Raw genomic sequence first — 288,358 nt, 5'->3', positions numbered from 1 at the left:
ATAAATCTAAGCAATACAAGAAGGAAAAGAAAACAAAAAAAAAAAAAAAAGAAAGAAAAAAAATAAAAAGAACAACTTCATTTGAGAGTTAGAAAGAAAATGTAATATCTAATATTTATGTTTATTTTTTAATTTATTCAGAGCAGCATGCTCAAGCAGAACCATAATTAACTAGCTATATAGAGAAATACAAATTAAAAAAAAAAAAAAAAAAAAAAAAAAAAGAGCACAATGTTCCATAGGGATTTAGATCTTATGCAACCAGATTTATCAGTGATTCAGCACACAGTGTGAATTAAAAAGAGAACTTTGCCCAAAATACTTTTTTTTTTTTTACAAGGAGCACTGCAATTTAGTACATACTCCAGATAATACTGTATACTCCAGGTGTTTAAGTCTACAAGGTCAATGATTCAGCTACACTGCCAGAAGTCTCCCTTGTGACAAGTCACCTTGTTCCCAGATGGTTATGAAACAAGATCATTGACACTCTGTCAGGAATCTTTTGTTTTTTTTTTCTCTCTCAGTGTTTAGTCAAGTTAGAGATACAGAACAGTGTGCGAATGACAGCCATGGTGATTGTATTCCTTTGTGAATTCACAAAAAGGTTCAGCTTGAGCAGAACTGGCACCAACCTCCTCAACTGTCTTATCAAAATCCATCAGCCCTGGCCTGCTGTGACCTCCTCCAGCAGCGAGCTTCTTTTAAACCCAATTCAGGCAGTGGTTTCTGTGATGGCAAAGGCTTGCAAAGCTGACTGCTCTGTTATGTGGCCAACTGAATTAAGATCACCAGCACATTTCACAAAGATCTCCAATCAGGAGATAGATAGAAGTAGCTGGTCATTGTCTATCTAACCTTGACTGAGTGATTAACTCATTTTTATGTCCCTAAGGACTTTTATGATCATCTAGTTTAGAGTGTTTTTTGAGTCAACTCAGGGAGCTATTCTTAGCTCCCTGTTCAAGCCTTTATATTAATAGATAAATTATTCCAAAAAGCAATTAAAACTCTGCAAACAGCAGGAAGAAGTCCAGCAGGATTGCCTAAAACACTAAAATTATCTTAGGACTACCCAATCTGAGATCCTTCATTCAGCAGTGAAAGAAACATTTTCTTGGAGGAAGTTCAACATAAGGACTGACTTTACTCACCCTGCATCCTCCTCTACAAGAGTTCCAGTGGAAGCTCAGGATTATTTGTTTTACGAGGCTTGAAGTTATCAGGATGTGAAAAAAAAAAAAAAAAGAAAAAAAAAAAAAAAAAAAAAGAAAAGGAAATTCACACATTAAAAAACACAACAGAGGCATTGACTTTTTTTTCATCTGATTGATTTTTATTTAATTTTTGTCTGCTCAAAAATATGCCCTAATTGTGAAAATACAAATGTATATATATTTATATCCATGAATAACACTACCAAACTTCTTACAGTAGAAATTTGTAGGGAAAGGTGTTACTTTTTATTGGATGTATGCCAGGGTATGATGTCCCTGTGACTTCCTCAGCCATTTTGTCATTTCTCCAGGCCTACCTGACAACAGCTGTCATTTCAATTTGACAGCCCAACACATCTGCAGGGAAACATGTCAGCAAGAAGAAAACATCCATTTTGATACAACTACCATATAAATAAATTTGCAAGGTCTGATATCTGCTTATGGGCATAATAGGTATATATCTACATAAACTGAAATCTTGTGTGGAGAACAAAGAAAAGGAAAAAAGAAGGACATTATGCCTGCCTGCACTAATCTGGCATATCACTAATTCCTCAATTATACCGCAGGCACTGTTGGGTTCCCCTATTGTAGAGATATACGCCTAACCTGCTTTTATTATTGTAATAAAATTCTACAAGAACTAATATTCTTATATCATCATAACTTTAGCACCATATATTGGGGAAACAAACAAACAAACAAACAAAACAGATAGGAAGTTATCAGTTTGAGATGCATTTAATAATATGATGATGTATAAAAAGTTTATTAATAAAACACTTTACAGTACTAAAGTGAAATATGTTAATTAAACTTATCAGTGACCATTTCATAATTAGACATATATTATTCATAGGGTTGTAGTTATTGCAAATACTTGAGATACATCCCCAAGCCTTACCCTATTTTTTTAATATTATAAAAATGCATTTTCTATTGCAAATGCTTGTAGATAAAGAAATTAAGCAAGTTACAGAAAACAAAGGAGATATACTGATCTTGAAACACGGATACTTCTGGTACATAACTGACAAAAATGGATGGAAACATTTATAGTAATGTGGCTAAACACTGGTAGTAGGCTGGATCCGGAGCCCTCCCATTATTATACCCACAAGAGCTCACCCATACAAGCCATGGTGGAGTGCTAGCACATCCAGCTGCTCTGCACTACACATGCATTGTCTTCAGGCACCTTAATGATTTCTATGAAGAAATCTGGACCAATACAGAACCTGAACAGCACTTACTGCAAAGTAAGCAGTATAAGATATGAGGGTATGCATGTGTATAGTAGTCCTGAATGAAATCCAAGAACTTTTAGCCATGGTCTGGGCAATTTTATGGTAATGAAAAAAGTATTTACAGAAATATAAAATGCTTGAATTCAGAGGATTGTCTTAAAGTATTTCCGTGATGCTTAGAATCCTTCCGCGATCCTTAGAATCCCATATAAATCGCAGTTTAGATATTCTGCAGTTGTGAAGAAGTTGAAATGATAGCCTATTATACATCACAGACTGAGAAACAACTTTAATTGGTTCTTTATAAAGAGACATTCTTAGCCTTTATCTATGGTTTGTGTTGGAATTCACTAGAAGCAGCCTAAAGGGAATTTTTCTGTTATTTTTATCACCATGAGTTCATTCAGACAAAGTCTCTTTTCAGATCAAATGAACAATACTATCTGGTAATATTCCATGCCTTTCATCTCAGCTTTCTAGACAACTGGCTAGCTACAGTGGACTGGAAATTTTTAAGGCCATTCCAGTGTTCTCCACAGCCTTACCAGAATGTAAGCAAATGGCACACCTTTAACAGCTTTCCCTCATTTGGGTTTCTGCTTATTCTCCCCATGGAATAAGGGGATTCCTAAGATCTCTTACACATTAATTGCTTTTTCTTGCTTAGAAGAATTTAGTGTGTAATAACATCTAGCTGTTTGCTAGCTATTCTCTTCATCAGATTCTTTGAACTACTTAAACAGCTTAGCAAATAGATTCTTCATCACATTCAAAGCTGAGCCCTACTCCATCATGTATTATCAAAGAAGATTACAGAAGTGCCAACACATTAGTGACCTCTACAGATCTCTTCCATTCTTACCTTTCTCTGCTACTGCGTTTGATATCTCTGCAAATTCCTAAACTTCCGTAATAGTGCCATTTATTCTACAAAAAGGTCATATGTAACCAATTATAGTCTAAACTCGTGCTAATCAGTGTGGTGAAACAGTTGTTTCAAACCACTGGCAGGAGCCAAGTCCTGTTCCAACAATACAGATGTTCCTTAACTCATTATGTCAGGGTTCATAGTTGCTATACAAGTCCTACTAAAGCAACACAAATATCCTTTTTAGAGACTACTTAATTATATTAAATTATAAAATAATATTAAATTACCAACTGTATCCTGGGCTGCATAAAATCAAGAGTGGCCATCAGGTCAAGGGAGGTGATTCAACCCTTCTACTCTGCTCTTGTGAGACCCCACCTGGAGCTCTGGGTTACCCAGCACAAGAAGGACATGGGCATATTAGAACAAGTCCAGAGGAGGGCCACAAGGATGATCAAAGGGCTGGAGCACCTCTCCTAGGAATACAGACTGAGGGAGTTGGGGTTGTTCAGCCTGAAGAGAAGGCTCCAGGGAGACCTTACAGTGGCCTTCCATTATCTACATGGGGCCTGCAGGAAAGTTGGGGAGGGACTCTTTGTCAGGGAAGTGTAGTGATAGAACAAGGGGGAGAGGCTTTAAACTAAATGATGGTAGGTTTAGGTTAGACATTAGGAAGAAATTCTTTACTGTGAGGGTGGTGAGGCACTGCTACAGGTTGCCCAGAGAAGCTGTGGATGCCCCATCCCTGGAGGTGTTCTGGGACAGGCTGGATGAAGCCCTGGGCAACCTGGTGTGGTGGGAGGTGTCCCTGCCCGTGGCAGGGAGATTGGAACTGGGTGATTTTTAAGGTTCCTGCCAACCCAAGCCATTCTATGATTCTATGATGTTTCCCCTGAGAAGATAAACCAAGCACATAGGGATTTATGCAACCACTCTTTGGCAATGCTTTCAAAAAAGCTAGTAAATATTAATTTCACAGATATCCAAGTGGTCTAAAAGTAGTATGATGCTGTTCTGTCATGAGTGTCATCTTAGATTCCTACAGCAGTTCATAGTGTGATGTCCAATGGAGTTTTGGCACTTTTTCCTTTGTTTTTGAAGAATTTCTTTTTATTATCATAGGACTACTAAATATTGCCTAAGAAGTAGATGGTTGCCAGAGCTAGAGAAGATTACTGCAATTCCAGAAAAACTTGTTTTTTCAATTTATTTCTCACATGCTAAAATCTGAATGTAGCAAATCAATTGTACATATATAGAACAGAAACCACTCTTCTGCTTTAAATTAAGCAGGGATTTAATTACACAGAGCCTAAATTAGGTGCTAAATACTCTCATATGCTATAATTCTAATTTAAGAGAAATAGATTTATCTGCAGGTGCTTGGAAATTAACTGAAAGATTTAGTGCTGCCTGGTGAAAAGCTCACTATGCCTTTTCCCCAGAATTTATACAAGAGACACATGCTGTTTCTAAATGTCAGACACTATCTATATAATGAATGGGTCACTGTAAATATCTGTTTATATAAACAAGTTGGGTAGAACACACAAAAGGAAACAGAGTTCAGGCTACCTACTGTCTTCCTAGACCAAGGAAATGTACCAATGCAGAGATCATCCTATTTTCAATGGACTTTGTGATTTTGAGGTTTAATTTAAACACACGTGTTTACTCATTTGCAGTTTAGCTAAAAGAATAGATATATGGCAAGCACAGATTAAAGTGAGCCTAAAGGACTCACAGGCTAGGAATATCAAACACAGCAGTGATCTTGTTTTTCCTACATTGCAATTCCCAGATTGTCTTTAGACATAGTTCTGAGAAAGGAGATGAGCGTGTACTGCATTGTCCAACAGCAGCCTGAAAAAAGACTCTGTGGCTTAGTCTAGCCACAAACCTCTTCTAATTTTCCCTTGCTAAAGAGGAAGGAATAATTTGTGGGTGACCTCTGTCCATTATGCAGCACTTCTGTGACAAGTCTGGGAGGATCCAGAGCTCTATTACTTCTCTGATTTCCTTCCCACATAGCTTCCTTGACAAAAGAGTACATTGGCATCTAAACACTCATCACAAGAACCTTACTAACCAGCATAAGTGTTAAAAAGTAGTCTTAATCTACATGTATATATTCATTTACATATATAAATGAGCAAAGTTAGAAGGGGGGTAAATTAAAAAGGAAGTAAATGATATAATATTTGCCAAATAACCAGGGTGGGAAGATGCCATCCATGCAGTAATACTGTGTTTATGGGAGTCTGGCAAAACTTTACCTCATCACAAGACATCTTGTACCAAAATTAAACCTTATTCTTCAGATAAAAGTCATACCATGTTTTGATCTTGAACACTTTGAGTTCAAGTAAAAGTGAAAGAATAGTAGCAAATTTGAGAGGACTGTCAATCCAAAGCCTAGCATGTACACAAGGACAGGCTGAACTACTTCTTACACAGAAGTGATACCTGTCTTTGGGGATGTCATAGTCCAAGGGTCTGAAAAAACTAATCATTTTTTTTCTTGAAAGTTTGAGTCATTTTAGAATGACATTTACAACATGGTTAGATAGTGGCTCAGGATAATAGAGGGCCTCCAATCAAGCTAAGAGCCTAATTCTTCTACTTCATTCACGTCTTAAGCTAAATTATTCCACAAGTCACCACCCTTGAGTTCCTGGACTTTCCTGAAGAATAACTGACACAAACAATGTTCATATTAATATCACACACTCTCACGCACATATGACAGGATTTTTTTTATTACTACATAAGGCTGAGGAAAGATTCGTCATTAACAGAGGTGAAGATCACCTTTTCTTAAGCAATTGGCATTTTAAATTTATAATTTATAATTTAATAAAAAAGCATTTATACAGTTTATGAAATGCAGACATTTTTTGCAAGTATACACACACCTTGCTCACCATTAAAAATGGAACTGTTTTGTAGTTCTGAGTTAAAAATATCTTTGTCAGTGTACCTGAGAAATAGGTACATGGAAAAGTACAGTTAGTCAACTTACACTTTGTTCTCAACAAATAAAGGTTAGGACTTACTGCCACCTTACTCCTCTTTTTTCTGGGAAGAAGGGTTTGTTGTTCATTTGAAGACTCCACCCAAATCCATAAATGTCTGCATAAGAAAGTAATTACCCTTGGGGGGGAAGAGGAGGGGAGGCTGCACAAAACTTCTTATTTGAAAACAACAGCAAGAAAACAATGTATGAATTATAACATTTCTCACTCTTCTCCTCCCTCAAACATCTTTATATTAACATTTCTTGATACAGTTGCTAGTACAATGGGTATTGATCTTGTTTAGGACCTCTAATGCTAATAATACTGCAAGGAAAGTGAAGAAGGTAAGGTGGAACAATGACAAATTGTACAAGGAATTAAAGGTTAGATTAAAAAACTTGTTGGGAAAAAAAAGTTGTCCATGGACCATATGAACTATCCCTACTATAACTGTAGTTAGAGTTACTGTCTTGCTACCATCTTGTTTCCAAACCTTACCACTTCAAAACTCCCTCTTTCCACTGCTATCACTGGGACTTACAGATTGAGCCAGAATGTGACTGTTACCCAAAGCAGACAATTTATGCTTGTGGTGTTGTACCTATGCAACACTAAAATCTCTGTAGTGCTATCATTGCAGTAGTACCCAAGATAACATGTTCATACACCTCATTAATGAAACGTACTTGACATTGAGTTTAACAGGAAAAAAATAATGTTCTGAGTAAACATAAACAGAGGACACTTAACTAAATGAATCCCCCTTCTCTTAAGAGTATTGCACAGGTTCATAAGAAAATTCAGGTTGCGAGGGATTTCCGGAGGTTTCTAACCCAACCTTCTGCTTGAAAAAGGTATAGCTGTGAGATCAGACCAGGTTGCTCAAGGCTTTGTCCAGTCAGATATTGAAGCCTGAGGAATAGGTAAGAAAAGGCAGGGAATTAAATGGGAGGAGGGAGGGAAAAAAAGGAGAAAATGCTGTGTTGAGGCAAAAGCAATCACAAGAGGGTGAAAGTTCAGGAGGGAACTGGAAAAGTCAGGTAGCTTAAAAAATAAAAATAAATAAAAATAAATAAAAATAAATAAAAATAAATAAAAATAAATAAAAATAAATAAAAATAAATAAAAATAAATAAAAATAAATAAAAATAAATAAAAATAAATAAAAATAAATAAAAATAAATAAAAATAAATAAAAATAAATAAAAATAAATAAAAATAAATAAAAATAAATAAAAATAAATAAAAATAAAGAGATTGCAAAGGAAGTGCTATCAATAGGGAGGAAGAAGGAACAGAGGAAGATGCAGTCATCTAATGTCCAACTAATGGACAAGTAGTGTGAATTAATAGACTGAGTAAAGGATGGAAAAATGTAATAGGATTCACCTCACTATGAAGTGAGCTTGGAGTCAGCTCTGTGAAGAGTTGGCTATACCAGAGTGCCTGGGGAAGGCCCTACCTGCCTCCCTGTCTTTATAGCAGCCCAGTCTGTCGGTGTGGGAGTGGAGCTGCTGGCAGCCAATGGATGCAGTAGCCTTCAGAAACCTTCACCCAGGCTTCTGCAGCAACAGACTGCCTCAAGACACCTGAAAGTCCTCGGAGAAGGTAAAAAAGTATATCTTACTGACTTCTGAATAGTATATTTCATATTACCCTCCAAAGTATTTGCAAAAATATGCATGCTTACTTGACTGATCACATAGGATTTTCTTAAATTAAACTATGCTCACTTCCACACCTGCACCTTTTTTCACTGCCAAACACATTCAAAGGCTGCAAATAAATGTTTAGTGCTTACATCTGAGTCAGTAAGGACAGAAAAGATCTTTTGTCATATACACACACCTATTTTTGTTGCGCTAAGCTGCTAAACACAGAAGAAAATATAGCTGCACTATTACTCGCAGTTTAAAGCTGGAAGAGCATGTGAGCAAGTGTCACCTGCTGGAGCTGCAGCTGCGGCTCTGCTGACACTAGATGGCAGGAGATGGAAATAAATTAGTTCCCGTAGGTCAGCCTTGCCTCCTTAACGAAGCGGTTTTACAAAACAAATCCCTGCAGTTTTGTAAATCAGGTAGTAAAACCACGTTGAAAGATATAGTGAGGATTCTGAAATGAAGTAGAACAGGTTTTTATGTATTTAAGGCTAAGATGCTCCTTGGAGAATCACTGTCTGTTCACATACACCAATATACTCGCAGTAATTAGATGGGGCTCAGCACGGTTTTAAAAAGAGATGGAACAGATTCTGTACACTTCAAACCATGCAAAGTTTTTCCAGATGTGATTAGAAGGCTCTGGTGTGTTTAGGAACTAAATTACATGTAAGAAAGTTGTGGAACCCCAAACCTCCAAGTTAGAATGAGAACACAGGATGGAATTTAAGGAGAGAGACAGACTATTCCACACCATGTAAAGGCTGCTTCTTTCTTCTGCTGAGGTTCTACCAGGCACAGCTAAGGGAAGCAATCTGAACTAGAGGGACTGAGGTCCTTGTTGGCACTTTAAAGAGGTTCATACCCACCTCTTGCTCCCTTCTAAAAGTTTATTCTCCATAAGGTCTGGCTTAAACCTTCATTAGTTTTGGACAGAAATCATATGAGCACTTTCTTCAGTGTTGTCAGTGCAGAGGCGCCTCCATGCAATTCTTACAAGTATCCATCATCATTTCTTACAGTGTCATTTTCTCTGAAAGGCACAGAGTACTAAAACAGCCTTTTTACAGAATAAAATTTTTACCCACCCCTTAGAGCAGCTTTCACTTCAGTACTGGACTTGCAAATAGGCAGTGCCTCCTCCAGCTTTTCAAGCCCATGAGGCAGCTGTCCTGCAGGAAAGCTGGAAAACAATAAATATGTGGTATATCTTATGAGTGTGGAATCTTTCTCTATGGGTTTATTGATGATAGGATTGTCTTTGTTTTCAGGTTTATACAAAGGTGTTGCTGTTGCTGGCAATCAGATCTCAGGACAAGCAGGAGAGGTGCTTATCTACAGGTTTAATGAAAGAGATTATGAAAACAGAACATGGTATTTTTACTGAGAATTGTTTGGATTTGGATTCAACCACTAAGTAAGTAGTAAGTAAGTAAGTAGGTCTAAGTAAGTAGTTACTGGTCAAGTGCCAAGAGAAGACACCACAGCTCGGTCTGGAATTACTTATCTCATTCTACAAGTGATCTGTGCTAGCTAGAAATACAGAACATGTCTTTACAGCTATATGGGGTTACTATACAGAAACAAAACAGTGAATCTTGGTGATTTGTTGTCATTCTACTTCCTTGATTTTGAGAACTTTGTCATTGAATGCTTGGAAAGATCCAAGACCCCAAATGACACCTTTACTTTTCCATTCATTAAATGTTTTGTCAGTCTGTTTCTTTATAAGAAATATTTTAAAGGTTTTACTAACTACATCTACCACACAAGTCTGTAGTTAAGATAATACAGAGCTAGTAAGACTGACTGGCACTTTTCGTTATTCATTAAGTTCTTTCTCAAAATTGGTGAGCATCATTATACCTCTTCTAGACAGGGAAACTCAAGCTGAGGAGGATGATGTAACTTGTGCAAGGTCATCAGCAGGCTAGCAGCAAGGTCTGGCCAAAAGGTTAAGCCCATCAGACTCCTGGTCCTGGATTCTATCCCTTGTAAATACCCATTAATAGGTTTTGGCTACCTTCGTCATCTAGAATCTTCTGCTTTCATATTGATATTTGATAGGTAGCGGGTGATAAAGAGATCAGCTTACCCCAGTAATGGCAACTGGGCTAGTCACTGTGCCACTAAACCACCTCAGCTGAAGGACCCTTCCACATTTAATGTGGATCCTATAAAATACAGGATATTTGTCTCAGATGTTATATAATAAACATCTACAGACAAGAAAATCAGGTCATACCGAACTTAAACCATCCAAATAACCCTCTGTAACTCATTTCTCCTCTGTTCATTGCACTGGTTGAGTTTCATTTGTAAGTAAATGCTTTCCAGTTGTGATTTTACATTTACTTTAAGATCACTGATGAAAGTACTAGATCAGATTTGGTTTTAACATCTGTGTAGCCCTGCTCAGATGGTTCCCATTAATTACAGTTTCCTAATAATCACAACTTCCTGTATTTATCTGTCAGATGGTTCTTAAGTTGTGCTTCCACACTTTATTAATATCGAATAGGGTCATTCCTGATTTGTTCTAAACAGAACATTATGCTATATGAAATCATTTATTGTACTTCTCAAAAGTCTGCACCTATATGGACATCTGCACTAACCCAGCTCCAGGAGGAATAGCTTATACTTTGTGAACTAATATCAAGCATATTTTATTTAAATCATTTGAGGTAGCTTACTTCACAAACTGTACTGACTAACATTACTTTCACTTCAACCCTCAGACTTTTTTTTCTAATTCCAGCCTGTATAAACCAATCCTCTGTCTTCTGTAGGGCTTTTCTCAGACCAACAGGTTTATGTTTACTGGGAGCAGCCACTTCACCTTTATAATACATAATATGGAACAATATTAAACTTTTCCAGAAACTTTTCAAAAAATTTATTTAAAATCATGAGGGGCAAGGATACAGCTCCTCTTGTATAAGAACATGACATTGCTTTTTGCTTCCTTCCAAACACAGAACAGATTTTCCTATTGAACACTTCTGCTATTTTTGCATTATTATTAATGATTTACCCATCAAGCAGTGGCTCTTTGCCACTGCTAGGATTTACACCATACCCAACGTATTTAAATCCCTTTAGTTCTAAGGCTTGCCAGCCATGAATTTCTCCCTGATTGTTCTATGTCCCTTCATAATTCATAATTTATGAAGTGTAAAATTTGAAATATATTTCTTCTCTCTTATTATTATATATTGGTTTTGTTGTTGTTATTTAATTGCTGCATATATTTCACTACTGAACAAGGATGGGCTTTTTGCCAATGCCATCCTATTTCCTGGGAAACAGAAATTGTTGCATGGTGTCTTCAGTCCATAAAACAATCTCTTCTCAAATAATATTTAATTCAATGCAGTCTTTTATTTTCATATGTTAGGGTGTTGCCTAGGAAGTGACTTCTCTTTTTAACTTAGCCTGTAACAAACCCCCACCAGTACCCTTCCTGGGCTTTGTTAACATGTTGATCCATAAGCATTCAAGATCCCACAATTCTTTCTTAATGAATTTTCAAACAGGTAACAGTGTATTTAATGTGAAAAGTCTTAGTGTCATATGATTTTTAGTCTCTCCACCCTTCCTACATCAATTGAAAGCAGTTCCTCTACAGTAGAGTAACTGGCCTTCATAAGGTGTTATAGAGGAAGATTATTACAGCTGTTTTACCAAGGGATGCCATAAATTATCTGTATTCTTGATAGGTAACTGAGAATACTGACAGAACGTACAACTGCCTCTAAATCACCTGATGACGTTTTGAGGACTGAAGATGCATGGAATGGAAGGAAACATCATGGCACTTCTCATGCTCTGGAGGGTAGGAATATATTCCAGCAGCAGGATGGTACAACTCCAGATAGCTGGATGGCACAACTCCAGATAGTTGGATAGCAATTTCATCTTAAGTTATGACCTTCCCAGCTGTTAGAGGATGCTCTAGATAGTCAGTCTGAATCTTTGGGTTTAATCCAGAGAGAACTCTTTCTGGGCTGAGAAATTTTCACTATGGAAACAGTTTCCATGGTGCATGGATAGTCTAATTCTATCAGATATATCAAACAATTTGACAAAATTTAACCAAACTACATGCAGACATATTTTCCATTTTCCCAGAAACAACAGTATTTTTCTCTCTGGCAATAATTGTGTCACAGGAAGCAAAATGCAATTCTGCTCAAATATTTCTATTTCAATGAAGACATTACTTGGCTAGACCATCCATATTCATATAGATCTTCACAACGCAGCTTTGTACTGAGAGGAGAGCAAACCACAGGTCATTCCCTGGTCTTCACACTTGATGTTTTAGCGTAAGGAGATTTTACACTCCTGGGAGACAAGATTCAAAAAAAAAAAAAATGTTCATGGTTTGATACCTTAGGCTCTTGTTGAGGGCAGGAAAGCAGGAGACTGGTTGTGCTGGAAAAACAAAGTTTAGCAAGATAGTTGAATTGATAATTGAACTGATACACCTTTTTTAAATGTTACAGTAAGGGATTATCCCACCTGCATGGTCACACAGAGATTGAAGGATGGTACATGAGAGAAACATTTTAAAGTGTTGTGAAACAGTAGAAAAAAGGTATCTCTTACAGAAGTAACAAGCTGCCATCCACTGACACTACTCAGAGAAGTGAAACATGGTTTTACAGGCTCCTGAAGGGTAAAGGTATCTTCTACTCTACTTAGCTATTAATGCTCAGTGTTTTCATGTTTTAGTGTCTGTGGTTATTAACACAGCAGCTAAAGACATTTTTTCACTTCATTGTTTTCAGGTTTTTTTCTTGTTCCTCCAACAGAGAAATGGCCTATCAAGAGGTAAGTGGAAGAGCATTTTTACATTTGGAACACTTGAAAGGTGGTTTTGTTGTTGTTGTTGTCATTTGCTTACACAGGGAGGTTTAATAAACCCAGAGGAAAATAAAGTTAGAATTTTTTGATCTCATCTGCCCCAGCCACTTGCTATCATGCCAAAAATCACCATGTTTAACAAAGCAAGAAATGATTAAGTCTGCCCTGCTACCCAACATATCAGACAGTAGGTACTCATCTAATGAAGGAAAAGAGATACTGCGTTCAGATCATGTACTATAAGGTTAAGCTTAGCTCTCACACCTAGATGACTCTCTAAAATGTGGTCTAAAATATTGCATATCCTTGCTACACTGAAGTACTACATGAAATAGCATTACCAACTACAAGGATGCCAGGTGAAAACAACTATTAGTCTGATTTAAAGGAAAGTATGTGAAGTAAAAAATTGAGAACTTTTAGCAATTTTTTCCATGTTTTCTGCAAATTGTTTTCAATCCTTTCTCTTAGAAAGAGTTAGAAACAATTTTAGAGGGTGTCCTCTATTTTTTTTTTTTTGAATGAAAAGAGTGTAATAACTAATTTTAAAGGAACAGGCCCCCAACAGTAGATTACTTCAGGTAAGTTTTTAGACATATTCTAATCTTTCAGTGTACATTTCTAGATCCCATCACCTCCACCTTGACTATGCTGCAACTTTGAGTACCCTAAAGGTTCAGCCACCTTGCCTTTTCTGATTCAGTAGTAACTCACTCCTGATTTGAACTGCAAGACTCTGAAGTGTGTTCACTGCTTCACCTACCAAGATGGAGAAGTATCAAATTAATGTCAGGGAGGAGCAAAGGCTGGTGGCTCCCTGTAAGCCATGGCTGGGGGTGGTGGGGGCCCACTGGGGCATCTGGCAGAGCCTGGCACCTTCTCCCATCCCACCAGTCTAACTAGGAGATGGCAGCAGGGGGGCATTGGGGCAGCCCCAGTCCTGGGCACTGGGAATCTCCCTGGAGACAGGGACAGGACCAGGCCGAGGCTGTGTTGGGATGTAGGCCCAGGGTGGGCCTGGCTGGGCAGGGTAGAGCTGCAGGGAGCTGGAGACCAGCCTTGCTGCAGCCACTCTAGAACAGGGGCCAATGGCCCTGGGGGCTGTAATGGGGTTCTGGGCCCTCAGCAGGGTGGGGGAGCCCTGGGAGAGAGGCAGGGACAGCAAGGGTTAGGGATCCCCTGGGGCTCTGACAGTTTTACATCTGCCAACTCAAGACAGTTTCTTCTCATGGCAGCACATCCTTTTTTTTTTTTTTTTTTTTTTGAAAAGCTGATCACAGACAAGGGTTTCACCTTGCTCTAGCACTGTCTGCTTGTAAGACGCAAAGATGTTTTCATTATATATGCTTTTGGGGGTCCTCTTGTTTTTCTTCTGTTATGTTTCCTACCATATTTCACCAGATCTAGACTTTATTCCCTGCCTCTTTAACACTTCAGAACTGGAATGACAGGATCCTGCAATACCAGTATTTTTCACCATTCACATTTTTCAATCTTTTCAACATTTTTCAGCATTCAAGTTGCATAAAGCTCTGAAGTACATGGTACCTAATTATATACAGCTTCAAGCTATTGAGGCATCCAAATTTGAAGGAGGACAATCCAAATATCATTCCAAGCACAGATGGTAAAATGACCTGATAATTATCAGGCAATGTTAAGGGCGAGAAAGGGAGGAGGAGGAAAGATACTTTTCATGCCAGTGCAGCTGACAGATAAATTATCATCTAAGTAGTTTCTGTTTCACCTATCTTCAGGATGGTGTTATATGTAATGTTTCTTTTCCTCCTAGAAACATTCAATCAACTATATAATGATAGTCCACTGCAGAACTTCTGCAGCTGTGAGCTGTTTGGGGAGTCTCATACCACACTATTTCATTGAACTTACTCCTTCAAATGTACCTTTTGTTTCTAAATATTTTTATGTGCACATATGGTAAATGGTAGTTGATATAAATAAAAACCCCGCACCTGTCATCTTTTGTGCACAGTAGCTGCTATGGAACAGTTATAAGCATTGCTCACTGGTTCAGAAGTCAGATTTCTCACAGTGTTTCAAAATAAACATTGTTATTATTTTACCTTTCTTCTCAACATTATAATAAATAAATAAATACATAAAATTACTGGATATCCAGTGATTACAAACATCATGTGTATATTATAGTTAATGCCAAACATAATCTTCCATTGTGAATATGCCCCTGCCCTTGGAGTAAAAGAAGTGAAACTGTATCTAACCTTGAGTATGCTTAGACAAGTTTGGGACTCACAGAACTATGTTTGCCTTTTAGATTAAAAATACAGTCTTAAAAATACAAACTTACTCATGGCAAATGTTCCAGCAGTTATTGCCAGGAGACCCAAATTATAGATTTACGGTTGCCAAAGACTTGCTCTTTCATCTGGGACAAATCATTCAGCCTCCCCATATACCTTAATATCGCCATCTGCAAAACCAATCCAATCCTCCACGAAGTTAGAGGGCCAACGTCTTTAATGACTGCAACATACAGAAATTCAGAAAGGGTTGGAGGAATGTGAAATACAAGTTCACCATGTTACTAGACACAAATCATTTGTACAGAAAGTAAACAGACATGATTTGTGTAGGAGGTGCAAGAAATTTTTAAATTGCCATTGTCGTATTTCCCAGTTTGAAATTTTCAGCATGACAGAAAGACTAGAGATACTGCTTGCCTGATGGAAAGATTGACAATGCCCTCAGATGTACAGTTTAATTTTGAGATAGTCCTGTGTGAAGCCAGCAGCTGGACTCAATGACCCTTATAGATACCTTCCAACTTGGGATATTCTGTGATTTTATGACTTTTCACTGAAATGAAAATCTTTTAAGTTCAGACGTAGCATTTTTATTTATTTATTTATTTAAATGTTGTTTCTGTTGCAGGGGTAAAGGAAAATCTGATACAAAGTCTACATAGAGCCACACTACAATTTGTTTATCCAGTTAGATACATCTCTTGCTCAAAAAAAAAAAAAAAAAAAAAAAAAGGTATTGTCAAGACAAAAGCTTTTTTTTTTTTTAAGTACTCTTAGCCAAAAGTTTAAAAGAAGTGACTCTGCATGTCTTAAGGCAGAATCTCCAAAGAGCTTTCATTCACAATGTTGGCTGTTACAGGTCTGTCAAAGAAATTTTTCTTTCCTATGGGCAGTTTTAATAAAGAATTCCATATGTATAAATAAAGCAATGAATACAAGCATAACCCTTTTTCTAAGAATAATACCTTGCTATGGAACAGAACTCGTCAGGTTATGCAATATTGTCATTTGGTATTATCTATCAGCATGGTTTCTAAAGACTCCTATAGGGAGTTGATGTGTTGATGATTTGCCTGTTACATATCTAAAACATTAATATGTTTTGTAAAACATATTCAAGATAAATATCTCTCATTTCTAGAAAATGGAAAAGAATTTCTAAACTGTGTTTATGTCCTTCTGTAGAATAAGAGAATAATAGCTGAAGAGAGGACAGAAATATGTTGAGTGAAAGAGGAGATGTGAGTGAGGATGGGGACAGAGGCAGGGAAAGGTAGCAAACAAAAGCACAGACACCTCAAATGTCTTGCCACTGCAGTGACCCAACTAAGGTAGGGTAGCCCCACTAAGTTGGTAGCCCAACTAAGTTTAGGGTAGCTCAGGTACCAAGAGCAGCCTGTCCCTGATAGTACAAAGCTCAGCACAACCTGAATAACCGGCCCCAGGAGTAGATAAATCCACAGGCTATCAGCTCTCTGTTGCTACAGTAACACTCCTGACTACCCGAAGTTAAAGTTAACTCAACCATGGCTTTCACGCATGGATTATATTGCTTTCATGTTCTTTTAGACCCGTACCTAATCTAGCTCAGCATCAGAAGAGCCACTCTCACTATCCTTCAGCCCTCAAGGTCTCTGCGTGAGTTAAAGGAAATGGAGGCTAGGTCTTTAAAAGGACATTGCACCCAATCAACCTCAATTTTTTAACTGGTTGTAGCAGTGCAAAACCCAGCATGAACACACTTATTCCAATTTAGTATTAATCAGTGTGATTTAAACTAGAACAATATATGCCTTGTTTAAACTCCTGTTTCTGTTTCATTATAGTTCTAACAAACATGCAGCAAGGATCATTTATTTATTCAGGCTATTGCAACCTTCTCACAAAGATGAGACTTGGGACAGCACAAAGGTATAAAACATGCTTATAAGAAACTATTTCCCTTTTTCAGTTCTTCTGTGCAATTACAGGCTTCTCAATAAACAGCATGTTCTCAAGTTCGGGTACCACATGTGGGCTGCCTGCCCACCTACTTTATATGAAGCTTTTCTTGTTTTCATGTCATGTAGAATTGCCTCTGTTTCAATAGCCTGTGCTCCCTGTAAAGTGTGGGATGCTGTGCTAAATCCCACATCTTGATTCATTAAGAGGGAAATCATATCCCAGACTTTCTCCTGCTCCTTCACAGGCTCTCATCACCTTCAAGTCAAAGCTGCACACCAGAACTCTGGTGTTGGCAATTCCTCTTTTCAGCTCCAAGAAATGGAGGAAAAGAAATCCTTATTTACTTCCTCCAAAATTCTTTGCTTAACTGGGTGCAAGTTTTATAGCCCCATCTTGTCAGGCATGTTAGCACATGCATAACTTCCAGGCTCGACTAGAGTGTTTAAATCCTTTGCTAGTTGCCAGTATTACAAAGTTCCAGCTCTCCCTCCAGCCTGCCCAGCTACCCATTATGATTTAAAGTGATGGACCAGAGGGAGACCAAGGGACCTGTATAACCCTTCACTATCCCTATCTCTATTAAAGCTCTTTCTGATATTTGGGGCTATTTGTCTCTCCAGCTTCTGCACCATTCTGAAGGTGTAATTTTAAATTTATTTTAAACAGGCAAAAGTAGTACCTGTTAAAAAAAAAAAAAACAGATACTCTTTATGAGCGCTTATCCCAGATGTTGTTATTTATCTTTACTAATTGGTTTTGGTGCTTGACCTTCTCTATGTTCTCGCGTTTTAGTTTTGAGGAATGTTACAGGAAGGCAAGATGTAAGATTGAAGGACAGACCAACAGAAGTCTACAGTAAAATTCTCCTTAACTCTGATTAAGATGGGATTTAATCTTAAAAGCAAAAATTTTAGAATAGGCAAACTGTTTTGAAAACAGAAGCTGATAGGGAATTTTTTTTTAGATGAAATGGACCCAAGTCTTCAGACTGAAAGCCAAACTGTATTTTGCAACCATTTTAATAAATCAGCGTATTACCTGATGTGCTTTAGGTGTAGGAAGGATAGATAGTAAGAAAAGTAAGCAAGAAAAGCACATGAAATAAAGTCTTGCTTTTTGCTTCAAGATCATACTCATGCCCTCCAAAAGTCACTTAGACGCAAATTCATGACAGCTGAAGTCACCTCTGAGCAAACAGTAGAGCTTATATATTAAATATGTAACCATAAAGTTAGAACTGCATTTACTACAAGAGTGAAGATTTGCAGAAAATGTTTGTTGTTGTTGTTGTTGTTTGTTTGTTTTTGTTTTGTTTGTTTGTTTTCCCTTTAGGAAATTGAAAGTGTTTTTGACAACAGATGCACAACACCCCATGTTGAACACACATCTGTGTACAAGCACACACGTACAAATTAACATCTGTGTAACTCCACCAAAAGCAAATTTGAGATTTTAAGCAGGATATATTCTGGGATTTTGAGAGAGAAAACACCAGTAACCAAGCAGAAGGGAATAATCATGCCCTGGACCAGGTATTTTCCATCTCCAGACTCTATCGCACAGCCAGTGTCAGATTTGGTGCCATCATGGAAAGAGACAAAGGAAAGGTTCATTCACCTTTCAGCAGCAGAACATGAAGTGTGTGTGGTTTAATACAGAGCTTTTCAAAAAGCTCCCTGTGTCTCTGAAACATTAACAGGGATTTACAGTAGTTCTCACACATGTTCAAATATCAGCTGGTTTCATTTGTCCACAGCCCACTCTCCTCTTTCCTCTCAGAGAAGCTGAAGAGCAGTTGATTTTGAAGCACAAAGTCAACTTATAAGTATCAAAGGAGCTATCAATTTATTCATTTTGGCATTTCACTTTTACCTATTTTATATTTTAATAAGTGACCTGCCTGATTCCTATAAACTACAGCTACTTGCAGGAAAACTCTCCCCATTTTACTTGCCGATCCCAGTGTCCCAGTGACCTATCTTCATGGGAGCTTTTCACCCCTCAGCAGCTTGGAAAAGAAAGTGCAAAAGCGGAGTTTAAAAGAAAGAAGGAGAGAAATAGTGTAAGAAAGAGAGAGAGAGAGAGAGAGAGAGAGAGAGAAATAGTGTAAGAAAGAGAGAGAGAGAGAAATAGTGTAAGAAAGAGAGAGAGAGAGAGAGAGAGAGAGAGAAATAAGAAAGAAAGAAAGAAAGAAAGAAAGAAAGAAAGAAAGAAAGAAAGAAAGAAAGAAAGAAAGAAAGAAAGAAAGAAAGAAAGAAAGAAAGAAAGAAAGAAAGAAAGAAAGAAAGAAAGAAAGAAAGAAAGAAAGAAAGAAAGAAAGAAAAGTTTATATCATCTTAGGGCAGTCCCTCTTCCCCTTCACACTCCAGGCCCAAGGCTCTTGTCAGCGCGCACAAATCCCACCTTTTCCCTCCGCGGGTCCCGACGGACCCTCTCCAGCACCCCACGTTTAGGCTCTCTCTGCCCCCTTACCACACTCAGCCCTTTGCCCGGCGGCCAAACTCACCCCCGCACACTCACCTACCCCCCTCCGCCTCCCGAGGGGGCTGTGGCGAGGCACCTGCAGCGGCGGCACCCCCAGACCGAGGGAGGGGACTCCCAGACCGAGGAGAGGACACCCCCAGGCCGAGGGGAGGACACCCCCAGCCCAACCCTCCCGGCGCCGTCCTCCCCCCTCTCCCCGCTGCCTTCTCCCCCCCGCGCCCCCCGCTCCGCTCCTCCCCGGCCACCGCCTCCGCTCCGCTCCGCGCCGGCTTTGTGTGCGCGGTGGCCGCCACCCGGGCAGGGTCCCGGGTCGCATGTCCCGGTCCCGGTCCCGGTCCCGGTCCTGGTCCCACTCCCGGCCCCTCATCATGCCGCCCTGCCGGCTCCCCGCCGCCCTCCTGCCCCTCCTTTGTCTGCTCTGCCTCCAGGCTGCGCTGCCGCTCCGCGCCCACCGCGGCCGCTACGCCGGGTAAGTGCCCCCGCAGCCCCCGCCGAGGGCCAGGACGGGCTCGGGCTCCAGGATTCAATATTCCCTCCTGCAGCCGCCTCCCAGCGGCGTGCTCCGGAGCCAGAGCGCTGGGAAGGATGCTTGCGCTGAAGAGAGGCGAGGGAAAAAGTTTTGGTGCCCTGCTAGGAGCTGCCACCGCGTAGGGGAAAGGGGGGAAATAAGTGTAGGGGGTTCACTGTGGAATGAATGAAGGTTTGGGTTTTCCTTTTGGGGAACGTGGCTTAATGCAACTTGAAACTGTTTTATTTTTTATTTTTCCTTTAAATCTGTGCGTGGTTACAATTCCCAGGCAGGAAGAGAACCTGATTAACCTGGCTGTAAGTGAGTGAAGGGTTCCATGTGTATTTCAAACGAGACTTTTTTCTTCATTTAAAGTCCAAGTCTGTGTTAGAAGGATTGAAAAGTAGTAGACTAGAAAGTCGTTGTAAACTGTAAACTGTGATATCGCTGCTAAGCTTAGTCGCCAAACTGTGTCTGCCTGAACTAGAGAGTTTCTTTTTAACAAGTATTTAATGAAATTGTGTCTGCAAGAGATTAATGATGAAGATGAAAATAAAGACAGCCAAACATAGGACTACTACCAACCAATGGCATCTTTCAACATACGACATAAAATTGATTCAAACTAACCAGCGAATTCCTCAGGACAAGCACGCATCACTGTGGAAGTAGGAGCTGTATAATCCTTTTTATTTTGTTAAAGTAACCAAACCAGGCATATAAATTACACTACTAAAATGAAGGTGTTTTTTTTTTTTTAAAAAAAAAAGGTAATGTGATAGGAAGCTATTCACCTTGGGTCACTATTACTGATAGGAAGTAGTAAAACAATTGACAGCTGTTTCATCATCTCTGTTTGGTTCCTCGAGTCCCAGTAGCTATCTCACTGCGAAACCAAACCAGGCACCAGTCAGGAGCCTGCCTGGAGGCAATGGGAAGGCATAGGACAGAAAACCAAACTCCTCTTTAAATCCAGGGTTCTGTCATAAGTCCTGTGCAACAACACCATTCTACCTGAAACCCAATGTGCAGTCATGGTCTCTGTAAGACATGATTTTTTTTATCTTCAGGATTGTACTCAATTTGTTTGCAGATGACATTGAGATGAAAAACAAGTTCCCAGTGCCGGATCATAACTTCTTCTCAATATTAGTTACATACCTTATCTGTTGCTGGATGCCTGAGATGTCAGAACATGCATTTTAATATCCTCTAGGTTTAAATAAGATTGTCTATCTATAGTTCTGTCAATTAAAACAGGAAAAAAAAATGCCTGCAGGTTCAAGTGTTGTACCTCTGCTAATTCATGTGGTTCACCGATTTTTCAATTCAATTCTTGAATGTTAATTTATTTATTTTTTTAATCTTTTTCTTTTTTGAGTATTTGATGTGTCCTGGGTGGCATGTGAAAACCCACAAAAATTCTTCCCTGTTGATCCTTGCCCTAGAAGCTTCTGCAGAGTGTCTAGCCCAGAAAAAAGTGAGACTTCTTGTCAACTTCCAGAATCTGGGCAACACAACAAAAAATCAGAAAAAAAGACTAGCATTCATTACAAAAACTCTTGGTCAATAGGCAATTGTAGCATGGGGGTGAGATACATTTACAAGTCTTGCTGAAAATGTGGTCCCATTTGTAGCACAGACCAGAATGTGTAACATGTGTGCAACACAAACTTGAAAAACAACCTGATATTTTTCCCACTCTGCTAATTTTTTTCCATTACTACCATCCTGGCATTATTTGTGCCAATAAAAGATGAAGAAAAATCAGCTTGTAACAGGTTGAGGGTTTCTTTAGAACTACAAATATTTCTTGTCCTTTCGAAGCTTCTGCCACCAGCTCAAGGTCCTGGGCAGAATCATTTAATTTCCTCCGCATGTTCAACTGATTGGGAACAGTTGAGCTGGTGTTGCCTTCACTACTGAGCCTGGTCATCACCCAGAGGAAAAATTATTTGGTAGGTCCTTTTGGAGGAGGGCAGTCAGGAGGTGAATATAGTTTTCTAATGTTCAGCATTAAAAGGCGTGTCCCAACTATTTGAATTCTTTCTGGGCTAAGAATTTTGTGTCAGTCCTGGTCACCTCTGTTGTGTCAGAAGCTGTACCATGTAAGGGGAAGGCATAAATATAATTAGGGCAAAGGGATGAAAGAAAAAAAAAAAAAAAAAAAAAGCAACAGAATGCATTTCTCATAAATTTAGACCAGCACTAGGAGGCACAGAACAATTGCAGTTCTTTAGCTAAGGACTCTGACCTAATATGATTAATTGGTATCCCACATGTTTCTCCAAACTAACTCCTCCAAACTCTGTTGAGAGCAGGCGGGGTATGCCACAGGGACACATCTTTAAGCAAATAGCTTCCAGATACCTTTGGGAAGTCAACAAATAGTTTGGAAGTCTCAGCAAAGAGCAGCAAATAAGGCAGCACCTCTCATGCCCACTGAGTTCTTGCAAAGTCTCAGGCACGGATGTATTTGCCTTCTGCTGCCTCACACAACAAGCAAGAGTCCAACCTGCCCCTATGCTCTTGTGGCTGCAGGAACTCAAGGAGGAGCTTAAGGAGCTTGGAGCTGCCACCTTCCCCTCTCAAAGACCCTGAAAATCAGCTACCTCACATCAAACTCAGTACTATATTCCCCTACCCACAGTTTTTCTGCTCCCATTTGCGTGCTCATTCCAAAGGTTCCAGTGGAGATAGGCGAGGTGGGGACACATCAGGGTTTGGAGAGTTGCTATGGTGCATTCATGAGGATTTTCCAGGAGGCCATTACCAGAGGTTCATACAGGGGCAACAAGGATGATCAAATGGATGGAAAAGTTTAAGTGCCAGAAATAACTGAGTAAGCTAGGATACTTTTGTTTCCAGTAGAAGCAATTTAGGCAATGACAAATATCTACAAGCTTTGAGGCACAGGGGGGTGGTGGATAGAGATCAGTGGTTCCCTGTTTCCTCCCACAGGAACTGGGAGGCGTAAGATGAATCCAGTATGACCTAGGTTGAAAAGAAGTTTCTTCACCCCACTGGTGTGAGACCTGTGGAACTCTGCTGAAGGATGTGAAAGGTTTACCAGTGTCTAAGGGAGCTTGACAGATCCATGGAAGGGAAATCCTCTGAGAGTTACTAGCTATACCTTTGAAATGACATCCAGCCCAGGAAATCACTGAGGTGAAAGTAAGTGTACAGTGGAAAAGTACTTACTGGTAATATACAATTTTGCCTTGTTGCATTTCTCTTTTGACAGTTGTGAAGAGTAGGTTATTGGAGCAGATGGATTTATTTTATTTTATTTTATTTTATTTTATTTTATTTTATTTTATTTTATTTTATTTTATTTTATTTTATTTTATTTTATTTCTTTATTTTATTTTATTTTATTCTGTAACCAAATGCAACAGCCTTCCAGCTCTATGATGAAAGAGATGGCTTCCCATAAACAGGTCAAGATTTCTTAGGGGGAAAATCACCTCTCTCATTTGTTCTTTAAAATCACTAATAGGATTCTTTTACTTCAGCTCATCTCCCATCACCTGAAAGATGGTGGCTGGGCATGTACCTTTTGTTTTGTTTTGTTTTGTTTGCTTGCTTGCTGAAGGTTTTGGGAGTCCTTTTGAACATTGCATTGAGAAATCCACTCCTCCAAAAAGTTATGGCTTGTGTGGGTTGCAGTACAGCAGATATTTGCCAGCTCTTTGCATCAAGTAAAAGCTACGATGCATTCTTATGCTATTGCACTTGGGGTGGATAAGAAACAGAAAACAGTAAAGAAATGTTCCATAATCCAAGACATAGTATGCTGTAACTACTGGGACATGACATCCCATAAACTGCACAAACCAACTGGTCATGCAGATAAGCACAGACATCAAATCTGAGAACATTCAGCAAATTTCAAATATTTTAATGCCTGTTAACATCCCAACATACCAAAGCTAAGTGCCTCTGATCACATAGTACCTTATACACAATACCTATGAATTGTTCTGTCTCATGGAAAAAACACATGGGATTGTGATAAAAAATGGTTGCTGAGGGAATTGAGAAGTGGGAAGGAACTCCTGTGCTATTCCCCTCTGAAGATTTTTTTCCAAATGTTTTAACCAGGTACTAAAAGATCTGTTTTGCTGAGTAAAAATGTTCTTTCTCTCTTCTACTCAGGTCTTATTTCCCACCCCCAAGTTAAGGTAAAATGTCATATACACTACTGGCAAAAAAAAAAAAAAAATACATTTGGAAAGAATACCACCAGCATTAGGCTGAAATCATAATTGTTCAGATGAAAACCACACTTACTGCTTCTCTGGATGGTGTCAGGGAGCTTCTGGAAGGTGAAGAGCAATGAGCTCTATAGCATCATGCACAAGCAATTTCAGTATTATTCCTTCAAATTAATAATTCTGTAACAGAAACACCAGTGATTCCTAGAAAGAGCACAGATCTGTGAAATCCATGACGACTCTGGCACCTCTATACCCATTCTGGTCTCAAGACCACAACTCTAATTTTTATGCTTTCTCATCACCTGATACTCTCCCAGCACAACATCATTTATGTTCTCCTAAAGGGAAAAAAAATACTGCCAAGTTTTGATTCCTTTTCTCCTCTTAAGCCCAGGCATGTTAAATTTACCTTTTATAGCCTCTCTATCCTCCTTATTATAAATGAGAAATATGAAGTGTTTCAGTTGCTCTTTCTTTCCCCTTTTTACTTTTTTTTTTTTTCCAATAATTAGAACAACAGTGCACATCCACATTACACAGGCAAAGTGAAGGCTCCCAGCTCGTTATGACTTTGTTTATGACTGATCTCCAGGTTCATGTCACCATGCAAGCCTGATCCTATACATGTCCAGATCAGGACCTTGTTGGGTGATGATGTGGTTCCTGTCTGGCTTCTGCATGTGGAAGAGAGGAGAAGAAAGCTTGAGGGTAGGGGAAGGTATAAAGAATCAGGACATGGGCAAAAAAAAGATAAAGAATAAGAACATGGTCACAACTTTCAGCCACACTTGAAGCTCTGAACCTTTCCTAGGTCCCCTACTTTATATGAAACCTCTGGTCTTCCTGTAAAAATTATTTTTTGTGAAATGCAAGCCCTCAGTTTCTTCATTTTTAAAATTATATATATTATAAACAGGAATGTCGAATATTATTAAATAAAATTCATGTCTGAGCTTTGTTTTGAGTCCAACAGTTATGTTCTGGAAAAAAAAAAAAAAAAAAAAAAAAAAAAAAACAGCATAAATTTAAGATGTACTTAGACAAAGATGCTTATAAAAACAGAATTTACATATCAAAGCCAACTGTTCCTTCAGTCTAAAGCATCTACTTTGAATCCAGCAGCTTCCACTGTCTTGTAGAAATAAGCAGGTGAAGAAACACAGCTTTTCCCAGAGCCTCTGGTACTAGTTGCAGTGAACTTCAGTGATTCCACTTCTACACCATATCCACTCCCTTCTATTTGCTGCTGCCATGAATTCACTTTCCTGGAGTCACTCTTGGGCTTCTTAAAATGATGAACTTAACCATGAATATTTTGCACAGACCTTTCAGAAGCACTTAGCCAGGAACAGATACTACATAAATAATGTACTGATTTTATTTATTTATTTATTTATTTATAAAATTGGAATCTAAAGTATGTGAATAAACTACATGAAAGACAGTGGAACTTACTTCCAGTCCAGAAAGAAAACCAAGGTTCTGGAATGAGTGAATTTGAAAAAGGGAAGCTAAAAATCTGCTTTTCCTGAATATATTGCAAATGTTTTGCAGGGAACTCTAGTTTCATATACTGTGTAGGACCATATCCCACACTGCACAATAAACAGGAGTCCAAGGTCTTCCGAAATCCTAATATCTGTAAAAATGCCATATGTACATCTAAAACAGCTTTACATGGTCAAAATGCCATAGGAAACATCCATTACTCTACCCAGTTGAAGGTGATAAGCCACCATTAATCATCTCTCACTGTCTCCAGGAGGTAACCTCTGTCATCTCTGTTTCATAGAACTGTCTTTCATTTATCTTTTCTCCTTAATTTTACTTCTGAACACATCAAAGAAATTGTGCTTTCTCTATTATGAAGCATACTATTTAAGGGGGTAAACTGTGTATATAACATTCACGCAAAAGTCAAGAAAAAAGCTGATATTGAGATCGTATATTGACAGTCTGTCCAGCAGTCCTGTAAGCAAACCCTGCCATTAGTATCCATATAGCACAGAAAACTGAAAGCAGGCAGAGGAGTTCACCATTCATTACTTCTACTGTTCAAGCAGTATGAACAGCAAGAGATGGGGAGAATTTTCCTGCAGTTTGACCCTCTAAAAGAAAATAAACAAAATAGACTGTCTTGCGACTGTCCCCTGCCCAACATGCTTGGCTATTTATGTTATCAGAACTATTTTTCAGGCAGAAAATAACTTTCAGCAAATATTGTGCTCTCTGTTCTACTTACAATGATAAGTAGGTTTGGTTGCAAAATGAGAACTAATAATTACAATTACACTAGACCTCTTTCTGAGAACCCTGCTGCAGGCAAAACTCCTTACAGAACTTAACAGGACTTTTGCTGGTCTCAGATTTGCAGGAACAGACTTATAGGCAGCAAACTTCTGGAGACAATTAAGCCCAGTCCTAACTTTCGTTCAGTATATTTTGATTCTGATTTATAAAGTCTGTGTTCACATAGTCAAGTAAAAATATGTGGTTCCCGTTTGACATTGGTGCTAGAGCAAAACCTGTATTGATTTTGTTATTTATGTTACACCTCAGTATATCAAGTCAGAATCACACCCTGAGCAGTCATGGACTGCAATGAATCTGCAAAGAAAACTCTAAAACCACTTTTTGTGCAAGACACCTGAGGGTAGGGGAGCTGAACTAGTCTGAATTAAAATTGAAAGCAACAAATGAATGGAGGCAATATATTCCCTTCTTTTTAGTATTTTGCATCTTTTGAGCTTGCCAAATGAGGAGGAAGGCCAAGGACTTGTTGCTTTCTTGTGCAACTGTAAAAACAGGCACTGTGCATCACCCGGGACAAGCATGCATGACTGGTCTGCAGGGCGGGTGCTCATACGGGCTGGCATAGAGCAGCTGGTGGGGAGCACAGGCCCATCCCTTCTGCTGTGTCTGCTCAGTGCCAGCTGAATGGTCTGGAGAACGAAGCTCCACCAAGGCACCTCTGCCCTTGGGGAACACTGAGACTAGCGAGTGCACTTTTTAAAAGAGATGACACACCTTAGAGTTACCAGGCAAAGTAATGCACACAACAGCACCCACTAAGGAGGGTATGTTCTAGACTGCTTAAATATAGCCATGGAGAAACAGAAGTATCTTACCAAATCAAAGCATCTTTTCTGGCTGTTCTGCAGTTCAGTCAAAGCTCTGTGCTGGGGAAGCTACCAAAACCGGATTTTGAAAATGTAGTTTGAGGGAGGTTTATTGCAGAACAGTTGTTCTAAGAAAAAATTCTTGTTTGTTATACCATATAGTATTTCAAATACTTTCAGCAAAGTAATTATACAATTTGTAGCACCACATTGTTGACTCAGAGAAAAAAAGTCTCTTTTCATTTTTATTTTACATTTATGTTGCATTTGGACAATAATCTGTGATTACAGTATCTAACAGGTTTGAAAGGTGCAGGTAAGCAGTAGAAAAGGTGGTATATTTTAAATACAAGACATCATAGCAGACTTTATATTTGTTTTGAGAAACAGGTGGCACACATGATAAAACCATAGTCTATAGATGGATTTTTAAAGTGAGTATTTTGTTTTTTTTTTTTTCTTCTGAGGCACTGAAAGTGTTAACTTAGTTGAAATAAATGAGCAGATTAATCCAGGCATCTGAAGCCAGGCATTTGATTATATAAGAAAAGCATGGGATAGAACCCTGAAAGAAAGTCAAGTCTCGAGGACAGATGTGAGAAATGACTTCAGCAGGCCTGATGAAAAACTGGTGCACTTTGATTTACGCGACGGTACTCCTACCAAGATTACCACCAGATGCTACTCTAAGGCTGCAGGGTGATGATACAGCCAAGCCCCTAAACCCTCTAATGGCCAGACACTGCCAGGGGAGGCGGTTGTGCTCCCACTGCTCCAGATGTGCAGCCCCCCTGCCCCTGCTCTGGCACTGGCACTCCTCCACCTACTGCATGCCAATCCTGGGAGCAAAAAGAGCAAAAAACATCCCTCCCACCCCACCCCCCATCCCCCCCCCCTTTTTTTTTTTTTCCAGGACTAGCTCTCAGTCTGTGATCTGGCTGCTTACTGCAGAGCCTCTGGGGTGTTAGTGTTGGCCTGGAGAAGGAGTGGCAATACCTGGTTTTCCAGTAGCCAGCTGGGTCAGGGGCTTCAGACCCCGTGTGCACACGTGCACGGGAGATGATCCTCTGAACCCAGTTAATTCCAGGTGTGAACTCTAAGGAACACAATGTGGCTTTATCTCAGCAGAATTTGGCTTCCTGATCACTCCCGACCACCAGATTTTTTTCCATGCCAATGTCAGTGGAACAATCCCAAAAGAGTGTTTCAGGCTCACCAAGAGAATAAGGTGATGCTTATTTTCAAACAAGAATCTTCCAAAAAGAGCAAAAGTTAAAAAAAAAAAAAAAAAGTTTAGTGCAGTACTAGCTATAGTCACGTGCACATGTGGGTTTTTGAAGCAAAGGGGCTTCATAATGCCTAATGTCTGTAACTCCTTTATATAACACACAAGACTGACATAATAGCATCTACAGAAAAACAACCTCTATATTCATTAAACAGGTTAATGTTAGATGGACTATAACTATTTCTCAGGAAAACAGGGCAGGAATTAAATATGGATGTTTTATTAAGAGCTCTGGCATTTTTGTCACAGTGCAGTTTCAACAGGGAAATAAACTTCAGGTTCACTTGCGCTGTACAGGACAGGCAGCCAAGAACATACTCTGCCTAAAATTTGTACCAAATAACAAGAATCACCATGTAAGCATACTGCCAAGTCCCAGCTTAATAAGGCCAGTGTCTCAGCAGCATGAGCTTGCATCTTCATCAGCAGTACACAGCATAAGGATGTCCTGTGGCACAAGGACAGCATGTCACATCTTTATTCAGCTCTGTTATCAACAGACTGGATCCATGATCCATCTGCCTATGATAGTGACAATACAAAAAATAGATGGGGATCATTAAAGGAATATAAAATCTAAGTAATTTGCTTTCTTTGTAAAAATTAAATAGTTTCACCTTTCATCTGTTCAGCTGAGCTTGTTCTGTTGTTTTGTTTTTACAAAAAGCAGTTATCTTAATTTTGGTGTAATTTTTAAATCATGGCATGTTTAATAAAGTTTCAGAGGAAATCAAAGCACTGGAGTATAAGCTTTAATATTCACTATCCAAGAGCATGAAAATAATTTGTGATGTGGTTTGTATTTTCTGAAGCCTAGCCTAGAACTGTAACTGCAGCAAAATATGTAATTATGCAGATTTTGATCATAGAATAGAATCACAGAATCTCAGAATCATTAAGGTCAGTAAAGATCTCCAAGATCATCTGGCCCAACCATCCACCAACCACCAATGTCACCCAATAAACCATGTCCCTAAGCATCACGTCCAACTTTTTCTTAAACACCCCCAGGGACGGTGACTCCACCACCTCCCTGGGCAACCCATTCCAATGCCTAACCAAATCCCTACTGCGAGAGTTGTTTCTGTTCTGCATTAAGCCACCATGAGGGAGAGTTGTGCAAGGAGCAAGAAGCACAGGAACACAGGGCTTCTCTGCCCAACAGAAGGACAACCATGTCTCCTCTCTGCTTAGCATGGGCTAAGCATCGTCTGGGTACATTTAATGTATCTTAGAGGCCCTAGGCAGAGAAACATCAACTAGTCAACACCATCAACCCCTGTCAAACAGACGTGAAAAAGACTGTGATTTAGTCATTCCAGGTGGTTGTGGGCAAACCTGGAGACAGACATGGGCATCTCAGGCTCAGACTGAGGAAGGACTCAGGGGTTTCAACCTTTATTTTTGTCTACAATGCATATTGTTTGTCACATAATGTTATGTCTTTGAAGGCCTTACATCTAGTCCCACCTGCCAAAAGTATATATCAAATTAGGAAATATGTGTACTGGACACAGAAGAAGCTGTTTTTTGTTCAGAATCAGATTAGCAGGTGTCACAGACTTGGAGACTTTAGGACATCAGTGTCCCAGTTTAGCATCCAGGTCTTCTCTTTCATGGATGCTTAGTCGTTAACCAACGGGTAGCATGCAGCTCACCAGTGTGTTATATTCCCCATGCCCATCCCTCTTTCCTTGGACCTTTATTCTTTTCTCTATAAAATAACTAACATTTTTTGTCCATAAGATGAATGACAGACAAAAAGGTACCCAAAAAGTATGATAGTCAGCACAGGCTGCCACTGCCTGACCAAAGTGGCGAACAATTTGTAACAATTAGCATGTGTCACACACAGACAGATGGGAAGGTGGTTCAAAGCAGTAGAAAGGCAAATTAGCTTAACCCTCTGGAAGATGATGGAAAAGTGAAGTAAAGCTAGCCTCCTACAGCTGAAGGAATCAGTAGAGACTAGTGCTCAAGGTGAGTTAAGCCTTATGTTTTGTGTGACCTCTCCAGGTGCTGTAAAAATTTCACTGGGGAATGGTGGGCAAAGGGGTCCAGGGACCAGGAAAACCTGCTTTTTACTTCTGCTGAATGAAACTGTGAGGAGAAGTGAGGAGAAAACACACAGCTTTTACCTTTTCAAAACAGAATATCCTACCAATTTGCAGACAGTGAGACAGCACCATGAAACAGCTCAGGGTAAAGAATTATAGAGAACAACTGATCCACGATGTGTTCTGTGAAACCTGATCTTTCCATATTGTTTTTCTTTAATCCGGAGTCCATTATCTCTGCTGAAAAAAATACATGTGGGCTTTTATGTATGGCAACTGCATTAGGGGTGGTCTTTGAATTAGAAGGCATTTGCTCAAAGAGCCTGCAGCAAGTCACGCCAGTCAAGTGGCTGCAGGCTGCACAGCTACGCTCAAGGAAAAAAAGCAAATGATACAGAAAGCATTCTCTTGTGTGGTTGAAGAGGACAGCTTGGTGAAAACCAGAAGGTATGAGGAAAGAGGAGTCCAATCTTCAGGAGTATATACTCTGATGTGAGATTAACTGACAATTATACAACATTTTAAAGGTTTATTCTACTTGTAATGTGTCTACCAGATTTCAGTTATGTTGTCAGAGCTAATGAAATACAGTCTTAATTATGAAGTAGCTAATAGCTGGCTAATAAAATGCTAAATAATCATTCTATTAAAACATATAAAAATAAACAACACCAAAAAAAAAAAAAAAAAAACTTTTTGTGGGAGGAAAATGCTCTCTCAGAGATCTCACTGGGAGGACCAGGTTCACAGCACACAATGGAAAAAATAATTATTAGGGTGTATTTAGCAACCAAAAGTCCATCTACCCCACTGGAAAATATTACTTTTTCAGGAGAAAAAAATTACATAAACTTCAGGCAAACAAAGAAGGATATTTTAGATTAGTCATTGTATAAAGAACTTTGCTGCTTACAAGAATAAATAACTGGGTGAATTTAAGGTAATATTTTTAAAGTTATCAAATTACATGCACAGTATTTATTTTTACACTCCATAGCTATAAAACACCAGATGTCATGCAATGAAGTAATGTCAGAGGAAGACTGGAATCCATTGTCTATGAAGAACAGTCAGATGCTTGCTGTTAGCAGTGAAGTCTTGCTCATAAAACAAGTTTGCTTCAAATGCAAAAACACCAAACATGCTTCATTGCTTTTAAGACTTGTGCCCCTATTGCCTGTAGGTTTTTGTTGTATTAAGCTTGATCATTATTAATATGGCACAGGGAAGGGGGAGCTTAAAAAATCATTAAATGGAAGAACCAAAAATGGGTGTCAGTAGTCATCTTATGGTAGAGACTAGGTAAAGGAAACATTGCTTGTTGGATGCTTGTATTAATGAATGGCATAGATCACCCCACACTCTATTTTACAAACAAAAAGTGGTAGTAGAACAAAAGAAAAATAGTAGTAGAAGAAAAAGATATATTTTCCTTCTGAGAAGGAAAACACAACATTCATACATAAATGCAAAGTATCACCTCATATATTGTGCTGCTTTTTGTATAATGTAAGTTTTTGGCAGCTTATTCAAAGCTTGTAGCATGCCAACTCCATTTTCCGTGAAACTTTATGTAAGGATAGCTGGGGACACAAAACATATAACAAGAAAGAAGCTGCAGAAAAATGTAGCTAGCAATTTCATAGCTTTGTGCAGCTCTATATTTTGTGGTATCATTTCACACAACATATCAAGTGTAGCTCAGTGTGCACATATGTTGCACATCACAACTTTATGAACTGAAATAATTGCAAATGGAAATTAATTCATTTCATGAATTTATCTCAGTGTACAATGTAAAAAAAATAATCAAATTGTAAACATATATTCAAGTAAAAGCACAGAATGTGATTTTAGCTGGAATTTCTTTTAAATACCTAACAAAAATAAACACAACCATGTGTCCATGTTCTAATGTTAGTGTTTAGTGGGCATGTACTGTCTGCATTTCTTTCACCCCAAAATACTTTATAATTTAGCTAAATCCCACTCGTCTAGGTATATCAGATGAACTGTCCTCATCTAGGGTAAATTAGAGTAAGGCTGAGGTTCAATATTCATCACACGTTTGAAAATTTGAGTACTTGAGATAAAATAAAACAAAACAAGCATTGCATTTCTTCATCTGGAACTTCATCTCACCTTTTAAGTCCATTTCAGTCAAATAGAGCTAAATCCTATTTAGCTACATTAACAAAAAAATCTCAGCAGAATTAAATAGGCCAACCAAATCTTTCTCTTCACTTTCTCCAGCATTTCACCTTCAGATGGGGAGAAAGTACATTAGAGGCTCTCTTTGATACAATCACTGGGTGTTATAGCAGCAGAAGCAGATTTCAGTGAAAATGCTGCTTGGGGAACATATCTTGGCAAGCAACAGTTCCCTGATGGAAATAGCATTTGGCATCAGAATTTACTTCACAGAAGGCCTATGTACAGAGTTTCTCAGTTGTCGTTTTCAAAGAACCTTTCCTTTTGCTGGCTGTGCAGGTGCAGAGCTGAGATTACAGCCTGCTGTGTAAAAGCTGACTCCTCTTCCTCCTACCTGTCTCTCTGTTCTCACCTCCCCCTTGCTTACTTCATTGTCCTCGTATCTTGTTGCAAACAGCCTACAGAACAGTTTTCAGTAGGGACTGGCATTTTACCACATGCTGGATCAGCAGGTAACTCCTGGTCTTAGTTGCTTTGTGTTTCCTGTATAATCAGGTAGTAGTAGTTTCAGCTCTAACACAGCTCTTTTGGACAGTGGATCCAGACAGGATGATAAATAGCAGTGTTATACTGGTGCAAATAAGCTTAACAAACTTATTATTATGAATGCTTTCAATTTAGGGACTTGTTTTCAGCTGCACAGAAGGAAACAAATGTACAAAATTGCTTCTAAGTATGGGGATGGTTTATTTAAGGACCTAGCAGGTTTCTTTACCATTTCATTTATTTGTTTATTGTGAAATATAGTAGCAAGAAATAACTTTAATTGAATTTATGAAATAAACTGATACTTTCCATCAAGTATTAGCAGACAAAGCTCTGCTTCTTGACATACTGAGTTGCTATGAGCAAGGCAGAGAAGTAGTACCTGGGTGCAAGACTCTGCTGACACCACCTGAACTGAGTATCCCATTCTCCTGTATCTATTTACAATTTTTGGTTTATTTGTTCAATTTTTGTAGGTTTCTAAGAGTTGAAAATTATGATCAATTAAGACGCAATTAAGCAAGAAGTCATAACTAATAGCTCTACAAGACCTTATCTAGTCTGTTCATTTCAGACCAAGGTAACTCACATCCTGAATGAAGTTGAGAGCAATGTCTTTTTCATTAAAAAATATGTGTGTTTTTTTAAACATTCACACAAATACACACAAAAACATTTCTGAAATTGAGAAGGCATCAATTATTCCTCCAAACCTGTTAAGTCAAAGCAATATACACAAAGGTAACTGTCTTTCATACAGAAAGTATGAATAGCATGATGTCATTCAGTAAGGTAGACTAAACAATCTGTCTTTGCTAGATAAAAACTATAAAATCTTTAGAGACATTTACTGTATCAGGTATCTGATGAAAATTACAGTAATAAATCTGAGATGATTTGGAATCCATATTCCCAGGACAATTGCAAAATGCCCTAGGCATTCACTGTCTGCCTGCAGAACATGTTTGCACCATGTTTCATAAATTTAACCTTTGCAGCATGGACTATTTTCTTACAGGAGCACAGCAGTGAATTGCCTAAACAGAATGAATGACAAAATCTCAAATGGGAGGTTTGGTATTTCAGTAGCAGTGAAAGACTTGACACTTAAATATCTCTGCATTTGGCGGTATTTTGGTTTGGGCAAACTAGATGCAAAACGGATGTTTAACAAATAATCGGGGCAGCAAATGTTCTTTAACAATCAAGTGATAAACAAATGTAAAGGCACATCTCAGGAAATTGGTTGGAGGTTGTTGTAGCAGTGCATTTAACATCTGATTGCTACCGCAGACACCACAGGGCTCCGGCACCAAGAATTGCACTTGACAGTTTAATGGGATTTGCTATGCTTTGTCAGTGGGCTGAGCATTCCAAGTAGCCTTGTCACTATGTTCTGTGACTTCTCCAGACAGAAGAGCCAAACTTTTAACACCTCACATTTGGCGTGAACATTCCAAGCCACAACTCACTTGTAACCACATCTTGAACTCCAAAAAAACAGAATCACTCTTTTGCCAGTTACAATTTTGGGAGGGCAGCCAAGGTATCGCACAGCAATTTTGATGGAGTTATAGGAAAAAAATCAGGATCCAGCCAAAAATGAATGCTCCTTAATTTAACGAAAAAGTGATTACCTGTCACATAGGTGAGATTTTCACAAACTGCAATTCAGAAAATTAAGCCTTGCTTTACCTGGGTGGAAACAAAACCTTGCCATATAATAGAAACTCTGGGGGTTTTGTTTATCACAGCTAATGAAAAGTAGATTACATTTCTTTTCTTAGTGACATAAAAGACTCTCAAACCCTAGTGCATTAATTCAAATGCTCAAATAGAGGTGGTGTTTTTTTTTCCAGTTAACCTTTTCTTCAGGCATATAACTTTGCTGTTGGTTTAGATGAAATGAATAACACTGCCACCTTATTTTTTGAGTTTTGGTTTACCTGTTGAATTGCTGGGGGAAAATTCTGATGTTGATTAAAAATCATGAATAAGTCTGAGTTACTCAGCAAGTTCAGTTTTCGTGCAGTTCATAGTAAGCAAGCTGTTTTTTCCAAAAAATTATGAAGTTCTCTGAAGTGAAGGAAACTGTAACTCATTCCCCAACCTCACCCTGCATCTCTACACAAATGTTTATATTATCTAGCCATAAACTGACTTTATCAAATTAAACAAAAATCTCCGTACTCCATCTTACAAACATTTCTCCATAAATTAAGTTATATTGGTAACAGATTCTGAGCCCACAGAAGTTCAAAGCACTATTTTAAGTAGTAAGATGAGGTATTTAAAGGATTATTTTGCATGTTTGGTAAGAAAAATTTAAAACTTTTTGTTAAAAAAAAAAAAAAAAAAAGAATTCTTAGATATGCCAGTGACCACAGTACCTCGCATTAGATTATGAATGTTTTATGCTGCCCTTTTGGGATATCAATTACAGGACCCATAAGCAGAGTCAGTAAAGAGCCTCTTCCAGGCATGAGACATCTGGTTCTTTGGCAGCCTACACAGACATTTGTATTGCCAGCTTTAAATTAGGTCTTTGAATTTGCCACATGCTTTAACTGGCAATGGGCTGTCTGGACTGCCATGTGTTCCTGGTTGTGGTAGCTTTAGCATATAATGTTTAGGTTTATTCCCCTCCCTTCTCACTTGAGAGGACCTCCAAACCAGTAAAACTTCACTAACAGCCCTAATATTTAGGGCTTAGAGGACTGCTCTTCTAAGCCTCTCAATATGCATTTCTCATTGGTTTTCTAAGAACCGGTACAAATATACAGTATTACAAGAATTATGGCCCTATATATTCCTGGGCATCATCCAAAGTTCTACACATGCAGACATTCAGAAAAAGTAGTTTGTTTTCCTGTCTCTACAAAACCATTAATACATCCATCGACTGGTCAGAAACTTCTCAGTCACTCACTTTACTAAAATGAGTCTGAAGCTTGGTTCAAATAATTGTTTCTAGCTTGGTGTCCAGCTTGATTATGAAAATTTTATTATATGAGAATTTTATATATGGAGGAAGTCAGATGGAGGGAATGTGTTAGTCAGTAATGAAAAGGAGGTCAAACTGCACATGTCATCTGAAGTACAGATTGTAAATAGCCCTATTTGTGTATCTATCTCTTGGATTAAGTTATTCTGCAAAGAAGCCCATGACTGCTTGTAGAAGTAGATGGACGCTGCTTTTATGGAGAAAATTCTAATTTGACATTAAACCCTAATAAATATAAATGAATAAATAAAATTGCATAGAAGGAACATCGCTGCTTACCAAATGAAGTGAGCTAGGAAATAAGGGAGATAGTTCATTCTTAATCCATCCCTTTTGTGTATTGATTTCAGCATCCTAGTTCTCTTGCCTACCTCTGACGCTTCAGTTGTGTATACTGCAGCAGTACATGTCCTGCCGAATGGTCAAGGGCCATTGTGTTGTAAGGCCTTCTGTATCCATGGAGCTAATACATTCATAGTGATGTTCAGAATTATCTGTGCTTTTCTTTTTTCTTTTCTTCTTAGATGATGCAACCAAAAGAACATCTAGTAATCTGAAATATCATGGAAAATGGGTCTCCATTGTGAGCCTATATGCTGTAAACCAGATAAATAAAAAACTTAAGGCTTTAATTTTCCTTTATTCAAGTGTTGTTGTTGTTCTTTTTGTTTGTTTGTTTGTTTGTTTTTGTGTGTGTGTGTGTGTGTGTTTTGTTTTTTTTTTAAGCTTAATCTGCAGAAACTGTTTGAATATCTGAAGTCAGCGCTGACTTAAGAAAGCGGAGAAGCAGAAGGGCAGAAGATTGTAGTCGGCACTCCTCTCTGGCCTTGTGTGCCATTTATCACAAGTGTCACTGACTTCTCCTGCCCTCCAGAAAATGATTAAATGCTGAGTGACAGTCAAGTGTCACTTTGTACAAATGCCTTCTAACATTTATAGGTGGACCTTCTTGTCCAATTGCACTGGCTGTAAGGATGTAAAACCTTCCCTCTTTATGCCAGTCCCTCTGTCTGTCTGTCTGTCTGCCCACCTCTTCATATCTAGATTTCCATTTTCTACTTCTTCACCTCTGTTCACGCTGAACCAGTCCCCAGCCTCTTCCCTGACTCCAACTTCTGCAGCGCCCTCCTGGCTCTTGTGATAATGATGCTCCCACTTCTGTTCCAATTCAGTGTTAATTTAGAAATCGCTGCTGCCCACAAGCCTTAGACCAGTAATGGGCCACATGTGTTGAATCTTTCCTAATCCAATATAAAACAAAATATTGTACCATGATGCTACATGTGTGCTTTTAAACTGGTTTGAAAACCATTAAAATAGTTTAATTTATAATATTGGTATAAAAGGGAAGGGGAATAAAAGGGCTTCTGCAGTGACAGAATTTCCCTTTTTTCACTGTAAACAGTGATGGGACAAGGGAAATCAGCAGCTACTCAGCTCTCTAGAGGATACCCAATGGCAAGTTTTAAGTGTTGCTCATTAAGTGTGAAAGTCAGAAGACTTACAGCATCAGGAATCCAAACTGACAGTGAGGCTAATGGCAAGCTAGCAACCACCCTGCTCTGCTCCTTAAAACAGACATGGATCTGGTGCATTTCTGTACGATACTGTATTTATCTGGTAAAAGACCAGGTGATAGCACGGCCATTTAGAAGAGTAATAACGCAGCATCAGTAATGGCACTTACTGGTGCTGTAAACTCTATCAACCTCTACCAGATTAACAAGCTCCCTGCAGACAAATAGCACCCAAATATTCATCTGCCTAGGGAATTAGGCATCTGTTCGCTTTATCTGCTGAACTGATAGCCTCTTTGTTACACAGTTCATTCTCTTGACAATTGACCTTCAGAATAAATGTGAAATGCAAACCTCGGAGCATATAAGGAGCCTCTAAAATCTATCAAATCTCTTTGTAAAATCCATCACTTTGGGCTCAGCCAAAGCACTTTCTAATTTAAGGCTGACATTTATGCATTACACAAAAATAGCTAAACATGAATACTGAATAGAGGAAAGAAACTAGAAGCATCAGAACCAGTAGTTAAAACTTTTACAGCACTTAATTTTAAAATCAAGGCTAATGGCAAGAGATTCTAAAATCTGTAAGAACAGAGAATTTATGTTTTTGCAAGACCTTTAAAAAGCTATGTTCACACATAGCTAGATCATTAAAATATTTTATGGAGAAGTTTTGAAGAAAAGTGCTTCAGATTCATTGGCACTTGCTTAAAACTGTAATATTTCACATAAGATTCTAATGTAGAACTGACAAAGCTTATTTTTACACATTTAAGTACGTACTGACTCTGATAGCATTCAGATCCCAACACTTGTGTGACACAGTGCCCCTGTAGGCAGAAAACATCTGTCAAGTAGAGCTGGGAAAAACAAAAGTTGCTCTGGCTTTTTTGATTCGATTGGCCTTCAATGGAATAGAAATTTCTGTAAGAGATTTTTCACATTTTCACTAACCCTAAAAAAAAAAAAAGCAGCAGCATATGTATTGGAAGCATATGCATCTTCTGGAAGTCAAATAAATTTACTTCCTTCTTATTATATATGGAAATAAATTAATTAGATGAGTAGTTGTTGGCAAATCAGGACTTACCTCAGTTATGACAACAATCAGAAAAGGAAACTTCACTCACCAGAAACCAGGATGACCTGTAGCTAACGTGCCGTTGACATGGGTTTGAGGGAAAGAAAGATTTCAGTAAGCAATGGTATAGGATATATTCCCACATCCTCAAATGCAGTGGTCTTCTGTAGGAAAAAAAAAACATTCCCCAGTAAGTGTGAGGAGGGCTATTTGGTAAAGTTAAAATATGTCTTACAATTAAGTTTAAACCTGAGCAACCAACCTGTAATAAATTTTGGCACATTGGGTCAAAATAACCCCCTTTTAGGTTATGTCTATATTAGAAAGAAGTGCTCTGTAGACATGTGATGGGAGTGGATTGGCTGGTGCTGAGGACCAGACACACACATGGTATGAATTTGGCAGGGTTTTGCTTTGGACTGGCTGACCTGACCCCATGTGGTTGGGGCACACTGCATGCACTCCAAGTGTGTCTCTCGGTTCATGTTCAGTCCAATTCATGCACCCCTGAGACTGGTCCACAGTGTGAACTGCACCCTGAGGCTGATTCGCAGTGGGACCCACATCTCAGTAAGTAGGGACACTCAGAGTCACTTCAGAAGTGCAGTTGTCATCTGAATTAAAAGCTTTATATAGCTTCTGTCCCTCTCCCAGAGCAAATGACTAAAGAATAAGGCATCTGAAGCACGGTGGCTGCTAAATTGTGTGCCTACGGTGAAGATTTCTTCCTAATCTCCATTGTTTATCATTGATAGAGAGATTGAAACCTCTGAAACGTCCTGGAGGAATATACGAAATTGCTGTATTTGTGATTAGTTTTTGGTTTTGGTTATTGGGTTTTTTTTGGTAATTTGCGGGTATAATGGGTAATAGCTTCTGTCCAGAGTGATCCATGATTTCTTTCTTTGTACATTTTCTAAAAGCCTTACTCAGCCGCTGGCTCTCCTGTTTCAGAAGAATACTTTCCCATTGTAATCAGATTTTATTGCCTAAAAGTGAAGTCACTGCCTTAAAGGAACACAACCAAAGTGCCTGCTATGTATCAGCAATGCATTTAAACTAGCAAAATTTTTCCTTTTCTTTTCTTTGTGGCCCAGACATGACAACTGTAGAAGCAAACTCAGTTAACCAAAAACACTGCCCTTGACCATCCCTTTGTTGGGACCTGTGTGCAGAAGGATGTGGTGTTGGGAAGTGACCCTTCTGAGGGGGCTTTGAAGAAACACCCCACTGGCCATGGCCCATGGTGGCAGGGAGAATGATTGCTGGGGAGATCCAAGCTCTCCCTTCCGGTCCAGGGCTGTAACCACACCGTGGTGTTCACCAGGCGATCCTCATTGGATCCTGCTGGTGGAGCAGTGAGGTGTCACTGCAAATAAGTGCACAAGGCAAGAATCAGCCCAATGTATGGCAGTTATATATATACCACACCCAACACAAAAATATGAAAACATGAACTTACAGTATTACTTTTTTTCCTTAAATTTTTTCCTTAAATTCATTTACAAAAGGTGTGTTTGTAACAAGAAATGCAAATTCTCCTATAATAAAAGTGATTAACATCTAGCTTTCGCTTCTGAAGTTACAAAAAATTGAGTCAAATTACCATGAGCAGGCTTAAGAAATATCAGGCATGTTCCAGCAGCCCCAGAGAGTGACTGAAGCTGGGCTGAAGATTTAAGAGAAGATACAAATTTGTCTGAGGCTGGCAGCCTCCCATGTAGTAAACCGAACACAACTGTTCAGAGCTTCTTGCTTGAGGGCAGAGGGGGAAAAACCTCCCATTACACACCACACATTATTTTCCACATTACTTCAGTTATATGGTTTACTGAGAAAGAAAGCAGGCAAACAGATTCTGCGATGGCAATTCAAAGTGCTTCAACATCTCAGCACCGTTCCTGGTGCAGCTGAAGCTGCAGGAAAGAGTGGCTGGCTGGCTGCTGGTGCAGCAGATACGTCCTGCTAGGTCTGGGCAAAAGAATGGTCCCAAATATAGAGCTCTGCAATGTTTTGATAAAAATAAACACCTTTTGACCCAGAGTAACATTCAGAGAACCTCAAAGCCTGGACATGGTCCTGGGCAACCTCCTCTGAGTGCCCCTGCTTGGGCAGGGTGTTGGACCTCCAAAGTCCCTGCCATCCTCCACCATTCTGGAGTTCTGTGTATTTTATATCATATATGCCTTACTGAAGCACGTAAAGAGGTATTTGAGGAAATTAAAGTGCTCAGGATTTTCAGGAAGTGCCCTGCCCTAGGCACCATGACTGAAACAGTTGCTGGTGGCACGAACTGGTCAGGGTAAGTGGGAGTAATGTGGATTTCTGGGGCTGCTGCAGATATCTAAGGCTGCCCATCACAGAGCAAAGCTGTAACATTTCACTAGATCCGTAGCATGGCAGTCATTCACTTAATACTTATTTGTACATTCAGTAATTCACTATGTGTTTCTTAATGTCCAAGTCTGTACTCTTCAAGCTAAAATGCTAGCTCAGAGCTTTCTACTTGCTAAAACAAAAACATTTTTCACCACTTTTGTCTTTTTCCTTTCACATTTTTCAGCAGTTCCTTATTGTTATTCTGAAGATGCCTCAGCCTCTACTTGATATCACACTGCTGTGAATGTTTAATTTGCTGCCTCCTTGCATTATTTACTTTCACTGTGCACTGTCACCCAGCTGAATGGTGTTAAAAAAAAAAAAAAAAAAAAAAAAAAAAAATTAGAAATCTGCTATAACATTATTTTTAAAAATTAATATTTAATATTTTAATATCAATACTAATATTGGTGCTATTTACAATATCAGTAAGATTCAATAACATTATCTTTTCTGTTTCTGTGAAAAGATAATAAAAAGCAGGTGATCTAACACCCTTCTGTAATATACATGTATTTTCCTGTACAGCTTATAAAGCTTTGAGCTTACCAGGAAAGGATTTAGAAAACACTATGTGGACTTTTCACTATTTTCACAAAATCAAAATGTAAGTGTGCTAGGTGAAGTAAATGTGAACAATGATGAGGTCTAAAAGTAGACTTTTTTACTTTTACTCTGGCAAATGGGCAGATCTGAACAGCTTTATGGCTGTATTCACTACAAGCAGTTTATGCCTGTATTAACAGACCCTATAAAAGACGTAATTGCCATGTTAAGCACAACTAAGTGGATCTGTTAGGAACAGGGTACAAAGTGGTTTGCATTAGCCCAGTATTCATAGTATACCCTGCCATTGTTCCCTAATCTTGCCACAGCTTCTTTTATGAGAAGTCAGGAGAATGTTATTCCTTATTTCTTGCAGACTTCGTGAGTAGTGATGGGTCCCAGTCCCACAGCCCCTTTCTGCTACAGAGGAAGAGAATTTTCAAGCTAAAATTCAAACAAAAAGCATACTTAAAAACACACTGAGGACACTCCCGTGATGTGGTAAACTCAGGTTTGAATCCCTTCCCTATGATAAGACCAGGCACCTGAATGCCACCTGATTTGTCTCTGCTATTCTGGCCTACTGGGTCTTTCTATTGGATTTTAAAAAGACAAGTTTTCATTTTCTCTTCATGCAGGATGGGAAAGTTTCTGGAACCAGTGTGCTGATCCTTCTGGTATCATGGGGACAACCTCTGTGTTACAGTTTCATCATGTAAAAAAAAAAAAAAAAAAAGCTATCAGAACTGAAAATGTTGCTGTGAGGGCTATAGTGCAGAAAGATTTATTTGTCCATGCAAGGTAGATATATTTTAAATGAGTACCAATAATGGACTTACGAATTGCAAAGCAATAAACATATAAACATCCTGCAGTGAACATTCTGCACTAACATCTGCACATCACAGATGTCAGCAGACATGAAAACTGAAGACCAGATTCTCAGTTTATGCAAGACCGTAACTCCAGTGACTTAAATACAACAATGTACACTGGCACCAACAAAAAAGCTGGTCCCAATTTTTTAAAGATATATCCCGAAACAATTTATTTTTTGAATATGCAATATAAATCTTTCTAGTTACAGTCACAAATACAGATTGCCAAGTTAAATATCAGCATTACAACACAGCTATAATATATGGATTGCATTTATTCTGTGCTGCACTTATTCTTTGCATTTATTGCTATTTAACCTCACCTTGGTTTGGTAAATAACCTCACTAAGACCTATCAATTGCCCATTAATCCTTATTTATTAATCCATATTTTTAAAATGTACACTTTTCTTGTGCTAATGAGGAATAGGAATAAAAACCATTGTCAACTGAATCAAGGAAATGTATTAGAATGTGCAGATTAGTTAGGTTAGTGTGAAGAACTCAAAATAAAATACCCAGAGCAATCACATCCCTGGAGTCATAAAAAACAGGTTGTTTGGTTTCCTTAAAGAGACAAAAAAAGGCAATAAAACATATAGCCCTAAGGCAAAGCTGCGAGAGGAAGAGAAGAGCTTAGATAGGTTGTGCTCTATACGGTATCAGTTCTTCTGCAAAAATTTCTTTCATTGTGTAGGTAATGGAAATGGGACTTCCAGAGCATTATTTGTATCTTTAGTATAGTCTTGAGATGACCATTTCTCATTATGGACTATATAGTGTAGGGTATAGCGTGGTATGGTGTGGACCTGGGCCTGTTGCAAGGACAGGTATTCAGAAGGTGCTATGCAGAGATCTGCCTAATATTAATCTTTTACAAAATACTCAGCAACTGAGAACTCATTTTTGTGGCTGGTCTATTCACGAAGTCATGCTGATAGAAAGGGGCAACATTTTGTTAGATACACACAAACACCATCTCCATGTATCTTCAGGTTATCACAATATAATACAATTATTCTGTCTATTCACAGCACTGCTAAAATATATGGGAGTTTTAAAATACCACTGAGGGAAGCCATGCAGAGTTGACCTCGTTTTCAGTTGGACTGAAATTACAAAAGGCTACATAGGTACAGTTAAGCTAAGCATTATTATCTTAACCACAACCAGTCTTATCACTTTTTTGCTTAGGGAAATCTTATCGTGGCATCATTTAAGATCAGGATATCAGCAAACTAAGAGGCATAGAAATTTCTGCAGGATTCCAAATTATTCAACCCAAGCAACTATTGATACAATAAAGAAGAAAATTCCAAGGTTTACCTCCATAATTATGCACCATATATCTACAGCAGTTCCTTAAGTCAGAAGTGATTTTGTAGAGAACTGACACAGCATTAATCTAGTGGAGAAAAATGATTTTTCAAGAAGCTTACAAAGATGGCAAAATATAATTGCTCTAATGGCTTGTGCAGCTGCCTAACAGAAACTGTCTTCAGAGAATAAATAATTGCATTTCCACTAAAATATTTATTTCCCTCCCTAAGCCTTCAATTTGACTTTGCTTTTTGAATAGTCTTGTGCATTTGGTGTGCTTTTTATGTTATTGTAGTTCAGTGCTATCATTTACGTTTTTCAGTAATAGAGCAGCAGGTCAGTTTTGTGTAAGATAGTCAGGACTGGTTGTGCTATATGAAAAAAAAAATAGTTTTGGAAAATCTAGATCAAAGGAGAGCCATATTGCATATATGTGTATCAAGACTAAGTTCAAAGATTTGGACCCATCAAATTATTCATAGCTATCTTGTTTGTATGTGTGGCTGTGTTATACACTTCCTTCCCATTCGTTCCCTGCTGTTAAGTGAGACTGCAAACTTGCAAACCACTATAAACACATTTAAATTTAGCATCCTGAAATCTTTATCAAGGCACATAATTAAGCATGTGCAAGATCTGTGATGCATGTATTACAAAGCCGTTAGGACTTAAGACTGTCTTGTATGCCTACACAAGGCCTTTAATAAGAAAATACTAAATACTTCTTAAAGAAATGTTTCTTAAAGAAGAAGCTGCAGTCACATCATGAGCAGAACTCTCTGGGTTCTCCTTTCATTTTCTAGGGATCCTGGTCCCACTGAAATAATATATATTTTTGATCTTTATTCTTATCTACCTTATTGGTGTCTTTTACAAAATATCGATACAAGTGCTGTAAGCAGCCATCTGACCACCTGCAGGCACGTGAGCGGTGGGTGAGGAGAGCAGCTTCCTGCTGGGGTGGCAGCATCATCTCTGCAAAGGGGCCAGTGTCTCCCTTTGTGCAGCTTTTCATCTAACTCCTATGGTATGAGCAACAGATGGGATAAAGTATAGAAGAGTTTAAAAACTGTGTTTCCAAACAAATAAAAAAGCTTAGTAAGTAAGTTACAGGGCCTGAAACTAGCTTAAATATATCTGTTATGAAAAAGACTATACACATCCATAAATCTGTGTGCAGCAGCTGGATAAGCATTTTCTGGTTTGTTTGCTAAGAATGTCCCACCATGGAGGGTTTCTGAACATTGCCTGTAAATACACCACCATACAAAAGTGGTCCATCCACAAGAAAGGAAATGCCATGAGTCAGGAGGTTTCTCTTTGGAGTGCTACATCTAACTCAAAAATGTGGTTTTGTACTCCACCAGTAACAAAAATAATAATAATAATATCTGAGCTTTATCTGAAAATTATGAAAATCTGAACGTTAAAAATCTGTTATAACTAGTAAAATAACTTTCTACTGCAGACACAGGCATACTAGATTTGCTACCACAAATGGTAATTGGAATGAATTCAGTCAACGGAAAGATGGTTCAGTAAATACACTGAAGTACACATAGTTGCAGAATTGGAGCCACACTTTTCAGTGCATAATTCTTTAAAGCTCTAAATTTTTGTGACAAGGTTGAGTAGAACCAAAATTTTTCATAATTACTTCTTTCACCTCCCACCTCACACATTTGGTTTTCAAGTTCATTGAACATGTAATTGAACTTTTTTATTTTCATATTTACTTTTAAAATATATTTTTTGAATTTTATTTAAAGGAATCCCATTACATAATTAAACATCAAAATAAGTTTCCAAGTATGTCCAAAATATTTTATACTACTGATGACACTAAAAGAAAAGTGAATTTGGTGAGATTTGTGTTGCCCAACAATCTAGATCATTTTGGTGCACATACAGGCTCCCATTGGTAATGCATGCTTTGAACCCCTTCACTGATTCATCCCAATTTGGGTGTGCACACTGCCCATTCTGAGGGACTCTCCCCTTCCCCTTTGACATAGATGCTCCACTTGGGCACAGAGTTTTGCCATCTCAGCTCAGCCTCATCACCTCCCTCCAACAACAGGACTCATGTCCCTGTGGAGATGGTAACAGGGCTCCCTGTGAGACTCTTAGTCATCTGCTGTTTTAGGATTTAGTGGTTAACATCATATGTAATTGCTCTTGGGCATAGTTCTCGAAGATTTATAATTTCTTATTCACAATAGCGTACTGAATCATAGAATCATAGAATCATAGAATCATAGAATATCCTGAGTTGGAAGGGACCCTTAAGGATCATCAAGTCCAACTCTCGACACCGCACAGGTCTACCCAAAAGTTCAGACCATGTGCCTAAGTTCACAGTCCAATCTCTTCTTAAATTCAGACAGGCTCGGTGCAGTGACCACTTCCCTGGGGAGCCTGTTCCAGTGTGCAACCACCCTCTGAGTTAATGAACTGAGTTAATGAACAATTCAGCATCCAAGTCTCTATTACCCTTTTCTGAAACAGAGGAATAACTGATTGTCCTGTCCTGGAAAAAAAGGTTTGCTCCTTTTTTTTTGTTTAGCCCAGCACGAATGAAGAGGTAACTGCCTTGAAATCAAAAGAATTACACCAGCCTACTGCAGTAACAGAAGCAGAAAGAGAAGTAGACCCAGGCTTTTCATCTGTAAACTTGCTATGTTCCCCGGCTTTGAAATTTATGGATCATGTCTTCCTGAAAATTTGTGGAGATGCATGTCCTGTTTGCACTTTATCTGTACAGTGACATTAAATGTGTGCTTTGCATGAATTAAAAAACAAAGTCACTCTATGGAAGAAAATTAGGCAGTGAGGCATGATAGAGTAGTTTGGGAAAACTTAATATGCTGCAGACATCTCAATGCAACAGTATTTCACTCCATAACATTTTTTTCACTCCATAAATATTTTCATCCATCTTGCTGCAACTTGCATAAATGAATAAATACATAGAAAACACTAATGATAAGTCTTAAATTTAAACTAAGCTCACCATCTTGACATTTACTCTTTAAAATATGTATGAGACAATTCTTCTGATATCTTTTTTATACACTTACAAACTCACACTCTTATCAGCTACTTGTGTTTCTGTGCCAAGTACTGTGATGAGTACATACAGACCTCCTCCTCCTAACTCTGAAAGCCTTTACACTTATGGGAGCTTGCAGGATCAAGGTCTGAAATTGAACTCAAAAGATTGTCAATCCGGAATAAACAAATGCTTCCAGGTTTTGTCCCATTCACCAACAGGAATTTCATAATGCTTTTATTCTTCATTCTCTGTGCCTTGAGTTATCACTATCCACAAAAATACAGAAAGAGGTTTTTTTGTTTTTTTTACACCCAAATTATCTTCTCAAGTTATTTATTCCTATTTCACCTCCTCCCCCCGAATGGCACAGGGGAACTGGGAATGGTGGCTGCGGTCAGTCCCTGATGCTTGGTCTCCACTGCTCCCTCACAGTCACTCTCTGCCCCTGCTCCACGTGGGGTCCCTCCCACGGGATGCCATCCTTCCCCAACTGAGCCTGTGGGGGCTGCCCACAGTCAGCAACTCTTCAAGCACTGCACCCACACGGCTCCGTACCACGGGGTCCATCCCCCCAGGAGCAAACTGCTCCAGCACGGGTCCCCCACGGGTGTACAGCAGCTCCCCCCAGACCCCCTGCTCCTGCGTGGGCTCCCCTGCACGGGCTGCAGCTCCGGCCTGGGGCCTGCTCCCCTGGGGGCTCCTCCACGGGCTGCACTGTGGAGATCTGCTCCATGTGGGATCCATGGGCTGCGGGGGGACAGCCTGCTCCACCAGGGGCCTCTCCACAGGCAGCAGAGGAACTGCTGCTGCCTGCCTGGAGCACCTCCTGCCCTCCTGCTGCACTCACCTGGGGGTCTGCAGGGCTGCTTCTCACTCCTTTCTCCCAGCTGCTGTTGCACAACAGATTATTTTTTCATTTCTTTTCTTAAATCTGCTCTCACAGAGGCACAAACAACATCACTTATTGGCTGAGCTCTGGCCAGCACTGGATCCAGTTGAACCTGGAGCCAGCTGAACCTGGCCCTTATCTAACATGGGGCAGCCACCCCTGTAGCTCCCAGCTACCAAAACGTTGCTACATAAAACCAATACAGAGCTACTAGGGTATTTAAAGACATGTGGGGCCCTTGCGTGGAAGACACCACTCTAGCTAGTCCAGCAAAACAAAATCTCAAAAGAAAAATGTTTGCTGTCTTCAAATGCATGAGAAACAAGTAGTAGGAGGGGAAAAAAAAAAAAAAAAAAAAAGTTTAATCTGAATAAAGCTTTAGTACTGGAATTAAATAGTATAAACTGGCCAGTTTAACTGGATGGAAATTAGTGGGTTTCTAACCATCAAAGAGAGTTTGTCCAATGTGTTCCCTGTAGGAGAAGCAGAAGAGCGCTGTGCTTCTACAGCAGCACTTGGTCAAACCAGCCTGGATGTCTGCAATAGCCAAGGGCTGGCTGCATTGGCCCAGGAGCTTAGTCTTACACTGGTATTTAAACTAGAATAAGAATCTGTCTACTGTAGCATCTATTAATAAGATGACAGGAGGGCAAAATGTCATGTTGCTCTCCAGATGCCACTCCACCTGGAAATGCACAGTCTGAAAGGAGACCAGAAGGCTCCAGGAAGAGCTGCGGGAAACCTTCCCTGACAGCTCCACAGGGCAGCGTGCTGTCAGCTGAGGGGAGAGAGTGATGTGTTTAATGCAAAGACTAGGAAAAAAACTGTTGGGACTGCTTAACACATTCTCTTAATGGAGCTGATTAGAAGTGAGAGTTGTTTTCAGAGTTCAAACTCCCCTGGTTCAAACTCCCCTTCTTTATGGATCTTTCTAGCTTTTGTGTGTTGGTACAAAGAGACACTGTTATCATTCACACAGTCCATCTAAAGGACTGTGTATCTGGAAAAGTTGAAAAATCAAGTAACTTGTGCCCAGGAAAGAGTTGGATTTTGGTAGGGTGGAATTTTAAATATCACAACACTGCAAATATTTCTCAAGAATAGACAGTATTCTCATTTTAATTCTTACATTTAAGTCTTACACCTAAGACTTAATTTTAACTTTGTTCATAAAGTAATTAAATTGTTTTTCAAGGTAGGAAGCAAATATATGCATTGTTCATTACAGATCTAGGACCAAGGAAGGCTGACCTATTTCTCAGGTTTCTGAAACTGCTGAAAGCCATATAGAAAGAAAAACCTTTCTGTGGAAGAGTTAACTATTTCAATAGGAGCCCTATATAGCATCACACTTTTTTTCCATCTCTCTCAAAATATAAGGTTTAGATTTTTATGAATCTGCACATTCAAATGAAGAAAACTGTGTTGGTAATTTTTGTGACAAGCCTTACTGTCTCTGTAGTTTGAGTCCTTGGCATTTTTTCCCTATTGTTGCCTTTACTGAGCTTTGTTGTTGTCCATTTTGTGTTGCAAGCCCATCAGGGAATATACACGTTAGAATTGTTTGGAGTGAAATTAAAAACATAAAAGCCCTGGCTGCAGCTGGCAGAACTGTGCAGTTATTTTGTCCATGTGGTTGGGTTCTGAGCTTGGTGTTATCCTCCTCAGTGAATCCATCTGAACAGTTCACACACTGCAGTCTCATTCATTTCAGTAATAATTACCAGTCTAAATCTTAGGTAGTTTTTTTATTCATAACCATAATGCTACAGAACAGTTTTGCGAACTCCAAATGCATCATTTGTTCTTAAAATAGTTTACAGAATCAACAGTGATTAGAAAATCCAATCTGCGTGGATTTCATATGATTTAGGTCTCCCATTTTGGTATGCAGAGATCCCTCCTCAGTGGTCAAGAGAGTGAGAATTTCAGAAGTTTGAAAATCTGTTCCCTCGTGCCATTTTTCTGCCTGCTGAGGGAAAGGTTATCTGAAAGGTGCTTACAGGCACTTAGGTAGTAATCTCAGCAGTATTTATTATTTGAGCAGATATTTCATTGGGAATGCATATCAGCATAATTTACATTTAGAGGTGAAACATTTGAATCAAGCTCTGTGGGTTTTTTGTGTGTGTGTTTTTTGTGCATTTGAACTTGGTTATGATAAAATGTTGCCATAATAGCTTGCTATTGCAGTGGGAAAGTTGCAGATTGACACATCACAGAGGTCTTTGGAAATTTGTAATGTCTGCCAGCCTGTCACCCAAAGAGATCGTGACAAACGTGGTGCCATATTACAAACGTGGTACAGTTGTGTTTAACCCAAACACACAAAGACAGTCAAAAAACTATTTTTTTTCCCAGGCCATCACTGTATCCTGCACTGTGTTGTGAACACCTTCCCCAAGTAACAGTGGACAAAGCTTTGCAGGAAATTACATCAAACCACGTCAGATAGAACCAAATCTCTTGAAGTTCTACAAAGTCTAACTTCTGGGAGTAATAACCCCACACAACAGTGCAGGCTGGGGGCTGATTAGAAAGCAGGTTTGTAGGGAATAATTTGGGGGTGCTGGTGGACAAATCAGCAGTGCACCTGTGCAGTGATCAAGGCTTATGATGGCCTGGGCTAGTTAGCAAGAGCATTGCTCAGGTTAAAGGGAGTGGCTCTTGGCCATTCTGAGGCCACCTCTGGAGTTGCAAAGTAAAGTTGGGTTACTTACTTGGTTTGTAAAGTAAGAAACCCTTTTTGTACCCCTCCCCCATAAATAAATAAATAAATAAATAGATCTATCAAACTCAAATGGACATGCCTGAGAGTAAGCAGGAAACCTGCATAAAAATTCAATTTTCAGAGAAATCATCTGTTCTATACTGATAAATATCATGCAATACAATATTTTGCCTCCTTGGCATTTCTGCCTACATTACCCAAGCAAAATCATTTTCATTCAAAATTGTAGATAAGCTAGCTCTTCTTTATACCAGGAAAAACGTCAGTTTTCCTACCTTAATATCTAAAAGGCAGAAACTAAACATAATGCTATATAGAAAATATAAATGGTGCTCTCTTCTGTTTGAATCAGCATCTGTGCCAATAAAGAAAACTATCCAGGAGGGTTTGGGAAGATTCATTAAGTTCTCTTTCCAGATATTCCTATCAGGTCCCAGGAAGGACCCCAACCTTATTAAAGTGGGTTTTGTAACAGTACTGAATCCATGGTTGAAAGTCTCTATCCCATTAACTAAAATAAAAGTTTGAATATTTTGTAAAATTTTGACTAGCAGAAGAATTTAGCAGAAAAAAAGAGATGATGCAATTATCATTGATCACACATGATAGTTGATTGCATATTGGGAGTTGACTAGAGGCTTTCATTGTGTAGCTTCTCACATACACTTTTCTGTCTGTTTCTACTCCCAAGACCCAATGAATCAATTAAGTGCAGCAGCTACAACAATATGTTCTCAAGAACTATAATCTTTTTTCTATCACTAGCAGTAGAGGAAAGAGATGCTTGTAAGTAGGGATTTATTTTCTTTTATTTTTTTTCTATAGGTATTTGATTTATAACATGTCATTCCTCAAACTGTGTTTAAAATATTTGTAAAGCCTTTGTAAACATACTTTTATTGAATTCCATGGGAAATGAGAGAGCTCATTAAGGTTCACATTAGTCAGGAAAATAAAACAATAAGAAGGATTTTTGTGATGGAAATGAAGAATTTACATAAACACAATTTATGTCATGTGACTTTATCAGGAAAGCTTCATGTGAGAGAATGACTAATTCCATCACTATAGTTGTGTATGTGCTCTGAAATGGTTTCATTGAATCCATCTGCTCTGTTCATAGATAAGCAAAACTATGAAGTAAATGAAAACAGCCAAAGAAATAAACCAATAATGCTTAGTCTCCAGCAGTGGTAGAAAATATCACCTGCCCCAGACTCATGTAGCATATTCTGTGGTTCAAAAAGAGATGCGTCATTTTTCATGCTGTTCTTAAAAATATAAGTAGGGTAACAAAGGGGGGAAAAAAAAAAAAAAAGCAAAAAAAAAAGCTATTGCATGTCAATGCTAGCCAACAGCTGGCCACCTATTTTGCTCAGACACAGGGCTGTCTCTGGGTACACCAGCTATCTGGCTTCTACTCTTTGCTTACCAGTCTCATCTGGTCAGATTGATTCATAAAGCTTACATATTTCTGCTTGTGAATGCTTTCAATTGTGTTTATAGAAAATTCAAACCATCTCACTAAATCCTTGCTTTAAATGCCATTAGTCTAGTTGCTAGTGATGAAGTAAAAGTTTGTCCTGGATAATGTAAAGTTCTATATTAATTTCTGCTAAATATATCCCATCTTGCTATTTGTTTAGAAATTTTAAAAAAAGACTTTAAAAAAAAAAAAATTAGAGACAGCATGATTAAAAAATAACTTTTCCTGCATGAAACAGCAGAGTGTTGACATGGGTCTGCAGGCAAGATGATATGAGACAACCTTTCCTAAATGTGTACATGATCACTTTCTCCTTTCTACTCAACCACTAGACATGAGTGAAGGTAGAAGACCTCACCAGGGATGGTTCTGAATGTTTGTGGTGCAGCTGTCCTTTGTTGGTCACATTAGTCCAGATACTGGGACTGACCTGGTAGATTTTGTTGCTGACTTAAAAACTGGGTAGGCTGTTAGATCTCTACCTTAAATTCACTGGGTATAACATAGAGCTTAAGGTAATCATTTGATTATTTTTTATCTTGAAATGTAGCTAGAAAAGCGGTAAAGCTATAAAAAAATAACTTTAGGAACATGCTCTTTGATTGGTGGATGTCAGGAGTAAAGCAGGATCTGATATTTGTGCTTTTTTGAACCTTGAATGATTACCCACCAGCTGGTTAACCTACAGAGTTTATTTATTTTTTATTATTATTTATTAGCAGATAGCCTTCAAGAGTCTGGTGTCTTCCTGTAGCTTACATAAATAAACAATGAAACTGCCGCATCACAGTGGCTTAACCATCTTTTCATAAAATACTAACAGTATCAGGTATGATAAACTGTTTTCTTTGTGCTCTTTAGGTTCAGGCCCAGCCAGAGCCTGAGGCACTTCCCAATGATGTGTCAAGTGATCAATCTGTCACAGCACCAATATTTTCCCCTTTAAGCCAGGTCTTTCATCACACGAGAAATGACAGATTTGCTGAGCTAATCCAAGACAGTTTAGAGTGACATGTATTAATTCAGGACCATACCTAAGTGATATCCGTTTCTTCCAAATTCCATTGCCGATGCGTAACACGTTTGGTTACTTATTTCATTAAAATCTGTTCTGTATACGTTGGTTATCCCAACCCTTCCAGAAAATTCCAATGAATCGTTACGAGTTACTTCACCGTCACATATCCTGGGCAATCATTGCTTCTTTTTACTAATTTTCTTCTTAACACTAATTTAATACCTGGAGAGAAATGAGTAATGGGAAAAATATTACTGTTGTATGCATTATAAATTAAGAGCATCTATTTTTCTTGAAAAGATACAGTAGTTGTCTGCTCTAAGGGACCTACTACTTTCTGAGTAAGTTCCTGTAAAGAAGGTTCAACTTGTCTCAGAAACATAGTAATTTCCCCAAAAATGTTAGAGCTGCCAAATTATAACAAGGGTCCTTCCAGAAATCTTCCTTTTTAGGCATTGAATTTGCCAGGTAAGGTCAGCAGCACCCAAGAAGAGTGGACCAAGGTCCACTTCTCTGGACACATTGGTATTATTGCAGAGACATCCTAGAGTCCAACTAGACAAAAACCTTTAAGCCTATGAAGTCTTTGCAAGACTTAAGAGTTTCAGGGCTTGCGACTCATCTGCATGGAAAACTCAGCAGGTTTGAGAACCAAAACTGAAGAGCTCAGACAGAAAGAAGGATCTAACGAATTGGAGCAAATGGTGATTGGAAAGAAAAGAGAAAAGAATAAAGGTGATTGGAAAAAGGACTACCAGAAAGGGCCAGAGTAAGCCATTCCAGAATTCAGTGTTTAGTAATAATGAAGCCAAGAACCAGTGTGTTCTTCTGAACCACTTATTGACAATATTTGATGTTTACCTGTGAATGACTTAAGAATTCTTGCAACAAGGAGGGGTCCTACAAGGTCTTCAGCCACAGTGTACCGAAGGAGAGATCTGGTGCCTGCTTCCTGAGAAATGGAGGCAGACTGGGAGCCTTCCTAAGACAGGGAGGCAGGTGAAGGCACACTCACCAGTGTTGCTTCTAGTTAGGCAAGTATCTTCTGAGCAGACTCAGAAGTATCAGGAAGGTAAGAGTTCACAGTATATTTTAGGGACAAGCTTCTTCTCAATATCAAGGGAAATTCTACAGCATAAAATTCCCAAACAATGAGGAAATTGGAGTTAAAAAAAAAAAAAAAAGAAAAGAAAAGTTAAGGGAATTCTGGCTAGGGGACAGAAATGTATAAATAAAGATGCACATGACTTCCATTGGCTCTTGGAAGAGAAGTACTGAATGTCAGAAGTCTGAAGTCAAAGTCTTAAAAGGTAGGAAAATGCCAGAATTAGTATTGGCCATATTTTGTGTATGGCTCTTTTAGTTACAAGATCATACCTTGTATTTTCTGCAGTCTGCAGCCTCCCCAAGTTCCACGAGATGGATGGTGGTCATTGAATGGAGCTATTCAGTTTCTTTTTTCCTGTTTGCAAATTTATGTTCATTGAGATCTGCTAAAGAAAGTGCATAAAATGAGCTGCTATTATCTGGAACTTTCTAAGCATGTATGAGTAGCTACTTATATGATAAAAATTTGTGCAAGCTTTAATGGTTAAAGCAAAGGGTATGTCCTTGATATGAATGCCTCCTGTCTTCTAAAGTCAAGCCCTCTCTCTTTAAAGCATGAGACCACCACCACCTTCAGAGCCTTTCAAACTTACAAAAGTAGGTTTTGTAGGTTTGAGGGCCAATCTTGCCCTCAAAAACATATTTTATATTTCTGAAAGAAGAATATTGTTTTGATTCGAGGCAGACTTTCTGTACTGAAGATTGCTTGAACAGTTGTTAGAAGCAATGAATAAAAGTAATTACGCAGAAATGGAGGGGAGAGCCAACACTTTTCTCTGTAAAGGGCAAATCACTTCTGTGGAAGTCCATAATCCAGGGAGGTTTAGAAGCATAGCTCCAGTTCAGCTGCATTTTGCTGCTGCTGAGATAGAGCACAAGCATGGTAGCTATCTCAACCTATTTACTGCTACATTGTGCTGCTGTGTGGACCCTTAAAGTGCCAATTCAATGTTCTGTTATTGGCAGTGATAAAGTCATACGAGTTGTTCCTGAGAATGAGAGGGAAACGCAGATCCTGAAGGCTGCATTTAACAGGCTTAAGGTGAGTTTGATTATTTTCATTCTTCTTTTTCCGAACTTTGTTGAAAACTGAAGTGAGTTAAATGTCTTTCATTTGTCATTTTACTCCAAGCTGTTTAATACTCTGGAAAACAGCCTTTGCCCATTAAATTCCTAATTTCCCAATAAAATGGCATAGGAATTAGATTCATCAGGCCTGGCAATTTTAACAGGAAACATTTACTGCCTTAAAATAATAAAGGTGCCACGCTTGCAAATTTGCTCCTTTTGCTCTCTCACTTCTTGCCAGCATACACAATTGCATGCTTCATTATCCAGCTGATTATTTTACTTAAAACACTGAGTTAATTCAAGATATGAGCACACACAGGAAAAGGTAAAAGTAGGTGGCTTTAGTCTGAGAATCTCAAGAGACAAATGAGAGTGTCCATAAGACTCACTGGCAAGCCAAACACTTTTTTCCATAGCATTTTCCAGCAGATATAAATGAAACTTAATGGAGCAAGATCCTACCTGATGCCATGGTAGTAGCACAGCACAGGAATGCTCTGCAGTGCTCTGCTTTGCTGACACAGCTACCAGAGGCACAGGCACTCTTTCCACAGCAGTCTGGCCCATTATCAGAGGAGAAAGGAGACCACCCGCAAGCACAGCACCAGACCCCTGCAATAGCACAGCAAGGATTGCTTCATGCACAGGCACTGAGCTTAGGCACCAGGGGAGGCACAAACCTCGTTAATGGTCTTCAAAATGCAGACTAACCAAAGCAGAGCCAGGGAAGTAGCAATCTGATCACTATGCTGAGTTTGTTCCAGGTGCTGAACACAAGTCCCAGGCTCTGCTATTCACCTGTGTTGGCTCATGCTCTGCCTTAAGGGCAATGGTTGACTTTTTCCTGTACTTGTGAAGGTAAAGAAGTTTGTGCAGCTTCACAGGCAGCACAGACACAACAAGCTGAGTAATTTGGCACAGTGAACTCAAGCCTATGTTTGTGTCTGGCTGACAAGAGCTGCATGAACACAACCAATGGAACACTTAGGTAAGTTTGGCAGTCCTGGGATGTACAGTTTTGTGTCACACCAGCAGTACCAAAGTGCTGGGAGCACGCACAAACCTCTGTGCTGCTCACTGCCTTCAACTTCCAGCAAACTATTCAGCAGTCTGCAATGAATCTCTCGGTCTCTCTTTCTGAAGCCTCGTGTAAATGATTGTGTTCTCACTGAGGCAAAGAATGAAGGTGCATGTAATTTTATACTCCAGTAGTTAACATCTAGGATACAAGCAAATCAAATCTCAGTCTGCATACCAAATCAAACAAAACGAAGATAGCAGAGCTTTAACATCTTTGCTGAGAAGCATTCCATCTGTTGGTTATGATGAAGCTTTCTTGCTACTGTTCTTTAAGAAAGTGAGCAGAACTACCTTAGGTCACCCACCCCAGGAGAAGGCTCACTGCTGAGAGTGCTCCAGCAGGCATGGCGTGATGCCTCACCAGCTTTAAGCAGGTAGGTTGAAGTGCTCTCCATCACCTCTACATTTCTTAGTGCTGTGTTCACTTAGTTCCCCACTCAGGATGCTAACTTTTGTGAATGCTACTCTCAAGACATTCACATGTTACAAGATAAATCTCACATTTTACTGCAAAAACACACCTTTGTTTCTCACAATGTTCAGCAGAGGGTATGTTTCAATCCTATGTCTTATTTGAGCTTTGCACTGTAATGACCAAGTTTCTTAAAGAATATTGTCTTACATTTATTTCTGCAGTGCTTCCTAATGTCTCAGGGAGACTTTGGGCCTGACCCTCAACTGCAAATGTTACAGTAATACCCCAAAAAGGATAATCATTTCACTCACAATTAGGAAAAAAAAATCTATCTATAAACCCAAGAAATACATGTGGAAGCTGTTTTTTTCATTAATTTCTTCCCTGTGGATGCTGGAACATATAGAGGGAGCACATATGTTTTTTCCTTTCTCCTCATATTGCAAACCCTGCAAAGCAAAAGGGTTGCTCACCTTCCTGCAACTGTTTCTCATTACAGAGCTCCCTTAGGCTCCCAAAAAGCGATTCCTTCACCCAATTCCATCAAAGTGGGAGCAGCAGAAACTTGAATAAATAATTGCATGCTATAACTCTGAGAAGAGGATAATAACATTTTGGCAACATGCATCGGAATCTGACTAGTTAATTAGAAAGTGATTGATTTTATTGAAGTAGTGAGCTGAAGGGAAGATTCAAAACAAGAAAGTATTGACACCCAGTCTCATGAACAGAGGCTGGGTTTGGCTGCTTTTCAAGTCTTAGGGCTGTCCCATCTGCAGCTGCTTCACTTCTCATCTACAGGGGGTCAGAAAGAGACACCAGAGGTCCTAACAAGCAATGGATGTGTTTAACATTAACTTATTATTACCTTTCACCCCCAGAAAAACAATCTGAAGTTATCTCCTCATAAAGTAATAGATAAATGGCACTTGTTAGAAGTGCCAAGTATTCACAATACCAGCAGAAGTTAGTAGTGACTGCAAGTCATCAGTGCCTCTGAAGAATCATGTATGTGGAGTTGTGCAGTGTCTCATATCTCCATAGGACTCTCCCCTATCCTTCTCCCGATTCCCAGATTTCCAGAGTTGGAAACTGAACTAAGTAAGTGGGCTTACCTTCCATGTTTTAAACATGAGCCTTGAAGCACGATGCTGATAATGTGCTCAGAAGAAAATAGAAGACAGTGAAATGCAAACACACACATACAAAAATCACCAATAGTGCAAAATAAGCTGCAAACAAAGCACTGACAGTCATAACACAGTCTGCCTGACTAACAACTGAGGGATGAACAGGAGGAGTCATGGCAGATATATGAATTGCTATAATTACAGGGTACTGGGCCTTGGATTTTTATATTTTAGAGTCTGGAAACCAGAACAAGTTTAAAACCCATCTCCTTTGAATGCATTTTGATTTCAGCAGTAAATTAGTACCAACCTATCATGTTACTGACATGCTCTGTGTCCTTCAAGACATAACAGATTTGTACCTAAATAATGATCAAATAGCAACAATTCCTCTTTTTTCTTTGTAAGAGATAGTATTTGGGGAATAACTGCAAGTATTTAGTTTATTGAAGAATCTTAATATTTTATTTAAAGCAATTTAAAAATTTAACTGAACCTGAATTATGATATGGAGTGATAGTATTCTCCCCCACTGACAGGAATAAAAGAAAAGAGAAGCCAGTGAAAATGAAAGTTACACCACTTTCAGTATTCTCATTGAGAAGGATTCCTGCACTTGGTTTAAATTTAGACAAACATTTCTGTACCCTGGCAAGCTGGTGTATTAGAGGCAATGTATTTTTAAAAGGTACCAAAAAAAGTTAAACTCTATACTAATGTCAAGGTTAGTCCCCACATTCTTGTTCCAGGATTTCTTTGCATACAACAAACTATCTGTCCCCTGATCAGCACTGAGTCATGACATACAGAAAATCACTTAGGACTACAGTGTTAATCAGTGATAGAGCTGGGACCTGGACCTCCATTCCTCCAAAATCCTAGGATGACACTGTGACCATAAGACCACACTACCCAGAGTTATATATCCCTAACTTCTGATCTTCACAGAAGGGTGTTATTGACCATGTGAAAAAGCAGAAGCAGCATGCCCTGAGTGTCATGTGATGACCACACTGCTGCAGCTACTGTTGGATTGCTCTTTGGTCTGGTAAGGGAAAGAGGAGACAACCCCTCCTTCCTCAGGCTCCCTCCTTGCTGTGTTTTGTGGGGGGAGTTCGATTATAGACTTGTGCTATTCTGTGCTTACTCAGCTGTTTCCCACTGCCTTTAAAATCTACATTAGTAGATTTTAAGCAGAGCTTTAAGCAGAGCTAAGCAGAGTCACTTAGCGTTTGTCTCTAGCATGTCTTTCATAACCTAAATAATTAAAAGAAAAACTCATCTCTGTCCAGCTCACATGAGCATATCCTCCTGAAGGACTTAATCATGAAGCCACTGAAAAGTACTCTGATCGTACTATGACAAGCAGTGTGTTTCAGTGTCAGGCAGACAATAAATCAAATGCAAAGCTACCTACTCCTTAGAGCCTGCTGACTTGGACAAAGTGAAAACAATCATGTAGAAAATAAACAGGCATTTACAAGAGTGATTAATGTATCTTTTCACTCATTTTGCTTTATCTGCCTATTAATAAGTGTCCTTACCACGGATATTTCCTGGAGAAAATTTTGTCATATGAAGTCTGCTCTAGCTTCTTTCTTTCTGTGTACAAATACCTCCTCCACTTCTACAGGTTCTGTATTTCTTAATAATAATATGAAGTGTGCCACTGTTGACAGACTTGCTTAAGAAAAATCCATGCCAGATGACATTTTAGAAAATGTAGGAGAGCATGGGAAAAGTATTGATTTGCTGCCTTCTAGAAGGATTTATCTATCCAACAGCAACTATCTGTTGTTTGCCTCACCTGGTTTGGGGAAAAAAAAAGAAACATCAGGGAGGTGAGGAAGGAAGTGGGGAGAGCCTTGCCTTCTGCCATGCTGCATCCAGTGCTGTCAAAGTCAGCAGGCTGCAAGGTCCATCACTTTTGGGAAGAGGATCAGGCACAAAAGGAGTACTTTCTTCAATATGCATTTATAGAAACCTGCACTGAGACTTCCTTGGAGGATGATCTTGGAATTGGCCGTATGTCTTAATGTGTTTACAGTATCTTAAAATATTCCCCCACTAATTAACGTGGGCAGCAGTGACAGTCTAGCCACAGTGTCAGTGACAAAACTCACAGAAGCTGGAAGAATACTCAAGGACTTCAGTCCATGTGAAATCCTTCAGATCTCAAACAGGACTGCTCTGCCACCAATACTTGAACTATAAGGCTAACTCATACACATTTACAGATGGTGTAGCCCCTTTAGACTTTTTAAACTTAGCATCTGGAGCTCCTTAGGATGGATATTTGCCTCTTTAAAAAAAAATAAATCCGTATAATGCTTACTATAATAAATCCCTTAAACTTGCCTGGAGTGTATAGGCTCTGCTACAGTAAAAATGCCATTGTCTATACTGAGTGAATAATGGATAATGAATGTTTCATTCCACACATTTAACTTTTGGTTCATGAATTGCCCAAAGGCAAATCACATTAGTCATAATCACTTGCTGAGTAATTTCCACAAATTAGTTTTGGTCTGTAGCTCCATTGCCCACAGTGCTTTGTTATTAATCATTATTATAAATTGATGCCTTCATTGGCCAGTTCAATTAACTTGTAGGTGACAAAACATTGCTTTTTTTCCCCAATAGGATGATCACAACTTGTAGACCTGAGCTGCCATTAAAAGCAGTCAACCTTACAGTAGAAAATTTGTTTGCTGTGCGTCCTGCAAAGTTGCTTAAACTCACCTGCATTCAACAAATAAACTCATCCACAGTAACCAAGCACAAAGGCAGGCCAGATGTACTGAGTCAGGCTGGCCACCAGCAGCTTGCAAAGCAGCAGGAGGTGGCTGTGCCCCAGCCAGGCATGGCTGGGTCCCCTGCAGCCCCCAGATGCAGCCACAGCACCACCATCCCTCCAGAACAGGCTCTCACCGAGCTCTTACACCTCATGCACTGCTGCATCTGCAACTGCTTCTTAAGACAGGACGTGTCTGAGGTCAAAAGACATGAAGCAGGTGGGGAGACCCCTGCTCTCTTTTGAGGCAAAAGGTCCTGATTTCTGGTTGTCACTCAGTTATAAAGCAGTGGCAGCTGGGAGCCACTGCTTTGCACAAGGGCAAGATGCCATCAGTCAGCAGTACCTCTCGTCTCTGGCCTGTTCCTATGTCAAGCTTCTTTCAGTCTCTCTGGGGAAGAAAAATAAGAGCCTGGTAACTATGTTTCCCATCACCAGCACTACCCCACACCCTTGAACACCTTTTGCACAGTCCCTGTGCCAGAGACCACTGGAGCAGATAGGGCGGTGAGTATGGCAGGGGTAAATGGTGGTGGAGCTCCTCCTCCAACTTTCATGGCAAGAACATTGCAAAGGTTAAGACTGGTTTGCATATGGTTGTGACAGACTAAAATGCAGCAAATTCTTTAATAATTCAAGTGCATACTCATGGAGTTCTTTATCTTTCTAGTTGCTGATCACTCTCATGGTTTCTTTATTGACTGCTGCTCTGATGCATTCGTAGGTGCTGATCTAAAATCCTAGGTGCTCTGCTGCAGCCCTTTTCTCCTATATATACTATTTCTTTCTGTAGATACGTAACAAAATTTTATTCCTGACCCAGAAGTACTTTTTTTTAGGTTCATTCTTTTCACCCTAATCATTTGAAAATTGTTACAGTATAATAAATAAAAAGAAATACTCATGGCAAGAGTACCACAGTGACAACTGCCCACTCTCTGTCCCTCAGGACTCCTCTTGTCCATCCATTGTCCCTCTGTCTCACATCCCTCTCCAGTGGTTGGCTATCGTCATTTGTTCTTTCTTGCTTAGGAGACAACTTCAGAAGCCTGTTGCTAATTTATGAGCCCTTTCATGGTTTTAATTCTGCTGGACTTGACTGACAGAAACAAATGTCACATTCCAAAATGCTTTGCAAAGAAACTGGGATTTGCTCAGGTTCTCAGACCCTGCAGATTTCATTTATCTGCTCAGGAATTTTCCTTTGTAAGCATTATTTTTGAAGCTCCACTTCATTCAAGCCGTGACTGATAACTTCTACTCCATCGGTGGTCTACAAGCACTTTTTATCACATATGTCTGCCTGGAATCAGGGTTGTTTGTATAGGTAGCAAAGAAGCTACTGCTCTGTGAACATTGCTGGCATAATAGAGTCAGACCACTCATTCTTCAGTAGTTTTTACAAAAGAAATTCCTGGGCACAGCCAGGCACTTTAACTTTGGGAGGAGCCAGCCTAGCAGGCCTTGAAGCCACAGCTCCATTCCCTTTTGATTGTTTTCTAGCCTCTACAGCAGCTGCTTATCCATTGTAATCCCTGAATTGATCCTGTCATTGCAGTTCAGGGAATCAGAAAATATCTTATAGGGCAAAAGGATCAGTTGGCTATAAATCTGATAGTTTACAGCTCCAAAGGCAAACACTGAAAAAGGCTTTAGAGAACAAAAGTCCATCTGAAAATGCAGGAAGAAAGCCTGGCAGCCTAAATAGAGCTATTCCTACTTTGCAGAAGGACACAATCAGCTCAGTAGCCAGGGCTGTGTGCATTTTACTATGGACATATTATACTCATCTTATATCTATATAGCCAGATGCTTTAGTTATCAGTCCAAATTTTATTCTTACTCATACAGTGGTCAGATATGGGCAGAAAATTTCAGATACAGAGAGAATGTCACGTGACAGCAGAGGTTAAGCATCAATATTTCAGAACAAGTGTCTAGAAAACTACTTTCTAGGCTCAGAAGGAAAATATTGTTCCAGGAAAACTTTAGTAGAAGATTCAAGATAAAACAGAAGATCCCAGGTATAAATAGTGTGCTGTTCTTATAAGACACAGAAAGCCTAGGCTTTCTGAGATGGGAGAAATCTTCTTCTCTAACTGCTGAGGAAGCCTGAGTCCAAGTTCAACAAAGTCATCAGCACAACTCACATCGCTTCAGCAGGAGCAGACCCAGACTCCATTTCTCATGCAGTGCAGCAACAGCTACAAATTAACCAAGCCAAAAATAGTTTATTAAGAAATGAAATGGAGTTTAGGTTGCTTTGTTTGTTTATTTTTATGAGTCTGCTAAAGACTGCTTCACATCTTTCAAATCTACTTAGCCCGGTAGCATCTATACTTGTAAGAATGGATATTCAATTACCATATAATTGTGTCCTGAGTCCTTGCTCGGTGGCTCTCTTGAGGAACAACCAACAAGTTCTTTTATGCAGTGTAGAGTCCTGGGTAAAATTATATCAGTGTAAATGGAGTAGCAAGATCATTACTGTGTTGTAGTTTCACAAAGATCTGCAAAACTCAAAACCTCAAGCTGTGCATTGTTCCCAGTCTATTACTGCCAGTATTATGACTGCTGCAATCCAGTGAATCAATCCCAATTTATTGGCACAATTATTTTTTCCAGCCTCACTCAAAAGCAAATAAATACTGAAAAGTTAGAGCCAATTAAATGTCTAGTGTGCTAAATCAGAAACTTATATTACTTTGCACCAGCAACTAGGACTAACCTGTAAATCCTTCTAGAAAGCACAGGGAATCTCATGCTTATTTGTGGCTGGACCATTTTGCTGCACTTCAAGGGAAACTGAAGATTTGCAACCAGAACTAGCAGTTAAGTTCATCAATTGGCAGGAGTAAGTGAAGATGAAATCATTCCTGATCCTGAAAATATTTGCAGTGGTGAACACATTACAGAGGAGTAGTTGTACTTTTTCCAGGTGAGTTACAACACAGCTATAATTATCTACCCATGTCAGAGTCCAAAGGATTAATCCTTCTTTCCTTCCTTCTTTGCAAATGTACCAAAAGAAGTTTAAAATGTCATTCTGTTGCATACTACATGTGTTCATGCGAGGGGTGTTTGTATATGTATATGTGACTATATCTTATGTGTTACATGATGAAGCTTTGATAGTCAAACTTCTGACAACATTTTTGAGGCTAGAGCAGTTTCTACTTCTATTCTCTGTATTCTAACGTAGTATTTGTAACTTAAAACATATCTAATGAGTTTCAGCACTGTTTAGGGTGTTTATATGTCTGTACATGAACATACAGATGTAAATCCAAAACCTGTACATCCTGACAGAGCACACAACATGCTGTTAGAGCCATGAGCAAAGAGCATTACTGTTTGCACTACTGGCTACAAGTTCGCTCTTACAAGAGGCTCAGAAATGCCAAGCCATTTCAGCTGATGGCATCATAACAATAATTATATCCTGAACTTTACAGCTGACAGCATTTCTCAAAGGAATCAGAAACTAGAGTCCATTTTCATAGTGATGTTAAGGGCAAGGCCAGCTTTCACACGTACGTTGTGGTATACAACTCAATAAATACAAAATAATGTACAGATATTAAATAATGATAATAATAGAAATGTAACAAAATTACTTTTTCTTGTGAGATATAACACTGATAAATCATGTAAATGCTTTTGTCTAAATAGCAGATGAAAATCATGGCAGATTTATGCTAGCTAGTTTCAATGACAAGCATCAGCTCTTTGGCTCTACACATGATCATGGATGATGAGAGCACTAAGCATTGTCCATACATGCTAAATGAAAGAAGAAATTAAACAGCCATTTATGAACATGTACTGAAGAACAACTGGAGGCTACTGTCCAAGAAAATGTCTTTAAATACAAAACATGAGCTTTGTATTATATTATTTTGTATCACATAGTACTTTATACTACTTTTATTATACTAAATGCTGTATAAGAAGCTGCGGAATGCTTTCAATGACTTAAAGAAAAAAGGGAGCATGGGATTTATGCAGTTATAAGTGCATTCCTGGGGAAGAGCAAGGAGACTGCTTTCTTCATGCAACCTCTTTCCACAGGTGCAAAACTAGTTGGAGGAAAACCTGGAAGTAATGAAGAAAAAGCACCCTGCTCTGGTTTCTTTCTCAGCAGGGCAACAAAGATTTGTGTACACCATTTGTGATACGTAGGATTATGCCAAGGAAATGTTTGTTTTATTTGAAATTTATTTACATAATTTTAATATTTGAAGAAATTCTAAATCCTTTTAGCTCAGCACCTGAATATTTTTTAAATATTTGTCCCTTTGCCTTGTGTTGATTTTTCATTGTCATGCGTTGACATAAAGCTAGAAATATGATGAATGAGTTCATTTTTGCTGTAGTTTGGAAATTGTCCAGGTAAAAGCAAATACATTTACACCCTTCAGCTCTCTTTAGCACCTCATGTTAAAGAGAAAGACCTATATGAAACCCAAAGAGTATCTGCTTTCCTAAGCACAGACTGAATCCCAGGGACCTTTATGGGATGAGCAAGGTTGAAAAAGGGATGTGAGGTTAGAAAAGGATATTTATTATGTAGTAATAATTAATAATCTCTTACAACTTCTTCATCCACATGTTTAAAACATCCCAGTTGACTGGCGGCTAGCAAACGTGACGCCCATCTACAAGAAGGGCCGGAGGGCAGACCCGGGAAACTACAGGCCTGTCAGTTTGACCTCAGTGCCAGGGAAGCTCATGGAGCAGATCCTCCTGAGAGTCATCATGCAGCACTTGCAGGGCAAGCAGGCGATCAGGCCCAGTCAGCATGGGTTTATGAAAGGCAGATCCTGCTTGACGAACCTGATCTCCTTCTATGACAAAGTGATGCGCTGGGTGGACGAGGGAAAGGCTGTGGATGTGGTCTACCTTGACTTCAGCAAGGCTTTTGACACCGTCTCCCACAGCATTCTCCTCAAGAAACTGGCTGCTCTTGACTTGGACTGGCGCACGCTTCATTGGGTTAGAAACTGGCTGGATAGCCGGGCCCAAAGAGTCGTGGTGAATGGAGCCAAGTCCAGTTGGAGGCCAGTCACTAGTGGCATTCCCCAGGGCTCAGTGCTGGGGCCGGTCCTCTTTAATATCTTCATCGATGATCTGGACGAGGGCATCGAGTGCACCCTCAGTAAGTTCACAGATGACACCAAGCTATGCGCATGTGTCGATCTGCTCGAGGGTAGGAAAGCTCTGCAGGAGGATCTGGATAGGCTGCACCGATGGGCTGAGGTCAACTGCATGAAGTTCAACAAGGCCAAGTGCCAGGTCCTGCACCTGGGGCGCAATAACCCCAAGCAGAGCTACAGGCTGGGAGATGAGTGGTTGGAGAGCTGCCAGGCAGAGAAGGACCTGGGAGTGATGGTGGATAGTCGGCTGAATATGAGCCAGCAGTGTGCTCAGGTGGCCAAGAAGGCCAACGGCATCCTGGCTTGTATCAGAAACAGTGTGACCAGCAGGGCTAGGGAGGTGATCGTCCCCCTGTACTCGGCTCTGGTGAGGCCGCACCTCGAGTACTGTGTTCAGTTTTGGGCCCCTCGCTACAAGAAGGACATTGAGGTGCTTGAGCGGGTGCAGAGAAGGGCAACGAAGCTGGTGAGGGGCCTGGAGAACAAGTCCTATGAGGAGTGGCTGAGGGAGCTGGGCTTGTTCAGCCTGGAGAAGATGAGGCTCAGGGGCGACATTATTGCTCTTTACAGATACCTTAAAGGAGGCTGTAGTGAGGTGGGGGTTGGCCTGTTCTCCCATGTGCCTGGTGACAGGACAAGGGGGAATGGGCTAAAGTTGGTCCAGGGGAGTTTTAGGTTAGATGTTAGGAAGAACTTCTTCACTGAAAGGGTTGTTAGGCATTGGAACAGGCTGCCCAGGAAGTGGTGGAGTCACCATCCCTGGAAGTCTTCAAAAGACGTTTAGATGTAGAGCTTAGGGATATGGTTTAGTGGGGACTGTTAGTGTTAGGTCAGAGGTTGGACTCGATGATCTTGAGGTCTCTTCCAACCTAGAAATTCTGTGATTCTGTGATTAAAACCTCTTGGAAAAGGTATTTCTCTCTGTGCTTTTCACAGAAACATTTCTTGTGCAGAAAGCAACATTCATGCCTCCAGTGAGATTCTGTGAAAGATCACTCAGTGGGTATCTGTGGAGTCACCACTGACCCCAGGTACAGGCACCCAGAGTCACACCTCAGTGCAGCAGCAGGTGCTGAATTATTGGTCCCAAGCCTGAGCCTGCTGAAAAATCCTGCCCGTGTTCTGCTTATTGTCCAGAGGCCTAAAACATCCCATGACCCCCTAAAAGCAACTCTTGTGCATCACATATAGGAAAGGACTTGCAAAGGAAACAGTACTGGAAGGCCCAGTCAAATGAAACTAGAATATTTAGGTTTACAGACACTAAAGTGTATCTCTTTTCCTCTAGCCTCAACATACTGGGTACATTTTGTAATTCAATTTTTTGGCTATGTGTTCAGGAAGTTCAGTAGGATTACTGCATCTGCTTGTCCTGTAATTCACAGAATCACAGAATCATCTAGGTTGGAAGAGACCTTCAAGATCACCTAGTCTAACCTCTGACCTAACACTAACAAGTCCTCCACTAAGCCATATCACTAAGCTCTAAATCTAAATGTTTTTTAAAGACCTCCAGGGAGGGTGACTCCACCACTTCCCTGGGCAGCCCATTCCAGTGCCTAACAATCCTTTCAGTAAAGAAGTTCTTCCTAACATCCAACCTAAAACTCCCCTGGCGCAACTTTAGCCCATTCCCCCTTGTCCTGTCACCAGGTACATGGGAGAACAGACCAACCCCCACCTTGCTACAGCCTCATTTAAGGTACCTGTAGAGTGCGATAAGGTTGCTGGAGAATCTTCCTACCACCTAGTGAATCTTACAACCCAAACAACGAATAAATGTGCTTTGGTACTGACTGGTACACCATCCATAACACTGTTCAAAAGGTAATGTGTGATGTGTGGGGACAACAATACACCATCAAAGATAGTGAGAACAGAAGAACACCACTTGCTAGCCAGTGAAGCACAGCATGGAAATCCAAGGCACACTTGCTGGAGGAGTGATGCTGAAAGAAGAGCGATGACTCCGAAGGAGCCCTCAGTATCCACTGGAGATGCAATGATGAGGTCTCCTAAAACTGACAGTGAGTAAAGGATGATGGGATATGCTCAGTCCAAACATGCCTACTCTTAAATCCATCTTCTGTTTGTTTTTGTGTCTCTACACCATGCAAAGGCCAAGCTGGAAGCTGCAATATAAATAAGTTGAAGAAATGTGTTTCTTGTTACATGCTTTATAGAGCAAATGCTGCTCTGAACAGCACAGGTAACATCTCCCAGATGAGCACTCAATGCATTGTTTACATTGCAAGGGATAAAAAGTGGAATCAAATGAAACCACACTATCCAAATAGGGAACTGGGTTGCATTCTAAAAATGGAATTTCTTTGTCTCACTTCCATTACAATGCCAGTAGTGAAATACTGTATTTTTGCCAACAGTTCCTGGTGTGCAATAGACTGCTGATTTCATCCTTTAAAAGATTGGTTCTTTTGCTATTTCCTCGCAGCCAGTAGTGTAAGGGATAGCTAGAACATCTTAGAAATGAAAAGCTCCCTGATGTTGTAACCAATATCATGTTGGTGAATGTTGGATTATCCTCTCCATGATACTGAACAAATTCACCAAAATAAATCCTGAACAACTATCAAGAACAAAGACAAGTTTCAGGTGTACCTCAGTTGTGATTTTTTTTTTCATAATATTTGCAACTTTTATATCCTATTTTGTATGCGTAGGTATTAGGAGATGCTTCAGTTGCACTTAGCTTGTATGTAACAATTTGTTGTTATTTTTATAAGGATGTCTCATGCTGAGCTGACTGATATGCTGTTAGTCCAAGAGCAATGAAGTTACCCTTTGTGCTGTGTATTTTTAGGCATAAATCTTAAAAGTCACATACATATTCCTAATTAACCATGTGTGAAATCAACCTCATTGAATTAGGGGGGAATTTCACTGGATGACTATAATTAATCAAAATACGAAAGACAGATAAACTAACAAACGTAAGGTGTTAGCACAGTGAGAGGATGTTTATTTATAAGCTGCATTTAGCACCATTTAATTCATGAGTTCAGTTGCTACTGACCATCTGCCATAGCTGCTGTCAGCTTCACAAGCCTCATGAACTTTGCCAGTCCTGGTGTTAGACTTCAAAAGATGCTGTGCCTACCCACCACTGTCACGTGGATCTCCAGACCATATTGTGGCAGCATGAAACAAAGAGTGGTTTTGGCAGGAATGCTGCCCCTGTGCTTGCATTTTCTACTTCCAATGCAGCAAATATTTAATTGGATTAACTGGACTGAAGTCACTACTGCTTTAGAGGCAGCATCAAGTTCAGCATCTGATGCCTTCCTGGTAGTCAGATTACTCTTATTTACAGCCATGTGAGACACTGTTGGAACTAAACCTCTGTTACAAGATTGTACTGTCTTCTCAAACAAGGTTCATAACAAGACTGAGATGTGTTAGATATTTCCAAAATAGCTTCTGTGGCACAGAAGTCAGGAGCTTTTAAAACCTACTTTATAAAAACCTTCTTAGAAACCTAGAAAACAAGTCAGAAAAGGGACATTCAAGAGCTGTGTCCATGACTTTCATCAGTGCAGCCTAGCACAGCTGATCACAATAAACCTCAAAGGATATTTATCATGTATTAATAATTATTAAATTCTCTTTAAGAAATGTGAATATATGATAGTCCCTACTAAATTATTGTCTTTATATTCAGTACACAAACATATTTTTAAGGTGAGCAGATCTTGACATAGACATTTGTTGTATTTACACAGAGGTTGTTGTTGGTACTCCATTCCATGTTCTCCTACTGCTAGCCAGCAGCTATCAGAAGAGATTTGGTAACTTGTATTCGTGCCACTGGACTTGCACTGGTTGAGAAAAAACTCTTTTCACCTCCATTTAAGAGTCTGTACATCTGTTGTTGATATGGCTGAGCAGTACACCACCATTTGCTACAGGGTACAGAACACTGAGTTTCAATTCCCTTTTGGAAACTTTCTTAAAAATTCAAGTTCTGGGCTAAAATTTTCAAGCGTATTTCATATTTGGCAACCAAAGAAAGTAAAAAGAAACAAGAAGCATTCCTTAGGTATGTTCAAGTACAGATAGCAATAAATATTTTTGCTATCATTTAGTAGATAGCATGTTTTTTAGAAGATTGTGAATATCTCACTATATTAATCATGCCATTTTGTCATTTCATTTAAAATGACTGGGTAGATTACAGCCTCCTTCAGAACACTGATGACCTTCTGTTATTGAACTCTCATCTATTTATTATCAAAAATAAAATGGTACACTTTGCAAACAACACAGGTGCAAGTTACAGTTTCCACCCCTCCTGAGTGTTCATTTCTTTTACTGCCCTAATGACTATAAAAAACACCTCATGAAATTAAAAATAAATAAATAAATAAACTCATGGACTCCACAGAAGCTAATACACAGGGAACGTATAGTAGTCCAAGGAAGTGCATGAAGTTGGAGGTTGCCTTTGTTTTAAGCCATTTGAGGGGGCACATTCCTGAAGTCATTCTCTCTTCCCATTAGCAAATCTCCCAGAATTGTGGTAAACTGAACACAGTCTTTCTCAAAATCTACTCCATTTCCCTAGGTATTCAGCTGGACCAGCCAATACAGTTTTATTGTCTATACCATGTCTACAGTGTTTGCCTACATAGCTTCAAGCGTGCCATCTCCTGGATTTCCCCACCTACACTGAATGCATATGAATTACAGGTTGGTTCCTGCACTACAGGTGGACCTGTGGCAGCCCAGCAGCACCTTCCACATCGTCGAAGGTACGGTCACCGACGTGCGAGTGCCACAGAACACATCCCGAAGCCTGCTACCCTTCCTCCAGCAAGCCAACATCCAGTACACGTAAGCCTGCGCTTCCCATTCTGTGCATCTCTCCAGAGACCTGGCCTCCAAGGCAGGTCTGCGTCTACCACACCAAGTGCACTTAAAAATATGTTCCATGTAGCAATTAGACTGGCAGACAGCTAGGCATTGTGAAGAAAACAACCATTTTAATGGGAGAACAGAAAATCTCCCACAGGCAGGCAGTTTTAATTAAATGTCCTCCTTTGGAGTCAAGTTTAAGTGTTTTCAAAGTATATGAAATCACATCTGTTAAGAGAGGGATGGTAATTACTAATTCTGCAGTCTGCTTTGCCTCTCCCTGTGTTTAGCAGGAGCTAGGCTTGTTTACAAGTATGCTGTAAATGAGGAGGAAAGAGTTCATGAATTATAAAGGAACATACTGGTTCTGTTTTATAACTCTCCATTCCTACTGACCCTATTCAAGTCATATGGAACAAATGCACGTTAAGGATCAGATATCATTTAAAGGGTTTCTTGAAAACATTCCAGACGGTTTTGAAGTATACTTGTCAAATGATATTTATCAATTTGATACACTTACATTAGACACAAGTGATGATCTTGTCATTAAAGCCTTTTCAGTGAGATGCTTAAGTACATGAATACTCAAAGAAGAGTTATTTGAATTCTCAAGCATCTGATGAATAAAGCCCTACATGAGGCTTTTAATACTTATTTCTCAGTGCGAAGATGAGAATGGCACAAAGCATATTGTGAATTATATGTGCTGTTATCAGAATCCCATTTTTATTGCAACTATGGTCTCCTGCTAATTTGTTGTTCTAAAAATACAAAAACAAACATAAGGAAATTATTTATTCAGGCCCAGTAGCTGAAGTTCAGAGCTACTTTCATGTGGATTTTACACTGCTTCAGTGTTGTTTAGATTTAAAAAGGAGATGGTGATTTCTGTAATTGTTTTCCTGTGCTTATAACAAAAAAGTCCCTTAATTACTGTGCCCCAACAGCTGCATTCACTCCTGCTGCTGTTCCTGCTCATAATTATCACCCTTAATGAAATGACAGAAGGCCACTTTATATGTGTCATAAATACTCATTATACATGAAGAACTTTATGTAGGTTGCAAAGCAGGGCATGAAAAGGTACGATCTGAGCTAAGAAAGAGCTTAGGGCCTCTGCAGTCTGCCTAAAATTGCATTGTGCTGCAAACACTTGGAATACCCTACATCCTTTTTCCAGAGGACCTCTGTAACACTTGGCACACAAGAGATGTGTGCTTAGGAGGAACCTGGGCAGCATTCTGTTAAGGCCAGGTTGTTTCTTTGCTCCCTCTCTTCATCTACCTGCTGCCCATTTCGGACTTCTTGTCTACTTGTCCCAGCCATCAGGACACTTAGGAGCAAAACCCTGCAAAGTCACAGATGAGCATGTGCTTGTCCTGAAAAGCCTACTGAGATCTATCTGTACCTCAGCAAGAGCTGGGAGGGTTTGTTATCAGAGGAGCAGCAGGTATAGTCAGAGAGCAGCTGGAGCAAGGCTGACGGGATGCACAGCCAATGTCTGAAGACAGGAAGCACGAAGTAGCCCCAATAATGAGCGGGGTGACCATCCCTTGTCTGTAAGAGAAGCTTGTCTGTCCCAGTGCTTGACTTTAGGACAATGCAGCCATGAAAATAGGCTTCAGACAAAGCTTTACTGCACCAAGCTGTCAAGATTGTTGGTTCTCTGGCAACAAAGACATTTAGGTTGTATTCACATCTGAGGAACTGAAGAGCCTTTGGATGCTATAAGCACACAGTACACAGTCGTTTAAAAATAAACAAAGATTATCATACCTCATCTGGAGTACAGACACATGGACAAGCAGGAGTTGTGAAATTAAATCTAGCATTGTGAAAGCAAACAGAGCATGATCCTGGTAGGTACTTACACTAATCAGAATTCAGCACAGCAGGTAAGCATTTCTTTAGCATATTAGATGCCCTAACTATTTGCATAAAAACACTGCTTTAATCTAATTAGAGGCTTAAGTGCTTTACTGTACTGGTCTTAGAGTGTATGACATTTTGCAAGTCAAGACTGTAAGTCCTTAGTTTGTTTAATAAAGGTTTCTGATGTAGAACAATGTAATTCCTAATTATACAATTACTTCCCTAAGACATTTGAAGAATGCAGATAACCTTTACTTTGATTTATATGTGGATATAGACCTATTGTCTTATAGGTATATGCTACGCAGTCCGTTTAGGATCTGAGTGAATGCATTTTTTTTCCCATCTCTTTCTGATCATTGCAGCTAATGCCTGTAAGACTTTAAAAGGTTGAGTGTGACCATCGTTTTACAGGAATGATGAATGAGTGGTGTGGTGATTACACATTGCTGAGCTCTTGAAGTTCCATTCAAAAGGAGGTAGTAATACCAGCACTGCCCTCAGTTTCACAGGGGCATCACTATTGTTGTCAGGGATGATATTCCCAGCCCCTGCTACTGTGTGATGAAGGAGGTGGATGCTCCCCCCTCTATGATATAATCACTCTTTTTAGATATCTTCTATATTATATTTTTAGGTTTGTATCATTATTTGGTTTTGCAATAAAATAGGAAAATTTTCAGCTTGAACCATTGTTCTTACCTTTTGCTCTTAATGCAAAGACCCTCACTTTTTTGCAAGTATACATGTATTTGTTACTCTTAGTGTTGTTTCAAGTTTTTTCCAAGTTATTTTAAAATAACCAGCAGACAACTATTGCAAAGTAGATAAATGTAAACAACAACCATATTTAAGAATGTTTCTTTGTCATTTGTTGTGTTTCAAATGGAATAAGGCCACCCACCAAATTCTTAATTTTTATTTTTTTTTGCCTCTACAACTTATAGACATATGGAATATTCCATGACAGTACGATACTCCTGAGAGAAAGTGCTTTTCTAAGCCTAAAAATATTTTTTATGGTCTTGAAACCAATTTTTAAAGATCCATAATCACATAGTACAACTGGATTATAAAAGATGACAACAAATGCTGCTCCATAAACAAATGGAAGTGTTTATTCTTCACATTGGCTGCATTATTTACATCATTCTGTTTTATTCACTTAACAAGCTCATTGTGTTTTTTGAAGGCACTGTGTGATTTCAAAGCAACTGGAGTATTTAGTTGACAGCATATATTCAAATAAGCCTCAAGCACTGTACTGTCAAAATATAACAGATGAGGTAACATCAGGATGTTTTAATTCCCGCTGTATTTCTTCCAAATGTGATTGTCATTCTGCTTTAGCCTGTGTGTTCTACTAGTTTTTCAAAAGTCTTTTTTTTTTTACCTAGGATCCTCATATCAGATCTACAGAAAGCAATAGAAAACCAAACTGGACTAAAGTCATATAGGAATCGAAGGTCCCTCCCTGGGTATAATTATGAAGTATATCACTCCCTGGAAGAAGTACGTGAAAATTCATATTGCACCTTGTATCTGCTACATCAGCCTCATTTCATGAGACTGAAATTTCAACCTCTGTACAAGTTATGGTTGCTTGCTCATCTTTAGAAATGTTCTAAATGTTTGTTCAAAAATAGGCACCTTCTTAAAATATATATGTTGTCATGCATTTTTATTCAAAGCATATATTTACATGTAACTATCTTTGACAGGTTTTGAGTTTTGTTCTTAAAATAGGTCTTCTATTTGGATGTAAGTAAGAGATTTCACTGAGTGATTAGTCTCACTGAATCATTTAAGTAAGGAATATGAACAAAAGTTTAAGTATTTGCAGAAGGCATCCAAAGACTCAAAACATTTCAATACAGATTCATATATAAGGGATACTGTCCAGAAAAGATAGCTGAGTAATCTGTTGATGTCAGTATTCGCACATAGAATTTTGGTGTGCACCAAAATGAAGTCGCTAGAGTGAGCATGCAGGGTGTTGCACCTTGAAGAGATCTGATGCCTGTCAAATAAACAAATTATATAAGTAGTGCTGAATCCTACAGGTGTTCCTAGAGGTACTCCTTGCTTACTGAACCTGTTTGCCATCCTGTGTCTTGGCGAGCAGACTTATGGGTCTCCTTTCTTTAGTCCATTCTTGCTGTTTAAAGGGAGCAGCTTATTAGCTTCATCAGCAGATTTTTGATAGCAGCAGCTAATGCATTCCAATAATAACATTGGAAAAACAAAATTAAATAAAATAAAAGGTAACTGCAGGCAGCATCCAGCCTCTGGCAATAAAGCTATGAGAACCCATGGTAATTCAAGTATGAAAACAAATGCAAAACAAAACAAACAACACAAAAAGAAAAACGACAAGAAAATCCAAAAATATACTGAGTACTGACAGTTGAGATTAATAACAGTTGCTTCACCATGAAGTGCAAAGACTGAAGCAACAAATTTATTTCTGTATTTGCAGATCCAAGACTGGATGCATCATCTGAATAAAACTCATTCAGATCTTGTTCATATGTTCTCTGTTGGAAAATCCTATGAAGGGAGACCACTGTTTGTACTCAAGGTAAAGATTAAATAGTCATTAATCAAACTAAAATCTGGAATTGGTGGCAGACAGTTACTTATATTATGCTATGTGCACCAGAGATGCAGGTTATCAGAGATCCAGGTTATCAATGTTTCCTAAAGAGTTACTAAGACCTAAGTATCATTCTGAATGTCACCCTTAATGAAAAAAAAAAAAAAAAAAAAAAAAAAAAAAAGCTGGAGAACTAAATGCCAAACCCTTTTTAATTGGGTTGATACACATGCAGATAGCACACAGCAGTACAATTAGCAGGATTTGGATTTAAGGGACTTGGAAAATTTTGCAGCCAACCTGTAAAGAAATTCTGCCAGAGAAGGATCCCAGAGGATCCCTCTGGATCCCTTCTCAGCATGTGCCACACACGCATCCTATTTAGCTATTGACAAAAATCCATGACTGTGTGTTCTCAGTGCACACTATTAGGACCACAGAATTAGAAGGTTACAACAAGGCACAAAAAAGTTTAATTTCAATGTACTTTCTTTTCATCCACTGTTGACAAGTTCCTAAAATTTGATTCTGTATCAAGCTATTCCTATAGCATTGTTTTTCCTCACCCTGCTCTATGTGATAGTTAAGGACTCCATTACTCATAAAAAAGGAATTGACAGATCTCACTTTTCCTGTAATTTTTTTCCATATATCAGGTTCATTATTTTGGCCATACCAGCATATAATTTCCCTTTGTAAACAGTCTGTTTGTGTTCCCAATACAAGGAAATTCAAAATGGTTCAGTGTTTCAAATAGCCTATTATTTTCTCATTACTGTGTCTCACCAACATCATGAGAGCAATTGATATGTCTATGAATATTCACACTTCAAGCTAGGTAAAAGAGCACGACCTTACAAGAAAGCTGTCTGGATAGACTGTGGGATTCATGCTAGAGAGTGGATTGGCCCTGCCTTTTGCCAGTGGTTCGTGAAAGAAGTAAGTATTCAGTCATTTAGAGCAATGTGGCTCCTTCAGCTTAATAAACATTTCATCTAGTACATTACTATTAAGAACCATAACTAGCTATTTTACTGCTTTTATATATATATATTTGTGGAACACTAAGTGCTCGGTAAACGAAGCTGATAACGACAGCCAGACGCAGCGAGGCACAGGACAAAAATATGCCAGACACATATTGGCAGAGATACGAAGTAGGATTTTATTCCAAGACCTAAATATGTGGAGATTTTAACTCTGGTAATTGTCCAGGTAAATCAGTGCCAGTGTGTACTGCTTTAGATCAGATCAGCGATATCTTTGCTTTAAGGACATGAATGAAGAAAGACCTTTCTCTTTTGTGTAATTCTATAGGAATTGAAAGCTAAAATTGTATACAAATTTCACCTAAAATCATGGTTTTCATATTATCTATATATCTATCATATGGTTCCTCCAATCTTTCTTTGATCCTGTCCTATCAGATTTATGCTCCCTTTATCTTTGATATCTGGGATCTAACAATCATATTGCAATTTTTCAAATGATCAGGGAAATCAAAGGATTTTGAATTTTGCATTCCACTTGTGCAATGGATTTTATATTTTTATTTTTTAGTATCAATATTTAATCTCTTCTAATTTGGGATTCATTTCAGATGCATGATATGTTTGCAGGATTTTGCACAAAATAAATGATGAAAAATCTTTATTTGCAAGGTCCTTCCTATGAACACAATTTTCTCACTTGTGCTCCACCCCATCACTATGATTCCAGAATGCTATTTATCTGCCTTTGATTTTCTGGGGTCTCTCCATTCAGCAAAAAGATCCTGACCCCGTAAGTCACTTCATGAGAGTAAATTTCTGCATCATGATTGCCCTAGAATCATAGAAAAGAATCTCAGAAAAACCCAGGTTGGTAGGGACCTCAGAGATCAGCCTTTCACCCTAATGATATTAGACTTTGTCATTACCACAGAGATAGCTGAGATACCATATGTGAATTCCTCCAAAAGTCACAGCAGCATGTAGGGCAAGTACTGAAATAATGAAGCTATTACAATTAGGTGAGCCTCTCAGCACAGCTGCTGATGGATGGATGGATGGGCTAAACCAGATCCAGAAGCTGATCTCCAAAGTGGTGTGCAATTATAATGTGTATATTTATTACAAATGTTGTTAGTGTGAAGGTGCAGAAACTTGCAAGTGTTCCTGAGCAGCTCTCCCACCCTGGAGAAAAGGCTGCAGGAAGGCAAGGAGAGGTTTGGAACACATGGGCACTGGTGGAAAGCCTTCTGCTCAGGTACACCTTCCTCATGGAGGTTTTAACAAAAAGCACTACAATGTGGCAGAAAGGTAAAAATCGTGAGGTTTCTCTGTAGAGCTTATTGAAGAACATAGGCTGTGTGTGTGTATAGGAAAACCTTCTGGTTGTTATTTGAGATCCTCGGAGAGTAGCTTGCTAGTAGGAATGTTTCACTAACTATATAAAGGCATTTTCCTAGATTAAAGCAAGTTTTTACAGAACTGAAGAGTTCCTTCAGACATATATACAAGAATGTATAGTTCTGTCCATCTTGGTCATGGATTGCCATTTTTCACTGATGACAGACATTTTCTTCTTTCCTTAGAGCAATACTTCAATCCAGCATTAAAACAAAATGCATCAGGATAAGAATTGTGCTTGCAGCCTCATTACATTAAAATGGCTAGGAGGGGAGAAGGGACAAGACAATTACATGGTTTGAATTAGAATAATGCTTTTCTCAAAGGGATCAGGCAATTTGAGTAAGAACTCTGGGAAAACTCTAGGTCTCTCTGTGCTTCAAACTCTGCAATTCTCTTTTTCTGGCAAACACCTCCTGTAAGCACCACTTTCCATCCTCCCTGGCGCCTAAGGGCAGTTCTGAGAAAGGGCAGTCCACTCGGAAAACGATTTTTCCAGGCATGTCTGTCGACTCTAAGGAATAGCACCACAAGCCCAATGATTTAAGGCAAGCAAAAGGAGGAGCTAGATTTATGCAACGTTAGGCTCTCCTCTAGTAGGAACAGCAAATGCGCGTCCCTTTACTGTGCAGGCAGACTGAAATATTTTATCATGCTTTCACTTCACCCTGTGACTCTGTCACTTGTTTTTATTGCCACTGTCAGGCTGCTGAATTGCTGGCAGCTCCCTGGGAGCCATGGCCAGGGCTGACATGGGCCTGGCAGCCTGTCCCATCCCACCATCCCAGCCAGGAGCGCCAGGAATCAGGACATCCCTGGGGATTGGGACAGGTCAAGGCCAGGCCAGGACATGGGCCTGTGGATGGGCCCAGTTCAGCAGAGACCATGGCCAGGCAGGGCCGGGTGGGGTGCCCTGTCAGTGGGCACTGACAGCAAGGGCTGGGGGTGCCCTTGTGGTCCTGATGGCCATAAGCTGAGGAAAATATTATTACCGCTTACATTGAGACACTTGACTTTTAATTCCCAAGCTATTTTATATATAGGAAACCTCCTGATCTAAGTGGGAGGTCTATATGGGGTTCAAGACATAATCCACCTTTTCAAGTATCCATACTCCAGTGTACCACAAGGCTTTTCAGGAGATTTTGCTTAGAAAACAGCCTCTATGTATGAATGTCACTTTATACTCAAACTCAGGATATGTCCAGATATCCCAGCTAGCTTGGGAGCCCTCAATATCTTCTTTGTGCCCCTGGAAGCAACAGGTTGGGGTGTGCCAGCTAATTTCCTACATGCATGGGAGACACCATCTCCCTCCCATAGGGTGGAGGTGCCACCAGGCAACTGGTTGTTAGCAGCTTACTGGGGCACAGGCAGTAACACCCTGCTTTCTCCAAAGCATCTGGAGCTGCTCAGCCAAGCAGGACCTGGTACACATATATCTGAAAATGCAAAGCAGAGCAAGGCAAAGCAGACTTGGGAAATGAGGATGTGGGACCAGAGCGTGGGAAGACAAGAGGCAGCCTGCTATGCAGGCTCCTTCTAGATTCAGGCAAATACAATCGTTAGAGAAAAGGAACAGCTGAACTAAGGGAAAAGGGAGAAAGATCCACAAGGATCTTTCAAAGAGAAAGAGAACACACAGGGAAGGGTTTTGCATTATGTAGTAATATAACTGTGAAGTACAAAAACAACCTTCTTGTGTTCTGAAACAAAAGGAGAGCAAAGACCATTGTTTGGTTTCAGAGCGTTTTTTTTTTTTTTTTTTTTGTTTTCTTGTTGTTGTCCCCTTTTAAAAAATTATAAGCTACTCCAGGATGAGCTCTGGCCTTGGCTTGGTATCCCATAGGTCTGGTGTTAATAAGAAATTCACTGTCTGTTTCTGTAGTAGGCGGCCCTGAATGCCTTTAGTCTCAGCTAAAGATAATCAGATGTTCTACAGGGATTAACAATACTGGTGGCCTCTGAGAAACCCTACCTCATGGTCATTGAATTTTAGGTCAAGAAATGGGACTTCTGTGCATGCAGGATCAGAGTTTTAGGTACCAGCTGATGAGCCACAGAGAAGTGTCTGGGTCTGTATTGTAGTAGAAAACCTGGCAATAGTTATTTGCTGCGAATAACTGTTTACAGTGGAGTTCCACCAACCTCAAGCCTTACTCAGATGAATAGGGCCAGAAATAAAGACCCTGATAGTGGAAATATTAGAAACCTGCAGTGGAGTATAGGGAAGCAATACGAACTGTGAAAAGAAATGGAACTGATTACACGTGAACTACTCTGAAGGCAACCTGCAAAGATAAATGAATCTAATGCAACCTGGACTTTGTTTCCACAGCAGCAAATTAAATATATATGTATATATATATATCCTCCTACATTTTTAAAACATCTGCATGGAATCTAATCATACATTAAAATGGGTTGGTAAATATTACATACTGGAAAGAAAGGGACTCTGTTATGTGTAATTACTTTGTAGAAAGCAGTAGACACACAAAAAAAAAATCAGACATAACATATTTAACCAAAATTAAATAGCCCTTCACATAAACAAGGAAGCAAAATCTACAGACGTTTTGCAGAAGTATATTAATATATATATATTAAGTATACTTAATATATAAGTATATTAAGTATGTATATGTCTTAACTAAGAGCATTTAACTCCTCTTCACTGTGTGTGCAGCTAAGAGACTAAAAGCAAAATTCAGATATCTAATTATCCAGACCTCAGATGTAAGATTGTAACATTGTTTTGAAAATCTGAAATATTATTCACAGGCTGCTGTTCAAATTAACATCAAAACTAGGTTCAATTTCAGTTTTAGTGGAAGCAGATGAGGATTCACATTACATCTGGTTTGACTTTCTTCCCTCTAGTAAATGCTGCCATTCGATCCATGTCAATGATATATAACCTTGAAATGTTGCTCATACAACATTTTCAGAAACAAAATACAAGAGGTATAACTTTAAGATGCCCTATTCTTCGCTTCTGTTGAAAGAATCTGTATTTTAAACCTGAAGGATTAGAAAATTCAAGAAATTTAATTAACAGCTTCCATTAAAAAAAAAATATATATATATATATATATATATATTTCTTCATGACAAAATGTTCTTAGAATACAATGGCAAGCAGAACGGAAAAGTCCACTGAGATCAAATGCAGTTCCCTAAGTGAGTGGCCTCATCAGATTTTCAAATGATAATGCAAATAGTCTGACATTTTGGAAATACGTAACCCTCCACTACCACCTTCGTCACCAATCCACAAAAGTGGGCCTTTCTAGAAAAAAAAAGGAAAACTGCCATTTCAGCAGATCTACACCTCCAATGTGAATGGTGGCATTCTCTTCCATAGACTCCCTAGGCTCTTACATTTTTGAAATGTTTAAGTTTGGGGATTTTCCTCAAAATAATATTATTATTCTTTGAATGTTTGGTTCAGGCGTTGACCTTGCTAGACCACCTATAACAATTCCCTGACCCCTATCCACTGGAAAGGAGCTGTATAAAAGAAGAATCCAAATATGCACTCTGAAGCCAAGTACCCTTGCAGCACTGCATCATGTGGGTCATAATAGCTGTCGAATCTCAAAAGAATCCCAAATCTGAGAAAGGTATCAATATGCTCTATATACCTTAATTTGAGAGATGCATGGTTGCAAGTCCAAATTCTGAAATGTGTCTCCTATGATCCCGAATATATGATTTCCCAAATTGTCCAAGGCAACGTGTTTGTGCTTCATCATGCAGACAGGGAGCAGACAGGTAACCTCAGACAAAACAAACAAACAAACAAATAAATAAATAAAAATAAATACATTAAAAAAAAAAAAAAAAGCTGGGCAGATTTTTTTTAAATGCTGACATTGATATTGATTGCTGCCATAGCCAGGCCTGAATCCCATCTTTGCACTCCATAGCACTGAGCTAAGAGAAATACAGACACTGTCCAAGAAACAAAATGGCAACACCTGCCTACAGTATTCTAAGCTTGAGACTGATTTATGAGACACTTTGTGGGATGCATTCTGCCAATAAGGCAGCCATCCTGCTTGCAGACCAGGCCCCAGAGACCAGTTTTTACCAGGAATTTTGGATGGTTTGAGGCCTCAGATTCTTATAGTGAATGTTTATGAAGTGCTTGACTGTGAAGGCAGAATACCTAAAATAATAGAGCATATATATACAGAACTGGATGAGGACAACTGTGTGATCAAAGGCAGGTCCAAGCAGGAGACCAAGACAGCATCAATTTTTAAAAGGTTTGGCTATTCCTCAGTGCTAGTCAGGCCATGTGGTCAGAAGGCCGTAAAGCTATAACTATTCCTACTTTAAGAACTGCTGAAAGCCAGTTTAGCATTTATACTCATTCTGCAAAGTTCCACAGTCCAGGTCCTGATGGACAAACCACCTGTGAGATGCTGCATCAGCAGGCAGAGCAGCACTCAGTCACTCACTCATTCCAGTGCTGATGTCCACACTGTCAGGAAAGCAGCCTCACTTTCTGGATCATTTCTGGGTCTTGAATTGCATCAAAGTTGTTAAGCCTTTAAGACTCAGGAGATTTATTTCCCCTCGACCTTTATAACTAGAAGAGCCTCAAAATGTTGGCTGCTCCCCCCACTGATTAAGAGATTCAGACACCAGTTTTTCACCCACTTCATAAATATTCTGACCTCAGGGGTCTGTAAGAGTTATGTGAAGCAATACACTAATGTTTGTTAAAGATTATATTCTTGACCTATCACTTCTCAACAGACTTAAGCCTTTCAGACAGGTACAGCTGAAATGCCACATTCCTACAATCCACTATTTCACACAAGTATTAATTTAAAGAATGCTCGTTACACCTGTGTTTAGGAATTCTTTGAGACAATGTAGTTAGTTCACACACGTACACAAAAACACCAAAATATGCTTTCCATCTCCATTTTTTCACATTCTCCTAGCAGAGGTTTAGAGCTGTGCAGGAAAGCAAGCAAAGACTTGACTGTATCTCTCTGTATGCCCTACATTTATACCACTGCTGTTCCTGGGGACAGATGTACCCCTAATCTTAGCATATATGTGAGCACTGGCTCTCAGAAACTCGAAGAGCTTTTGAAATCTTTGGAAATATTCCAGAGTCAGAGGCATGTAAGGTGAAAACAAATACTGTATCTGTAGATTTTTCCCTTCACCCTTTAGCTGGATACACTCCTTCTTTCCAAGGTCCCTTCCCTTCAGCTAAATCTCTTCAGCTGATGTTGGTTTGACTTGACATTTTTTCTTGGTTGTTTTTAAACCACCACATCTGCTGACTCTGTAAAATCTTCTTTTCTGTGTTTTTCTCCTGTTCATCAGTTTTGTGTTCACCCTTGTTTCTTAAAACAGGACCAGAAACTTCTAAGGGCTGCATTCTGGCCCCCTGCAGCCTCCTTCCCAAGTGTGACTGATTGTGGCACTGTGAGGACTGAGCTCTTCTCACCTTGAAGTGCCAGTCACCTGGTGAAAGATCTCTACACAAATGCTCTGACAGCTTTTTCAGTAAATGTCATACAATCATTTGAGCTTAATTTTTATTGTTTGCCAGATTCTAGTCTCCCCAGCTGTCTTTTTAGCTGCCTAGCCTCAAAAATAAATAAATAAATAAATAAAATTGTCTTCTCTGAGTGCTCCCTGTATATCCATTATCTGGGGGAAAAATCCATCTGTTTCATCCTGCAGCATCTATATTTGAGACACTCAGCCTTACTTATCTTTAGCTAATTCATTCTTTTCTGTCAGGAGCTTCTGCCTGAGATGTTATTTGGTTTTGCTCCATCAGAGAGATCTCCTCTTTCAGCCTCTTCACTCAGTACTTCATTCATCAGCCTTTCAACAGCAAGAGGTGCTGGTACAAATGCAGGATCTGTTTTATCCGCATGATTTTTTCTTTCTTCCAAATGCTGTTCCTGCCATTTGAAGTTTCCATGCCATAATCACACCTATCTGTATCTAGTTTCTGCTACCACTCAACATCTCCACTCCACTCCACAGCTGGTTCAGTTCTGAACAATGTCTGTTATTTCCGCAGCCAACTTACATCCCACTTTGGTCTGAGTTTGTGCATCTCTCCAGCACATTCTTACTACTGAAAACAGATGTTACTGATGTGTACCAATTCTGACGGGTAGGAAAATAAAGTAGCTGTGAACACTACTAACAGGAGTTTCCAGGACTGGGCCTTCAGTTGTAATTGTGATGCTTTATTATTATTGTTATTATTTTAATGGATAGTACCTAAGCCAATGCCAAAAAGGATGGAGTGCAGTACCGTGATATCACCACAATGAGGCATGTGATGCATTGTTTTAAAAACAGCTGTGGCAAACCATTTCTATGCTGTACAGTATTTCTTCTCTTTTTTGGGTCCATAATGGATTTTCCCAGGTTCTATTCAACATTATTATTGTTTAGAGAAGGTCCTCTCCTTTGATGTGACACCTTCACGATGGTGAAAATATACATATTTAAAATTACTTCTGGTTTTTCTTTTCCAAAAGGAAAAAAAGCCCTGCATTATTTCTCTTGTACACTTTCAACTACCCAGCTGCATCTTCCCAACTACCCATGATCTTAAGAAGCTTGAAATTACTTTCATTGTGCTTGCAGCTGTTCATTTTTTCACAATGTGAATGCATGTTGATAAAATAAAGGTAATCTTGCATCTGTCTTGTGCCTGTAGTAGGAATTGTTCAATGACATTTGCTAGTGTAAACTCCTATGTGAGTATTAATCACTAAGATGTTCAAAGTCTGACCCATGAGGGCTTTTAACCTGTTGAGTGTTCAGTGCATGAAGACAATTCACATTGTTGCTTCAACACTTGTCCTAGGGAAGAAATACTGTTTTATATTTTAGCAACCCAGCCCTTTATGACGATGTTGACTAAAATAGGACCTCAGTAAAACTATTGATATGCAAAGGCACTATTTATCATGAAACACTGTGAAAGAAAATTACGTGCTTTCAACAACTTAGCTGTTTCAGAAACTGACCTATAGGCAATAATGTGTATCTTAATTATTTAGCTGCATCTCAACTATTAAATTTAATGATCTACTCAAGTGAATTATATTGGGTTTCCCTCAATATACAAGACCAACATCTCAGTTGGTTGCCACCAAGTTCATGTGGGCATTAGTTGTACACAATTACCAGGATTGTACACAAATTACCAGATTGTACACAATTATCTTTTAAAGAATTCATAGTGCTTCAGAATAACACAGGCTTTTCCTTTCCCACCTAGATAGTCCTTGAACAATTTGGGACTTAAGAGGGTTTTTTTATGTACTACCCCTCTGAGTGGAACCAAGAAGCTATATCTCCTATTGCTAGAGTGGTCCCAGACATGGTGGGACTGCTCATTGTTTCTGTAACATATCAATCATGTTGTTGTCCCTCTGGCTTTTCTCTGCTTCAGTATCTTCTCCATTTGAATCATTAAGTAGTACTATAAGCAAGCCTGGGATACCACAGCTCCTTCTCCTTTGCACAGTCTTTTTATGGACTCTCTTCTGAGTGCTGCAGAGGAGTTTCAGCACACTGTCATTTTTCTCCATTGCTGTTTTTGTATTCCTCCTATGGGCAATGTTTTCTGTATATTATGAAAGAGGAAGTAAGATTTTGCTTGGGAAAAAAAAAATGGTTTCAGGTTTCAGACACAGTTCAAGCTTCAGTCTTGAACGTTTGACCCTTTACTTTTAGATGGTTGGTTCTAGGTACTCATTTGTACCTTCTCCTTAAAAACAGGTTTACTGCTCTGCTTGTGATCAGAGTGCCAGAGCAGGGCATTAGTAGTAAAAAGGAAAATGGGGATAAAAGGATGTACTGCTTCCAAGTACAGTGACAGAGAAAACTACTGACAAACTGATAAAGTGGCCATGAAGGCCTGAAGGGCAGATCATAGTATCACCCTGCTAAAATGTAAGAAATACAGAGAATAGTAAAACATTATATGCTGCCATCAGAAGGATGTTTTAACTGATGTCTTTGTAAATGTGTAGAGGAGTTAATCCTGTGTTATCAGAAGGTTTTGTTTTGTTTTGTTTTGTTTTGTTTTGTTTTGTTTTTGTGTGTGTGTGATTTCTGGTAAAACAGCAATGGAGTCAATTCTCTATGCTAAAATAGTAACGTTTAACATTCAGTGTGAATGTTAAATTCAAAGACAGAAACAATATAAGCTGATTGTTACCTTAAATATAATAATTATTAATTGTGGGACAGCAAATCATTAAGGTCACATGCAACTTCAGAGTTTCTCTCAAACCTGTTTCCTCACTTTGTTCTTCTGAGTCAATCCCTTTACTTCATAAAAAGTCCAACTGTGTCCTAAATCCATTTTAAACTCTTGTGCTTTATTGCTTTGGCTCTTTTGTTTACTTCATCCCCCAAATTAAATTCTGTATGGTCTGGGTCCTCAGCCAGCCTAAGCTGGCATAGCTTGATCAGAAACCACTACTCTCTGCTGATCCAGATGATTGAGCCCCCTCCTATTAATCACCAGTCGTTTCCCCCATCCCCCAGGCAGATTGCTTGCACGTTGTTGGCAGGGTTCCTGCATCATCTGTTCATTCACTAATAACACTATTCAGCATTTATTGGGCCAGCCTGGCTCTCTGCGCATTCAGCAGCAAAGCTGCTATTGATTGCATGATGGGGAAGCAGAATCGAGCTCTATGAAGTAGCATCACTTTGTATTCTGAGGGCTGTGTGCAAACTACAATGCAGTTAATTCACTAATGGTTTATATTTGTCTTGCTTCTGCTGTAGTGAGGAGAAAATGTTTCAGCACTGCTGGGGGTGGGTTCGCACGATCATTATTTGGAGGATTTGAAAGTCATGGCACAAAAGGCAAGTTGTGTGCTGTGCTCCAGCAATGACACACCTTAGTGCCTGTGAGGCACGTTGCCAAAGACCTCCCAGTTAAGGGAGGTAAGATTATACAGCCTGTGTTGCCTTATTGCATGTGCCAAATAAAACTGCCAGATAAAAATTTACTATGAAGGACAAAATAATTTCAGCAGAAAGAATTAATATGATCTCACTTATACCAGTTTACACCATCTACACTCTCACTTTCCATGAAGAAAGCTGTGCCAGGTCCATTACGTTTTAAGTGAAATGGTACTCTGAAAGGCTAACCAGTTTATTAAGATAAATCATATATGTTTTAAAGAACAGAACTAAATGATTGATATATGTGCCTCTAAATCAATTTTAAGACTTAAAAGTTTGAAAAGTATAACTGCCCTCCAAAGCACTAAAGCCCTCCGAAGTCTCCCATAGTATTTCATAAAATACAGCAGTCATTCAAAATAAAACAGAGCAGCTTTAAAAAATTAAAGGGAGCTTGGAATTTTGCTCAACACGAGCCAGCAGTGCAAGCTTGCAGCTCAGAAGGCCAACTGCATCCTGGACTGCATCAACAGAAGGGTGGCCAGCAGGGCGATGGAGATGACTGTGCCCCTCTGCTCTGCCCTTGTGAGGCCCCACCTGGAGTGCTGCGTCCAGGTCTGGGGTCCCCAGCACAAGAAAGGTGTGGGGCTGTTGGAGCAGGTCCAGAGGAGGGCCACAAAGATAATCAGAGGACTGAAGCACCTCTCCTATGGAGAAAGGGTGAGAGGGCTGGGAATGTTCAGCCTGAAGAAGAGAAGGCTCCAGGGTGACGTCATTGTAGCTTTTCAATACTTAAAGAGGGCTTATAAAAAAGATGGAGACTTTTTGCTCAGGCAGATAGTGATAGGACAAGGGGAAATGGTTTTAAACTAAAAGAGGGGACATTCAGAGTAGATATAAAGATAAAATTCTTCACTCAGAGGGTAGTGAGGCACTGGCACAGGCTGCCCAGAGAAGCTGTGGATGCCCCATCCCTGGAGGTGTTCAAGGCCAGGCTGGATGGGGGTTTGGGCAACCTGGTCTGGTGGGAGGTGTCCCTGGCAGGGAGAGTTGGAACTAAATGGTATTTAAAGTCCCTTTCAACCCAAGCCATTCAGTGATTCTATGATTCTATGATTTTGTAGCTTTTGAATTAAAAGTATTAATTCAAATATTTTCATTATGTCCCTTCTTGCAAATTTGGAAAAGCTCTGAAAAAAATTCAAAGCTTATCCTTGTAGTCTTTAAGGAGTGTATCGCCATAAATTAATTAATTATGTTTGGCTCTTTTAAGGAGATTTTTTTAGAAGTATTTTTAAGAGTTTCTTCTTCCAGTTTATGATACAGTATATAGAACTCTTCAATCTAACAAAATGCATAATTACAGATGTAACTTGCAGTAAAAGAATGGCATGCACAGATAAAGCCACAAGCAAATATGCCAGTCTTGTTATCTCTGATATGTAAATACCCACCACAAAGACCCAAGCTGAGCTGTATTTGTTAATACTGGCTAAAAAGAGAAAAGCATTAAAATGTCAAGGAAGTGATCTGTGGTGACTTGTTTCCTCCTCAGCCAAATTTCTTCTCCCTGAAATAGCTGCTGAGGAGTTTCTGGTTTGTTTCATTTCTCTATGATGGAGAATGGAAAAAAATTCCTTTCCCTACCCAGACTTCCTCTTCCTTTATAGCTTTATACCTGAGCTTCTCCAAAAGTACAGAGCTTTCTATATTGTAAAGGAATAAGCTGCTTTTATTGATGATTGTGAATATAGTTAATTACTTTGAATACAACAAAAGATTACATAAGGTGAGCCTTAAATACTTTTATACATGCTCTGACCTCACCAAATCATCACCTGGTAGGAACAATAGCACTCCATTGGCTTATGGGACCTAAGCATGTTTCCTCAGCTAAGAAACTATTCCACTGACTTTCAGCTCTTACATCAAGAAACATTTCACGTGCATTTGTTTCTATGTAATGTGAGTTGTATTTTCTTGTCTATTAAAATTAACTGAGAAAAATAGGGTCTTTTGAACAACTTTTTTCACATACACACACTACCTTTAATCACATTTAGAGGAAGATGTCAGCCTTTCCAGTACAGCTCTAAGAATGCCAACGGTGCAGTAGAAACAGGCCTCTATAGTTCCAAAGGCTGCATGACCGTCTTAACTGGTCACAACACTTAACCAGGAAATTATTTTTGTTATGGAAGCTACATACTATGACCTTTCTCCTGTAGGCTCTGCAAACATACCAGACTGATCCTGCCATGAGAAGGATGCTAACTCAGCTGTATTTCTATATTATGCCTGTATTTAATGTGGATGGATACCATTTTAGCTGGACAAATGTAAGTAGTGTCAGTAGTATTACTCAAAAAATTGTTCAGACAGGAAAGATTGAATGTTTATTTTGTCATTCAAACATGACTTTCTGTATAATCTGACCCGTCAGTTTGTGTCATGCAAAATGGAAGTAAATTAATTCATTTGTGTGTACAGACAGATTTTCATCAAACTATAGTAATATTGTTAATTATATTGTTAATTAACTGTTTTAAAACTTACTTTAGGATCGATTCTGGAGAAAAACAAGATCAAAGAACTCCAGGTTCCCATGTTATGGTGTTGATGCAAATCGCAACTGGAAAGTGAAATGGTGTGGTAAGTCTGGAAGTACTTTGGTCCACCAGTTCAGATTATCCTGTATTTATATATCAACACAGTAAGTGGATTAGATCACATCAGTTGTGAAGTGTTCCACAGTTAAAGCAGTTAAAGTTGAAGCTGCTTTCCTATAACACCACAAGGCAGGGCTCAAGTCTTCCATCTATCTTAAAAAAAAAAAAAAAAAAAAAAAGGCTTGAACTTTGGAAAAACACATCTTATCACAAAAGTTTTCATGGTAATTGTGGCAAAAGTGAAAAACCACACATACACCTGTTCTGCATTTCTGCAATAACTTAAATCATATGAAGCATAGTATTGAGTTTGGCCTGTCACGTTTCAGAATTTACCTGACTACAACTTTAGGAAATATTTTAGACTTCATTTTACATTTTATTTAATTAATCTCTTCTCTGAAATGACCTTAGTTTTGGAAACTTCAGATTTGCTTTGTAGAGAAAGGTCTGGGAATATTTTAAGACTATTATTTTTAGTGATTTAGTGAAAAAGCTTTTAAATAGATGGAGATCAATTTTCAAGCTCCCTGAATTTCTGTAAATACTTTCATAAAAACTGACCTAAATTTTGCATAGAGGGCACAGTAGTAATGAAATATTACCAGAAGGATATGGAATGGATCAGCTGAACATGAAATGGTATTTTATTAAATCTTACAGCAAGGTGATACTACTCTCACACAGCAGTCAGCAGCCACACAAGTTCTGGTGTAGCAGAAAGTAACAGCCCTTCATTGTCAAATACAGCATTATACACCTGGTTCTTCTGCTGACCTGCTCTCCCATCTCGAGCAACTTCCTTCACCTCTCTGAAACTGTGTTTGCATGGTGTTAGCACAATGGTCCTCCCTTTGACCTATTCTTCTGGAACTTTCCAGGTGTTTCCACAGTGCTCTCACCTCTTGCAGTAAGGCTAAGCACTGTGCAGTCTGCCTTTCATTGATTTGATTGCCTATATAGATTTTTGAAAATTGTAAGGATAAGAGTAAGGGTAAATTATCTGCTTGGGGGAATTATAAAAGAGATGAGAGTGAACAGAAGCATACATTCAATATGTATGCCTCACCGTCACGGTGAGGGTGACGGAGCATTGGAACAGGCTGCCTAGGGAGGTTGTGGAGTCTCCTTCTCTGGAGATATTCAAGGCCTGTCTGGACGCCTACCTGGGCAGCCTGCTCTGAGGAACCTGCTTTGGCAGGGGGGTTGGACCCGATGATCTTTCGAGGTCCCTTCCAACCCTTACAGTTCTGTGATTCTGTGAATACAGTACGGACCCATACACTATGGACCTTCCAATTTCTATCAACTCTACTTGCAGTAAAGAGAGGACTGACATGGAAGCAGTTACAGACGTTAGATTTTAGATGAGAATCCCTACACCTCATAAAACAGTCCTAGGGCTGCTATCATGATCTTCAAGGCACATTTATGCCACAAAACATATTGTAAAAAGGAACCAAATTCCTGCATCACTGCTATTATCTATTACTAAAGTGCAAAAATCACAACTGCAGCTATTTTGGGGATGTGTTTTTACTGTTCAGAAGTCACCGGCATAATTGGTATGAACAGTTCTCTTAAAAATCTTCAGAACCATACTATAGTTATCTATCATGCAACATTAATATTCACACAGTGTGTTTTCTTTCTAGAACTTAATTAATCTTTCTTGGGTTCAAATCCCTCTGCTCCTCCCTCTTCCTGCTCCCCTGTATTTAAAACACTCCAACTGTGTTAAAACCTAAACACTTTTTACTCAGTCCTGAAAATGTTTGCTCATTTTTCTGTTTTTAAAAAAAAAAAAAAAAATCTAAGCTAAATGAAACCATAACAATACACATGTGTTGTGTGTTGCAATCCACTACTTGTTAAATCTCTTCCCTGCACTATAAATGAAAGGCAGCTCCCCACCACAACTTTAAAAAATAAAAATTCTTTCAAAGTTGCTCATCATCCCACTAAGCACATGCTCTGCTTTCCGCACTGGACCCTAAATTCCACCTGATTCTCTCTTTCAGCAGAGAATAAAGAGCTCTTTCATGGACAGGGCTGACTGGTGCTCAGAAGATCCTCACCTGGAGGCCTGTGTTCTTGTTAATCTGACTCTAAATGAGGCAGAGAAGAATCTGGATCATATCACACGTTGAGGCTTGTAAAACCATGATGCATTTAAAATTTAATACTGCGTATGCTTGTAAAAAACTTTTAATATGGTTCAGTCACGCCTACAGTTTGCAGCCAAGGCTTGAACTTCACTGCAGGACTCCCAGGCAGGTGTGTGGTAGCAGAATCCAGCCCCAGCAAAGCCACTGTGTGCTGGCTGCACTGAGCTATTTGGTAAAGATAGCACAGCATCCCTTCTGCTTTCCTCTGCCCTTCTAGTGCAGGACTTTCATGTAAGCTTTATGATGTTGCTTCTGTATTCTCTAGGGGCTGAAAAATGGGTTATGTCACTGATTGTGATAGATACCATTTTGCAGCGCCCCTGTGCCCAAACTAGTGCACAGAAATTGCACACAGCCCCAGGTGAATACTGACTTCAACATCTCTGATGTACAAATGTCCCTTGCAATATATATATATATATATGTATATATATATATATGTATATGCAATAAGTATCACAATGGTTTAATTCATGAGATAAACAGCAACTTTAAAGCCAATAACGAGGTACACAGAATTAAATCATTTCATAGGGCAAATCCAGTGAAAGGGTTTGCATCCAAAGCTCTGAGAAAGAAGCAGTGGGAATTAAAATTTCCAGTGCATCTCATTTACCATTGCACCCCATTGCTCACTGAGGACAGCACCCCACACTGACAGGAGAAGTGGCTGCAAGGAAGTTTGAGAATCATGCTCCAGCTTATCCATACTCCCAGTCTTGCATGTGTACCCAGTTAGACTTGGTTTTATCAGTCTCTGCACATGCTTCCTTTGTACTTTTGATCTTATGATATATGCTGGATGATACCCTTGATATACTACCAGGTACAAAAATAAGGCAGCATGGTGATATTTAACGCAATTCCATTTTCTTCTCATGAATATAACTTTGAAATTTCACAGGAGTTGTTGATACATGCTGTATCATTTTTTATTTCTTGTGTTACTGTAAAAGAACTTGCAGTATGAAAATTCAGGATATCCTTACACTGTCCATGGGCACCATGGAAACTCAGTCTCTTTACCACCAGCCAGCTTCACTTAAAGAAAAACATTAACTACAGCTGGGATTACAAGTGGCTCACGATAGTAGGCTGAGCAGTTTAGAGAATCTTTTCTTCACTAAAAGTCACTAAACTGAGTCATATTTTACCACTGGGTCATTTTAGTGTTAGCTTGTAGGATTATGCTTTTTATTAAAAAGGAGACTCGTTTTCATGGCTCAGCATAGAACACTGTTATGGGAGATGAAGCATCCATAAAAAAAAAAAAAAAAAGCAGTAGCTCTGGAGGCTCTGTTTAATAGCTTTCCTTTAGCTATATTATCTGACAAGACATCAAGGCAGGGTGCTCTTGGGATCTGGATGACTTGGTGGCCATCTGTTCTGCAGGGAGGACACCATCTGCCCTCAACATAACCCTTCCATACCCACTGCTATCTAAGCAGTAATACCTTTTGATATCCCCACCTGTGGCCATTGAATGATAGCCTCATTTTTCCTATTACAAATGAAGCTTCAGTGTGAAATCCTTCCACTTTTTATTTTATTTTTTTTTTTTGGCATTAGGATGATCGCATAACCCTGCTTTAGTTCATATTATTATGCACCCTCACACACTGCTTTTTTCTTATTATTTGAAGATGGGAGTACTTACTATACAAAGGAAAGCTGATAAAGCACTGCTTTTGTAAATCCCTGATGGTACCAGGAAATGTAGCAAACAATTATTATTCTGCAGGTCAGTGTGAAGCATGTGGCATTTAGAAATCACAGTGGATAAAAGAGTGCTATAGATTTGCATAAATATTCTTCTTTTAGGCCCAAGTCCTAAGCTGTAAATGAGGTGGTGGCTTAGGACCAGAACTGCTATGTGATAAAGCAGCCACTACCACGCCTCCTTTTCTGAGTTTCATCTTTCACTACCTCATGGGATATTACATGTAGGTTTCACTTCTGTAGCTTACTGCCACATGAGCACAACGATGCAGTGAAAGAAATCCTCACAAGTGTGCCCTTGCTCCTTTTGAAAGAAAAATAAACCCTGTGCAAGCTGAGATTATTTCTATTTTAGTTAACTGAGCAACCATCCTATGCAGCTCATCATTTTTTTCCCATAAGGTTTGCGAGAGTAAAAATAGGCAGTAGTCAGGGACTATTCTCATGTTTGAAACGAGTCTCAAAGGTAATGCATGTCGAGGTTATCTACCTACCATTGCAGCTATCACTGCATAAGCTAGTACACTAAACTACTCTTAAGGGCTAGACTGGTCTTGGCAGTGACTGGTGAAAGATTCCCATTATTCCTAATAGACCAACTGAAACCCCTCACTAGTTTTAATAAAACCTCTATGCCAGAGTGCTATCATAAAATGTGCCCCTCATATGGAAATCTAGTGAAGAAAATACAATGAAGCCATGCTCTCCTTTTCTGTTTGGGTTAAAAACACATCCACTGGGGAAAACTGTTTGTAGTTGGCCACTTGGCGTGTTTATTAGATGAACAAGCAGATTGCTGTGCTGAGGTCCCACTAGCTCATGCCCATCATTCACAAAAAAAGCAACTTGTTTACGGCTTTTCATGCTTTTGCACAGAGACTAAGCAATTTTTTTATGGCTTTTCATGCTCTTGCACGGAGGCTCACATAAGGCTGAGCCAGGAGTTGACCCATAGAAATTGCCTGTGATTGCTCACCATCAGCTTTCTCATTCCATCTCTAGATGAAGGTGCTTCATTTCACCCATGCGATGACACCTACTGTGGTCCCTACCCTGAGTCTGAGCCTGAAGTAAAGGCTGTTGCTCATTTTCTCCGCAAACATCGGAAACAAATAAAAGCCTACTTGTCCTTCCACGCATATGCACAGATGCTGCTGTACCCTTACTCTTACAAATATGAAACTATTCCAAACTTCAGTTGTGTGGTAAGTACATTAACGCTGGGGAGAATACACTTCTCTATATAACATTTTTTGGGTACATTTTCATTTTGAGAAGAGGGTTGTTTCTTCAATGCTTTGCACATATTTAATATTGAGCAGTATTTATTCTGGATCCGCTTACAATCTCATTTCTGATTAGATAGCCTTCCCTCAAAGTGAGTCAGCAGTAATTTGATTTAAATGGTATAGCGCCTTCCATCCATCAGTCCCTGCAAATTACCCTATAGGATAAATCCCTGGGTTTTAATTATAGTTATTATCATTTTATTTAATTAACAGTAATGGGAATTATGTAGTTAAGTCCCTGGGCATCATCTAGCTGATATCCTGTCCCTTCATGCTCAGAACTGGAACACTTGAAGCACAAAGAAGATCATCTTCAATTTTATGACCAAAATAAAATTGAAAAGGTTTACATTTATTGATTAGAGGAGAAATCGCATAGATTTCACCAAAAATAAAGCTTCTATTGCCATATGTATCAACCTGCTCAGACGTAGCATTTTTACCACTTGATGACAAGCAGTTAATTAACATCAAGTACTTTGGAGCTTTTGTTTATTAGGAGAATAAATTAATAGCATATTTTTTGATGCAAGCCTATTGATTTACAAATATGTACATTTCATGTATTCTATGCTCATCCAAATGCAGGAGAGCTATTCCCCCTGCTTGCAGTACGAAGTCTGCTTTGAGCCAGACTCCTGTGCATAAAACCCTCCCTTTAGCCTATTCTCTCAGGGAAATGTTGCTCAAGCTTCACTTGCTCTTTGCTCCTGCTCACAGCCACATATTGCAGCAATCACTAGCCAGCATCTTTCTTTTGCCTTGCCCATATATCTCTCATTCTGGCCTTGAAAGTTGCAGTGACATTTAACTTCCTAGTTAAAGCTAGTTTACTCCAGAAGGAGCTTAACTGCATCTTACATTTATCCTGTGCAAAATAAATGATGTTGTCAGTCCCTGGAGATTCACTGAAGTTTCACTGAGCTGCCCTCTCAGGAGACTGAGCAGCCAGCACTGCACAAACTGAAGCCTCTTTGTTGGTTTATTTCTGTTAAGACACTTAATTTCATGAGTTACTAAAATTTCTCCTGTCTGATGTCATTCTTGGGAAATAGAGCAAATTACAAGTTAGCTGTGCAGGCAAAGGCACTAAAAATATGAACTTGTGGAGACTGGCGATCAAACTGTGCACTGACTCTGATTAAATCCATGAAACTTGTTTTTATTCTACTTTCTCCACCCTCTTTTAGGGAACGGCAAAGGGTTTCCCAAATGAACTGGTAGCTATTAATTACCAAAAACTGTAGTCTGGGAATTGAAAACCCCAGGATCTCACTTCTTCGAAAACCAGCAGGTGCAAACATCCTTTTATTTTAGAACAGACAAGACAGCAAAAGGTAAAGACATGATCTTAGGAAGAATCAGCATCTCCTCTGCCGGATGATTGCTGGATACCAACAATACCAGGAGTAATGTGAGACAACAGACACAGTATTAGGAAATTCATTTGAAGGAAAATGAATCTCTGAAAGTTTTCATACATCCCAATAAATCTTCAGTACATGTTCTTGTTGCTTGACGGTTATTTCCTTTCTGAGAGAGAAACTGCCCCTCAGTGCACACACTCTACTTTTCCATCCAGAGCTTTTAAACCGAAGGAGTCCATCTTTGGTGAGTGATAGGTGTGCCCTGAGTCTGTCACGAGGCTTTGCATCAGAGGGAGTTTGAGTGCGAACCTAAAGTGACAAAGACACTGGTTTAGACAACAGCCCTGGACAAATGGAAGTCAAACACCAAATCTCAATGTTCTGTCACTGTTTGACTCTGGCATTGGTTTTGTTGCAGTGGGGCAAAAAGGAGAGGGAGGTTGTAATAAGAAACCAAAGTGATTTCCTGTTATTTAGAAAGTTTGGTATGGGAGGGTTATAGCGGAAATGAATGGAATAGTGTAGCTTATTTATTTATGTGTTTTAATATTTGCCTCCAGCCAAAGGCTTCGTCACCCGGCAGCTCCTAAATGAATAATCTTTAATATTTGAAATGTCTCAAATTTGAAGTGACTTAGGCTGAGGTTCCAGACTCTCCAGTTCTCTTGGAGATTTGCAGTAAGATGGGAAGTGGCAGTCTCTGCTTCCTGCTGCTGATGGAGCAAGCTTTGCTGGTCCACGTGGACTCCACATGCACAGCAGATAAATAGCAGTTGGTGTTAACAGGGGGCCACAATTAATCCCAGGCTAAAGAAAGGATGTTTCTGTCTGGGTCGTGTCATTCTAGAGAGCTGTCAGTTACCATTTCAATTAAAGCGTTCAATTATTCAGAGCTGCTTTGAAACTGGAGAGCTGTGTACTGATCACAACATGCATATTCTGGGCTAATTTAGGCACGAGTCTCTTATGAACCTTATTAACACTCTCCTGAAATCTGTCCTTTTAAGATACTTAAAAGGAAAGTGTGCTTTAAGAAAAAAAAAAAATGCAGCAAAAACCTTCATCTACCTAGAGAGTTTTAAATTTCACCTACTGTTCACTCCTTTTTTTTTTTTTTCTCCTGTACAGTCACTTGTAATAGTGTTTACGGTGAGCTTATATGGCCTGACTGAGTTTGTGTATCTCCTTGTAAAAATCTGACAATTGTATGTGAAGCTTTCTCCTTTGGGGGGGGTGTTCAAGGGCTGGTTGCCCAGGTTTATTCAGAGTGAGATCTGCACAGTGTGAAATGTCCCCCTTTGGCACATAACTCCAAGAGGGGAAGTGAGCAGCATCCCTCCAGGCTAAGAGCAGTGCAGGGACACCTGCCTACATGCCAGACACGTACTTGGGTCCCTCCTGGGCTGACCTTCGGGCAGTTGCTGCCTCTGCGCAGAACTCAGTGCTGTTGTGCTGCTTTAAAATGGGAATTGCCAAAGGATTTCTTCAGAATGATTTCGACAGGGCTTGCCTGTTTTCTGTCGTTGCTGTAGGATATGTAACTCATGCGGGGAGTGTTCTCTCTCATAGCTGTGTTCTCCTTTCCATGGCACATTTACTGGGATGACTGCGCACTGTCGCAATGAAAGCCCTCTGCCCTCACAGGATCTGACACCTCCTGCCCCATCAGGGTCCTGTGTGTGATGACTCACAAAAGTTGAGGCATCTGCATGCGTAAGAGGAGGAATAGTCCCTAAAGACAGTACTTCCCTCTGTTTTGGGCCTCCTGCCACCTCCTCGTGCTTGGTGTGGGGTGAGTCAGAAATTGCCCGTCGGCGTCAGCTGGCTCCCAGGTCCCAGCCCTGCAGAAGTGCAGGGCAGCACTGACTTGAGCAGCTCCTGCCTTCGTGCAGCCTCTCGTGGATGTGGTGAGAGGAAGACAAGAGACAAACTGAAAATATCAGGCCAGAATCTCCACCACAATCTTCCTTGTGCTGAGAAACAAACAAACCAAATCCAGTTGTGTCTAGCAGATTTTCATAATGGGGTAAAAATTTCTTTTTCCATTCGGCAAGAGCTGGACAAGCTAGATAAATGGGCCCGTGTGAACATAATGAGGTCTAAGTGCTGCACCTGGTGTGGGGCAATCCCAGACATGAACACAGACTGGGAGAACTCACTGAGAGCATCCCTGCAGAGAAGGACTGGGGGGTTCTGGTCGACGAAAAGCTTGACATGAGCCAGCAGTGTGTGCCTGCAGCCCAGAAGGCCAACTGCTTCCTGGGATGCATCAACAGAGGAACAACCAGAAGGGTGAGGGAGGTGACTGTCCCCCTCTGCTCTGCCCTAGTGAGGCCCCACCTGGAGTGCTACATCCAGGTCTGGGGCCCCCAGCACAAGAAGGGTGTGGGGCTGTTGGAGCAGGTGCAGAGGAGGGACATGAAGATGGTCTGGAGCACCCCTTTTGTAAAGAAAAGCTGAGAGAGCTTGGTCTAGTGAGCCTGGAGAAGAGAAGGCTCCAGGGTGACCTCATTGCAGCTTTTCAGTACTTAAACTGGTCTTATAAAAAAAGATGGAGAACAACTTTTTGCTCAGGCAGATAGTGATAGGACAAGTGGGGATGGTTTTAAACTAAAAGAGGGGGAGATTTAGAGTAAATATAAGGATGAAATTCTTCACTCAGAGGGTGGTGAGGCACTGGCACAGGTTGCCTGAAGAAACTGTGGATGCCCCATCCCTGGAAGTGCTCAAGGCCAGGTTGGATGGGGTTGTGAGCAACCTGGTCTGGTGGAAGGTATCCCTGCCTATGGCAAGGAGGGTTGGAACTAAATGGTATTTAAAGTCCCTTTCAACCCAAGCCATTCAGTGATTCTGTGATCCTGTGAGTCTATGATTCTCCAGGGTCCTTTCCTTTGAGATCATAATATTCCTTTTTCTTTCAAATATGTGCATCCTTCCTATGGGTTTGCAAGCAGTATTAAGCAGTAGTCATGTGTGACCCTCAGGACTTGCCATGCACCAGGCCTCCTGCACGCAGTTTCAAAGGATGCTGTGAACCTCCTAAACAGACTGTATCCATATGGATCTTGAAATGTAGGTGCTCATTTTCCCCACACAGCACTGAACCTGCACTTCTGCAATAGTGAAAATAGATCTCCAAGCCTATGTTTCCTGGTCCCAGAGAAAGTTAGACCAGCGGTGAATATTCCCCAGTCTACCAGAGATTCAGGAGTGGAATTTGCCTCTTTCCTTCTTCCTGCTTGCTGAACTACTGTGGAATGAAACCTTCAACCAGCAGCAGAAATGAGGTTTAGTGGACTGGGAAATACATCTGCAGATGTTGGCAGAATATGCTTGCATAGTTTTTAAATGCCTAAAAAATGGTATATATACACCTATAATTAGAAATATTTAATGGCTGACCGTTCACAGTGCAGTGAGCTTTTTTATGCCATGAAAATACCGAATCAAGTTCTTAGTGTTAGGGAATTACTGTCAATAAAGATAAATAAGGCATTTCTTGCTTAAAATCATTTTAGTTTGTTTTCTGCAGACTTACAGAACATGGCATTGCGCCGGAAATCAGCAATCCATAGCTCAGGTTCCAACTCCACTGCAGTATTTAATTCAGAACCTAATTTATGCATTTGTTTTTCTCCCCCACACAGGAATCTGCAGCCTATAATGCCGTTAATGCTCTTCAGTCTGCCTATGGCGTAAGATACAGATATGGTCCTGCATCTAGCACTTTGTGTGAGTTTCCCTCTGACACAAGTTTATGACTTTCACCCAACTATAGTAAGAAGGAGACTACCTTTGTTATTACAAAGGAAGCAAATGCTGTTTAAAGTGAACTTTGCTCCAGTTGTGGATGGTGAAGAAGGCGGAAAAAGTTTTGTAACTGACAGTCAGTTGATTGCAGTAAGATTAAGTCAATTGATGCAATAAAAGAGAATAAAATGCAATGCATTTTAGAGAGGAAATCCAGCAAGTAACATGTTCAGAACATACAAAAAGAGATTTAAATAAATAAATCTGAAGATCTGAAAAAGCATATCTTTACCAGATACTGCAAATGCATTACTACGTTATGAAATATTTGGGAGAAAATAATTCAAAGTAGTTTTCAGCTTTCACTATTACTTTGCCTCTCCCTCTATGTACTTGTGATAGATACAGCTATTCATGAGCTCCTTCTAAAATTTAAGATGATCTCCATAAAACTTAGGTTTCAAATGCCTCAGTGTCTAGATGATGGTAACTGATAGCAACAGTATCTTTACTTGGATATCTTCCGTTTTTTCAGAGGGTGATTTCAAATGCATTTTCCCCTATAAACAGAATAATTTTAAAATACTCTCTTTAAATATGTAACAACATTTGTCAAACAAGCTCCCCATGCAGATGGGAAAAAGGAAATGAAGTTCAATAGGTTTCAACGAGACGTCATTCTCTTTACTGAAACTATGAGGCCTGAATTCTCTTGGTAAGAACAACAGGCTACGAAAAAAAAAAAAAAAAAGTGAGGAGCTTAAGTAAATAGCAAGATCCTTACCAAGTAATCTGCATCTCCTTTGCTGTTGCTGTGTTTTGGTTGGAGCTCTACACATCACACTGTGCCGTGGGCCCCCATCTCACAGCACAGTCATCGTCTTGTGCTCATTACAGTGCAGTCGTTAGCTGTGTCGAAGCAAGAGCAGTGTGAATTAATGCTAGAATTGCGCAGAAGAAAGCAGGCCACATAGGAGATGGATCTTTATATAAATATAAGTGTCTTGGGTAACCAACATATGGAGATAATGAAAAGCATAAGAAACACTCTTCCTCTGGAAGGTTTGTTAATATTAGACACCACCTATGCAAATGCAATCATACTGTAAGGAAATCATGAGACGAGACAGAAATTAAGAGAAAATAATTTTAAAAGCTCTTTAGAAGGAGACTGTATTTTACTTTATCATCTTCTTCCCTTCTCTATGAAAAGGAATTGCCTTAAAAAAAAAAAAAAAAAAAGAGAAAAAAAAAAAAAACCTAGAAGCATGCAGAGCACAGTTCCAGCTGGGAGATCTTCATGGAAGCAAAGCTCTGGTACAAGAACAGTTTGGGGCTGTGTACTAAATGTTTGCTTTTATTGAAGTTTCTCTACACAGAGAACTCAGTTATTACTTTTTTCATGTGAAAATTTAGGGTCTAATCTTGTATTCGGCCGAGCACTTTACACAAGGAGCTGGGTGCCCATACCTCTCTCTGAAGGGTGTTTTGGGTCAGGGAGCAACAGCTTGCATTGTAGCTGTAGTCACTGTGTGCTCTAGACATAATACCACGATAACTATCCAGTGTTTTCAACATGACCTGCATTGAACTGTATTTTTTATACTTTTCTCTGAATTCTCTCTTTCAGATGTGAGTTCTGGCAGCTCTATGGACTGGGCCTATAAAAACGGTATCCCCTATGCATTTGCATTTGAGCTGCGCGACACCGGCCATTTTGGGTTTTTACTTCCTGAGACGCTGATCAAACCAACCTGCACGGAGACCATGCTTGCAGTTAAAAATATAACTCTTCATCTGCTGAAGAAATGCCATTGAGAGCTATTTCTAGGATCTGAAATTAAGGGCTTTACTTCCAGCATCAATGCCTTTCAGTGCGTTTAATTGTCAGGGTAAGCTTAGGCTATAGAAGCTATAGAAGGTAATGGGAAATATGGCATTGTTTCTACCAGACTCACCTGGCCAGAAATGGAAAAGAAAAACAAAAATTTATTTTTTACTCTACAAAAGTCCCTGAAGTTGATATAGTAACTTAGTTTTCCATTTGGTGTAACATATTTAGTTCTTTTTGCATTAAAGCTTTGATTCTCTGCCAGGGACTTCACTGCGGCGGTTCTTGTCCCATATACACATGCTTGAAAGAAAACTTACTTTCTAGAGTGTCCCTGGCCTTACTGCTTTCCCAAACAGGACTTCCCTCAGTGGAGTCTCTTGAACAAGGGGATAAAATTAACCTTCATGTATATGCACTGTGTCCCAACGCAGGCCTGTGTGTATAGCAGTAAATGGCAGTGCGGTATATAGTTGCAGCTGGACATGCTACAGGTAGCAATGTGTCTTCTTTCTGCATTTATACATATATATGTATATGCACTTTTCTGATTTTTATTCATATAATGCAGGAATTTGACCCAAGGTTTCCTTTAACTGTTCGGAAATAACGACTTTCAAATGTATATATTGGGGTGGACTAAAAATCAACATACTGCCCTTGAAAATGTAACTTCCCTAGAGATTTGTAAGAATTATAATGAAATATTATTGAACTATACAATACTCTGCTTTATGGAGAGGCCATAGCTGACAAAGCAAATTGCCATGACTAGGAGCTTGGAACCAGGCAGGTGACTGGTGCTTCTCGGTTTTGCCATAGTATATGCCCATTTCTACCAGCTGAGGACCTAGTCTTGACCTGTAATTACAATGTTAACTGATGTTTTATTCATCGGTATTCTTGCAGTGAGTTCCGTAACTCTGTGGCTATGTGGCGGCTCTTCTTGGAAGTCATATTTTTTGCATGCTTTAAAGGAATTAATAATAGATTGTTAAGAGAGATGGAGGTGAAATCAGAAGCTTTACAGCTGAAAGAGAGAAAATAAGCACCATGTTTGAAAGAATAATAATGAAAGCACAGAGAATATAACAACTTGTTGAGGTTTTGGGGGTACTTTTAAAATACTATTTTTTATTCATTTTATTATATCTGCAAAGGCATATATTTTACTTTATTAATGCTGAGTTTAATCTTATGTCATAACATGTTAAATAAAATGTATTTGTTAATAAATTTATCAAAGGCTTTTGAAATATTCTTCACATTCTATTTCATTGTTAAGCCTTAGTTCATGGTTTTAACAATTTTCTGTATCTGTAAAACATTGTATCTGTAAAACATCCGTAAAACATATTGTATCTGACAGATACAATACTTTAAAAAATCTACACCCTCTCTAGATACATATTTGAACTTAGTAAATGTACAACATTTATGAGACTAGGGAGCACTATATTTAAATAAGAATACTATTGTCTTCAGGACTTCAAAAGGCAATCAGTGAGCAAAGATGACAGAATCCCATTATATGTAAGTTTAACATTTTGTTAATAAAATGTATTTATTTTAAGCAAACTTTCTGAAAGCTTGTCCAGACTTGATTAGTTCAGAGTTGTTTGAATAACGCAAGTTTCTAATATGCCTTAATTAAAATCTAGGTAACGGAAGCTCTAAAAAATATCTATCCAATGATCATCTCCCATTTGCTTATGACCGTAATCATTAAATATTTTGAAGACCACAACAACAGACTCTTGCTATGTACAAATTCTTGACAATCAGTCCTGGTTGTGGTGTAAATTAAATATTAGCACCAATTGTCAAGAGTTATCCTGGATTTAAGTAATAAGATTTAACTGTTATAAGGACATGTGGAACTGAAGTAAAGGACAGAAGGTGTGAGAGATGCCTAATCAGCAGGAGACAATTTATCACTGGATTGCTACAGTACAACCTTTTCCACATACAGGCCAGAAGAAACCAGATTCGGATGTGATGGATTGATTGCAGCTCATAGTATAACGGTTCATCACACTAAACATTTCAGATTTATCTTCATACCATCACATCTCCACTTGTACTGAAAAGTAATTGAACTCTTGGAAAAAAAAAAGTAAAAGAAAAAAGAAAATGAAAACTCTTTTTATTAACAATAGGTCCTAACATTTTAGATGTAGTTGACCTTGGACGGGAATAATTGCAGGCAGTCCTACATTTGTCTAAGATGGTTTGACATTTAGAAGTATTTGATTTTAAAAATATTTGATGAATAAAGCCATGTCCTGGCATCTGGGTTGACTAAGGCTGAATACTGCTTTACATGCGACTGAAATCTCTGAGCTGAGCTGAGTGTTGAAGACCTTTCTATGGCAGGATGATTCAGTGCCCCATAGCTGAATACAAGTGTAAACAGTCTCCGAGTCCTTTAATTTCAGGGTCACTAAAGCTGATCAAAAAGACACTCCCCAGAAAAGAGTAAACCCTATTTCCTGAATTAAGAATTTGTAAGAAAATTAATCAGCAAGAGTGATTCTAAATAGAGCAATTTACCCTAAAGCAAGAATTCTTATAACAGCTATTTGGATATGGAACAATAGCCTTTTTGACTTACAAATGTTACTTCTCTGAACATTTCTTTCTTATCTCTATAATTACTTACATCTCTTCCCTTTCTTCTTCTCTTCAGCAGACTTTATTGCCCATAGGACAACGGAATTGATAGCTGGTTTTGAGAAAAATGAGTTTATGTTATGATGATAGGTATAGTTTATCATTCAAATAAAAAGCACATGAACAGCAAAACAGTGGTTATTAATCTAGCCGTCAAAATCAAATATATAATCATTATGTGAAATCCAGGAGTTACAGTTCTTTTGCTTATTGATAGAATAACTATAACTACTTCTGTAAATTGGAAAAAATGCTCAGACAAGGTTTGTGAACATCTGCTCTTTTCTTTGATAGCTTTTATGTTTAAAAACAAAACTCAGGTAAATTAGCATGAAGAAAACAGGCCTATGCCTCTGAAAGTCACCCTTCTCGACCACAAAAAAAATTATCCCAAATGTGAACTTAGAAAGATTCCAAGTGACCTTGAATTGTCATTCATAAATTGTTAAGAAATTGACCTTTATATGTTGAAAAACGTACTGAGTTTCATTGCAAGCCTTGAACAAAGAACATAGGGTGAAGCTCCCCATACCTTCTTCAGAAGTTGCTTCAAAAAGGCCAATGCATTTGGTTACCCATGTTACATATAAAGCCTACAGAAAAATGCATTTTATATGCATAAAAAAAAAGTCTGAAATTTGAGCAGAAAGATTAAGAATGACCTTGAATGCCAACACGCATTTACTTGGAAATAACCAGTACCAGTCAGTTTGTCTACAAAATAAATTGCAGCATGCAGATTGCACTATCTACTCGAGGACTGCACAAAAATGCTTATTGAAAACACTACACTTAATTCTTCAGGCTGAGAAGAAAGCAACATATTTCCTACCAAAAACAGGTTAATATTTAACCGCTCTAGTTTATTCATGTTAAACAATACCCTCCCTTTTTATGTTTACATTTAATTTTATGGCATTGCTCAAAGAATATGATATTCAGTAGCATGAGTTGAGCAGTATATAAGCCTTTTGACATCCTTTCCTTTAGCTGAGTGAAACTACTGTATCATTTCTATAGCTCGGTGTTGTAGCAGTCACATTCATTGTTAGTCTCATACATAATGATTTTATTTTTTTCTTTTTGTGACTAAAAGCCAAATGTTACCGGTTTCATTCAGTTCTGAAGTGTTGGTAAAACACCAGAATAATATATCAAATGTATAGAGATCAAACTACACCTCTGCTGAAGAGAACAGAAATCTAAGGAGAACAGAAATCTAACAAAACCTCAGAGAGAGCTTTAAAATATGAACCTCATTACATTGATTATATTTCTTTGAAAACATTTTTAAACACTCACCATGCCAAATACCTGTTTAAAAACCTTCTGTCCACAGAAATCATTGTAGGAGGAAATCTCGGTGCAGACTCCCTTGTGTTCTGTTTGATTATATCTATAGACCCTCCATCCACATCAGCACCATGGAGTCAGGTGTACTGATGCTAGTTGTTGGTCTGTCAAGGATGAAAGTTAACTACTCCAGAGTGACTTTCACGTTCCTTGGCTGAATGTGCCCATCACCCTACCTGTGATGCACACCTGGAGCACCTGGAGCTCACACCTTTAAGTGGTGTCAAAGGGGCCTGCCTTAACAAGGTCTTCTGTTAGTATCTGCAAATTTGGGATAACCAGGGTTAACCCCCGTATGAGCAGTGAGCTCATACAGGGTTGTTCTTAGCAAATAAGGAAGTGTGTGGTGCAATAAGTGTATCTTCAACCCAGAAGACAACCCTAAATGCTTGTCCCTCCCCAACAGGCAGCAGTGGTCCGCCAGAAAGTTGCAGCTCTCTGCATGTGCAGATCCTTTCAAATGCTCTCTGAAGAGAGTGAGTCAAGCACAGCAGGGCTTGCCCTTGGACTGGGACATCAGGGAATGCACTCATATATAATAGATACAAATGTTAATTAAAAAATTCTGCCACTGTCCCCAGCCATGCAAAAAGTGCATGCCTGTGACAATGAAGATCCATCCTTTGCAATAAAGACAAGGGATAATGTTCATCATAGTTCCTGTCTGCTCTGAGATTCCTGCTACCCTACCACTGTTTAGCATTAATGAAAAAGATGTGGGCAGAATAGCCATAACAGGGAGCTATTTTAATCTCTCCCCAGGTCTGTAGGAGTGCATACTTTAACTGAAATAATAGATAACTGGTTCTGAAATAAATATTGTGGTATGACTGTGAGCAGGTGTTTTAGTCTTTTGTGCTGACTACTAAGTGCCAGGCTGTTCCTCTGCCTACCAGTACAGCTTGATGCTGGGTGCAGGAGGGGGTGGGAGTGTTGCTTTTTTTAACCAAATAATTAACCTTTTTTTTTTTTTTTTTAACCCAATTCTGAGCAGAATACGAAGTTACATATGTCTGAGAAAGTTTCATTTTATAACAGAATTTTCAGTTTTCTTGAAAATAATTTATCTGTTTGAATCACAACCAGTGTTTAGATGGCTCATTTTCTTCAGCATGCTATAACTGGAAGAATAAAAAAAAAAAAAAAAAAAAAAAAAAAAAAGTATAGCAGTCTGAAAATCTCTGCCAAAATGACTGATCCACTTACTGTTTCATTTTATTTTGTTTCTAGATGGAGAAAATCTGGGTTGACTGGGCTGAATCAAAGCAGTTCAGTCAAAAATCTGTGTTAAGTGTTCTGTGCTTAGTTAGCTAGAAATAGCTGGGGGTTTTGTTTTGTTTTGTTTCTTAAAAAAAAAAAAAAAAAAAAAAAAAAAAAGTATACTTTATGTTCTTTATACAGACTAATTGCTTTACTCTGAATTTAATTATCGCATTCACAGAGCTTAACACGGTTTGGGCTGAGGTATTGTTATTTTCCTGGGAGCCAGGCAGCCTCCTAAGGGTTAAATGAGTGGCATGCCTGCCTCTGTGGTAGGAGAAGCAGAGCTGCTGTTTGGCCTTGTTAGCACAGAATCTGTCAAAAAGGCAAAATGTACTTGAGCCTTATCTCACAGAATAAATTTGCTACATCACGCTGTGCGCTTCTCCATTTCTCCTCCTCCATTTCAAAACCGACGTGAGTCCTGTCTGTCAGTGATGACTTTGGGCTCTAACAGCTCCTAACTTTCGGGACTAAATTTAAATGGTGAACCTGTTAAAATGTGTGAACTTCTCCACATACCTACGCAGCTTGGTTCACACACAAACAAGGTGTCTGTCTGCACAGCGTGTGCTGGCTGAGGGTTTACGTAACAGCGTGGCTGCAGCTCATGGCAGACACAAGGCCGCGGGTAGCAGGCAGCATGTGCTGGGCTTTCCCCCTCCACACGCTGCGAGCACCCCAGTTCAGCCACTTCATCTGGTGCCTTAGAGCCCCCTGCGCTATTACATGGGTGCAAAACCCCAAACTATTCACCCAGGGCCGCTGTGCGTCTGCTATCATTACCACCTAAGAGTCCTGACCACAGATCCCCTTCATGGGCATGGCCTGTGGTCAGGTTTGCCTGAACAGCTTTGGGCAGATGCTGTGATAAGCTGCTACATCCTCAACTCACATCCCAGAAAGCCTTTGTTATCTTGTGGGTTACAAAGAAGGTCCTGTGTCACTGCCCAGAGTGACCAAAGGGGTGTCTGAGCTCTTCCTGTAGAGACTGGTAGTGCTTCAGGGGGAGCCTACAGGCCACCAGGATTTTGTGTCTTCTTCAGCCCATGAGCAATTCTTCCATATACTACACATTTTTAGGAACACGTTTTTAAAATCATAATTTTAAACAAAACAAGAAAAGAATTCTTATATTAAAACTGTTGCACTTACTTTAATGAGGCTTCTTTTCGATGAAGCTGAGGCAGAAGTGACCTGAAGCTGCTGTTATCCTGAAGGATGTTTAGGGATTCAGCAGATGCAGTCCACTTCCCTTCAAATGTACACCTGCCGACCCCGCAGATGATAACTGCAGCCTTCAGGAGATGTCTCAGCAGAGACCTCACAGCAAACCTGTCTGAAGAACAGGCTACTCTTCAGAGAGACGTTTTGATGCTGATGAATGTGGGGAAGTTTGTCTATAAATCTCCCCTCTTGAGCAGAGAGTAGGAACATCATGTTTCCACAGCTGTCAGGACTGCATTTTTCAAAAAAACGTTAAACTCTACCTCAGAATTTTAACAGAGCAAGGAAGGTCCCCGTTCATTTCACACTTCCCTGCACTTCAGCAGCAAGGAAGGCTCCTTGGCTGGTGTGCCTGGCTGCACTTCCATCGACACCCAGCCCGTCAGAAAGAGCAGCATTTAAAATCACTGGAATCACTGTCTTGTTTTTCTTTTGCCTCTGTATCTTAAACAATCCATCAGTGCTAAAGCCTGAATATGCACAAGAGTAACTCCCGTCCATTTAGGTGTCTGTTGAAGGGCGGCGAAAAAGCTGATTTCTTAAAAACTCCCGTTTCTCCTGTTTTGGATTCAGCAATTTCCATTTTGCAGAAAATCAGCAGTCTGTATGTACAAAAAATTAAATAAATCTTGGAAGGCAAACGATTTGTGAAAAGTTTTATCCACAGACACACTAAGTACAGTATATATCATCTTCATACTCCTATTCTGAATGCACGGACCCAGGGCAGACCAGTTGGAGCATGTTTCCCATTTCACTCACTGTCAGGTAGACTAAAAATAAAGGCAAAGGACAGCAGTCTAACATGGGGTAAGAGAAAAAGTCCAAATTAAATAGCAAGACTGTAGGCCCCAAAAGCAGCAGACATTACCTGGATGAGTATAAAAAGGCATTTTAATTTTAAACTACCAATAGTGAAGCACCAATACTTAAGAAAGATGAAAGGAAAACAACTATGTGGGATAATTAGAGGACTGCTGGGTCAGATGGCTTACTGGGAGAGCAAATGGCTAGAAACAGATGAAAAACAAAAGTTAGACAAAAACTAGCAAACAAGCAAAAATTAAACATTTTAGATTGAATTGCAGTCTGTGAGAAGCACAAAATTAACTTCATCATGAAGAAATGTAAGTAAATGGATACTGGTGGGATTATTTCTAAGGTAAAAAGCAGAGGACTGAAAGGACATTAAAATCTAGAAAATCATTTCTCCATTCATCTGATGATGTCAAATAACTTACCATTGCAGTACTCCCATGTGGACAATACTAATATTCAGGAATCCTCTGACATAATTAGTTTTTAATGCTTATGGATATTAGCAAAGAGGTGAAGGAATACAGTAATGCCTCCCCCTCAATCACAGCATTTCTTACTCTGCACAGGTTGGCACCTTTATCTCCACCTCTCCAGCTGTACATGGGGATAAACCTCAATACGGCAGAAGTGGATGCCTATCTGCTGTGTGAAGAAGCAGAGCGGCAGATTCCACACAGAGGTAGCAGAAGTAATCTGCATTACATTTGGGGCATATTTCCGCAGGGGCGCATGGAAAAGTGTAAAAATCACCATGTATCTGCTGCAAGATATTGGAGACTGAGAAGTAAAGAGAGTTAAGATTAGCTTCCTTTACAGAAAACCTTGCTTGCCATAAAATTAATCGAAATACTGATCCCACTGCATAGTAGAATAGCATTTCTTTTCCACTTTTCATTAGAAATCCATTACATGATTTTTCTCTATTCCTCTTCATTGCAATGCATTTTTGTAAGTACACAGCTTTTCAAGAATAGGTTTGTACTGTAAGTGAAAAGGATATAGTTGCAGCACCATCAATGTACAGCATGAAGTTACAGACATGCAAGAAATTCCAAAAAAGCATCACTGGAACCCAGAAGATGAGACGTATATGGGAATCTTTCCAAGGAAGGCTCTCCCAGACTTGACTAATCTTAACAATGTACGTCTATTTATATGGCACATTATGCTCAAATCCACTACACTATAGAAGCCAAAGCTACAATGAAAGGGAAAACTGCTGGATATCTATCATTTTGCTTGCTATTCAGTGTGGGAAATTATTTTAACACAGCAAGTCATTTTATTTATTTAAGATATAAGTGCATAGCATTTAAAAAATGAAGCAATAAATAAATAAGTCTTTGAACTCTGAAAAATACTTTGTCATACAAAAGAATATTACTTTTGAAAGTTCACATACACATCAACTATAAATATAGCAGTGCTTTTGCCTTAGGTGTTCCCTGTCAGTTATATACACTGCCATGAAAAGGACCAAAGCCTTTAGCATTCACTATTATTCAGCATTTTGACAACAAATGGCAACCCTACAGCCAAAAGCACACTTGAGATTTCTGAGATATCCCACTAAAGCCACCCATTCTTTTGTGGCTGAACAAAACAGGCAGCCCTTGTGCCTCCTCCCGGAGGATAATAATGCTGGGTATTGTGGAAGCTCGAGGTGTTAGTTACAGGCTTACCTATGCCACCACTCACCTTCTGTTTTTCCTGAATACGTCCCCTGGGGTGGCAGACCTGAAGTTTCACCTGTCTGGGAGAAGAAATTCACACTCCTCTTGCTCTGAAGGTGGGATTTAACTCATCTGATGTAAATTGAATGAAAACTATTCATCTGAACTAAATCAACTTGGTTCCCTCTATACAGTGAGTAGGGAAAATAAAGGATGTAGATGTTAATCTACCATAGACGTGGTATTATTGCTACTGTATGTGTTCCTCATTAGATGTTGCTCCTTTTGCATAGCAAGAGCACAAACGACAGCTGAGATTAGGAGTTTAGCTTTTATAACTGTTAAAATTAGTTGAGACAAATTCCATCTGAGGATGGGACTTAGCCCTTAATTTTCAGTAGATCTAGCTCTGGCTCAATTCAGATGCCTGAAGTTCTTTCGTTCAGGGTTATCCATGACATGCGGGACATTTAAGGAATAATTACATGCATTTCTGCCGTGGAATTTCAACAGTAAATCAAGCAGGCTTAATTTATTCAGCCACCACAAGTGAAGGCTGGTGCTGTGGACTATGAAGGCATCTTCCTTTCTATCCCTCTCTCTCATGCTTCTTTTAATCCTGACGGTAATTTAGGTTATTCTATATGTGTATTTCTCTTCCTGCCTTGTAGATTGCTGGAGAGGGAACCAGAATTGTAAGAGCAAATAGTTTTGGTATTCCCCATTAATAAAGATCATCTATTTGACTATGAGACTATGAGTTAGCTGGCTTGATGCATTTATATATATATATATATTTTTGCTGGACAGATTTTTTACAAGTTAAACAAATGCTACTACACAACACACAAACAATACCAAAGACACACAACATACCAATACATAAATAATCAAGCAATGTAGAGTATTCAAAACCCATCAGAGGGCAGTTCCAAATCTGTCAGTGAAAACAGCTAATTCGAGGTTTGGTGAGACCCTGTGGATTTTATCCGGCAGCTGACTGGCTGCCAGCTCCCTGCTGGCTCCCTCCCATATGAGACGCCTCTTAAAGCTGCCTCCTCTGTTAATTTTTCTCTTTTTCCCGTCTCTAGCAGGCATTACATGATATTTAAAGGCTACTGAGTTTAAGGCGGTCCTTGAACCTAAAGTGAGAATGTTACCTTACTTTTACAAGAATGCAGAAGTTCACTTTTGATGCAAGCAATCAGTAATCAAGACTAGTGAACAGCTGTTCACAGAAAGCTATGGCCTGTTCAGCCTGCCCCTGCAGAATCCAATCTTCTAATAAAGATTGATTTATCATACCTTCATTAGAATGAAACTGTGCTAAGAGCCTATCATGAGCAAGAAAAACAAAATGCAGTCATAGCTTCATGGTAAAATATTTATTAAAATTTTAATAGTAAGTGACATGGTAAAAATAATCTCAAAATCAGAGATTTATACATCAAAATAGTGAATACAGATTCCCATGTTCTGTGATTTTTAAACAAAATAATGTTTGCTGTATTGCTATATATGTTTGCTGTATTATTATTGCAGTAACATTTAGGTTTGCAAATACACCAGAAAGTTTCGGCATTGTATTTCACACAGTGACCACATGTACTAAATATGCACAAATACACAAAGCCTGCTTATAAGACACTGCTGTTACCTCTCTGATTTTTAAAACAGAGCACAGTCAGCTTCCACAGAGGACTCACACCTATTTCAAAGGACTCAGCCTCACTCTAATACGGTATACTGTGAATTTAAAGTCAATTTGGATGTTAGTCTTCTACCTTTGATCCAGCACTACAATAAAAAGAAGTGAAACTATGAAATTAAATCTCCACAAAATCGGGGAAAATTCTTATCACGCATTTTGTGATATGAACAGTTCAAAATGCTATTTTAAAATGATGCACAACAGTTTAACCTGCTTTACCTATTTCTCTGTAGACTAATATGTCTTAAGATTAAGAAAGTTATTTTGTAGGTTGCATACAAACTACTGCTCAAAAAGGGGAAAATTCCAGTTGCCTATGGTGAGCGTTCTGGTTTCTAAGAAGAGTGAAGCATCCACATTTGGTTGACCTTATTCACGTGAGGGAGCTTAATGCCAGCACAATTATGAAAAAATATACCACATTGTTTCCCTCTTACATCTGTGTTCGTGCCATTTCTGTGCATTTGTGTACAATAATATCCCAACTTCTATTTCTGTTCTAAAATGGTGAACAAAGGGAAAGCAATGTGCTGACGAGTATAAGCAAGGAAAAGTTTAGGAAAAGCTAACCAAAGAATAGAAGTGGTTTGTTAAATGAGCCTTTTAAGGACTATAACTGCAGCTATCCAGAGGCATGACCTCCATCTCATGCATATACAACTCGACCAACTGAAGCTCCACTACCATAACTTGCTATTAAATTCATGTAAGTAAGCCTCCATTGCAGAATATATCTAGCCCCAGTGCTAGCTAAGGAAGCAAGTTTGGTTCAAGCATGTATGAAACACCATAAACATTATCATTAGTCTTGACTATATATCACTATGTATCAATCATAAGGGCCCTGCACACCCCTCTTCACACTTTGTTTAAGCAAGGACTGCAGTACTGGTAAGCACAACTTACTTCAGATCACACTCCTCCAGAACTGAGCACAGAAGCAGTCACAAAAATCAGCAACGGCTCTATGGATTTGTAGAAAACAGGTCCTGAAGAATTAGCTGTTGGCTGTCTCACAAATCATGAAAAAGGAGATTTTTACCAGCCCAACAACGTTTGTTCTGTTTGGCCTTCTCAGCTGTGAACAATTATAAATCACACCTCAACAGCCCCACCAGCGGCACAGCAACACTTCCTTATAGCCACCATCTCTGTTCCTGCAGGAGGAGGTCAAAAAGCTTTTAGAAAGAAACAGCATGCAATAAAGACCTTCAGATACAAAACTAACCACTCCACCTGTGCCTGGTTCTGAACTCAGACAGCAGCAGCTTTGAATGTCATGAGAAGCCATCCATCCTACGTGCTGCGAACCAGTGAGTCCAGTTTTTAATGATGGGGATCACACATCACCTCTGACACTTGACTTGAAACTAGAAACATCTCGGAAGTCCAACCAAAACCGTCATAGGTATTTCAAAATGTTTTGTGAAGTTATTTGAATGAATACACACCTAGCAAATATTTAGCGAGTTAACTAGGATCCTAGAATGAATCACCATTACAGTGCTTCTTTAATATCTTCCTTCTACTTCTTTAATATCTTTCTTCTAGGCAAGAGTAACCACAACCCCCATTCAATTTTATCTCTCTGGTTATTCATATTCAAAATCTTTCATTCCTGCCACGAAGCCCACGGTTTGTAATATACAGGCTGAAGTATCAGTTATTGCATTTTTGACAGCAAATAACCCACTGCAGTTGCTGGAGGAAGCAATCAGGCAGATTCAAAGATCACTTGATGGCAGTGTAAAGTGGTTATTGCTCCAGCCTCATTGCTTGCCACCTTAATTCACGTGACTTTTATGACCTCTCGGTCCCTGCCTTTCAACACGGATATTAAACTACTTGGAAACCATCCTTGTCGTTCATTTGACTTACCATACCCGCAGATTCAAGGGAGATTTATCCAGCCGAACTCCATTCAACTTTTCTCACTCCTTTTTCATTTTCAGACCTTCTTTTGTTATTATCAGCTTATTGAAAGAGATCTGCATAAACCTTTGAAAATGCACAAGTTCTAAAGCGATACGCAGAATTCAGCCCGGATCATGGGGAAGGGAGTCTTTCAGAACACAAAAATTAGGTTAAAGCTAATGCTTCGTGCTTCCAGTAGCTAGGCTATTCAATGCCTGATCTGTAAGACAACTCAGCATGCATTACGCTGGTCATGTCACATCAGTTACAAAGACCTGCAGGAGCCCGAAGCTAGGATTTAAAGGTAGGAGGATCATCATTTTCAGGGAATTTGTTACTTTTCTAATTTGCCATCAATCAGAATAGTCCCATTTTGTAACTCCAAACTGGAGATAAAAATTTGCCATAACCATATGGTAGTCCTTGCTGTTACAGGTGTTTGGGAACATAACTAATGAACCAGATTCCGCACCACAAAGTAATCTCAGTGAGCTGTAACAGTAGCAACACCACTTCCCAGGAAAGAAGGCAATCATGTTGTGGGTCCCTCCCTTCAACAGTTTCTCCTTAATATCCAGTAATAGTTCCTTAGCAATTTTATCTGCTGGAGTTGGCTAGGAGAAGCCATAAATCAGTGTTATCGTTGCCACAGATCCTCCATACATCTTCTTTTGCAGTGCAAGGCTCTCAGGAAATTGCCAGAACTTTGTGTTCCTGGAATATTTTCCATTACACAGGGGGTACCACATTGGCTTGAATTTCCCTTTTCATTTGCAGAGCCTCACATACAACAGTAGCCATATACCATAACCACAGAAGTAGGTTGCTGATTTGTCCATAATCAGGTCTGTAAGTTTGAAAAATGACTATAGAAACTTCAAAGGAAACCTATAAAACCGTATTTTAGAACTATTTATTTCCTTCTGTCTTCAAGTCATGTTCCTTCTTCATTCACAATATTAGGGAATGGTATGCTGAGGTGCCATGGAGGCTGGGAAGTGAATTATTGATCTGCTGGCAGGAGCAAAATGCTGAAGAAAGAACTTATTGAAAGGTCCTATAGGTAGGCTAGAAGAAAAAATGTATTCCCAATAGAAAAAGTACTAGCAAAAAGGGCTCACATTCCCACAAATGCAGTGTTATAAAGCTTCCCAGCACATGAATGCAAGCTACAGTCTGGAGCATTTGCTATCTTCCACAGTTTCCAGCCCCAATTCAGAATGTTATTCTATCAACCACATGAGGTGCTTTTTTTCCTTCACTGCTGATGTTTTTCCTGCAGCTGTCACAAGTTGAAAAATGTCATGCTTTACTCCGAGTGTGTATCCTCAGGTAACATTAGTATTGAGAATGTATTACAATACAGCATATGCCTGCACTTTTTAGCTTTATGGAATAGGTTTGTCACTTTGCAAGAACCTCCTCAAAGTGATGGGTATTTATTTCATTACTGGTCACTCCGGGGTGTCACATGCTTTTGTACAAATGTTTGGAAGCAACCTAGGAATTACCTATTGATTAACATTCCCTGTGCTAATAAATATTTGCTACTTGCTCTTTCAGTGCTGCAGCAGATATACTGCAGCCTGTTTTAACCTGTTAGAATATTCACCCTATGAACAAACCGTGAACTCTCACCCCAAGCTCCTGGATTTATCTAAAAAAATAAAATAATAATAATAATCTTACAAATGTTCAGGCATATTTATAGTGTCATAATGGATACAGTGGATATTTAGAATTATGCTTCAGTTATCTATTCTATTCTATTCTATTCTATTCTATTCTATTCTATTCTATTCTATTCTATTCTAATCTAATTCAAATTCTATTCTATTTTTACAAAGGTAGCTGGCCTAGGACTCCACAAAGAGAAACAGAGAAATGTCTTCTTTGTATTTCATTATTAGATAACAGAGCACCACAGGGTAAAAATTCAGTACAAGACTCTCAACCAAGGTGGCTGCAGTGGCAGAGCAGTCATAGCTTCTCTCCTGTTCCATGTTCCCATGTGCCAGATCCATCTGGACCCTGATCCATCACGCGCTGATTATCTGCGTCTGGTACATGAAAACAGAACGGGAGCAGAGAACTGTACTGCAGCTAAGGAAGGTGCCAGCAATGAGGCACTGTGATTAAAGGGGCATTTATACACTGGTCCTGTCTGCTGACCCATGCGTCCAATACACAGGGTCTCACGCACAGGAGCAGCGCTGAGCCATCTGTTGTGCGAAAGAGATACTGATGAAATTTTGTATATAAAGCAGTAGTTTTGTATACAATGCTTTAAGTCGGCATAAACCTGTATTGCTGCCAAAAAATGCAAGCCTGCCCTCTTCTTGCTCATTTTCTTGTTCCTGTCCTTGTGTTATCCCCCACCCCCTTGAGCTAACAAGCTTTTGTGAGATTGCCTGATGAAGCAGGGTACAGAATATATCTGGATTAAAAACGCTCTGTTTCTTGTCAGGTTGGTTTCAACCTAATTAAATTCTGAACATAATTCAGCACATAATTCACAATATGACAGTGCAAATGCTTGTGCTGACCAAGGAAGCAAGAAACATAGAGGCAGGAGAAGGGAGACCAGTTGCTTCTTTTGGTGGCAGTTCTGTCTTATTCTGGTTTAAAGCAATCAGACTCTAGCTATTAGCATGCTGTTTCAAAGCTCGTCAAGACAAATTAAGAACACAGTGCCATAATGAGCAACAGTCCAACCCCCTTACCAGCCCTGACCACATTTACTCGCTCCCTTTCCTATCTAAGGATTACTGAATGTGCAGGTAAGACTGATCAATTCATTGATCCCACTGAAAACTATTATTTTTTTTTGTAAGACTGATTTTCAGCTGGAGCATTGAGCTGAACTGACTCATTGCAGAGCTACGCAGAGCTACACGACAAAGGGTGTCAGAACTCATACAGGTGAAAGAGCTCCCTTTGGGAGGCTGTAACATTCATGGATCAGCTTGTTCCAAGCCTGCAACTGCACTTTTAATATCACATTTTACTGTCTGTCTGAAGGGAAGGCTTCAATCCTAGCTTTTCAGCGTTTTCAGACAAGCACCACGTACAATCACCTTTGGGATTGCTGTACATAAAAGTATCAGAACCAGGTGCTAAAAGTTCCCTGTGAGCCAGAAAGTTCTCTAGAGTTTTAGAGTCTGGAAATATTTTAAATACGTGAAACAATATAAATAGCTTTTGGAACACTCCAAGTAACTCGTAAATAAAAAAGCACTAGATGGTAATTCTATTTTTTGGGTGTTTCTCAAATACATTTTCTCTCTTCTGCTATTTTAATTTTAAGCATAAAGGCTCCAACAAAGTTGCAATGCTTTTGTGCGTACTTAGCACCATGTCTCTCTTAAGTTTGTCAGAAAACACTTCCCAAGTTTGATAGCACAACTATAGTATTTCATATTTGTTGCCCACAGACTTAACAGTTTGAGAACAAAAGGCAAGTATCACTCTTGTTTAGTATCTTCAGGACTCCACCAGCCAGCAAACAGGGATCTCTGCAGCTGCAATGGTTCCAGTCCTTTGTCAGCCACCGACTGATGCAAATTCCCAGCAAAGCCAAAATCTGCATGCTGAAACCAAAACAGACACTGGAATTACTGCATCTAACAACCATTTTGGAATTATTTGCAAGGCTCCAGTTTATGTAAGACTGTCTTTAATTTACTCAGGAACCCATGTATAACAAAGATATTCTAAACCTTCACTCTTTCTTTCCCACGAGTTTTCTTGTTCTTCTTTCACCAGAGATAAAAGCTTAGCTTTTTAAAGTAATCAGCAAAACATATGTTCTTTATGGCTTGTAGTCTCTAGCACCAAAAAAATCTGACCTTGTAATGCTTCCTCAAAGTCCATAAAATTCTTTATAATTGCCCAAACATTATTTTAATACCTGGCTTTCCTGGTAAATAAAGCTGGCATAACAAATGACTTCAAATCCAAAGCACTGGGAGCCTGCACATGAGCTGGCAACCATTCACGTCTTGGCCCTAAAAGAGGGCACTGGACTGTCTTTCTATCTCCAGTGCTTATATCATTGTTCCCCTGTGATTTCCATCATTATTGGCTCAGCTCTTGGAAGGAAACTGGATGTCAACCTGCTCAATAGATGATTTACAAGATCTTCCTGGACAATTTCAGAAGCAGTCCTTTGATGACATACTGGCTCTACACTGTTGTGGGGCTTAGGCAGGAGTTGCCTTGTGACTAGCACGGAGATGTAGAATACCAGCTGTGTCAAGCTAAAAATTGAGTGACATGAGCAGCAGCTGTTTGAACCTGAGAACAGAAACTGAAGATTCAAACCACGTTAGAAAGAAAAAAAAAAAAAAGAAAAAAAAAAAAGTTTAATCTGTTCATATTACAGAAGGAACAAAATAGAAAAAGACGCGTAAGTGTCTTTTTGACAGGTCTTTTCTTTAAGTAGTCTGATGTCTCAGCAGCAATTCTATATGCCAGCTAAAACACTGATGCCCGACTAAAATACACATACAAAATCATCCTGTGTACAACATATGAAAATAGGCATTAATAGGAACAAAGCAGATAGCTTCAGTCCTTGGTGCTCTTTAAATACAGATAGCCATTGTCTTCATGATATTATAATTGCGAGTCTATTTCTGCCAAATGGACCGTGAAAATCAATAGCAAACTCCATTTGCTAAATAACATTTGCAAGCTTTGACTTGGCTACGGAAATTTGGACTCAGGTGGTTTGTGTAAAAACTACCAGCAAGAAGTCTGTGAAAATTCTTATTCTTGCCATGTGTTCATGGCTGTCAGCTTTGAAAGACCAAGGTCATTTTGACATCCGAAGTTCTGTATAACAAAATCGAGATTTGACCACCAGGGAAAATGTTTTTCCCTAAATGAAGGATTGGAAATAATTTCAAGTATACTCAGTAACTGTGCTGCTGAAGGTACGGTCTTCTCAGTAAACCAGCCTAACCTGAATACGGTCATCAAATACCCTTGTGTATTCTTTTGCAAGAATCGTTGTGCTTGGTAATGTGACTTTTGATGAGAGGTGTTCTAAAGCGAAAATCAGATCTACCCTCTTAATATTTTCAGTAACGTTTATCAGTCAGGTATAAAATTGCCTTCAGTTTCTAACTGAGAATGACTAGAAAAAGCTCAGGGAGCAGTTTGAGTCATTTCAGAAAATAATAATGATAATGATGATGATGATGATGATAACAATAACAACAACAACAATAATAATAATAATAATGTGGTTTGCTTTAATAGTTGGGTCTGGCATTCATCTATAGCTTTAACGGAATTCCCCAGGCCAGGGTATTTCTTAAAAAGTCCAGATATAGATACCTCTATGGCAACAAGTCTTTTTGGTATGAATCATTTTCCATTTGGGAAACTGGTTAAAGCAGTAATAGGAAGCACTAGCTGCCTCTTCATTATGAGACTGGGTTCGCTGTACCTTTACTAATACAGCCACGACTGCTCTGCTGCAGACAAAGAAGCACGTGCTGAGATAAACTATTCAGTCAAGAAGGCAAGGCTGCTTGCGAGGCCTTAGCACGGTGGCATGAAAGCCTGGGCAGGCCCTAGAATTCCCCACCAACCATGAGGAAGGCAGCAGGATTAACCTCCTTGGAGGCTGTTGTCGTGCCTGATGAAGCAGGACAGCAGGAGGAGAGGACAAACAGGAGCAGTTGGCTGCGTGCTGGCTCCCAGTTCGGCCAGGTCTGAGATGACCCCTGGCTTCCCCAGCCGTCTGCTTTCTGTTACGGCCTTGTCCTGACCTGCCTGAAAGGCAGATCTGGAAATTACATCCTTTAATTTCCAGGATAATTTTTAATTTGTATTTGTTAAGGTTAAACAAAAAAAAAAAAATCTAAACCAGAACTAGCTATGATTAATGCCAAATTCTACTGCTTTTATTAGCAATGTTACTAGACACTAGAATTCCTATTTTTATTGGAAATAATTCTACTTTTTGCACCTTAGAGCAGAAAACTTGATGTATTATGCTCTCGCTGGTTACCAGTGGGTCAGGGCCGGGCTGTGTTTTCCTCAGACCCCCTCACCCCTTCACAAGGGGTAAACGCTGAGAGCGCACACAAACCGTAACAACGCGACAGAAATAAGTTGTGATTTCACACAGTGAGAGCCCACAGACATCCCAGCTTTTGTCAGGGTGCGTTTTATTAAAAAATAAACAAGTAATCCGGCGGTCGTAGCGCAGGTAGGACTGGAAGAGCTCTCCGGAGAGAGCCTCCCCGCCCGCTGCTCCGTGAGGGGCGGCCCCGGGGGCTTCTCGCCGGGGGACGGCGGCGCCCCCCCGGCCTCGCCTCGCCCTCAGGGGCAGGTGGCGCTTGGCGGGGGGAGCCTCCATTCCTCCCTCCCTCCCTCCCTCCATTCCTCCCTCCTCTCCTCTCCCCTCCCCGCGCTGCTGGCCCGGAAGGGAAGCCCTGCCCCTCCTTCTCCCCAGCCGGCTGCCAGGTGGCAGCAGCCATCTCCGCGGCTCCGCTCCACCTGTAGCGCGCCCACGGGGCGGGCAGAAGGCGAGCGGCGGCCGCCTCTCGCCTCTCCCCCCACCCCACTCCCTCTCCCCTCCTTCGCTCCTCCATCCTTCCCTTCCCCTCCCTCCCTCCTTCCCCGCCGCCTCAGCCCCGCGGGGGGCCGGGGCAGGGCGGCCGCTTCCTCCCGCTCGGCAGCCGCGGCCCTGACGTCGCTTCCTTCCAACATGGCGAGGGCAGGTCGCTGCCGCCGACACCGCCACCGCCGCGGCTGCTGCTGCTGCTAATGGAGGCGGGCCGGGGGCGGCTCGGGGACTGAGCCTCCGCGCACACCCCGGCGGCGGGGGGCGAAGGAGGAAGAGGAGGAGGAGGAGGAAGGCTTCGCCCTCCCGCAGCCCAGGGGCTCGGCTGCCGACACAGCCTCCCCCCCCCTTGGGGAGCCCTTCCTCTGCCGGAGCCTTTCCTCGGGGCGGCCGGTGCCCCGCTCTCCCTTCCCTTCCCTTCCCCTCCCTTCCCTTCCCTTCCCCTCCTCCTCCTCCTCCTCGATCGCGCCCATGTATGAAGGGAAGAAGACGAAGAACATGTTCCTGACCCGGGCCCTGGAGAAGATCCTGGCCGACAAGGAGGTGAAGAAGGCGCACCACAGCCAGCTGCGCAAAGCCTGCGAGGTGGCCCTAGGTGCGTGCGGGCGGGCGGGCGGCCGAGGGGCCTTCCTCACCCTCCCCCCTTTCTCTCCTCCTTCCTCCATTTCGTGGGGAGCCGAGCCGTGACACGGATTTTTGGGGAGCAGGGTGTGTGTGGGGGTGCTTGGATCCGCACTGGGGGAAACTCGGGGCGCCCCCCGGGTGGCAGCGGCCGTGAGGGCGCTGGTGGGCTCTCCTCCTCCTCCTCCTCCTTCCTCCTTTTCCTCCTCCTCCTCCTCCTCCTCCTCCTCCTGCTGGCGCTCGCAGGATGAATAGGCAGAGCCGGAGGCGCCGAGCTGAGCCGAGCCGAGGTGACCTGGAAGCAGACGGCCGGCAGGTGACAGGCAGCGGGGAGGGGACGAGGCGAGGCGGCGACGGGGGAAGGGAGGGAGGGAGGCAGCGACAGTGCCCGGGGGGGGGCCCTGTGGTAACATAGGGACACACACACACAGGACGCCCCCTTCTCCAGGTGCTGCTGTGTCCAAACCATCCGCAGAAGCAGGACAAGTGCCGGAGCCGAGGAGGAGCAGGGCTCTGAGAGCCTGCCCGGCTGGGCTGCGGCCCTCCTGGGCGAGCACCAAGCAGAGGCTTCTGCTGGGGGGTGCCCGCTTCGTTTAAAGCACACGTACAGGGGTTACGGCCCTCCCGGCCTCCTGTTCGGCTCCTGGGTTTGCAGATAATTATTTTAGGAATTCCTGGTTTTTGTTGTTGTTTGGTTTTTTTTTTTGTGCAGTAGCAACGTCTGCTCGAATAGATTCGGTCAAAGAGAGAATGCGAAACGCAACTTGGTTGCTTGCAAAATGAAGCCTGCGTAATTTCAGGCTCTCTGTTCTTAACACAATCTATTCATTTATCTTTTTAAAAACATTTTTAATGTTTTTAAAAAAAAGAACAGGACTTCTGTTGTTTTCTTTCTCTCTTTGTCTGTGAAAGGCCCAGGCAAATGGAGGGGGAGAAATGGTGGCAGCTCAACTATTTATTTATTAATAATTCAAGGAGATTGGAAAGGGTATGTCTTGCATCTCTCACTTATCAACAGAATGTATTCATAATAATCTTACAATTTAGACAGATGGGATTAAACCAATAACCCTTTGGTTTTTCCATGGACCTTGTATGACGTATTCAAGTTAGAAACAGAAATATTCAGCCAGTATGTCATCCACAGAATTAGTCACCAGTATTAATCTTGAGTTACTGCTGTACTTTATCTCAGTAGGCAGATCTGTCTTAGGTTTCGTCCAGATCCCTCTCGAGCACAGCTCCATTGTGTCACGCACGTTGTGCAGCGAGCCCTCCAGATTGTGCAGTCTGCATCTTTTATCTTCTAAAGGGATCTGTGGGTGGAGACCCCCCCCCCCCCCCCCCCCCCCAAGCACGTATCCCAGTGATCTCTGTGCTACAGCTTCATTGAAATCTTGTGGATCTAATTGCATGATTGGGCCTCAAATAGGAAAATTGTATGGTATGTGGGGTTACAAGAGAGCAAAGCAGGGAAAAAGAAATACAAGATTGTGTGTATTAGCTAATGTGTATATGTATATTAAAAAAGGCATCATCAGCCTAAGAAAGATAAAAAGTGATGTTAGTTACCACAGAGCCTTCCTGAAAATCAGTGATGGTAGATTATAGCACAATTAAATACCATCGTTGATGGCCTGTGCATGTAGTATGGTCTGTTGTCTGGTTTTCTGTATCATGGATACCCAGTTCAGAAGTGGCAATGTGTAACTCCTGACTACAGTGCTCGCGTCTAAGCCAGCTATAAAAAGCTTTCCAGATAAAAGTAAATATCCTCCCTATTTCACATGTAGGCCAGCTGAGTGTTAGTGGCTCTGTCTTTTGTAGCGGGGTTGGAAATAGAACGCCCAAATTTTGGTCTCTCCATCCAGCTCTTCATCTCAGATTGCTTCCATCCTGAAAAACACTTGACTGGACACTTTGCCACCTTAAGCAAGGAGTAAATGCTTCTTATTCCCGAGAAACTGCTTTCTTACATAGACCAGTGAAAGTAATGATAAACCTTCAATAACGTAATAAGCTAAAGTGAGTTTGGAGTTAACTCTGACAGTCTAAAGTTTTGCTGGATTTTTTTTTTAATGCTTCTTGAATAAAATGTAGCTTTTAAAAATCATGGCAAACACATCCTCAAATCAAAATAATATTTTTCAGTCTGAATATTTAATTGATTAGTCTTCACTGAAATTGTGATGTCGTACTAAACTCTTCTGTTAAGATTTTTTTTCAACTTTACAACTGTAGTGAAACGTTGCTTACTTTTAGTATAACAGATTCTGACTAGCAGCAGTTACTAATACAAAGGTGTATGTGTTTGTTTTCCTGGATATTTTGACATCATGACATAGGAAATTAAGCCTATATCTAATGATACAGGATAACGATACAGGATCTATCACATCCTATTTCTAACAATTCACCAGGTTTTGTCAGTTAATGCAGAACAGTCAACTCCAGCTTTCATGGATCCTTTCATACAAGTTTGTCCTTTATGAAAAATGTTTTCTGTGTGTGAGAAACATTTCTTTCTCTGGTCACCTAACAAAATACAGGTAATTAGGAACTTCACATTTTGTACTTGCAGAGCAGCTGCTTTTAAGCTATGTAAGGAATGAGTTTATCTTTACAATTGTCTATTTGCAGAGCATCAGGCAGCGAGCTGCAGGTTTGGAATTAGAATTCCTTTCACAGCCAGTTCCCTGCACTGCTGTTTCTGTGTTGGTTTTGAGCCATACTACAGTCGAGGAAACTTTACAGTAAACACACTGCATTGTGCGTAGTCCATAAAAGGTCTTGGGGGGGGGGGGGGGAAACAACTCCCTAGTTGAATATAAAGTTTTTAATAGAGTGAACAGAAACGGTTAGTGCTTTGTCAGAGTCCAGGGTGTGGATTTGTCTGCCTGGAAAGGTGGCTTAGAGCAGGACTGAGCTGAGCAAAACATAATTCCCTGTTATAAAGACTGCTCGATCATGTGCAGACTGGGAACTCAACTCGCTTTAAAACCCCAAACTGCAAAAAATGAAAACGATACAAGTAAGGAACTGGTACATCCTTTAAAGGAAGGTGTTCTTATTTTTTCTGAGAAAAGGTGAAGTTAGAAGTAGAGCTCTGATTGCAGAAGGGGGAAGATTTATCTTTACTTGCACAGGTTGCTGGATGGCCTGGGACTGTCACCGGCATCATTTTCCCTGTTGCTCTTTTTTTTTTTTTTTTTTTTTTTTTTTTAACCCTTCTTAGTGTCATTTTCTCATGTCCTGTGCATACATAGATACTCATGCTCTAGTAGCCAAGCAAGCTGGGTTAGTAGTCAATATTGAAGCGCATGGACCTGATGCCAATGCTGAGCGCACTGCAAGTTTAGGAAGTTTTTTCATCAACAGTCAAAGACGCCTTTTTGACGACAATTACAGTCTTCTGGATTTAATTTTACTGGAGAAGTGTTGAATGAGCAAAATTTCTGTTCATAGTTTGGGTAATGTCTCTCTCTTCTTGATAGACTGCACTTCATTTTTTATCAAAATCAGTTGTCCTTTTTAGAAGCAAACCCTGAGTTTTTAGAGCTCTTTTCTATGGAGATCGGCATGGGATTGTACCATTGTCTGTTGTCTGCATGCACGATAGGCGTTTACTTTCACAATGTACAAGTCACCATTGTCCACGCAAAGTTTATTCGCTGGCTGTAATTGTTCTTCTGAAACACATTTCAGGGTAAGCAAGGAGGATAAATGGAGATGTTTTGCTCATATAAAAAGAGACATTAAAAAAATCCTTAATGTTGCAACTGCCCTTCCCTGTTGCATGCTGTGCTTGGGCTTTAACCAGCAGGGTTTGTGTGGTTCACATCTCGTGCACTCTGCAGGGGTTTCAGGCCTGGTAACAGTAAGGTTTAGGTGGCCCCATAAACTGCTTTTCAGGTTGCCTTCTGCATTTGAGGTGTAAAGTGCTGCTGATGTCAAATTTATGGGGCTAATTTATGAGAAGCAGTGTACAGTGGGAAGTGTCGTTGTTGGAAACGTAATCAGTTGTTGGCTGAGCAGAATGGCAGTGCTGACAAGCCTTAAGCTCCCTTGGGAAAGGGAATGGTTGGCAGGGTGTGCTCACAAACGTTTTTGTAGAAAACAAGGTAGATCGTATTTGGGTTGGGAAAATGGCAAATGAGTAGCAAATAATTGCTTTTTGTCTTAGAATGAAAAAAAAAAAGGTACTTTTTTTTTTCAGGTGGAACTCTGACTTTACATGTAAAATACACCCTCAATTAAAGATCTTGGTATTTTGAAAGTTTTAATGCTGTTTTTCACTATCTTTTAAAAATCTAACTGTGAGAGACTTTAACACATCTTTGTATCACAGGGCAGCTTTTAAATATATCTGTTCTGCTGCTTATTTTAGAGCAGTGATTGAAATGTTGAAGCCTAAAAAGAAATGTTGTTGTCATGTGACTGCTGTGCATTTATTTCTTATAATGAAATGTGTTTCCCGTTTGGTGGTGGATTTTTTTTCTAAATTGATCCTTCTGCAAAACGTTTTCTGGTATGTTATTTCTCTAATTGTCATCTTTTTTTTCTCTTCCATTGGTTTTCATCCGTATTTCTTGCTTATCTCCAGCTCGCCACTGCTTCATTTATGTTTTTTGGCATGACAACAGTATCCCTTCTTGCAGGTTTTAGTCATATAAAATTAAAAATGAGAAATAACTTGGCCATTGACATCAAATACATGTTTAAACCTTTTCTGGAGGCTTTCAGGGAATAACCAGGATTGAGGTAGCATTTTGATAGCATGCTGTTCAATGCCCTACCTTGTTCAGCTGTCAGGGAGGATGGTTTCATGGGTGTTTACAGACAGGGAGCGTGAGCCAGGGGTATTTTAGTCAGTCTCTTTCCTGTTTGGAGGGAAACTCCGAGCTGAAATCATGGGTTTGCAAAGGCCAAGATGAGGAAGCATTGACTTTTTGGGGGGCAACCTGGCTGTCTGGTTTGGGTTTGTCACTGGTGTTCATATTTTTAAATCTTTGCTGAGTTAGTACCTCAAAGTAAACAAATGCTGCCACAAATCTCCTTCAGTTCTGTGAAAGCCAACAGTAGGTCGGTGACTATGACTTAAAAAAAGCATAACAAAACTGTTTTTTGTTTCCTGCATCAAGCCATCGAGTTTTCCTGTGTGGTGTGTGAGTTGATGGGTTGCTGGGAGAAGGTATTTTGGTCTGGGAAAGACAGCTGAGCATCGGAGGGATGCACGTCAAGGCACTTGTCTGGGAAGGACAGCGATCATCAGGGCCTGAAGTGACTTGGGAAACACAGCTGCACATTTAGAGGAGGCAGGAGAGAGGTATCAGAGAAACAGAAGCAAGGAAGAAGCTTTCATCTGGTAGAGGAGGCGAAAGTGCATTGCGTGGGTCTACAAGCAGAAAATATGTGACCTGGCTGTGCCAGTCAGACAGGTACGGGGCAAGTCATCTGTGCACAGCTGGCAGTGCCACCATGCCCTTTCCGTGAGTAAACAGAAGAAACTGTAGGTTATTGTTGGGCAAACCAAATCTCAAAGTAAAATACAGCACATCCAGAAAGTCTCCATATAGCCAGGGAAGACAAAAAATACTCTTGTGGGATTATATGGAAAGAGAATATTGTACAAGGACAGTCGAAGAAATGAAGTTTGGGTGAATTGAACTGTGCTGGTATGCTTTGTTTCTGTGAAACTCACCTGGTGTCAGTACTTCAAACTTATATATGCTGGGTTTTTTGTTTGTTTGGGTAGTTCATAGCTATCTTCATGGATACAGGGGACTGTTAAAATAACTGTTTTGAGGAATAAGGTAGATGGATACTTACATGCTACTTCACATCTTGAGTGTAAATGTAAAAGAGCCCCTAAAAATAGGCCTGTCAAGTCCCAGGAGTTTGAAATACCTGGCAGAACTCCATTATTGATTTCCAATACGTCTCAGGACACTGAGAAAACTCCAAAGGACGGGAGGAAATCTACTACTGCGCCAGCGCTGTTAAAAGGCTGAACGGGTTGACTTAGGTAATTGCTGGGGGACTGGCCTGATGTTGGTCCCAGGCAGGGAAGCGGAGCAGCTGACACGAATGTGAACAAAACTGCCAGTCAGCAACAACTTGAGAAAGATTTAACGTCCCCCTGTCCTGTCTTCCCACCCTCCAAAAAACCAAACAAATAAAAATTCTACTAGGTTAAGTTTTTAGAATAAATCAGAAGGAACCTCCTCCACGTTTGTCTTCTGTAACTGCTGTGTTGTTCAGTTCTTAATTTTACAAAATAAGAAGTAGTAATTGTCAAACTGGTAGGAAATACTTTGTTTGAATTGATAACATTTTATTTGAATTGTTAAATGTTGACAAATTTTGTTCTGCCCCCCCATGTTGCTTCTTTTCACTGTATCCTAGCTTTAAGGTACCCTTCTTGGTATTGGGGATTTTTCTTGTGTTTCTTTGTGGGCTTCTGGGTTAGATGATGAGCTTTGAGTTGGGGGAGCAAGAGATCTTAAAAGAACTTGAACTCTTGAGAAACATGAGCTCTTGCTATGATGCTGTAGCTTTGAAGCCTGGATAGCAAATGGGAAGGTTCTGCTGACTCCACACCTGGTACAGCTTTTAGAGTAATGTTACTCCTGGTTCCAGCAGCGTGTGGATTTTATTATCTGGAGACACGCTTGAAGAGCCACATAGGGAGAAAAAAAAACAACAAAACAAAACACAGCACAAGAGTTAAGTTCCTTAAATCCGCTGCTCCTGTTCTGGGTAGGAAAATAGTGGGCTGGTTTTATGAGTATCACGTCCTGTTTTGGTTTTCCCCCTAAAGTGTGTTTGAATTCGAGGAAAAATTGTTTCAGAGTTGTCTTGCATCTGGCTGTGGGAGTTTGTAAAATGCAGTCCCACTGGATGCTTCCTCTTAATCCAGAAAAAAAAAAGGCACACTTGATTTCATGGGAATTGTATGAAATAGTGCTTCCGCTCGTAAGCACAGTCCCAAGAAGCTTGCTTGCTTATCTGTTGGGGAGGTGCTGTTTGAGGTGGGTGTGCACTCGCACACACACAATAACAAATAAAACTTTCATTTTGAGAGGGAATTTCATTTCCTTCTTAGTCACCTGCCCACTGATCTTCCACTCTTCAGGGCTGACAAATACCGACAGCTTCCTGAACTGAGCGATTGCTGCTGCGCATGAGTGTTTATTCTGCGAAGCGGGCCACTCCTAGCTTCTTTCTAAGCTGTGATCAAACACACACTTGCTGGTGAAGGATCCCTAAGCAGTAATGTGTTTGATTGCAGTGTTTGATTAGATTTCTAAAATACCTCCTCGTTCAGTTGTTTTAATCTATGCTATCCTCCTGTGATTTGGGGGGATTGAACAAAAGCACAAGTTTTCAATAGCATCTTGGGGAGACTTGAAAAGAAAAAAACTTTGAAACAGATTTGCACTTCACCAAAGTCGCCTTTGTTTTCTGCAAGCATATTGCTCTTGTGTTATTTAATTTTCTGCTAATCAGAGTTCGTTCTAATTGTTTTATCTAACCAGCTTTTTTTGTGTGTGTGATGCATGTCTTTTGTATCACATATTTGCCTTATACTCCAGATTTTTACTGTAAAATTACATACACATACAAACAGCTAAATTTTACCAAAACCAAGAGTTTTTAGGGCGTCACTGATCACTGGCATGACTGCTGTAGACTTTTCTTTTATTGTCTTGTCTTTTCTTTTTTGTTGATTTCAGTTCATAATGTATTATTTTTATTCCCCCCCCTGACTTTTCTGGTACCCCACGCACTACGTAAACTAATCCGGTATGAGATTGCATGGTTATTGATGTTACCCCATTTACTACTTAGGTTTTGTTCAAATGTGCAATGTCTGCGGTCTACTCCTTAATCTTTTTTCATTTCATGTATTTCTTGGGTCAGAAAAAACAGGAAGATATTCTAAAGAGAATTGAAAATAATATAGGTTTTCATGTAAGCAGGGTTTATTCAGTCTGTGTTTTGTGTCTGTTCTCAAGCACAAGGGGAGATAAATATGAAAAAGGTGATCCATTGCTAATGCAAATTCTGCACTCGTCTTCAGCGCTTGCTGTTCTGATAATCTTAACAGGTTTTTGGAACGTTACTCTGCATTTTGCTTACAAATAACAGTGCGACTAGGTGTGTAAATACTTCATGGCAACAGATTTCAGTCAGTGCTGGATACAGAGAAGCTTTACTACTTTTTTACTTGGTGTAAATGCAGGGATCTCAAGCGTCCATGAGCACTGCAGATGTTTCTGAATAACCAGGAATGTTTGATTAACCCCTGTGCTTCAGGATTGCAAAGTGCAGCTTTGCAGTTAGAGAGAAACTGGGGAGAACATACATAGAGAGTTTCAAATTGTGATCAAAATGTTGGGGTTTACTAGGAAGATGTTAAATAACATTTCGTTCGACAGGGCTCAGCTGTCCAGGTACAGTTGAGGTATGCTTACGCAATTTTAAATCAATTCTGCAAATTAAATACTAAATAAATCATTTTGTGATGTAAGTAGGGTGGCACTTGGATTTCTTTGATGGCTCCAAATCACATTAATTTTAAAACTGTGCTACAAATTAAAATGGCTGTACTTGAACAAAAATTTGTATTTTTAATGCAGGTAATAAGCATAAAGCAATGGTAGTGGCCATTGAAATCAAGATGTTTTTTGTGAAGGTGTGGTCCTGTTGTGTGTAAAACATAACACACAAGTACATGCCTCGCACACAGCCTTTCAGGTTCTAGCAGTGTGTGTGAAGGTCTGGATGGTGCTGTTGCACATACCAGGAGCTTTGCAGCTGGCATAAAATCAGGTGGGTTTTGCAGGGGCTCAGGAAAGCTGGAAAATCCAGTCTGAACTCAGCGTGCTTCATTTGGCTAATGGACCGTGACATCTGCAAGAATGCAGTGCTGGATCTTGTGGGGTATATGGGAAAGCGGATAGGAATTAATTAACTTCTGTTTTCATTACTCTGAAATGGAAACAGAGCTTTATAACTGCTATATGTAAAGCAGCTAGAATAGGACAGCCGTGTTTGCATAAAATTCCAAAAGCTGGGTAAAGATCGCCTAAGTGCCTGAGAAGCATGATTAAAATTTTCTTTAGCTGCGGTGAATGAAACTCTTAAATGTTTTCTCCTCGTAATTTAGGACATGACACTTTCTTTTGTGTGCTTGTGTGCTCAAAATTACACATTTAAATAGATCTAGACTGCTTAGAGATTTTGCGGTGAAGAGTTTTCTTCTTTGAAATGCTCTCTCACGCTTGGCACAACTATGGGGAAAATAGACTGTGATGGTTAGCGGTTTGGAGGAGGTGTAGGATTGTGCCTTAGAAGTAGAAAGGAAAAGGAGATAAATTTGACCTGCATCCTAGAATCTGTATACTTCAGCTCCTGTCAGAAATGACATGAAAATTCTCAACATTCCTTTCTTTACATTGAAGGAGAACCAGCTCTTGGGCCATTTGTTCCCTGTTCTCCATTTCACCTGAAAGAAAAAGCTGAGGTCTGTCTGCGTGGTTGCTCTCCAGTCCTTCCAATGATGAACTTGAGGCAGGTGGCACTGCACTGAGATGTTTCCTACCTACCCCTAGAGTTTCTGTTATGGATCTGGGTAGGATTCCACTTGAATGACATCCTCCAAACCAGAAAACCTCCTCCTGCCTTAAGCCTCTCTATGAAACTGGATCAGAGGCAAGGCTGGGGTCAGAGTGAGGCATCTTCACAATGAAAGGAAGGGTTTTTCTATGGAAGAACAATACAAGGATAATTTTGAGGAGCTTTTTAAAAATGTTAGTAGTTCATCTACCTTTTATTAACAATATCTATTTTTTTTTTTTTTTTTTTAAATCTTGAACAGCAGAGATTAGATATAATCTAATAGATGTCTGTGATGATCCACACTTGTATGCATTTGATCCCAAATAGACTGCCTAGAAATAGCCACTGAGTTATGCTCTGGTTTCTGAAATATGAGGAAACTTCCATCATTCTTGCAACAGCAAATAGCTAGAAAGACCAAATGCCCTTGTATAACAAAGACAATGATTTTGGAAATTCTTCTTCTAGTTTGTAACAGAGTATATTTTATCTTGCATGTGACAAAGCCTTGAAAGAACAAGTAGGAGGGACACAAACTCAGTGCAGTAGAAAGTGTAGGTAATTGCTGTTACACAGAAATGCTACACGTTTAAAAAATCAGCTGTGCTAGTCAATGCAAGCATAGTTTGTAGCAGTCATTTATTATGAACTAGTGGACCCAGTTAATACTGAACTGAATGCCTTAACAGTTGTTCTTCATGGCTGCAGTAAGCAGGGGTCAAAGAAGTACTTCACTGTAAGACAGCATACAACGTGGATGGACTTAACGATACCGTGTGCTGGTGACCTTTTGTAAGTATTCTTCCACTCATCTTCTGATCTCAACCTGAGAAAAGAAGGAAAAGTCGTCATATGAGTAGTTGGCTCAATTTAAGCAGCCTGGACTTCCGAAGTATTTCTTTGAGATGTGAATGAGAGATAGGAGATGGGGAAGTAAAGGTTCCATTGTATTAATAATGTCATGCATATGGGGCTGGAATGAAAGGGGCAACACTGGAGCTTTCATGGCGCTTCCATGCTCATATTCTTAATTCTCGTGTTCATTCATCTTAGTCTGAGCTGCTTCCTGTATCAAAATGTAATGAGGAAATCACAGAATCTTTAATAATAGCATGATCGCTTTGAAAGCTTCATTTGAAAGATCTCACTCACATCAGGACTTTTGATTTCAAGTTTGAGCTTTCAACTGCAAATGGGAATTTTTGCTCAAGTGAAAATTACAGAGCTGGTATGGCTGTGGCCTTTTTTGGAGGCATACCAGAGACATAAAAATAAACTTCAGTCTGCACTTCTTTGTTATTCAGTATATTCTTTTCCTCTTAAATGTGGTTTGACAAAGTTTATAGATAATCATTAAGTTATGGCTGTCTTGTATCTCTGGAAAAGATGCTGTTATGCTTTTCATGTGTTTCAGAGCCATGGCGAGGGGGCAATGGCAGAATGCTTTTTAATTAGAAGTGTGCCAGTAGCATAATTCATGTATGGACTCTCATGTGACCTTTACAGTTTCAGTGCTTGAAATGAGTAAAAGTCTTGCAGCATCATTTGTTTTGCTTCTCATTTTTTTCATTCCTACTTGTAGATTGCTTTTGAAGTGAGCAGGCCACTTAATGGGAACTGTGCATTTTGACCATTTCTGAAGGTATCGTGGAACTTCATTCCAGTCCGAAATGAAGAATAGAAATTCTGGGACTTTTGGAAATAGCTAGTTTAAAAGGCCATTTAAAAGAACAAAAAATTTCAATGACATCTCTACAGCGGGAATGGTTAAAAATAAAATGTAGATCTTCCCATATTTCAAAGGGATCTTCCAGTTTCATTCTAGCTTTTCCTAGCACTTCACACTGCACAGGATTTATTGTCCTAGGTTGTGTCTAGTCTTCAACGATTCACACTGTTTGTTGCTTAACATTAACAGAAAGGTATGTGAAACCTTCTCCTAGACACTGAAAACATTACAGCAAATGACTGCCCTTGTTGTCAGGTCGCTATCTAAAAGCAGTTTGATCAGTTTTGACTCCGGATCTTATTTAAATAAAACAAAAGGTTCTGAAGAAACCCATCAAAATAAACAGCTTCTTTAAGATAAGTATGTTCACGTGCCTGGCTTGGAATAATCATCATTAGATGCCAGGGTTTGTTTTATTGCATGAGCCTAGTCTATATGCTTATTGCACATATTTAATAACTTGTGTTGATGGAGGGGACATGGCTTTTCTTACCTTGGGTAAAGTGTGAAGGTGTACATAACAGTAGCTCGTGGTAGCTGTTTCTTTAAAGTATGGATTAAGAACGGGTCATCATTGGTATGCACGTGTGCTTACTCCTGAAAGAAACTTTCAGAACGAATGAGGATGTTTGACGGATCATGGTACCTGACAAAGTATTAATGAAGAGGTGGACTGTGAAAAGTGGATGTCTGGCTTTTGTGCATGCTGCCAAATGGTCCAGAAACAAGACCAAGAGCATAATGATGGTCTTGTTCTCCTGCAGCAGCAGCCTGTCCTTGCCAGAATGAGTACAAGGCATTAGTAAAACATTTATTTTAGTCTTCAGTTGTGACCAGTGAAGCAAATATGCAGAGCAGAAAATAACAGAGAAGTCCCAAGAAAGACTTTCATAATTAGGTAACTATGTCAAAAGCAAATGTATGTGCAGTTGCCTGTGAATGCCAGACGTCTTTAAAAATGGTCACCTCGAATATCAGCGGTTCTAAAATGAGATGCTATCTTAAGAGGTCAGGAATGTGGAGGGATTATCTATGGAAAAGTTGTAGTTATGCAGTGTTAATTATGTGGGTATGAACATTTCATGTGCTGTACTTTCCAGAAAGCTTAGTCATATTAGGTAAATAAACAAACTGCAGTTACAGGTAACATTGAACAAGCAGCTCTCGAGTCCCACTCGAGCAGGAACTGGTTCAGGATGTACCTTCTGGAGACCTGGTCTGTAATTGTGAGCCTTCTCATCGTGACATGCTCAAGTGTGTGCTAAAATATCCTCAAATCCAGCTTCATAGTCATGAAAACGACACATTAAAACACATCTTTTTATTTCTAAAAAGTAATAAAGAATTGAGGGCACTTGGAAGGGAGCAAAATGTTAGCAGCTAACAGTGATTCTTTGTCATGTGCTTTGTCAATGCTTAGAGTAACTGTATACCAGCTATTAATAAAAGCTTATGAAAAGCCTGTGATAGAGTCAGTATGAATAAATAGCAAGAAAAAAATGGACCTATGTCTGTACAGCCTGTAGATGATGATAACATAACAGAAGCATACGAGGAATATAAAGGTTTTAAAGGGAGACCAAAATCTACATGTATTTTTTGCCTTGTTGTATGTGGAAGCTGAGGAAGCTTCTCACAGAGAAATTCCAAGCAATGAGTTAGAAGAATTTTCCCAATTAGAAGTTTAATCCAAAAGTGCTTAGAGAATAAAGAAGCTGGTAAACCTCAAGAGCTTTGGACTGGCAAATCTGAATCGTAACAAAGAATGAAGCTGCTGGAGAACAGAATGGTGCGTGTGCCACGGCGAGGAAGCATCAGCACATACTTCATGGGGGAGACCTTACCATCCCGGATCTGTAAGGCAGCATCAGCAAATGTGTAGATAAGCACGTGGTAGTCCAGTTGTACAGTACCCTCAGATCCACTGAACCATAACCAGGTTGCTCAGCCACGGCTCTTGAAGGTACTGAGCTGCTGAGGAGTAAACGTGATGTTTTCCCAACCGAGTGGTATTACAGCTCCGTAGAGGTTCGTGCTGTTTTGGGGTGAGTTGTGAGGCGACAGAAGTTGACAAAAGTAAATATTTCCAGGAGCAAAATCGATCTGTTGCAACCTGTAGTTGTGTTACACTGATCCATTTGTGGAGAAAATGGCAGGAGTGGTGATAAATGCAAACTAATCCATCCGCACAGGAGAGGGGAGGTGGAAGGAGGTTTGCTGGTCTAAATTGTGTGCACGCACAGGCTCTCAGTAAGACTTTTATCTGTTGGTGAAAAAAGAATTGGAGTTGCTGAGAGGGATTCAGTGGAAATATTGATTCCTTTTTCAAAAAGACAAATAGGAAAACAAGAAAGAAAAAAAAAATGAAGCTGTAAAATGGCTTTATAAAGATATCATGTATTCCATACGTAGTTCTGCTCGCTGCTGTCAGCCGAAGAGATGGTGGAGTTAGAAAAGATGCATAGGAGGTCAACAAGAATGATCAAAAGTATTCCAGAAGGTATCGAGTAGACTATGCCTCTTGCTTCCTGGCATTAAAAAGCAAGGAAGATGGAGGTAGAGGAAGTCTGTGAGATTGTAAGTGACACAGACAAGAAGGGAGAATGGTTAATTGTAATTTCTCATTATGCAGGTATGGAGAACCTTTAAAGAAGTCAGCTTATTTAAAGTGAAACAAAAAACACTATTGCCTGCACCTTCTAATTACATTGATCCCCAAAGTCGAAATGGCTCAAGTGATTACAGGGAAACTTAGCAGGCGTTGTCAAACCTGAAGGAACCGTCCTTGTGCAGAAGAGCATGAGCCAGGGGTGGTTTGGTGCTGGTAGGAGGGGCAGCTGCAGCATTCTTGCCCTGCTTTCATCATCCACATTTCCTTAAGCTTATGCTCTTGGCTCCTCATGGCAGCAAACTACAGGTTAGTTGTCAGGGGGTTAGGAACAATTTGCTGTACTTGTATTTTTCTGGCCAATCCAGTTCACTGTCGTTAGTTCTGGTTTTTGGGTTTGCTCTCCCAGTTTTCAGAGCTTACGACACTGCTCTGCTTATGCAGCTCATCAGACATTCATTGGCTGGCAAGCTTAATTAGTTGCCATTGTGCCTCTTATTTGAAATTTACACTCCTTTAGCTCATTACATCTGCAGTCTGTGGTGAAATAGCTTTTGAGCTGGGTAGAGCAAAAGTTCAGAATTGTTGTTACTAAATCGTCTTTGAGTTTTTTGTTGTTTTATGTGTTAAAACGCATGCTTAACTACAAAGGAAAGAGTGTTTTGTTAGCTAAATGTATTCAAGCTCCTGCATGAAAATTCCTGTCTCGTGACATGCAATTATAGTAAAAACACTGCTTTTCTGGTAATGGCATCATGAGCTGAAGGTATACTAATTCTGGAATGAAACTTTGCATGTAGGTGTAAACAGCTGTGTTGTATCTGAAGCAGGAAGAACAGGATGCTTGTGTAACGCAAGGAGAGCTGAAGTGGTGCAAAATATGCTACAGCTTCATTTTCTAATTAATACTTCATCACAAAGTTTTATTCTTAAATAAGCCAACTACATAGGTGAAATGGTCTTTTTTTATATATATATTTGACTTTATCTTATATAGTATTGTATTTGCATAAAATCCCGCATTTGCAGCCGTAATGTTGTTGTTAAAATGTTGGGACTGATGCTAAAGAAAAACTGAGGAGTTGGCTTTGTGACTTAAATGCACGTTATCTGTCATTTGTTCTTCTGCTCCTGTGTTGTTGGTCCTGTCACAGGACCATAAGCTCTTGAAACAGAACTCAGTTAAAAAGTAAGATGCTGAAGGTTAGGGGGTCTTCGTGTGCATCGGGTCTGCCACATGTCCCTGACTGTCCTGGTTGGCTCTGTGCTGCCTTTGGAGAAAGGCTCAGCAAGTCCTACAGCACACCACGTGGCTTTCTCGGCTGCTGATTGCTGGAACAACCTGCCTTACGAGAGGTTAGACAGCATACATGGAAGCACACAGATGGAAATATCTTAATATCAAACCAGATCCTACCTTGACCGTGATAGTTTGTGTTTCTGGATGTGGGTTCTGTTAAGTGATTGGGATATTTCATTCAATACACACAAAAATATTAATATCAATTGAATTTTAAGAGTTACTCAGATACGTAAGAGAATTGCTTCTGTTGAGCCTTTTATTTATCTCACTGTTTGACTGCAAAGGAATACGGATGAAGTGTTCTTGTGTAACAGAGGTATTTTAGAAAGGTATAGAGCAAAATCAGAGAAATGTTGATTGTGTTGAAAGCAAGGCCTGAGATTAGATTGAGGGCTGTCTCAAGCAGTAGTGTATTTGCAGTGGGGCACTGCCACTTCTCTGGGCAGCCTATTACAAAAAGGTAGGAAAGTGGCAGCAGCACATCAGCCTATGCAAAAATTTCTCTCTCATGGGGATGTATACAACAGAAGACACCAGCAATTATATTACACATGGGTGAGGTAATTTCTTACTATCGAGTCTCTGTTTTTTTTTTTTTTTTTTTTGAGTCAAGCTGCTCGTGTTTGCCTCCTTTGAGCTTAAAAGGTCAGACTTAAAGATGATCTTCAGAAAGAAGCAGCTCATTGTGTCCCTTCAGATGAAGGATGGATTCGGAAGCTTCTGTTCTGTGTATGTTTGATTTCAGACAAGGTTTTCAGACAGACAGAAGTGATGGGATTGAAAATGTTTTCCCCTATTTTTAATGTAATTTTACTTCTGCAAAATTTGTTTCTGTTTCTCATGTTTGTATTCTGGCAGAAACTCATGTTATTCAAAGCAAAGTGTGAGGGATGTGCTTCAGTTTTTGATCTTAAAAATGAGGGAAAATAGCCTACTGTATTAAGGGAGAAAAAAGGTCTGGCCTGACATAAGGAGGGACAATGTGGATTACCATAAGCTCTCTTTCTGTGCAAGAAATTGTGCTATGTTTCTGATAGCTTTCACCAGGAATACCATATAAACAATTTGTATATTTGCCTGCCCTTACAAATTTCAGTTTTAACTTCGAAAATAAAAAAAAAAAAAGTATATGTCGGTTTTGAGTAGATAGGCATATTTTTCATAAGAAGTTTATCGGGATGCCTGATAAACAGTGGAAGAGGCTAGAAATATATCTTCTGACTGCAGTTTCAGCCCTGGTCTATCTTCTGAATCAAACTATTAGTTAAATGTTTGTGGTTTATCTTGTGCTCTGCTGCATTAAAATTTCCTCTCCAAGCTGTAGATTAGATTAGGGAGCAAAAAGCATGCATTAAATAAAGAGGTGTGTATGTGTGAAATTGTGTGTATATATATATATACCTGCACTCGAATTTTGGAGGGATGTATAGCCTGAAACTTCTTTTTACTGTGAAGTAGCTATATTATATTCAGTGCACGAAGGAAAGTATAAAGACCTAGATCCAAATTAATTTCTTAAAAGATGAATCAGAAAAACTGAGGGATTTCGATTTCTCTGAACATCATGAGGGCAACGTATCAAGCTATTGTGGCACATGAAGAGTTGTGATTCATCTCCTCTAGAACCAGGCGAACGTTGCACAATGGTAAACAGCAGAGGTACTGCTTAGCAGGACCTCTTAGGTTTCCTGCTGGCTTTGAGGCAGTGTTCAGAGAGTGTCTGCAGTCCTGCTCTTACACGTGGCACAAGCTAGACTTCTGCTGACTGAAAGAAAATCTTCACACAGATGAAGTGCTGAGAAAATCGATAGAGGACTAGATGTTTTTGAGAAATTTCTCTGTTTTTCCATTGATAAATACATTGAGGAACTAATGCATCACATCAGTTGAATCAGATGAGCATTTTTTTTTCCCTATACTGTCATTTTTAAGTGTACAAACAACTCTAGCGAAACGTAGAACAATTATGCAGTATTATAAACCATTAAGTTCTGTCACGGCCTAAGGCTTGTTTTTTTCTTTTTTTTTTTTTCTCCTCAAATTTGAAACCTAATTTTGTGAGTAGATGAAGTCTTTCTAGTGGAGTTAGGTATTTCCATGAGCCTCATACACACAGAGTGCTTTATAATGTTGCGTTGAGAAGATGTGGATATAACGTCTGCCCTAAGTTTCATTTCATTGAAGACATAATTATGTTGATTTATAATTCCAATTTTATAGAAGTTGTAATTCTTAATTAGTTTCTCTTAACTTGTTATGGGTTAGTTAGACAGCACTTATGATTCTTGGCAAGGGTATTTGAAAAGTCAAATCAATTAAGGCAGAAAAGCTGCTTATTTGTCTCAGAAGACTTCCAGTGGTGTTCCTAGGTCAGCAACTTGGTACTAGGTAAGAGAGATGGTAACCAAATTCTCATACTCTAATCAGTGTAATGTATGCTATTACACTCAGTAGAATTGTGCTTTCTTTAAATTACAGTTACTCCAGTCTAATTGTAGTATATCCTTTCGTCAGACTTTTCTAGGGGACTGTCTTAATTTGGTTGTATCTCTGCAGTATTTTGTCCTCCCATATTCCATAGTAAAGAAATAAATTACCTCCCTCGGCACACATTTCCATGTTTCCACGTTGAATTTAGTTTTCTGTTCTTTATGTGATTTCTGTTATAATTAACACCCCACATTTCCCCATCAGTAGCAGCAATCCTGGCTAAAGCACTTGTTTTCTCTTGTGTTTTTACCTTCAGACACATGGTAAAACCAGCTGAAGGAACAGATCCAAGTTTAATAAATAAATAAATAAATAAAAGTAAAAAAATAAAAGTTGAACTTCAAGTTTAAAACTTAATCTCTTACTTTCTTAATACAGCATAACTGTTTTGCTTTTCAACTGGTAAGGGCCCTGTGTAAACATGCACAGAATCGTACTGCCGTATTACAGCTGCTGCAGTGATGAGGAAGGTCATGTTACATAAAGCAGCAAAAAGGTTTGTGCCATTTGATGCACTGAACAATATTCTTAAAATTTTTTTTCTGAGAAGTCTTTGCTTGGCCTGTGTAGTGTTTTGATTCATCCATCTACACAATATGTTGTTTAGTTTAAGGAGGGAAAAAAATATTTTAAAAAATCAAAATATCTGAGGGGACTGTTTTCAAAATGCTGTGCTACTGGCTTCTTTTTTTGGATAGCTGTTGCTGTGTTTGTGTGCTGGGGCAGAAGCCTCCGGAATGAGGACTTACACACCTCACAAGAACCTTAACGTAGTATGTGAGAAAGAAGACCCAATGAAAACCCAAATTACCAAGCTATTTAAGCCTCGTGCCTTGGCAGCGATTGTGTAAGGAGCACGCAGTTAGGAGGAACCGCCTTCTTCAGTGGTCACCCTCTGTTGGATTGGGTAAAGCATATTGGGAAACCAAGCCTCTCAGCAAGATCTTTTCTATAATCTCGTTAGGTGCCTGGATTTGGTAAGAAAGCAAATTGCTTGCATATTAACCCATCTTTTGAGCAGCTTGTGCTGCCAGTTCTGAATGTGAAACCAGGGTCGGGGGGTAGTGGGAAGAGATACCACAAAGGGCTGGAACAAGGTGTAGTTTAAAGGTGTGTGCTGTTTGATAAAATAAAGATCTGTTGCTATCCTCTTAACTGTGTTTCAAAGATGTAAATAAAATCTGCTTCCATGCTTTGATTTTGATCTAAGAAATTTCTTTGAGGAGTGAAGACCCAAGTTTGGATACTGCTGGGAGTTTCCTGTGTATTTAAGAAAAGATGGGGACTCATAAATTACTGGAGGGAAGCAGAGGGATTTGCTGCTACAGAAAATGAGCTTTTCTGCCACATACTAGAAATGCTAGTGAGCGCAATTCAGTTATTCTTGGCAATGTGTGACCTACATCTGTGTCCCCCTTCCCTGTGAAGAAGAGTGAAGCAACTTGAGTTGACACTATTTTAGACTTGGGGCTTAGCAAGTAGAAAGGTTATTACAGAAAACCTAGTCCTGAAACACCCTGGATTGAACTATTCTGAATTAATTTTAAGCAGAAAGAGGCCAGTAGAGTAGCTTCTTCTTTTGAAGAGATTTGCCAGTGATGCTCTGTTTGAAAATGTCGTACGTAATGACCCGAAGGAGTAGGTAGTGAGGTTGGCTGCATCGAGACAGGTCGAGTTTCTGAATTTACATCAGTTGCATGTTCCCAAATGATAACTCTATCATGAGCAATGGAGCTGAGAGCTTGGTGCTGTCTGTATGAATGACAGTCTGTAAATGAAGTTCAGAAGATTGCTTTGCAGATGAAAAGCCCAACAAGGACCATCAGACACAGTTGCTGTGTTTTGAGTTGCAGATGTGAAAGCAGAAAAATACTTCAATGCGACTTGCTGCAAACCTCCAACAGATCAGAAGATAGGGCATAGGACATGACAACACACCATGTTCCTTCCTTATATTAGCTCTTGCTTTAGAGGGTTAGTGCAGTTTGAAGTTTAAGCACCTCACCTGTACACATTTTTGTGTTCCTATGTATGTGTGCACACATACACATTCTTACATCTCTACACACTTCAGAGGGTACCACTCCCTATATTCTAACCTATCGAGATAATCTGCAGTACTTCAGTTGGTTCGAGGTTTCAGGGTTTTGTAAGAGCGTGACAAGGAGGATCTACACTGAATTTCATCAAGAGTTGTCAGACTTGAAATATAACTGGTGTTTGGAGCATTTCTTAAATCGTGTGATTAATTGGTGCTTCCTTAGTTATTCCCTCCATACCTGTAAACATGAAATTGGAGTAATAAGCTGTGATGGAAAGCAGGTAAAGTGTTCAACTGTACTCTTACGTCTGCTTTGCAAGTCTATGCAAGAACTACTTGCTATTTATTATGTGTTTGATGGCCTCAATCATATGCTGGATGAAGACCATAGCAGTGACTTGCTTAAATCTGCACAGAGCTTTGCTCTTTTCTGTCCTCGTACTGTAGCCGTGTGAGCTGTGATCTTGCCGAGGAGACAAAGGAGAGAAGAAAGAAAGTTAATGGACCACAACAAATAACAGCAGTCAGAAGAGCAGATGCATAAATAAAATAAATCTGAGGGTCTGTGCTAAGGTGTGGGCTCAGGAGTTTGAGGGGAAACAAACACACATGGTATCCTACAACAGGGAGAGTGCACGTAGTTGAAATTCACACTTTGGTCCTATGTATGTATCTCTATCTATATTCTTTCCACTCCTGTTTCTCATTAGGTTAAGGTTAGCTTTCTAGGTTAAAACAACAAAAACTGCACCCCTAAAGGTCCAGTGCTGCTATCAGCCTCTTTGTGGACCCCCAAAATAGGACTTTTGGCCATTGCATAGTCTCTGTGTTTCGGAGGATTTGGGGGAAGGGAGGAGATGTCTGCGTTTTGGAAGGTGTGATAGGGAAAGCTGTAGGGCTTACAGGAGGACAAATTGCCATGGCGTGTATCTTGGGAATCCCATTTAAAGGAAAAAACCTCAACTTTCATAGTGAATAACCATCTCTTGTAGAGGCTAAAATACAGATAATTTTGGTACTATCTTCCTATAATGAATTTGCATACACTTCTGCCAGTTTTAGGGAGGTCAACTCAATTTGATCATCAGCGAGAACAACAGTGTTGTATTAAACTGTTTAATTATTTTATGGTAATTTGGGGTCTCAGTGAATCTTTTTATAAAGCTTTCACTTTTTGTTTGCTATTTACATACACTGAAAGAAATTAACACTGCAGATAGATCTATTAAAAGTTACTGGAAGAGAATTATTAAAAGCTACTGGAAGTCTAGTATGCCTATACAATTAAAAAAGAAATGGGAGAGGAAAATAACATAATCTGTATGCCAATTACTACTCTCCATACATTGTCAGTGCAAGAAAACATGTTGGAACTGGAGTAGTTCAGAGGTAGGGAGTTAGTCAGAGACTGTCAGAGCAAGAAAAGTGGTGAGCTGGAAGCCTGAAGAAGACTTTTGTGCTGTCTGTGCTTGACATGGTTCATCTCTTAGCAAATCCTCAGCTATTTGAAAGACCTGGAGGGGGGTTAAATGTTAGGAACAATGTTTAGGTAAGAACAAGTGCCAGATTTGCTACACATACCTTTACCCGTGCTCTCTGTTTTATCTCAGACCTACTAACTTGGCAGAAATGTCCCATGGAGATCATCCGCGAGTCATCATTGTCCAAATGCAAGGGATCTTGAGTTAAAAGTGGCTGGGTGTTTCTCTTGTTCTATTGTCTGGACTTCTCAGTCCTAATTACTTTTTATTTATTTTTTTCTGAAGTCTATTGTTGACTTTCAGGAGTTAATGCTTCCTTACTTTAGCTGAATAGGTCAGAGAATTATTTTTTTTGATACTGCTTGAAATAACTGAGTAGCAGATATCAAGAAAAGAAACACATTTTGGATGTATATCTAGAAATATATTCTAACATCCTCTTTTGAAAGAAAGAACATTCAGTATGGGCTGCTCGGATTTTTTTCTCTTTGAGGGAGAGGTTGAGGGGGAAATTTCTTCACTCCCGTTATGTTTATACATCTTCTGTGAGTTGAAACTTGGTAAAATTTCTTTTAACTACTATCACCATGTATATTGTAATCATATTACATAGTTGGGATGTCATTCATTAAAGTTGTCTACAAATACAATTTTATACTTTTTTATTATTTACAGTCTAGCTAACTTTATCTTGTGCTTTCATATTGATGTGTACCTTTAGACTGCTTGGTCGTTGAGGGCTTCCATATACCCAGACATGAAGGACAATTTCAGTATTATTAATGATTAAAAAAAAATATGTGGGTTTCATAATCCTCAATTTCCACAATGTTTTGCATGACATTGGAGACAATCACTAATACCTGCATAGAAGGAAGCGAGCCAAGTCAATTCAAGCGAAGCCTTTAATATTTTAATAGCTTTTTTTAATGCAGATATTAATATAATTTAAATTTCTCTTTGCTGCACATTCCTTGGATCTCATTCACGTGCTTTGACTCGAAATAAATGAATTCAAATTGCTTTCTTCTCATGTTAATGTTCTATGGCATAAGTAATATGAACTCCAAACATTGACTTGTTTCTTTAGAGGATTGCATTCAGCACTGCTTTGGCGAGCTCTATCTTCTGATTACTCAGGATAGTTACAATTCTTTAAAATGCCACTACCCACTATCATCAGTTCATTATGTTAATAGCTTTTTTTTTTTCCAGTTGTAATAGGGTTATGAATTTCAGTAATTTCCACGCGTTTTTGGCATTAAGAAGAGTTGGAAATTCCAATTTTTTTCAATGCTAAGTGGAAGCAAAGCTACTTCTACCTTGCCCCAGTGAGCATAGGAACAGGTGTGTAAATTCAGGGTGTGATTTTTTATGAGCCAACAGTTTTTCCTCCAGTGGAAATACAGGATGTTTCCTGTTCCAGGTGACTTTCAGTTAGGTAAATAAGCTTGAATTCTGCTGTTTACTCTAAATATTTGTCTTCAGATGTACAAATCTTTTTAGAATTGACTTACACGTGTGCTTCTTTGGCTGGCAAAATCACTTGTTTGGAATATGGAGTTGCAGAAACATAGCATGTCCTTTTGTTTTTGATGTGAGAATGGAAAAATGTGTGAGAAATGTATTAAATGCTTCTAAGTGTATGTGTTTTTTTCTGCCATCATACTGTGTAATGAACTTGCGATGTACTTTCCAATTTTACAGTAAATAGTTTGCTCTTTTCCAAATAGCAAGGTTCATAAGCTCCCAGGGCTAACAATGACCATCCATGACCTCTGCCAAAATACAACTGTAGAATATTTAAATTTTACATGATACTGAAGGAGAAAATACAGCATATTGAGGTATGCAGAATGAAGAAAGAAATACAGAACTAGTTTTATATAGAAACGTGGAACTTCAAGATAACCTGGAGGAGAGGGGTCCATTTGAGATGTCGGAGAACTGAGGCACAGGAACCCAGAGAACAGCCCGGTCATAACTGAATTTCAGATGGGAATTGGAGAAGAGCTTCGATCCTTCTGTATAGCCAAGGTGTAAATCATCCATTGTGCCAAATCTGTGGGGCAAACAGTTGATTAGTTCTAAGTTGGAGTTTGATCAGCCTTATAGACAGGTTAGGATGGCCCACAGCACCTGCTTGACCTACTTGGCCCATTCTGACCTTGGTGCTTAGGTGTTACCAGTTGTCATTACAGACATAGTTGTTGATGAGATTAACTGATTACAGGGCATTAAAGGGAGAAAACGAGAAACTAGGTGGTTGGGGTGGTTTGGTTTGGTTTGGATTTTTAGTAGGAACTATTAACACTCTGAAGAGGGCACTAAAAATTATCACATGCTGAAATAGTGAAGTTGGAGTGATGAGAACGGAATAATATATATTATAATAATATACAATAATCTAAGTTCTTAGGTCTTTTCAAACAGTTCAACAACAGTTTTCAACCAGTGGTGATAGTCTAAGTGTAAATGAAATGGAACATTATGTTGAAACTTGCACTACACACTTTACCTGCATTGTGGCATATTTGATGTATACCATTGCAAGACACTGCAGAATAATGCATCTATTTAATCAGCTCTCTTTTCTGTGGGCAAAAGCCACAATTCTATTGATTTTGTGAAACAGCTCTATAAAGAGGTCTTTTTGTGGAGCTGTGTATGAAAGTGAGATTTCAGGAGGGATTTATTTTGATATTTCTACTGCACTTCATTTCAATGCCATAAAATATTCTGAGCTGTGATACCCACTGTGTGTTTTCTGTATTTTTATCACAGGTAACGCAGAGACTCTGGAACCTGTAGTCTTTTTCTATGGTCTTCCTCCCTTATTCTAGCATCTTATATCTTCTCTTGCTCTTCCTTCTCAAAATGAATGGTGATCCTCAGGCAATAAGGTTTTCCAGCCTTTGACTCCACTCCTTCGTGGTTTTGTGTGTATGCTTTGGAGAGGGAGAGAGCAAAACAAGGAAGCAGACAATGTTTTCACAGTTGGCTCCTCTCTCTTTTCTAGATCATCTGTAGGTGTTTTTGTTGTTGTTTGTTGTGTTTTTTTTGGGGGGGGGGGGAGGGAGAGGAGTACTTTTTTACATTACAAAAAATATCTCGGTGTTTTGGTTCATCTGCCATTAGTAGATTATTTAGCTAGCATTAAGAATTGTTAGTTTTCTTCATTGTAATCTGTTTTTCTGCTGATGCTCCTCAAATTTCTGTATGCTTCCTATTTGATATGGTTATTACATGACTATGAAATTGTACAGTGATTGACTCGTGTTTTGGTGCGGAGAGGTGAGGGGAGCAGTCAGGCAGTGATGGAAATTAGGGTTTCCCCACTCTCAAGGTTAAAAGTGAATTCAAAGTCTGATACCTGCCTCATTAAAAGCAGTGGTATTTTGTCATGTACTTATCAGACATTTAAAATCTTTTAGCCTCCTGAAAGAATTGCTGTTGGCTACTGTAAAGAACCTTTGTTTTTATTTAAGGTTATGTAACCTGTGCTTTCACATTAGAGTGATGCAATGCTGCTTGAAATAGCAGTAACATTTAATTAGATTGACACTTGCAGAAATGTTTCCCTTTAATTGTAGTATACTTCCTTCAATTGCAAAAGCTGCTGTTTTCTGTTACGAATTGTTGTGACCTATTGTGAAGACAACCTCTTGCACTATTTCAATAAATAATAGTGATAATATGTTAGAGTATCAGCAGTGCAGTGAGGGTTGTAATCAGTTGGATTTTTTTTTTTTTTATTTCAGTCATGTCTGCAAGTAGTGTTATGATTTACAAATAAGACATTAAATTCAAATAATCCCATGTAGCACCGCGATGAAAGTCTGCTGGGTTTGATACATTCTTTTAGTTTAGGAATAAAAGGACTCAGTGCAAAGAGGAGCCACTAATTCTCATCTATCTTTTCATGAATGTTATTTCATGTTTCTGTTTGCCAGGGGCTGTCTTTGTTCGTGCAGTGCTTCTAGGGGAAGAAATTTGTTTAAGTAACAGTTGAACACAGGTTTTCGAACTTGCAAAACTGCCTGGAGGAGCTGAACACTTGCCTCTTGTCACATCTGCTTTAAATAGTACAGGAAGAATATTTGCGCTTAAGATGTGCTTTTAATGAAAAACTATTATTGTGCATGGGGAAAGGGAGAGGCTGGGGACACACAAGTTTAGCTGAGAGCTGGCTCTCTTCCGTAAGCAGTTTTCACACTTGTTTAACAATCATAACTGTTTCTATTCTGAAAACTGGAAAAGTTCAGCTATAATTTGTTCCTTTCCTAAGGGCAAGTAGTCAGCCTAAGGGGTGCAGCATGCCAACGGTACGGTGCAAGCTGAGCTGCTGAAGCAGAGCTTTGCATTCTGGTGTTTGTGGAAAGGAAAGAACGCTTGATTCCTTATGTGTTTTTTGATTTATCCTTTTTAAAGGAGTCGGTCTTTGTGGTTTTTGATTTTACTCCTTTATTTTTAACTGCTTCCTTTCTTAGAAGAGAAAAAAAATCCCAAACTAAATTTCTAGAGAAGATCATGGAGTTTTTGCTTTTCTTATTTAAGAAGGGTTTTACTACTGCCATTTGATGCATGGAAGAATACTAATACTCATTTTCCATCTTCAGTTTTTTGTTTTTTTTTTTTGCTTTCTCTAAAATTTTCTGTGTGTCTGGCTTGGTTCTTTGTTTATAGTACAAATTTGAATTGATTCTTATTATAGATTAGTTGGCTTCCACTAGCAAATACATAAGTAACTTGCAAATACATAAATATTTGTGTTATCAATAAAGACTAGTTGACTCTTGTACCTGAGTGACCTGAAGTAAAACTGTTGCATAAACTATTGTGTTTGTTTCAGATTATTAAAATATGATAAAATTGTAATCTGAAATTTAATCTGTTTTTGTGTACATTGAGGAGATCCCCCCTGAGGCTCCCCTTCTCCAGGCTGAGCAGTCCCAGTGTCAGCCTCTCCTCCCAGGAGAGGTGCCCCAGGCCCTTCACATCTTTGAGGCCCTCTGCTGGCCTCTCTCCAGTAGCTCCACATCTCTCCCGTACTGGGGAGCCCAGACCTGGACACAGTTCGCCAGGTGTGGCCTCCCCAGTGCTGAGCAGAGGGGAAGAACCATCTCCCTTGTCCTGCTGACGGGACTTGGCGTGACGCAGCCCAGGCTTCTTGTGTGGCACAGACCCACCACCACCTGGTGTTCAGCTTGGTGCCACCAGGACCCCCAGGGCCTTCTCTTTGCAGCCGGGTGGCTGGGGCCATTCCTCCCCACGTGCGGGACTTTGCACTTCTCCTTGTGTTCCTTCATGAGGCTATCGTTGGCCCATTTGTCCCTCCTGGTGGGGTTTCTCTGGATGGCAGCACGTCCCCCTGGCATATCCACCGCTCCCCCAGTTTGTGTCATCAGCAGCCTTGCTGAGGGCTGCTGTCCCCTTGCTGAGGGTTGCTCTGCCCCCTCATGCAGAGCACTGATGAGGGTGTTGAACAGGAGCAGACCTGGTCCATCCCTTGGGGTGCACTGCTGGTGTCTGGCCTGCAAGCAGGCTGTGTGCCTGGTGGGCCTTGCTGTTCAGCCGGGTTTCAGTGCGCCTCACTGTCTGCTCAGCCAGCCCAAACTTCATCGGCTGCTCTATGAGAATCTTACAGGAGACAGTGTTGAAAGCCTTACCAAAGCGTAAGCAGACAATATCCACCACTCTCCCTTCACCTGTCGTTTCATCATAGAAGGTGATGATCAGGCATGGGTCCTCCTCATGAATTCATGCTGACCACTCCAGATCACCTTCTTCTAAAGCTTCTAAATTTTTGTGTTGTTTTCAATGTGAGCTTAATCTTAAAAAAAAAATAAATAAATATGAGGTTTTAAAAGAGTGGTGCTGTTAAGTCTTCTGTGTGCTCAAATTAATTCAAGTTCAGTACTTGAATTTCTACTTCAGTGTTAAATGTCTGTCCCCTACTGTTCAATGACACTAATACCGTGTGTTATTTTACAGCCAGAAACTGTTAATATTTTGCTGGCATTATTAGGATTACTGTCTAAGCAGATCATTAAGATACCATTAGTTTCTGTTGTGCACTGTTTCATTTTGTGCTCTGAATAATAAGGTATTGGGCAAGAATCTGCTCGGTTTTGCCACTTTAGTTGGACACTTTGACCTTGGAAGCCATTCTGCAGTTGTACCTTTGGGTTGGCAGTGCAGTTTGTTGGACAGACTTCACAGAGCATCACTTCTGGGTGTGAATGCTGAGGCAGAAGGTAAAATAAAGATGCAAAGACACTGGAAGGGAAGAAGAGGGCTTCTTTCTGTTGGTCAGGAGTTTATCTTCAAGTGTGTAAGCAGATGAAGCTTCATAGACTGGTAGGAAGGCATACTTTCCTGAAACTTTGACTGTGGATTTTTTCTTCCATTTATGATTGTTACTTGTTGAGGAATATTAGATATCTGCAATATGGAATTACTTGAATTTTTTTCCTGGTCCTGGATAACATGGATTTGAACCACATCCAGACTAGAATTTCTCAGCTAAACCACTGGCTTGCTAACCACTGGGTGTTGCTGGGGCTAAGCAATACCAGTCACATCAAAAATAATGCTTAGATTTTGGGTTCATGTCCACGGGTTATGTTCACTTTCTTTACATTGAGCAAGTCTGTTGGTAAGCATAGTTGGTGCTAGTGATCTGTGGTGAACAATCAAACTTAGGAGCCTGTGTAAAATGGTAAACAAGTGACTGTACACGTAGTGTGCTTTTGCTATATGGGAGCTGAGTTCGAAGTATTTAATACTTTTTTTTGTTGTTAGAATCAATCCATGCCACTAGTTCAAAAGGTATAAACAAAAATCTGTGTGAAGTGTTTGTTTTAGTTGATTGTGGTGTTGCATGTTTGAGAAGCATTTGATGTTAGAACGGATTTCCTGAGATCATTTTTAGAATATACATATATATATATGTATATATATATATACACACACATAGTCATACTTGATCTTGTAGATTTTGTTTTAAGAATGTATTCCTACAACATTGGAAATCCTAGTCTTTGTAGACTTTCTTCATATGATTCATGTGTTTTAGTAAACAGAGAATGCAAACACAAGTACTCTTGAAATGGAAGATGTTTCCTAAAGTCAGTTTCAGCATTTTTAAACTACTTTTAAAACATATTGTAGAAAGGTGCTTAAAAAGTCTTGTCAGTAGCATTGAGCTATTAGTCTTCTTGTTTAATTCATTATAACACAGTATGAAATAGAGGTGCTTCAGACACTCTCCCAGCTCCAGTTATTCGGTGTCTACAGGTGTTTAAAACCAAAGACAATTATTAGTCATGAAGGGCTTTAAGTATGAACCAGCAGTGGTGGTTTCTTTATCGTCTGTAAAAATCCAGGTTTAACAAGTGGTATATCATGTAGATGAATAGTTTCAATATTCAAGTTTTCCTCATTTTAAAATACCTGAACTGTGAAAAGGGGGGAGGGAATTATGGAGGCCTATTAATCTAAATATGTTTGCAGAAACATTCTGGGGACGTGGTGTTTAGCTGACATGACTGGATGCAAGCTTAAATATTAAGTTTGTAATATAGATCTGTAAAGTAGTTTCTATATAGTTTGCAATGTGTGCAATTGAACAGTAGAAACCTGCACTAAACTGCTTGTAACCTTGTATGTACTGTTGTAAACTAATCCTGTTTTCAGATGATTGCCTAAATAGTTTTGCTTTCCAATCACTTTACGTTATTTCATTTTGTGTTTGTGGTTATGATTCCATTTCTGTAACTCTGCCTTTGTTTCATTTTACAGAGGAAATAAAGGCTGAAACAGAAAAACAAAGGTATGTGATAGTTCATCATATTGAGCGATCGCGCTTTACCTTCTTGAAATGTGTACCATGCTTATTCTGAACTGTGAACATGGCTCACTCTGAAAAGCATTCTCAACATTATTTGTAAGGTTGGTGATATCTGGAAATGTGCTAAAAGTGCAGCTTTTGTTACTGGCTGTTGGGATGCAAGGCACAGGACCTGGGAGTACAGGCAGGAGATGGCTTAGAGGGAGGGAATGGGCTGCAATCCGCTGGCTGGGGAGGGTAGAGGAAGGGTCAGGATTAGAAAAGGACTTTGTGGGAAGCGCAGAAGGGAAGGCAGTGGTGGAGGGGCCTGAGTTTAAAATGATTTGAAAGGGGTTTAGAGGAAGGTGAAGGCCTGGAATGCAAATAAAGGACATAAACTGTGAGCGAGCAAGAGGTGGGAGGCTGAGGAGAGAAAGTGGGAACAGGTAGAGAAGACTAGAGTAATTGGAAGAGATCTTGTTAGGGAATAGGTGTAGGTTCCTGCAGTCAGTTCGTCCAGAAGTGATGGCAGAAGCAAAAACTGGCATTCAGCACCCTTCCCCTATCAGCAAGTAAGTTTTTAAATATTGGTAGACTTTCAACATTATTAGTGTTGAAATTAAACATTCCACAGGATCTTCTTCATCATTCAGTGTACATTATTAATCATCAGGGCAGTCAGGGCAGTGCTGTGGTACCTACTTATTGAAAGAACCAGCTCAGTGGATGAGACTGATGGTGAAAGTTGTCTTACAGCTTAAGCAGTTGAATGCCGTTTGGGGGCCTGCATTCTGCCCGGGAACTGAATTCCTGTTTTAGGCAAATCATTTAAACTGCAAATGTCAAAACTGGCTGCTGGTGATTTGTGCTTTATCTTTGAGCATTCAAGCGGAGAGCTACAAGTTTTGGCTTGGGAAATTCAAGCACTTCTAGCTGGAAAGAAGACAAGTGGGAACTTTATTTCAGAAGATGTCGAGGACTATTTAATATCAAATACATAAACAATTTATTCTCGCGGCTTTTCAAATTGGGCATATAAAAATTAATGGATGCATTTGATTGAGTCATTGTGCTTCAGTTCCCACTTGCAAAATAAAGTCTATGCTATCAGCTCATAGTAAGGCTGTAAAAACAAATTTAATATTTGTGTAGTGTTCAGATAACATTGCCCAAAGCGCCACAGGCAGTCTCAGTCATGATGTGTTTTTATAAAAAAAGCTTTATTTAAAGTAGTATAAATAAAGTCAAAGTACAAAATTTGAAGAATGATAAGAAAGAAATGCATAATGTTAAATAAAGAAAAATAATATCTGGTCCTGTCATTAAATACCACATGAAAACTAATGGCAGAGCTGAATTATAATGACGTATATAAGCATGGTTCAGCCATTTCTGAACTTCCCAGTGCTTAAATTCTGTCCAGTTAATATTCAAAGTTGTGATTTCGAGGTATAATGTGTATGTCTTATGTGTCCATGTGCATTTTTAAAATAGATTTTGGATTTTTTTTCTAAGGTACTGTGTTTAATCTGACAGTAGCCTTTTACTTCTCTGAAGGCATTGATGTGAATGGATTTACCCCATTCTTACTGTATAGTCAATTTTTTTAGATGCAGGAAAAAACGTTCTTTTTCTAGGTCTTAAAATAGCGAAACCTCTTAGTTTGTAAAAGTATTTTCAGTTTTTTATTTCTGTAATTGAGATTTGAATATCCTAACAAGGGACTTCTAGCAATAATTTTTCCAGTCCCTGATACGGGAAACTGCTCTCACTGGTAACCTGGTATATGCTGAAAAATAGATCATTTGTAATTCCCCAGAATTTCGCATGGAATACTGCCTATTTTGTTTTGTTTTTAAACAGGACTGGTGTTTGGCAGTGGGACAGAGGGGAATGGAATGGAAAAGGACGAGCTGATTTATGTAACCATTACACAGCAGATGCTGCCAGAATCTTTTTAAAAATTTATTGTTTGATACCTAGGTTAGCTTGTTTCTATGACTGATATGTAAATATCAGCATATTTCATATTCCTGATGCTTGGTAGATCCCTTGGTGGAAGAAGGTTTTGTTAGGAACAGTTTCTGGTTACACAGTCTGATGGAGGGGGAAAAAAAAAAAAAAGATCTGAAGTGATTTCTTGAATGACATTAAGAAGGAAAGACCTTTTGGGTTACTCTGCTCCCCACTCCCTGCTGTCCCCCTCCTTTCTATTATCAGTGAGGTGATGAACTTACTGAGTTATCTTTCTGGAGACAAATGTAATGTCACCGTACTTATTTCTTACTTGGGGGAATTTTTCTGGCCTTCAGTTAAGAGAAGCTTCAGGCTTCTGCAGTAGCTTTGTGTGGCACAGGTTCTTAATTTTCTGAGTCACATTATGGCCTGTTCCTCGTTTCTGAAAAACTCCAGTTGTATTTCTGGAGTGTTCTTTTAACCTAATTTCAGTGATATTAGTAGACATAATCAACAGATGAAGAACAGTTTGTCATCAGACAAGAGTGAGATACACCACCCTGCCATTCTTCACAGAAAAGCTTCTATAGGAATTTCAGAGAGGTTTAAGAATGTAGGAGAATCATGTTCTTCTTCTGCAATTTATCTGATCTGGGTTTTGTCCAAAAGAGCTCTGTTTCCAGCAAAACAATATTGGGCAATAAATAAAGTTATGTATCTGATGATAGAAAAACAAACCTCTGTTTTTCTGCAACAAAAAATATAGAGAAATCCTTAAGCCTTCAAAAGAGAAATTATTTATTAGAAAAGTAAAACCTTAACGCTAATTATTCACTATTAAGACTTAGAATTTAGGTGCCCTTTTAAAGCAGCCTACAGAAGGAGGGCTGTTTGAACGTGCTACCAAATGTCTTCTCAAGGACAATCCAGATTGCTCCTTGAAAAGCTGGAGTACTGATATTTTATCACGTTAGTTAGTTTAAGGCTTTCTCTGTGATGCATGGGATTGCATTCATTCTTTGGATTCATAATAAGCTCTTGGCAGTTCATTCTTCTATTTCATCAACGTGAAAAACATTTATTTGCTACCATCTGGGTATGAAGAATTTCCTTGAAGCATCTGCTTTAATTTGCAACAAATGTGAAGGACCTTCATTTTCGACTAGTTCTGTAAATACACATTTGAATGAGAATGTTGTAGTCTCTCACTACAGAATAGGAGGTTGTGTTCTTTTTTCTTCTTCATACCGTTTATCAAATCTGTGGAAGACACTGTAGTTTTGTAGTTTACCTGTAGTGTAAAGATGTGTGCACAAAATTATCAAGAATGCTTTTATAAAGGTGATGAGCCATTTTATGAAATAAAAACCCAGATACCTTGCTTCGAGTCAAAGGCAGACTACACTGATGCACACGAATTAATGAAAAATTACCTACCCTTAATTGTCCATTTTTGCTTAGTTTTAATAAGCACATTGCTTCTAAAGATGCTTTAGGAAATAAGACTTCGACATTTTATAATCATCTCAAATATTGTACACTTACAGTTTTTTTGCATACCTCACCCATGTGAGATACAGTGATAACCACTGAACTTTGAAATCCTGTGGTGTCATCTGGAGCACAAGAAGAGCAAAGATTTGTGATTTTTTTTATTTTATTTTTTTTTCTGGATTTTGTTTGTTTTGTTATTTTGGCAAGCTGGCATTTGATCTGTTCCAACAGTGTAACTTCTTCCTAGACTTCTCCAGGAATTATCATTGACTGTGGAAGTGCTATTGAATGCCTTCCCCACTTTTTACCCACCATTTGAGGAGGGGCTTTTCTGGTTTTCAGGGAAAATAAGTCTTTTTTTTTTTATGCCTTCAAACCAACAGGGACAACTGAATATCTACTTAGTGTGCAAGTAGGTCACGGCACTCATCCATAAAAGACATAGATGTAGTATAAAAGCTTTAAGGAATATTTATATGAGCATATTACCTTTGTGTTAATTTCATAGCAGTTATTCTTTCCTAATGCTGACTTTCTTGATATTTCATTTCATTCATAAATGTTGCAGTGGAGAGAACTATTTGTGCGGTGACTTACAGCATCCTAATTAAATCTTTCTGTTTAGTCCCCCTCATGGAGAAGCAAAGCCTGGTTCAAGCACTCTTCCACCGGTGAAATCAAAGACGAGCTTTATTGAAGCAGACAAGTACTTCCTACCATTTGAGTTGGCATGCCAGTCCAAGTGCCCCAGGATTGTCAGCACATCTCTAGATTGTTTACAGGTCTGTATGAAGATGTTTCAACTGTCAACTACAAAATCGTGTTGATTTGAAGGGGGAGTAACAGTTATATGTAACAAATAACATTGTTGATTTTGTTATTTTACCTTATTGCACACACAGTGAAATCAACTATATATCTGACAATAGGTGACTATGTCCTATTTATAATGTAGTGCATCTATGTTTATTTTTGTATATACATATTGCCACAGGTTAGTTGCATTTTTGGATCAATTTTATTATGTTAGTGAACAGCTGCCTGTTTTCACTTATATATCTATGAATTGAAATACTATCAATAGCCTAAATGAAAGACTTCACTAATTGCAGGTATATAGTTACCAGTTTCCCTTTATTCTATTTATAATTGCAATAAAATACTGTAAATATGAGACGTCTAGTTTCTCAAAGCTTATCGGCACATACAATGTTTTCAGCACAGAATTTAGTCACCGTTTCCTCCTGAGTGGCCTAAAAACAGCAAACTTGAATATATTTATTTACATTCACAGGCTTATACATACACAACTGCTGTGCTGTCTTTCTGTGCTGCCTTGCTACTTGTTTCTTAAAGTATGAGGAAGTCATGCGGATTTATAAATACTGTCATGCCTAATACTGTTCCTATTGGAACAGAATATTGTTAATTTTGTAATATATTCATATTTGAAGTATTGAAGACCTAGAGAGAGAAAGAGAACATTTAAAAAGAGAAGGCTAGCTAGTGGCTTAAATAGAAAACATCTGTAGCCAGTTTATCTGTTATTAAAAACACGTGTGCTGGTGACAACTGATTTGTGTGATGTGGTGGTGTTCTTTTCAAATCCTGTTTGTTTTAAAACATTATTAATTATTGAACCAAAAGCTTTAATGTTAAGCTTGTTGACAAACTTTGTATTGCAGATGCTCAGTGAAATTTGAAAAAATCTGGGGACCATCTTTTAAAAAAACATCCTTTATGTTTACTGAGAGTTGGGGTAGTTTTGGTTCCAAGGTGCAAATTAGAGCTATCAAATACATTTATTTATTCTAATGAAAAGCTGACTTATTTTTTTATGCTTTAATTTATGTTTTTCTTTCTTTCAGAAACTTATAGCATATGGGCACCTGACAGGGAATGCTCCAGACAGTACAGCTCCAGGCAAAAAATTAATTGATAGGATTATTGAGACAATATGTGGCTGTTTTCAAGGTCCTCAAACAGACGAGGGGGTTCAACTACAAATAATAAAGGTAATACAATTAACCACTACTTCCAGTATTTATAGTGGTAACAACAGGAAGAGATTCATGACCTCAGAATTCAAAAGCAGAGATGTTTAATTTGTAAATATAATGATAGTTTTTAAATGCTTCCTTGGTTCTGTTTGCTTGAGATGGAAACTCCCTATATTATGCTTCTTTCCCTACTTTCTGCTGTTGCATGTCGAGTGAATTTGTGGCTGTGACACGAAGTCTTGTGCATAGACCACTGGATGAAGTTTCATTCACAGCAAATCAGTGGAGCTCTCTAATTGTAAAGAATTACTATCAAATAATCCTGTACTCCCAGTGGGGAAGATGGTAATTAAGAAACAGATTTTTAAATCCATTTTGAAATTATTTTATGAAATGCAATTAGACCTGGCAGACAGTTGTTACCATGGTAGCTTTGTGCTGCTGTGTCATAGACGTGTGCTTGAAAGAGATTTAAGGTTTCTTTCCGTAGCTTACGGAAACACTACATGTGGAATTTGTACAAATAAGTTTTTTGGGGGGACTCTAGCTGTTTCCTGGTTGCACTGATTAATTATGGGAACTTAAAATGGGAAATTATACCAAATAATGGAGTTTAGCTAAGGGAAATACCGTACTTTATCCCCGTAACAGTAGTCTTGGAATGGTTGTGATGTGAGCAGTAGTGAAAAATACAGTAAAAAGCAGTTAAAAGGAATGGAGTGTTTATTAGCTCATATTCTTGTGTATAGGTGTCCTGAGGTGTTGATAATCTTGCTGATTATATTTACTTGTTTTACTACAAAGATTGTACCTTTTCCTCCTGTTCCTTTTCATTGCTCCAATCTTCCTTTTTCTTGACACCCCGCTTCTCCAGGAGGTGGTTGTTAAAAGTGTTTCTGCTCCTAGTTGTCTTAAGTTTGTTGTTGCATTTTGCCCAAGCATTTTAAGACATTTCTCGTCTTGCAGGGGGAAGTTTCTGTTGCTTTTTATTTTCAAAGGCTGAAACCGTTTTATCTCCCTTTTGCCTTCTCTCCAGATGCTTTTCTGTTCTGGTCCTTTCAGCCCTTAGCCTGTTACCTGGGCCAATATGCTAACAAAATTAACTTCCTGCCTGAAAGGGGATGTCTGCGAGCTGGAATTCTTTCTGTTCAAGAAAACAGTTGAGAAAGTCAACTCTTCAACAATTGGAAAATGCATTAAGCATATAAATTAACTTAGCGCTTTCTTTTTTTGACTTTGCTAATTAGTATGTTGGAATTCCTGGCCAGCTGGAGAATCTTGCTTTGGCTCCAGGTTTGTCCAGTGACTGTACACTATAAAAAGCATCAAAATAAATTATCTTAGTGAAGACTGGAGCTTTTGACTTCCTCCATGGGCAATAATGAAACTTAATAGTCAGTCATATTGTATTAGGCTTCATAACTCTTTGGGTCCAGGCTGTCTGTAGACCCAGCTTCTTCTGTATGAGATGAAGGACAGATCACGTGCCTTTTAAAGTGTTCTGTGGCAATTAGTATGTTCTTTGAAAAAGTTAAATTCCAACAGGGAGATAGAAGGTGGCGGACCTGGGTCTCCCACTTTTTGCACTGGCACTCCCAAAATATTGTTCATAACATGAGCAGTGCTTCTGTGTGGCAGCTACATCACCAGCACCACTGTAAAATCAGAACACTGATCACTCCAGCACCTTTCTCTCTGGAGGATTATCCTGATTCTGCATGCTGAATAGACAGCCCTTACGGAGTGTGCTGCCATCCACCCCAGGCCTGTGAGCCAAGGTTGGGTAAGAGTTCACACCTGGAGCTATTTGCTAGTTTCTGGGTGGCTTTCTAGTGGCAGAGTCATCTTAAGCGTGTTCCCAGCAACCAGAGCAGCTTAGGCATTCTGAAATAACCTTTCTGCTGACCTGCAAGGAAACAATCCTGCTGAGGAGTGTAGCTTGTCTCGGTGTAGGTATGTCTGACGGTGGGTGGGCAGCTTACCTTATCTGCCTGTTTCTGCTCATCTGGTCTCATCTCTAATCCCCTCATTCTTCATCTGCAGGCTCCACGATGAGCCACACTGGGAAATTGGCCTTTTTGCCCTCCTTCCTCCTGTAGTTCAGCTTGATCTGATGTAATTTTGATGTCAAGCCACGTAAATGCTTTTTCAGCTGTAATGGTGAGGATAGCCAGGAGCAGAAGGAAAGCAAGAAATTAGGCTAGTGCTGCCATTGGAAGGTGTTTGTTAAAATTAGGTTCTAGGAAGAGAGGTGGCTTCAAACATTTCTGCCTTCAGGCTTGTTTTGCTGGGGCTGCTATGGTATTTGTGGTTTGTGTCCCTAAACTTCCTTCTGACACCTGCAGAGGTTTCCGTTGAAATTGTGTTTCTGTCTGGCCTTACTGTTCCTGAATAACTACTGCGTGTGACAAAAAAAAAGTTGCACAAAAACAATAGGGGAGGGGAAGAAGATGAGATCAACTTTGCTCGTAAGTGTTCTCTTTGGCGTGCTGTATAGCAAGTATTATTAACTAGATACTCTCCCAGTTCAACTCGATCATATTTGGCAAAGAAAAAATACTTGTTTGCTTGATATCTGAAATTTGAGAAATTAAATGTCGCTTGAGTGACTGCTTATTGAGTCCTCCATGTGCTGTAAAAAGGTCAGCCCCAGTAGTCATGCTCTCTATTGACCAGTATCAGTAGAGGAAGAAAAGTTGAATCAAACATTGACCACAAAAACAGCCTATTGAAACTAACTAAAAATAAAAAATGGTTAGTTTACAGAATGGGAAAACTGTAAGCACTGACTAATTCAGAGGAATAAGGAGAATGGTTATAGCTTTGAATGAGTTTTACTGAAATTTGTGTGAAAGCAGATTCCAGAAGACCCTTAGAAAAACTTCTCAGCTCAATATCCTGTTGTGTTCCCGTAGTGTGAAATGCTAACAAAATAACTCATTCATCTGCAGTATCCTGGAGTTGTGTGGTTATTATTTCCTATAAAAAGGTCATCGAAAGTTTAATTTTTCCTGCTGAGTTTAAAAGAAGCTGTGGATTATGGCAGGATTTGAGAATCAAAATAATGATGTAGGAGGGTTTGTTTTGGATTCTTTGTATTTTTAGGCATCCATCTGAAGTTCAAGGCTAGGACTGGTTGCCTAACCTGCAGATGCTGTCCTGCTGGTTTGTAGTTTCGCTTTTTTTAGAGGATTACACTTGGTTGGACTTCTGTTTTGCAAAACACATATCCATTGGTTCTAGCTAATTTTGAACACCCAGTCTTCCAGTGGTGAAAACCAAACAGAACTTTATGATCTATATATGCTTTATAAAGTATATACTTTACATTATTTATATCCTCTTCCACACAACTCCTACTGGCACATAGTTCTTCTGTTCTTTTGCAGTCTCCACAGTCTTAATCCTTCATGTGTTTCCAGACTGGTAGCTGGTTGCATGCTTGTGAATGGTGGATTTTTTTTTAAGATTAATCTTACGTGGGAAAAAAATTAGTTTTAATTAAATACGATGTGTTAACTAAGAATCCATTATTACTGGAATCTGGTGTAGAATCTAGGATACAACTCCGATTTTACATCACTGTCTTGACTATGAAAGCGCTCTGGAAGTAAACACTGTTTTTCAATTTTTCACATCTTTACAGTGTCCTTAAGACTTTAAAGTTGGTAAACTAGGTTAGGTAAAACAGGTCTCTAAGGCTATGGTGAATGTGTAACATATATGACTGAATAATTTGGGAATGGTAAAGCAGGACATCATCTTATTTCCTCACAAAGAAAATGTGGTTTGGACAAACATCGCGTTGTGTGATTTTTGGTGTCATTCGTGTTGAAAAATGATTTGTCCTTGAAGGTTTTTCAACGTATTTGCTGCTCTGTGCTTTAAGTACTTGTGTCCCCCGTTTTTTCTCCAGAAGTCAGTTCCTAGTAACACATTATAACACATTATTTCTTTATAAATTGATGTTCAGACTTCAAGTAGAGTATTGGATATTTAAAAAAAAAAAAAAAAAAAGATAATGCTGTTTTTAAAAATGTATTTGTTTATAGTTTAAAATAACCTGATAGCCTTTCTCAAAGAAAACTGAATGATGTGGTTCCAGTGGCCAATCCACTACAGCGAAGCATTAGGGCTGTTGTGTTTTATGTTCTGTCTCCGGTGCTTGAGAGTCCCCAGACAACTGAATTATGGTATCTTACCCCAAGAAGGTCTGTGCTGATCAGATGACTGCTATACAGTGTCATAAATCTTCCAAAGATAACACAGTTAGCTGAGAGGACGAAAAGAATGAGCTCAGTTGAAAACTAAGCTTTCTAGCAGTATGTATGTAGGTGTACCTGCCTCTTGTGTGTTCTTAAATCACTTCTTCTGGTTGTTTCTTTTACCATAACCATTCTGTTCTTGCAGAGTATTCAGTGTGAAAAGCATGAAAAGCTTACAGGTGCAGATAGCTGCTGGATGTTTTTTTTAACAGAGAATATTAATTTTGTTTACCTTTTAAACTAAGTTAGTTCTGCATCGCAAATTACAGTACTTAGAGTTTTAATATACTCATTCTACATAATATTAAATTCACTAAATATGCAAACATGCTCCAGGCTGAAGGAAAAAGCAACGTGGATGTCACAAAAATAAGGTAATTTGTAACTCAGATATCCTGAAGATTTTTCTCCTTTCCCAAACCCACCTGATGGTTGTTCATAAAAATAAACAAGCTTTGTTGCTGTGAGCTAGGTAGAGGCACAAAACAATAGGGTCTCTATCAAGCACAGAACAATAGGTGCCAACAATTGGAAGGAAAGCAGAAGGAAAGGATCTCACAGTCAGGATGATAGCCGGTAGCCTCAGGACAATGAGAGCTTGATTGCTGTTGGTATTTTTGCAGGCTTTGTGACAAAGAAAGTTTTTTATGGAAGGACCTGAAGAATAATAAGGTAGTGCTAACAGTCTGTACAATGATTTCTTCTGTGCCTACAGAAGAGCAAAAGGGAGTAATGCAGTGAAGTATGCATTTTTTTAATCATCTCTCCGTAGTGTACGCTGAAGGTACTTAAATGAAAGCAGGTAAAGCTAAGTGTGTCCAGAATGGGAATTGGTTGCAAATCTTTACCTTGCTAGAAAAGAGCAACCAAATGCTTCAGCTCTGCAGTCAGCAGAGCCAACCCAGGAGCTTGCTGTTGTCTCTCCCTGCAGAGAGGCGTTTTTCTGTTCAGGTTTTGCTCCCAGCTGTTGCCCTTGCCCTACCTCATCCCTTGTTCTGACATGCATTTAATATCGTAAACCAGTTAAACCCAATTTAAAACACAGTAAACCAAAAAAACCCTGCCAGAAAAGGTAGGGCGATTGGTGTTTTGTTTTAGTTTATTCTTTTTTTAATTGTATTAACATATTGTCATTAAAATGGCACAGGTGGCTTCATGCCTGTTGCAAAGTAAGCAGTAAGGGCATGGCTGGGAGAAAAGCAGACCTTTTGTTGTTGCACTTCTCAAGGACCTACATCACCACGTAGCAATTAGAGTTTTTATATAATCCCTCTGAACTGGGGGCTGTTGCTACAGTGATTGTCTTCTGCTCATCGGGCTCCTCTGTCTGGCTCCCTGTATTGGATCTAGGAGCTGTTGGCCACGGAGAAAGGTGAGAGAGTAATCTGATGAGAACTGATACAGTGAGAAAGGGAAGGATTGGTATTTTAACAGATGAGCTGACGGGTTTCAGAGGAGCAGTACCACTGCTCCAGATGGTAGCCTGTGGTTTCTCAGGGTTAGTTGTCACGTCAGTTGTGGTAGGGGTGTGCTTATCTGTGACACAGAATGAGGAAACATTATGTAGGGCAGGACATCGAGCTGAACCCTTAATGAAAGATCAAAGCTAAAAATGCCTGTCAGTTTACAATTATGGATGGTAGTCATTAGGGTTCGTTTTGTCAAGTGCCTGAGAAGGAAAGAAAGCCAGAGGAGCGGCCGTCAGGACCATTTGTAGGCATGTTAAGCTCACTAATAGGCATCTGCAAGGAGATTGCCTGCTGGTAAGACTGATTTCTCAGTTGGCATAGAGGATGGAGTTGCTCAGTGAATTTGTGGTAATATGTTGGACTGTCAGGAGGAAAGTGCCTCTACGTGCCTTGCTTCTACACCTCCTTACCATGTGGCATGAAAAGAACCAAGCTCTAGTAGTCGTTACACGCATACTGAAGAAACTTACAAAATTCAGGCTGTTGAGCTAACTAAAACCGTACATAATCCATCTGTAGCCTTGTCAACTTTTTCTACTAGTAAGCATCATCTCCTGTTACACAAAGATGAAAAAACTAAGGCTTCAGTGAACTGCAATGCAAGTTAAAACTGGACTTTCAGCTAGCAAATCGTTCATCATCTGAGTTTAACCAGGATGACAACTACAAGCTGTTTGTGGCTTGTGGCTTTGTGATCGTAGTAGTGCTTTGGAAAAGAGGGGGGGGGGGAAAAGAGCAGAGCTGTCTGTTTGTGCCTGGGCTCCACTTGTTTAGTTTGTCCTCTCAAGAGTTGCTGATTTTACTTTTTTTTGAACTAGCATAGACAAAGTTCTTCAAGGTTACTCCTCTGACAGAATTATTAATTAACGTTTGAAGGAGCTGTCTGTGTTGACCTCTCAGGACTCCTCATTCGGTGACACACACGACTTTGAAAGCAGAGTGCTAAAATACCTGTAATAGAGAGCATGTAGGTATGTTACATGAACAGAAGAGGCATGCAAGTATAAAGAATGGGATTCAGCGTGTTTAAACTCAGTATCTCAGAATGCAAGCCTCATGAAGCCACCAAAAACTAGAAGGGAGAAGTGGAGCAGTACCAAGTACTTAATGAAAGATAGGGAAAATACAATACATAGAAGTAGGTGTGCTAGGGCAGTATAGAATATGTTTATATGGGGACAGAGGGGATGGGACAGGTGGTGAATATTTTAAATATATGAATAGGTTTTGGCAGAAGATTTTATTTTGGTGGCACTGGATTTTGTTACAGATTTTATATGTCCTCATCCCTAAACTATGCTTTCCAGTAGCAGAAGCAGGGCATTAAATGTTCCGTGGAGATACTGAGTTGTTGCACAGAGGGGGTCAGAATTCAGGATGGTGCTGTGAATTTCAGTTTACCACTTCTTGGTTTTTTAGAAGGTCGGTCAGTGACATAAACTGGATTTTGGGAGGAAAAATAGTAATGAGAGACTTCAGGTCATTTAATGAAACTGTTGTCTACAGTTCGTCCGCCCATGTGATACCTTTATGTTAGTTGGTTGTGTGTTGTTTTTTTGTTTTTATTTCTTTATTAATTTAAAGAAAAGCTTTCTAGTGGCATTTAGGTACTACAAGTTTGTAGGTTGTAGCATGAGATGCTGCTTAATGGTCATGCAGATAAGTGCATTTTCTCCAGCAAGCACAGTCAAGCTTGTGTTTCTCCACTGATGAGAAAACTGTGGCACCACAGGTGGAATAAGAAGGGACCTTCAGCAAACTGGCTATCCAGGAGCAGAAGTCACAGTGGCAGCTTGGTGAGATGGGCTTCTGATTTTTGAAGTGTTTGAGTCAGAGATGGGTGCTCTGTCTCCACTTGTTGGTACCATGTGTGGACAGGGATGCTGATGATCCTGTGAGTGAAATTAGGTATGGTTTGATGAATAAATTACACAGCACTTCAAAGAACTTTTGTGCTTAACTTTGATTAAAGGTTAACTTTGATTAAAGTTAAAAATACCTTTTGTAATGTAGGAGCTTTCTGGTGCTCCCAGTGTTACCTTCCCTAAACATCCCGTGTAATTGTTAACTCTGTCAAAGTCTTCAGTGCATAAAACTCATACCTGTTTTCTGGCACCTTCTGGAGTACAGTGATCAGTGTACATGATTGTGCTGTTGCAAACAAATCTCCCCTTCTGCTTTCCCACACACTCTTGTGAGTGTCTTTGCACCTAGGCCTCAGCTTTACCTGTCTCTGTTTCTGCTCTTCAGTCCAGCCTGACTCTACCTCACGTGTGTTCTTTAATTCTTTATTTACTTGATCTTTTAGGATACAAAACATATGCATATTTTTTGTGAAGTAAAAGAAGCAGATACTAGCTCAAGTGGAAAGAAGTGAATTTCTGTGGAGAAAGCAATAAAATATTCTAACATACATCCAGAAAGAACGTTTAGAAAGTGTGATTGTTGCACTCGTAACTGCCTAAGCATATACTTAATCTCTGTTCTTCAGATTTGTATTTATTTGTAAAACAGCTGTTGGACAATTTGGATGGCTTTCTGTGTTTTCACAGGTAGTTTGTCATTCATGTTCTGTGTTTAGAAAATTCTAGGGTGTCTTTTTTTAGCCACCTGATAACTCCATTGGTTACGTACTGCAGTTACATGCTGTGAAACACATTTCCTATATACACTGATTAAAACACTCTGCTTAGCATATGTTAACATAACTGGTATGTATGATGTTCTGATATGGCAAAAAAATTCCTTGAAAAACTTGATTAAATTACAGCTAAAGATATGTAATTATTTATATTTTAAAAGTAATCCAAAACTGATGTTTATTCATTCGCAGACTATTTCATTGACAGAAAAGCTTTGACTGGAAAATACGTGTGTTTGTTTATTTAGGCTTCGCAGTCTATTTCTTTGACTTTAAAATATGTGTGTTTGTTTATTTAGGCGTTACTCACTGCAGTAACATCCCAACACATAGAAATCCACGAAGGAACAGTGCTGCAAGCCGTAAGAACATGTTACAATATCTACCTAGCAAGCAAAAATCTCATAAATCAAACCACAGCCAAGGCCACTCTAACGCAAATGCTGAATGTCATATTTGCACGTATGGAAAACCAAGCAGTGAGTATCAGTATTTTTGTATAGAAAATAGTTCTTACAAGCAAACCAGCTTGAGAAATTTGTCCTTGTTATTAAAGCTTCTGGTCTTTCCTAAGTTATGCAACTTTGAAAAAGAATCTGGCATCTTATATTATTTTTTCTGCATTTTGCTCTCTGAAAATAGGTGTGAAATGTGCTGGGGGGGAGGGGTGTTGTATAGGATTTAAAATTCTGAAAGTGGGCCTCTATATTTAATGGATGTAATTGACTTCAGTTTCTATTCTCAGGCTGTCAAGAAGTGCCACGCTACCTGCTTAACACTGCATGTAGAATAATTTAGTGAAATACTCAAATGCTGTGATGATAAACACTAAAGAAGTAATTCATAATTAAAACAGATATAACCAAAAAAAAAAAAAAAAAGCACACCACAGAACCCTTCCCAATCATGTAATCACTTTCAGATACTTCTGCCACTGAAATTGTTGTAGTGAGTGGTCAAAAGGAACACCTCCAGCAAATGTCTTGGGGCTTCCGCTGGTCATAATAAAGATCAATAAGGCAAAGTGATTGTCCTTATTCCTATTAAATTTCAATAACAAAAGTGCATGCTCAGATAGGAAAGCTGCTTGAATTCTCATCTAGTTGTAGAAGTAATTCTGCTGTACTATTACAAACTCATAAGTTTTCTTTAAGATTATGTAGTGGATCGAAGCTTGTACTTGACTCCCTCTCAGAAGCAACTGCTTATTGGAACACAATGCCATCACACTCAGAGATTTATGATACATTTATAAGAAGTAATGGCAAAAGCCATCCAGTTACACGCGTGCTTTGGGAAATCAATGTAGTTGCTGTCTTTTTAACCAACTCATTAAAGAAAAGGATTATTATTATCCTACACTGGCAGTCTTTGTTTTTGCTGGACTCTAAGTCTAGTCTTTATGCAAGCTGATATGCTCTTTTGCTTGTTCTGGGCAACTTTTTTTAATATGATAGCTACCAAAGGGTGGAAGGAATTACTTAAGCAGTAACTTGAAAGGTAGTATCTACTCAGGGCACCCCAAAAGATGCATCATAGAAAGCTTTAAGCAGAAAAGTAAAGGACTGAGATCACACTAGCCAAAATAACACTGTAAACGCTGGTCTCTGGAGGGATAGAAAGCCAGTCATTAGAGCATCACCTCAGAGGACATCCAGCTTTGGTTTGACTTCAGTAACTGTTGTCTTAGTCTGTTAGACAAATTGCAGATTCTCTTCTCTTTTCAGGGATTCCAGTGTGAGAAATCATTGAATTCAAAATAACTTTTGTCTTTTGCTTTTTATGGTGTTTTTGTTTTGTTTTGTTTTTTTTTGGCATGGCAGTTTCTTTCTAAGGATCTGTCCTCTGAAGTCCTGTGGAAGTGCAGCCCTTTCTTCTCACTTTTATCTCCTGTTTTTTAGTTTATTTTTTCCTGTATGTTCAGTCAGCTTGCTAATTTTTTTTTCCATTAACACTACAGGTTTGCAGGATAGGAGAAAATGAATCTTAAGTTTTCCTATGTGTTTCTCTTACTGAGAGCTTTAAAAAACAAAAATAAGAAATTGTCCTTTACGTTACGCCGTACAAGCCTTGTATACTGTCACGCCTCCTGGTTGAACTTCCTTGTTCGACAGGCAGACGACTCTACCTTGTATACTGAATGTACTTTGGTTATCCATTATAAATAGTGAAGATACAGTAAGTGTAATGTGCATAGTTGGGAAGCAGCCCTCTTGCAAAGACTTTAGCCTGTGATATTATATTTTTTCATAATAACATAAACGATATATGTGCTTAAACTATTACAGGTTTATGAAAGCAATGTCTAAGCAGAGCCTATAGAGATTCCATGTTTATTAAATAACATGCAATGTGTATATAGCTCATTGTTTTGTTTTGATGATAAAATCTTTGTGTCATTGCAATGTATTTCTAGCTTCAGGAAGCCAAACAGATGGAAAAGGAAAGACACAGACAGCAGCAACACCATCTACAGCAGTCTCCAGTAAGCCATCATGAGCCTGAGTCACCTCAGTTGAGACATATTCCAACACAGACTGATCAGCTGTCTAAAGAACACGAGAGAGAGCTTGACCACAACACAAATGATGTGGACAAGAACCTTCAGGAAGATTTAGAGGCAGAAAATGGATCTGATATTTCTAGTGCTGAAAATGAACAGACAGAAGCCGACCAAGCCACAGCAGCAGAAAGTAATCAGTGTGTATTTCTGTTTCATGGAGGGAGGGAAAAGGTCTGTAAAAAGAAAGGCTGAGGACTGTCTTTTTCACCTCCCAAGCCTAGAGTCAGGCATATAGATATTTTTTTAATAATTGAGTATAGTCCTTGTTAATCACTGTTAAGCTTTATCACTGGTATCCTTTAATCTTAGGCTCTTGTACTCTTGAAGCAGATGCCTTTTTGCACGTGTGTGGTGTTATGAAAGTTCTGAAAATAACATCTCAAAGCCAGCAGCTTTTGGTGTTTAATGTATGTGAAAATACAAAATGGATGTATTTGTCTTCTGTTGGCATAGGCCTGAGTTTACAATGTTTACAAGTTAAACATTGGAATGTTTGTGCTCTACAAATACTGCTTTCAAAACATCCAGAAACTATGTTGTTTTTTTTAATGTATACTCTTCTATTAGTAGATTTGTAATTGAATTTTAAGTATTAAATGCAAGCAAAATATGTGTTTAATTTATTAATTTCTCAGTGTTTCTTTTTATTTTTATTTTTTTTTTTAAGATCTTTCTAAAGCTGATGGAGGAACATATGATGGTGAAAGCAATGAGTGTGAAGAGAAGGCGCAAGAAATTGTGGAAAGTATTGTGCAGGAAATGGTGAACATAGTAGCTGGAGGTACTACATTAATATATGACTGCAGTATGAATCTTGACATTAAAGATTATTTTAACATGAATATTTAACTAAAATACATCATTGTTTATATAATATTTATATGCTAAAGAAAATAGTTTCAGTTGTCTGACCTTAGTTGTGTGTTATTTAGCAGTTAAATGGGCAAGATTTCATGCATTAATTTACACTTCCTATACTGAAGATGAATGTTATGTTAAAAAAAAAAATCTAGTTTGTTTTATTTTTATGTTTTATTCCTGCATAATCTCTTCAAAAATGGGTCCGTCTCTGTAGTAGCAGAGAAGCATTAAATTTTGAGTTTGTTGAGAATTGTATCTATAATCTGTGACTTTTTCTTTCCTGATACTTGTAGGAAACTTGTTAGAATAGTGAACCTGGCAATGTAAAGTTCTAAGTTGGTTTTGATCATAATTTTCATTATTTGGATTTTTTTTTTTAGTTATATAAAGCCATATAAATTCTGCCTTCAGCTCCTCCTTATACTTTTGCTTCTGGTAGTTTTTGTATTTAAACATTTGATTTAAGCTCTTTTTACCTTGCATTCTTACTTAACCTTTCTTATAATTTTTTTTTCTTTTCTACTAGATATAGAAGGGACTTCTGAAAGTGCGAGTGGTGATGGCACGATTGTAACATTAGAGGACGGCAGTGACAGTGAAAACATTCAGGCAAATGGAATTCCAGGGACTCCAATTTCTGTTGCTTATACACCATCTTTACCAGATGACAGATTATCTGTCTCTTCCAATGATACTCAGGTACAGGCAGGTATAAATTAGGAAATACTGAAAAGGAGTAGGATATTTGAAGTATTGCCCAACACTTGTGCAGAGAATGTTTGATGTAAGTCGGTAAAATAAGTTACTCGGATGAGTACAAGTATTGTGGTGTTCTAAACATAATTTTCTTTTAGTGCAGTATATACATTTATCTTTTGTAAATAAATATTTGTATGTGATTAGTTTTTTTATCGTGACTACCATATTTTTAGCTGCAGTATTAGAAGTGTTTCAAGATTAAGGAACTGTTAGGTTTTTCAAAATGCTCCTAAGAAGCAATAAAACTAGCATTCAAATACACATTTAGTAAAGAGTGTAACCTGTTATAGACATACTTGGATCATTTTCACATGCTTTTTTCACATGATAAATATAAATTGAAAGCCCATAGCATGCTGTACTGCTATGATTCTGGATAAAAAGCTTTGTCTTCTTCCATTAAGAAGAGAGATATGAGAACACACTACTACTGTGGTATCAGATAACAGCATATGCATAGTATCAACTGACGGAGGGTCTCTGTTATCAAAGTACTGAATAATTATGTTTGGGGATAATAGATTGCAAGCTTGAAAACCAACAGTCACACATGCCATATAAGTGGAAGATTAACACTAAGCATTTTGCTGATGTAAGGAAAACAATACCAAATGGCATGAATTTAGAGCAATGCATCATACAATAGAAGTATTGCCAGATGTATGTTGACACAGATATGTAACTGCTTGCATTCTATGTGAATGTCAGTCGTTTTTCTTAAACTAGTTATCTAGTAAAAATGTCTGAAGGCAGTTCCCTTGCAAGTTGTCTTTTTTAAACTTGACCCACATAGCTTCATGACATTACAGCTTAATGTAATTCTGGATTTTATCAAGATAGCAAATTTTATTAGGGAATTTATTCATTTTAACTGGACTGCAGAATTCTTTTTTGTTTTAATTTAGTCTTGAGACCATAAATCTATAGTGAACTGGTTATATTTGTATAATATCTTAACTTCTTGTTGCTAGGAGGTGGGGATTTCCCTACACACCCTGCTAATGCAAAATGGAATACTGAAATATGTTAACTTCTTTAGGAATCTGGAAATTCTTCAGGACCTACACCTGGTGCTAAGTTTTCCCACATTTTACAAAAGGATGCCTTCCTTGTATTCAGGTCACTGTGTAAACTCTCCATGAAGCCCCTGTCAGATGGACCGCCAGATCCAAAGTGAGTAGAATTAAGAATTCTCATAATAAATCTTTTTTTAAATTTGAAAATAAAAATATATATATATTTTAAACATTTGTGAGGCTCCACAGTTACTGAAAGAAGAACAGTATGGTTAAAGAAACTTCAAAAAGGTACTTTCTATGTTCTAATACTTTTTTTGTATGTGAAATGAAAGCATCTGTTATTACCCATCTGTTCTCTAGAAGTTTCTTAATAATGCCTTCACTGCCTGTAAGTACATCGTGTTCTTCCTAGTTCCTCTGTATAATGATTTTCAGCAGGGTCTGTAAAGAAGGTCTTAAGTTGGTTTAGGTCTCAGCTATTGTTACTCTGCTTTTAGGTAATACATATGTTTATAACCATAGTCAGTTACACCCCACATGTTCTTTTCTCTTACATGTTTGCTGCTAAACAACAAAAATAAGATATTGTCCTCTATGGTTGGGTGCCAGTATTATCATGTCTGGTGGCAATGAACTTTGCTTTTCTGATCTCTTACGGAATCCATATGCCTCTTTTGTTCTGCATGTTAGAAAAACTTACTAATAATTTTCAAGAAGATTCCTTTTTTGTTCCGAAGGTACTAAAACTGTAAAATGAGCAGTGATGAAAGGCCCAAAATCCTTTAAAATAAAGTCATGCTTACTGTTCCAGGGTCTAACTTATAAATTAGGTAACTTTAAGATGGCTTAGTTTAATCACCAATATCAATGTGGTAGGTTTAATAAACTGAAATTTATAATATAGTAGAAAGGGGTTTGAAGGGTTAGTCCGGAACCTTTTTCAAACTATTATCTGCCAATGCACTGTGGAAAGTCAGGATGTTCAGGAGCGAAGGTTGAAACAATGAGGTTTTTCCTCGCCATTATTTGAGAATTTGTCTTCCAGGAAGTGCCATGAAAATCCTGTGGGTTTAGTCAGTTCTCTGACACTGAGAATGTCCATTTATAAAAGGCTTTAATGGATTAGCTCACCCTGGAAGGGCAGCAATAGCTAATAAGGTGCTTAGAGCATCTCATCTGAATCAATGGAATCCTTGATGTTCATAGTAGACCTGATTAAGCTCTCCATCTAGAACAAATGAGAGGAAATGATGTTTAGGACAACAGGAATTATCTGCAGAGACATTCAAAGATGTCCTGTGTTTGGAGAAGCATCTAGAATTTTTCTGTGCTTCTGAGGCATTGATGGCTTTATTGAACTATTAGAAACATGCTGTAATTGGAAAAGGAGGCATAGGATACCTACAGAGCTTAAATAAATAAATCTGTCTGCCTCTCGACAGTGAAATTAGCCATGAAGCATTTAATGAAACTACTTTAAAATTTTAGCTAACTGGATGCAGAGCTTTAGCGTAGTCACAAGGCTGAGAGCTGAGATCAAGATTGCGCTCCTTGGGAACTTGCTGATGTTTTTGTCTCCTTTTTCCCTACAATAAAATAAGGTGTGGGAGAAATATCCTGAAGTTTTGTGCATTAGATTTCAGTCCTTAAGCTTGTTTTAAGTTAAGTAGGCTTATGCATCCCTACAGAACTGATAAGGCCAACAAATTTAGACTTGGGTTATGAGTTGATGCTCACTGGAAATGGTCAATATTTAATATTTTATTTACATTTTAAATTCTCTTTATACTTAAATTCTTAAATAAATAGCAAAGTAAGACAAGGTCGTGTGCTGTCTGTACTATTAATGCAGTGTCACACAAAAATAAGGCTTTTTTGCATCGAAGAGTGTTATATTAGGCTACATGCAGTTGTGCAGTCCCTGAAGAAAGGCATTTTCATGAAGAACTCATACTGAGAGCTGTTTCGGGGCTTTTATGTTGACTCTGGGGTCATTAGGAGGAACAAGAGGAGCAAATTCCTCACTCACTTTGTCTACTCTAAAGTGTCTTCAGACAAGAAGTTTAAGTTCAGGATTGTATTTTAGGAGCTTGAAGTGGTGGCAAAGTGATTGTTTTTTCCAGCCCGCTTTGTTTGCCAGCATGCAGGACCCATCAAGTTTATTCATAAAATATTTGTTATGAATTTGAGCTTTTATTTTAGCCAGTCTATTTCAATTAAGCTGGTATTTTTGCAGAATAGAGCAAATAACGAAGTATTATGTGTGTGACATGTGGCGAGAAGAGATCCGTACCATATCTGGGCTGTACTATTTGAAAAATGTCCTTTCATTGTTCCTCACATTTCATAACTGTCCTCTGTCAGTGGGTGGTTGTTCAACAAAAGCTGGGCAGTCTTGTTGGGAAAACCATTTCTGTCTGTACTTTTTTTTGAGATGATCAGAAGTGGGAAGGAGCTTTGGGAGTCTGAGGAAAGAAAGCTTTTCTCCCAGAACGCTATTTAAATTGCATTATGTTTTCATAGATACAGATTTCCATCCTCTACACGTTTTTGTTGTTTTTACCATAAATAGTAGCTCTGTTCTGACACGAAATCTAGCTTTTTTTCAGTCTGCAATGAAGCATGGTGTTACCGTGGAGCTCTTGACTACACTACAGTTGCCTGATTTTGCTAATGCCACACTTAAAATAGGCACGTAATGCATCCTAGCTGCTCTTGGAGTGGGATGGGGCCAATGACTGATACATAATGTAAAATACCACAGTTAGAGGAAAGAGATGTCAGTGCTGGGAGGAAGTAGGTCAGGCAGTTACAGCTGTTGTCTTTGTTGTCCTTCAGCTCTCTTCCCATGCTGGTGAAAATAGAGAAGGAGAATGAATTTCTAAAGTCACTTCTCACCTTTCAGTACTCAGGATTCTGTAGATAGGATGGATGTTATATACGGGATCTTCCAAACTATTAAAAGGGAGGGAAAAAAAGTACTCCATTCATCCTTTGACTAAGAAAGGACAGCATTGCTTGCTCTTGCCACTGTTAAGAGGTGTGCTGTGTTATAGAAGAGAGGATTGGTAACAGTGGTAGGAAACAGTAACTGGTAAAGGTTATTCTTGCTCACCCTCTTGGCTGAAGGATGACTAGTTTAACAGAAAAAATCATCTTTTCATGACTCTTTCTATACCATATTTTTTTCAAATTTGTGATTATTGCATGAGTGTTCCACATAAAAAGTCACTGTGGAGTATTGATTTCTCAAAAGAATGTTTGTTTGTTTGTTTTATGACTTACCTTGGGCTGACACATGCTGTATTGTTTCATTCCAGATCTCATGAACTGCGATCAAAGATTCTTTCATTGCAGTTGCTTCTGTCCATTCTGCAAAATGCAGGACCTGTCTTCAGGACAAATGAGATGTTCATTAATGCTATTAAGCAGTATCTTTGTGTTGCACTGTCAAAAAATGGAGTCTCATCAGTTCCAGAAGTTTTTGAGCTTTCACTTTCCATATTTCTTACCCTCCTCTCAAACTTCAAGACTCATCTAAAGATGCAGATCGAGGTACGTTACATGACTTTCTAATTTTAAAGGGGAGGGAGGGGTGTTAAGTCTATATTGATATGTCTTGCTCAGAGAAATTTGTTTTTCTTCCTGAATCTCAGCTTTTGCATAAGGCTTGTCAGATCTACCCATGCACAGAAGCTCTTTCTCATCCCGTGATAATGGGTGAAATGCCCTTGAAACTCCGTTTGAGTAAACCAGCAGCATTTCCCTTGATATACTTACAGATTAAGTAAGATTTGCTCTGTAACATCAGAAGTGACACTTGAGGCAGTGACAAGTTCATTGGTGAAGTGGAAAGTGATGGGAAACTTTTGTAGGGAGGGTTGTTCAAAGGAAATAAAATCCATCATATTTTAACTTAAACATAAAATGAAGTCTCTAAAACGAAGTAAGCCATTTCATCACTTAATAGTAGACATTTACATAAATTAATAATTTTTACTGTGCAAAATGTGCTTTGATTTACAGATTGCCTCATAAGTGTGGAAGTGAAGTGTGAAATGATGTTGGGAATGTCAATAATGTTTTTGTTACAGGACCTTGATTTCAGGGATTTCTTCTTCTGTGGATGTCAGTGTATGAGTTGGTGTCATGGTAGCTTCAGAGGAAGAACCTAATTTTCATAAGTTTGATGGTACTCATTATCTATTACAAAGTACAGGGGACAGCAGTTTCAAGAAACTTATTCTTTTTCCTGGTTGTGAATAAAGAATTCCTCTTCTTTCAGCTGCTGATCCTAAAGGTTATTCGGAAGATGTGGGTAGACAAGTAGATATCTTCACATTCAGTTTTTGTCTTGGAGCTGTAAGGAGAGCCATATGCTCTGATTTACAATATGCAAAATCTATATATTTTGGGATTGAGGCAGTATTCTTCATCTGTTTAAGAAATTCTTGGCATATTTTAAAATGTAATTTCAGATTCTGTTGCAAGTGACCCCCACGTGGTCTTTTGACATAAGTTTTCAGCTAATGCTGTCCTCTGACAGTTAAAATAGCGGGTCTTACCTGAATTATTTTGTAACTGTATTTCTTAAATGGGTCACTGGTTATATTTGCAGTAATGTATGGGCTAACTCTGACACACTTTTCCTTCCCCCCACTTTTATGCTTAAAGGTTTTCATGCAAATCCAGTCATAGGTATCATATCAATGAATTTCAGGTGTCACTTGACTGTGCTTACCATTTTTCAGCAACAGTAAATAAGCTATCACTTCTCTATTTTCAGTTGACCAAACTAAATAATGAGCTCTTTTCTGGTTTAATTTCATGATATGCTAGAAATAAAGTGTCGACTCAACATTATTTGCAATAAGTGCTACATACTATTTTTAAATACTTAAATATACGTAATTAGTACTGCTTGGAGAAATTGTTCATCCCAAGATACTCTTGTCCAAAGATGATACCAAAAGCAAGAAGTCTTGTATAAGAAGCATAGAGATTTAAAGTGTCACCGTAGTATGCAGCCCATGCAGTTAATTTCTCTTGTAGCTTAAAGATTTGGGCTTAGTTTTTATACTTGAAATGTTTCTCTGCTTCATCAGTGTTTTTTTTTTTTAACTCTCTGAAAGAAAAATAGTCTTCCTGATTCTACAGTGTATATAGTATTACTGTCTTAAAAACAAATAAATAAAAATGTAACTAAGGATTGCCTTTAGCATGATCTTTATTAAAATTTTGTCTTCCTCTGTTGAATTCCACAAAGTTGTGGCTAAAATCAGTACTCTGAGTGGTTTTAAGCTCTTGAAATTATATTCCACTTAAATTAGTCTTTGGTATGTTATGTGTTGAACTCCTTGTGTTTTGTAGGGATCCTTACTAAAAAAGTAACTGGGATTGCAGTGTATTCATGCTTTTCCTCCAAGGAGGCCAACAAAATGTAAATTTTGCTAGTGAATTTTGCTTGGGGCGATATCTGTACCATCAAGGATGTTTGAAAATCAATGCTGCCAGTTTTCCCCAAACATGTGACAAGGCAAAATTAGCCTTGTACTTATCTCTACCTATCCAATAGCATGAAATCTCTGTATAAAACACATACACATACACAAAACTGTCATATGAGGGAATATCTAATATTAAAAGCAGGGGTAGTTATGTATTTGGATGTTTGTGTGCTGCTCTCAGAGAACAGGAGCTTGAAGGCCTGGGGCTGTTGGCACCATTCTGGAAGAAACCCGCTGATAGATTTGGTAGCCACAACTGGCTGCGGAGAGGTGAGCGCTCAGGGGTGCAGAGCAGTGATGTAACGCTGCGTGGGATGGTGATGCAACACCATCGAGCAGTTCACATTTTGGGTTCATATGCTCTCACAGCTGTTGCCGCCGCTTAGGGAAGAAGCAAGAGAAAAAAGCCTGCTGTAGCTGCTAAGCATGCTCAGCTGAAATATGCAGGGTATAATACTAGTGTATCTCATGAGGGATACACTCAATTAAGGGAGGGTAAAATAGTCACTGTTCTGAATAAAAGCATCTGCACTGAAGCAATTTCAGAGAAAACTACTGTCAGTTTTGGAAGATGGTCATCCTATTAATGGATGTGCTGCGTTTTTTATGCTGTGCCTGACCAGTCCTCATCTTAGAACAGTGTGATACTATAGAGTGATTATTCTGTGTCAAGATGTTTCCCATTCTAATGATACTGATACTTTAAATTGGCATGATTTGCTGTTTATTACATCTGTGCCATATCATCATCTTGTAGGGAAGGTCTTTTGTGGTAAGGTAATAATCTCTTCTTTCCAAACCCCAAATGATACTGAACTTCTAAGAGCAGCATAGAATTCTTGTTAAACTAAATTGACATTCACGCTTTCACAGCACTGGTATGTAAGTAGTGAAGTCCTAATTTCAGCATGTCAGACATAAGTTGTTTTTCCACCTTTCAGTTTTTTCCCCTTTCTCCTGTCCTTCTAGAATGCTTCTTCTGTATTATCTGTATGCTTTCAGAATTACATGCATCAGAATGTTAGCTGTCAAATTTCATTACAATGTTTGTAATAAATTTTTTTTCCCTCTTCCTGAAATGTTTCATAGGTATTCTTCAAAGAAATTTTCCTGTATATCTTGGAAACCTCTACTAGCTCATTTGATCATAAATGGATGGTTATACAAACTCTGACAAGGATATGTGCAGGTACTAAGGACTGCTTGGCTCTGGTTTTTACATTTTTATGCTGAAGAACAAAACTGTGCTTGCCTTTCAATGAGCTGTATAGTTATTGTTCCAAGGTTGACAATGTCACTTCGTTTATAGATGCCCAGAGTGTAGTGGACATCTACGTGAACTATGATTGTGATTTGAATGCTGCAAACATATTTGAAAGGCTGGTTAATGACCTGTCGAAGATTGCTCAAGGAAGGGGTAGCCAAGAGCTTGGCATGTCCAATGTTCAGGTAAAAGAAATTCTGCCAAACTTTATGAAATTGCATGTTCCTTGGAATGGTAAATTAGGGCTAAACTCTTCAGTCAACTAATGTATTTCTTTTGAAATCTGTTCTAGGAATTAAGCTTGAGAAAGAAAGGATTGGAATGCTTAGTATCGATCCTGAAGTGCATGGTGGAATGGAGTAAGGATCAGTACGTAAATCCCAATTCTCAGACAACACTTGGTAAGACATGAGATGCCCTTCTTATGGTTTTAGTAATGAGATGTTGCAGGAACTTAGTGCATTTCTCCAGTATTTTGATATTTTTAGTTTCTAGATTGGTAAAACCCTTTGGGGGGGAGGGGGAGAGGGGAGGCACAATATTTGTATATTTTTGGGGTAGTATACAGTACACATTTTTTGGTTGTTGTCATTTGAAGAAGTTGTTTTTCTTAATTGTCTGAATCCCTGGAATGCTACTACATTGAAAATGACTAAATGCTGTTATTTCACACATTTCTAACTTTAAAGGGACTATAAAATGTACTTTGAAGCACTTCTAATTTCTTATTGATTAAATTACTACTAAAGCAACCCGGATGGGGAGCGGAAATTCTATAGCTATGCATTAATAGATAAAAAAAAAATCAATGTTGCAAGCAGTGAAGTAACTAAATCGTTACTTGCTTTAATCTTGTTTCTGTCTGACCTCAGATTAAAAGTCTTAAAGTTATACCAGAATTTTCAGATTAAGGGTTTAAAGTTGGTAGCTGAATTACCAATTTAAAATGGAAATTGAAATTTAGACATGGTTAGCACTGCTATCATTGAACTGAATGAGGGCCCCAGATACTTGGCTGATGTGATTATAAACACTTTTAGGTTCTCAGTTTCAGAACCTTCTAGTGTGGTTTGCTTCATGTCAAAAGTAACAGTGGCCTTGACAATAAAAAGATCTGTAACTAGATTTCTTAAGTTCTGATTTTTTCCCAAGCGCTTACAAACTATAGCTGCAATTTATGGCTTACATTTCAGATACATGATGTACTGAAAGAATCCTCCTTGATATATTGTAGTGATTTTTTGGTTGTTTCCCCAACCAAAACAAAACCAGAATATTTATATAAAAGATGAACAGGTCATTGAAGATAACTAGTAACTTTCAGAAGCCTTTGGAGAGCATTTCAAAAATAATTGAAGAGTAACCTGTGATCTTAATTTCTTTTCTCTGTATGTATTTTGTATCTATGTAATCCTTTCCAATTTATAGGCCAGGAAAAACCCACAGAACAAGACAGCAATGAAACCAAACACCCTGAGACAATTAACAGATATGGAAGCTTAAATTCCTTGGATTCTACTGCTTCATCAGGAATTGGCAGTTACAGCACACAGATGTCTGGCACTGACAACCCAGAGCAGTTTGAGGTCCTAAAGCAACAAAAGGAAATAATAGAACAAGGAATTGACTTGTGAGTGCCCTTTTATCACCCATGGGAGGGTGGATTCTTTTGGAGCTATGAAGATTCCTGGGTTTTTCTTCCTTCTCCTCATAGATACTCATCTTGTGTTAGGAAAAAAACTCTGGATGTAACAGCACTTCCTCTGGTGAAAGAGTGCTGAATGGTGTCCCCTTTGGAGCCTGTCAACAGTGTTTTGTGTTAACCTAATTCCTCACAGCTAGAAGATGAGTACTCTGAATGTTTGTTCTTTTTTCTCCAGACCTGCTTGTCTAAAAATAAGACTTCTGTATTTGGATAAAAAGAACATTGAACTCATGCGATCAATTGAATACTACCTATTTTACTGTGCACATTACTGATGGAAGTGCCTATAGTTTAAGATACTGCTCTCTCCTAATTCATTAACTTTTCATAATTTGAACTGTAGGATGGTATAATTTCTCAGTGGATTCTGAGATGAAACTTCCATGTGATTTCAGCATAGTCACCTCACCTCAGTGAGGTCAATCACTCAAAAATAAGTTTTCTGTAGTGGAGTTTTCAGACCTTGAACAAACATGCCTTAGTCCTTCAGGGCTTCAGTTTTATTTCAGTTCCTTGTCTAGTGCATTTTCATTCTTACAGGCACCTCTTTCATAGATTCATTTAGGTTGGAAAAGACCTCTAAGATCACCTAGTCCAACCTTAACTCATGGATTTCTAGAGTGATTCATTGAGATTAAAACAAAAAACAATGAAGCATAATTATTCATTTCCAAACCACGGATTTGCTGGGTTTGTGGAGTATTTTTTTCGTCACAGAGAGAACACTTTAAAATGTGCAATTTATTATATATTTATCTATCTACTTTTTGTCTCTGTGTATATATTTGTATATATTTAATGTATCTACATATATATGTATACACACATACATGGTTCAGGGATGTACAATAGACGTGGAATTCTAGTTGGTTTTGATTAGATCAGAGAAGAGCAGAAACTGTGTCCCAAAGCAAATGATAGTGTTTAGCTGTCTTTACTCAGACCTGCTTGGATGCCATGCTGGCAGCTGTGTAGGAAAGAGAAAGAGGTGGCTGTTTGCAGACAAAAAAAAATAAAAAATTATGAAGGCAATAATCGCAGAAGGGAGTAGCTTATTCCTATCTAATGCATAGCTTGATAAAGGAAAAATACTTAATATACAGATTTTTGATATCTCAGCCAAAACTCTTGAATCTTCTTTGATTAAGCAAGTAAGGTTTTGTGCACATACATAAAAGGGCTAACTCTTATTCTTTCCTGGTCTTGATTGTACAGATTCAATAAGAAACCAAAGAGGGGGATTCAGTACCTGCAAGAACAAGGAATGCTTGGCACTACCCCTGAAGATATTGCTCAGTTCTTACATCAAGAGGAGAGATTAGATTCAGTAAGAAAATTGTTTTCCTGATTTTTTTTTTTTTTTGCTCATGGTGATGTTTTTATTTTAATTGCAAATCACGAGTGTTTTAAAACATATAGCATTCTTGTACAATGAGAAAAAAAGGAAACTTTTCTCTCTTTGATAATTTGGGAAGTCAAGGAATTTAAAACAGAATATGTGAGAGAGCTGTACCCTGTAGTATAAGCATCCTGCAGTTCAGCAGGGTGTAAAGGAAAAGACTGACCTACTTGAGCTGACTCGAGACTTGCTAGTGTTGCTAGGAGCAGTTTACTAAACTGTATTTACTTTAGTCCAGAAAGGGTCTGCTAGAATTAACTGCAGTTAATAGGCAGCTAAAAAGTAATGTGGCACTACAACATGAAAAGCGTTTTTGCTGCCTCCCAGTGGGAAGTTACTTAATCTAGTTTCATTCTTTGATACGATTTACAGCTAAAAGCTGTTGCTGGGTTTGGGGGGGGTCCTGCAGTGTCTGGCAGAAGAGGGTGGGAATATCTTACGTTGGTATTGTCATGAAAGACAGCTTTCTGAAACAGCAGTGTATGCCATTATGCTTACTAGCCACCCTGTCTATTTTTTCCAGGGAAAGACTTGCATATAGCTTATGGATAGCATTGTAGCTGTGGCTGCAGTCACAAATCTCCATATTAAAATTTAGAATCAGCCATCAAAACAAAATTTTAATCTCAGTTTACATACATAGCCACCTTTATCTGAACGTTAGGTATTTTTCCGTGTGTTGTGTTGCATTGAGAGTGATTAGTGGGCTGTATTTGTACCAGCTGCATATATTTAGGCATCACCTGCTGGTTTTTGAGGTTTGTACTGTAGCTCAGTAGTTTTCATTCCTAGAGTAAGTTTCCTAACTACAAAGAGCACTACAGCAGGGAACTGAACACTCACTGTTAATACCAACTGTCCTTTGCACGTGTGGAATGTATCTAATAGAGTCAAATTGTACATGAATAAAATCAGAGGAGAAAAGCAGGCATATAGAGCATGTAAGAGACCATTGGAATATGTGGACAAAATACTTCACTTTGGAGAGTAGAGGAGAAGCAGCAGTGTGTCTTCATTAACTATGTATGAGCCTCTCTTTTTGTGACGCATGGGCAGTATCAGTGTGCTCTTAACTTGCTTTTCTTTTTCCCAGAGCAAATGTGCTAGTTTGTCTTTTCTATTCTTATTTTAGACTCAGGTTGGGGAGTTCCTGGGAGACAATGATAAATTTAACAAAGAAGTCATGTATGCATATGTAGACCAACACGACTTCTCAGGAAAGGATTTTGTTTCAGCTCTACGCATGTTTCTAGAGGGATTTCGTCTTCCAGGAGAGGCTCAAAAAATTGATCGCCTAATGGAGAAATTTGCTGCTAGATACTTAGAATGTAACCAAGGGTAAGCCATACTTTATCTAAAGAATTTCAGAAAGCTGAATAATAAGTAAAATTCGTAATATGTTAAACTTGATGTTATTTTTCTTTTCTCAACTCAGGCAAACTCTTTTTGCTAGTGCAGATACTGCATATGTCTTAGCTTACTCAATCATCATGTTGACAACAGATCTTCACAGTCCACAGGTATGTTGCTAGAAGAATATTTGTCTACTCTATGGATGTCTAACTTTCAGGCTTTGTGACAGTGTGGTTGTAAAAGCTTGACGTTCAATTTAACACCAGTATGCATGTAAGAAATGTGGTAGCTTAAGTTTGTACACCTGTTAAATAACAGTATTCTTTTCCATGGATACTGGGATTAAGTTGTTTTGGCTAGTCCTTGCTATAAGGTATTGATTGCCTACCCTGTGTTGAACACAACACTCAAAGTAGTGTTCTAGCCTACAATCAAAGGGCAGGACTTACATAATTGCTTACCTATTGATTTTAACACAGATCTGCTCCTTATTTCAGACAGTTTGAAGAAATAATGCAGACATATTTCAATAAATCTCAATTTTGCAGCACATAACTTTCAAACTTGTAGTAATTAGCCATCATTTATTTAAAAACAAATAAATCTGGAAAAAGTAGTGAACTCAGGAATTATATTTAAAATTGCCTGGTCTATGACAAAACAATTATTTTTTTTTAACATATGGCTAATAAATCTGCAGATCCTACTTGAACGTTTGTGAGTGTTGTAATGCCCACATGTCCATGGCTGATTTTGTAGATTTGTCGGTGTAGTCTTGCATAAAAATTTCTTTTGAGAGTCAGCAGGTTCATCCTTCATGGTAACTACTCGTCTGTTTGGCTGCTTTGTAGGCAGCATTTTAACTGCAATGAACATGCCTCATGTTCATATTAATAGATTCCTTCTGGGTTTCAGGTTAAGAATAAGATGACAAAAGAACAGTATATTAAAATGAACAGAGGTATCAATGACAGTAAAGATCTCCCTGAAGAATATTTGTCTGCCATCTATAATGAAATAGCTGGAAAGAAGATTTCAATGAAAGAAACAAAGGAATTAACAATACCTACAAAATCCAGTAAGCAAAGTAAGTAATTGAAGCTAATGCTGGCACTCTGTTTCCTGTTTAAAATGAGAGATGAATGAAACCAGCGTGACTTGCATAACTCAAAATTAGTCCTAACTTTTAATTTCATATCCTTTTTCTTTTAGCATAAATGCATGATGCTACCTTCAAATGTGTGTTAAGTGCAGATGTTTATTTTCGCTTCCCTGTGCTACTGAATTTGCAGTTTTTAGTGCACTGGTGATACAAATACGGGTTTAGCTGTTGACCAGCAACATAGGGAAGTGTATATGGGGACTTCATTGAATAGCAGTATTGTTGATAGGCATTGTGCAAAACAAACACAGTAGTTGTACCTTCTATTTCCGGAGAAAACATTGTGTTTCCCTTCAGATAAGCAGGCTTCTTCAAAAATCTTACATTGCTTCATTTACAGGGCCCTGATTTACTTATGTTTTTCTCTCTCAAATACCAGACAAAAATTTTTGTGTTTTGCACAATGTGGAGATTCAGATGTTACTCAGTCTAGTTATATGGAGACTATTAAGAGACTTGGCTTTTTCCCAGTGTAGCCAAATTTGTACGCTTCAAGCAAGTCCTAGGTTAGTCTTAAGAACAGGTTGTTCACAGTAAAGTTGCATCTGGAAAAAAGTACCCATCCAATTTTCAATAATCATTCTGTTAGTGTTTTTATTATAATTTTAAAGAAGCTGCTTGTATTTGGCTTCATTTCCTCTTTCTTGCTAAGATGGAGGTTCCATTACTGAAATGAAAAAGTGATAAAGTAGTTCTCTCCAAGGAAAAGTGTGTCCGCTTACTGTTGTTTTCTGTGGTGATGGATTGCTATGAAACTTCGATTCAGTGTGAATTTAGCTTAGTGGGTGTGACGTTTATGTTGTTAGTTGAGGTGATAGAGAAGGAATGCTTTTTGAGCAAATCTTTAAGCTTTCATTTAGGATTAAAATTCAGTTACTTTTCGTACATAAGCTTGCCTTAAGTTAAATTGTGTCAATATTCTAAAGGAAATACTTTGGTTGTGTGGCAATTTCAGAAGTAAAGAATTTTAAAAAGCCATGTTTAAGTATGGCACTTAAATGTTTAAAATTCTGTTATTCCTGAAGATGAAGCTGCTAAAGATGCACAAATGTAAAGAGGAAACAAATGTCTTTATAGGTGTTGCTAGTGAAAAACAGAGAAGACTGCTGTATAATCTGGAAATGGAACAAATGGCTAAGACAGCTAAGGCTCTTATGGAGGCAGTGAGCCATGTCCAGGCACCTTTTACCAGTGCAACACACCTGGAGCATGTGAGACCCATGTTTAAGGTGAGCTGCATGTTTAGATATTTAACCTAGTTTCTTCTTAATACAAAATGCTGACTGACATGAATTCTGGAAAATACTACCAAAGGTTTGTATCTGCTGTGTGTTGATTATTTTGTAAGTTATTTAACTTGTAACAGGAAAGGATGGACTTTGAGCCTTCTGTTGCAGTTTCACTTACGCTGGGATTTAAGAAGCTCTATGCTGATAGAGAAAACTTTATGGTTTAATAATGGGGGAGTTACGAAGAGTACAACAGGGGAACATAAGTATAAAGAATAATTAAGAAGTTGAAATAATAGAATTTTTATTTCAGGTATAGAGGTGTAGTCAAAACAGTCTCAGGCTCATTGTTTGAGTCCCCCCTGCTGCTCCTAAGAGAGATTACTTCATTGCATTTTGGGGTACTATTCGTAGTTATAAAATGCGTTCGATAGCTTACTGTGTCTGAGAATGCTATTGGGTATGATCTTTGGCGTAACTAATTCATTCTGGTAAACGGACACTGGAAGAGATGGCTTTCACCATGTGCTCTCATTAGCTGCCCTTGTGCCAGTAGTGGTGCTCAAGTGTCCTCTTTGTGAACTGCTCCATGGAGTTCTCAGAAGATCACCATTGCAAGAGACACAGAGCTCCCTGAAGTGGTGTGCTGTGAGGTCAGATTGAGCTCTGGGTCCTGGCTAAAGAGGGGATGAGCATGTAACTGTAAGACTGTTGTCTGTGAGGCAAAATTCTAAGTTCTATGTCACCATATTAATAAAAGTAGGTTCATAACTACGTATAGAATAATACTCAATGAAGCCCTTGTTTAAGCTCTGGTTTCAGAGATGACTTAGCAGAGGTATGCTGTACATCATTTCTCTACTGTCTTCTTAAAGGCAGAAATTAAATAACTTGTGTACAGGCATCTGTAATACTCACAGATTATTTTTTTCCCTTAAAATACCAGCCCTGTTACTCTCTAACATTCCTACCCTTTACTATCTGAAAAGTACATTCGCAAAATCCATTTTTTCTTTCAAAGGAGCTAAATATGAAGCATGTGGGTAAATTAACACCCTAAACATGTTTTGTGAAGGTGATAAGAGAAGTTCTCTTGCTTTAGGATGTTCATAAACTAACATACTGATGACAGTGTTATATGTTGAAGTGAGAACTGTCTTCTCAAAAGTGAGAGCTATGGATGTTATGTATATCTAATCCTGCATTGTTTATTTAGACTATTTAGTTTTCAACAAACATTTTAAATTTATAGATACCTCCTTCACCCATTGATGCTACAGCAAAACTTACCATTAATAGTTTATTTAGAGATAGATTTGCCAAATGATTAAATCAGAACAACAAAAAAAATGTAGTTTATGTAACCATCTAAGCACACCCCAAAATTGAATGCATACTTGATTTTCACCTTCAGTGACAAGTCTGTGATAAATAAAAGCTTAAATCTAGTTATACAGCGTATCATCCAGGCCTCTAAAGAGTTCTTAACAGGGGAAAGTATTTCAATTTTGCAATATTTCACATTAGTTTTGTTTTCATTAGCAATGAAAATTTTAAAAGGGACAAAAGCAAAAGAAATACACACTTCTGGAATGTGCATCAGGAAGTTAAGTGCTGGATCTAGAAGTTTGTCTGAATTCTTTAATACACTACTAGGGTTATGTTCTGATAAAGTTTTAAACAGTTTTCTGAGGTAGTGCTGTTGGAATTGCTGGCTTAAACAAAACCGAAGATCTGCGATACATCATTTTGATCTGAAATAAAGTGTGCAATCTATTGCTACCTGCTCTGGCCATCGATTCTGTATTGCATCCAGGGTGACTTCTGGTAATTATTTTTAAATTCCTTCTGTATACCCTGGGATTTCTTCTCCATAAGCACATGTAGTTATGTCAGGATCCTTTGCATCTTCTGCTTGTTTTTCCTGCATGTGGGAGAGGGAGCCTTGGCCCCAAGGACAAGACTGTGAGGTCTCTCCTGCAATAACTTTTAGCTGAGTATAATACACTTTCAGTCCCACCTAAGGCAGGAGAAAACGTCAGCAGTGGGCTTAGAGGCAAAAAGAGGCTGAAGACAACAAATTTAAGAGTGGTGAGATCAGAGTCATGTCCTGTCTCTTTTTCTCTTCCTGTGTTCCCAGGACAAATTTGGCTTACTGAAGTACATAGATTTCTTTACAATGAAAAGTATTACACACTGCGGAATTGAACATGTTGGTTCTTGCCATAATTATTGGCTCTATTTCTATTCCTTGCTGTGTGAAGTGTTCCTGTAGAACAGATAAAAGTTATCTAGGGCATACCAAAACTGCAACAGACATCTAACGAACATAAATTTGGGGGTTTTGTGGGTTGCTTGGACACAGGGAGAGTGGTTTTGTGGGGATTGTCTATCTATATTACTTCTGGTCTTTGTCTGATGTCTCTCCTAACTGTTCCCTTGGGCAAAAGGCAACTTCAAGGTTAATTATATGAGTTGAGGTCTAAATTTAATCTTCAGCAAGGTGTTGAAACTGTAATGTTTATTCCTTTCAAGTGCTTGCAGGTGCTAATGTAACTTTCATTTTGCATGTGTTCCAGTTGGCATGGACACCTTTCCTAGCTGCATTCAGTGTGGGTCTACAAGACTGCGATGACACAGAGGTTGCATCTCTTTGTCTGGAGGGTATACGATGTGCTATCAGGATTGCCTGCATTTTCAACATTCAGGTAAAAAAAAAAAAGTTTAAAATTGAGACAATACTTCATGTACTAGCATAGTGTTAATGTAGTTCAAAGAGCCCTTCTTGCTGAAGCTATGCATGTCAGTACCTAGAGTCTGCTCACTTCTGTGCATTCTTGCACCAGTTGATCTTTAAAGGTTCCTCCCGACTCAAATCATTCTGTGATTCTGTGATACTTCACAAGAACTTTTTAAATAAAGTAACATTTTTCCTGCTTGTTGTGCTGTCATGCCCATATACTGATTTATTTTTTTGTTTCCCTACCAGTGGCTGCTCTTCTGTCAGAGTACTTTCTTTTTAGCTTTTTTTTTTTTTTTTTTTTTTTACTAAGTGACGTTACATTAAATAAGTCTTTCTAGGCTGTTTCATAAGTAAAATAGCATTGCTGTGAACTGTTTGAAATACTGTTCTCAAATACAGAAAGATGTGCTAGTCTGCCATGCTCTGTAGGGATAATTAAAAAACTTTGTAGGAATAACTAAAGGAGTAAGCAGAATTCATGTTTGACATTGTATTATTTCTCGTCTACATTGAAAACATTTAAAAACAAACAAAAAAACAACATGTAAGATTAACTTGAAGTAAAAACTGTTAAACTATGATACGATAGCGAATGCTTCTCTTACTTCTATTCATGTACTCTAATTCAACAAATCAGGTAATTTTTTATAACTGATGTGGTAAGGCGCATTGGGAGTTCTGATACAGCTGCTTAAAAACTCCATTTTGAGATCATGTAAGGTTTCCTTCACTTCATTTTTTCTTCTTTATTTTCCTGAACTGAACAGACTTAAAAATTTGATTAACAGAGCCTTCCCTGGAGCCTACAGCTGTTCAATGATATTCACATTCCTCTTTTTTTTTTTCTTTTCTAAATTGCAAACATGGATCTGGTGCAAATATCATTTTCAGCAGCTGCAAAGATTATCTCCCAGTCCTGCAGGGGTCTGCCCAGGCTGGGGAGGGCAAGGACACATTTGCTGTAAGATTCCCGTGCTCCAAGAATGTACCAGAAGCAGTTGCACCTTCCATTGGTTTGGCACAAACTTCATTGAACTTTTTGGTGTTCCCAAAAGCAACTCTTCTCATTTGTTGAAATTCAAATTTTTTTTATTATTTTTTTGTTTGTTTGTTTGTTTTGTATTTCAATTCAGAACTGATATTCCTTCCTGGTTCTCTATGGCAATTCTGTTTTGTTGATGCCATTTAAACAGTACTGGTTTGTTGATGACTTCAGTGCAGTACAGGACTTGATTCCATTGCACAGGGTCCTGATGAGATGCAAGTTTTGTCTGACTGCAGGAGCCAGATAACTGTGGTGGTTTGAAGGAGTCTGGCAAATCTGTACATCTACTAACTTAAGGATTGTTGCTGTTGGAAGTAAATGATTCCCTTGTGATTGATTGTTGCTGGAAACTTCTCTGTTTCATTGAATAAACACACAAAAGTTAAGATCAGTGTCTCAGAACACATACCATTACTTTACGTACCTTGAGAATTGATGGAGGGAGCTGGACACTTTTAGTGTTAAAAAAAAAAAAATCCACAAGGACACAGTATAGTTGAGGTTATGCATGCTCACCTCTGACTAAAATAAAATCTCAACTAAAAATTCTGTTTTCATTATTTATCTTTTCAGTCTTAAACTGTCACGCAGTTTGGGTTTTGCCTTCAAGATATCTTGTCTGGGACAAGATGTGCATCAAAATTATGTGCTTAATTTGCTTACCTTATCTATTTTAATTTTGTTTGATAGATGCATTGCTTAGTTTTTCTATTTTATGATGGCTTAGAAAAGGGTTCAGAGGAGTAATATATGTATGGAACAGAGCAGGATGGTAGGACTGAAAACATCGCCCATTTTCAGAAGATACACGCACGCTTTGTAGACTCCAAATTTTATTTGCTTGCTGGCACTCTTATCGTGAAACTTCCATTATCGTGCTTGTACTTCTTGTGCTGTGCCTTTACCAGCATGTGCTGTGATAGTAGTTGGGGTTGACTGTGGCAGCTATGCTATGTGGCTCCGTGGGAATCCATCTCTTGTACTGTTGCCCACTGTCGTGATATTAGTGTTTTCCCTATGAAACAGATGTTCTGGTTTGATTTTTTTTTTAACATTTTATATTTGATATTATTATGTGCTGAAGGATTTTTGATTTCAAAACAGTTTAAAATATCCAAATCGTTAAATGTATTTCATAGCTGTCATTTGTTTCTCTGATTTACGACTTTCACTTTATCACCTTCAGATCATAACAAGAGAATGAATTTAGCTTTTGAGCTCAACTGTAGTCCCCTTTCTGTGTTTGTAATAGGTTCATATTAGACCTGAGGACTTTCATTTGGTGTTTATATATATATCCTGTTCATAACTCAGGTACCTGTATGTGGTACGCTCACTTTTGTACCCTATTGATCGATTTCATCTGCTTAGATTATAGGTCAGTTGCTGTTCACACAGCTGTGAGTCATCTCACAAGCTTCTGAGGTGCTCCAGAGTGTGTAGGTTAAATCAAATACGTTTTGAGTAGTTCTGTGGGATTGGAAAAATGTGCTTTTTAGATATATTATTTGGATTCTGTTGCCAAAAATCATGAAACTTGGGAGAATCTGCTAAGGCAGCATTATGAGAGCAGATTCAGGTGCAGTGTAAGAATAGAAAAAGCTTAGCTAAGAAGCTACGTTTCTTCTGAAACAGCATCCTCTTTCCAAAAAAAGGCTCTGAAAAATAAACCCAGAAAGTTGAGAACAAACTATGTGTTCTAGGCTGACACATGTTACACTTGGTGTTCCTGAGTAGAGGGAGCCTGACTTTATCCTGCAGCTTACTATAAAAAACAGGAGGGAATTTTGTTTTGTAAAACGTTAGAAATTCAGTTATAAGAAGAGAAAGGTAAATGATATAGTTGCCAAAATTACACATTCTACTAAAAGCAAGAGCCAAGAAAATACAAGGTAAATCTCATCTTTTCTTTTTCCTTTGTCCCCTCTCTTTTGTAGCTTGAAAGAGATGCGTATGTCCAAGCACTAGCAAGATTTACGTTACTTACAGTGAGCTCTGGTATTACTGAAATGAAGCAGAAGAATATTGACACAATTAAAACTCTCATCACAGTGGCTCATACAGATGGAAACTATTTAGGAAATTCCTGGCATGAGGTACAAAAGTCATTTGTTCTTAAACTGTAAGAAAATGAGTTGTGATCTTGAATGTACTTGTGCATAAATACAGTGTTTTTTAGAAAACTGTCAAGTATAAACTTTCATACTTAGATTATGTATAATAATGAACTCATTATGCAGCTGATTAAAGTAGAAAAATGTGTCCAGTTTAGAAATAAAATTATGAGACACTAATGCTGTAATATTTAAATTACTTTTCATTTTAGGTGGAAGAACAGGAATATTTGTCTAACCTTGAGTACTTAGAATATATATATTATATATAAATAAAGATCTGCCTTCAGGTTTTTGTTTTTTACTGCTTCAAAATACTTTTTGTTGCTAAACAACTTCTTTACTCTCTGGACTAGATTCTGAAATGCATCAGTCAACTTGAGCTGGCACAGTTAATAGGAACTGGAGTAAAACCTCGTTACATCTCAGGGACAGTGCGTGGCAGGGAAGGCTCTTTTACTGGAACAAAAGATCAGGCACCAGATGAATTTGTGGGGCTGGGACTGGGTAAGTAATACAGATACGAAGTATTTCATTTAAATGTCTTTGTGCAAGAACATACTGGTGTGTGCTTTGCTTTTATTACTGGTGACTATGAGGTTCAGAGATGTAACTGTGAAGTAGTCTAAAATTGTCTACGTTTGTCTTACACTTTGAATAGACATATTTGGAATATTTGTTTTGCTCTATTAGATATTATCACTAGGATGGGAGAGTGTGAAATGTAAGAAAATGTTATTTTTTTCCGTTAAAATACAACTGACCAAGTAAGGATGTGTTCCTGATGGTATGACCAGATTTAATAATACTGCAGAGTCAGTGCCCCAAATGTTTTACCAAACAGGCAAATTAATATGTATAGGTAAACATCTTTTTCTGAACCTTCATGAGAAATATGCAGCATTCAAACCAGAGGGGAAATCAACTTAGTTTAAATTCTGAAATTCTGTTCTTTCTTCTTTTGATTATTTTGGTAGTGAGCGAGTGCCTTTTATAGGCTGGCCCAAGAGCCAAAATGTAGTCCATTAGTAAGAGTAGTAATGATAATTTTACCAATTTCTCTGACCTTACCCCTTAACTCGTCCTCATTGTCAGGCTTTGTGTCCTCCTAATACAGTTGTTCCTATTCTGCAGTCAGTCCTATTCTTTCCACTCTGCCCTGCCATGGCCTGCCTTTATGTGCTCACCTCACATTGCCAAGATTTGCTGAAGGGAAACCTTATCCCTGGAAATTATTGCATCTGCCAACATCTCATATACTGAGCTTCTCCCTGCCCTTTTAATATGCATCCTCCCGTTTAGTGCTCCCCGATGACCCATCCAGCTTTGCTGTTTCCAAGTATTGGCAGTTTCTCTGTGCTGAAGTGACTGGCCTTTAAAAATTTTAAGTCCTAATAGCTCAAGAATGTAAACTGTAGTCAGGTGTCTCTAAATCATACTTGCTAGTCATTGGTATAGATCCAGCTCATAAAGACCTTTTTTTTTTTTTCTTTCCTTCTGTCAACTTAATTTCTAAGGAAGATTGCCTGTGCCCAGATGCATAAAAATGTTTCTGCCTGAATTGAATTTCTGGAATGCTTGTTACAGCGCACACATAGAAATTTAACCATTTTCTCTTCTTTTTATAATATCATTTTAATCTTATAGGAAAATGCCTATCTCACTGGAATTTACTATATGCTAAATGAGTATGCTCTAACAGAGCCCCTTTCTCAATTGTTTCCAGTGTTTTCCACTCTTCTCCACAAATCCTACGTTGCAGATATTTAAATTTTCTTTCTGTGATGACTCTGAAGTATTGTTTAAAACTACAGCTTTCTAGCAGTCTTCCTATAAACCTGTATTTGTGTGAAGAACCTGTATGTGCCCATAGATCAGACATACGTTTTACAGGAAAATAGCTGTTTAATTAGAGTAAGTGAAGCTGCAGGCTGAAACAGAAGCCTTGTCTTTGAAATGTGCTTACAAAATCATGCTCACATAAGCAGCAGCATTCACTCTTCCTGCTGAACTAGAGGTGTGTGTTTAAAAACAAAACAAAAAGGCTAATTTACTGCATTACTGATTCAGTCATCGCATTGCATTATCTCTCTGCTGTAGACCTTTTCTGCTTTACTTGAGAATTCAAGACATCACATGCATTTGTGTTGAAAAAGTAAAGAAATAAGCATCTATTCCTTTTCTTCTTTAGTAGGAATGTCATCTTACTTGGAGTTGTAACTGGGAAATTCAGCTCTTTTTCTACTCTAATTCCTATTTGCAAAGTCGTAAGATAAAAGCTGCTGCTGTGAAAAAGTTTTAGTCAAACTGTAGTTTTTAGGTAACTGGAAATCCTCATTGGACAACGAGAATCTGAGGGATCAGTTTTTATTGAAGCAGAATTATATGGCTGACTATGTTTCCTCGTAAAAGATCTCAGAAATGTTGGAATAGAAATATATAAACAAAGAAATCTGCTGTCTGTGGCATCTTTACAGCATTGATCATAAATCCGACACTACAGTAGGAATGAATTTTCACGTAAACTGGCAGTATTGGTTAGGGTTATCTGACTGCTTGGAAATACCCCCTTCCAACCTCACACAGGGCGATGTGTTTCTTAGCTGACACATTAATGATATTCAAACTAATTGATCCTGGCAGCCCAAGTGCTTAAAAGAAACACTTTGATCAAATCCAACAGTATTACAAGTTGCTGAAAGACTAGCGTAAGGTTTTATATATATGTGTGTGTGTGTGTACAGAAAAGGCTAGTTCATAAAAGTCCTGGAAAAATTCTTCAGATGGGCCAATTTATCTCGATCTGACAGCCAGTCATTTCAAGCCTCCTCCAGCTGTGGAGCACAGCAAGACTAAGTGGCAGACTTTGGGGAGGCAGTCTGAAACAGAAGAACTTTCCTGTCCCTGCAAAGCTGAGAATAGAATCTCTGGCCTCCTTTGAGCCTTCTGTTCTCCCCTATCTTTCTGATAGGTTGCCTAAGAGAAAAAACTTGTGTGCAGCATAGGTAGAAATACCCAGAACGATTGCAAGATTACTCTCTTTTTTGGGGGGGTAGTAGGGAGAAACAAGCTTAGAGGTCAGCAGAAATTTCAGAAATTTGCTCACTGTGAAGTTAGCATTTTAGCATGAGGTTTGCCAGGTGTGGTTTACAGTTTCTAGCTTCCAAAACAGATATTTCTGTTTTGCAGGTTTTTTTTTCTGTATTGCAGTTTTGCCTCACTGTTGTTCAGTGATAATGCTGCTGTACTTCAGACATACCTTTAAGATGCGGTTTTGCTGGGAGCTGCTCTCTCCCTCTCCTTCATCATTCATAATGAATGATTAAAAAGAAAACCTATCAGGATGGATTTACTCACTTGCTGCTCATTAAGTGTGAAAAGTTCACTTCTGTGTAGTATTCTCTGTCATATGGTATGTTGCTGTGTTGTTTTCTTTTCCAGTAGCAGAATTACCAAAGATCCATTTAAAGATGGAGAGAAAAAGGTGGTTCCTGTGCTTTTGATTTTTTTCCTCTTGCATCTATTCATATAATAGTGCCAAATGTGGACAATTTTATGGGACTAACAAATTATACACAGATAGAGAATCTAGAGAATTAGGACTTACAAGTATGCAGCAGTTCACTGAGATGCCCATCCATGCATGGGAAATTAAGAGAAGTAGGCTATTATTGTGAATTTGAAATATGTTTAAAGACACTATAGTGACATGACTTCTCTTCCTCTTTTTTCCCTGCCCTTTCTGTGTTATCACTCATCCGTTTTCAATTTTTGTTTACTGTAGTTGGTGGAAACGTGGATTGGAAGCAAATAGCAAGCATTCAGGAATCCATTGGTGAAACTAGCTCCCAGAGTGTTGTTGTTGCTGTAGACAGGTACTGTGTTGAATTTGCTTTTTCCATCTTTTTTCTAACAGTATTTGAATACCATGCTGAAATAATAGGAAATTATTAGTTTACCATTATTTGCAAAATACTACATAAATATAACCGTATAAAAGTACTTTGAGGTTTTGTCAGGTTTTTCCTTTTTTTTTATGGAGCAGAAGTTTTTGTGGTTTTTTTTTTTTTTTTTCAAGAAGAAGCAGAAAGATGAGACAAGAAGCCCTCTTACTGTTATAAAATTATTACAGGGAAGCTGCAGAATGAAGACTGCTCTACCGTCTGGTGAATCTCGATTTCTTATATATAGTAACACAGAGCAAATCTTATTTTACCTTTGTATAGGGAGCATTATTGACAGACAGCTTTTCTCCTAAATGTAGTTACTGACTTCTTGCTTTCCTCCAGGATATGTAAATGATGTCTGAAATTACCATATTATTATTCTAGTTGTCTTTTCTGTGAATCATATTTATGCTAACTGGATTTGATACATATCATAAAAATTCCCTGTTTATAGCTGATGGAACTGATCTGACTGGGGTGTTAATGGATCTTGCTATCTCAGCATATGAGAAATCAGAAAGTATCATTTTCTAAATGGTTGTCAAAATCGACAATCACAGTACAAAGTGGTACATTCTGAAGGTTTACAAGCTTTCTGTGTTTCAGTATAGGCAGCGAGATCAATGTCAGTTTAATGAAGGTTGCCTTGCAGTGAAATGGTATCAAGCTACTTGGAGGCTTAATGTCAAACACATAATAGCTCTTTAGGGTTGCAGTGTTTCTCAGCACTTCATAATGGGACGTATTTCAAGTATCTATTTGTCATGGCAAGTAGGAATTGTGTACTCTGGAAAAGTTTGTCTTCTCTGGAGCAGGGCTGCATAGTTTATAAAGCTGTTGATGTTAGTCATCTGTCACTGTCAGTGGGCAGGTAACAGCAGATAACAGCTAACCCCCCAGTCTCAGTGCATGCATGGAGTTATTTTTAAATATTAGAAGTAACTGAAATATTTCTACTTTTATTTTCACAGTTCAGTCTCTTTCCACAGTTACTATTTTTGAATAAATAAAATTAGTTGGGATGTAAAATCTTGCATGCACATTTAATAGATGTATTTTAAAGACATAGTAATAATGTCTGAAACTTTACTTTACAGAATATTTACAGGATCTACAAGGTTGGATGGAAATGCTATCGGTAGGTTTTATCTTTTTTTCCCCTGTAAACTACAAAACAGCTTTGTGATGAAACTTGGAAAAATATTATATTAATATCTGTGGTCATTTAACAGTGGATTTCGTTCGCTGGCTTTGTGCTGTGTCTATGGATGAACTGCTGTCTGCTACTCACCCTCGAATGTTTAGCCTGCAAAAGATAGTAGAGATTTCTTACTACAACATGGGTCGGATAAGGCTACAGTGGTCTAGAATTTGGGAAGTTATTGGAGATCATTTTAATAAGGTATCTCTGTTAATTACACTGCTTGAAGTATTGATAAAAATAAATTTTATTTAAAGATTTGATGGAAAAGCGTGTTCGCATCTGAATTATACCAATTTTTCTGTCCTTCTCTATAAGTAGTTTAAAAAAACAAATTGTAAAGCTGGATAGACCTGTGAGAAGGCAGAGGTGCACAGTATAATTAATGCAAAAGCAGGAGTACACATTAAAGTTATTTATCATGATCTGAGTCTAGAACTGGTTTCCTTTAATTCTTTGTTCTGTATGTGTGGATGTTTTATGAAGCTCGGGATAAGGGGTTGTTTTATGTTCAAGTCTAAATTGACTCCTTCTAAGGTAAATGCTTGATAAGCATTTTTAATCAGCGTGTTGAAGTCTTCCTAGGTGGTTTGTTTGAGAAAGCTGTAATGCTAGTATATAAAATGTAGAAAGTGGTTGGAATTGATACGGGATTATTGAATTACATTAATAGTGTGGTTTATGGAATTGGCTACTGTTTAATTTTCCAGTACTGCTCAGTTTTCTATTACCAAATGTAAAGACAGCTTGGGCTGAATCCATAAGAATTCTGATGCAAACTTACTGTGCGTTTCTACCCGGTGTTATCAGGTTGGCTGCAACCCCAATGAAGATGTAGCTATTTTTGCAGTAGACTCATTAAGGCAGTTATCAATGAAGTTCTTAGAAAAAGGAGAACTTGCTAATTTCCGATTCCAGAAGGACTTCTTAAGACCATTTGAACATATAATGAAGAGAAACAGGTAATAACATTCAATTAATTCAATCACTTGGGACCATAAGCACCAACTTTTGCAATTAAAATCTTAAATTGCTTTTGTAAAATCAGTTGCTGGAGAATTATGCTATTTCTAATTGATTAGGTAATTTAGTTTAAACAATTACTATTTATTATCATCTTAATTCAGGTCTCCTACTATTCGAGACATGGTTGTACGGTGTATTGCACAGATGGTAAATTCCCAAGCTGCTAACATTCGTTCTGGTTGGAAGAACATTTTTTCAGTATTTCATTTGGCTGCCTCAGATCAGGATGAAAGTATAGTGGAGCTTGCATTCCAGACTACAGGACACATTGTCAGTAAGTACTGATGATGTTCAAGCATCATGAAAGCGTTTGTAACTCTGGAGGCTGAGAAGCTTTGTATTTCTGTTGGAGGCTGAGTAGCTTTGTTTTTCTGTTGGCTCTACAGCCTGCATAGTAAAGCTCACTTCATACTTTGGAAGCAATATTTTATACTTGCCAAATGATCTTCTGGGAAACTACTTATGGAAATAGTTCTGTAATAATAATTCTCTGTAACAGTTGTCTGTAATAATTCACAAATTCATCTGTCTTCCCTTACCCCTTTAAAAAAAAAATCACTGTTTATAATCTTCTATAGCAAAATCAGTCATGCCTTAGATTATTTTCTTTGTGTACGTTTTCATTTTAGTGAAGCAATTCTTTTTTTCTCCAGGAAAAAAAAAAAAGTCATTTTACTATTATGTTGTTTGCTTATCTTTTTCCTTGTTTCTGAATTGTGCTTGTTTATGATCCTATTTAGCTGAGATAGGTGGAACTATGATTTTGTTCCATCCTGATCTAGATCCCCTCAGGCTTTAAGTGCCATAAGGGATCTCTTACTATGTCACAACTTCTGCAACTTCCTAAAACTTTTTCAGCATTGATTAAGAATGTGCCTTGAAACGTGACTATTTTAAAATGAAGGCAAGAGGACTAAATTGCTAAGGGATGACATTTGGTTGATGAAACTCAATATTTTAGGTAGCCCTCTTAAGCTCTAAACATAGATCTAGTGTTAAGCAGTAAACCTATTGCTCTCTTCTTGTTTAACTGTAAAATTACCCTCCTTTAGATCAGGCACCACCGTGATTTATTTTAGACACTTGCTTTTAAAATCGAATGAATGCCTTCTAGCTGACTTTTTTGTTGTTATCGAGCATTCATTTTTTAGTTTTTATTAATACTCAAGCACTTGACAACACCAATCAATGAACCAGCCTCTCGTGACTTCTGTTACAGTCAGTTCATATTAGAATTAATAGATTTTTTTAAAGCATGACATTTCTTTTCTGTTCACACTTTTTCTCCCAGCAATTGTATTTGAAAAACACTTCCCAGCAACCATAGATTCTTTCCAGGATGCAGTAAAGTGCTTGTCTGAATTTGCCTGCAATGCAGCATTTCCAGATACCAGTATGGAAGCGATCCGCCTCATTCGCCACTGTGCAAAATACGTATCTGATAGACCTCAGGTATAGTCTGTATTAACTAAATTATGAGTGCTTTAATGAACAATGCATTTATAAAGACAAAATCACTTGTGCTAACCTTACTGCCTTCGCTTTTTCAGAGATTAATGAGAAATGTACTTTATTCAGAAAGAACAGGAATAAAAAATGCCACTGGTTTTAAAATTATCAGCAAATTTCTTTTCTCTTATCTCCATCCTGCCATCTTCCCCAGTCTATCTGTTGGGTAACTTTGCTGAGAACTGCCAAAGATCAACATATCTCTTTCTCCTAAGAAATGTTGTTAGAATGGATAATGGCATAAGCAAAAACCATTTGATCTCCTTACAAAAAAATTATGGTAGATCCTTACTTCCAGTGCTGTCTCTACAGAGCAGAGTAAGAGTGTTAGACTGAACAGTCTTAAATGTATTAGCCAGTTTATATTTTGACTTTATTTTTCATAGTGTACTAAGCATTGCTTCAAATACACAATTTACCTTCTCAGTGTTGCTATTGTGATTGCCAGCTCACTTGAGGTATCAGGCTGTACTACTAGTACAGTAGTATCAGTACAGTACCAGTACAGTAGAGGTTGTTATTTCCAGTCCAGCTTGTTTTATTTTTGAAGAATCGCTCTCATATGGCTCTGTATAACCCTGTGTTTGCTTCTAAAGGCATTCAAGGAATACACAAGTGATGATATGAACGTAGCTCCTGAAGACAGAGTGTGGGTGAGAGGATGGTTCCCAATTCTGTTTGAGTTATCCTGTATCATCAATAGATGCAAATTAGATGTAAGAACCAGGTAACAATCAGTATTTGTAATTCAAATTTTAGAAGGCTTACTTTGCACTTTTAAAATAGAAACAACTCTCTTTGTAAATGTAACCAGCTTAAAATGACTTACGTATTTAAGTGGGAAGACCAGACTTGTTAAAAACACCTTTTAAATAGATTCTGGAATGTAGAAATTAAATCATAAGACGTTTTTATCCCCTGTTGTAGCAAACAATAAAGTTACATGGTTGTGATTGCATTATGTTAAACACATTATTATGATATGTTCTTGAAGTTAAATATTTGAGCATGTTTTTGGTGCAGTTTAGGATGAGTAACCATAAAATTTCAAATACAAGAACTGTTTAAATTGTTAATTTGAAAAAAAGTTCAAATTTCAACAGGAAGCAGTCGATAACAGTTGACTTATTATTGAACCTGTAAATTATTTAAAACAGCTCAGCTCAACATTTACCGTTAGATGGTATGGAGGCAGTTTAAACATAGAACATAACAAAACGTAGCACTCACCTTTTAACTTTGCTAATATCTAACAAACATTATTTAGATGTGGAAGGTCAACTGTAAATGTTGAACATGCATTAAATCTTTTTTTTAAGTAAGGTGTTATATTGGATTAATATCCAAGCCCATATTTTTTAGCAGTAATATTGATCCTCTATTCTTTGCATTAGTAAATATAAATGCGTGATGTTTGATTCCATAATAGGTGCTCCTGTTACACATTTCAGTTTAGTGATGTGTAATAGTTGACCTTGCTAAGCCTCCTGTCACATTTCTGGTTTTGTTTTTGTTTATACAAATGTAAAATGTTCCATGCAATGAGTGGATTTGTATTATTAGAACCCTACAGCTAAATTCTGTTGGAATGTTTTTTGTTTTAATAGAGCTCACAATGGCAGTCTTGCCTGTTTTCCTGCCTTGTCCTTCATACTTACTTTGAAGATTTAAAAACTTTTTTATGCAGAGATTCATTATTTGGTTGATGATTGCAGAGACACTTGAAAAAGCAACGTTGTAGTTTGATTTCACATAAAACCTGCTTATTTTCCTTGAATATGTTTGTGGGTTTTTTTGCTTGTAATTTATGTTCTGTCTTCGTTCTGATGCTGAATATGTATTGCTTTTCTAGAAATATTCGTTTCTTTGCTTTTGTGGTCTTTGCAAAGACATTGTATTCCTCTTTGAGATGACCACAGTTCTCAAAAGTATTTTCTTGCTGTTTCCTGTTAAAGTATGTTTTAAACAAACTGATTTTATAGTTAGTGTATTAGTGTGACTGAAGCACACATTTGGCAGATCAAAACGTAACATTTTTTACAATATCTGAGTTTGCTCTTGCTGTTGCAGCTTTTGACATATTTGGTCTAGCACGCATCTTTTTATAACTCTTCTTAAATGTTGTTCTCTGTTCATTTTAGGGGTTTAACAGTAATGTTTGAGATAATGAAGACATACGGCCATACTTACGAAAAGCACTGGTGGCAAGATTTATTTCGTATTGTCTTTAGGATATTTGACAACATGAAACTGCCAGAACAGCAGACTGAGGTGAGAAAAAAATTGAAGAGAATTTACATGAGATGAGTAGTTATGGTAGAAAACCTGATGGGTAATATAGTTTATCAACTAATGAAGGGCAGCCCTCAAAACTTGAAAGGTTGACCTGTGATTCTAGTTGCCTCTCATTACCATTCTGTCAGATGTATTGTCATCTCACTTTTTTTAAGCCATGTGTCAAAGTAGCAGTGGTTCACAGTACAAGAATAGTGTAAAATGCAACATACCTAGGGTTTGTAAGAAGTGCAACATGTGATGTCTTGAATCTGATACACACAACAGTTCATGGCAACAAGCTCAATGGATGAGGCTATTAATCAGGAGTGAAGTCACAATTAGAAGTGAATTCTGCTAGACCAAAACTTCTTGATGACTAGGAAAAAAAAAAAAAAAAACATTGTACTTTCACTGCACCTTTTGACCCTGAAAATAGGTACTGTCCTGACAAGAAAGTAACAGAAATGGCTGAACTAGATGTAAATTATTAGTATTAGAAGTTTGATCAAAATCGTCAACTGATTAGAAGTCCGTATTGGACTACTTATAGAAGCACAAGTTTCACTTCCTAAATTTTTATTCTCTGAAAAATATATAGAATATACACAAAAAGCTTAGCTTGGTGTTAAACTATTGAGCTAGGGTGGATACTAAGTTTGATTTCAATCTGTGTCTTATACAAGGGTAACTATTTGTCAGTCTTGCAGCCTGGTCTCTGAGAATAGTTGTTTGCTTCCACTTTTTTTTAAACCTGCTAGTTAGCGAAGTGAAATTAGAGGACCCTTTAAATTTGGGGGGTTTGAGATAGAAAGGAATGGCATGTCACTATAAAGCAATTAAAATTGTATAAATATGTGTAAATATGTGTATACCTGCAGGGAGGTGTATCCTGAAGAGGTTGCACCTTAAACCAAGTTACTACTTATTTTTTCCCTTCCTTTCTAGAAAGCTGAATGGATGACGACTACTTGCAACCATGCACTTTATGCAATATGTGATGTATTCACGCAGTATTTAGAAGTGCTTAGTGATGTTCTTTTGGATGATATATTCTCACAGCTGTACTGGTGTGTGCAGCAAGGTAGGACTGTACCAAATTATGTTAAACAATGCTGACATTTTATTACGTTGAATGCCAATAAACAAGTGAACTGTTTTTCTTTTCCAGACAATGAACAACTAGCACGGTCTGGTACAAACTGTTTGGAGAATGTTGTCATCCTAAATGGTGAAAAGTTTACCCTAGAAATCTGGGATAAAACTTGCACTTGCATGCTGGATATTTTCAAAACTACAATCCCTCATGCGTAAGAGGACTCTTAATACTTACACTTTGTAAAATAGTTTAGCTAGATGACTGTTACTGATTTCAAACTGATATCTAATAGGTGAGGTGAACAAAAAACTGTTATGAATAGAAGCAGTCTGTCTCAGAATATAATCATAAATTATGTGCTAGATACTGTTAGCTGATAGATATATTTTTTCTGTTATACATGATAAACTGTTAAAAACTAGAAACACCTTATTGGACCTGTGGTATCTCTAGCTTTATTCAATTTTAAAATGGTCGCTGTTTTGAGAAGTGTACTATCTGCTTTTTTGGTCATCGTCTTTTTAATAGAAGAACACCAGTTATAGGCAGAATTTGCAATTTGTAATTACATGTCTATTTTTTTCCACAGTCACCACTGAGGTGAAACACTACTTATTTTCAAATCTGATCGTCTTAATGTTAAACTACTACATTAGTGCTTGTTCTTTGCCTGTGAGCTAGTTCATAGCATTTACTTCCAGGTATCACCTAGTTCAGGCCTGAAGAAACTGGAATCAAAAGGGAATCTTCTCCATGCCAGGCATTCCTTAATTTCAATATTATGTATCAGATAGCACTGTAAGAGAGCTTCATTCATATTTAAAACATAATTTAATCCCTATGTTACCTCACCTGCTTTTCTACATGAGTAGTTATGAATTAATTGCATCCAGGAAAGTAATACCAAATTGCTAGCTCCCTTATGTTAGAGCTTTTTTTGTGTGTGCATTTTGATAACTGCCAAAGGTAAAATTGGAAACCAAATCTCTAGGTGTACAAGTCTGATTAAATTAGCCCTAGCTTACTATAACCTGTACTTGAAAAGCAGAATGTTTTCTAGCAGAGCACCAGCTTTTTTTCCCACATAAGATCAAAACTTACACTACGGAGTATTCTTATAGTTGAATACTAGGAACCCTTTTAGAGCAGCATTCGGGATATCTTAAGCTTTAGACACATTTAAAATGTTCTTGTTCCCTTTAGCTATATGATGTGTTTTGGAAAATGTGCATTATTCCCTTTGATGTTTATGGCATTTCTGCTTTTCAGGCGAGTTATTTTTCCTAGGAGGGTATCTGACTCCTTTGATAAATTTCTGTTATTTATTTTCCATCTTTTTAAATCTTTCTAGGCCTTCTTTAACTTCATTATTTCACGTTATATTTCTGGGAGATTTAACTTTTGCAGGGTAAAGTAAATCATACTTGGATTTTCTCTGCATAGTATTCCCCTGAGCATATGTAATCAGTCTCATTTCCCATGGTGAAGGTATGCTTGCTCTTTTCCAAACACTTGTTGGGTGACAGAAAACGACTCAAAACAGTCTGTTGCCTTTACCATGTTTTATTAAAGCTGAAGCTTTGATGAAGCAGAAGCTTTCATATGGGCAAGAAAAAATACGATAATAATATGTAGGTATCTTATTCTTATTTTTAATGGAGACTTTTGTACTTTTTGTTTGTTTGTTTTTTTTTTCCTGAGCCCTAGGAGAATACTTCTTTCTCCTTCTGTACAGCTCCTTTTCTCTTTCTCTTTATGGGATTTGTTTCTTTTCCTGTTAATCCTGCTTTGGCTTGCATTTCAAATTTGTATTTTTTTAGTCCCTGTATAAGCCATCTTTTTTTGCAGTAGAGCTTTTCCTGCCCTCCATGCCTTAATTTTTCTTCTTAATAACAAAGTTTTAGTACCCAGCTTGTTGTGGAGCTTGTCTCAGGGAAAAAGGCAGATACTCCTTTTACCTACTGTGTCTGGAAGTGACACAATAGTTACATTGAAATAAAGGCAGAGATAAGTTGCACAGAGGTATATATGACAGCTTTATGAGTGAGTGCTTTGTTGATAATAGTCTTGTAATAGTAAGATGCTATGAATCCTTGGAGTGCTAAGTATCTTCTGGGACAGTTTTTTTATTAATCTCATCAGGTACGATTGCATTTATTCTGCTAGCATTCATATAAAACATCTTCCACATATTTGTGTAACATGCTTCTCTGATTTAAGGGTTGTTTTATTGGCTGTAGGAGTTCTTAGTTGCAGTAGTAGATTCTGCTGGGTTTTGGCAAGTTACGTTTTTGCAAAGAGAAAGATGGTAGTGTGATAATACTATTTCCTTGTTTGAAAATGTGTTAATTTACTCAACTACCACATTCAGCAAGGATTACTTAAGAGAAAAGCCCAGCAGTACGCCTGCCAAGCTTACACAAACTCACTGAGGTGTTAATAGCTGCGGATACTGTCAGAGAATCAGAGAATAGTTGAGGTTGGAAGGGACCTCTGGAGGTCATCTGGTCCAACCCATTGATCAAGGTGGGCCAGCCACCCAGAGCAGGTTGCCCCAGGACCATGTCGAGGCAGCTTTTGAGTATCTCCAAGGAGGGAGACTCCACAACCTCTCTGGGCAACCTGTGCCAGTGCTCAGTAACCCACACAGTGAAGCGCTTCCTGGTGTTCAGAAGAAACCTCCTGTGTTCCTCTTTGTGCCTGTCACGTCTTCTCCTGTCAGGGGCCACCACTGAACAGAGCCTGGGTCCATCCTCATGGCACCCTCCCTCAGCTTCTCCAGGCCGAGCAGTCCCAGTGTCAGCCTCTCCTCCCAGGAGAGGTGCCCCAATCCCTTCACGTCTTTGAGGCCCTCTGCTGGCCTCTCTCCAGTAGCTCCATGTCTCTCTGTACTGGGGAGCCCAGACCTGGACACAGTTTGCCAGGTGTGGCCTCCCCAGTGCTGAGCAGAGGGGAGGAACCACCTCCCTTGACCTGCTGACAGGACTTGGCCTGACACAGCCCAGACTACCTGTGTGGCACGGACCCACCACCACCTGGTGTTCAGCTTGGTGCCACCAGGACCCCCAGGGCCTTCTCTTTGCAGCCGGGTGGCTGGGGCCATTCCTCCCCAGGTGCAGGACTTTGCACTTCTCCTTGTGTTCCTTCATGAGGCTCTCGTTGGCCCATTTGTCCCTCCTGGTGGGGTTTCTCTGGATGGCAGCACGTCCCCCTGGCATATCCACCGCTCCCCCCAGTTTGTGTCATCAGCAGCCTTGCTGAGGGCATGCTCTGCCCCCTCATGCAGAGCACTGATGAGGGTGTTGAACAGGAGCAGACCTGGTCCATCCCCCTGGGGTATGCTGCTGGGGGTATGCTGCCTGCAAGCAGGCTTTGTGCTGCTTATGGCCACCCGGTGGGCCTTGCTGTTCAGCCAGGTTTCAGTGCACCTCACTGTCTGCTCATCCAGCCCAAACTTCAACAGCTGATTTTAACAGTTTCTTGTTTTACTTCAGTTCTGTTCATAACTTCTTCTTTTTTAGTGAAATATTTTGAAGCTTCATGAGAGAAAGTCTTGGCTTGCTGGCACTAAGAAAGCCAGGGTGAATGCCCTCTTGTTCTGGGAAGGTGGTTCCCTGCACAAACTGTGATGATCTCACTCAATATTTCAATACATGCCTTGGGCAGGTGGAAGTTTAAATCAAATATAATTTATTTGGGGCTATAAAGTCTTAACCTCTGATCCAGAATAATCTGCAAGTTGTGTCCTGGTAGCTTTCAAGAATCAGCTCAGTTTTTTGCTCTACATTTGCTCTACTCTATTTGTGGACTTGCTACATGCCTCTAGATTTTTAGCTTTTCATTTTCTCATGTTCATCTTATTTTAGTTCTATGGAGATCAGTGACGTGTTAGGATAAGTTAGGATCCTTTATATAGTGGGAAAGATCTCATGAAATGCAGGCACAAATGTCCATGAAGCATTGCTTCACACAGATAGAGGCCTTATTTCATAAATGCCTGCTAAATAGTGTGAGATCTTAACAATGACAAATAACTTTACTTTTTAGCAATAAATGTATTGTAACAAGCAAGGATGTGACCACTTAGGTTATTTAATCTGATTTTGTTCAATTCTTGGCAGACACAGACAGCCTCAATAAATTACAATTAATACAAAAATTTTTAGTGCTTAAGGCAATGAGCCTCAAGACAGCAACAGGCTATAGGAAAAGAGCAGGAAAGATCAGAAATGCTGTCAGTGTCCTGGTCCCTCCAAAGACCAATGAACTTGACCAATGAAGTGGACATGTTGAATTTTAAGAAATGTTTGCTTTTAAGTGGAAATCAAACCACAATGCTGGAATATATCCCAAATAAAGAATGGCAGTGTCTCCACAACATGCTGATTTGGCCTGGGGTAGGTTTATTCCTGATTCCAGTGCAAGCTTATGGCAGTATGAGGGAACAAGGCCCGCTAACGAGACTAGAGTTGATGGTATTCTGCCTAGAGCCAAATCTCTAGTATTTCGATGAAAAATTAATCCACCTCCACAGAATTCAGCTGTCTATCAAAGGCAACTGGCAGAAATGTTTACTTCCAAAACCACAATGCTTACATTTTTCAGTACCTGTGAGAGACCAAAAAATATATATTTTACTGCTAAAAAATAGTAATTATTTTTTTAATTTATAGAAGTATCTATATTCACTTCTAACTTCGGCTTGCTTCCTTTAAAAAACAAACAAACCACCCTGTTAAGTAGCCTGTTATAGTGTCAGTGCTGATTATTATTTTACACTTACTGGTTTTTATTTATTTATTACTGTTTTTCTGTTTTCAAGGCTTCTGACTTGGAAACCAGTCAGTGGGGATTTTGGCCCTGTATCTCCTTCTGATGCAAAAGAAAAACTGGTAAGCTGCTTAATAAATACTTTAAAAGCTTGCAAGAGTTCAGTACCAATGTGTTGTGATATAGAGTAAGTGGAAAGCATACTTAGTTGAAACTCACCTTTTAGTTTTGATTTAGTTGGAGACGTTTTTCCAGTTAAAGCTCTGCTTAATTATTAAAATTGGCAAGGAATTGAGAAGGAAAAGGCTGTGTTGGTTTGCAGTGTCCAAAGTAGACTTCTGAGTGTTGACTATAGTTTATTACCTGCATATGTTTTGGGTCATGTCCTGTGTCTGGCAGGTCTTCATCATAGGTAGTACTGCAATACCATAAGGTTTGGGTTGGTTTCTGGTTTAGGGCCTTTTTTCTGATTTTTTTTTTTTTTTTGTTAAATATTCTATTTGATATATTAGCATGATGAGAAAATGCTGCCAGAATCAGACAGACTTTTTCCCCCAGAATTTTCTATGGTAGTAAAAACTCAAACATCAGTGTTTAAAACAGAAAATCCATAGATCCATCATAATCCATAGATCCATCAAAATACATAGAACCATCAGATTTCTTAGCAGTTATTGAATAAACTGATGAAAGTTTAGATTTTCCTGTGATAGTCCTGTACCTGCATCAGCTACCACTGATGACAAATAACGTAGCTTTTGGATATTCTCACGAATAGTTGCCTAAAGTTCTGTATAGATTAATAAAACATTTGAGGATAGGGTCCTGAAACAGTTCTACTAGGAGAGACTAACTCTCTCCATTATAATTTAACTGCAACAGGATGTAAATGTTTAATACTCGTTGTACAAGTATCTTACATCAGCGTAAATTGTTACATCTTCACTTGCTCATTTGTAGTGGTTTAATGTATAAAACATCTGATCTAAATGTTGACTAAGTTTTTGATCCATTTATATCAAATATAATAGCACACAAACATGGCAAACATTAAGTGTCTTAATCTTGAATAAATTGAAATATCCTTTCTCTTTCAAATAGTTTAGCGTTATTGTTTTCAAAGCATCCTTTGTCATCAGTGTAAAAAGACACTTTACAGCTTTACTTCAAAAGTAACAGAAGTTGTAGAATAGTGTTAATGGAGGTTATTTTGGATGCTTTCTTTTGGTAAAAGAATTTTTGAAGGCTGTAGGTGTTTTCATCTTGTTTTTCTTCCAATTAGTACAATACCTAGTAATATTTGAGCCTATGTATAGACGTAATATCCATTAAAAGTATATTTATGCTTAATGACCAAGATTTTAATCTTTATTTATTGGTATTAGAAGATACATCCTTATAGGAACAGTATGCCTAGATTTAAGTCTTGCTAACAATGCAACTCCAGCAGCATTTATGGAAGAAATGCCTTTAGAAATACTGGGTTATTGAAAGGGACAGTAATTGCTATATGTAACTACTTTGTAGCTAATATGACATGTTTTATTATTAATTACAATAATTATATTTCCCTGTTCCAATGAATGCTTTCCAAAATGAAAACAATGGATGTTATAGTTGATACTAGTACTTTCTGTTGAGAGAAAAACGTTTATAAAAATGATTAGCTCACAAGAGTTAATTTGTTCTCACTGTGTAAGTAAATGTTTGGGGGTTTCTTTTTAGGATACTATCTCTCAGAAGTCTGTAGATATTCATGATTCTATTCAGCCAAGATCTTCTGATGGACGTCCACTTCAGCCCAGTGCAGTGTCCACAGCAGGGGAAGAAATGAGTAAAGCCAGGCCAGCAGCAAGTGCGTATTTCTTAGTGGTTTGGTATTTTGTATCTGTTGAGTACTATTTACCAATGTCTGTATCTTCAGTTGTAGCCCCAACTGTAATTTAAGAAACAAGGCATGGAGAAAATTATATCGATTACATTTTTGACTCTGTGTAGAATGATAGAATTCCTTACCATTGGTAAGAATTTCTTACCATTGCAGTGATACTAACAATAAGGTCACTGATTTTGGTGATTTTTGTGTAATATTTGTCCAGTATATGGCAGGTGACTTCAAAGTATTGAAATAATTTTTTAAAACCTGCCAGTTGATAACATGGTGATCAGCCCTGTTTTCAAAAAAGTAATGTAGATGGGTGGATTCTAGACCTGTTTTTTGAACATCCTTGAAGTTGAGCTATTTTAGGGGTAAAGTTAAGAATGGCTTTAACAAAAGAAAAAGTACAGAAGTGTTTTAAGATAAGAAGCAATTTATCTTTTTTATTATTTTTTTTAAGAATTTCCAGAACAGAAGCTATTTGCTGCTCTTTTGATCAAGTGTGTTGTACAGCTGGAACTCATTCAGACTATCGACAATATTGTGTTCTTCCCAGCAACTAGCAAAAAAGAGGATGCAGAGAATCTAGCAGCAGCACAAGTAAGTAGAATTTACTGGTGTCTAACAGCTTTTCTGTAGTGGGTAAGTTTTCATAAACTCCTGTAACATCTTCGAATTTACAGTTTTAGAAGTGCTAGAGAACTTTCAGCAAACTGTTGAGATCTTTTACAACTTGTGTTATATTGAATTTGCTATGCTGATGCAACATGCTGTGGAGGTTTAAACATTTATTTTTCACAGATTTCAGTAACTGCTCTGTGGATACAACTTAAAACTGTATTAAGTTTAAATACAGGTACAGATGAAAACAGGGTGGGATGAATTTATCAAAGAGCTTGATGAAGACATTTTTTAATTGTGACTTGAAATCTCTCTTTTGTTTTTAATAGAGAGATGCAGTAGACTTTGATGTCCATGTGGATACACAAGATCAAGGGATGTATCGTTTCCTAACGTCACAGCAGCTTTTCAAACTTCTCGATTGTCTGCTGGAATCTCACAGATTTGCTAAAGCATTTAATTCAAACAACGAACAAAGAACCGCTCTTTGGAAAGCAGGTGAGTCAGTCTCTTTGGAGAAATATTTTTGCAAGAACATTTTACTGTGCTTTGAATTCACCCCAAAAATAGGTCAAAAATTGCTGTGATGCTGAAATGTAATATTCAAAATGAGGCTGTAAATTTATAACCTTAGAAATCCCTAAGGAGAGGAGACCTCATCTGTACAGGTGCAAATACCTTTTTAATTTCTTAAAATTTAAGGTTTCGCTGCATTACTTTTCAGTGTATACAACTGCTGAACTGATCGCTCACTGTAGCTGTGAGTCCTGTGTTTGCAAGCTGCAGGTACAAAACCCCCCAACCATTTCAGGAGGGTTGTTGTACTTACAAGTGTACGCTTGAAATATATGGTGTTTTCCAAAATAGGTCTAAAATAGAATCTCTGTAGCCTGTGGTTTAATCTATTCCTTTCACCAAAGTTAGCTGTATTAATATAGAAATATATGAAATATATAAATACATAATAATAATATATAAAACATGAAGGTGGTTCTTCTAACTATATGCAGACCATACTCAGGAGAGGTAGGACACAGTTAGGAAACATGGAAGATGAAAATAAAAAATCTAAATGGATTCTTTTTAATTTCTGTAGGTTTCAAAGGCAAATCAAAGCCTAATCTTCTGAAACAGGAGACGAGTAGTCTTGCCTGTGGGCTGCGCATTCTGTTCCGTATGTACATGGATGAAAGCCGTACCAGCGCATGGGAAGAAGTCCAGCAAAGACTACTAAAGTAAGGGCCACATAGCTGAACCTGTTTGTATTATCTCTGGTTTATAAAAGAATGTGTTTTTTGTTGTTGTTTGTTTTTTTAACTCTTGTTTGCAGTAAACTTGCTAGAGCTAACACTATATGGTGGTGGTTGCAGCTAATATTAAGAGCTTTTATGTTGTATGGAGGGTGCCTGCAGCTACTAATGTTGTCTCTGCTTTTTGTCCTTTTTGTATCTTATACCTTTTGCGTGAGAGAAAAAGGTTTTATCACAGTCTTTTTTTTTTTTTTATAGCGTGTGGGTACTTGAGAGATTGTTGTAAAAGGTTGCTGTTCTTTAAAAAGAAAAAAAAAACAACATCACTTAAACCTTGCTGTCTGATTTTTTTCCTTTTAGTAAACCTCGGCAATTTTAGGGAACTGATGCTGTTTGTTTTCATCTGTAGAACTGAACACTGGCCTTCAGGAGCCTGTGGGCACACAAGCTTTTGGCTTGTTGATTTTTCATGAGTTTGAATACTAAGGTTCATCTGAATGTTTTTAGTTTACAAAGTCCTTCAAGCAATTGTTGGGATAACAGAGGGCTTGAAACCATGGTGGTAACACAATGGAAGTATTTTAAGGTTTATAGACCAAGGAGCAAAGCTGAAAAACTACCTAATTACATCAGCATGAGCTTAATTTTTAAAGTCTACATATCATTTTGTCACGTGCATTTAAATACTCCTCATTAAGTGTACTGCAAACAGTGAGGTCCTAAGACTTCGGTTTTCAGTTGAGCAAAATCACCGTATTTTATCAATAGTCAGGCTTGCAGTACTTTTCATAAAATGATGCTGCTGCACACCAGTGCTCTAGACTGGTGTAGTTAAAATGCCAAAGCTCTCTCTGGAGTAGAGCTCAAAATAAAATGTTACTTACTAGTTTTTTGTCTTTTCTCTCCAGTGTCTGCAGTGAGGCTCTGAGTTACTTTCTCACTCTTACATCAGAAAGTCATCGGGAAGCCTGGACTAATCTGCTACTGCTATTTTTGACTAAAGTCCTGAAGATAAGTGATGAAAGGGTAAGTAACTTTGGAATTCAGGTAATATGTAGCTCAAGACTGGTTCATCACACACAGTCACATACTTGTAAAGTTCCTGCTGCTCTATAGGCAGTGTTTGTTGTGGGAATCTACATCTGCATTGCAACAGCACTTGATGGTTACCAGTGAGGGGGGCAACTACAACAAAAAAAACTTAACTGATAAGGAAAAAATTCCTCCTTTGCAGAACGAGGATTTGTAGGGATCTGTGTGTAGCTAGTGCGATCTGTCAAAATGCTTCACAGCCGTCTTATTCTAGCACTGCCAGCTTCAGTTATAACCATGTTTCTGCTTGTCATTGTGGCTTTCTCACCTCGACTTGGGAGGGTATTTAAAATTCTTCACTTTGAACGGGGCTTCTGAGGTGTATTGATGCATCAGAATAACTTCTTCTGTCTGTTTTCTCCTCAGTTCAAGGCTCATGCATCGTTCTACTATCCCCTGTTGTGTGAAATTATGCAGTTTGATCTTATTCCTGAACTTCGAGCTGTTCTGCGAAGGTTTTTTCTGCGGATTGGTGTGGTTTTTCAGATATCCCAACCCCCAGAACAAGAGTCTGCAATAAGCAAGCAGTAGCAGAGAGTGACTGGGTATTGCTCTGTTTAGAAGTTTGTACTCCTCAGCTAAATAAAAGGACCAGGTAGCTGAGCCGTTCTGTCTGGGTATCCATAACAATGGTTTCTTTGTCTGGCAGTGTGTATCCGAGGATTAATGGTACAGATGCTTACAACTGTAATTAAGGCTTGCAACACTCCAGTCCCTTTATTTCCTGATGGATTATCTCTATCGGTTTCTCTTACCTGGCTCATGCTGAGCGTAGAGCCGGTTTTTAGCACAGTCCTCTCGTCAGCACGGGCTGCAATATCCTTTACTGTCCTAGACAGCAGTATAGCAACAGATGTTTATGGAGGGTGTGAAAGGAAAATGTACCCAAAGAACTATATATGTAAAGGTTTGAGCTTCTGCAAGAAGTACAACTCAGGAGAGCTGTATTTTGAAGGATAAAATGTTTATAGTGAAAAGAAAATGGAGATTATTGTTCATGGTAAAAGATATTTAGCAACTATGTCTGATATTCTTATTCTAAGATTTTTGCACACTCAGGCTGTCTGAGACATTGGTAATCATCCTTCTGTGAAAAATGTACAGAGATGCAGGTCTGTAATATAAACTCTCTAACACTATACAGTTCTTCCTGAATTGTTTTATTTCTGTATTATTGATTTGCTGAAAACCCATAACACTTTATTGTTTACCAAATGCACTAGAAGTTTGGGTTTCTTTTTTGGGGTTGTGATTTTCTTTGTTTTTGTTTTTGTTTCATTGTAGCCCAGCAGTTAGTGTTGCTGACTTTTGTCAAGAACAGAGGTAGAAATATCACGACTGACATAACTACCTGTAATATACTTGTTTTAGGGCTTTTCAATATAATGAGCCATTGAAATGATGATCCTTCAAGGACTGGAACTTGAATCACTGCAAACAAGTCTAGGTTGTGTCTGCTGTCACATGTTTTTTGTTTGATGTAGATTTCACTCTTATGTACAGAATTTAATGTTGAATATATTCAAGTAACAAATCTGGCATGGTTTGGGGATGGTTAAATTTATTGGCAATGTATTCATACTGTGAATTGTGCTCTGATGGTTAAAAGACAAGATTGTCAAGCATTCTGTATTACAATGGATGTAGAAATTTTTTTCAGATGGACAAAATGTATATGGTACAGATATGTAAAGTTTTCTATGTAAAAAAAAATTCTGTACAACTTTCTGTACAATATTTGGTTCTCATCTGGCATATTCTAATCAGGTTATAGGTCAATAAAGTTTTTGAACTCTTTCATCAGTGCAATCAAAACCAGGCTAACCCACAGCACTTGTTTTATAGCTTCCTGTGCTTTTCATGCTTCCAAGGACCAAACCCCAGCCATTGGGGGTGTTTTGGTTTGTAAGTAAGAGTGGAATTGGGTTGTTCTTCAGCAAGTTCTTATATGGAGACTGAGAAGGCAGGTAAGGGAGCCTGACCTCAGCGTGGGATGAACCTGTCTCTCCCTGCTGAACTGAGAGAGGAGGGAAATGTAGCACGTTGCAGCAGGCTCTGAAAGCAAGCATAAGCAGCTCAGTGGAATAGCTCTGGAGGAGCCAGTGAAGGGAATTAAAAGGTATGACCTGTGAGTAGTTCTTCCCTCATAATGTTAATTGGGGTGGAGCAAAAGCAAATTGAATTTCTTGGTCTTGGAGAACTGAGGTGAGTTTAATTAATTTTAATTGAACAGTCTGTCCTAGTGGGCTGTTTTTTTAATTATTTTCCAATTTGTTGTGTAATGTTTCAATTTCAAACCACCTTACTGGGCCAGACCTGAGGTCTTGCTCACCTGTTTGCCAGTGACCACTGATAATTCTTAGAGCAAGCCCAAAGTGTCCCATCCCTAATCATGTCCTCCTGTCCCTCATGCCTGTACCAAACAGCGTCCTTGGTACCGTTTTTGATGTGTTCTTAATACTGGTAGCCAGGGCACTGTTAACAGCCCTTCGTGTGTCTTAGCCATGTTATCTGCCTAGTTCCTGTTTAAATCTGTGGTCAACATGCAGCATTCTGTACCCATGAGTACAATAGCTACTGGAGTTCGGTGAGGGTTTTATTGATTTAATCCATACTGCTTTATTGTTCTCTTGTGCAGCTCCTGTTTTAGTAATGATTTTTAAGTAGATGGCCTTTTCATGCCCTATCTTATTTTATTGCTTGAGTGGAAAATGTCTAATACCATTTTAGTCTTCTCTTCGCTGAAAGCAGAGCCCCTGTATTATTACTCTTCTGCCTACCTCTCTAGTTCTTGAAGTACCAAAACTGTATGAGCTACTCTGGCTCTCAAGTTCAACGTGCAGCTCTCTACAAGCTCACGGCCACAGTCATTATCAGCAAAGGGGGCTGGGTGTCAGGAATACTGTTTTATTCATGCTGAACTGGAGGGAAGGTCAGGGGGTTGTAGCTGCATTTATTTTGCAGAGTAGACTTCCCTACTTTCTTCTTTCTCAAATCCTGACAAGCAAGAGTAACTGAACTTCTGACACACAGAAAAAGGTGAAGGAAAGATGGGGAGGATCCTTTCTGAAGGACCAAGAGGTTATACAGTGACTGATTCGCACCAACTTGCAGTGCACCTGAAGAGTTAGCAGGTATCAAAACTCAGGGGAAGGCTGGCACGTGATGTATTTTGACCTACGAGACATGTAAGATGGGCTTCAGCGTGAGGGACTCTGATTATTGTAAAAAGTTTTCTTTTTGCTTAAACTTATTTTGGGATTCCTACCTTTCTGGGAAATTCAGAATCAGGCAGCACTGATGTGCACAATTCATACGCTGGCCTGGGTATCCTGTTATGCTAGTAAGATGTGTTTCTAGCCACTGCTGTCCTACCCAAACTGATGGATGTGACAAGCACTTGGGCTGATGAGTAACACTGATGCACTTCTTGCTGGGAAGGAACATGCTAAATGCACAAAGAAGCTTGGCACCACAACCTTAAGCAAGCATCTGTTACCTGCCTTCATCACAGAACTGCCTTGGCCTTTCTAGTCTGTTCATTAGTAACAGCAAGCTGAAGCAAGTGATAAATGAAAATTAAAGTTGTCTTTCACAGTCTTTAGTAACAAAATAATTTATTAACTCTTAAATCGGAAACATAAATTAAATATATGCAACACTATCTGCAGTTCCAGCACATAACAAGTTAGAAACATACGATACAATGCTAATAGACTTTTTTTTCCATAAAACTGTTTGCTGACCTTTTGAGCAGGGCAGGCACTCATCACTATGAAAGGAGCAAGTGCCCTCCTCGCAAGTTATTTACTCTTTTGGTAAAAGCTTAACCTCTACCCCTGCTGCTGGGCTCCTCTTTCCAAACAGTTTTTGAGTTAGGCTATAAACAAAGCTAAAAAATAACTTTGATTTAATATCAAATTCACACACACACACACAGAGTTTTTTTCTGGTAAATCATCTCTGAGGTTGAAACTAACTCGAATAAAAAGTGCAAAAACCACTGGACTATGACTCCAATTCCACTGTGATGTAATGCGTAAACATCCCTGCTCTGAGAGTCTCCATTACGCTGCAGCGTCTCTTTTTTCATTATTGCTATCATTTAAATTACACACAGAGCTCCCCGCTATTCACATGAAGTAGAACTACCCCTACGAGAGACCATAAAAGTGCAGTAGTGACGGGCCGGGACAGTCCATTCCCCGTGGAAAGGCACAGCTGGTGTCGAGGCAGGTTTGGGTCAGCCATGCGCGGTTGAGAGGCCTTGCCAGCTGAGCAGCAGCGTGTTCTCGGGGGAAAGCTTTGCTGGGCTCGGCTGCTCGGCCATGAACCTTCGGAGCGTTTCCGAAGTGCCCGGGCGCAGCCAGGGCTCTGTTGCAATGGAGTCACCAGAAGCGGGCCGCTGGCCGTCCTTGGATGGAGAGCGCTTCAACAGGTCATCCGTGTCCCCTAAGGAAATGTTGTCACCTGGGGAAAGAGGGCAGCAAACATGTTGAAGGAGAAAAAGCTTAACGCAGCTTGTCACATCACTGCCACACTGAACATGGTCACCTGGAATAAAGGCACAAGGCATAATGCCTTCAGGTGGCGTTTGTTTCTACTTAACACGCATTTCAGATGTTCTGGGGAACGGGCCCAGCATAGTCGGTAAATCCTGCAGGCCTTCCATGGCTAATGCCAACCGTTCCTCCCCACGTCAGATTGACACGGGGCAGGTAGAGGCAACCGGCGTGCACCTGGCAGACTTCTTGCTTTCCTAAAGCCTCCTCTTGCAGAGAGGAGTCAGGTCTGCTACTGCATATATGCCTATATAAATATAAAGCCATTAAATTACAGCGTTACAGCCACTCCTGTAGAGACAGCCTCTTTAAGCTCAAGAAAGAGAAATATTTTAACACTGGTAAACAGCATAAATGCAAATGAATGTACACATCACAACACATTCCAGCACAGCTAATAATACTAAGGCACAGCCATTCTGAAAAGCATCCTAAGATAAAGTAATTATTTAAATTTTCCAGAAGCTGGAAGTAAGAACAATTATAAAGAAGAGATGATAGAGAACAAGGGCAGAGAAGCAAAAGGAGTTCACAGGGCAAAAATGTTTGGATGGACTAAAAGTAGTGAAGGGTTTGGGTAATACATTTGTTTAGAATACAGAAGCAATGAATATGAATGGTGGTTTGGGTTGTGTTTGTTATTTTTTTAAGAACTGAAAAATCACAGTAAAATGGCTATAATAAACAAAAAAAAATGAGCTGGTTGTAAGAGTACCCATAGAAACAGAATCAGAAAAAAAACCTGCCATCATCTACACTCTCATTAAGTTTAGAAAAAGGACACTGATACTGTAATTACCTAGACAGCATAGCAACTGCCCTACTGAAAAAAAAAAAAAAAAAAAAAAGAAAAAAAAAAGATTTCAGTCTCATATGAAAGAATTCATTAGCACAAATTGCATCAGCTAAATTAAAGGCTGGGCATCTTGTCAACATCAGTCAGAAGTTTGATTTCTTTCCAGTAGCATTTCAGTTATGCAGCTGGATACCCACATCCTCCTGGTAGCAGGGACACACTGCCACGTGAGGTACAATATACACAGGACAGGTAGAAGTCCTGTCTGTACCACAGTCCTGTCCAGGCTGAACAGACAGGAGTTGCTCTTCTAAGTTTACTCTAAAATACTCTTGAAATTTTCTGGGCAACCTCTTGCAACAGGTACAGCACTCTGTAACTAATTCCTGTTTGAAGCAGATGCTCCCTGTTAACTACAGGCCATATATTAATGTTTGTTCCTCTAGCTAATGTAATTACTTAATATTAGCATTTCCTACATCAGCTTTAATGCACAGAGCATACCTAGGTGAGCAGACTTCTGCTGGAGTTCAGTCAGTCTGCGCAATCGTTCCTCATTTTTGCCCTTCATCTGATCAACATCAAGGCTGAAGTTGGAGTGCAAAGAGAAGTTGTCAGGCTGCAGCAACGGGGTCTGGTCTCGTGGAACATCTTCCTGCAGAAAACACAAACATGCACAAATCCTTCAGTAAAGCTGCTTCTGGCTGGGATAGGGTTAATTTTCTTCATTGGGCATCTCTTGTTTTGTTTACTCTTTTTTCTTATTAAACTGTCCTAACATTGACCCATGAGTTCTCACACTTTTACCTTTTACAACTCTCTCCTCCATCCCACCCTGGGGAGTTAAGTGAATGGCTGTGTGATGCTCAGCTACCTGCCAGGTTAAACCACGACGATAATGCACATGCATAAGCTAGTTGTCCTTTTTAAAAGTACCCGTATCATCCAGCCACTAAGGACCCACAGGAGCTGTCTGACCAGGTTAGATTTGGGCTCTACCTCCGTATTTAAGTCCATCTGGCTATCATACTTACAGTGCACTCCAATGCTTTCTTCCTTATTCGTCTCCTCTCCCTTGCAGAAGGTGCAGGCTGTGATGATAAATTAACTTCTCCTAAGGCTGGAAATGTTTCTCCATTAGCACCTGCAAGAAGGTGAAATCATTTTCAAAGAGACCAAAATTCTACAGTGTTCAAACCCATTTATGCTTCAAAACAGGTCAGTGTATTGTGCTTGACCTAACCACAGGTATCAGAGGCACATATTTAACACGGACTTCTTGCATGGCACCAGTGCTACCCATAGGCACAAAAAAGACCAAGGTAGCACAACAGCAGCAAGGGATGAGCTTCAAGCAAAGGCAAGGAATAGCTTCCACAGAGACCAGGCATTTCCCGTCCCACAAATCCAGTGCCTGACTTCACCATATCTTGTTGTTTATACCGAGACCTTTCATGAAAGCAATGAGTGCTCAAGTGAGAACAAGGGAGAACACGAGGCAAATTGACAGCACAAAAGATATAATCAGATGGCAAGAATGTTTGGGTGGAATGAAATCAGCAACGCATTTCAGTAATGCACTTGCTTTACAAGTGTACTAAATTATGCATGTAAGTAAGTTGCATGGGATTTATGATAATGTAATCAGTTCCTTAATCACATCTTAGTCATATCCTGGCTTTTTCATGGAATAAAGTGTTAGAATCTGTTCATACAAAAAAAGAAATCCTAATTTTTTTATCACATCTCACATGACAGCAGTGGTATGGGGGGGTTAAATCCATGTTTATAATATAAATGAAGCCAAAGGTGATGTCTCTGCTTCAAACTATTTTGCTGATTTCCCCTTCCTTTACTAATTCTGGAAACTAATTCAAATGCAAACTGTTTGAAACAGTGTTTTTTTCTCCTGCACCAGTAACTGCTGCTTGAGTGCTGGTTTGTGGCTCTGCTGCTGGCTGGGTGCAGTCACCAGGTTCCGTGCTTTAGTTCAGTCCCTCTCATACCCCAGTAAAACACAGCCTCCACAAAGAGGGAAGGATCCTGAATGAAGGGAAATACAGAACCCGTTGCCACCAATTACTTTGTGACAATGAAATGATGTTTTTTTGGGAAGGCTCTTAGTCTAGTGTGACACAGTAAGTTAAAAACAAGATAAATATCTATGTACATACAGATGTACACACACTAAAGAACAATTCTGCAGTATTTGTCTTAAATTATTTTTTAATGGACACTGTGATATTAAAAATAAACCACAACCATGGAAGTAACGTTTGTTTTCATTTGCTAGCAATTTCAAAATAAAATTGTGATGAAATATTAACTATTTCATTATTCACGAGTTTCGATAACCTTCAACTTAAATTTAGAAATTAACTTTTTATGGTTAAAACCTGCAATACTTATGTTTTGAAAAACAAATTTGATCTCTACTAATAACAAGGAAGTTCATAGACACAAAAACAGGTAATTTTAAAAAAAATGTTCATATTACTTTTTTTTTTTTCTCCTAGAAATAAAGATTTTAGTCCCTTCTCCTCTTCTACCTCCCCAGCAGTTTCACCAGAGGCAGAGCACGAAGCATAATTTTGAAGGGTACATGGCTAACAATCCACTTATCAGACTTCAAGTCAGAAGGTAACATGACAGTGCTATTAGAGTACAACAGTTTGTTCAAGCATTTGAATTTATCACAACAGAAACAAACTAGAAGCTACAGAAGTATTTATTTTTACCCCTAGTGCTTTGTCAGTGTAAGATGCTACTAGGTCCTTTAAGCATCTTTCCTTCTGCTGTGCAGCCATGCTTTCAAATCACTGCATTAACACTACCGAACTGTAGGGTTTCAAGCGACCAAAAAAAAAAAAAAAAAAAAAAGAAAAAGAAAAAGAAAAAAAAACTGATAACCCTCTTTATTCCCAATTAAGATTTCTGACTGTAGGAAAGACAAATTCATTTGTGATGCTGCTACCTATTATCAAATTGAGTTATATTTTAATCTTGTGTTAAAAAAAAAAAAAATAAAGTGTTACTGCTTTTCCTAGGAAATGAAAAGCATTATTAAAATCCACCCCAAGTAAAACTGCTTCCCAAAAGGCCCCCAGAAAACATCAGCACAATTCACTGAGCCGGTAGCCTACTGATAACAACAGTTTTTTATCTTCATTTCAGGGACAGAATTCACCAGATTCATATTCAAATTTTCAGTAGCTGTTTATAAAAGTCAAATAGCACAAAGAGTAAAAAGTTTCTGTCAGTGTCCACAGAACACGTTTTTTAACACCAAAAATGATTTATGGAAAAAAAGAAAAAAGAAGTGTGAATAGTATCCTACATTAACTCCACCACCTCACTAAGTTGCAGAAATCAACTGGAGAGGGAAGAGGAGGAGAAGAATGAGGACTATAAAATCCATGAACCTTCGTGAAAGCGGCTAATAAAAGAACGGGGAGCACCACGTTGCACAGGTGAAGCAGATGAAAGGAGATGCTTAACACAAGACACAGTGAGACGTGGAAGTTCATCCCCACCATGCTGTTGATGTTAAACGGCCACAGGAATTCAGAAGTACTGATCCCAATTCATGGCAGGCAACCTGCTGAGGACCCAGCTTTTCGTGACTTACTAAATACAAACACATTTGACTCGGGAAGCCCCTCAGCTACGAAGCACTTGAGGCTGAAGAGTACCCTGCAATGCTGCTACACACCTGCCCTCCTCATATTCTTCCCCAGGCACCTCTTCTGGCTACTATTAGGCACAGGATATTTCGCCAGATTCCAGACCATCATATCAAGGGACACTAAACACCTTTTCATCATTTGGGCAGCAGATAACAACTAGTATTGCCTAATCTGAAGAGTCTAATGCAGACTAAAGAGAGTACCAAATGCATTAGAAAAGTCTAAAAGCAATATCCTGAAAGCCCTTCCTAAGGCCAGGTTCTGCTGTGTACTCCAGCACCTGCTAGAAATACTTTTCAAACGAAAAATCCTGCTCTTAAGCAAAAGCAGAGATTATAATCATCAGGATATGGAAATATATCTAGTTTCATTTAAAAGCTTTTGCAGGAACCAACTGCATTTCCCCGACAGGAAAGAATAAAAAGCCTCGTAACATTATTTCCCATTGAAGATACAAGAGAATTTCAAGGCTCTGTAATACCTATTAATGGAAAAATAGCACTTAGAAACCTCAGCTGTTGGTTTTTTTTTTTTCCTCATTTCTGATTTTTAGTTAAAAAACAAAACCCAGAATATCCCACTAAAAACAACCCACAAAAACAAAACAGATAAAGTTCCTCAACAAGACTAAGATCCCAATCGGAGCACTACAAAGGAAGATGCTTTCTCATGAAAAGATATGAAGTAGTGTGAGGCTACTTAGCAGCACCCTTAATTTTAGGCATGATCTACCCAAATTTATTGCAGTACAACCCCATAAAGATCTACATTTTTATGTGGAGTAGTAATTTTCTAACACTAAAAATCACAATTGCTGTACCCACTGCAACTTTTAAAGCAGCAATAACCATTGTAGAGAAACATCATTATATTTAACGGCGTGTTTGTACATGCATCATCCCACAGTTAAAGGGAGCTATAAACTCACCAATAAAAGCGCTGTCGGATTCCAGCAGGGAATTCTTCAAAAACTCATCAGAGTCATTTCTGAACTACAAAAGGGAAACAGAAAACATGCCAAGTCAGATGTCGCTGTGTCTTTCGGAGACCTAATGATAAATAATAGAAATTTAACATTTGCTGAAGCTCTGCAAAATAAATAGCAGCTATGCAGCGCTCTGTAGGCTATAAAGGCTTTACTTCATAGCTATAAAACAATGCATTTTTTAAATATAGTTCAGTTCTCTGTAAGCATTGGTTTTTTTGACTTTCTGTAGCAACATCATGCGCTGAAACCATCTACACATGGCCACTATTGTGGTGCTTTGTGTAACCCACACATCCACCAATAAATGCACCCTAGTCACTCTGCTTGAGTTTTAGAAAAGTCAACGCTAGGTGCAAACCTAAAGCCAGCTTCCAAGGTTTGTACAAACTTCTGATCAAATGAAGAAAGATTCCTTATGTTTCACTAATCCCACCACATACAATCTCTGGCATTAAAATAGCAAGTATCTGTGTAGTAATAACAAGCACTTAAGAGCATGGCTTACAGCTCATTGCAGAGTCGCAACCATTTGTTACAGGAATTCTACTAGGAAAATTTATATTGAAAATCACTCCAAAATCAAAGTAATGGGAACTACTAGAGGAAATGGAACAAGAGAAAATTGTTACGGTAAATCACTGCTCTGAAGAAGAATTCCAGGTAATAATTTACAACTTTAAAATGCATTAAGGTTTGGGTTTTATTTAAATAATGTTCCCCTTCTGTATATGGTTACAGTATTATCCTTGAGGCGAATGGCTTGGCTATTGCACAGTCTTTTATCTTGCACGGTCCCACAATCCCATGAGACACCACTGAACTCTGCTGTTCTATAGCTGGGTTAGTAAAAAAAATTCCAAATTGACACTTTATTGTGCTCTTCTCACTACATCAGAATATAAACATCTAATTTGAGACACTAAGTCTAATTATTTACTGCTGTGTGAATCACTTGAGTCATCCAAATTCACAGCAACTGCTACTGGCTTGGCTTTTGCTACTAATTCACGCCCCCAGATCACATGAATACAAAGTACAGATGAATATTAAAAAAAAAAAAAAAGTTTGAGTATCCAACTATCTCTGTATACAAAGATAAACAACTTGTACATCAAATGTAACGAAGCTGTTATTCATTGTATTAACAAGCAAGATAAATAAGTAGTCTTGCTGTCTTGTTACCTGCCTGTTATTCTTTCCTCCAAATTCTATATAAGCCACAGAATTTAACAATTATGTCTCACGCTTGAAAAAAACAAAGTAATATGATTTAAAAAAAAAAAAAAAAGCTGTTTTATTCTTACCAGTCCCATGGTTTGTAGGTTACAGCCAGAAGCACAATCATCTTCATCAACAACCACATGCACAAGGGACAAAATCATAATATTGGAAAAAAAAAAAACAAACGGTTAATACCAAAACATAATATGCTGATAAAACTTGTAATATTACAAATATATATATATATATATGCATTACTACAGCTTTCTTAAGAATTCTGTATATTTTAATGAATCATTTCAAAACATTTGAATGCCATGGTCATGGCAGTTTCCTTATGTCAATTTAAGTAGTATCAGAAAAATCAAACAGAACTCAGTAGTATATTATTTCTGAGCATGCTGGGCACGTGTGCACCTTGTTAGGGCTGCACTTACCAGTCTCTCCCAATCAGCAAGCACACTTTTCACACCAGAACAATGTGGCTCACAGCTAACAAAATCAGCCATTTCTCGCATCGCTCAAAACCTGGTTTGTTGACTTTAAACACATTTTTCGGCAGAAGGAAGTATAACTATTTTTGTTACTACTGGAAATTAATTCCTTTAGAAGACAGAATTATGCTTCATTCAACGTTAAAATCCCACTAAATTGTACTGATTTCTGAAAAAAAGTTCTCTATAATGCAACAGTAAGAACTGGTTCAGTGCTGTGTTTACAACAATGCTGTAAACACTTGTTATAGATGGTTCATGTCCAAGTGTTGTCTAAATAGTAAGAAAAATGTCTGTTTGTGAGATGGCAGCATGGCCTAAACCATCAAATCAACACATCAAGGCGCAAAAGTTTGCTGCATGAACACTTGGGTTTCTGTTTTACCCTCTCGTGTTTCATTTACTGAGACCTTAAGATCCTCATTTATTATTTGAATTACTGCATCTTAAAAGATAACCAGCTGAACAGCTAGCAAGACTTTTTAAAATCAAATTAAATAAAATCATGTTCTGCACCCTGCTGAATCCTAACGCAACTAGAACATGGAACTGAGAAAGCACACCAGGTTAACTAAGTCCAGATAAGTCAGAATTTAAACTTCCCAAACTATACACAAGAACTCCAAGTACTAGGTCTTCCAACTATTATCCTCCCTTCCCTAGCATACGTATCATTTCACAGAGGAAAGTACTTGTCTAAGGACAAAAATCCCCAGTCTGGAGAGCACAGGTGACCGTCTTGAATGTTAACCTAACAGGATCTCATGCAGACTGGAAATATAAAGGAGCAAGCCCAAGCAACAGGAGAAACTACAGTTTAAATATTTAATTTGAAGATTTTATAATGCCTTTCCTATTTCCTGCAACTTTGTCTAGCAAATCTACTTAGTGTGTAGCTGACCCTGTCTAGCATCGCAAAATCACAGCACACTGGCTCTCACTCCTCCTGGACTGACCAACAGCCCACTCCTGCTAAGGCACTCCTAAGTCAAGCAGAACCCAGAGCTTCAGTACAACTATGTCAAACCTGTGCCTCCTCTCCCGTCTCCCCAAAAAATAATCATCCAGAAGACCAAAAAAAAAAAACCTTCCTTGTTTATAGAGAAATACCAAACATTTAAAAATATTTTGGACATATAAAAAATACTAATTTTTCAGATTCCACTAACAGTCAAAATATTTCTCTTGTAATGTAAAGAGAAAAAAAAAAAAAAAAACATAACAGTAAGCATGTAAGGTAAAGGACATTTCCATATAGCGTAGGAAAACAGGCAAGCCTCTGCCACTACAGCCTACAATACGGCATCTTACCCACAGTACAAAACCACATATTGCTTTAATTCATCTTCCTTTCTGCCTCGAATCAGACAATAAAACCACTCATCTATTTTCAGTGAGGGGAAGATGAGGAACTTGTCTCTGAGGAAAATGAGCTGGAAATACAGAGATAACATGGTAACTAATTAATTACCTCGCTCAGTACACAGCGACAGGCCATAAAGCTAAATGATGTTGTAAAGCTGTAAGAGAGATTGAGAGAGAGGAAAGGCTGCTCAAGGATCCTCCATAAGCATCAGTGGAAAGTCATTTTAAAAATCAGCTGCTTGAGTAACTAATCTAAGTTGTTGCAGGAAATGCCTGTTTAGGTTGTAACCATTCAAGCTTGCATTACCCATTTAGCATTAGCTTTTGTCTAAAATGACTGCTCATCCTTAAAATTAATGAAAAAAGGCAAATTTGCTTTCTAGCTGGTGGAGGTTCCTCTCCAGACAACATTAGATTGAAGCCTTCTCAGACTGGCCTATTGAAAAATATTCGAATGGAGAAAAAAAAATAAATAAAAATCAAGAACACAGTTCTCAGCTGAAGGTAGCAAGTTCTTTTCCATCGTTTCAGTCAATCCAAGAAAGGGCAAGACTGAAGACAACCCTATACACAAAATTTAGATGCTACGTGATACCAGAGAGCTTGTAATCAGCTCAGATGATGATACAGATAGGCTTACTTGAGACTGCAATGTTCTATTACACCTTTAGCAGTATTACACACATCACTTGAACACTAAAACCTCTGTCCAAGAAACAGGACACCCTGCAACGCTCGCCAGGGTACCAAATAAAACACCCTTCAAGTAACTCTCACCTTCTACATCTTGGTATCTGTTTTGTTAATGTCTCTCACCTATGGGTATATGAACTGCTAACACCACCACCAAGCCTCAAAGCATGACCAATAGTAAGAGGCATTCAACTTCTCTGAATATTTTCCGTATTTACATCTCACAATTTTCTGTATTCCATAAAGCTCTTTAATGTTTATCATTTACTTCCTGTTGCCCCACCTCAGTAATTAAATACTTGAATTAATAATAAATTATTGAATTAATTTAATTAATAATAACTTGGGATACTACTCTTTTCATGACTGTAAAAGATATCTGGATGAACACCACATTTGAAGTTAAACAAAGCATGCAAGAGCAGGGCATTACATTTATTTCTCACTACTGTTCATCATATGCAACAAAAAAAGGTTTTACTATGTTAGGCTGTTAAAATTTTATTATAATAGGATGATTTCTGTCAAGCAAGACAAGGAACGTTTAATTCCAGAACCTCAAGCCTGCCATGACATCTTATGCATGGTTTCTAAAGCAAAACCTGTTTAAGGATACAGATTTCTGAAACTATGAAGCAGTGAAATCATGACTGAAAATAATATGTTACAAAAAATCTAGTATGTTACAAAAAGCAGGAAAAAGAGACACATTGGCTGCAACTTAACCAATTCAGTTTCAAAGCCATCTACTTCTTCACTGAAGAACTGAAGAAATGCCATAAGGAACTTACCAACTTACCTGCTAACGCTTCTATCACAAATCATATATTTTTTTGCTCTACATTTTTCCTTATGAAATAGTTACCAGCCTACTTTTCTCTTGCATTTTTCTGAAGTTAACACAAAAAGGTAGTTAAATTACTTTAATTTACTTAAAGTAGGCAGTCACACTAATAAACAAAGCCATTCAATACTTCCATGCTCTACATTATGACAGAATTTCAGCATTCTGGTGCTTTCCTCTTTTGTATTGCAGTGCTGACAGTGAACATCAAGGAAATAAAAGTAGAGCTGGCATTTTTTAAACACCAAACACAAAAACAATAAACAAAATCACTGAAATTATCTCAGTCCATTCATTCCTTACCTCCTGTTTCTCTCCTCATTCTCATTCTGTCAAGTTTCTTCTGCTGCTCCCTCAACAGTGCCTGCTGTTGAATCTCTAGCGTCTGATCATCTTTTGGAGGGTCAGGGTACATGTGTCTCAAGCCTATGCGCGTTTCAGAATCTAGAACCAAAATAGGAAATTTCAATTTTGATTTAAACTAATACTTCTGAAAAACATCTTTGAAGAAGCATATACAGATACAAAGCCATAAGAAACATTTTTTTTAAATGGTGACAATGACCAAGATGATGAGCCACTCTAGCAGGAGTTTTATAACTTTACTACAATACCAAAAATATTTTTTTCTGTTGGAGTAGAAACAAAGTTACATAGAATCATATTTTGTTGAGGAGTAAAAATCAAATTCATTCTACTTTCAATAACATCCCAGTACCAAATGCATAATAAATCTAGGAAGCAAGGACTGGAAGCTAAGTGCACGTCCTAACTGATAATTCTATATTACAATGCCGAATCTCTTTCGGACCTCATGTACATGACAGGAGAATAGTCCAACTCCAGAAGCAGAACCAATGAAGGATGGGTGTGCTCTTTCCCAGAGTGTTATAAAGCACTATATATCACTCTTTATGATAGATGTAAGAGATGTAAAACATGCCTTCACTTGAAAGGGCTTGAGCTCTTGTTTAATTTCAGGATGTGATATCTAGTTACAAGGCCCTTACAGAAAAAGAGTAATACTTTCTTCCCCCAAAATCTAGAACGCATTAGAAATTTAGAGAGTGTCTAAAAATCTAACTATAAATTCTACATGACTGGCTTGAATCATATAATAAAAATTTAACAAAACTTCCAAGGTATTCTATAAATCCAAACTTAATTGAAGTTTACAATTATTTTAGAAAAGAAAAAACATTTCTAAATCAAAATTACATGCATTCTTTAGAAGACCACATACAGTGTGCCAACAAATGCTAATAAAAAAAAAAATCTGAAAGGTTTCCCCATCAACTAAATGTCAGGTGGATGTGCAGTGACTGGCCATAGCCACCATCTCATGGTGCAGTATCTATGTATCAACAGTTAAACTGCAGACACTTGAAGAAATGGCCACACACAGAGACACACACATACAAAACGCTGTCCACAGAGTGTGTCGTGTATGGGCAGAAGCCGTGAAGTGGCTGGTTTTTGCTTTGGGCTTTTGTCTTTAAATGCTGGGTAGCATGGAAGATAATAATGTATGTTTCACAGCCTTCCTTCCTCAACAAGATCTACCTACCTTTGTATTTAAGTTCATTAAAATCCCAGATGTTCTGTATATTGACAGGATCTTGTGCATCCCTTGATGAAGGTCGCCTTACTGGAGCCTGCAGACGAAGTCTGGCCATTTCAAATATGTCTTTTGGATTCTTCTCTCTCTTCCCACTTGAAAAATGCGTAAAACAAAATATAGTTTAAAACTGTGATATTCATGAATTCCATGAAAACATAATTTAATACTACTTATATCGTTTATTCATTTAGTATAATTCCTTAAATAAAGCTATTGCAACAAGAAAATAATTTTGAAAATAACAACACTATATATTGCATTATAAGAAGGAATAATCTACTTGAAACGAACAAAAAAAAAATCCTCTTTATGGAATGGAATTAATACTGCTGATCTGATGAGTCTTTTCCAACTAATTGGTATGATTACCTAATACATTTTGGAAGCAAACCAAAAAGTTTTAAATCAAAGAGGCAGGATTTTCTGTAAGGAAATAAGTACTTCCACAGCAGTATACTATTCATCAGGTAATGCAGTCTCCAGATACAAGTCATAGGAATATGACTCCAGATACAAGCTATAGGAAGAAAGGTAATGCAATAAAATTCTACGTTTGACATCTGTTTTTGGAACATTCTCTAAGACTACTATAACTTCCAGTGTTACCAGTACAGCCGTACAGCCAGTCTTACACTAAAATTTAGAAAGATTCTTGGAAAAAACAACCAACCAACCACATACGTTAGAAAAATGAAGAGAATTTTCTATACAAGTTTATGTATGCCCTTATGTTTTCATTTCACTCGTGTATATTAGCCAACTAATACTAGCTACCAATACACAGTAGCTTTGAGTTACTGTGCAAAAGCTAACTTTTAAAAATTAAGATGAAATTCTTACCGCGTAATCGGTATATCATCATCACTAGCCACATTTAGCAACTGTTCCTGCAGCCGCCTCTCTTCGCTACGGAGCTGTTTCCTCATCTCTGATAACTCATTTATCACATTCTTTCTTTCCTCTGGAATTTAACACCAATAATTTAAAAAGTGCTAGAGACACTTTTCCACCTACCTCAGAAGTGTGAGGTGAAAAAAAATCTGATAAACTGTTAATTGAAACAAGGATTATATAAACACAATAATTTTGTAAACTAGAAATTAGGGCAGAGCTTTAATTTTAAGACAGCAGAAGGACCAGATCACCACAACAGCAGAAAGCATCCCAACTTCAATAGAAATGTTTTACTGTATTTCAAACAGGAAAAGCTAGGAGGCAAGTGGTTTTGCCAGTAAATAACCTTATTTTTGCTATTAGCAAATGTACAGTCCTTAGAGACAGAAGACAGGAGTTGAGGTGGTTATCAGCACATAAAACCCATTTCTGTTTCCTGACTCCCGCTGGATAGTTTAAAAGAGAGAGAGAGATCGATCTGCCTAGTGCAGTCTCTTAACTGTTAAAAAGTTCTGACTTCAACACCTACTTTTAGTGTGTGTTCATGCTGACTTTTTAAGCCTACTTTGTGTCTAAGCTGTCTGTTTGCAGTCAGGACAGCATTCCTTCAAAAGTTAAAAGTTCTACAAATCCCTTGGTTTTCAAAATAACACACTAAATAATCTTGGTGACCATTTTCTAGCCTACATCCAGAACCTAGTAGGAAAGCAAGTTTTATTAGCTTAAATACTCCAACACGTGTTAATTCATATTTCTTAATTTCTCTCATGACAGATGGTCTGTTACTCAATTTCCAAAAGTTGTATTAGGAACCCATTTTGCTTCTGTACAGTGGAAGAGCCATATCCTCCCCATAATGGACCAGGTGCTGACTGCATCTGTAGGACAACACTCATTGTTATATTCCATGTGGTTTTTAGCTTTATACTTGTAAAAGTATCCGAAGAAAAATTACTGCTTTCTACCCACTACTTCCCAATACAACTAACATATCAAGCGAGAGCAAAGAGGATCCTCCCTGCATGTCTAAATTTTAAAACTACCAGTGAAAGCAAAGAGGAATTAGGCAGATAAACGAAGGAAATAAGAATTTAAAAATCAGGAAAGAAATACTCTACAGATTGCTAGTCTAATACACTACTCAGCCAATACAAAACTCTCCCATTCTGCAATGTTCTGTCACAAAACCAGTCACCACAGCTGTCACTGAAAGATTCCAGCACTTACCACGATCACTACTCCATTATCAAAGAGTGTTTGTTTTGTTTTTAAACAGAAAAAATATTTCCTGATGAAGTCATATAATAAATATACAGTTATATATAAAAACTTCCTAAGAATTCCTTTGAGGGAAAGAAATGAGAATTGTAACTGAGACCAATTCAATTGTAATAGAAAGTGAACTTGCAATAAAGGCAATACCTACCAAGTGCACGCAACTGGTTTCTTCTAGCAGGGACAGGTGGAGAAGGAGCCCTTGGAGGTGGAGGATCCTAGTGACCATAATAAATATGAAATGTTAATGTGTCAAAGTAAGCAACTATAACAGACATAAAATAAGGAAACAAAATGTTCAATTCATATTAACTATCACTGTTACTAGAAGAAAGAATAGTAACCTAACAGGTTGTTAATACGTAGGGTTATTTTGTGTTTGTTTTAGTTTGTTTGTTTTTGTTTTTTAAATCTGAACTTTAAAAGTATAAATCAAGTCATTATGATAATACTAACAAGACACTACTCAGAGATCTGGACACAGCTATACTAAGTGCTGCAAGGACATACAAATAAACCAACTTTCTTCCAGAACTTTCGTAACATATTGGGAAAATAACAGTTTTAAATAAGAAGGCTTAAAACATTTTCTGAAATTGCACTGTATCATGTCCAGACATAATCATTTTAAAAACGTTTAGCCCAGTTCATGCATACATTTACTAAAAAACAGTTTTCAATCAAAAGTCAGAAGTGTAGCCTGATATTCAAATATCATAATTATTTATTCTACTCTACTCCTCACAGGAAGAAGTAAAAAAAAAAAAAAAAAAAAAAAAAAGTCACATGAAAGATTAAATAAAGTGAAAGAAACTAGTGGACTTGGGACCACTATTGTAACTCATTTATGATGCAAAAAAAAAAGAAAGGCAAATTGTATTAGGATTTATAATCTTTTTGTATCTTCAGAAATAGAAAATAATGTGCACAGCTAGAAATCAAGATTAAACTTCATGCCTGAGCTAAGTTATCTTCTCAGTTCCTGCTCTGCTCTGGGCTGAACAACCCAAGGTACCTCAGTAACTGCCCCCCTAAGCCCATCACCGTCTTTGCTGCCCTCTTTTGGCAGCTCTATTATAGTTTTATGTCCTTCTTATATTGTAGCACCCAAAAGTGCACACAGTAATTGAGGTGAGGCCACACCAGCACAGAGCAAGGCAATCAATTCCATTGGCTGGATAGCAAGGATTGTTAGACCCTTGGTAAGCTGAACAGAGCATCTCCTCAAAAAATGAGGTGGTCATCTCTACAGAAAACGTGCACACATGCAAAAAATAAAATCAGACATCCCGAAAAAATTCTTACATTTTGAATAAAATTGAACATTACACTTCACAGGTATAAGACTGGCTAATAGTAAACACTGTCTCTAGTCATTCCAGTGAACAAGCTGCAAACAGGTAAAACCTGGTAGGATTTCACACACTTCACTGTCTTACACAAATAAGTGTATGTTGACTAGAAAAATCATACTTGTGTATAGTAAGATACGTGGCTTTCAGCAGATGGAATCCTCTCTTCTTTTCTTACTGATTTGTTCTGAAGAGCAGGAATGATGGGAGATGGCTGCCTTGAGAACTGCAAGTAGAAAAGTAAGATAAAATACATTCTTATAGATTCTAAAAAACTATTATGGACAGGAACGGTTTTGTTAATATGTTTCATTTGACAGGAAAAGGATTTATTTATGTGTTGAAATAAATTTGTATTTAATTTGCTTTATTTGCTTTCAATTTTTAACCTCATAAAATGATTGCAAAAATTATTTCATGAGATTTCATTTACTCCCTAGAAAAAAAAGTACTATTTTTTTGTGATGCATTTTTTTCATTCATCTATGATTAAGTTATACTTCTTTTTTTCCTCTAGTTACTTCCATTGTATTTGTCCATTTAAGAGAAACATTATGTATAAAAGAGAAACAGCTCTGTACTTTACACAGATTTTGTCTGTCAAACTTCTCTGATGGACTTGTACGTCATTCAGGTCAAGGGAAAATAATTAAATTACAAAGAGCATCATTGTTGATAATGAGCAGTCCCATCTAGTCCTCTAAATTATGTAACTTTTTGCGTTTGGGCCTCAACAAAAACAGGCCACAGAACTTCACAGCAGATTTAAAAATCAAATATGTAGTGCAGCTTACTCATATGTATATGGTTTTACTGCATTTTTAATGTAAACTTGATCAGCAAGATAACATTCCACTGTAGTATGTCTGGTTTTTCAATCAGCTGTTCTCCATGTGTGCTAAGTATACTGTAGCTGGGGAGACTAACAGGGGAGCGATTCTGGCAGAGGTCTAAGAAATCATTCTCTCTCATTAAAACAGTCATTTTAAAAGTTAGGAAAAATATTTGTATCTTAGAAAGTAACTGAAGCATACCATCTTTTTTTCCTCTTCCATCTTTGCTAATTTTTCCTTCTCAAGATATAATTTAAGTTGTTCATCCTGCTTTTCTTCTTTTTCTTTTCTTCTTTTTTCTGCCTCTTTTTGTCTCTCTTCATCTAATCGAATTATTTCTTTATTTTTCAATCTTCGCTGTAATAGAAACATTATTATTACATTATAAAGACTCAACATTTTTAAAGTTTTGCTTTGTTTGTCTTTGAGAAGTTAAAGCTACACATCAAAGTGGTTAGCATGACATGAAAAGCGTATTTCATTAAGCTGACTTCAAACATTCAAATTAAAAACCATGTTATGCAAATATTAAACATCTGCAGTCCCAGCCCAGCGAACATATAACAGAATTTCTAATAACTTCAATAAACACCAGTTTGTGTCCCCAGCTGAAGCTAAACCATAGGAGTCGTTTCCAAAACATGTGCTATAAAATAGTAGTGCCCACAGAGAAAAGTTATCATCCAGTCACAGTTTTAGTCTTGTGTCTGTGAAGATGATACCAGTCAGCTTCCTACACTATGCTAGTCCTGCTCTACTTATCCAGAAAACTCATCCAACTAAATTGCACATACTAGAGAAAAGAATCTAGAATTTCTGTCTTAGAATTTCTGAAGTCCTATGTCCTGAACTGATCTTTCAAAACTACGCGTGGTAATCAAAGATTTTTTCCAACTCTGATGACATTGTCCTTGTCTTATAGTTATTTATGCAATTCTGAATTATGCAAATTATTTCCCTTTTTCCAAGCCTGATAAATAAAGCTTTTCAGTTAGAATTAAATCACAAGTTTACCTCCATGAAAAGCACTCATTACACTTCCTTGGCATTCTTCCAAAACAAGTGGTATTGTTATCTCAAAGATACATCCTGGTCAATTCAAAAAAATAATTCTTTCTGAAATAAGCTACATTAAGAATGCAAATAATTGCTTGAGAGCTAGATGTAAGGGACTAATGAAAGAAGCATTTGTTTTTAATTCATTGATTTGATAATGCTTTTTATGGGCCTCATTAACAATCTCCTTTAAATAGGAGATCACCACTGTCAATTACAAAACTGCAATTTTCCTTAAAAGACTTAACAGTATTTCAAGTTGGTAGCATACCATAAAGAGTGAAGAATATGTTTGTTAATACTGACGATTTTCCACCTCTCCTCTGGCTAACAGACCATTTTAAAAACAAAGAATTTCACAGTACACTTCTCAGTTTACCTCCTTAATCTAGAGGGCAAATATTACAAAGGGTTACTTCAGGGTGAAAAAAAAGGGATCAAAATATTACACCTCCTCCTCTTTCCTTCTTTTCTCTTCTTGTTCATCTTCATATGCTTTTTGAATTCTCATTCTCTGTTCAGCCAGTCGTTTTTCTTCTTTTTCTTCTTCTATTCTAAGTTTTTCTCGCTCTGCTTCTTCCCTACGCCTCTTCTCTTCAATCTAGAAAATAAAGAAGCATTCAGCTGTCAATAGACAGCAAAAATCTGATAAACAATGTTTACCACCATGATTTTCTACAGAATTTGGAACCCCTACTTGTGCAATCAAAGGCTGTAAGGATCAACTGAAAGAATTCTAAAGCCAGTCTTACAACTCAGTTACAAAATTCATTTTAAATGAGACAATATTCTATCATTTCTTTTTGGTCATTTTCTTTCTTATATACTGTAACCACAATAGAATCATAGAATCGTTAAGGTTGGAAAAGACCTCCAAGATCACCTGGTCCAACCATCTCCCTATTAACAATGTCAACCATGTCCCTAAGCACCAGGTCCATCCCTTCCTTGCACACCCTCAGGGACAGTGATTTTAAGTGAAAGTACAACCTGAACATTCCTTAACACTTACTCTCCTCTGGATATGCCAGAATAACACATTTTTAATGGAATAAATAATGGAAGACAGGAAACCCAAACAAACAAGCAAAAAAAAGACACAGCAATAATCTTTTTCATTTCCACAATTATATTTATAGACACAGTACTGACTTACTGAAGCTAAAGGTCTGCCTATTCTTTATTCTTTTTGGCAGCACTGTACATGGAAAAGGACTCAATCTTTTCTTTATAAGGAGATTCATACCAAACTACTGTATGACATTTCTACTCTTAAATTATCTAGGATTTCCTTGATATTGACATTTAATTAAATTAATATTTAATTTTCATACCATGGAAGTATATGCAATGTTTTACGGACAGAAGACAGGAACTGGTAGAACAACAATCTCACTTCATTATTGTCTCAGTGATCACTATTTCACTCTGACAAACATGCATTTGTAGCACGCTGACATCTAAGGGCAAATGTTTTTCTTTCTTTATATATTTATGGACGTAAACTTCCACTGTATGCAAAGTTTGAGAGCTCCAAACTATATTTAGAGAGTCATATTTAGGAAAAACGATGATCTAAGTTAGTGAAGCCAACTATTAAGAGCATCATTTTTATAGGCATTTGTTACATGTAAGGCAAAACCAAAGAGACTCAATAGCAAACAGCTCTCAGCACACATCCTCTGTACAGAATCGGCTATGCCTGGAAGTCTTTGGTTAGCAGAATCTGATGACTTACTTTGCCCGTAACCCCTCTTTTTATTATTATTACTATTTAAGATGACAACTGGTGTACATATTCACCTGTAGACGAAGGAAGTTCTTGTATGACTCTTGTCGCTTAAGTTGTTGTGGAGATAGGGGTTCACTGAACACATTACCCCGAGCAAAAGGAGAGGTCTGTGCAAATGTAAAACCTAAGGAGGGAGAAAAAAAAAAGTTTCCAGATAAAAATCAAAGCAAATTTAAGACAGCAAGGCAGAGTTGAAGAAGCAGGAATCTGAAACACTTCTTTCACAAGGTAGTTTATGACAGCCATAATTCAAGGCTTTAGCTGAAAACAATAGCTGTGATTAACAGTTTTCACATTGTCTGCCTAGAACATTTTAACTGCTCAATTAACAATTTCTAAGCCAGATGTCTTTTTACAGAACAACATCTACAAAAGATTACAGGATATCATAAAGCAAGACATTAAACTGCGGATTGCACAGTAGAATATGTATCTTAAAAAATGCCACATTTAAATTAATTAGAATAGCAAAGATTTTACATTTCATAACTTAATTGCTTGCCTTTACTCTGACTTAACACACATAGTACTGCTCCTTAGGTTTATTCAATCTTTAGACACGGAATATTAGGTAAAATAGCAATGGATGCTACAAAAAAAAAAAAAAACAGGGCCAAAATCTGGCAGATAAAATTCTGAGCACTCAGAATATTGAACTTTGCCATTATAAGGCACCTTCTATACTCTGAAGTTTGAAGTGTCAGGTCTCTTCCATCTCTGCAACTTCCTCCACTGTACTGGAAACAACATCACTGGGGACCAGTTGCCAAGTTACTCTCCCTGAGGTAAGAATGTGTCATAACCTTATAGTCCCAAAAGCGCTACAAAAGGTGATTAACTCGGATAACAATCAGAACAGCCTCTGCAGGACAGGATCTCTACAGGAAGTAGAGGAGAAAGAAGTAAAAGAAGAAGTTGCGTTAACATTTCACCTGACACAATATGTTCCTCATTCTTACCAAGTCTACTCCAGGGGATAGTGCCTCAGGGGTGTGCAAACACCATAGCTCCACTGAGCTGAGATGAACACAGCTGCTAGCTGTTCTCATGCTCCACCCTTACCTTTCCCTACACAATGCCTTACCACCTAAGTGAGATGAAAGCAGAAATAATATATCCACTTATTCCCATACAAGTGCACAGGCTTACTGCAACAGCCTAGCCTTAAAAGCATGAGCTTGCAGAACCAAGTAAGCACACTGTTTCAATGATCGTGTAATTCTTTACAAAGAAGTGAAACCATTTGCACAGGAGAAAGAAACACAGCATATAGGCTATTTTAAGGGCATCACGACAGATCCTGACCCTCGTCCATCCCAGGTTGGGGACAGGCCTGGTACCCAAGAGCTCTCACTTAGATATCTCACAAAATATAAGAAGAGAGAAAAAAGATGCATTAGTTTTTAGTAGGAAATAAAACAAAATCCCTAAAACTTGGAGGCAGCGCACAGGGCTGCACACATACCTAATTTACCTGTAACCTTTTGGAACTTGTTAACCACCACAGCATACCTGTTTCATCTTAACCTACAACCTCATCCACCTGCAGACCTTCCTCCATCCTCTTATTCCGTCTTTTCCTCCTACTGTACAGTTTTATTTCACTGTATCATTTGAAAGTAAAATAAATATGTATCAAGATTTGATTAGATAAAATTGAACCCAGAAAACTAATGTACTAATCCTAACTGTCAAGTACTAAAATATTATTGTTATTGATGATACAGATAAGAAAGTACATTTTTCAGTGCACACAAATGATAGCAACAGAGAAGTCTGCAAAAGAATCATGATAGTTGACTTCAGTGGTGGAAGGCACTACGTCTATTATAGGACTACAAGGGAAGAGTAAAGAAACTAGAGGAGTTTGATCACTAAGACCTATAAGTAATTAGAGCTGTAATAGTGTTCTTAAAAACCTGCTATTTTATTTGTAGATGCTTCTGCGTTCTCAGGTCTTGGGGAGGCCAAACTTAGGTCAACAGATACAATAGCCCTTTTATCTTCGTATAGTCTCGCCTCTGGATTATGATACGCATCTTCATTTTGCTTGTGCATCATATTCAAGTCAGCTAAAGGAAAGGGGAAATAACTGTTTATAGCATTTTGTTCTCATAAAAGGCATGTTCACCACAGATTCCCCAAAATACAGGTCTGCTTCAGCAGCTCCACCATTTGTGGTCACAGCAACTACAGGAACAAATAATTTAAGCAAAGGCAAGAACATATATGCTATAGGTTAAATATCAGTTGTCAGGGATTCATTGATTGAAGTATTTATTTTGTTGGCTTTCTTTTACCAGGAATGATTCTTCACAGCAAACCTCCACCCCAACAAAAGCTATGAAATGGGAAGACAAAGAGCTCAAAGACAAAAAAGTCTGACAAGTCTGTGTTGACAAGTATGTATTTAGAAACCACCCATTTCTATTTCCTTAGAGCTGTAAAATACTTTTCAGGTTAGTATTGGCATTTAAGTACTGACTCTCTACTGCATTTGATATCTGTTACGGGCAATAACCACAGTAAACCATAAAGGTGTATTTTGGTCTTCATGTATTCCGTCCAGGTGTAGATGTCTCTACGTAAGCAAAACAACGTCATCCAATAGTTTTTTAAAACACTTTTCCATCAGAATTTACATCAAAATTGTACCATAAAAATCCTGATCAAAGATGTTAATTTCACCTTGAAATATTCATTATGCTACACTCAAAAGGCCAATTAAAAAAAAAAAAAAAAAGAAACAAACAGAAAAAGACCAATATGCAGTTTTTGAATTATCTTTTTAAACAGTGTTTATGATAAACATGAATTACTGTAGTCATTTAAACACAGATTCCAAAACCTTTAAACTACATCTCTCTCTGTAAAGCAGCTTTTGCATTAGAGTCTCAAAAGCCCTTTTGGGGAAGATAAAAGACAAGTCACACTGCATGAAATAGAGATCTAGGAGAAACAGCACGTTGTGTTTGATGACATTTGACTTACAGCTTATCCATTAAGTTGCTAAAGTAGGGTGGGAAAAATAGCTTTATGTATGTAATTCAGGAAAACAGGTTAAGAAACTTCTTTCTCTTGGTTCTTTATTTACAAACAGAGATAAGTTTCTCAAGAGGCATATACACACTTCAGGCTAATATAAGTTTCCACTCTACTCACACTATCATAACACACAGAGAAAGAAGACAGACACTCAAATGCGTTGCTTATCGATTGACAGTGTCATCACTTCTATCTGCTCCGGGGATAAACATAAGCTTCTAAACTTACTATTTGGGCACATTTTTTTTTATTATTATTATTTTTTAAACACAAAGCCTTTGAATTTTACCCTCAGACTTTTAAACTACTCTGTGAATTTAACCACATGCCACTAAGGTATCATAAAACAGACACTAATTATATATAAATATACACATGTTATATATAAACTGTTATCCAGTAAGTGTTCCATGCATTGAAAATTCTTATAATTTATTACCAGAGAACATTTTAAAAACCTAGAACGCTAGAAACACTAGAAATCAACAGTTATAAAGCTTGAAGTCTCACTGACTTTAAAAGTTGCTACATTTATTTGTTTTGGACTACTACTGCTTCTACTAACCTATTCAGCTTTCCACAGAAGGAAACCAACTGATACTATACCCCTGAACAGGCATGAGAAATGCTCGTCTCGTAGACCCCGTTTAAATTCCTCTGGGTAATTCATTAAGAATTCTCTTATTTTGCAGATTAATTGGAAACATTTAAATTTCTGGAGGTGGGAAGAGGTGGAGCAAAAAGTTTCAAGTCCATTTGGCTTATGGTTTCAGTGTGTTCTAACCACTGTTACCTCTTGAATAAACCATTGAATCATGAAGGAGGTTGAATCCATAACACTCAGATCAGGTTTTATCTGATGAAGAATTAACATGGCATTAAAATCCTCCCACAGGAAGCCTACATTCAGTCCCATATATCATGCTAAGTCTTAAACAAATCCATCTCAAACAAATCTGTTAAAGAGGCAGTAGAGCCGTATTCACGACAAGACGCTGAAGGAAAGAAAAGAGCTATCACAGGCCAACAAGAGATAAATACTTGGCTAGTGAGATGCAGGATAGGTCCTAAAGCCACATGATCAAATGTGAACATGCAAATACCCTTCACTCAGCTGAAAAGAAGCAGCCACCATTAAGAGGATTTCCAAAGCTGTTCTGTAGACTGTGTGGGAGCGAGTGTTCAACAAAACAGAATCTGTGGCACTTAAGGGAATTTAATGTTAATAGTTTTATTTTGAGAGATATAAATCTAATTGTGCCTACAGAGTACTATTTTTATTTATACAAAAAATACTGCCATGGGGTCCACTACAGCACCTAAATTGTACATCTTCAAATCGAGAAAGCTTTGCATACTACAGGGCCCAAATCCAGGACCCACAATCAGGAATTTGAGTTTTAATCTTACATCTACCTCCAAATTACTGGAGAGATAGCTATAATCTGGGCAAGTTGTTTATCTATCTCCCAGCTCACTACTCCCATCTTCTATAAAACAGCACTTGGAAAGAAATAAAGCTTAAAAACATTACTGCTGACTGACTGCTACTTAAACACTCATTTGCCAGCAGTGTTACTTGGGGAGATTTAAATATTCCATTTAGCTTTATATATTTATTCAAATATGTTTCCATTTTCCATGTCACAAGTAGAACTTTCTAAGACTAGCAGTGATTCTAAACTAATAACATAAAAAAAAAACAAACTGTTCCTAGAAAATGTTTACATAAATGTCTTCACAACAGTCTTCAGCATATTTGCATTGCAGATGATTCTAACAGCTTCTTTTCTTCCCTCTCCTTTTACTATTGCATTTTTACTTTGTTTATAGTTGACATTATCCTGTTTCCTGTTTTTGTTTGTTGTTGTTGTTGCTTCTTTTTTTTTTTTTTAAATTGTGCCCTGTGACTGATTCTTCTGAAACCAAAATAATTACTTAAATATTCCCAGAGTACATATGCTTAAAACAAGTATTTCTATTTGTCAATAAAGTGCTATCAGTGTTATAAAACAAGGAAACATATCTGAATAGAGCTTTTACAGGAGCAAGAAAAAAAATCTTTAAAAGACGACATATAATTTTGGCAAACATACTTATCAGATTTCCTTTTGCATCTCTGAGAGGAGCGCCACCTCCACCTTTTCCCCAGGGATTGTAATTCCTCATTTCTGCTTCTAACTTGGCTTCATAGCGTTCCTTCTCTTCTCTCTCTTGTCTACGTCTTTCCTCTCTCTCTCTTATCTAAGAAGAAGCAGTCCCAAGTCAGTTGCATAAAAATATCACATGAAGTATAATTTTAACAACATGTTAACAGAACAAGCTGAGTGCTATTGTTATCCCATCTGTATCTAGTAAATCACAAACATTTCATTGCCTTTACTGCAGACAGAGCACTGAACACTGGTGTCACAACGTACAGAGATACACATTATAAGACTTCCAAATATTCACGTCTGACACTTTCAGTAGATCAAAAGTTCCATATCCTTGGATCTTGCAGTACAGAAGGCTGTACTGCCTGAAATTTAAACAGGCAAAGCTCCACGGCATTACGGCACCTGATTCTCTCAACCTGATTTTGTTTAGCCTAAACTTAGATTAGAGATGGGATAAATACTTTTACCCATAAATGTTTTAAGAGAATGTGATACAGTTCTGTAACTATTCATGAAATATTTTTTGTGCAGCAATACAGAATGTTTAACTGCTCATACGGTTTGTTCCTTCTTTTTTTCAACAGGTTAAATGTATGTAACTAGATCTCCTTACTTCATACAGCATTTATAACATGAACAGCTGTTAAAAAAAAAAAGTCAAACTTCCATTCAAAGCTTTTGAAACATTAGCTGCTATTTCTGTTGCTGAAATATGTTAACGTATTTTCTTAAGTTTGTTCCTTCTGTGCAATAAATGTTTCCTTTTATCTCATAGTCAGACAATTTCATAAGAGATGCAGCGAGTCAAAACAAAGACCTGTCTAGTCCTGGAGACTGTTTCCAAAAATGGTAAGTCAGGTTTGCCTATAGGGGAAAAAAATGGTTCTGAACATTTTGTTCACTTACAACGAGAAGCAGCATAATAGCTTTGAAAAGGTGTATTGTGCCAGGTTTATTAGAACTTTACATCAAGCTGTGCCGTCCCTCACATGGCAAAATAGAATTTATTTCTTAATACTATAGTGAGAAAATACCTTCAGAGAAGCCTAAGAACAAGTGCAGTATCAAACACTATTCCTAAATGTTTATTTTATTCTTAATTTGGCCTTGACTGGCAGCCTCTACTGTCAGTAGAGGCTGGCAGTATCCCTACAAACAATCATAATTTAACTATAACACTTTTATAGCAATTATTTGCCTCAACTGAAGAAAAGCATAATGAATCAGATAGGAAAACGTTAGTGCCACTGAACTGGGTTCTAGCAAAATCTCTTCTGAAATGTGTCCTTATCATGGTCAAATACATTTTATAAATGTAGGTGCAGCAACAAAATGCCACTAAAATGAGCAGAGGACTAGGATGTCTACTGGAAGACATGGAACTCAAATTTGTCTAGTCTATCAAAAAGGAAGTTGAAAAGAGATGAGACATCACATACAAACTCACTAAAACCAAGGCATTTGAATTAGTAACCAAATAATCATGAAGAACTTATTGAAATTAGAGTGCTCTTAATTATTAAAGCAATAACGCTTGAAAGCAATCTTTCAATGAAAATACCAGAGCAAAACAATTCATTGCATTTAAGCTACACCTTCTTATGTTTATGAAAATAATTTTATATAATTTGATCTGTGGGAGTAATGTGTTTGCTCCTAGGCTTTGCATTTTCTCTGCCTCTTGAAGAGACAATAAGTTTGAAGAGATTGCTGTTCAACTGAGTATCTAAAATGAACTAACAAAAGGTCAGAGGACCAGAAGAAAGTAAATAATGAAGGAAGGAAGGGTTAAGAAACATTTTTACTTGTAAATTAAATGCATATGTATGGAATGAATATGAAACGAAACCGTATTACAGTTACAACCACTATATCGTTAACAACAAGAAAATATCAGAAGTTTTATAACACAGTACCTGCTGTTGCAATTCTTGTTGATAAGATAATGTTGCCTCTTTGGAAGGCTTTGATTTTTCTTCAGAAAAAACTCCTCTGCTTCTTTGTCTGTCTCCTGTATTCCTCTGTCCAATGTTACTTCTAAATTAGAAAACCACACATGTGAAAACATCATGAAAACATCACAGGTTCAAAAGGGAAAAAAAATCCCTGCCTGAAATATGTAACATCTTGTTTTCCATAGCCTGACAGTTTATAGTCTGAAACATTTTCATAAATATATACAAAACAGAGGAGATCACTGAATTACTGTTTAGATAAGACTTCTTAATTAGAATTTTGAAGAGTTGTCTTTAACGTGCTTTAATACAAAGGCACCTCATTAGCAAAATACTCCCAACATGAGAAGCATACCAATACAGACAAATACAACAATACAGATACAAATACAAGAATATGAATACACTTAATACTTACAGAGATTGCTCTACTGGGGCTTGAACTAATGGAGGATCCAGATTAGGTGTGGGTTGCATTCCCATCATACCTGTACCATCTGCACAATAAAAATAAAATACTATTTTAAGTTTTGGATGCTTAAAAATAAGCATTTGCTATTACTTAAAAGCATGTCTCTCAGTGCTCAGACCAGCTGCATGATTACCACAAGGACTTTGAACTTCTACATCAAACACAGCTAAAGCTTAATGCCCCTAAAGCAAGAAAAACAATGTAAAGGTACAACCCCATTTCTTACTTTTAAAATCAGCTAAACCCCTTAAATTTGTAAATTTACAAGTGTCTTCATTAGCATAATTTACAATGAACTAACAAAAAGTAACTAATTTAACAGCTTTTGACCGCATGCTTTCCAAAATGCATCCTGTACTGTGAGGAGAACCACACTACACCATACACTACAGTGTATTTGACACTTGTACTCATAGTGAAATAGGAATGACAGCATTCTGCCACAGCAAGGCTTGAAATTACTGTACCTACTACTGCTTATGTTCAAGATAATATGGGATGCATCTCTAAAACAATTCCATGCTTTGAAATCTTGCTCTGTGATAACAACCTTGAGGTCAAATTGATCCTGTATGTCAATTTTAAGTACTAATTTGTTTAATACTCTGAAGTGTAAGCCATTTTATGCTGAAAGTTGCATTGATAACAAAGCTAAAAAAAGCTTCTGTGAATTAAAGATTACAGCTCCTATTTTACCTTTTCTTTGGAACTTCAAAATTCTTACAGGAGGTGGGAGGGCAGAACAAGAAAAAAACTTTTGCTTTTATTTCTCTAGCATTCTTTAATATCACCAACTGATGCAAATCTCATTCACATAAATACATAAAAAAATTATTGTTGCAAGGTTTCTTTGTCCTGCATTTTAAGTTTTCTGTAAAGGTACCAATACACAACTTTGCACTCCGTATACATAGTTGTTACTAGTTTATATTATTCATCATTTAAACAGATTAAAAGCAGTCATCTGAATCGCTAACAACCAATTCCCCTGAAATCATCAACTTACAATATGCAAGATTGGGATCCAAAGGATTTCTAGCCCCATAAAAGTAATAAGCATCATCATAAGGCGTTCTATAGTTGTCTGTCAAAACTGGTGGTGGAGGTGGTGGCATAGGTGCAAGCCTTAAAGAAAAAAGGAACAATTTCTGTTTTGTTGTACAACTGAAAAAAGATCATTCAAAGAAAAAGAAAAAAAGAAAAAAAATCACTATGGAAAAATTCTAGATGTAGCTCAGTCCAAGACCTCTTTAACGTTAGTGCCATGCAGGAATGAGACATGATAAACCTCAATAAGGTGTTAACCTTCCTTTAGGTAGTTGTACATGAACCCACACTATTCCAGAGTTCTAAAGAGCATAAAACAAGGACACCTTCTTTAACTAGTTCAGTTGATGACACTTAACGGGTTACATCTGTAACAGTAAATAAAACAAGACAAGGATTGGTCTCTGATTAGAGGGCAAGTGGCACAGCACAGCTTCAGCCACATGGCTAAAGCTCAAAACGGTTTAGTCTCAGCCACAACATCGAGGGGAATTCCCTGAATTCCCGACCTTAGCCCTGGGAGACCTCAAACTTGTATGGTCCAAACTCATGCCAGAGCAACCACCTAGCAATACAAACACTGCTGGGCATGTGCCCAAGCACCCTCACAACACAGTTTAAAGTCCTAGGTATAGACATTATTTCTACAGTAAAACTCTTCTACACAAACATCCACTAAGAGAGCCGTATTCAAGTATGTTCAGCTTGGAGAAGGGAAGACTCTGAGGAGACCTGACAGCAGCCTTCCAGTACCTAAAAGGGCCTACAGGAAAGCTGGAGAGAGACTTTGTGCCAGGGAGTGTAGTGACAGAACAAGGGGGAATGGCTTTAAGCTAAAAGAGGGGACGTTCAGATTAGACATTAGGAAGCACCTGGGAGCTGCCATTTCACCAAGAGTGCTGGCAAGCCCTCGGTGAAAGTCTTCATTCACTGGAGAGACGGAAGGCATGGACACAGGAGTTTGGAAAGCAACCCTGGGCCTTTCAGGCGGCACTTTCTCTTCAGAAGCCCTTGCTGTCAAGCCAAACTGCCTCAATCTATTTGGCTGAAGGAGAAAAGAAAAGAAGAAAAAAGCAGTTAACTTGTTATTAACATGAAATACTCTGAACCTCCATTTAGGTTGCATTAAATATTCTACTAGTTCTCAATTACCTGTTCAAATTTCTAATAACTGCTTTTTTGTGTTGTGTTTTCTCCCCTCACAGGGACCTACTGGAAATCTACTGCTACAAGGAAATCTACCATGTTTACCACAGAATTAAAAAAAAAAAACCAAAAAAAAACTCCATGGCAAGTTTTAAGAAGTATATGGTTGTGTGTGGGGGGGGAAAAGTATCCAGGGGGAAAAAAAAAAAAAAGCATTTACTCAGTTGGCTGTAGCACAAGTTATCTGCAGCTGCCAAGTTCCTACGCTGACAGTATTCTCATATTATGCACAGGAAAAGTTTATGAATGCCCTCCCCCTACTAAAACATCTCATCATCAGTAAGAGTAAAGACAAACATACACTGAGACTTTTTCCAATAAACATTTCCTTGCAGTACCATTATTTTTCAGGTTCCTTTGATTCGATTAGAGTTTTTCAAGGACAAACATAACAAAATTAGTTTAGTTTCTTCCTTTTTTTTTTTTTTTTTTTAAATAAAGTATCAAATGTTTATTGATAACTGGCAGCCTCAGAAACTACTCAAAGGCAACATGCAAGTAATGCAAAGGCATGCAAATCAGTTAGTTTCAGAGGTATCCTATCGCACCCAGAAAGCCCTTACACCAGCTTCTATGCATAAATATTCTGTTTAAATGAGCCTATAAAAGACCCAAAAAAAAAAAAAAAAACATAACTATACACCATATAAATAAAACCAGATTATGCTTCTGAATTTACCAGTCCTAACATCGCAGTGCTTCAACTAACATGCATGCAGAGACAGTGATACCAGCACCAACTACATATTTAAGATCTAACAGCAAACTGTATACCCTAAAGTATTTCAGCAAAATATTAAATGTTTACCTCCTCATCACTTAGCTGCAAGATAGTATATACAAGGCAGTTAGTACTCACCAATCATGAACTACAGCATTAAGATAAACAATTCACAAAATCTACTAGACATTAATATTCATTTACAATATTTAACTTCATATTTCTAGATGTGAGAATGAAATTTGATAGCATACAAACTACAGTGATTTAAAATTATTTAGAAGTCTACAGACTTTTGTCTTTCAACTTATCTTTTCAAATCCAGTATCTTGAGCAGGAGAACATTTAAACAGTCTTTCTTACTAACAAGCCTAATGTCAACTGTTCCCAAAGTGCCCCAGATTTCAGCTCTGTGGCTAATTAAAGATGTAACTATGGCAGTAGGTTCATTCTGGGGATTGTTTTCTTTTAAACAAGCAGTATATACAACAGTCTACTTCTACATGCTCTGAAACAGGCATTGCTATTTAACCAACCTGTAATTAATCAAGAAATCCACCTAATTAGAATCTCTCCCCAAGAAGCAATTTGAAGCTAGCAGTGACTGTTGCTTAATGAATGCAGCAATTCTACTTAATTGAAGGCTTTCAGCCAAATTAATGGTTTTAAATATACATGTCCTGGACTTGCTCTGGATATAATTTTGCTCATACAATGAGCACTTTTCAGTCTCTGAGCAAGATGCAGTATGTGGAATGCTTCACCACAGCATGCTTCTGGCTGTTCACGTCTGATCAGACATGATTGTTTATGCTGACTTTTCAGCCTGCTGCAGCCAAAAGCACCAGCATCCTCTGCTCAGTTTTACCTCTTTTCCTGTCTTGCTCCCAACCATGTACTCCATTTTCACCATCTGAATCCATGGTTAGCTCTAAGCTAACAAACAACAAACGATTCAGACCTTTGCCAGCTAACCAAGCCAAATTGGTTCACAGAAAGGGACCAAACACATGCCACAGATGCCTTAGCCTTAAGTAGAGAGGGCAGGAACATGCAGCTAGACCACTTGACCACCTTCTTTCAATTCAGAAGCAAAAATTGATTCAGCTTAGTTGCTTATCTATGTGCATTTCCAGTCGCCTGCCTCAAATGCTGACTGCTTTGTTGATTATAAGTTACAGAAATTCATTCATCTTCATCTTCTAGAAAATGAGCACTCCTTTCACATCCACTGAACACATCCAAAAGTAGTATCTCAAGTTTCCTTCTGTTTTGTAGCCTCCCTCAAAAAACAGCACCACTGATAATTTAAACTCGCAACCAGTTAAGTCATTAACTACTTTATTATTTCTTGAGCAAATTATCTGTCCTTCATATTCAACTGCAAATATCTACTGTTCCCAAGATGCACTGGCCTTGGCCACTTCAATAAACACACCCATGCAAATCATACTAGTTACGTGACAATCAAACTGCTATTAATGCTGCTAGCACCGACAATCTTACTCCTACATACGTGATGGTCAAAATTCTTGGTACAATAATCACCTTAATAAGGTACATGGAGACATGTTAACAAGAGTTAACTGCATTAACTCTTACAAGTAACACAACATTAAATATCTTGCTTTTTATATTTGATGGTGTAAAAAAAAAATACAACTTTGAAATATAAAAAAAGTCATCACTCTGAGTTAAAATCAGCTGCAAAACAACTGGATTTTTTTAACTGAAAAAGAACAAAATATACAGAGAAAAACTTTCAGCAGCAAACTTTACATTCCCCTAGAAGACTCACTATTGTGCACATGTACAGGCTACCACTGCACGCCAAATATCTTTTCCATGACATCTAGTGCTTTTACAGAACACTTGGTCAAAGAGAAAAAAGAAAATGTTTTAAAACTTTCTTGAACGTATTTTCCTCTTAAGCTGAAAGTATGTGCAATGAGGACAGTCTTATCATCCTTGGCCTGAGTTTTATTCTATCCTAGTGCCCTATTAGAAAAAAGATACACATTTATCATTCTATAAAAGCCCTATAGTTTTGTGAATCAACAACCACAATGTACATATAATAAGAAAAAAGTCTATATAAGTGGAAAAAAAAAAAATCCAAACTCCTCACCTTCTTTTCTGGGTCTAGAGCTCCAGAAGCAGCAACTGAGAGCTCAAGTTCCTTCTCACTATTTTTGTGGAAAAAAAAAAATCACATCAGAAAGCAGTAAGCCATACTCATTTTTTCAAAGCATAGACCTCACAACTCTGCAAATACAGAGTAACAAGACATGCTTCTACTTGACTTCTTCTGGAGTCAGGGAATAAGGACACTGTATATCCTTTGTACATAAATGGAACTCAAGAAGTACTCAGCCATCATTTATTCCACCTAGTTAAATTCCAACTACCAAAAAATGAAAAACCACACATTGCTTTTTTTTTTTACTACAACTTTTCAGATTATTTCTTAAAAATGTATCTTTATTCACATCACAGTGATATAAACTTTATAATAAATGTATTCAAATTATTCAGAAGTATAACAATAATTACTATATTGTAATTTCAAGCCTCAAGCAATTTCAGCATGTGTTGCTTTCAATCACAGCGAAGCTGTCAAGAGTAACTTTAATTCATTATCCTTTCATTAATACAACTGTGTGTTTGTATATTTATATCTATTATCATTCAGCAAGCAGCTACTAATACATAAATAAGAAATTTTATTCTATTATTTTGCATAAATCCAGTACTTTGAAAGCAAAAGGTTCCCTTCCTAAACTGGAAAGCGAAATGAAAAATCATTTTCAACTTTGCAAAGTAATTTTTTACCACCAAGAAAGATATATCCACCTAGAGCTTCTTTATCCCTGAGAAACTGAAAATCAATTTTTAAAATGAAAAATCAATTTTTTCTTTGTTTCACTGAAAGCTGGTGATTTTTTTTTTTATTATTATTAAAAACTAAAGCTCTCATGCCAACTAGCTTAATTAGGTATAGTATTAGCTATTTAGCTAAAGTTCCTTATTTATGAGAATTATTTGTACCATATTCCATATTAAATTCCTTTAAAGTTCAGCTATTATTGTTTAAAAAATATATGTAGTAACTTTCCATTACCGTCTCTTATTTCGCTGTTGCTCAGCCATCTGTTCAATTAGTTCTTGCCTGTATTTCTCTTTTTTCCTTTGGAGAAGTTCTAGGTCCTGACCACCTAATGGAAATGGTCGTACAGTGTGTAAGTGCTCCACAAACTACATAAACATACTGGATAAAAACACTGCATTTCAGTCAAGTCAAAACATAAAAGACAGCAGAGTATACAATCAGAGAATGTGTATAACAACGCTATCCTTACTGATTAAAAAGAGGTTTTAATATTGAAGTTTGTTTTGAATATGACAATAAGAACTACTATAATTTTCATTGTTATTTTTCTAGTTTGCCTGTTTCTGTACAGTCAGGGAGCTACAAATTTCAAAGCTATCTGATAAAAAAATATATTTTTTTTTTCATTGTTGTATTATTATTATTTCTAATGCTCAACTAAGGAAGATACACTACAGCACTCCAAAATTACAAAGCACTGCTCTGGATAAAAAGGAAAGGTAAAACTAGAAACCCACAGGGAGGAAAGCAAAGTGCTCCACTTTTAAGATGGTTTCCATGACTACTACAAATTAGAAAAGTATTGGCTGATACGTGTACGTAAAAGGAAACGGTGATCGCATCTCACACGGATTTTGAGGAACCCAAAAAGGCCCTTACAACTTTTGGTAGTTCTCCCCACAGTATGTGTGGTGTTTTCTATTAAAAATAAACAAACAAACAAAAAAAACACCACTTGTATGACCATCAGACACAACAGACTCTTGACATATTTTCATGCACACAATCACCGTAGATTTCAAGTGAAGTAAACCTGAGCAATAAAGTGAAGTAGGCTGCAAAGTAGGTGAAAGGAAAAAAGCACCTACATGATTCATGACAGATTATTTTTTTTCAGTTATTATGTCAGGATTGTAAAGCAACCAAAAGAGGTAAGATAACATCATGGCTTGTGATTTTGGGGGAGTCTGAAATCAATCTAACTTAAAAAAAATAATAATAATCATATCTTTATAAAACATAATATTCTTTTTCTAACGAAGACTGCAAGGAAGACTAATTCATGACTTTGTGTACTGTAGGTTATTACAGTGAGATGTAACCTTCATAACTGTAGGTTATTACAGTGAGATGGCTATGAACAGATCAGGGAGACTGACAGTTACACCCACCATGGTTTTAATGCTGTCCTCAAACAGAAAACTGTCCTGCCACACATAGCACTGAAGATCAGGTATGTTCAAATATAAAAATAAAAAGGAAGTACACCTCACACCTGTTAGCCAATTTTCCCATCAACTCAAACCTACCTTGCATTCAAAGGCTTGCATCTGAAGAACTAGTTTTCTTACTCGTCTTATTTACTGAATTATGCTAGGAATGCTTTTTTTTTTTTTCAGCAACACTTCTTTCCACTAAGCTCAATAACTTTCACTGCTAAATATAATGGCTACATTTAACCAGGAAGAGATAATCAGAACACAGTTGCGAACACTGCTATTCCTCATACTTCTGCAATTGATATTAATATCAAAAACATTAGTCGTTAATAAAAAAAAAATAGTAATAAGTATCAAAAATAATTAGTATCAAAAGGAAGGTATACGGGCCTTACACTGTTAATGATAACTAAGAAACTCAGGCTCTTCAAAATTAATTCAAAAGCCCTATTGCATTAACTGGGAGAAGGAATATTTTTTTCTTTTTCTTTTTTTTTTTTTAATAGTATTTATTTACTGGCACCAGGGAAAACTAACATGAAGAAACAGCTAGATTTTCGAGGTTTTTAATTATTCCCAAAGAAAAGTCAAATATGCAAAGAAAGAATAACTTTGTGTCATGAGCTAGGTTTCTATACGTACCAAGAACGAGGCCTGTTGCATATGTCATTTCAGGAGCAGACTTGGAAGGTTCATTAGCTGAAGAGCTAATTTGTGCCTGATTTCTGGCAAAGACAAAAAAAGAAAATGGAAAGATCAGACTTACACCATTATGTGATATATTTATGACAGAGACCTTTCTAAAATCCAAAGAAACATCGCAAGCAAAATAAGAAGCCTTGTGGAAAAAAAGGCATTTCTCACAGTTCTCATTTGCCTGTGGTTTCTGAAGCTCTCAGAAACACTGACGCAGTCGAGCACTTAAAAGTGTTGACAGACAGAAGCAGTGCCAAGCAAGAGTTTATATAAGGTCTTTACACACATTTTGCTTTTGCCTCTTAGATCATGTCTTAATTTTGCAAGTCCAGAAAACTAAAAATGGAATTTTAAAACTACTATCAGGAAAAAAAAAAAAAGAAAAAAAAAAACATCAGTTAAAACTTCAACCTCAGTTAGAGAACAGGTGATCTGTCATTTCAAAAAACAACACTGGCATGCAATCTTCCATAGCTATGTTCAAAGCAAATGCATCATTCTTGCCCTATATTACACTAGCTGTAGGAAAAGAATTCACCATTTTGGATAGCATATTAGGGATTGTAAATAAACATTTTCCTCTCACCATGAATTTGTTGTGTGATTAGCAGAAAAATACATTGTATACCAGACCTAAAATTTCCAGTTCTTGGAACCTGCTGCACATGTGATCTTTCCTTTAATTCATCTTCATAATCTGCAGGTAGATCTCGTACTACTCCATCCAGATTGGGCCTTAAAGAAATAGAAAATATTTAGCCATGCTTGCCAAAAAACACGCAATCCAAAATAGAAGGTCCAGCACTTTCATGCAGATGGATCCTCAGCCTGACTGCACATGGAACAGAACCAGTTCTGAAAATACTGTGCAAAATTTCTAGAAATAATTCATTTCATTAGCATTGCCAAAGCACCTCCATCTGAAATGCAGATCCCCAAGTCTGCTTTCCAGGCTGAAGGGATACCACAGCTCCCAGAAAACCTCTTACTTGAAGGTCTAGCTGACTGCATGCTAGCTAGAATTTGCCATGTAGAATTCAATTTTCCTTGAAAAAACATACTCATTCTTCATTGCAGAGCCAGCTTCCCTGACAAACCTTATTATTTTTGTTGTTTATACAAACATGACCAAATTCACAACCCTGGTGGCACCCCTGGAACAGATCTTGGAAGTGATGCAGGATCACACACTTTAGCATTCAGACTGCATTGATTGAAATTGATCTTGCTCTTAATGAGCCAACGAAGCCTCCAACAACTATTGCACAAGCCTGGTGAAATAGTTGATTCAGATATGAAAAGCTTCTTTAATGACACCCTGTCCTTCACCATGTATCTGATACTATTTAAAAGAGAGAGGTGATTTTTGATCTGGTGAATACCAGAATTCAGGAGCTAAAATTCAAAGCAACTACACCTGAAGAAAGTAATACAAACAAAAATTCAATTAATTCCAAAGATGCTAAAAACTGCATGAACACAAGGGAGCTTTTCCTGAAAAGGTCTGGGGTAGTTGAATGTACAGGCTTTTCTAACCTTTCAAACTAATTATTCTATAATGAGGACTTCAAGTTATCTTGATAAAATGAGGCAGGAAGAGACATTTAATGAAAAAGTAAGCAATAGATGCTGACAAAGATATATTTTCCAATGCCAGGCAAACACAGGGACTTACTACTAAACAAACCACAAAAATCCACAGTAAACAGAAAAAAACATTATATTCTTTCATGTAAGAGCCACAGCTCTGCCCATCCCTGCAATTTAAGTAATAGCCAATAATCAGAGGCAAAAGGATGCAAGCATGAAAGCCTCTTGGCATAACACGGTCTTCTTTCATGATCCAGATCATCTATTTGATAATGATCAACCTGTTACTTACAAGGCTGGTCACGCACGACAAACACAACTGGGGAATACAAAGCCTAAGTCCACAGTGTGATGAAAGGAAGGAGGGAGGAAGGAAAGAGCCAAAGCCCAGGATTCAACCTGTTTGTTTGTTTGGGGTGGGGGGAATGGGTGTTGGTTTTTGGTTGGTTGGCTTTGGTCATTTTTTTTGTAAAAAGCAGCAAACTTAGCATGGCAGGTCTCCGACAAACCGCTCTGTTTTGCCCAGACACATTGACTCAATTCAATCAAGAAACTCTCATACCTTGTATATAGGATAGACCTGGTGCTGGGGATAGAATAAAGCAATCAGATGACTAGAACAAAAAACTTTGGCTCTTCCTCTCACTCTCCCATCACCATTTCTATTTGCTGAAATACCACAGACCTCACGCCTCCATCAGATAAGAAACCTTTCTGGAAAATCCTGCCAAACACCTGCCTCTTCAAATTAATAAAACCCATTAAAAAAAAAAAAAAACCTTCAGTGCAGCAAAAAAGCGTTCCTTCTTATTTAGTTTGTGTTACAAATCAAATGTGATCTGGAAAAGGCTGACTAGCTGAAATGTGGAAATAAAATACTAATGCTTAAGAAGTGAAGCTGTCAGTAACTAAAAGATGTGTTTTTCCTTCTTGAAGAGAGACTGATCATAAAAGAATGAGTGGCACTCCCTGTGAAGGACAAAAAATACTGGATTACAAAATACATTTAATATAAAAATGATGAAAGGTTATCTTCCATTTAAAAAAGGATTAACTACTAATAAATAAACCTTAATTTTACATTCAACTTTAAGTTCAGGCAATTCAGGTGATGGTTAAGCAAATTCTTTTAATAAGACGTACAAAGTTTGTCTATAACAAAGATAAGACTATCTTCTGTACTTTATTTTAAAATAAACCTTGAACAAAAACTGTTTCAGAGGTCTCTCCAAAGCAGCAATGTAGTGTCTGGTGATATATTGGTCTCACACATTTGTATTAGCATCAGTGTTCTTGGAATAAGCAGGGACTTGTAAACTTTGAAGCAGGATAATACTGTCTACCCTTGGCTCAAAAGCCATTCAAAACAAAATAAAACAAAAATAGAAACAAAATAGAAACAAAAGTAAGCCCTCAAACTTTATCAGCTGGTCATTATTTCAATATTAGACTCTACATCCAATTGCATAGACAGAGGCACACAGTTAATTACTGGATGTTAATTAACAGGTTTAACAGCAAGTGCCTTTTTCTGAAAAAAACATGGACATTTTGTCTACCTTTGTTAGACACAGAAACAAGCTTCTGCAGTTTCATTCTGATATTCTGAAAAGTTGTTGGACGGGATGACTCCACCTGAAAACCTTCTTTTCTCCATCTCATGGTATAACACTGGCAGAAAAGAGCAATTTTTGCATTTTGCGCTTTTCTCCAAATTGCATTCAGCAGAAAGAGGTAATCTGATTCCTGCTATCTCTTTAACCACCGCTTCCGTTTGCTAGTCTCTTTCAGAAGCACTATACGAATAAATCCAGGCTTTTAAGAAGCTCACTTGAGCATACCATCTGAAACACTGAAATAACCCATTTACTTAGCCTGCATCTCAGAAATGCTTCAAGATATTTCATTTTCCCCATACCTACTTGTTTCTTTTCTTTATGGTTTTATTTACTTTCACATTAGAAGGGCTGAGAAGGAATGTTGAAAGGTATTTTTGTACAGAGGTAACTGTACTTGACTGCTATTTGAAACTGGAAGAGAAGTATGATTCATTCCATTTAGAAAATGCATTTCCAGTAGAAGAGGTTTGGTTTGTTTTTTCCAGTTACTATCCAGAAAACTATCCAGAAAATTATTCCTGTAAACAATGACTCAAAAGGTCATCTAGCCAGTCCACCAGCAATTAACAATGAAACGTGATCATAGGATTTAACGCTGTTGAGTGGTAGAATTTGCCTTCTGTTTTTTTCTCAAAGTGTTAATTGGTTATTTTCCCTAACATGGGAGAAATGCTGGTGTTTCCTTCACGGAAGAAACAGCAGTAAAATGATTCTGACAACAGGCTTAACAAAAAGAAGGGAAAAAAATGAAGAAAAAAAAAAGACCATGCTAGCCCAAGAACTGCAAACTGAACAAATGAACACTCTTAAGCGCATATTTAAAGTTTATTTACAGGAAACTTTACTGATTTATTTCATTTGAATGTAGTTGTATAAAACATGCCTGTTTCAAGTTTGTTACTATTTCAGACCACAACCCTTCCACTTTTGAAAGGAACCTGTTTTTGCAACAGAAGAATCTAATGTGGCCAGACTGCCAAACCCTGAATGACTGGTAAGGCTTACTTCTTTGTTTTTTAAATCAGTGAGCTAGAAAAGAAAGATTAAAAATTTATGTCAAAGTAACCAAACTGACCTATCAGTTAACACAGTGTAAAGAATATATGATAGAAACCAAGTATTATGTGCTCTTTATTATAAGATTTACCTCTAACACTCTCTTTTGTTTGATTTGGGTGCAGTTCTTAAATGCGTTATTCAGATTGTGTAGTTTCTACTGAGATTAGGACCAGTTAACACCATCAGGATTCAACTCAATTACACGTCTAAAAGACCTTGCTATTTAGCAAGACATACAGTAAAAATGAGGACATACATGTTTATCTTCGGTTCACATTACAGAGGCTTGCTAACAAACACTACTGTACTCTGGGAAATACGTAGATTTACCAGATATATTTATGTAAATTGTGTGTTTCTTTTTCTCAAGTAATTTCACAAGCACCCTTGTCTCACCACACTATATAAAATGCTACCTACCTAATGTATGATTTATATTCTTAGGTACTGATCCAATTTTTAAATGCTTTTCTAAAAACTATGACAAAAGTCCTCTTTAAATTAAGACCAAAAATTCTGCTTTCACCTGTGAATCTTGTGTAATTTTCACTGAGAGCAAATCATGGCTGTCAAAAAGCACTACAGAAATAAAGTAGAAAACAGAGTTAAAGATACCTTTCAGCATAAAAATATCGGGGAGGTTTTCTCTCATAAGCGCTTTCACATCTAAATCTAGGGTCAAATTCTTCACTTATCTCAGGTTCATAGTCCATTCTGTAGTATCTTCGATCAAAATCACGATCCTCATCAAGTCTGTGATACCTTCTTATGGGAATTACAGATTGACTAGGAAATCCACGATGTCTTCTACTGGGAACATCCAAATCCTCATCAAGTCTTTTACTTAATAATCGACTTCTTAATTCAACCTCATCATCTAGCCTGTGGTACCTGTCTTCCTCCAGCCGTCTCTTATTTAGCAGCTCTTCATAACCTTCTGTAGAAGTAAAGGCATCTTTCTTGGGAGGTTCTGCAGCTGTACTACAGGGCTCTACTTCTGTACGCGGTTCTGGCCAGAGCTTGGTAGCAGCAATAAGTTTTTTATTCCTGTCCGTCTCACGCTGTTTAATGGAAAAAAAAATATTAAAAGATTTGAATATAAACAAATTACACTGAAGAAATACAAAACCAAGTTTTTGCTCAAACATTCCCTAAATAGGTATTGGAGAAGAGTCACGATGTAAGCAATAAGAATAATACCTCAATGACTTAAAAGCTAATGATTTTTTTCCCTCCTCAAGAAAAGAAAGCACACTTTCCCTTACCTATCATTTTCCAGAAGAATAGCTATGAATCCTGAACAGGCCTTTTACAAACTCCAAAGGGTAACAGATTTGACCTTCAGATTTAAGGGCACAAAGAATCAAAAACCATTTTTAACTTCACACCTGATCAAAACACTATATATCCTTATTCCACACTGAGACAAGTTTATGATACCTCAGCTACAAGCACAACATTTTAACCTAACCACGTCTTAACCTATTTTTTTTCTTCTCATGGGTTTCCCCGTGGAACAGTCGTGTAGTATTTCTGTACACTAATCTTTCATCTCTGGCATAAAGATGGCAAAAGGGAACGGATACATGAACCCCTACTTCAGAGACCCGGTTATACAAACAAAAGCTGCATTTCTGCCACCTATTTCCTCAGGCTCACTGTTACAAAGTGCTCCAACCCTTGAATAAGCCAGTAAGAAATAGATACAGAATTCCAGCATCTCAAGGATGCCCAAATACTGTCTTGTAGCTGTCTTTACAGATTAAAATAGTATTTAAGTATGTGATGCTCCAATGCACTTGGATGGAAAGATCATTCTCATAAGCAAATAATCTTTCTGGAGACAGATAACAAACATTATTCTAGGTAGAACTTATAAATTCATGAGCATTTGCACTTGCTAACTGCTGTGAGAAAGGCAATGAACTCTGAGCTGCTGTGAGTCCAAATGCAAGTTCCATTACAGAACCACTTAGCTCTCACAGTACCGTATGCATAAGAATCCCCATATTAAAAAGAAATGGGATTCTTAGAGCAAACCTGCATTAGATGAATTTGAATATTATCACAGTCCATCACTAAAGCAAGGCAACAGTATATTTAAAAAAATACATTCTATGCAAGATTTTAAAATTAACAAACTGCATGGAGGCTTTCTCAGGTCAATATATTGCTTCCAGATTACCACTGTTGTGAGAGCCTTTGTTTTAGTAGACATAAAAAACCTCGTTTGATTACAATTGGTGCTCTCTATATTGGTAGTTTCCTGTAGAACGGAGGATGCATTTGTGTTCATTTACAAACAATAACTAGAAATAGAGTGGGAGAAGAACAACATTCAAAGTCACAAAGATTAGGCCACCTGCACCCTACTGAAAGATGCATTTCCAGAGAGCAAAGAAGAGAACTGTACTGAACAAAACAGCAGAGATAGCCAGGCTCTGAGATTCTTAACTCCACAGCACAACTTTCACCAGCAGGTAAGAAGTAATGAATATCTGAACTTCCTGCCTCTTGTGCAAATGTATATGTCTCTTGAAATAATTGGTTTTAAGTTTGCAACAATTATGCGTAAATGTTTTATTAACTAAATCTGCACTTTGTTTCCTTTAGTCTATGAAGTCTTAGTCCATTCAGTCCTTCTAGATCCATGCATGATGACTAAAAAAGCTTGCAGCAACGTGCCACTTCTCTCCTGCTAGAGAATACCGTTCCCTAAGATCCATGGGCCAAGATGTTTGTGCAGGTCAAAGTCACTAATTCAGTCAGGATAACTCAGCTTAATAGGCCTCTGCTATTTGAATTATTTTAAATCAGTTTGAGGTGACTGAGTAGGTGAAGCAAGCATCTCAGGAAGCAGGTGTAAACCTCTAAGATGCTACCAAGCACTGGATGCAGTTATAGTCTCTTCTACCAGAACAGGTCTCTGCAGAGAATGCACCTATTTACAGCTTAACAGTAACAAAAACACCAAATGGGCTGTGGGTAATAACAGCTACATCTTTACAGGTCCTCCACCTGAGATTTTGAGTAATTAGGGGGTGAGCAAAGGGGGATAAAGTTTAGTCTGAACTCCTTCCCTTCCATGTCTGACAAAGTACAAAGAAAAGCAAAGCTGCCATTAGACCTTCTCTAAGATCTAATAGATTAAGGATGGGGCAATGGTGGCAAATTCATGGGTGCCTATAACCTAAGAATCTCTGGAAGAGAAATCTGACTCTGGCATCGTAACACATCAACATATAAATGAAAGGCCTCAGCTAAGAATCTGAGTTCAATTATGCATGCACTTAGTCTATATTCATGAGTTTTTGTTGATTCACAATTGCACAGCACCACATACTGGACAGCTAGCATCTAATCTGCTTTCTCATGGACTGGACATGGACTGAGGAAAAGGCAGCTACAAAAAAAGCTGAGGAGCACTGTGCAGGACTCCGTATTTTGTCCTGAGAGACAGCTTTCTTGGCCATCACTTTCACCACCAAGAACAATCTGGGGAATTCCTTCAGAGATGCAGAGAATGAAAGCACTCTTCTATCAGACAGACATGACTAAAGAAATCAAGAATTCTACTGCATGGCTCATAACCAGGACTTGTTAGATACATCTATAAAGCTGTGGCATAATTAAACAATGCTTTTTGCTTCTTTTATCTTACTTTGTATGCCTTAGTCAATGATAAAACAACCAGCAAGATCATTTATGCTCTCTTTTGTATCAATATAAGTAGAATTGTATTACCTCTGTGTTTTTCTTCCCTAATTTCCTTATCTTTTCATTCCATTCTTCTTTATCCCTGAGATATTGATTGTACTCCTTGTTTCTTTCAAGCCGTAGTTTCTCCTAAAACAGGCATTGAGAAGTAAATCATAATTTTGCACTTTGAGAAGTAGCTTTTAACTTCACAGTACTGTATTAAATGAATACAAGCAAGCTGTAAACCCCCCTCCTCTTCTTTGCAATGCACAAATAGGACTTGAATTGCTTTGGGGGGTGGGGTGTTCATTATCAGCACATAGTACTTGCTCTTAATTTGAGATCAGCAGAAGGTAGCTTCCTGGACACGAAGTCTAGTCCCCAGTAACACTGTGTATCAAGTTGCACCTCAAAACCAGGTAGGTTTCCTCCTGCTACATCTATTCCAAAATTGTTTTAGAGCCTTAGTTCTTTGGAAATCAGAAGTTAATTCCTAATTGTGAATATGAATATATTTAAAGGTGATTTTAAAACACACCATTTTTTATGCTCGGATTAGTTGTCACTTGCCCCACTCAATTAAAACAAGACAACAAATACACGTACAGACAAGATGTGTCAACTAGAGCTTGATGTAATTTGAACTGTCAAATTTAAATGAGCAGTTAAGCTGACTGCAAGAAGTGTCAAAAACGCAAAAAAAAAATCAGTCTTCACCTTGTGCAAGAATTATTAGCTAGTTTTGCAAGGTGACATTATAAACAGCTGGCTCAGGTCTAAAAATATGCAGGAATTGTACATTAACAACTTAATATATTAAGAAATATACCAGTCTTCAGGGAGAACAAACTTTAATTTGGATTGTTTTCTGATACTGGTACTTTATGTTCAGAGCAAGGGGCATCTCTTATACTATCTAATTCCAACCTGTATAATGTGAATGAGGAAAAGGAGAATTATACTACAGTATTATGAACCATGTTCTACACTCCACTGCAGAATTTTCCAATAAAAGGCAAAAGCCATTAAAAAATTTCAACATTACATATAAATTTACTTTCCCATGACCAGATTTCAAACAAAAAGAATTTATACCTCCATCAGCATAGAAATACCAGCTTAGTAATAGTTTTACAAATAAAACCAATGCTCCCCCAAAAATGGCTCATTTCAATCTTTGTGTCTAATGAGTTTCTGACACTGACAATGTAAAACTTGAGGACAGTTATGAAAGCTGCCCTAGGGATATTCTCCACAGCTGAGAAACTAGCATTGTCTTCAAAAGGTTAAAAGCTGACAAAAACAGTCAGCAGAAAATTCGGTACACTGTGTGACGGCACATTTTACCAAGTACAGAAAACAAAGATGCATGTGTTAGCCTCTAATCATCATCTGTGCAGACAAAAACTGTTTAGCAGGGCACAGTGTGACATCTTCTGGCAGCTTTTAGTTTCTACAATAGCAATAAATAAATGGATAAAGAAGATAAAACATGCTTGTACAGAAAATCTTAACTCAAGGTTGAACAGCTATGATATAAAACCAAAGATCAGGCATGTTCCAAGTCCAGATATGTCTTTAATTTCCACAAAATTAAGATACTTTATCGTTCACTGTTTTGTCAACAAGGGTTAACACAAAGTTCAGAAGGACTTGAAGCCAAGTTAAACTCAGCATAAGCTTGGCACAAAACCGCATGCTTCCACTTTCCAGGGCATTTCATTCTTGCTGCCTCCCTTGTTTAAACACTAATACATTTTGGGATTTGAGGCTTTTTCATAACAGTAGTTTTCATTTGTTTGAGATATCATGTGGCTCCTCATATGGCCAAACATTATTGCCAGCACAAGAGAGGCAGAACAAATAAGCACAGCAAGGGCAGGACCAACACATTCCCTAACAAGTCTTGTGCCGTATTACAGTGACTGTGTCACCCCAAACACAGAGTAAGAATGCAATTCCAAAGCAGCGGAGGTTTAAAAATAGATAGCTATAGATTAAAAGTGCAACAGTGCAGTCCTCATCCAGAAACAGTTTCTCTTTTTCTTGCATCTCAACTAGAGTTCGACTGATCATTACAAACTGAATCAGCAAAAATATTTAATAAATTATGATGTTTCTGCTGATTCAACTTCCTGGATCAATTTCCAAGAAAGCACAAGAAAGGAAACGGGAATATAAAGCAAACTGTGTGAGGGCAGAAAGAGCAGAGTGACTCCTGTAAGACTTATTTAGGCTTTCAATGAATCGTACGATGCATCAGAAGAATAGAACAGATGTTAATAAATTCCACACATGCATATTGCATCTTCATAACTAACCTCCACCAACAGAGAGACTGTTCTGCCTGATATCTTTCTCCAACATAGGAAAAGAAGACTATAAACTGATAAGAAATCTCAGGGAGATCAAAAGGGGCTAAATGCAGAGAGAGAACACGTGCTTTTCTCAAAACGCACCAATACACGTAAGCTCAAAGAAAAACAGAAAGTGAGAAGACACTTATATTAACAGCAGGCAATATGTGAGATAAAAGATCAGCTTTTATTTAGATTCTCGGATTTATTTGTACAAAAAGAAAAATGACACAAGATAAGCAGGCAGTGTGCAGAGGAAGAAATCAAAACAAGTTGTGTATAGCAGAAAGAATACTTCTTTTTGTTCTGATAGGAAGTGACAGTAGTATCACTGTAGAAAATTGATCTTATCCCCAGACTGCACTACAAAGGGTAACAAATTAGAAAAGTGTACATAATCATAAGAACAACGTCTTTTATTTGATCAATATGGACTGCTGAATAAAGAACAAGCACAACCACAAGAGCTTTTCAACACAGCAAGTGCTCTGTATGTATGAATTAGAAGCAGCAAACCTCCAGCTGATATCAATATAGAATTACACAGCTAATTATATACAAAATAAAGTAGAAGTACCCTAGGATTAAAAAAGCCTGATAGGTATTAAAAAATATATCAATATTTAAAGACTGTTTCTGAAAATTATTCTAATGATGACCTCCAAAAATGTTCACTTGGAAAAATGGTGTAAAAATGAAAAATCTTATGTAGAAATATTTTTTGTGTCAGTTAAAACATCTGGGTTCACTTTCAGGTTATGTACAAGCTTAATTTCCTCCATGCACTCACCTTGGCAGACCTTCGCTCATCAATAGGAAGAGATAATCCCTGAGTATAAGGATCTACTTCGCCAGTAGTCAGGTAATTTTTCTACGTTAAAAAAAATAATAAGCATCATTCAATATATTTTAAAATACCAAATCTTATTGCTAAACAGTTGCTAGAAATTATATTTTTTGAAATATATCTGATCGATTTAATGAAAAAAAGACTGATGAGCTTCACATTCTGAAAATGCAGGATGCTTTCAGAACAGAAAAATGAAGTGAAGGAATATGGAAAGCAAAGGGCTTTGTTAATACACTATTACAAGGATTACATAGCCTGCGTATCAGATATCCAAAAAATTACTGATTTTTGGGGTAAAATTACAAGCATTAGAGGAATTTTCCAAGACATGACCATACTTTAGATGAAAAACTGACTTCTCTAACTTCAGATGTACACCTACCTCTTATTTTAACAAATGGAATCCATGCTAATATCAGCACAGACACCACTTGATATACATAGGTATCGATACTATCTGTTTTCTGCAACAGTAGTCGCCAAACTTTTCAGAATAATGATCCATCACCAAACCTTGCTGTTCCCTGTGGACCATCAGTCACTTTCAGAACAGACCTTCCAGCTGAACTCACTGTGTTGTGGATCAGTGTAGCTCCCCAGGCCACAGCTTGCAATCAGGGCTGCACAGCTAGTCAAAATACCAACCTTTCAAACCAAACACCTATCAATACTGGAATACATCCTTCGTTTCCAGGTCTAGTGGTTCCTTCATACACCACTCACTTACTAAAAGCATCCTCAGGCCACTCTCAGTCGATCAAATAATGTTTTATAAAATCTGATTACATTTAATAAAAAGATCGTCTACTTCTGTGGCATGGCCAATGATGGGAATGTGTTAGTTATGGCATTTCACTAGAATGGAAGTTTCCTTCCATTATCTATGCTGTAACTTAGCCCAAAAACCTACAGGCATGTAAACAGGTAAGAGCTCTACCTGTTCCGGTACATTTACACTATAAATTATATTCCACAACTTCACATTAAAAGATCTAAGGGATTTAATAACTATGCAAATATTCAAACACAGAGAAAACTAAATTAATAGAGAACTAAGTATTTTTAGTAGACAAAAAGAAATGAACGGTAATCACCTCTACCCCATAACTCTTTTCATACTTCAAACATCTGTAGAGATTACCTCAGATGTTAAAAAGTTATTTGCCAAAACACAGAAACTGATATGGAAATTGCATTTTCTACATAAGCACAACTAAGTGAGTTACTAACCAAAATATCACTGTGAGAGCTGCTAAGAGTTGCACTCACTCTCTATGCAATAAAAAAAAAAAAAGATTATCTCATAGCTTACAAAAAAATAAGCTTGTATACCTAAATTTGTAAAACTGAAATTCAGTTGAGAATAAAATACTAAAAGTCAACATAAATATGATGCTATTTGGATACTTTGGTGGGAATTATAAAACAGTTCAGGTTTTCACACAATATTCTAATTCGGAAAATAACCTGAAGTTTCAGATTAAACAAGAAGCAACAATTATGTAAGCATCATTTTGATTAAAAGTTAAGAAGCCAGTTAATTTTGTTATTGCTGTTGTTAGTCAGTGCGTGCTAATCTAGTTAATTTCTATCATAGGCATGTTATTCACAGCTCAAAAACAAAAAAAAAAAAAACAAACAAACAAACAAAAAAAAAAAAACAAAAAAAAAAAAAAAAAGAAGGTTGATTTTCCACCACACTAGCTCCTGGTCCTTTATTGAAGTTGCTTAATCTGAACAACCTGGACACACAACATTAAAAATACGAAAGTTAATATCTTATATACATGACTGTATAACAACATACAACAAAATTACTGTAATTGTAAAAAAAAGCTCATAAAGATGTGCCTCTGGTATTTTATTCTTGCATTCTGAACCACTAGGTGATGAATAACTGGCTCCACCGCTCTCCTGTGCACCACTGACAAGATTCCATAGTGAAGGAAAAAGCTGTAACTCTGATTCCAATGGCATTATAATATTTGAGAGCTCATTATTTTATCCCAGCTTAAAGTATGTGTATCTGACCTTATAACACCTATCTAACCTACAAAAGGCCTTGCAGCAAATGTCTACTAAAATAAACCTTTGCATAGTTAGCATTGGATAGCAACAATAGCCATTGCAAAGGAAAAGAGCAATCAGTAAATGTTTTTAAATCATATTAATGGAAAATAATAAATAAGCAATCATTCTGCACAACGCAAACAATGCTGTTAATCACAACTAATCACTACAGAGCACACAAATACACAAAGCACAAAAAAGTAATGATTTTTGTTTTAAATTGAAAGAGCATGAAGCTTTCAAACAAAGCAAAAAGCCACTAATTTAAAGGAAAAAAAAAAGAAAAAAGAAAAACAAGATATTGCAGGCACCCTACCTTTCTTTTTGCCTGTGAAATACCCTAAAAGTCAGGGAAAAGATACTATTCAACAAGTGTCTTTTATTCAAGAATATTTGAATTTGCAATAAATAATTCTTTTCTTAGACCAGATCCATTCTTTCATTTTAAGAACTAAAGGCACCGATAATAACCATTTTCCAACAGAAATTACTTGCTTCCTGATTTGTTTTTCCTGATTGACTAAGATCTGGTACATTAAGAAGCGATACGGAATATTCCCAAGATTATGACATTTCGTTTCATACCCTTTCAGTTTTAAATTACTATCGTTGCATATAATAAGTTCTGCTAAGCAGAGCATCAAAGTTATTTTATTTCTAAAACTGAAATGAAGCCAGGAAATGGAGTCACACTGATTACAGCAATATCCTTAGCTGAATTACAGACCACAGAATATTCGAGGAAGTAACAAATGATATTTTAAATTCTTAAGAAACTACAAAAGAAGTAAAGAGACAAATAAAGGAATTCAGAATAAAAAGCACTGTGTAATATGTAATCTCATAGCAATGAGACCTGTAAAAGACTAAAATACTTAACTGTTCCTAGTGGTGACATTTTGAAATTACTTTTACTCAAAAACTCTTCTAAAGCAGCCATCATTCATAACAAGTGACTTCTTATAAAGATTCTCCACAATTTTGTTCTGTTATATTCAATTAAAATGAGAGAGTCATTGTAAAAGACTCATTAAACTCAGGCAACCAGACAAGAACCTTTACCTGAGAAAGATATCGCCTATAATCTTGCCGAAGTTCCTCTTTTAGTTTATGTTTTTTTCGTTCATATTCTTCTCCAAGAGGTAAACTCAAGCCATAGTCACCTGAAAGTTTAACTCTTAAATGTTATTATCATACTATTTGGTATCAATACAAAGCACATAACGCAAAAGATACATCTGGATTTTTGTTAGACATGAGCAATAAAAAAAATATACAACCAGAAATTATAAAACAACTGAAATAAAAAACATCTCTGTATGACTACTTAGGTGGAAAGCATTCTATGCATTCTAGAAGAACGGATCGGTTTTTTGGATGCTAGTTTTCTCTCTCTCTAATCCTTGCATTTTTTTTCTCCTCACTAAAAAAAACAAGCAACATACTTTGAATAGGGTAACTATCTACATTATTCAGGTTATTTTACATAGTTTCTTTTAGCGACATATGTTTCAAAGGAATCTCTTTTATTTGATATGTTACTTCTTAAATTACTCTGATATTTTAAGCACTGCTTACCACACAAGATACAACAAACTTAGCAACCAGAAAGCAACAAGCTGCTCCTTCAGCACAAAACACATGAAATCTGTGTGGCTTCTTTATTCACTTCTTCCCACTTCAGTATTTTTATTGTAACAGGCCCAAAACACACATTTAGCACATTTCCAAGGTTACTGTCTGGTCTTGTAAAAGCTGCACTCCTACAATATAATGCTGGGGAAGTTGTTTGTTGTTCCCAAAATACATTTTGAACTACTTTATAAGAAACACCCTCTGCCTGAGAAGGCCTCTTCTGCTGAAATTTTCACCACTCCCCACAGACACCTAGCGAATTCCAGAAAACCACACAAGAAACAGGTTGCGACTGTTTTTTTAATTGCCTGATGTTTCACTGAAAGCATTTCTATTTCTTGTGGTCTTTGTAAAAACAAGTAGCAGGGACTGAGAGGGAAAAGAGGAATTTTCAAGGTTAGTGGTAACCTCAAAGAACCCAGTAAAATACAGTACAAAAAAAGAAGTGAGAAGCAGGTGCTTCGATTCAAATACTTGAAGTATTCAAATAAAAATGGTTTAAAGCTCATTTTATTACAGCAGACCTTTTTGGTTGGCCATCAGGAAAGCACTGAGAAGACAATTATAAGACAATTATCTCACCTATTTATGAGATAGCTGAGAAATACCTACTTCAAAAAGTTAAGGGAGATTAGGCTAGCAGGGCAAAAATACTCTGTTTCACAAACATTCATCCTAAACTTGTGTGTGTTTCTATCTGAATTCTTCTGTTAGGAGATATTTTACTTTTCAATAGTTTTCTGCTTTTGTTTGCTCTATTTCCTGTATTTATTTCATATTCCATTAACTGCACACACTCATACTGATAACTTTTTTTTTTTTTTTTTTTAGGAAAACGTTAAGATTTCAAATGAATTTTCACATAAAAGTTTGCATGCATTTAATATGTTGAGAAATAACAGTGCTGAACAACCCCACTCAATTCTGCCAGCTTCTCATATGTACTGTTAGATCTATAGCAGTAACATGGAATGAGCTCCAATCTAACTTAACCCAAAGGAAACTACATTACTTTAATCCAGAACCAGCCAATAACACTAATAACAATCCACTAATAACCCAGCATGGTCAGCATCCAAATGATTATTATAGCAATACCTACTTGCTGCTTTTCATTTAAGATCACTTGAATGTCCCTCACCTGTAATATTTCATTGTGCATTAACATATTTAGATATCAACATAAAAAAAAACAATTTATAATACTAAACACATCATGGTGTGTGTTATGATGGACCTCCAACAAGAGAGGTAATTATTTTAATATTAAACTAGCCTGGTACGCAGTGGCCTGTCACAGTCATTGGGATACAAAAGAGGAGCACTGCCTGCTGTGTTCTGTCTTCCACATTGTGTTTTCCCACAGTTAAGCAAAGAAATATCACCACCTGGACCAACCTGCTGATCAAAATAAAACTGTCCAAAACGTAAGGTAGACACTATTAGAGTGTTTTGTCCTCTAACCAAGTCTATCAATTATGAATTCTGGCAGCAAATAATATTCATTTATCATTTCAGGTCATTTTTAGTGATTTTTTCCTGTAAAGGTTTTAGAAGAGCTTGTCTTGCTGATGGCTGGAAGTTCCAATTATACATCTTCATAAAAGAGATGGCTTTATTTATGCACCTAAGGCCAGTTCAAAACCTCATATTCACACATTCAGCTCCCTTTTTAAATTAAGGCATGAGCATTTCTGGTAACAATTTCTGTTAAAATTATAGAAGGGACATAACATTAAGTGTAGTAGGAGTACTTATTTAAAAGGTAGATTAGATTGGTGTTATGTTAATAACATCAAATATCCATTGACACACGTTCTTTAAAATAAAAGAAAATCTTTTACTGGATGCTGCAGAATTACACCAGAAATACAGTATGGAAATTAATGGTACAAAGCCAAAGAGTCTACATAGGAAAGAAAAGAATTACCACGCAACAAGGAGGAGGATACACAACAGCTGTCAGAACAAACCTGAGCTACAACTGTAACAAAGGAAAAGTAGCAGTGCCTAAAGAAAGCAGATGGTTTGACAAGAAAGCAAGGCTGTCGCAATACAGAATAAAATAGAGAAATGAACACCATCACACATTTTCAATTGAATGTGTGATGGTGTTCATTTCTCTATTTTATTCTGTATTCTATTTTATTTCTGTATTCACACTTTTCAACAGAAGTCACAAAGGACACAGAGAAAAGAAAGAAAATGAGACAATATGTATTTTTAAAGAAAATGGTGATTAAACTGTCTAGTCACAGCACAACCACAAAACAAATCTAAACATTTCACTAGTTCAGACTTCAGCCAAAACTCAGTGCTTATTCTTTCCTTGGATAATGCGTAACTACATTACAACTTTTTCTTATTGTTATTATAAAAGCAACAAAACCAGTTTAGTACTCTAAGCCTTGACGTTTAAAAAACATTTAGCATTTAAAAGAAAAATTAATTTAACTGTGTTTGTTTTAGCCAAGTTGGAGTGGGCCTCTTAAGCTTCGAGGCTGAAAGAAAAGCTATGCTTGCTTCCCTGGCACAAAGCACAGAGAAAGAAAGAACCCTTTGGCAGCAAGCTGATGGTCTGTATGAAAGATGGACTTCCACAGCTTTTCCTCCAAGTACCCAAAACATAACAGGAAATAAACAGATTATCTACTGTAGACGAGCAACCAATTTTTGGTCTTGTTTTTTAAACAGAGCTACCTTTACAAGAAGGTGGAAAAAAAAAAAAAAAAAAAAAGTATTTGGCATATTTTCCTTATTCAAATCTCAGAAAAACTAATTAAATACAAAAACAAAAAGCCACACAATCCCAAGACATTTGGAAGAATAAAGAATTCGTAAGCACTTCAATTATAATGAACTTCTTATAATTAAAAATCCAAAGCAGTAATTCCCTTCCAAAAATTCTCAAAGGTAGTCAAATGCTATTTAAACCCTGAAGACAGACAAAAATTATATACTATACCTAAAGGACAGTTCTGTTGACTATTTGGAGGTATATTTTCTTTAGACATGGAGATTAACATTTTGCTAGTCTCAGAAAGCTTCTCAGATTCCTTATTCTGGAAAAATAAAAAAAAGTTTGTATCATCACAAAGTGAAAGAAACAACACATAAAAACAACATTATTAACATAATTATTAGCACTTGAGAATAGAAAGATTGAAAACAATGTTGGATAGCAACATACAGAACAGCTTATAAATTTCACTGATACTATCAAAAAAGTAGTTTTTCCTCTATATCACAGGTTAAGTGATAACTTCAGTAAGTTTCATGTCATAAACCACTCTAAAATATACTTCCACAATGTTTTCACAGCTTACACATACTGTCTCTGTTTCCTGTGCAGGAAGAATTGATGTATTGCATTCTGCCTGAAAACAAAAAAGAATTGCAATGTATTACAGGGCAAGATGAAAGTATCTGCTCCCTTTAACTATGTTTCCATCACATAGCTTAAGACTTTATCAAACTATAGGCTGGAAACATTCTCTTTCTCCTTAAACTTGCTCTGAGCAGAGGACGCAAAAATTAAGTCCAACAGCCCCCTAAGAATTAACTTTTTTGAGAAAAGTATTATAATTAGGTAAAAATACTTATGTTACCCACACACAGGGAAATAAATTTCCATAACCTGATGAAACAAAACCAGGAATTAAATATGATAATTGCTGTTAAAAGCTCACACTTTGGGGCTGAGTCGAACAGGAGGCAAAGAGACAAGTCCCCAAAAGCATATTTATTTATTTATTTTAAACAGAGGACTTAATTCCAGCTAGCTAAGAGATGCTGTAGCTAAATAATTCAGGTGCAACGTTTTACCAAGTACTGGCACTATTACACAACAGTGATCTGCAAATTACAACACCTTTACAGCTTTAGAATTAGTTACTAAACTCTCTGTTAGGAAAATCATGCTAAGGACAGATTTTGTTGAACTGATTGTATTAAATAATTTAACTTTTATAATTTCCTAGTTGACTTATCAGTAATGCTGAGACTATTTTCACCTTCCATCCCACCACCCATTCTTGTGAGTGGTCAGAAAGCAGTTCCCTGCTCGTCAACTCCACTGCAGGGGAAAGGAAGAACAATAAGCATTTACAAGAGTTTTCCCACTTGTTTAAAAAAAAATAAAAAAATGTTATTGTGTATGCCTGGTGGCACACACATTTTAAAAAATCTACATAAATGCAGATACAGAGCATTTATAGTAGAATTGTCTTTGCCTAGATAGATCTTTAGTATATACTTTAACAACAAATACAATTTTAAGAGCATAGTAAAAGCAAACTTAAATCAAGACCTTCAAAACGCGTTTAAATTAAGTGAAGCTATTTAATCCTCTTACCCTTATTTCCATATACGGTGGATCATTTTCAAGTTCTGCCTTATCTTGTGCCAACTTGGCCTTCTGATCTTCAATGAATTTTTCTAAATCTTCTGCCATCATTTCTAAGATTATAGAAACAACAAAGAACAAGGCATCTGTGTCAGAACAGCAGAAACTTAAAGCTCTGTTACAGTTGCTTAAGGCAGTAGTTAAGTTATGCTCATGCATTGCCCTCAGATCTTTGCTGGGTTAAATAAACAACAGACTTACGAAACCCATCTATGGAGGATATTACTTGATGTTTCACCAGAAAAAAAAAAAAAAAAAAAAAGTAAAATCAGGAATCATGATGTCTGAAGATATTTCTCTAATCTTTTGGAGCTGACAGTGTATTGTTACCTTCTGCATCAATAAAACACCAAAGGTAATAAGAACAGCTACTATTCTACACTAATTGTAATATGGATATCATCAGCTTTGCCTTACAATCACACAAGCCACTCATCTGTAATAAAACATGTACTGGGGAAACAGCTGATTACCTCTCTTCCATTACTTGTGCATCTTGCCTATGCAACTTGAAAGCTCTTCAGAGCTGAAATTTTAGCACTGTATTACTGTACACTGCTGCCTCTAGATAACCCGATAATAAAAATCAATGCAACTAGAAATAATGAAAATGGAATGGCACAGAAGTTAGGGCATGCACAAAGACTTCAAATATCCTTTGTTTAGACAGCCTTATCAGAACGAGAAGTACTGTAAAACTGCTTGCTAAGTAACCATGGGAAAGAAAGAAAAAAGAAAAAAGAAGATTCACTGCACAGAAGCCCACTCATCCTAATCTCCACTCAGCTTTTTCACCAACTCCACTGGAGAAGTCATGTGAAACTAAGCCTATGGATATAAAAAAAAATCTGTTATATTTTACATTTAAAGGAAGAATGGAGCTGAGAAGAAAATTAAGACTCTAACATCCCTCTAATGCTAACCACACAACTCCAGCATTGGCTTAGGAAGGTCTTAGGAAGCAATCCCATCACATCCAGTATCTAAGTACAGACTGCAGAGCAGTTTTATTAAGGCTAATTCAGTATCTCCTAAAGCTTATAGATCATATGAAATAAGCAATAAGCCAATGATAACATATTAGGAGACACTTTCAGGAAGAAAGTCAAGGAAATGAAAAAACGCAGACACAAAGCCCAGCAGAATAAGACACTAAATAGAAAAACATAGAATAATGTGTTCAGGGAGAATAATATAAATGTTTTCTATGAAAAATAAGATGAAGAGAAAATGTCAAAACCTCTACAGATAAATGAAGCTAATACGCAATTACTTGAATTTAAGGAATACATCTGGTTTAAACTTTGTGTCTTTCATTAGCGCTCTTTTTGATTCATAATATGAAATTTAACATTGTTACAAAGGAGGCAGAACTAGGACAGCCTATTTACAACTCCTAGTGATAATACAGGACAAGCAAATCCAAAAATAAATTTCCCCCATCTGATTTGTCCTAAATCTTTAATCTCATTAGTTTTGAATAGTGATAACAGATAAAAGAAATCTAAAAGAGAATATGTTTCCAGGCACTGATGACTTTTATTTAGCCTATTAAGTTACATAAGAGTAATGAAAAACCTGTTATGAATGGAAAAAAACAAACTTGTCGTATTAAACAGCTTACAAGCTGGTGCCATCATTTACCAACCAACGGGAAAATAAATTACTGTGTGGAGGAGGCACTGTGAGAAAGACTTACCAAAGGCTCAGTGACTCCAAAGTCTGAATTTTTAATCTCTATTTACACTAACATTCATATTAGAATGGTACCAAACCTAACCTGAGCTATTACATAAGGAAAGGAATATTTGCAGCATTGTTTCTATCTGGCATGAGGAACACAACGAATATTGTAGCACTCCACACTTTTTTTCATATTGCTTATAAGAGCAATATAATGCCGTAACTGTTTTGTCCTTGGGTTTTGAAGTTGAACTACACATTCAGCTGACATGAAGAAAGCTCACAACTCCAGGCCTTAAAGAACACTAAGACAACTAACACTACAACACTGATGGTCCAGCACACTTGCTAAGTAACAAGGAAAAGTGGCCAAATGCATCTCAGAAAATACCTAGATGTTTTATGTCTTACATCCTTCTGCTTCATTTTCCTACAACATGCACGAGTGGAAACTTTGAGATATGTGAAAAGAGTGTATTATGCTGATAGAGAATGAAAAAGAAAGAAAAAAATAAGACCTTTTCTTATATATTATCAGCAAAGCACTGACAATTTGAATGTGACACATTGCTGAGTTCAGAAAACATACATAAGCAAATATCTTACTGAATAATTATATTTTTATGACCTACTGTATCAAAGAGATCCTGATTAATAAGAGTAAAAAATTAGAAGTTATATATTTCTATCTGAAAAGAGTGCTATCACAGCCCCCAGTTATGCAATGAACTACATTGAAGGCTACTGTGCTAAATTCACAGTGAACTATTAATTTCAAACTGGCCTCATATGACTGCAGAAACTGAGTGAGGTAGAGCCCGCCACCTTAAAACCAATTCACCTCTGAATAAAATAGTCTATTTTCAGTCTAGCGAGGTGTCTGAATGGACTGTGTGAATTTCTAGACCCCTGCAATTATTAGCAGCAAAAGTAGCAGGCTCAAAACTAAGTTTGAAGGCATTGCTTGTTGGGCACGTGTGCAGAGCAGAAGGGAAAGTGAGACCACACGAAAACCTAACAATAAACTGCAAGTCCCCAAAATTACTAGGTGCAAACAACAGATTTTTCTTTTTTTTTGGAAAACAGCATTTTGTAAATACTATTCAAAGTATAGATTTTTGACAGCAAAAATCTGTCAGTTTAAAACTTGTGTTTTCACTTGCAAAACACTGTATGATTCAAATGAAAATTACATTAAATATACTATTTATTCAACTAGTGTTGGAAAAAGCCCCCAAGAAAACATATATTTTATATATTTTAACTTTCAAGAAGATATAACTTCATTTTTTCATAGCCTACTTCTTTTAAATTGGGTTGTTTCATAAAAGCAACTCCAAATAATTACAAAGCCAGCTACATAGACTTCAACTTGGTCACACACACCAGGCAGTGGAAAGCACACAGACATTCAAGAGAAGTCAAGTTTGAACAGAGATGGATATTGGATCTACACCCAAACACAATTAATAATGTATGTCTGCATTCAGGACATTCAAACCACCTATTAGCATATGTATTATTTTGAGTGTGTTGTACCTGTTTGCATACTGTGCATCTATTTTATCACCTAAAGAAATATGCACCTTTTTACTCTTTCTTCCTCTTGTGTTTGCTCAAGAAAGCAAGGGCAGAAGACCTGAAATCAGCCCATGTCATTGGGCAGACCCTGTCTACTTTGTGCATCAGGAAAGCCAGACAAGTGGCAATTCCCTTCCATATAAATAAACTGCAGCAAGGGCAGCAGGGGAGTGAAGTGTTTCAAAGAAGCTGCTATATGTCGTGTGTAGTAATTCTACTTACAGGTTACGTGGCCTCATAATTGCTTCACTCAGAAATATTTTTTAAAGCTTTCCCTGAGCCTCCTGAACGCTAAGGCCAGGCAGCACTGGCTGCTTCTCTCTCCTCCCTTTGAGTAGCACGCAGAAGAACCTCTCGCTGTCAGAAGAGTGGGTTTTGCATCTCTCACCTTCCTTTCTTTTTGATTCTTATCTGAAAAAGCACAAAACACCCACGGTCTGGATGCTCACGAATAAACTCCGATTAAAAACGAGGTGTTTCGCAACCACGAAGGGCATTAATGACCAACGCACCACGCCGGCGAGCCTCACCAGTTTACCTCCTCTCACCCTACGAGTTTGCCTCCTCCAGAACCCGCCTGTTGGGCCGAAAAGAAGGCGATTTGGGGAAACCTTCAGGGTGAGGAAGAGCTTCACTTCTCCCCCCGCGGCAGCTCGGCGCAACGCCTCTCCCCCCTCCCTCGGCCTGCTGCTGCCACCCCAACCAAAACCAAAACAAAACAAACCCAACCCAAAGAAAACAAAACAAAATAAAATAAGACAAAATAAAACAAAGCAAAGCAAACCGGACCCTGCCCGGGGCACGCTGAGGCGCTGCGGGGTGGCGCCCCGTTGTCAGGCAACGGCCGCGCAGGCAGCGGCTCCCCCCGGGAAGCCGCCCGGGGCTCGCTGCCCCCCACCGGGGCCGCCCGAGCCCTCCTCGGCTCCCCGGCCCCACAAAACCACCCCCGGGGGGGGTGCCCGGTGCTCGGTGCCCGTTGCCCGTTCCCCACCGCCCCGCTCACCGGCGGCAGCCCTCAGCTCCCGTCGCCGCCTCCCCGGAAAGCGGCGGCCGGGAGCCGGCAGCGCCCTCTGCGGCTCCGGCGGGCCCCGCAGCGGGGAAGGGGACGGGGCCGGGGAAGCGGCCGCCGCCCGCTGGGGGCGCAGGGCTCCGCCGCTCCTCCTCCGCCTTCCCCCAGCGGCTCCTGCTTCCGCCGGTGGCCGGGGTGAGGCCGAGCCGAGCCGGGCCGGGAGCTCGGGGAGGGGAGGGGGGGAGATGGCGGCGGCGGCCGGCGCGGGGAGCGGCGGCTCCGGCAGCGGGATGGCGCAGAAGACGTGGGAGCTGGCCAACAACATGCAGGAGGCGCAGAGCATCGACGAGATCTACAAGTACGACCGCAAGCAGCAGCAGGAGATCCTGGCGGCCAAGCCCTGGACCAAGGAGTGAGAGCGGGGCCGTGTGGGGGGGGAGCGGGGGGCTGGGCTGGGGCTGTGTCTGAGCGCCCCTCTCTTTCAGCCACCATTACTTCAAGTACTGCAAGATCTCGGCGCTGGCCCTCCTCAAGATGGTGATGCACGCCAGGTCCGGGGGCAACCTGGAGGTGATGGGGCTTATGCTGGGCAAGGTGGACGGCGAGACCATGATCATCATGGACAGCTTCGCCCTGCCGGTGGAGGGCACCGAGACCCGCGTCAACGCCCAGGCGGCCGCCTACGAGTACATGGCGGCCTACATCGAGAACGCCAAGCAGGTAAAAGACGCTCCTCACCGCCTGCATGGGTGCCATGGGAGCCCCTGCCTGCTCCCCGTGCTGCTCCGGTGGCCTGTTCGCCTTGTGTCTGCCCTAACGTGGCCAGGGAGCTGTGGCAGGGCCCCCTGAACGTGCTGGTTTCCATTAGCAGCTCAGCAGGTGCTTGACTGCCTGCCCTCCTCACGGTTTTGGTTGCCCCTTCCGCAGGACCTGGGTTACTTCTTCCTCACAACCTGGGTTACTCCTTCCTCAGGACCTGGGTTACGCCTTCCTCACAACTCATCTTGCTCAGAAGGTGTTTCTGTGGCTGGTGGCTTGTCAACGGAACAAGAAGGGAGCGTGTTTCTAAACTATCACGCGTGTCTTCTCTAAAAGCAGTTTGCGGAACTAAATATAGCGTAGTAATTTTCTCGCAAAAAGTATTTTATTATTTATAGATCAGGAAGATGATATTTATTCGCACCTTCTTGCTTTCTGAAGTCTCACTGCCTAGCAGCTCTGCTGTTTTCTATCATTATAAACAAAACACAATTCTGGAGGAAAAAGCCACTGAAAGGATAAATAACTTCCAGTGTGACCTAATTATCCAGATTTATAGTTCAGAAATGTAGATAATTAACTCAAAGTCTGTCCCCATTTCCTCACCTTGTACTCCTAGGCATGTCAGGTTAAGCCTGAGCATGCCATAAAAAATCGCACGTGCAGAAGGGTGACAGAAATACAAACATGCTCTGCGGCCAATCTAGAAACCAGCATGCTGGTATATCAGAGTACCTACTGATATGCTTCTTCCACTACAGGGCAATCTTACACCATAAATAAGCACTGAAATCCTTCTTAACTGTCCAAGCTCGAATAGTTTGAGGCCTAGTTTATCCTTTGATTTTCCTTTAATCCCAGAAGTATTATAAACCAGCTAAAATTAGAGAACCCTTACCAAGTCACTAGAGATAACGGAACAAGCACTTGGGTTATTTTGTAGAGTTGTACTTCTGTTCACAGCTTTATATCTAGTTAAAGATATTTAAATAAATGTGAATTAGGCTGTATCATAATGTCAGAAAAAAGTAAATACAAAGGAAAGTATATTTTAGGGCTTTTTTGAGGGGAGGGAAGTTTTCGTCCCTGTTTATGAGAAAATTTCAAAATAATTTATTTAATCTGGTTTATCTGGGAACTTAACATCATGATTTTAATATTGCTGTTGCAGAAAAGTATGGAATGTGAAAAGGTGTTTTTATCTAAAGATGTATTTGTAGCATCCAGTTCTTAGGTAGAAATAATGGGTTTCAATTTAATAACTATATATCATAATATGAGTATTTCTATATGCAATTACTTCATTAGATTTTGAAAACAGTGCATGCTTATGTGGGAGCACTCATATGATAAGATTTTTTTTCCAGTTGTTTATGTTGTGCAGTTTCACGTATAGTTTCACTATTTTGAAATTGAACTTGTGTGCAAATACAGTAATTCAGCTTTACTGGTGCTCTGACAGAGTTTGCATGCAGACTGTTCACATTTTATTTTGGCAAGCAGTTGTGCCTGGAATAACTTTTTTTACTAGCTTGCAAGTTGATAATATCCCCCTGCATAAGTACTTTACAGAAGTTGATGTTCCAGTTATTTGCTTCTCTATCGGCAGGATCTGATATAGCCATGGTTTAAAAAAAAAAAAAGTGTTAGTTGGCTTTGAAAAATAATATATGTGCGTTAGTGTGCTGTTGTTCTCTTTGACTCTCTTAAATGAGAGTTGCAAGAAAATATAAATATTATTCACCACTTCAAAAACAAAATAAACGTTCAGTTCGGTAGGTAGTTTGTGTGTTCTATCTCATCCTGACATACCTAGTATTTGGCAAAATGAAGCAGCTGATGTATTGAAACATACAGCACTCGGTTAAGAACTGGCATGTAGGGTAGTCAGACTAAAATCATTCAACTCAGTACTGAACAGCCATGAAACAAATCCTAATGAATTACAGTAAACTTAGGTGCAATAGGTATTCATTCTCCTTGATGAACCATGGTGTGTTTTGTTGTTGTTGTTGGTTGCTTGCTTGCTTTGTGTTTCTTTTTTTTTTTGGGGGGGTGAGGGTAATCTAAGAGTTATCCAGCAGTATTATTTGGAAACTTCTACTGTGAGTTTTTCTGCTCCTAAAAATCTCAAGAAATCATCTTTTGGCTTTCACAGCATACTGTGGCAATGAGTTCTGTCACTTTTGGTGGTCAAAAATGTGCATCTATGTAAGTTGCTATTTTGCAAACCTGCCAATGATCTCACTATATGCCTCTGAGATGTGTTGTTGCACTAAATAGTGAACATTTACTCTCTGTGAACTTCCTATACATTATATGAGATTATATATTACTTGCATCGTATCAACCCTAAAAAATTTCCATGATGACAAGACTTTGTTTACTTATCTCAGCATGTGGAGTCTCTGTTGTATTTCAGCTGTCAGTGAAGTTGTTACTGGGTCCTTGGAGCTAAAATTCTTTGTTTTGTGGTAGTATATAACAGCATATAGTAGCTGTAACAGTAAATACTACATAATGTATGGTTTCTGGAAAACAATTCAGCAAAATAAGCCGTGTATTTAGTATTTTAAGTTAGCATAGCAAGCTCCTGTGTGTATTCTTGTTTTTATTCTCTTACTGTGTTGTAATATGCTGGCAGGCCCAGCAGAGGGCAGCCGATACTTTAAGGATGGAAATTAACACTGGATTTGTTTTCCTTCGCTGCTGCTAGGTTGGTCGTCTAGAAAACGCAATCGGCTGGTATCACAGTCACCCAGGCTACGGCTGCTGGCTCTCTGGGATCGATGTCAGTACTCAGATGCTTAACCAGCAGTTTCAAGAACCCTTTGTAGCAGTGGTTGTAAGTACTGCCGGATAGTTGATAAAACTGCATAGCAAGTTATGCTTAGAGGGGAATAACTAAGGGTTTTGTCTATGAACAGTCTAGTAGTGTGTGGTTTGCATGTTGGAAGTGTTAGATCCAACACTTAAATCAGTTTAAACCCTTTTGCTTTGTTGGCCACGTGCTAGTCAAGCCAGTAGTCTTGTTCTTTGAGGCTGTTTTCACTACGTTGTTCCACATGTTGTAGTTCTGCAAAAATCTATACGCTACTCTTAACTTGAGGATGGTACTTCTGCAAAAATTCATTGAGCAATCCATATTCAAGCTCCCGCAATAAAACAAAAATCAGTTTTTGTTCTCTTAGTTGCCTTTTCTGTAAGAGTAGAGGGAAGCATGTTCACAGAGTCCTGTTACTTTGAAGCTAAAATGCCTTTTAGATGAAATGAATGGCATAGTACAAGGTAGAAGATTCTAGGACGTCTTTGAAGAAAAAACCTGAAGAAATCCTTCAGGCTCTTCAGTTCTTCCAGGCATCAGCTCCCATTTTAAATCAAAGTAAACCTTACTTTAAGTATGACTAGGACTACTGTTGCTACTGAAGGAAATAAAGGAAAAAAAGACAGAAATTAGTGAAAAAGAAAGGATATAATTCTGATGGTAGAATTACATTAGACAAGGATACAAGGATAGATCACCCCTAAAAAGTATTTCCACCATGTTTCCCTATTTTATGACATCATTTCACAGATACAGAACATTTCCCTTGGGACCTATTTTTTTTATTATTACTTCTAAGTTGAAGCAGAGTATTTATAAATATGTTATCAAGGAGGCTCCGTTATTAGTCTTTTTTCTCTTCCACCAAAACACAGTAGGTTGCATAATGCTCTTTCTTAGCTCTAATGGTTATAAGATTAAAATGTGGATTTCTGTTGCAGTTTGTTGCTTACTCTAAGTGTGATTTGTTTAAAGTATTTGGGAAAGAGGAAATGAGTTTGAAAAAATGGTCCATAGCCATTGATACTCCCTGTGTTTAGAGTCTCACATCAATGGATGCCAACTGAAAAAGTACTTTTAATGACTAAACTAAACCAATTTGCGCTAATTATGCTTCTGAAATGCAATTACTATTAATTTATGCCTATAGTAATTCATAAAACATTACATAACAAGCATTTCCTATATTTTTTACAGATTGATCCAACAAGAACAATATCTGCAGGAAAAGTAAATCTTGGCGCATTTAGGACATATCCTAAGGTAAATATTTAAAATAATCTAGTGTGTGATCAATAAACTGTCTTTAAATAAGTAATTGATTCTTTGTAAAGATTAGTGGTTTGTTCATCTAACAGTTCGATTTACTTTGCTGTGCTATATATCATTGTTCATTCTAGAAGACATGCTGATATGCTGGTTATTGTGTGCCTTTGGATATTGATTACCATTAGAAAGGTTGACTTCTATTAGGTTGTTCATAGATTTTTGGCAGCCTTAAATCAAATAGACATCTAGATAAGAAAGCTGTCCTAAAATTATATACCTTAATATATAATTTTTTAATGGATATAGTTCTAGGTGACATTCATTTAAGTATTTGTTAATATTTTTCTATCATTTTTAGACCTAAAACATGCTACCAAGTTTTGATGTGTTGTAATTTGCTTTTCATTTTAGAAAAATATCATGTGAAACTGTCTACTTAAATCTTTTAAATAAATATCATGAATCTTCACAAAGTAATGTACAAAAGAGGTTAATTAGCATGGAAGAGTTGGGCTAAAAAATAAGAAATCACTTAAATAGTGGAGATCTAGATCTCCAATTGCAGTCTTCTCTTCCGACTCATGTAATCATGCTATTTTACTTCAGTCTAATGAAGTTCAGCTGTATTGTTCAAACTTCCAGTTATCATTGGCTTATCAAGAACGTTAGTCTGTCATTCAGTAAAACTGTAATTAACAAAATGTTTATGAGAGGTTCCCAGTTGCATTCAAGCATTATTTTTGTGTTGATAAATATACAAAAGATTTCCTTAGAACAATTTGTGATTCAGAGTAGTATTCACTTCGGTTGGCAAAAACATTTAATAAATGCTTTGAGTATTTGCATGGAGAAGAATCCTGTGCCTGAAAACCAAATCCTATATAGAAAATGCACATTTTGTATTTGCACAGAGGGTGTTTATAAATGCACGAGGGGTATTTGTTAAGGAGTGTTCTGTGATCAGTTCCTGCCTAATCAGTAGCTGTGAGCGGCATTATTTTGACTAAATAACTGAAGTTTTAGGTATCCCTAGGGCATATTCAAGGCATAGTTTTTCCCTCTTCTCATACCTTCTATCTTCTTTCCAAAGAGGATTGAAATCACTTCCAAGAATAGGTAGAGAAGTCTTATCTTAGAAACTCTTTATTTCTCCGATCTAAGAAATGATCTAATCATAACATGCCCTGTCAGAAAAAGCTGAACTATGACCACCAGGTTGCTTCCAACATGCTTTTCAATAGACATGCAAATACAGTAACTTCTATCAAAGCCAACTGTAAATTTGAAATCCAAGAAAATCCCAAATTCCCCTGACTGGGAGAAATTTCATTTACCTTAGGAAAGTATCTTTGCATAAATGAGAATTTTGTGAAGTGCTTTCAAAGAGCTTAGTCATTTTGAGAAGTCCCAATCTTACTGTATCATCTTTGCCCTTTCTTTGTTTAATTTTAGGGGTATAAGCCTCCAGATGAAGGTCCCTCTGAATACCAAACTATTCCGCTTAATAAAATAGAAGACTTTGGTGTACATTGTAAACAGTAAGTAACATAAAAATTACTAACTGCAGCACAAGTTCTCTTTTATATATATATATATATATAAATAAAGTTTTTTATATATATAGCTTAGTGATTCGTTATGGAAAACTGCATTTCTTGGAGTGTTTCAAATCTTGAAGTTCTTTGTTGCTTTAGCAGTGTTGGTTCTGTGGAAAAGTGTAACTGTCATTTATCAGAAGATGCTTAAAAGGAGAACCGTTTTAAAGATGAAGTTACTTTTTACTTGGTTAAAAACTTTAGCAGCTGGTTCTTGAACACTTTTAAGTGGTGGTGCTTTCTTAGGGCAAGGAGGAAAGGGTCAGCTGTAGATATAGCAGTAGGACTAGGTAGACTTGATGCTCTTCTGAGCGGTGGCAACTGCAGTGCATCTCTTTATCCTACAGTTACATGGCTGCAGTTTTTCAGTTGTGTTTCTAGTAGTATTGTAAGGTGGAGCTGCTTCACAGATACCATCAGCAACAGGAAGCATTGCTGCTTTGTCTCTCCTGAAGTTTAGTTTCCTTGAAAAGGCAGTTTAATTTTAACCATTGAACTTAACCATTTGAACTTAAATGAGAACTGATTTACGTATATAATTTGAAAAAAAATATAAAACAGCAGCCATACAGAAGTCTTTTTTGAACTGTAATGTTTCTGTCATTTCAGAGTAGTCATTGTAAGCATGGCATTGCCCGTAAATCCACACCTCTATGTATGAGAGGAAGCTTATGTTTTATCCTTTCCTTATTAGAGGTGGTCTAACAAACAAATTGTTAATTTGTTTGTTGATTTTTGTTTTTATTTTTTATTTTTTAAGTTGGCAGTGTTTCTGGGAAAGCAGACTTCTCTTAAAAGCTATTTTTTAAAGCTTGTCTGTTTGGAATGCCAGTGACTACTGATTGCCTTGTAGTAACAGTCTGGATAATCATAGTCAAACTTCTCTCCCTTAATTGGTATTTAATGTCCAATGTGGAACTGCTTCCACTTAGTCTTCTTAAGTTCATTTCATTATTTCTCACATGAGTTGGATTTCTTACTTTGAATCTGGCACGCATTTCTTTGAACCAACTGACTTCATTTTTCTTATCATATGTGAAATAAGGCTATCTATCACAGAAGGATAGTCTATCTAAGACTTCCTATCACAGAAATATTAAAGTGCAGCGTGTTGGTAGATTGTAAAGCGTTGTTATTGCAGATGGAATGTCTTAGAGAAATGTCAAGCAAAGGAACTTTCCACAGAAATCGAAATATAATAGGATTGTTACTGCCCTTCTGAATTTCCTAATCAAAATAAAATTTAACATGTGGCTTTCGTGTTGCTATAATTCGCCTACACAAGTGATTTTGCATGACTCAGCTTTCTATCTGCTTTGTCATTTCTTGTGAATTCTGTAGCATCAGTAAAGCCTGACTTCCAAAATAACTGTGATAGAACTTAAGATTATTTGTCTGTTAGTAACATTTACTGTTATCAAATGTCCCTAAGGTAATTAGAGGTGAGATATATAAAATTAGTCATCTATTAAAAAAAAAAAAATCTATACCGAAGACCCCAAGCATGGGACATCATTGCATTGTACAAGAAGTTGTTAGGAAATTAATAAAAGCATTTGCAGTCTCCTAAGTAGAACACAGTGTATGCATGGGGATAGTGTAAACCTGCATTAAAGCTATAAATGAAGTACTTACAGACGATCTTGTAGAGTTAGAATTGGAACTGGGGGTAATTTATTGTTTAGTGCTTTGAATTTCTGCAGATACTTGCCACTGATAAGGACTTTTTCAGAGGGATGCCATTTGGGTGTCAGAGCCCAACAAGGTACATGGAAGCTTATCTTGTGTGCATATTTGTTTTTAAAGGTATTATGCTTTAGAAGTCTCTTACTTTAAATCATCTTTGGATCGTAAATTGCTTGAGCTTTTGTGGAACAAGTACTGGGTGAACACTCTCAGTTCTTCAAGTTTGCTTACTGTAAGTACCATAGTATGTTATTTTGTGCATACATTTAATTCATTAGTGCTGAAAGCCAGACCCTGTGCTATAAAATGCTTACTGGGACACTGACAGGTCATGCAGATTCCACATCAAGGTTCTGTTTGTCACATTTAAGCAATAACGGAAGGTTTCCCTAATCATAAATATTTAAATGTTCCTTATATCTGCTCTTTAAAAGGTGGGAATAACTTACGTATAATTTTGCTAAGTTCTGTATAAATTTAGACTTTATCTTGTTTAAGACAAAGTGTTTACCTTTTAACCTTACATGACATGACAGCACTGTAATGAATAAAATAAAATAATGTCAGTGAATAAGTAAATACTACTTCTGTAGCTTTTTTTTTAATACCTAATAGATAGAACTGTTAAAATGAGGGTGCAAGAGAAATAGTGAAGGTAGATCTTCAATGGAACAGCGCAGCATCAAAACCTTCCATCTACAAAAGCCAATTTGAAAACTTTTCTCTTAGCCAAAATCGGCTGAGTTTTACTTTCACTTTCTTGGTCCTGTTACTTAGGGAGTGGGTGAAAGGTGGGTGCCAATTTCAGTCTGAGTATTTCTCAGCTGTTCAGCTCCTGCTCTCTCAGCCACCACTCGTACCACTCGTGTTCTGTAGTACTGAAATTGCAGATACAAGTTAAAATGTGCAGTACTTCAGACTCTTTCCAGATGTTGTTGAGTTTTGTATATAAATGTTTGAATTTATAGCTTAGAATTAAATATGTTTATTGCTCTCTTTCTCCTAAGAATGCTGACTACACCACTGGCCAGGTCTTTGATTTGTCTGAAAAACTAGAACAGTCAGAAGCTCAGCTTGGCCGAGGCAGTTTTATGCTGGGTTTAGAAACTCACGATAAGAAATCAGAAGACAAACTTGCTAAAGCAACAAGAGACAGGTAAGATAATGAATGCATTACCTCTTAAAAAAAAAAAAAAAAAAAGTGTTATTTTGTTTTAAACTTTTATAACCAAGACTTTAACTTTAACCTACCAATTAAATTGTAACCTAAAAGATTATGGATAAGAAAGATTAGATTCTAGGTAAGAATGAGAAACTCCAAATAGGACCAGTTATTTTTGAAGGTTTAAGAAAATACTTCTTTAGAATACTTTTAAATAAAAGTCAAGAACTGCCCTTTTTTCATTTTTCTTATTTTATCTTCTTTTCACGACAGATAGGGAAGGGTGTTTTTTTGCTTTTTGTGGTTTTGTTTGTTTGTTGTAAGCTAGTTACAGAAATTGTAGCCTTTATATTTCACTGCCTTGCCTGACGCCAAATTATCATCTTTGCCTGTTAATGAAATTATAATCATAGGGTAAGAGCATTATTTCAAAGAAATCAGTGTTTTCCCTTAGTGTTCCTTTCATGCTTATTTGTAATTATCTCTTGTTTGTTTGTTTGTTGTGTTGTTTTGAAGTATAAAAGTGAACATAAATGGCTTCTCACAAATACATCTCTCTCCAAATGAACAGTCAAGTGATACACGTGCCTAGAACATACAGTGTTATAGTCACCATTTTTACTGGGTAAAATCTGGGTAAAATATCCAACAGAAGTTATACAGTATCGTGGGCTGTTAACAATGTTGTATTTGGCATATTCTAGACTCCGAAAACCAAAAAGTACTTGCTAATATTTGGGCCATCTATGGAGAATGCAGGAATACATAAGACTCACCTGCATGCTTCCTAAAAATGTTCAGTGTGAGATATGATTCAATTTAGTAAGGAACAGCTCTATAGAATCACTTGGAACAGACAGCAAAAATTGAATAAAATATGGGAGGTTCCATTTTTCAAATTTGGAGGTTTCTGGTGCTCTTCCTCATCCTTTTATCTTGAATGATTTTGTTTTCATTGTATTTTTTTTAAATGTTTGTTTATTTGTTTTCCTTCATGTTGGCAGTATGTGCCACAGTACAAACTTTACTAAGGAATAAACTGATTTTTGAGGTACCAGATGAGTAGTGAGTTTAATGGTGGGTGGAAAAAAAAAAAAAAAAAGGAAGGCTTTGTAAAGAGACTGATTTTTAAACTTTGGGCAGGTCTAGGAAGATCTTGCTCAATACAACTCAGCTGAACACAGATTTTGCCTTCAAGAGCAGGAGTCTGAAACACTGCTGTTGGTCAAGGGCTTGTTTCACCGTAGGCAGTGGGAGGAACGCACGCAAATGTAATATGGTCATTACTAAGTGGAATCAGAGATGCTCTTGTGGCAGTGTGTTCTGTGTCCTTGTTATGGAAAGTTAATAGCTCTGACAAGTTTTCCAACAAACATGGTTGAGCTGGTGGGTTTGTTTGCTTTTTGTTTTTTTTCTTTTGCTTTGTAGAAGATAATACCCATTTAGACAACTTCACTTGCAGAGCACCCTTCCAGTGAAGTTAGGGCTATTGTTAATTCATGTTAAGTGATACTTTCCAGTTCCTGCTGTGAAACAGTTACAATAGCAACACTTTAAAGATAATAGGAAAGAGTTGCTGATGTGTTTTGCCTTTGATTTTCATCTGTATGGTGTCCCAAAAGATTGACAGCATTTTATTTTCAAATTTTAAGAAATTAAAAAGTATTTTTGCATCACCCTATCATTACTGTTTCTTGCAGCATTTGCAGACGTTTTTCTTTCCCGTTTTTCTTCTTACTAGTTAGTTTATAAATTGTAAGACTGGAAAAGATTGCTGTTGTCTTTCTTCAGTGCTGCTTTCCTGTGTAACATAGGCTACTGTAGTTCCCAGAATTAATTTTAACAGTTTTAAGGATGCACCTTTCTCTTCAGCTAATAATCTTTCCTCTGAAAATATAAAGTTATTTGTCCTAAGAAAAGCAAAAAAAGCCAGGAGTAGCCTGGTGGGGGCACCAGAACAATTGATTGATTGACACCTAAATTACCCCGAGGGTAAATAGGGCTGCAAAGTTTGCTAAAAGCTGAACAAATTGGGTGTACTTGTTTTAGGGGAAAATATTGTAAGACATTACCATAAAGCTACTTACACTTGGCTATATGAAATGTTCTATTTCTGTACATACATGTTACTGAGAGCAGTTTTATAAGAGTACATATTCATTGGCCAAACTGTTCTCCAAACTGGCCTCGTTTGCCTGGGATTGCTTGATCTGTCCAGTAGTAATTTTTCCCTGTTCTTCATGCCTTTTGGGATGATACATCTTTTGTAATTTTCTGTTGTATTTCAAGATATTTTTTGTTAGCTTGACAGTACTTTTCTCTAAGCCAGGCATTGAATTAAACTTGGATCAATAGGAATCCTCTCAGCTGTGTTTTGTTTTAATTTTGTGTTTCTTATTTTTTGAAAAATATACATATTACATGTTTTACCTGATGAGCTCTATAAACTCTCCTTGAATGCTCCCTGTAAAATGGTTTCTCAGAGAAGCTCTGGTTACCATGTGCTACTGGCCTGTGCTTGGGCAAAGGAGATAAGATAGAAAACAAGGAGAGCCTTCAGGTATTGATAGAAGCTGGTAGCTCTCATCCCCCAGTGTTCTGGGGAATTTTTTGTTCAGATGACCACAGCACTCATTTTTTGTTGTTCATGTGAGATGTCCTAAACTGCTAGACAAGGAAGTTTTCTGGGGTTCGTCTTTGTGTGTCTAGAGCTGGTCAGTTGGCTTTTCAAAGCTATTGGCAACAATGGCTAAATTGCTGTGTGTGACTTTTCCTTTCTGGGCAGTTGGGAAGATTCATGGGGTTATGGGCACCCTGAACTTCCAAAACAGCTGAATATCTTCAAATAAAATGACAGTGGAGTTCGATGTTTAGCCAACATTGAATTTATGCTTGTTTTTCAGCTGCAAGACCACCATAGAAGCTATACATGGATTGATGTCTCAGGTTATTAAGGATAAACTTTTTAATCAAATTAATATAGCTTGAAGTGCATCGCCAGCTGATACGCATCTCCAAAGCAGAAAAAGTCATGGTTTCTTTCACTTGGACTTGTTCAATTTGGGAAACAGAGCTGGAGTGGAAAATTGTTCATTTAATTTGTAGTACTTTAATATTTCCCACCTGTCTCACCAGTTTTAAAGAACAAAATGTTCTGAAATGTAGTTTAACTTTTTGTTCTTTATCATAAAACACAACCAGTTTGGAGAATTGTTCCAAAATTAAAATAAATGTGACTTTTACTGGATTTTGCTCTTAGGTATTTATCTGCATTATCCAACTGCAATAAAACAATTTAAAAAATGAACGAGTGTTTGGGGGATTGAATTTTTTGGCAAACATTAATCTCTTTTTCTTATTGTTCTGTAGAAAAGTTCTGTCCACTTAGATTAAATGGGTAACCTGTGCATTATTAGAAGTATGCGTCTCGGATTTTCATTCCTATGTTTAATTGTAAGAATTGAAATCCCATCTGATGATCTTTTAACAAGTTACTAAATTTAATGGAGCCATTCCTGGTTTAGCTTTCCTGGCCCAGCCAGAAATGGTTTCTTCTCACCCTGAAGAAACATTTGTGCATCATACAACGATATTTTACTTTTCGCTTCACAGTTATGATGGATGTTTTTTATTTCTAGATATGAACTACAAACAGGTAGGCAGTAAAATTATGAAACTACCAAGAAGTTTACATAGTGCCACTTCTCTCCTGCTTACCATCTATTGCTTGTTGTAGTCACTTGCTGCCTGCAAAGGACCAAGAAGAAAAATCAGTATCTCTGAAATATGAGTTAGCTTAATTTAGGGCCACAGACACCAAAATGCATTAATCATAATTGTTGTCTTACAACATGGTGCCACTGCAGGGCTGATCTAAGTTTGTTTTGGAGGTTTCCATACTGCATTTCAATAATTCAAGATGTTTGGTTTTCTTTTAAGTTTTTATCCTTAATCCTGAGTTTCCTGGGTTTTTTGGAATGTTTACTTTTGGGATAATTTATAACATGCTTTATACAATATGCCATTATGCTTTATACCTTCAGTAACTAATATTCCTTTTCAACCTTAACTATGCCTTGATGTGGGTCTTGTTTTTGTTTTGGTCTGGAAATTTTAATAGCTATTACTCATTTGGGGCTTTTCATTCAAATGGATTCCAATGTATTTGAAGCTAAGATGCAAGTTACACAATGGAAACATCATTCAGCAAGGAAATACAGATACCCTGAAGCAGAAATTCATCAAGAGTTTTAATGCAGCAGCATCTAACAGTTTAGGGAAAATACATTTAATCAGAGCAAGTCAAGCTCAGATAATTATCAGATGTGCAGTTTGATACAAGGATGATTTTATGTTTCTTCCAGCATGGCAGTGGTGGTGGGGAGGCAGGAGAAGAATGCTTTGGTGTTTTAATATTCAAGGTTATTAATTTTTCTGGGAATGGCAAGAACAGCCTTCTATACAAGCAAGCATAATGCAAAAGCCCACAGTAGTACCCTTGAAGGAAGACACAGCAATGTACCTAACCAGTAATTTTCCCTACTTTCTCTCGTCCGTAGGTGTTTTTGAGACTAAATTGTAGTATACAGCCATAGTCCCACTCTGAATGTGAATACTTCATAAAGTATCCAACTTTTGTGAGATAGATACCTACTTGGAAATATAATCTAGGTAGGATTATACCTTGTAGGATTCTCTGCGTAACATGGTACAAAAGTTTTGGATACATCTAGTGTCTACCTGAAATATAAAATAATAGCTTAATCTCATATTAGTCTACTAGGCATATTTAAACTGTCCTCATTTACAATAGCCACAAGCTGAGATTTAACACACACAGGCTTACAATGAACGTTTTTAGTCACAGTTGGCTTTAAAATATCAAGTTGTCTTATTAACTATAGCAATATTAATTCCCCTAAATGCTGATGCAAATAAAGTTGTCTATTAAGTTACTTGCTTTGTTACTTGCTGAGCATACAGAAAATTCACAATTAGCCGTGAGTTCGGCTCTATCTGTGGCCTGTATAGGACCCTTTCTGCAGTGTTCAGGAATTCCCTTGTCTTTGATCAACCATCATTAATGTTAGCAATGTTCTGAACTCTGCCTTTTACTGAGATCAGAATTCTGTTTATAGAAAATGGCTACCACAAGTGAGTAATCAAGTGTGTTCACACATACACAGATCCTAAACAATGGAGAATCATTCGGGCATAGAAAGTATACCGTAATTCTAACAAGAAGTTTGGGGGCTTAGAAAAAAAAAAATCAGGAATAAAGGTGTTCTTGAGAATGATACATGTTGTCTATCAACTCTATACACATAGGGAAATTAATTCTTCCACGCTTGCACCCACTTCTTTGTTTTTGAGCATCATCACAATTTATTAAGTATTCCTGTACCTTACATTCATGCCAGGCCAGAAGAAAAGTTCCTTGAACAAGGGACTCACTTTCTTTGCCTTCAGTGGTAGTTTATGCATACAATCTCAGATTAAATATGAACGAGCCATTTTAATCTTCCTATTGAATAGACCAAGCTTAATTTTCTTGCACTTGTGTCTTTGTAAAGCTTTGTGACTGGTTTTGGACATTCTGTTTTTACCTCAGCCTGTCTTGTCCTTCGTGAAATTGCAGTGAGGCAGACTTTCTAAAGATGTAGTAATAGCCTTTGAAGTTTTTAAGTTTTCATAAGCTTGGGCGCTGGATCCCTCTTGCACAGCAGTAGTACATTGCTGCAAGGCACACGGTGCTTCCATAGCACTTCTCAATTTAGTGTGAACCATAATGCCAGTTCTGTTGCAATTTGCTCACACAAGATTGTAGAAAAGTATTTTTTTAATTTTGTTTTCCAATTGTTAGTGTAACCAGCTTACTAGGCAGCAGCAAGATAATAGGATCAGTTTGGGTTCTGAGGGTTATTTGGAGTTCTTATGGTATTGTATATACAGACATTTATAGCTTCAATTATTTTTAAACAAAAGATGATTGTTATTAAAAAGGAAAAAATGTGTAAAGCTAATTGCTGATGTTACTATTTTAACCAAATGAGGTTAAAAATATAATAAATATACATAGGCATTAATCACCCCATTTAGTTTCTCCCCTTTGGTAAATTTTTGTGTTGGGGGGTGTAGTGATTTTTTTGGTGATCTTTATTTCAGGTCAGTGTTTGAAAATAAGCTCAGTATGTTACTTTCTGTTTGATAAGCATATCATTTATTTTCTCTATTTTTATTTTTGTGCCCCAAGGAGTCCAAACCAGATTTGGATTCTCATTATGCTGCTAACATCATGTGTTAATATACATATGTTAATATTTAAAGCATTTATTGAAATCCTAATATACAAGATTTTGTAAAACGAGGTTAAGATAAAACAATAAAAGCAAGTGCTTTCAAGAATCCAGAAGTAGGCAAAATTTCAATACTAAAGAGTTGAGCTAGCATTGTTGTAAGGGTGCAGGTCCCTAGGAGGTGAAAATTGCTAAAATATGTAGTGATAATATATAAGATTAATTGCATGCATGTAGGATTTTTTTTTCAGCTTGTGTCAAGTCTTCAAGAGCAGACATCAGAGAGCCTCCAGTTGGTTGAAGGATTTTTCTGGAGTTAAAAACAATTATGCTAAACCTTTAAGGAA

At 38.2% G+C, this 288,358-nt stretch overlaps 4 protein-coding genes across 5 annotated transcripts; 3 read left to right on the top strand and 1 right to left on the bottom strand.

The window, feature by feature from the left end:
- The first annotated feature begins 55,381 nt into the window (after nucleotides 1-55,381).
- Nucleotides 55,382-102,800, top strand: CPA6 (carboxypeptidase A6). The gene is made up of 10 exons (XM_032181138.1): nucleotides 55,382-55,543; nucleotides 70,874-70,998; nucleotides 74,292-74,406; nucleotides 75,374-75,475; nucleotides 76,325-76,429; nucleotides 89,043-89,153; nucleotides 89,376-89,466; nucleotides 94,373-94,575; nucleotides 99,674-99,758; nucleotides 101,407-102,800. The coding sequence occupies exons 1-10, from the start codon at nucleotides 55,382-55,384 to the stop codon at nucleotides 101,592-101,594; spliced, it is 1,287 nt and encodes a 428-aa protein (XP_032037029.1). The 3' UTR covers nucleotides 101,595-102,800.
- Nucleotides 102,801-120,934: 18,134 nt separating this feature from the next.
- ARFGEF1 (ADP ribosylation factor guanine nucleotide exchange factor 1) lies at nucleotides 120,935-211,585 on the top strand. 2 transcript variants are annotated; one of them, XM_032180759.1, is made up of 39 exons: nucleotides 120,935-121,412; nucleotides 150,518-150,548; nucleotides 154,621-154,777; nucleotides 155,864-156,010; nucleotides 164,670-164,849; nucleotides 166,787-167,063; nucleotides 167,601-167,714; nucleotides 168,321-168,499; nucleotides 169,593-169,726; nucleotides 172,893-173,127; nucleotides 176,169-176,268; nucleotides 176,389-176,528; nucleotides 176,636-176,744; nucleotides 177,772-177,973; nucleotides 179,264-179,375; nucleotides 180,580-180,785; nucleotides 180,883-180,967; nucleotides 181,716-181,887; nucleotides 183,040-183,191; nucleotides 185,771-185,899; nucleotides 188,917-189,075; nucleotides 189,450-189,600; nucleotides 192,878-192,968; nucleotides 194,138-194,178; nucleotides 194,273-194,442; nucleotides 195,052-195,203; nucleotides 195,369-195,541; nucleotides 196,559-196,719; nucleotides 197,373-197,503; nucleotides 198,918-199,047; nucleotides 199,999-200,134; nucleotides 200,222-200,360; nucleotides 204,972-205,041; nucleotides 206,645-206,774; nucleotides 207,259-207,398; nucleotides 207,749-207,917; nucleotides 208,516-208,654; nucleotides 209,578-209,695; nucleotides 210,128-211,585. In XM_032180759.1, exons 1-39 carry the CDS (start codon nucleotides 121,289-121,291, stop codon nucleotides 210,290-210,292), a joined length of 5,550 nt encoding a protein of 1,849 aa, XP_032036650.1. In that variant the 5' UTR covers nucleotides 120,935-121,288; the 3' UTR covers nucleotides 210,293-211,585. The 2 variants fall into 2 exon arrangements, with proteins under 2 accessions (XP_032036650.1, XP_032036651.1); XM_032180760.1 differs by having other exon boundaries at nucleotides 120,938-121,412; nucleotides 168,321-168,493.
- A 1,807-nt stretch (nucleotides 211,586-213,392) lies between these two features.
- Nucleotides 213,393-272,458, bottom strand: CSPP1 (centrosome and spindle pole associated protein 1). The gene is made up of 31 exons (XM_032181911.1): nucleotides 272,415-272,458; nucleotides 268,097-268,200; nucleotides 266,708-266,804; nucleotides 263,170-263,270; nucleotides 262,424-262,447; nucleotides 259,978-260,058; nucleotides 256,876-256,977; nucleotides 253,747-254,192; nucleotides 249,497-249,598; nucleotides 248,810-248,892; nucleotides 246,960-247,053; nucleotides 245,967-246,024; nucleotides 242,784-242,956; nucleotides 241,871-241,989; nucleotides 240,811-240,889; nucleotides 240,354-240,474; nucleotides 238,375-238,522; nucleotides 235,153-235,305; nucleotides 233,245-233,357; nucleotides 231,893-232,042; nucleotides 230,587-230,742; nucleotides 229,674-229,778; nucleotides 228,352-228,418; nucleotides 226,872-226,992; nucleotides 225,978-226,123; nucleotides 224,714-224,854; nucleotides 221,098-221,138; nucleotides 219,734-219,797; nucleotides 216,154-216,263; nucleotides 215,624-215,774; nucleotides 213,393-214,231 (listed from the first exon to the last, which is right to left on the bottom strand). Exons 2-31 carry the CDS (start codon nucleotides 268,196-268,198, stop codon nucleotides 214,005-214,007), a joined length of 3,675 nt encoding a protein of 1,224 aa, XP_032037802.1. The 5' UTR covers nucleotides 268,199-268,200; nucleotides 272,415-272,458; the 3' UTR covers nucleotides 213,393-214,004.
- A 208-nt stretch (nucleotides 272,459-272,666) lies between these two features.
- On the top strand, nucleotides 272,667-285,022 carry COPS5 (COP9 signalosome subunit 5). Its single transcript, XM_032183131.1, has 8 exons — nucleotides 272,667-272,832; nucleotides 272,906-273,140; nucleotides 275,896-276,024; nucleotides 277,201-277,266; nucleotides 278,725-278,810; nucleotides 280,674-280,785; nucleotides 281,561-281,709; nucleotides 284,619-285,022. The coding sequence occupies exons 1-8, from the start codon at nucleotides 272,711-272,713 to the stop codon at nucleotides 284,701-284,703; spliced, it is 984 nt and encodes a 327-aa protein (XP_032039022.1). The 5' UTR covers nucleotides 272,667-272,710; the 3' UTR covers nucleotides 284,704-285,022.
- Nucleotides 285,023-288,358: the final 3,336 nt, after the last annotated feature.

The sequence above is a fragment of the Aythya fuligula genome, chromosome 2, assembly GCF_009819795.1.
Source record: "Aythya fuligula isolate bAytFul2 chromosome 2, bAytFul2.pri, whole genome shotgun sequence".
Lineage (NCBI taxonomy): Eukaryota > Metazoa > Chordata > Aves > Anseriformes > Anatidae > Aythya > Aythya fuligula.
This window is presented reverse-complemented; position numbering and strand designations above follow the sequence as displayed.

Bases quoted from the DNA above. Each gene is read 5' to 3' on its own strand.
- CPA6 (XM_032181138.1), top strand. From the start codon at position 55,382: ATGGTAGCTATCTCAACCTATTTACTGCTACATTGTGCTGCTGTGTGG. The intron at 89,467-94,372 runs GTAAGTCTGGAA...TTCCATCTCTAG, and splicing joins CTGGAAAGTGAAATGGTGTG to ATGAAGGTGCTTCATTTCAC. The intron at 94,576-99,673 runs GTAAGTACATTA...TCCCCCACACAG, and splicing joins TTCCAAACTTCAGTTGTGTG to GAATCTGCAGCCTATAATGC.
- ARFGEF1 (XM_032180759.1), top strand. From the start codon at position 121,289: ATGTATGAAGGGAAGAAGACGAAGAACATGTTCCTGACCCGGGCCCTG. The intron at 180,786-180,882 runs GTAAGCCATACT...TTCTCAACTCAG, and splicing joins TACTTAGAATGTAACCAAGG to GCAAACTCTTTTTGCTAGTG. The intron at 205,042-206,644 runs GTAAGCTGCTTA...GTTTCTTTTTAG, and splicing joins CTGATGCAAAAGAAAAACTG to GATACTATCTCTCAGAAGTC.
- CSPP1 (XM_032181911.1), bottom strand. From the start codon at position 268,198: ATGATGGCAGAAGATTTAGAAAAATTCATTGAAGATCAGAAGGCCAAG. The intron at 242,957-245,966 runs GTGAGGAGTTTG...TTTCTCCTTCAG, and splicing joins CTCTAGACCCAGAAAAGAAG to CCAAATAGATTGAGGCAGTT. The intron at 221,139-224,713 runs GTAAGGAATGAA...TTGTTGATGAAG, and splicing joins AATGAGGAGAGAAACAGGAG to ATGATTGTGCTTCTGGCTGT.
- COPS5 (XM_032183131.1), top strand. From the start codon at position 272,711: ATGGCGCAGAAGACGTGGGAGCTGGCCAACAACATGCAGGAGGCGCAG. The intron at 272,833-272,905 runs GTGAGAGCGGGG...CCTCTCTTTCAG, and splicing joins GCCAAGCCCTGGACCAAGGA to CCACCATTACTTCAAGTACT. The intron at 278,811-280,673 runs GTAAGTAACATA...TTGTTTTTAAAG, and splicing joins TTTGGTGTACATTGTAAACA to GTATTATGCTTTAGAAGTCT.